General features: G+C 37.8%; 5 protein-coding genes across 9 annotated transcripts; 3 read left to right on the top strand and 2 right to left on the bottom strand.

Moving 5' to 3' along the window:
- Nucleotides 1-1,245: 1,245 nt before the first annotated feature.
- On the top strand, nt 1,246-7,706 carry LOC149823307 (transcription factor AS1-like). 4 transcript variants are annotated; one of them, XM_090020015.1, is made up of 4 exons: nt 1,327-1,376; nt 4,934-5,004; nt 6,248-7,399; nt 7,488-7,706. In XM_090020015.1, the coding sequence occupies exon 3, from the start codon at nt 6,292-6,294 to the stop codon at nt 7,369-7,371; it is 1,080 nt and encodes a 359-aa protein (XP_089876141.1). In that variant the 5' UTR covers nt 1,327-1,376; nt 4,934-5,004; nt 6,248-6,291; the 3' UTR covers nt 7,372-7,399; nt 7,488-7,706. The 4 variants fall into 4 exon arrangements, with proteins under 4 accessions (XP_089876140.1, XP_089876143.1, XP_089876141.1 ...); XM_090020014.1 differs by lacking the exon at nt 4,934-5,004 and having other exon boundaries at nt 1,246-1,376; XM_090020017.1 differs by lacking the exon at nt 4,934-5,004 and having other exon boundaries at nt 1,251-1,376; nt 6,248-7,380.
- A 990-nt stretch (nt 7,707-8,696) lies between these two features.
- Nucleotides 8,697-31,514, bottom strand: LOC149823308 (uncharacterized). Its single transcript, XM_090019917.1, has 3 exons — nt 31,464-31,514; nt 13,655-14,113; nt 8,697-9,994 (listed from the first exon to the last, which is right to left on the bottom strand). The coding sequence occupies exons 1-3, from the start codon at nt 31,512-31,514 to the stop codon at nt 9,833-9,835; spliced, it is 672 nt and encodes a 223-aa protein (XP_089876043.1). The 3' UTR covers nt 8,697-9,832.
- A 15,681-nt stretch (nt 31,515-47,195) lies between these two features.
- On the top strand, nt 47,196-180,396 carry LOC149823309 (E3 ubiquitin-protein ligase PRT6-like). 2 transcript variants are annotated; one of them, XM_090018775.1, is made up of 19 exons: nt 47,196-48,291; nt 54,743-55,864; nt 56,934-58,216; nt 58,318-58,458; nt 81,417-81,660; nt 81,749-82,528; nt 107,601-107,795; nt 107,900-108,534; nt 110,246-110,297; nt 110,405-111,032; nt 117,097-117,302; nt 117,420-117,955; nt 118,060-118,164; nt 118,285-118,351; nt 118,462-118,539; nt 144,452-144,520; nt 144,617-144,731; nt 144,902-145,042; nt 179,953-180,396. In XM_090018775.1, the coding sequence occupies exons 1-17, from the start codon at nt 48,220-48,222 to the stop codon at nt 144,677-144,679; spliced, it is 6,276 nt and encodes a 2,091-aa protein (XP_089874901.1). In that variant the 5' UTR covers nt 47,196-48,219; the 3' UTR covers nt 144,680-144,731; nt 144,902-145,042; nt 179,953-180,396. The 2 variants fall into 2 exon arrangements, with proteins under 2 accessions (XP_089874901.1, XP_089874900.1); XM_090018774.1 differs by having other exon boundaries at nt 180,041-180,396.
- A 16,301-nt stretch (nt 180,397-196,697) lies between these two features.
- On the top strand, nt 196,698-198,435 carry LOC149823310 (pentatricopeptide repeat-containing protein At5g48910-like). Its single transcript, XM_090019918.1, has 4 exons — nt 196,698-197,094; nt 197,545-197,564; nt 197,674-197,696; nt 198,351-198,435. Exons 1-4 carry the CDS (start codon nt 196,698-196,700, stop codon nt 198,433-198,435), a joined length of 525 nt encoding a protein of 174 aa, XP_089876044.1.
- Nucleotides 198,436-208,108: 9,673 nt separating this feature from the next.
- Nucleotides 208,109-279,762, bottom strand: LOC149823311 (uncharacterized). The gene is made up of 8 exons (XM_090019919.1): nt 279,425-279,762; nt 273,046-273,094; nt 272,615-272,672; nt 266,250-266,344; nt 266,055-266,158; nt 244,755-244,883; nt 208,981-210,835; nt 208,109-208,266 (listed from the first exon to the last, which is right to left on the bottom strand). The coding sequence occupies exons 1-7, from the start codon at nt 279,565-279,567 to the stop codon at nt 209,260-209,262; spliced, it is 2,154 nt and encodes a 717-aa protein (XP_089876045.1). The 5' UTR covers nt 279,568-279,762; the 3' UTR covers nt 208,109-208,266; nt 208,981-209,259.
- Nucleotides 279,763-288,358: the final 8,596 nt, after the last annotated feature.

The following is a 288,358-nucleotide window of genomic DNA, read 5'->3' on the forward strand; positions in this document are numbered from 1 at the left end:
AACCCGCTAGTCCACAATACTATTTCCCAGATTATCCCACTTTTCTGAGCAGTCACATTCCTTTCTTTAAAACAAAAGAAGCCATTAGCATCTTTCAGCTTATTTCACTGAGATGAATAAGTTGGTGGACCTAAAGCCTTAGTGTGACACGCTCTTCTCTTATACCAAAAATAAATCATTAACAGTGCAATATCCCAACTTATCCCATCTTTTCTGGATATAGAGATTGTTACTTTATTCAGAGAGATGGTGGGTGGCTTCAGAAATCAGAATCACCACTCAGCAAAAAAAAGAGGATGCTTTGAACTGTTGTTAGCACTGAAAAAAGTGGGGGTTGAGTCTGAAAGGTACGTTCAGAATCCCTGGCGGTGCTGCAGCAGCTGCTTCAGTTTGGTGCTAGTGGGTGGTGGTGCCCCCACCTCTCTATCCCCTCTCTTTCTCCCTTCAACTTTTGTTGTACATGCAACCCCATTCTCTTTTCCTCTCTCTTCACCCTTTGTGTACATGCAACCCCATTTTCTCTCTCTCTAGGTTCTCTTTTCACAATTTTGTTTTACATACCATTTATCTATCTGTTCTTCTCTTCACCCTTAGGCTGTCAAAGGGTCCGGTTTGTATCGTGTATTCGACCCGATTCAACTAAATTTTTTTAGTATGAGCATGAAAAGTGCTGACCTGAATAGCCTTCGGGTCGACTTGAACCAGACCCAGAGGGCTGGGTTTGAGTCATGATTTTTGTTGGATACCCGATTCGACTAGAGTATTATACATATAGTAAAAATAAATTTCTGAAATTATTATACCTGTCTAAACTTGTGATTTTATTTTTATGATCCGAAAAAACCTGAACCCATACTCAGAACCATATTATTACTCATACAGGCCAGTCTGGGTCAACCTTAACCTGGCCCTGACCCAACCCGTTGACAGGGCGCTACTTCACCCTCTCCCTTTGCTTCCTTTTCTCCTTTTGTTTTACTTGCAGCCTCATCTCTCTCTCTCTCTCTTCCTCTCTCTCCACCCTTTTGTTTTTACATGAAATCCCATTTCTCTCTCCCTCTCTCTAACCCATTTGTTTTGTCCGCGGCATGCAATAAATGATTAGAAACAAAGACGAGCAAAAAGCAACGAGGCAAGCAATGAATGCTGAATCCGGTGCTGACGCCACCACGTTCTCCCGCTCTTTCCGTGACATTCTCTCTCTCTCTCCTTTTTCGTCTCTTTAAACGTCACGATTTCGACGAATTGCGGAATCGGGTTCGGCGGCAGAGGGGTCTCGGAAATTCTAATCGGTTCGGTGGCGGCGAAGGAGAGGTGAATACGAGGGATTCTCATGTGGTGGTGGTGGCTTCTTCACAGATGAAGTTGAAGATTTGGTGCGTTCTTTTCCCTTCTTCCTGGTTCTTTTTGTTTCTTCATCGTCTTTCTTTCTTCTGTGGTTCCTTTTTCTGATGCTAGCAAGACGGTTTCTGCTTGTTGGTGGGGTTTAGGGCGAACGGCTTACTCTTCTTCTTTTGTTTTGGGGCTCTGCGATGCGTTTTGTTAAGTGGGTTATTGGAGTTTCGGCGAAAATGTGCGTGCTTGGAAGGGTTGGTTTCCTCAGTATGTTCTTGTATAGGAGGGAGAGAGAGATGGTCCCTTAAGAGTAGAGAAACTATTTTTGTTGATTCAGGAATGAGTTGAATCGATAAAGAAAAAACACGGAGACGTGAGATGAGACAAATTTCGAGTTCCCCAACTAGAATAGGTGGAAGGGGAACTTGGGGTTTTTACTTTACTCAAGGCTATGTTCCATAGTGTGTGTGTGTGGGTCGTGTTTGGATTCGGCGAAAATGAGTTCCAGGACATTCTGTTGTTTGGATGCAATCGCAAGGAACTCTTTTTTGACCAAGTTGATTGTAGTCCCCTCAGGAGGGAGGATTTGAATTCCACGAAAGTTCAGTTTTTCTGCCAAACTTTATTTTGTTAGAGGTATGCCTTTTTGTATTATGGTGTTGGGGGTGTGGGCTGTGGGGTGGTAAGAAAATTGTGTTTGTGAGTGTTGAAGAAAACTATAGGTTTGTTGGCATCACTGAATATAGAAAGCCCATTTGAAAACTTCGGATCTCATGTTATATCCTACGTTTAGTCCTCCAAGTTCCAACCGGCATTGTTCAATATCTCTCCTTGCATAGGCGATATGTGTGCACACGTTGTCCTTCTTGGCTTGAACACCAGCATAGCCTTTTTCATTTGTTTCTAACATTATGTACATGACATTGCATCGTGTGTATCATCGGATCTTTTGTTTTTTCAATCTACCCACAAAATAAATGATTTTCTTTGCACAAGATTCTCAAATTTCTAAATTCATGAAAGATGCACCGGTCATTATGTAATATGTACATTATTTGTCTTTAAAGTAACCTTAGCATTGTCAAATCCATGTTCAACTTGATTGATTGATAGATTTATGGCTTTGTCTGCGTTGTGCAAGATATGGTCTTTCTGTAGCTTTGGATCTAGAGTTGTTTTTACCATGCCAAGTTTTTAATTTATGCCATATACAAGTAGGTTGTGAATTTTGAAGAGTTCCTGTGGTGCCATAATTTGCTTTTAGGAGTAAAGTATAACCTTTTTCTGTGGTCAAAGTGAAGGGACTTTTGATTTCGTATTGCTTTCTCTTCAAAGTTCTTAATCTCGGGTCCTTGCTTTAAATCTTAATCTTAAATCTTCCCTCTCTCCATCCTTTATTTTTCCTATTTCTTAACCCCAAAAGATTTCTATCCTTTTTCACAAAATTATGCTCTCTTAATCTTAAAATTTGAATCTCCTATGCTTTGGCATGGCTTCCAACTAATGGGGCTCCCTTTTAACCAGATTTGAGCATGCTCTGAAGAATTAGACACCTTCTTTTTAGAGTCGGGCTAGCAGTTGCAGGGTTCGAACTTGAGGTCCCTCAGATAATGCAACTCTAGTCATAGTTGCAAACCTGTGACTCGGACTTGGATCGCCCGACTCCTGACTCGCCAGTCAGCGAGTCGACTAGGTAACTCGGATGGGTTAGGACCTAAATTTTGTTGGTGTTTTTTTAATTATACTTTAAATATTGAATATAACACTATGTTTTCTACAATGCAAATGTAAATAATCAAACTCCAAGCAGCAAATTCACTAAATCAAAGCATCAAAAAATATAAACTACAAAATATTTGTATAAAAAATAAAATAACCTTCATAGCTGCACATACATAAAAACAACAATGAAATTAAACAAGTAAAAATGGACAAGTAAACTATTAACCACTACCTTTCTAAGTTCTAAATCATAAAACACAATTAATGCAACTAGTAATCACTACCTTTTAGCATCATGCAATATGCACGCAAAGACAAAAAAAAGTTGTGCAAAACTGCATACTGCACACTACATACTTAACGATTACAAAGAAAAAAATGGTAAAAAATTCTATAGGGAAATCCCACACTGCCATGCTGTTGGGGGGTTTTCACCATTTTGTGTACCATGTTATGTGTGTAGTGTGGGATTGTGTGGACTGTGGACAACAAAATAAACCCCCAATAGTGTGCATCGTGCACATTACGATATAGGGCAAGTGGGAAACCCCCATCAGTCTGGACAAAAAAAAAAGAAAAAGAAATCTATGACCACAACAGAGACAAGGCAAAGAGAGAGAGAGAGAGAGAACCTGGCTGCCAGCGGCAGACGATGGTTGCCGGTGGTCGCCTAGGATTCGTGGGTGGACTCTCTGGAATTCAATGGACAGCAAGAAGGGTCAAGAGAGAATGAGAAGGGTCGACTCTCACGACCATTCTCGAAAAAAAATCCTTTTAAAAGGTTAAAACCAGTTCGTATCGAAATGATCTGGTACGAAACCCGATTTGACTCGGTGAATGAGGTCCGACTTGTCTCGTGGCATCTCAGTCCTTAATCGGATGATTCAAGACTGACTCGGCAACTCGCTGAGTCAAACGATTCCCAGCCAATTCAAGCCTGATCCTGGTTAAAACAGGATTGACCTGAATTGGTGGCCCAGGTAATGGGCAATCCGATCCGACTCAGGTGAATCCCAAGTCGGATCGCTGGGTTTGCGAACTATGACTCTAGTCTTATTTGAGCCCCTTGAACTATACACTTACTACCAACAGATTAATACATTGTTTTATATCTAATTTGCAAAGATATAGTCTCGACAAATCGAGAGTAGAAAATTTCCTAAAGAAAGTGTTTTATGTAGAAATTGATATAGCTTTATATATAGTATATGCATCCATAAAAATGAATGATGCACATCCCGTAAATGCAGGTACTTTTCAAGTTATGCAGTAGAAACTAATGCATATAAACATGACATACCTATATTCAACAAATTTGGATGTACAGTTATGTATTTAATAGTTTAATAAATAATTTATTCCATTTGTGTGTGTTAATATTCTTCCTAAGTTAATACTCGTCTTTGCATTGTGCCCCATGTTTCTACTACAGATGCAGCACCTGCTCGTGTTTCCCCCTCCTATTGACTGTAGCCTGAAGAAAGGGATTATCCTTTCCAACGTCAGTTCTAAATCTAAATTATTATTAACGTTACATCCAGTTCAAATTCATGGTGAAGCTGTTGAGTTTGACAAAAAATTGCCAGCATATCTGTGTTGCCACATGTATAGTTGCTGGCAAGTTTTTTCTGACAATCTCTTTTATGTTTCTTATTAATTGCAAAAACATCCACATATACCAGCTGTTTTCTGTCATCCTGTTCCTGTGTGGTCTCTCTGGTAAAATGTCATTGATATATACTGAGTTTTATTCTTTTCCAAACGATGGCCAAATGCTTCAGCCAAGATTTATATAATTGTGGTCCTCCCTCAGCTATGAAGCCCCATATCCAACAATTTGGACCTCATGTGGTTCCTATGAATTTGATTTCTTCAGGTTCTTTCAGTTGAATGACGCTGATTTGGGGCATTGTGGACATAGTCTGAAAATGATGATAAAGGAGGATGGTAGGTTCTTGCTATTTTATTGGAAAAATTTTAACAAGAATTTAGGAAGCCCTTTCCTACCGCTATCATGCAGCTGCATTCTGGTTGTGCATATTTTACCTATTGAACGAATTATTAATGGTAGAGGAGCCATATTTTCCATTCCCAAAGTTCAGGTGAAGAAGAGCTGATATATTTCAAATGCATGATGGTAGAGAAGATGCAATGTCCTCCATGTATCCAGCCATGTTAGAAGAAATCTTGGAAAACAATAGAACTCATGCAAGCAAATAACCTTTGATCCATGATAAGCTACATTTTACAACTAGGATTTGGTATACAATGGGATCTCTACTAGAATTATTATTTTGTTCCTAATTTGTAATAATTAATGTATAACAATATCCAACTGACCCAACATATAGTTATTTGTCACATCTGCAAGATATTTGGTTTGGAGGGAAAGGATTTACAAAGAGATATAGGAGAATCAAAGAGATATAGGACTCATCGGAGACATGGGATTTATGTTCAAATAACCAAAAATTGGATGGGTTTCTGACTATTTTTGTTCCTTGCATAGTTATCTCTATTGCCATTTTAAGGAGAAGATTATGTCTTCAAAAGAGCAGTAGAAAGAACAATTGTTCTATGAAGTGAGGCATTGATTTTTAAGAGATGTCTTCTTGATTTTTATGAAAAATGTCTGATATTGGAGATCTGAAGACAAGGAAGATGATCGTAGCAGAACGAATGAATCCTGTTTTTGCTTTAAACTGCTGTTTTTTTGTTAATTCTACATCTTGTTTAGACGTGATTTCAAAATAAAACAGCAAAAGGGATGACAGTACTGTGGGAAAATATAAGAATTGTGAGGGTGTTATTTGGTTAAAGGTAATATTACTTTCTTGGACTTTTTTTGGGGTACATGAGAGTATTCAGCTCCTATTCTCAAATTAAACCTAACAATTTGTCTGTTAAAGCAAGAACTGGTTCCTCTACATGTTCATTACTTCATTGTGAAAGAAAATCATTTGTTATTTTCTTTAGGTATCTAATGCTTTAAATTCTCTTATTTTCTCATTCTGTTTCTTGATCACCCAGGTCATCATTTCTGTTTTCTCATAATCATGGAATATAATGATTTTCCAGTCAGTTGGCTCACTTCTAAAATGAAGCAATCTCCTGCATCAACTTGTGAATATTATAAATTTCTGCATTCCTTTTGGATAATCCCTCTGTTTGAATTCAAACTTGTTTGCAGACGCATTATGAAGATGTTGAGTAAATTGGCACCAACTGCTCGAAATGGAGAGGCAGCGGTGGAAGCCTGAAGAGGATGCTCTGTTATCTGCTTATGTGAAGCAGTATGGACCTCGGGAATGGGACCTCGTTTCCCAGCGGATGAACAAACCCCAATTCAACAGAGATGCCAAATCCTGTCTAGAAAGGTGGAAGAACTACCTGAAACCCGGAATCAAGAAGGGCTCCCTCACCGAGGAAGAACAACAACTGGTAATCCACCTTCAGGCGAAGCACGGCAACAAGTGGAAGAAGATCGCTGCTGAGATCCCTGGCCGGACTGCCAAGAGGCTGGGTAAGTGGTGGGAGGTGTTCAAGGAGAGGCAGATGCGAGAGCAAAGGGAGAGCAAGGCTGACTACTCTCTTGAAAACGGGAAGTACGACCACATACTTGAGACATTTGCAGAGAAGCTTGTGAAGGAAAGAAAGTCTCACTCTGTTGTCCCATCGCTCAGTCTTCCAGTTGATAATAACAGCTGCTTCTTCATGGTTGCCTCCGATGGCTTCCTTCAATCCGTGTCACCTCCTCTTTCTGTTCCTACAGCAGTATACCCACCATGGATGTCCTCAGCTCGGCCATCCTCTCCTTCGGTAGCCCTGACTCTGTCCCCGTCCCCATCAATCACATCTGGGTGCACAGCTTCACCATCTCCTGTGCCGTGGATCTGTCCAGAGCGAACCGATGCTGTTCCTGGCAATCTGCATTCTAGCAACGGGTTTCACCTATCGGAGTTAACTGAATGCTGCAAGGAATTAGAAGAGGGCCACCGGCAATGGATAGCACATAAGAAAGAAATGGAATGGAGACGGAAGAGGTTGGAGCTGCAGCTTGAGTCTGAGAAGGAAACCAGGCGGCTGGAGAAGATGGAGGAGATTGAGTTGAAGATGCGTGCACTAAGGGAGGAGCAGAGAATATTGTTAGAAAGAATGGATGTCGAGTACAGGGAACAGATATCTGGCCTGCGGAGAGAAGCAGAAGCCAAAGAACAGAAGCTAATGGAGCAATGGATGGCGAAGCATGTGCGGTTGATGAGATTTCTCGAGCAGATTGGATCTCGGCCATATCCAGCTGAACAGAATCGGTGATCAAACATAGTTGAGTGATTTCACATTGGTGAGATTCTATGCAAATGAGGTTGCAGGAGATAGTATGTAGCTTAGTTTGCACTCTTTATAACACATTTCCTTTCTCTTTTCTGCAGTTCATATAACCAAGGGGGGAGGCTTGTGAGAGAGTAAAACCAGATTTCAAACTCAAGATACCATTCACAGGTTTCTTCATGTAAACCACATTCATGGGACTTGGTGAATTTCTTTGGGGTACCAATTCTGGTTCTCTTATTGATTTTATCATCTATGTTTCCTTGATGTAATCAAGCCAACATCAATATACATTTGCCTCACTAAGATGTTATTGGACAGCTTGACAATCTGAAATTCAAGGCTTGCAATGCCCTCAAAGGCATAACTTTCCATTGTTGTAAAAAGAGGAAACTAATTGGTAGGGTTAGCTTCTTTATATTCATCCAGAGAAAGGGGTAATTTACATAAAACCACCTAAACTTTCGAAAAATTTAGGTTTAGTCACCTCGCTTTTCAAATACTTGAAGATAAACGCCTATCTTTCCAAAAAAGTCACTCAAATGATTGCCTAGAGTTACTTTTTATTGTCACCTAACACTAGGTAGTTTTTTTAAAGATGACACTTTTAAACTTCCCTTTATCTTCAGTTATTGAATGCCAACTTTTTAACTGCTCAGTTTGCACAACATTTAAGGGCAAATAGGTAATTTCAAAAAGTAAAAGTAACATAGGCCAAAGAGTGATTTCTTTAAAAGCATATATTAGTCACCCATGTGTAAATTGCTCCAAAATTTTTTGGTAGGTTTAGCTGGCCAGAGTCAGGGGTGCAAACGGTTCGGATTTTGTATCAAAAAATACATTTGGGAGTGGGATCTGAAACAGCCCAAATTTGCAAAAACCACATCCTGAATATGAACGGGGAGTGGGATCTGAATCGACTAGGTCTCTGATCCCAGAAATGGTTTCTTTATGTAATAAACAAGAAAAAGAAAAAACTAATAATATCTTAGATTTATTTTAATAAGTGTTGTATGATTGACATGTAATATTTTTTTGCCGATACAGAACAATTCACTTGAGTATCGGTATTGGTCGATGCAGCTGAATCGTTGGCCAAACGATTCAGGGCCGATACTGACAACATTGGCACGAACTACTCACATTCAGCATTTTATGCATTGTCAGCCACCTTCATGATTCATGTTCCCCACAGGGTGCAGGCCAAAAGGAAAACTGTGCTTACCAGAAAAACCATGAAATTCTCGCTCCCACCCTTCCTGTGCAGCATGAGAGGCGATGCAAAAGCAAAGATAGAACTCAGTAAAGGAGAGGAAAAAATGGGCATCTCTTCTATACTTGGATGAGGATTACATTACAGAATGCATGTTCGTTTTCTTTTTAGCAATTACAAGTACTTTTCTGTGCATCCTGATGAGTTACATTGTTAGCATTCACTACCAATCAAACTTTCTGCTCACACAAAAATAGCAAGTTGACAAACTTTGATAAAGCTCCCGCCAAGTTCACCATGCTCACCATTGAAACCCTCTGCAGAGCACACCATGTACCATTTGCAGAAATCTAGATGCATAATTTCTTGTTGTGCAGTTCTTAACAAAGAATCACATTGGGAAAAAATGTTTCTAAATGTGATAATCCTTGAAAAGAAACGGGTAGTGCTGCATGATCCTTCCAGCACAGGAGATTGTGCCAACTTGGTACTATCTGCAAGCGTAGGACGTCAAGGCAAACTGTGAATCCCAAAGAATTTGCAATGCCAAGATGAAAGCTGAGTTCCAACAGAAATTACTCGTCAAAAGGGTCTGATTCGTTCCCATGAAGATCAAAGGCAGCTGCCATCCACGCCCTCTTGGTTGATTCAGATAGCTCTTCATCACCAATAAATGGTGTCCATGAGCCATCTGGCCTGTCAAGAACCCATCTAACCTTTGCTGGTCTACTGAAAAAATTAAATTTTTTCTGCTTGGAGCTTAAGCCAGCCTATCCAAATTCAATTCTAATTGTGATAGATGACGTTAGTTCACAGGCCCACTATTCAACACAAACTAACCATTTTCTATTACATCGAATCTCGTAATGACCAGGTGGACAGAAACACATCATAGGGACAAACACCAATGAACTCCGGAAGGTGATACCCTTGAGGTCCCCCTGCACACTGGAAACTGCATCCAGCTTTGACCATGCAGCAAGGGACAGCGTGCCCTGTGGGTTTTGAACCATAGTCATCTCATGTCAGGTGACAAACCACAGTCGCCCTTAACAAGGACGGCGGAGCGGTCATGGGCCAAACAGAAAATTTGATCAACTATGTGAATCATATAAAGCAATATAAGCCACATTGACATTTTGCTTTTCTTAAACAATGTTTTGGCTATTTCCAATTAGATGGTCTAACTACCACTCTTAGTTGAAAAACCAACTGCATTGCAAGCAAGAAGCTTTAAGCAGTCACACTTACAGAAGGATCTTTGTTTGTCAAGGAAGCACCTGATTCATCTACCCCCACTTTAGGCTTGTATCTTCCCAGTTTTCCAGTTTGGAGAAAGCTAAACACCTCCTTTTTGGATCGAAAGTGCCGTTTTGACACTGGGTCATAGAAATACTGCAAAATAAAAAAAATATTTTATAAAATATAAAATATACCACAAGTAGTCAACTATTCTCAATGAAAGTGTCAATAAAAAGAAAAAAAGAATTGAAGAAAAACTCATAAGATCCACTAGTAAAACATATTCATTTATTCCTTAAATAAATAAACACATATCAGAAACGCAGCCAGCAAAAATCCATATTTTCTCATAATTCTCTTCCTTTTCTGTTATATTATTGCCGACCTGTTAGATCTGCTTGGATCTAACTATTAGTCAGCATGTTCCATCTCTCTTTATGATTTTATGTCGTTACAGTCTGCAGTCTTTTTATTTCCCTTTGGTTGAATCGTTATATCTGTTTGGATCTAATGTATATTCAGCAGCTATTTGCATAAAATCTCACCCAAAATCTCATTCAAATTCAGATCTGTCAGCCCTATTCTCAACCCTTAGCCCTATTTCACCCGTTTTTAGTTTCTGGATCATTCTTATTTAGATATGCATAAATCAGATCTATTTCATTAAATCACATGTAAATTTAACCCCAAATCTGCTCAGATCTAATAAAGGGGTTTTCTCAATGCCACAATCAATCATTTTTATTGACTTTCAAGATATATCAGTCTGGTTCTGTGTTGCAAACTCCCTGGTTTCAAAATTGTTTCCTTTATTAAATTTACCGTTAAAAATGAGTAACATTAGGCTGGTTTTAATATTAAGATTTATTTTAAGACAATATTAACATTGGTTTATCAACCTTTTATTTAGGAGAAGAAAGACAAGGAAGATCAAATATGCAATGATCTTCGGAAGCAGCTTGTGCTACAACCCCTAATACTCTTATTCAAGGTCCTCATGTGACCCATGTTCCAGACTATATTGAAAGTTCAATAGTTGTGGCCTGATGTCCTCTAACAATTCCAGCTGACATTTCCCAAAGTTACATCAAGTTGAAGGAGTGTTGTGCGATCGTAGAATGCCATTGCGGTTGAAGGGAAAGTTTTATAGGACGACTATTAGGCCCGCTTTACTATATAGTACGGAATGTTGGGCTGCCAAGAGACATCATATTCAAAAAATGAGTGTAGCTGAGATGCGTATGCTGAGATGGATGTGTGGAAATACAATAAAAGATAAGATTCGGAACGAGGAGATACGTAAGAAGGTAGGCGTTGCACCCATTGAAAATAAGATGAGAGAGAATCGTTTACGGTGGTTTGGACATATTCGATGAAGGCCTAATGATGCTTCAGTTAGAAGGATGGAGAAATGGGAAAATATATTAGTTAAAAGAGGTCGGAGTAGGCCTAGGAAGACATGGATGGAGGTGATAAGAAAGGATATGAATGCTTTGAACCTCACCGAGGACATGGCATTGGATAGAAATGAATGGAGGAGAAGGATTCATGTGGAAGACCCAGAATGATTTTACCCCAATTGTTTTGGGATGAAGGCGTAGTTGTTGTTGTTGTTTGTACATCAAGTTGAAGGATGATAATTATTTTACTTGAAAGGATGTTCTGCTTTCTTACATAAGACATTTAAGACAATAAGACATAGTGGTGATTCTGTGAAAGATCCCTTGCCAGTTATCCTACAAGAAGAAGTAACAGTGGATTGCACAAGGGAGAAGATTATGGTCCCTAAACCAGGTACAAGATCATGCGCTAATTGGTTAGTTAGATAAATTCAACTATTCCCAAAGAAATTATTTCTCAGGTGCTCGACCGTCCTACTGCATATGATTTGTAGTCTTTATTGGAACAGTCATATGCACAATGCATGTAAACAAACATTATTGGTCTCAAGAAAGGAGAATAAGTCTGTTTCAGGTTATTCTGGGATATTTTAAGAATATCTATGAGTAACTTGAAACTATAGAGTATCGAATAACCAATGAATAAAAATGAAAAAGTTTACTATGCTCTATGTATGTCATCGAGAACAAAATACCCAACATTCATACACAGGAGGAAGAGATTGTCACAATTATAAAAATGCTGGTTTGAGGAATTCTTCTCATTCCAAATGTGTGATAAATAAATAAATATGCATTCATGCATACATGCGTATGTGTAGAACAATTTTAATGAAAATTTTGGGAGCTTAGTTTGTCAATTATGTAGGCTAAGAGAATATCATGCTAGAAACTGCAATTATTGATATAAGTGAGCTTCTTCACAACAGTTTGGGATAAAATATGACGTTCAGAACATTCCTGACATAAAGAGGGACTATTCTACTGAACGGATAGAGAAGTTCCAACTCTTAGAAAAAATGACGATAACGACATCCTATGATCTCGATTGGACTGTTAAAATTAAAAAACAAGGCAATTCCGTCTTGCTTCCACGTCAACCATGTATACAAAATCAGTCTTTGGAATTAACCCCCAAAACATGGGATTTTTGAAAAAGAAAAAGAACAACTACCACAACTTTATACAGGGCAATATTTTTTTCTCAGATTATTTTTAAAATGATCAAGCAATCAGGTAATCAATTTTCAGTTAAAGTAACTTTTACAATTTATCTATTGAAAAGTTTTGACTTCAAGGAAAAAAGAAATCGGATAGCTATCAGTCATACAAGATAACAATGATGTCAAGAAAGCGAAGATGAACTTAACAGGGACCTTCATGCAAGTAACATCATAAGTTGGACTTCACAAAACTTGTTTTAGTCATAATCCATCTCTGTCAAGAGTCAACAGTTGCAAACGCTGGAAAAATCATGAAACACATGTTCATTTTAGAGTTTAATTTGGTCCCATTATGGTTCAGATGGATGCCTTCGGCTGATCATAGTGAGCACCTATTATAATTACATAGTTCTCACATACTTCGTGTTTCAGCGCTACATTGATTCAAAGTATAGTTTCTTTTGTAGAAAAACAAATTAGCTATCCAGGAAAGAATGTGTTGCAACAAGCTTATACGAAACAATAGTCTAGTAATGACCAAATCATTTGCATGATCCAACATCTATTTAGCCATTAGACCATGAAACAAGCGTAGATGAGCACTTTACTAAAGCAATCACTGGTTCCCCAACTCACATTTTATCCCGAATAAACAAATGATTGTTAACCAGACTTCATTTACTTATTGGACAAATCAAACATAAGCTATCATCACTATGGATTGTTGCATCTTGTGAAACTGAGATTCATTTACAATGTGCTTCCTAAGATACATTCATACCAGGTAAAAAACAACTTAATACTGCCACAATTATCACTTCTAAATCCGTTGCATTTTTTCCAACATCACCAGTGAACTCTTGCGATTAGCATACCCAGGCCCAAAGCTTTACACAACACTAGAGCTGAAAGCAACCAATTCTGCATCTTGAGATACACCACCTTTCCTCCAAAAAAAAAAGATACAGCACCTTAACTACAAGAGAAGAAAGGATCAAGAGAACGATTCCTCCTAGCCCGTTTGATTTATACAAATCTGAAAGGAATACCGTGTCCACAATACCAATTTTCATAGAAAAATATGGAAAGATCACATTTTACAGAGAATATGTTAAAGATTCGAATCGATCAGTGTACTTTGCGTGCCAAATTTCAGAATCAAAGCAACCCAGCAATAAATCAATCAATGAGAAATTTCCCTAATTTGAAATGATCAGCATTCCTACAACGATGCAGGGTCAGGGTTTTACCTTATCCCTAGCTCCCACCATCGCTCCGTTTGTCCTGACCTTGATCTCCGTCTGCCAGCCAGCCGGCAACCAGTCCGGCGTATTCACCGCCACCAGCTCGGCCCCGAGCCGCTCCGGCGGAGCCGCCTGGACCGGCACGGCCGGGAAAACCTCCAATCCTCCAGCTCTGGCACTGACGTTCGGGCACTCTCCTCCCTCGGCCGCTGCGAGAGCGGCCGCCGAGAGGCGATTTGGACAGCAGAAGCGGAGATCTCTCCCCGAATGTGCCCGCCATATCTCCTCGTCTGACCACGAACGGCGGATTTGGGGTTTTGAAGTCGTCGCCGCTCCGGACGGCGGAGAGGGGCGTTGGGTTGGACGGGAGAGGATGGAACCCGTCCCCGGCGGACATCTTTTTTGTGCTCCGGCGATCTCCGATTGTCTTCTGGCGACTAAGACGAGGGATTCGTTCGTTCGAGACTACGGGTTTTGGGTTTTGGGTTTTGGTTTTAGGTACACGAGAGAGAGAGAGAGAGAGAGAGAGAGGCTTAGAAGGATAATTTACAAATAAGCGTCTAACATATCATAAATTTACGCCAAACAGTCTCTCTCACTCTCTCTCTCTCTATATATATATATATATATATATATATATAAAGTAGGTGCCTCAACCTTTTTTTGCCTACTGAGTTTGGATAGAGTTTTCAAAGTTATTTTTTAAAAAATCTGATATCGACCTTGGATCATGTTTTTTTTTGAAGAAAAATTAATTTTTAAGCATTAATTATTTTTTAAAATTATAAACTATTCATTTTTTAATCTTATAAAAACCTAACTTGGTGTTGGAATAAGAACATCCAAAAGTAGATTCTCACGAAATCAAGCATGTAGATGTTATTGTATGATCAGATTTAAAAAATAAATAAAAACAATCTTTTCAAAGCTCCGTAGGAACTTGATAAGCACAAATAAGGGTTAGGTCTCTCTCTCTCTCTCTCTCTATATATATATATAAGATTAAAAACCTACCCACTAAAAAACATGCCACACCTACCCACCACACGTTTTATTAGATTTTGTGTGTTTTTCTAAAAATCATGACCGTGTAAATGTGATATATATGCTTGTTTTTATAGGAATTAGTTCATGGTGCATTTGATTCCGATGCATAGATAGGTTTGTATAAGTTTCAAAAGTCAACGGCATACAATTTTTATAAATTTTTAAGGCTCCAAATACAATTTTTTCTATCCAAAATTCATGATCCAACTGTCATTTCTAACAAATCAATCATGCTAAACACATTGTCCAGTCAATTTTTTTTTTAAAAATATCCAATTATTTTTTTCAGTGGGTAGGTTTGACATGGTTTTTAGTGGGTAGGAAAATGAAAACCTACCCACTAAAAAACATGCCAATCCTACCCACTAGAAAATTTTTTGATATTTTTTAAAAATTTTGAGTGCATGGATGTGTGTTTCTCCATGATTGATTTACTAGAGAACGATAGTTAGATCATGAATTTTGGATAGAAAAAATGGAATTTGGAGCTTTAAAATTTTATAAAAATTGTTTGAAACTTATAAAAAACCTATCCATGACCAAATGCTCCAATTCTTGTAAAAACAAGCACACAGATCATATATGTATGGTCAAAATTTTAGACAAACACCAAAAATCCAATAAAATATGTGGCGAGTAGGTTTGACATGTTTTTTTATTAGATATGTTTTATTGACATTTTCCCGTGTTATTGTAAGACTTTTTTTTTATGCAACGCAAACTTCTACCATCAGGGTGCACCAGTAAAACACACATTTCAAGTAGTGGTGCACCATCAAACACCCCTTAATTTAACCTCAAAAATGTTCATGCAACTTGTCCAAGGGATTTTGGTGTTAATGCTAGAATGTTGTCAATGTGGCTCCAACATCCACCAAATTTAGAATGAAAATGATCATATTATATAACAAAAATGACACATTTTTCAAAATGCTTCACAATTATTGAAATCCTTCTCATCTCCAAATTCACAATCTCAACTTCTTTAGAACCCTTTTACCTTTATCACGCGAAGACTACTTGAATTTAGTGTGATATATCAATACACATTCGAGTATTACAAATTCTCACTAAAAGATTGATTCACACATTTTTCTTCGTGGACCTCATGAAGATTTCTAAACTAAATTTGTGAACCTCCTATATACGTGTGTATGTGTGAATTTTGATATATATATATATATATATATATATATATATATGTGAATTTTCTCTTAAATATATGAATTTGGATTTTTTTATGTGAATTTCTTTCTAGATATGTAATTTTTTCTAAATATTTTAATTTTAAATTTTTTTTACAGGAATGCAAATCTCTTCATATATATATGTGAATTTCTTACTAAATATGTGGTTTTTTAAATATACAATTTTTCTCTTAAATATGTAAATTTTCTCATGAAGTTTACATAGCCAAACTTGAGAACATCTTATATATATATGTAATTTTTTTCCTATATATGTGAATTTCTTATTAAATATCTGAATTTTGAATTTTTATGTGAACACATATTTTCTCTGATATATATGATTTTTCTAATAAATATGTGATTTTCTTTTTAAATATGATTTTTTTTCTTAAATATGTGATTTTTCTCACAAATATCACATAACTAAACTTGCAAACCTCCTACATATATGTAAATTTCTTCTTATATATGAAAATTTGCTCCAAAATATCTGAATTTCAAATATCTTATGTGAATTTTTTACTAAATATTTTCTACTTAAATTCTCATATTTAGAAAAAAATCATATATTTAATAGGACATTCGCATATATATATATATATGAGGAAATTGATATAAAAAATTTGAAATTCACATATTTAGGATAAAATTTGCATATACATAAGAGGTTTAAAAGTTTGATTACGTGAACTTTGTGAGAAAAATCACATATTTAAGAGAAAGTTCACATATTTAATAAAAGATTCACATATATAGAAGAAAATTCGCATTCACATAAAAAAATTAAAATTCACGTATATAAGAGAAAATTCAAAATTCACATATTTAGGAAGAAATTTATATATGTATATATATATATATATAAGAAATTTGTGTGTATTGATATATCACGCAAACTTCAAAAAGTTTACACATGCGATGGGTAAAAAGGTTCTAAAGAAATTTTGAATCTATGAATTTAGATATGGGGCAGATTTTCTAAAACCGTAAAGCATTTAAAAAAAAATGTATCATTTTTGTCGTATAACTAAAGGCTCTGTTTAGGATTAAGATTTTGGCACTTTTAGATTAGTTGGATGGGAGTACCCACTAATTTCCGCCAGCTATTTAACAAATGTATTGTCAAATGCTCTTCCAATGCATTTAAAGTGGTGGATCTCATTTACTGCTCTCCAATGCATTTAAAGTGGTAGAGGAAGGACTGTTGGAGTCTGCTAGTGGGTCAGGTTTGACCCGGACCCAAACAGTACCAAACCCTATAGGGTTAGGGTTTGGGGATAAATAAGAAGGTTCAATCAGAATCCGGGCTGGACCCGAACAGGTCTGATTAGTATATGGATTCTGGCAAGGTTTGTGAAATTTCATACACAACCCAGGCCCGACCCGGTTTCGACTAAAGATCAACAATTTTACAATGTAAAAAGGATTAAAAAATATTATTTTACTGGGTATGGTCTGGGTTTGGTTCATCTAGCCATTATCGGATCTGGGTATGGTTTCTTCAACTGTGAGTCCGACCAGACCTATGTCTGAACCCGGACCCATCATCTCAAATCAGGTCCTAGTCTGGTTCCACCTGGATCTGTAACAAGCCTGACCTGTTGGCACCTCTAGGTACCACTAACCAGGCTAATTTCAGCCACTTGACAGTATCAAGTGAGTCTGCACTTTTGAGTCCATCTAACAAGCTCCCACATTGCTTGCACCAAAAACCCATCAGATAAATCATACCAATGACTCTAGAAACTGAACTAGTAGATTATTTTCAGGTTCTTCAGACACTGCCTGGCAGCCAAGTCCTTCCCTTATGAGGAAGATGGAGAGACTCCGGCTGGATGATACAAAGTCCACGTTGAAGTAACCCAAAATTTATGAAAAAATCAGAAAATTTTGAGAAAATATCAAACTGAATAGTTTTGTGATTGCAGATAAATACAGGAATTACCGCAGTAAAAATATATAAAGAAATAGCTGACAAGATAATAAATGTGTAATCTTCTTTCTTCTTTCTACAAGACAAAAGAAGGTAAATAATTCATTTACATATGCAGTAAATACTACATATTGAACACAAAGCTAATGTATATGGAAGAATTACAAGCTTACTCTGCAAGAACTCTGAATCATTCTCTTGGAGCGTATCATCTTTTATTTAAATTATGAATTACAATAGTAACACTGCTTTAAAAAATATTTTAATCGCCTATTTCTCAGACGAATATGTATGTGATGCAAACACACCGTCTCACACCCCGACACTAAATGAGTGAGAATCACCCTTACATAGGGATGGCCATTGAGACCCATTAGATCGTTTCCAGTTTAGGCCCAAGCAACCGAGTTGGCCCAAGTCTTTTCCTTACAGTTTACAAAGGAAAATAAATCTTCAAAAACTCATGCAATGCAGGCAAGTCTTGTGAAGGCTCATGTGAGTATTGCCTGAATCACACTGAGAAAAGAATTGGCAAAAGCAAGCTAAATCCATGCCTACTCTACATTTCTCAATGGACTGAGTGCATCTACCACAGACTCATGCTGCAAGACAAGTCATAACAACCCCAAATTACAAGTCAGAGCCATGTTTAAAGTTTGGAAAAAGAAAACTGCTCCAAACAATTCAAAATCAGTTCTCGCGCTTGTTTATTAAGAACACTGAGCATCATCAAACAACAAGCATAAATAAGCACCAAGAAAGAGTTCCAAAACAAGGAAATACCATTTCAACATCAGAGCAAATCACAATGCCTCACCCCACCCCAAAATATACACAGGAGATTTCAACAGAGTACTATCATTGAAAGATTGCAACAGGGAAGCTGGCACCCTCAGAGCTGCTGTTGGATTTAGATCATTCTTGCAACAATGTAACTTGGACGAGCTTCATCTGTCTGGAGAGAATTTTTCTTGGACTAATAAAAGGCATACTTGGTAAAAGGTGATGCAAATACGTGGAGTTAATTGGGTATGTGAAAAGTTGAAAGTCGAAAGAGTTAAATGAGCTGCATTGATAGTGAATAGTGGGTGGTGAGATGAAAGGGTTTTTGTGAGTTGAAAAGTCGTGTTAGTGGGTTAAAATGTGTAACCTATGTAATAAAATATTAGTGGTGTTAGTGGGATGAGTAACTCCTTTCACTACAAGAAAAATGATAAGTAGCGACGGACGCTATCCGTCGTCAATTCCGTCGCTAACGTGTTTAGCGACGGATAACGTCTGTCGCATAATTATAGTCGCTAAATCCCGACGGACTTTATATGTCGTCAGGTCGTCGCTAATTAGTGACGGATTTGCGATGGCTTATTTTCGTCGCAAATCCATCGCTAAGTAGCGACAGACTTGCGACAGAGTATATCCAGATAAATTCCGTCGCTAACTTTTCATCTGAAAGTTAGCGATGGAGTTGCGACAGAATACAATCCATCACAAAACATATCATCATTGAAAATTAGTGATGGATATTATCCGTCGCAAAAATTTAAAAAAAAAATAAAAAAAAGAGCCCTGAGGCGTGCGCCTCATACCCCTTGAGGCACGCCTCAAGCCGAGGCGTGCGCCTCATGCGCCGCAGCTGCATGATCGTTGAACTTGTTTGATATTCATCAATGTTCTTTTTGAGTCATTCCATATGCAGATATAGATGTGGCTTTACAGCTGAAAACGTATTTGGTCAAACCAAGAGTATTTACTGAAAAGTTCCAGTACTAAAGCTTTTTCCTTTCCGCAGGATTTGAATCAAGTGCAAATTTTTGGAGATAAAAAGTCCAGTACATGGAACCACTCACAGATTCAACAAGATAACCAAAAGGTTATATGCATGAGAACCAAATCTGGAGAACTCTAACAATATAACAACAAACAGACAAGAAAAGAATGAGAAACATATAGCTGCAAGTTACAAAACCATTTAAGGTGAACAAAAGAGGAACTACGAACATAACTTTTTGAAGCACATAAAGTACAAAAATAGAAAAATATTAACCAGTGATAGTGAATAATGCTACTCCATGATGATAAGACAACATACCGAGAATCATGACCGTACTTGAAACCAAGACCCAAAAAAAATAAAAAATAAAATGTAACATTATTAAAAAATAAGATATTAATAGAAAAATGGAACAATGAACTATCAACTAACTTTATATTGAACAAACTATTGTTTATCATATGCAAGTAGAAAAATACTGTATCGTTGACAGCTCCAACTCAAATGTGAAACCAAAAACATCATAGACATACTTTATAAAATCCAAGACAGACCCGACTTCATCTTTTCATCTTTTATATGAAAAAGATCAATACATGACAACACATAATAAAAACATTAGCAAAGAGTCCAGAGAATATCTCATTTGGGATTAAAGAATGAATGCCACTACTATCATTTTGCAGAGGTGAAACAGTAACATCGCTCAAAATATAAAAGTACTATAAGCTCATGATTAAACAAATATTAAGGGATTTTTCCATGGCATGTTAACAAAATATTCTAATAGTATACATGATACTGACAATTATTTCTGAACATTTTGTGACAAAATCTAGTAACAACCAATATATGGGTAAACCACTGCCTCTCAGGCCTCCCCGACTGATTCTACCATGGAGTCTAACGCAATTAGTTCCACAAGAAGAAAGGCCACACTTAGCTTTCTCATCCTAGAAGACTTGTGTATGAGATGAAGCATGAAACCTGTGTTAGAAAAGTTTTAAAATTAAAATCCTGGTGATTTTGTTTACTACAAAAAGTACCTTGAAAAAGTTTAGTCTCATATCTAAGAGAGAAAAGTTTTTCAAGAGGTTTAAATAGAGAGTTTGTTATCTATTCTTTACTTTGGTAAGCCTTGAGTCTTTAGGTGGTTTGCAGACGTTGCTGCGCATCGTGCAGCAAAAGACGTGTCATTCGCGTGCACGCGGGCGTGTGTGTGTATGCGCAAGGGCGCTTGAGGCGCAATGTGGCGTTTTGATGGCACACTTTGCACTTCGCACGCTCGCAGCGGTGCGAGGTGCATATAAGGCACAAATGTCCATTTTGACTTTTCGGTTTTAAGATATCTGGCCGTTTGAAAGGTTTTAATAGCATTTATATTGAGTTTATGGCGCTTTGTGGCTGTTGGACGGTTTTGAAGGTCTTTGATTGACAGTCAAAGGTGGGTGACCGTTCAAAGACCTTTTCGTCCTATTTTCAAACCGTCAGGATTATGGCCATTAATCTCATTTATCTCAAAACGTTTTGGCCTTGATAGTCTATAAATTTCTTCCTTTTTCATCTTTTGGATTATCAGAATTTCTGACTCTCCAGTTTTCTCCTTTCTTTCTTCCCGGTTTGGCTTGCAGAGTTCATGTGTGGGAGAGGTCATTTGTTCTTGCAAAGCAGTGACTCTCTTGAGTTTCAAGCCTAGTTGTATCCTGGGAACTCAGTCATAACAAAAACCCCTTTTTGCATCTTCGGAATTCCTGAAGTAGGGCGATTGAAGTTCTAAAGATAGTGATCTTAAGTACGTGCCTCTAGGCTTGAGATCTCTTTTCTGAAATCCATTTTATCACAAGGTTGGAATAACAATTTTAGAACTTCAATATGGCCTCTGGTTCAACATCCAACTTCATCAATCTGCTTAGCCGTGACCTTGAAAAACTAGATCGATTTGATGGGTCAAACTTCAAGCGGTGGCAATCAAATGTCTCTTTCTTGTTGTCTGAGCTGCATATCGACTATGTCCTCAAAAAGGCATGTCCCACTGTTGCTGCTGGAGAAGTTGAGACAAAAGAACAGAAGAAAGAGCGAGAGAAGTGACATACTGACAACTATCGATGCAAATGGCATATCCTAAACACTTTAGTTGATTCTCTCTTTGACTTATATTCTCCATTGGAGTCGGCTAGAGAGTTGTGGAGTGCTCTCGAGATCAAGTATAATGCATAAGATGATGGTAACAAAAGGTTTATCATAGATCAGTATGTTAATTTTTGTATTGTTGATGATAAACCTATACTTGCTCAAATTCATGAAATGCAAATACTGACCTATAAGATCAAAGGAGAAGGTATGTATCTTGATGATGACTTCCAAGTTGTTGTCATCATTGGGAAACTACCGGATTTTTGGAAAGAATATAGGAATCACCTAAAACATAAAAATGAGAAAAACACTTTAGATGGTCTTCTTAAGGACATCCGAATTAATGAGGAGACTCATCTTTGTGACAAAAAGAATTCGAGTCCTAAAGAGGGTTATCCTAAAGTGAATTTTGTTAGTGACAAGGGTGGCAAAATCATGAAAACCCAAAAAATCAAAAAGAATTTCGTGAAAGGGAAAAAGTCAACTGATAAAAAAAAAATTAGTTGCTATGTTTATGGCAAATTTGGCCATTTTGCTAGAGAATGCAGAGAAATGAAGAGGATTGATCCTAAGCCAAATGAGTCAGAGGAGAGACTTGTTGTAATCTCTGAAATCTTCATGATGGTTGCAAATAAGGACTGATACCTAGATACTGGAAGCACTGTTCATGTGACTAACGACAGGAACTTGTTCAAGTCGTATGAAGTAGTGGGGGAGGGATGTAATCTCTTTATGGGAAACTCTTCCTCAACTAAAGTGCTGGGAAAAGGGAATGTGAAAATTAAGTTCACCTCTGGGAAAATCCTAACACTTGAGAATGTCCACTATGCTCCAGAAGTTTAAAAAAAATTAATCTCTGCAGATCTACTATCACAAAATGGTTTTAAGATTGCTATTGAGTCTGAGATTGTAATTGTGACCAAAGGAAAAATCTTTGTAGGAAAAGGGTTTGCCACTGGTAGTATGTTCAAGATGAGCATAAATGAAGCTACTACTTCTGTTTATATGGTTGACTCTTATTTTCTTTGGCATTCACGATTATGACATATAAATTCTCGTTGCATTCATAATATGAATAACTTTGGTCTTCTTTCTTGTCATGTTAAAATAAAATATAATCATAAGTGTGAGACATGCATTCAAACAAAGCTAACTAGACTCCCATTTCCTAGTGTAGAAAAGAATTATAAATTACTTGAATTAGTGCATTCTGATGCGTGTACGATGGATAATATTTTGAGTCGTAGTGGCAATAGGTATTTTATTACCTTTATAGATGATTACTCGAAATTCTGTTATATTTATTTGATGAAACATAAATCTGAAGCATTTTTCAAATTTCTTATTTATCTTGCTGAAGTACAAAATAGGTTTAAAACAACGATTGTATATTTAAGAACAGATAGAGAAGGTGAATACTTAGGAGGATAATTTGATAAATTCTTTGGAGATAATGATATTATCCATCAAACTTCAGCGCCTAGAACTCCTGAACAAAATGCAGTAGCAGAAAGGAAAAATAGAACACTTATAGAAATGATGAATGCTATGCTTCTTAATACGGGTTTGCATTCCAACTTGTGGGGCGAGGCTATACTTACTGCTTGCTATATTCTTAATTGAGTTCCTTATTCTAAATCTGAAAAATCACCCTATGAATTGTGCTTTGGTAAGAAACCTTAGTTGTTTTCGTGTTTGGGGTTGTTTAACATATGTTAAAATTTCAGAAAATAAAAGAAAGAAGGTTGGACCCAAAGCATTTAAATGTGCATTTGTTGGATATGTTGTACATAGTAAAGCATATGGATTTCTAGACATTTGTTGGATATGTTGTGCATTTTCTTATATGAGTTGAGTATTTTTTGTTCAAAAGTCAGAGGTGTTTGAAAATTTTTAAGAATTTAAAGCCTTTGTTGAAAAAGAAAGTAGGCATATTATAAAAACTCTCAGTACTAATAGAGGAGGAGAGTTTTTATCTGATGAGTTTGTAACATTTTACAAGCAAAATGGTATTCACATGCAATTGACTGTAAGAAAAAAATCAAAACAAAGTGTTGTTGCTGAGCAAAAAAATTGAACAATTGTTAAAATAGCCCAAGGTATGCTAAGTGAGAAGCAGCTCTAAAATGATTCTTGGGTTGAAGCAATGGTGATGTCATATTATCTTCTAAATAGATCGCTAACTAAGACAATGCACAACAAGACCCTGTATGGAGCTTGGTGGAAACAAAAACTTGATGTATGCTTTCAGTTTGGTTGCATATGCTTTAATTCATTTTGATGATTGTGCCAAAATAGATAAGATAAGTGAAAATGCATATTTATTGGATACAATGATAAAAACAAAGGGTTATTGATTGTTTAATCCTACTTTTAAAAAGTTAGTTATTAGAAGAGATGTTTTTTATAAAAATATTTATTGAGAATAGAAAGGAGAATCAATTCAACATTTAACATTATTGGAGGATGAACTTAAGTCAATCTTCATCTCCTTTTTTTTCAACTCGAAACACATCAACTAGTTATTTAAATGACCCTCACTGCAGTACTCCTCTATAGAAGGTATGATCCTTATATGAAATTTATAAATCATGAAATTTTGCTCTTATGGATGCAGAGCCTACATGTTATTAAGAGGCACGTGAAAAAGAATTATGGAAAAAATCTATGAGAGAAGAGATTGCAACCATTGACAAAATAACAACTAGGAGCTTGTAGACTTGCCACCTAAAAAATTGCAATAGTTGTAAAGTGGGTCTATTAGGTGAAACATAACTCTGATGGAAATACAAAGCAAGGTTAGTTGTAAATGGGTATGCACAAAAACCTGGTATAGATTTGTTTCAGACTTTCTCTTCTATTACTCAAATTGAATCCATTAGACTTGTATTGGCATAATAGTTTAGATGAAATGACAAGTTTTTCAATTTGATTTCAAGTCAACCTTTTTAAATGGGTTTTTAGAAGAAGATCTATATGTCGAGCAACCATAGAGATTTATTACTGATGGAAAAGAGGAGAAAATTTACAAGTTAAAGAAAGCTCTTTATGGTCTTAAGCATGTCCTAAGAGTGTGGTATGAGACGCTTGACTCATATTTTCAACAAAATGATTCTCATCAAAGTAAAAATGAGCTTACATTATATGTGAAAGTGGAAGGTAATAATCTTCTCATTGTTTGTGCTTATGTGGATAATATTATATACACTAGTTTTTCTATTCTTCTTGTTAAAAAATTAAAAAACAATATGATGCAAAACTTTGATATGACTTATTTGGGGTTTTTGCATTAGTTCCTTGGACTTTAAATTCATCAAATAGTTGATGAAATTTTTTATCGCTCAAGAGAAATATGCACTTGATCTTAAAATGCATAATATGCCAAATTGCAAGAAAAATTCCACTTCAATGAACATGAATGATAAGTTGTCATCAAGTGATGAAACAACACATATAGATCCAAGATTCTTCAAAGGCATTATTGGTGAGTTAATATAAAACCCAACTTGGCTGGCCAAATAGGCTTGAGCCACCCGGTTCAACTAGGTTGGGAGGGGGGGAAGTCTCTCCATCTCCCCCACGTATTTGGTGAAGGGAGGTGGGGAGGCCCCCAATTTAATGTAATTAAAGAGGGAGCCTATTCCTCTCCCCTCATGAATGCAGTGGTGGGGAGGTAGAGAGAACTTCATCAATGGAATGGCGGGGGGCAGTTACGAGTGGGCTATAAGAGGCTTGTAAGCATCTCACCCCTCTGGTTCTCAATGAGAAAGAGAGAGGGAGAGTATGAAGAGAGAGAGAGAGAGAGAGAGAGAGAGAGCACGGGGGTGAAGCCTTCGCCATTTGGCTAAAGAAGGTAAAACCCTCCCGAGTTTGTTTTTCATTTATGTTTAGAAAATACGAGGTTTTTCAACCATGGTGGTTGTCAGCATTATCTGAGAGAGGCAAGGAAGGGAGATGCTCTGCCCTAACCATCGGCAACCGGGTGGTTGTTGGCAGCATATCGCCAAGGGAGAAGGAAGAGAGACCGACTCAGTCTGGGTCCACCCCGATCGAGTCTAGTTGAAACATGGGGTGAGATAGAGAGCATTTGCTTTTTATCTTAGCCATAAATGAGACTGACTCAATTTGGACACACCCAAACTAAGTTGGGAAAGAAAAAGGAACAAGACATAAAGCTTTTTGCTCTTTGTTGCTCTCTGTCTTGACTTATAAATAAATCCACTCGATTTGCGATTGCCCAAACCGAGTTAGGAGAAAATAGAGGGCAACACAGAGAGCTTCTCAGCATATTAACCGACTGACTTAGTCTAGGTTCACCCAAACTAAATCTGATCACAAGTAAGGGGCAAAGATCTCTGTCTTAGCCTACAGAACTGGCTGACTCATTCTGGGCGAAACCCAGACCGAGTCTGGTCGAGTAAGAAGGGTGACACAAAGAGTTGAAATCTTTGTCTTGGTTTACAGAGTAGGCCGACTCAATTTGAGAGAAATCCAGACCGAGTTTGGTCAAGTGAGAGGGGTGAGCTCTTTGTCTCAGCTAGAATAACAAACCCACTGGGTCTGGGTGAAACCTAGATGAAGTCTGGTCAAATAGGGAGGCAAGACAGTGAGTTGAGCTCTCTGTTTCAGTATGCATAACAAACCAACTCAGTTTGGCAAAAATCCAGACCGAGTCTGGTCATGAACATAAGAGAGACAAAGAGATCTCTCTCTGTCTCTGTCTGTGAAGACCTGGGACTGACTCAGTCCTAGTTTGATCCGACTTGAGTCAGCAAGACCACTTGGTCTAGGTACATATATGTATATTGGAAAAACTGAGACAATGATTGTATCAATTTTTTTATTATGAAACAGATCAGGTTTGGATTCAGTATAGACCAAAACCAGAATATATCAGGTGTGGTTTTAGTTTAAACAAAACCCAAAATTAAGTGGGTCCAGATCAGTTGTGTTGGATATGAGTTCAGTATATGAAATAAAGACTGGATCTCTATCCAATTTGGGATCCAATCTATAAGAGAATCAGGGACTGAACCCGAATAGGTTCAGTTTAGGCTAGACTCAAACCAGGCTAGGTTTGGGTTGGGTTGGGTTGAGTTTTATGTAAGGTTAGGACTGAACTCAACACATGATGGGTTTGGTTCAATGAGAGATTAGGTTCAATGAATCCAGAAGTACGTGAATGGTAAAAAGAAAAATATGTGTGTGTGAGAATGTGGGGTTAGGATTTAAACCTCCAACCTCTTATAAGAAGGGAACTATCTCTAACTAGTAAGCCATCCTGGCTTAGTTGGTTAGGGGTAATAAACAAATTGTACATATATTTGTTTTGGGTATAAGTATCAGATGTGAATTCGGGTCAAAACTGATTCATAATTGAAAAATAGAACTAGAGGGTCAATTGGGTCTCTTGCAATTCTTTATATCCAGATCCAAACTTGTATGAGAAGTGAAATGACCATTTTGCCATTGTTCTACCTACTTCAGTAAGATAGGAATAACTTTACACCCTAAACTCAAAATTGGATAAAGTTTGGTGTGTTGGAATCGGGACGTAGAGAATTTGTGTCTGTTTTTTTTTTATGACCAAACACACAACACAAAAAATGAGACTCAACAAACCATTCTTGGGAGAGGTAGTTTGGTAATTTTATAAAAAAACAAGAAAAGTTTGCTTAACATTTAAGTGAGTCCTTATGTACTGAACAAATCCTAATATTGCTATGAGAGACTCATTGTAATGCCCCAAAAATTTTAACCCAAATTTAAGAGGATTTTTTTTTTCTTTTATAACAGCGTAAACAAGAAATAATATAGGATTAAGCATTTCGAGACATTACGGTGGAGAGAAAACCAACATATTTTTTTCCTTCCATTTATCAAGGAATAATGACATCAGAGTTTTAAAAACATAAAATGAACTCAACCATCCCTGGAACAATAAATCCAAAAATCTTAATCCGATGCCTCATCCCGCAGTCGCTCATAAACCCTAGTCTTTACCTGAAAAATAGTAAATTAATTGGAATTAGACTACCACGTCTAAGTAGGAAAACTGTGACTCTTAATGCAGGTACATCATGAGTCTAGTATGTGATGTGGGTGTCAAGTGTAAATCTTTAGTATATACAATAGCACGTAAAGCAACAACAATAATCAACAGTCATATACATGAGCAGGTAAACAATTATGTAATAACAATAACTGAGCAGGTAAGGCATAGTATGCAACATGAATAAGCAAGTGAGGTAGGCAATGCAACAGCAATAACAATAACATGCATAACTTTCATGTAATAGTTCAATCACCTCGTATTGACCCATTTCAGGATTTCAGATCATTACAATATAAAACATGCTGAAAAATATGCAAATGTCTCTTTAATGACTCCATCACAGTGATACCTAACTGTTCTAATTGATGTTTATCTTTTCTTATCCCGCGGGTACACACGGGCCGAGGCAACCATCACAGAAGAGAACGTTCGGGGGTATATTATTCAAAGTTGTTTTATTAACCCGAACATTCTAACTGAGACTGAAATCCCAAGGGAGCGGTCAGTGACCGAGAGAACCTCCCAAAGGCCAAAACCAAAATAGGATGCATCCCTAACTTCTGCAGAAGAACAAAGATCTACCACCTAGGACATATTGGTAGTCCGGGTCCCCCCAACTCCGAGGACTGGGGACCATCGAGTCACTTTAGCTCGAAACAGTAAAACACATGTCCCCGGAGTTTTGTACCACTTACCCTCTCCAAGGTAAGCCCGAATCTGAGTGGGTTAATCTTTTCATTTAATTATGTTTCCGAAGTATGGGGTTTTTCCCCAACTTCCTTCTACTATCATAGCAGTAGAATTCCCAACCTTAGTCATTTTACCAAGGTGTATAAACCAGTCCCAATCCTTTGTCATATTGATTGCATAACCCACCCAAAGTGCTCTGGTGCCTTTAAACCAGTCAAGCACGAATGCCCCGGTGCCTTTAAACCAGTCGGACAACAATATTATATTTTCATTTTCATGTGGATTCACATCATAACTTTGATGGTCTATGCATGACCCTCAATACACTGGCTTGACATTCATATGCCCACCACAAACCGACCCATAGGTTCGGTTACCAGATCATCATTCCTCATCATTATTATTTATTTATTTATTCTTCAATTGCAAATTGTCACAACGTACCATTAGGTTTTGACTTGTGACATCCCAACACAGGGTGGCATGTATTAAAAACTCTGCCAACAAGCAAAAACATTGTCGGTGTCCTTTATTGAGCATGCAGGGTAATCTTAGAAATTTGGTAATACAACTATATACATTTTTCCAAACACCTTCTCATTTGAACATTCCACAAGATATACAGCTTAGTTGGCATTTGATACTTTCAGCAAATATGTAGTGTTAGGCAATAGTATTTCAGAAAAATATACAGTTTAACAAGCATATGAACATTGGAAAATAAACATCTTCATGGTTATTTGAACCTTCTAGATGATATACACTTAATGGCATTTTGCTTATTTTAAGAAATATGCAATTTAACATGCTAAATTATGCAGCTTAGTATATAAAATTGAATATCATTTTACCATGCCACTCAATAAGCATTTGAGCATTAGTTTAATATACAGTTTCACGTAACAGTGAATAACAACCTAATATGCAGTTAAGTTTGCATTGAATATTAACTGGATATGCAACTTTGTACGAAATTTAACATACACTTACTATGCCGTTACATAGGCATTGAGCATCTAACTAATATGCAGCTTCATATGGACCCGAGCATCCACCTATAAGCATCTAAATAGGAATTTGCATATCAACTGAATATGCATGTAAATGTTAACTTAAATTTCAACTTATCATGAATCCAACTAGATTCTATGTATAATCCACCTATAAGCATCTAAATAGGAATTTGCATATCCACTGAATAGGCATGTAAATGTTAACTTAAATTTCAACTTAACATGAATCCAACTAGATTCTATGTATACTTGCTTCCAAGATTTCTCCCACAACAGATTACCAGGTATGTATATTCAGAAATAGCAATTGTTTCAATCCGTTTCCAAACAATTTTAACGATCCCATAAAATAAGCATGTTGATTCCTAATCCTATCACATGATGTTGTGAACCTAAATATTTCATTTAACAGAGATCACCGATATCACATACAGGGCTAGTCAATCTAAATTTTTCAGAATCCTATGATGAAACAACAACATAGATTAACATTGATCCTCCTTTGAGATCCAATAATAGTTTAGCTAGTATGACCATTTTACAGGAACCAACAATTAAGATAAGTCTACATTTTCAGAGCCACACTTAGCACACATATATCAAAGAACTTATTGTGGTTTAATTACACAAAAAAAAGGCAACAACATTCTGAGCTATAATGACATTTAAGTAGAAATATTGCACCACTATGGTTCATCTGAATTGCAGCAAATTATACATCGAACTAATTAGCAACGAATAACCACAATATGTCCCACTGGTAATCATTCCAAAGTAAATTCCCTTTTATTAGCAGAATTCAGTATGCAGAGGTATATATAAATATATAAATATATATATCTATATTTGAATATCGCAGACAAGCTATGCAAATGACTAATCCCTTCTTCTTCTTCTTCTTTTTCACAGCATAAAGTATAATATAATAACCAATGATTTTTCTGTCAGGAGCAATCTGTATAAGTTACTATGTATAGAACAATGCCAGTTCAACCCCTAATATTAATAGCAACACTCTCCCCTACCCTATTAGAACTGAGACAATACCATGACCGAATTTCCCTGTTAAGCATACATATTAGTAAATGGTAGAGCTAACCTGCATCCAAAGCTAGAGCATGTAAAGGTTGAATCTACAAGGCATATAGTGATACAAACTGGTCATGCTCACAGGTAACAACATTTAAACAGAAAAATGATATCAAACGTACAATGCAATTATACCCAATCAAATTCAAAGGACTGGGGTTTCAACACAGATTACCACATACCAAAACACATGATTAATCTAAACCTAGCAATGATTTAATACATGGTGACATCTATCATACTATTGATTTACACATAAAATCTCAACATGGAAGGCATTAGCCCGATTGAACCCCTCTTTCTGATATCCGAAATCCCCAACTCAATCAATTTGGGATTTTCAGCACCATAAACCTGAAATCCTCTTTTTCCTGTTAGGGATTTTGGCCACCCACACAGCATGCTCGAACTATGATATACCAAACAAGGAACACACAGCAAATCCTACCTGTTCCAGCGTTTCTCCTCGAAGATGCCATGGATGGAGGTGTTGCCGACCACCCCTACATGACCGAACACCGTCAATACCCAAAAGAAAAATTTCAGAAATCCTACAGCAGGAATAGAAAACACCCTTTTTTTTTTCTTCTTTAACAGACTTACAAAACCCCCAAATCAACGATTTGGGGTTTCGGTTTGGGGCTCACCGTGAAATCCCGAACAACAACTCGATTTCCCCAGAACTAAATCCATGCCAGACACTCTATCTCTTTACTATTGAAACTCCAAAATCCCCAAATCGGAGATTCTGGAATTTCGGTAGCTTAAACCCTAAATCCCCAAAATTTCTTGTCAGATTTGGGATTCACTGCACTCGTAAATCTATTCACTGCCCCCGCTCCCCATACTCGACCCACATAATACCCAAAAGAAGAAGAAAACAGGAAAACCTACTTGTTCCGACGACGAGGAGGTGGTTGTCGCAGTCAGGGAGATCGCCGGCATCGGTTGCTTCTGCTGGCGAGTTCGGGTCGAGAGGGACAGTGAGACAGTGAGTGCGGGAGGAGAAAGAAGAGGCGAGTGGGAGGAAGAGAGGTGTGGGAGGTAGAGAGGAGCGAGAGAGAGATGGAAGAGAGGTGTGGGAGGGGAGTAATTAAGGAGGATGGCCCGAAACGGAAGGAAGCAGTTATCTTCCTCCCTTCGCTTGGCGGCTACGCACCCAGAATCTTTTACTTAACGTGTTTAGGGTTCAAAATGAACCCTAACACGATTTAGCATTTTTTTTTGTTTTTGTTTTTCACTTAGCTCTTTACACAGGCATGGCCCCGGGTCCGAGTCCGCGACCCTGGATCCAGACGCAGTATGGATCCACGTCAGCTCTGCGGAGTGGATCCGAAGATCGGACCCAAATAGATCCAATTACAGATCCACATGATATGTTTATTTTATGATACATACATATCTATTTGTACAATTATATATATATATATGGTTCCTTTATGGATCCTTTTAATAAATCTGGATCCAGGAATCTGAAGTTTTAATTATATGATTTGGAACTATGGATCCAAATGAGTTCTTATGGATCCAACTAAATATACATTGATCCTTACGGTTTTCATACAAGGATCCAGATTAATATTGAAGTTCCGACGAAGATCCAAATGAAATGTTATGGATCCGAACATCGCCTAGGCAATACTAATCCCACTAAAGTGTTGTAGACCCAATATAGAAATTTTACCATTAAAATTTTGATTTAAACTTCAAGGATCCAATCCATTTGACCAAAATCTATCATTAAATATTCAATTTAAGGTTCGTGGTCCGATATCTAAGATCCGAATGGAATATCGGAGTTCTAAACATGATATTTGGGATCCAACAATGAAGATCCAAATAGGTCATCCAAGATCCAATTACGAATAAATAATTAAAACAATAAAATATTTGTGTATCACCTTAATGACTTAAAAATCTAAATTTATTTATCTGATAAAAATCGTGGGTATTACACTCATTAGAGTACAATGCTTGCATTCAAGGTAAAGGATATCATAAGCATGTTTAGTTAATAATGAATAATCTGTTTGTTTATTTGTATGTTAACTTACCTAAAATTATGTATATTTCTGAACATAGTTGTACTTCGTATGTGATGCAGTTGCTTTCTAAAAATATATTTTTATGCTTTATGAGAGATAAAGTGAATGCATATGAGTTGTCTATGATACAAAAAATGATTTCATGTATCCTTGAGTTTTAAGTACAATATGCATGTTAGAAAAATGTTGGATTTTAGACAAAAATCTATATTTTTTGCTTTTGAGAAAATGAAATTATTATGCATGAGAACAAATTTAAGTAATTTTATTGAGCCCCTTTTTCGGTTATATTTAGTGTAATTTAAGTCATCTTAGCATGTTAGACTTAAACCCCATAAATTTTGGAAGAGGAGGCAGATGAAAATGGCTACCTGACGACAGTCAAAGTGAGAGCCATCATAAGCGTGGGCCACCCATGATTTATTGATGTAGAAATACTATATCTCCTACATGTTTAGATGTTGTGAATATTAGAACCCTAGAAAGAACTTGAGAAACTTATTTGAGATGCAAAGAAAATAATAAACTTGAGGTTGTTTAAGTGAAAAAACAAGAATTGTATAATGTATCCTAAGGTTTATATTTTGGGACTCTAGGCGGACCAAGATCCAGTGTGAATCATGAACCTTAGGGGTAAGTATAGCTCCTTAGTCTAATTATTTGGTTAGCTACTGATGGATTCTATTTCACTGCAATGTCTAGTGATCTCGGTCGAAATCTCTCAGAGTGATTCATAGTCTGTCCAATATCATAGAATTGGGGTATTCTACATGCGTTGCTATGCTTATTCTAGGCTCTTTTTGGTATAGTCAATCTAGAGAAATAGTTAGCATTGAGCAAGTATTATGTTTTGAGTTTTGAGAAAGTTAATGGGTGTTAAAAGAGACAAGCATCTGTGTTATATGATGAATAACTAAACTAAGATTAGGGGGCTTAAAGCCCACTATAGTTATAAATCGGAGTTTTATATTGCTTATAATTGTTTCTTACTTATATTTAAACTCACCCTCCTTATTAGTTACAATTATAGGTTCTAAGAGGTCTTCCAGAAACATGTCAACGTAGCCACAACTTCTGCAAGTGTTCTTAAGTGGCTAGATGGAGACTGTACTTTCATTTCATTTATGTTTATATTTTATTGAACTCTTGATATGTATGAATAATGTAGCCTGTGATGACTTTTTTATTATTAAACTATGATATTGTGTTAAGAAAAAAATTTATGTCATGATTTTATAATGTGTACTTTATATTCTTCCATCTATGAAGTAATACCTACGAAACCGAACTCAAGAGGTCTCTTATTAGGGTGTTACAATTAATGTATTTAACTCTATCATGTCCAAATATCATGTTTTATGTTAGCTTGGTCTCAAGATTAATGCATGATCCTTCAAAGCATAATCTTGGAGTGGCCAAGCATATTTTTCATTACATTCGTGCAACCAAAAATTATGAAATCTAGTATAAGTCAATTTCTAATTTTAACTTAGTTGATTTCATTGATAATGATTAGATTGGTTTTGTAGACGACAAGAAAAGCACAAGTGGATATGTTTTCAACTTGGTTTAAGTGTTATATCATAGAGCTCAAAGAAACAATCTTTTATAGTGTTATCATCATTTGAAGCCGGATATAATGCTTCACACCAGCTTGTCAAGCTATATGGATGTGGAGGTTTTTAAAAGACATGCAACAAGATCAAGTTTTTGCAATAAAATGACAAAAAAATTTGTTTTTCATAGCAGAACCAAGTACATCGAGCTTCGCTATCATTTCATTCGAAATGCTATTGTTGAAGATATATAATTATGATGAAACACTTTTTTTAAAAATGATCAAATAGCTCATAGTCTCACTAAAACACTCTCACTTTCAACAACAACAACAACAACAACAACTACACCTTCATCCCAAAACAATTGGGGTCGGCGATATGAACCAACAAAGAAAATCATTCTGGGTCTTCCACATGAATCCTTCTCCTCCAATCATTTCTATCCAATGTCATGTTCTCGGTGAGGTTCAAAGCATTCATATCCTCTCACTTTCAAGATTCATAAAATTCAAAAATTCACTTAGTGTCTCCAATTTTTCATCAAAGGGAGTGACAAAAGGTAATGCAAATATGTGAAGTTAACTGGGTATGTGAAAGTGAAAGTTGAAAGAGTTTAATGGGCTACATTAATAATGAAAGTAACCTATGTAATAAAATATTAGTGGTGTTAGTTGGGTACATGTGAGCAACTTTTTTTGGGTTATGTTGCTTATATAAAGAGGCATTAGACATATGTGTGAGTGTGTCGTGGTGTGTGTTCTTTTTTGTTCTTTGGGTGTATTGTTTTGCTTGTTTTTTTAATATTATCAACAAGGGTTTTTCTTTTATCTTTGTGTGTTCTTGGTCTATACGAGTACTCCCGCTTCCCTATTTGCAACAATGCTCCCAGTCTGGGTGCTACTATCGCAAGAAGCTCTCGATGTTGGATTTTAAATTCATCAAAAAACTTTATTTGATCGTTAAACTTGTTTGTGCTAAATCATTGAAAAAAATAAAAGTGAAACATAATGCGAAAGCGTACTTGAATTCATTGGTGCTCCAATAGATCTTTCATGGGTATGATCTTCCAGAACCTCTATACGTAGCTTTGCCTTCTTCTTTAAACCTAATGAGAGAGTGATAGCTTTTTTTTTTGGTGGGGAGGCAAAAGACAACAACCACTATATATGATTTTTGGGGACCATAACCTAATTATAACCACCTTAGAGTATATTTCTAATTTAGCCCATCATAAAATAGAAAATTAACAAATGAGGGAACATGAGATCTCAACACATAACATAATCATACCATATAAGATATCATATGGCTTAACCGTATGTGACCACTTTATATGGGACTTAACCTTTGACAACATATAATATGTGATTAAGCATATGCAGGTCCATACAATTTATCTAACAATCTCCCACTAGGACCACATATGTCACCTTACAATCACATATTATAACCTTATGAGCTTAAAAAAATATTGTCTTATCAGATGACATCTCTAACAATCTGGTTCATTGATCATGTCAATATAAAACCAAAGAAGTCTTCATTACAAATATCATAATTGAACCCATCAATGATCACGTATATTGACAAAACCAAATGATAGAGATCAAGTATGAATGTGAAGCATTGAAATTACATGTAATATGATCCAAACATGCCTATTTCCAACTGATCCTGCCTTATTCTTTAATGAGATTACAACAAATGAGTACAGAATAAAACTAAAACCCTAACTTATACTGAAGCAGTAAAATAAAACTTTATTATATCATAGAATGTCCAAATACAAACTCCCATTAAACCAGCATATCATTAAATGACAAAACACCCATTCGAGCAGTATGCTCGTGAAAGACATTAGGTGGCAAACCTTTGGTAAGCGGATCCGCAATCATGGAGTTTGTGCCAATATGTTTTATAGATATCTAACCATTCTATACTCTTTTTTTAACAACATGGAACTTAATATCAATATGCTTTGACTTCGACGAGCTCTTGTTATTGTTGGAATATAACACTGTAGAATTATTGTCATAAAATAACTTTTGTGATATTTCAATATTATCCAAATTTTGCAGCCCAGTAACAAAATTGCGTAACCATATTCCATGATTGGATGCTTCATAACAGGCTACGAACTCTGTTGTCGTAATGGAAGATGCAATGAGTGTATGCTTGGCACTCCTTTAAGAAATAGCTCCCTCGGTCAACATAAAAATATAACCTGACATGGATCTGCGACTGATTTGGCATCCGACAAAGTCAGAATCAGAATACCCAATGATATCTAACTGATCTGACTTTATGTATGTGAGCATGTAACCTATTGTTCTTTGCAAGTACCATATAACCCATTTTGCTGATTTTCAATGATCCATCTCTGGGTTACTAAGATATTTGCCTAACATCCCAACAAGGTATGCTATATCCGGACGTATATACGCTTGAGTATACATAAGACCCCCACACTGAGCAAGACTAAACTTGTCTCCCTTAACAACAAGGGTGTCACATGGTTTATAATCCTTTATGCCAAATCTATCTAGAATCCTTTCGATATAGCACTTTTGCGATAATCCAAGAATACATCGAGAATGATCTTGATGTATCTAGATCCCTAATACAAAAGAGACATCACTAAGATCTTTCATTTCAAATTTCTTTGTCAAAAATCTCTTGGTTTCGTGCAATATGCACATATCATTACTAGCAAGTAATATGTCATCGACATACAAAACTAGAAAAATATATTTACCCTCACTGAACTTATGATATATGTATTCATCAACCACATTCATCTCAAAGCCAAATGAGAGGACAACTTGATGAAATTTATGATACCATTGATAGAAAGCATGCTTAAGCCCATAGATGGATTTCTTTAATTTGTAAATCATTTTCTTTGAATCGTCTTAGACAAAATATTCTGGTTGCACCATATATATTGTTTCATCAATGTTATCATTAAGAAATGCAATCTTTATATCCATCTGATGCAACTCCAAATCATAATGAGCCACAAGTGCCATCATAATTCTGAAAGTCTTTCGTAGAAACTGAAAATAAAGTCTCTGTATAGTTAATGCCTACCCTTTGAGTAAACTCTTTTACAACAAGACATGCCTTATATCTTTTTATATTACCCATCGAATCCTTCTTGGTTTTAAATATCCTTTTGTAACCAATGGGTTTCACACCTTCAGGTAATGAAACAAGATCCCATACGTCATTGTCTTTAATGAATTTAATCTCCTCATGTATGACATATATCTACTTTTGAGAGTTAGAACTTTGTATAGCTTGATGGAAGCTGATTGAATTATCTTTCCTTAAGCCAGTATCACCCTCATGTTCTTGGAGAAAAACAATATAATCATTTGGAATTGCCCTTCTCCGCACTCTAGTGGATTTTGTTAATAGATTTTGTTCTTGAATTACTTGAGGTATTACTTGAGATGTTTTTTGAGGTTGTTGAGTATGTATTTCAAGAGCAAAAACTTGATTTTGGATAGAGATATCCTGAACATTGTCTTCTTCTGGATTTATTTGAACAATGTCAGAAATTGAAACCTGATCATTGTCAACAACAACTGTAGGAAGAAAAATATATTCTTTTTCAAAAGCAATGTCATTTACCTTATCACTGCTCTCAAACTCAACATCCTCAAAGAAATAAGTGTTTCTTGTCTCAAAAAAGGACTTATTCATAGGGTCATAAAATTTATAACCCCTAGATCTTTCAGAATACCCAACAAAATAGCAACTAACCGTTCTTAAATCTAATTTTTTATGTGGCATATATGGCCTAGCCTTAGTTGGACATCCTCAAATATGAAAATGCTTCATACTAGGCTTTTTTTCTGTCCACATTTCATATGGGGACTTGGTTACTGCTTTAGTTGGTTCCATGTTTAGTACATAAGTTATACTCTTTAATGCCTCTCCTCAAAGGGAATCTGATAAAGTAGAATACAAAATCATACTCCTTACTATATCCTTCCAGGTTTTGTTTCGTCTCTCAGCAACGTGATTCATGCTAGAAATGCTTGACATGGTGTACTAAGGGCTGATACCATATTTCTCTAAGAATTTAGCAAAGGGTTCTGAACATTATTCACTTGATCTATCATATCTATCATAGTATTTACCACCACGGTCAGATATGATGGCCTTAATCATTTTGCCAAGTTGGGTTTCAACTTAAGCTTTAAATGATTTAAATACATCCAGGTACTGAGACTTTTCATGAATTAAATATAGGTACTCATAACGAGAATAGTCATCTATGAAGGTAATAGAATATTGTTGACTATTTCAAGAAGCCGTAGAGAATGACCCACAAATATCTGTATGAATAAGTTTTAAGATGTCTGTTCTTCTTTTGACACCTAATTTTCTTATGTTCGTTCATTTTTCTTTTATGTACTCAATACAAATCTGAAAGTCGGTGAAATCAAGGAAATCAAGGAAATCAAGGATTTCACTCATCACAAGCCTTTCAATTCTTTGTTTATAAATGTGACCTAAGCGTGTGTATCATAATAAAGCAAAATTCACATTTGTTAAAATTTTTTTTTGCACCCTAATCACTTGAATGCAAAGTTTTATTATATGAGACAACAATATTAAGTAAATATAGGTTATCAACTATAGATAAAGAACCGGTCCCAATAAAATTTGAATCAAGATATAATTTGAATTGGCTATTTCTAAATAAACAAGAATAACCAGATTTATCTAATGCAGAAATAGAAATCAAATTTCATCTAAATGAAACCTAAATGTCCTTATTGCCTCAACTTTAACTGATTTATCATCTCTCACATAGATAAATCTTTCAACATCAATTAGCTTTTGACAACTTAGGCAACTCTGCATGGACACACTTATGTGAGTGGTAGCACCAGAATCCATCCATCAAGTGTGTTTAGGTATAAAAGTTAAATTAACCTTAGAACAAATCAAAGCAAGAAGCGTACTTTCTTTTCACGCCAAGCATGATATTTGGTTTAGTCATTCATGTGACCCTCCCCTTTGCAAAAGAAATAATTGGACTTTAGATCCTGATTTCTCTTTTATTTCTTCTGAGATTGAGGGTCCACTGCAACTTAAATATTCCTTTTCTTTTTCTTAAATTTATCCTTAGAGGCTATTGTCAAGTGAGCACTCTCTGTCTTTTCTTGATTTATCCTTTCTTCTTCTTGCAAATAGTGATAAATGAGCTTATTAGGAGTCCATTTGTCTTTCTGACAGTTTTAATTGACCTTAAACCAACTGTATTGCGTAGAAAGAGATCAAAACTAAGTGCTCGAGTAAGTCCATAGACAATTCTAACTTTAGTGCTTTTAGTTTTAAAGCAAGATGAGACATTTTCATAACATACTCTCTAATATTCCTTTTACCTTTATACCTCATTGAAACAAGACTCGAAAGGAGAGTGCTTGTCTGAGCCTTTTCGTTTTTAGCAAAACGCTTTTCGATTTCCTCAAAGAACGTCTTGGCATTAACCTCTTCAGACATAATGCCCCTAAAGGTTTTTAGAATTGCACGCTTCATGATCATAAGACTCATGCAATTAGATTGATCTCACCGCTTATAGTTTCTTTTATCCTCAGTGAAACTCCTATCTGTAAGAGCAGGTGGTTAATCCTCTCGAAGTGCAAGGTCTAGATTCATGCATCTGAGAATAATCATAACATTCCCTTTCTAGTTTTTAAAGTTAGAGTCATTCAAAACGAAGATCAAATTTATATTTGCAGATATCGTAGAAGCAAATGTATTAACTAAATCAAGAACAAAATGAGCTCGCAATTGGCATACATATCCACATGCATTAACATAAACAAGCATATTTAAACTGTGATGAATCCCATTATAAGACACCCAACACAACATTGGCATTCAGTCTTTGGACAAAAATGTCAACTTGTAAGTGGTACTCTCATCACAATAATCAAATATGGACAATTAATCTTATTAAAAATGAGTTTTTATTTGGACCGACTTGTTATTCACATGTAAAACCGTATAATCCTCTCATATTTATTACTGAATATATATATATACATATATATATATATATATGGGCTCGACCAAATAATAATCTTCCTTTGGGCCGATCACTATTTGCATGAAACCTAAATATATAAATATCTCATTATTCCAAACAAGTCAAATTTTACAAGTGAGGTTACTTTGGTAACATGTTGTTTCAATCAACTCATTTTAGAATATCAAACCTTTATCATGAAAAGACTATCATAATTCAAATATATCAATACATGCATATAAAAAAAAATATAGCCATTATCAATACATGCATATGAACAAAAAGAAAATATAACCATAATTAATATAGGGTCGAAAAGTAACTGAAGACAACCCTCTAAAAGGACTCAAAATGCATACTTAATGGCCTTAAATCGAATAATAAAATCCTTAAAAGTTTCTTAATTTTTTTATTACGAGTTTAAGGGCACATGCGAAGGTTTGACCCATGAGGATCGGGCCAGACCCAACTGGTGGGTCATAATAGGTCGGGTCTGCCCCCCCCCCCCCCAATCCAAGTCAGTTCAGTCCCCTTAACTTGACGGGGATCGAACCAGGTCAGATCAGAAGGTCAAACTTGGCCTGGTTGGGCGCACAGAGGGATCAATTGACTCGGTTTAGTCCCCGCAACTAAGTGGGGACCGAACCGAGTCAGCCATCCCCCGAAAGAAACAGAAAACCGGCTCGGCTCTGGTTGGAAGACAAACCCAACTCTGTTGAGGGCCGAACCGATCTCAGGTCTGTCAGCTGAAGGCCAAACCAGCCTCGGATCGATCAACTGAAGACTGAATCGGCCCTACTTAGGTCAGCTGAAAGCCGAACTGGCTTGAGTTGCCATATCGGCTGAAGCCTGTGTCAGCCATGCACTGCTATACACTGGCCCCAAAAAAAAGAATCACACGGGTCGCTGGATCGGCTGAAGTTCGAATCGGCTCACCGACTGTTGCAGTGGAAGGCAGAACTAGATCCCAATTGTCACTATTCTAATAGGCATGGAAGGTACCTTGAGGGTTTTACATAGCATTGCCAAAATCGATCTGAATCGTCCGATTCAGATCTAATTACCCCAACGACGATTCAAAAGGGGTCGATTCACAAAAACTTCAATTCATTTGTTTATTATTTTTAAGGGGGTTAATAAATTTGTTTAATGTTTTTTATTATTTTATGACACATATCATTTGATGGGAAAAGGTTGATGATTTGTACACAATTCGATTTGATTTGATTCATAGGTTTTCTTAAAAAACCGATTCCCCGGTGAACCGATGTTTAAAAAAAATACTAGTTAGTAGTCAGTACCGTGACTAAAATATTACATTAGCACCAACTTAACCAATCATTTATACAAAAAGGTCCGGGTATGGTGACAATTAAGATGACCTGAGTCCGGATCCAAATGTCTGATTAACACATTGCCCGGGTATAGACCCGACCAGACCCGAGTTTTGACTATGATCTGCAAATTTTTAATGTAAAAATGACAAAAAATATTATTTTACCGGGTATGGTCCGAGTGTTGTTCATGTAGTTTTTATCGGATTCAGGTATGGTTTCGCTTATCGTAGACCCGATTAGACCTAGGTTCAGACCCGATACCATACCCAAAAATCTGGCCCAAGTCTGGTTCCACATGGGTCCTAACCCAACCCAACCCAACCCATTGATACTCCTAATGTCAATATCTTGCATACTGACCAACGTGTGTCACAAATTATTAAAATAATATTAAAAATATTTAAATACATCAAAAAACTATATTATAACATTTTTATGGGTTTATTTAAAAAATTCAAACGGATCTGTTTAATATCGATTTCCTACTGATGTGATACAAATCTACCGATTCAAGCCACTTCGCAACAATTTTGACAACATTGGTGTGATCAACATAAATTACCGTTTGTATGAGAATACACGCTTGTAAAATGAACATGGCTTTATCCAAGAATAAAATGCAATTTTACCAAGGACCATATTTGGTACAAATATTTTTTGGTATATAAATGCTTATTTTTCATTTTCTTTCATTTTTATGGTTGTTTTGCGTGAATCTAACTTAAATTTGTGATCTAAATATTTTTCTTAGTAGGAATCAGGCTTTCATAGGGCTTCAAAAATCAATAGTTCACAATGTGAGATTTTGGTGGCGTTCGGAAGCTAATGCACCAATCAATTTGTCATTTATTATTATTTTTTTTGAATTTTCGGAAAAAATCGTGCGAATTCTTAATTTTTTTTGTTGAAAATCAGTAATAAAGTTTGCCACAAAAGAAATTTGCATATCTCATGATGTCCACACATGTGAAGGTTAAAATGATCATTTTATCACCTTACATTTGCGAGTTTAGACATCAGAAAAAATAGCAGAAATTGTAATGTTTTTAGGAAATCATGTCAAATTAAGTGTACAATAATCATTTTCTCAAAAAAAAAAACTATTTAAAAGCTAAGCTCCACTATTTTGAATGTGTTGAATATAATTATGAGGCCCTATTGGATAAAAAACAACGTGTCGTGTCGTGTCATGAAGATCAAGGCATTTGTACCTACAAACATTTGTAATAAATTATTACCCTTTGCCTACCAGTTATACAACTATACCATTGGGTCCTACCACCCCATAGGTAAGCTATTACCCTTTTTATCAGCAAGTTTTTTCTTACTCGGTACACTCATGAGGAGTCGTTTTCCCTTAAAAGTGTGCAATCATTTTTTATAAGAAAGTTCTTTTTTTGCATTTATTATGTGGGCTCCATCAGGTTTTTCTTGTGAACTTTCACTCCTCTTAAGCTCTTAAGAAAGAGACCCTCATTCTTATGAAAGATGACCTCTTTCTTAAGAAAATACATGAAACACACACCCTTTTAGTAACTTCTATGTAAAAACTAGTTGTGCCTACTTTACAGATTTTGTTTATTATAGCCTCATTTGATTGGACTAAATTTTGAAATATGGGTTTTGCTTGATACCTGACTTAATGCTGATATTCTATTTGTTTTTCATGCAATTTTTTTATATTCTAAACACTTTAAATTATGTGGGTTGTGTTGGGCTTTATGTTTTCAACCATGCATAACTTGAACTCGAGCCCAAGTACATGTTATTTGGGCAAGTTTGAGTGCATCTTGATGAGTCAAATATCCGACCTGTTGACAGCCCGATCCATAAGTATACATCAAAGAGATTAGGGATGTCAACTGATCAGATATAGGTCAGATATATGACCAGAAACCAAATCTGTTTAATCAGATTTGGTAGAACATATGACATCTTCTTAATAATCGAATTTGGATCTCGTACACAATATTAGATCCAAATTTGAAACCAAATCCGAATTTGATGGAAAATCCTAATCCAAGCATACATGTGATATATTCAGGGATGCAAACAGGTCGGATCCGGAACAGCTAAATACATGAGGAAGTCGGATTTTGTCGGATCCTGGACAGCCTAAAATTGCAAAATCTCCATCCTGGGTCCGACTTATTTGCATCCCTAAATATATTTGACTAACTACTCAAACCTGAATTAGGTAATACCTTTTCCCATCTAACTCTAACTCCAAATTTTAATCTGACTAGGGAATATCCCATTAGGTTGTCTGCAATACCTACATCCAAACTGAATCTGACCTGTTAATTCTTTAACAACAGATGACAGTTGTGGGCAACCACACTGATTTGCTTTCATACTTTTTAGATCATAGATGGACCTGGATCAACATGAGGTCTTGGTGGTTGTAGCTACTGACCCACGACTGCCTTGGATTTAGTGCCATCCACATCAGATGGATGAGAATGGACCCAACCCCACCAATACTGTGGTGGATCTCCTACCATAATCCCTTCTTCAACACCCTAAGAGTCCCAGCCAACATATCCAAAACCGTGTAGGTAGGAAGGTTAGATTTGGTTTGGATATATGGTTCACTGAATCTGACCTAATTGGATCCTGACTAATCAAATAGGGATGGTAGAACTGAATTTGGATCATACTAGCATAAAATAGCTATTCAAATACATATCTGCATATAATCAGTTTGGGATTTGGGTCAGACTTGGATGCAAAAATTAAACTGAAAATGTTCATACTATCCTTGCAAAATAGTGTGCTTCTCAAAATACTAGTAATTTGATATCTCCTGCAAGTCTAAAATCGCCAATTTTCAATTTTTTTAGAACATTTTTGTGTTTCGCACATACGAACCTGCTGACGTGATATATAAGTATGTTGTAGAATGTTTGGAACCTTTCAATAAAAAAAATTTATGCAAAAATTCGCAAATAAAATATGACATTCATCAATATAACTTGTAAAACTTCACTTAAGTAAATACTCTTCAAGGAGATCCACAAATGTGTGTGACATTCGTAAAAAAAAATGTTGCGAATATCCTAGACTTTCATACTTTGATGAGACTGCTACAAATACAGTACTTCACAAATATAATTTGTGAACCTCCTGTATGTAAATACTCCTCGAGTAGCTCTGCAAATGTGTGGGACATTCGCAAATACCTGAATAATACTAGTTTGCTAACATAGTTTCACATCAATTATAGAGACCTGATTATGTATAACATCAATTATTCAAGAAGGTTTTTCACATTAGTTGGGACAACTGCATGCATTTTGTGTGCATGTTAAGAATATTAATATCGCCTACTACTTGGGACAATTAGATGCTAATTGACTGACTGCCATAGAGTGGCATGACCGAGCTTGATCAAGCTAATTGACTGACTGCCAATTTCATCAAACAATATGCCATAGGGATTCTCCTGGCTTGTCATGTCCTGAATTTAAACATTTTTTCCGAGTTTTTTTTTTCTAAACTAAAAAAAAAAAACTGTTTAAATTTGGATGTATTTACTATCCAAACTGAACCCGCTCAGGGTGTGTTTGACTCATAGTAGGGATGGCAGTGGACCGGGGGAAAGCGAGGCCCCGCCCCGTTTGGACCGGGGATGAAGGGTATGAAACGGGGATGGAGACGGGGACGAAGGTTAAAATCCATCCCCGTCTGGGGGTGGAGGCGGGGATGGACGTGCACTTTTCCCCACCCCGCCCCGTCCCCGCCATAATCCCCGCCCCCAACCACTTTACCCCGCAATATCCCCGCCCCGCCTCATCCCCGTTTGAACCGGGGATGAAGGCGGGGATGGAGGATAAAATCCATTCCCCGCCGGGGATGGAGGCGGGGGTGGAGGATAAAATCTTGAGGCGGGGCGGGGGTGGAGACCTTATCCCCCGCCCCGCCCCACTGCCATCCCTAACTCATAGGATGTTCCTGGGCAGGGACTGACCGGTACCTGCTCGGGCGCTGTCACACATTTGATATGAGGTCTGGGACACATCCCAAACAGGGCCTGTGGGCTGCAACTCACAGGTCCTAGTCAAACGCCACTTAGGGTTTGATTGGGAGGTGGTATTTGGTAACAATCGTTGACAATGGCTTGTAGAAGATCTATGTCAATTCAATATGAAAGGAATGCCCTTGTCTAGAAGCACCTTGCGTGTGAGGCTAACAAAGAATAAATATCCTTACAAGAAAAGGAGTCCATTATCTGTTCCATGTGAAGGAATCCAAAACAAAGATTCCAAAAGAAATGTTTCATGTAGGTTCTGTTCATACTTTCATATTTCCATCAATTATTTTGTTTTAAGCCACCAAATCGTAAACCATGAACCTGGATTCTTATAGCTAGCTGGACCTTTTGGTTCTAATCTCCTTTTTGGATAATCCAAGGGGTAAACCCGGCATCAACAACCATGCATTGGTTGGCCTCTGGTTGATAAAACCCTTGAGGTTCACCTTATTCATCAGGACTATACCCAGCTTTAACCTTGTTCCCGAGATGCCACCCATAGGTTTTGAACTTATGACATCCTGTCAACTTGGTGACATTCACAAGTTCCCTCTAGGAGATGAAGGGAGCCCTAATTAGCTCATCTCTTATTCTTCTTATCTCACCTACTAGTTGGATTCCTTTTGGTTCTAACTCTCTTTTTTGATGATCCAAGGGGAAAACCCAGCATCACCAACCATACATTGGTTGGCTTCTAGTTGATAAAACCCTCGAGGTTCCTTCTATACATCAAGATCATACATAGCTTTGACCTTGTGCCCGAGATGCCACCCATGGGTTTTGAACTTATGACATCCTGTCAACTTGGCGACACTCACAAGTTCCCCCTAGGAGATGAACGTAGCCCTTATAAGCTCATCTCTTATTCTTCTTATCTCACCTACTGGTTGGATTCCTTTTGGTTCTACTTCCCTTTTTGGATAATCCAAGGGGAAAACCCAGCATCACCAACCATAAATTGGTTGACCTCTGGCTGATAAAACCCTTGAGGTTTTCCCTATCCATTAGGATTATACCCAGCTTTGACCTTGTAACCGAGATGCCACCCATGGGTTTTGAACTTATGACCTTATAAGCTCATCTCTTATTCTTCTTTATCTCACCTTAAAACCAAGGTTGGTATAACAAACAACACACGATTCATAATCAAAATTTGAAGCAACGGCAATGCTCATCTGGTTAAGGGATCAGGTGCAAGATGATTGCACAAATATTTGTGCATTATTGCGGCCAGGGCCTGCCAGGTAGGGGTGGCAATTTCTGACACGACCCGCCAACCCGCCTCTTAGGCGGGTTCGGGTTGGGCTTAAGCCAACCCGTAACGGGTCGACCCGTGTAACCCGTTTATTAAACAGGTCGGGTTCGGGTTGGGGGTATGCCAACCCGGCTGACCCGTTTAATAAACGGGTTAGGCGTGTGGGTCAACCCGCCAACCCGACCCGCCAACCTGAAAACCCGTTTACCCGACCCAACCCATTTATTAAATGGGTTGGCGGGTCGTGTCGGGTTACCCGTTTATTAAACGGGTCGGGTTCGTGTTTGCCACAGCCGACCCGTTTAATAAATGGGTCGGGTTCGGGTTGAGGTATGCTGACACGCCAACCCGCCAACCCGACCCGATTGCCACCCCTACTGCCAGGTGTGGAATCCAAGACCTGATGGAGGGCGATGGAGTGCTTAATGCACAAATTTTTGTGCAATCATATTGCACCCGATCGGAACTCAAGTGTAAGGGGGCGTCATAAGTTGAAATCTAGAGTGTGCTTCCATGACTGCAGGACCGAACCAGGGCTTAGTCCTTGCTAGGCAAGGGGCATTTGAGGCTTTATGCCAACCAGCACTGCAAAAAGCGCATGGGTCTATCAATCCAAGTCCAAATCCAAATCCAAGTCTAAGTCCAATTCCAATCAGCCAATACCTATATTTAGTAATGCTTACATCCAAACCAAATCTGATACATTCTCATCCCCAAATTCAAGTCAGAGATATTCAAACATTTCTTTTGGGACGGGCACCACACTTCAAAGTTAAATCTGGGTTTGGACCCACATAAGTCCGAACCAGATCCAACTCATTGACACCCAGCCAAGACCCTTCTCGCTACTGATCCTATCACACTATGTCACAGGGACTTGCCCTCGTATTGTGCTCCTCGGTATACTATTTTTAATAGAAGAATGCACAAAAAATAGCGTGTCTCATGTCTTTTTATCCGTGTCATTGTGACATTGCTATCATACGGACTAAATCTGAACTTCGGATCCGAGACCCGGATCAAAAGATCCCGCACAAGACCGACCCAGGTCCGAAAGATCGTGGCCCAGGCCTGCAAAGGCTGTGGAACAGTGGAAGGACCCTCGTAAAAAAAGTGGAGGTGTAACGTAGGGGAAAGCCGGCTTGTGGGCTCTCTGGGAAATGCAAAGCTCGCTTCTAAAACGTCTCTCCTTGTCGTTCTAGACGTCTCTAACAGAGAGAGAGAGAGAGAGAGAGAGAGAGAGAGAGATGAAAACCGTAGGAAGAGGAGGATTAAGCATCCTTGAGCAGCCATCTTTATCTTGATTTAGGTAACACTGGGGCGGCAAAGGCGCTGGACCGGGCAGTGGGGTTGTTGGCGGTGGCTGCGCTTCATGGCCGGGATGGACGTCGATTCGCCTCCGCCGCAGCTTCCGATCCCCTCGCCGACCGAATTGATCATTCGGGTAAGCCACTTACCCGATCTCATGAGCGATTTCTTTCTATTCGAATCTGCATTTTACTTTCTGGTTTCTGATCTTCTGCTTTCGACTCTTGCGATTCATTTCTACAATTTGTAGTCTCGGAATTCGGTTTCAGTGCATCTGCTTCTATGGGGGGCGTTTGTTTTCGTACTTGAGGGTTGTTTCGGCCCTTTTGCGTAGCTTGAAGACGTTATCTGATGCGAATTTGATGAATTCACGTTTGTAGAAACTGGGAATTTAGGGTTTGGTGATGGGATGGTCTGCAGAATTAATTGTACTCGCATGGTCGGCAGTTAGTTCCCGTCGGGTTGTACTAGTTCAGTGCACCATTTGAGCGAACTGAATCGAATATGTAGGTTCTGAGTGGTTCCTTGACGTAGAATTGGACATGATTTTGGAAGCCTTGATTACAGAGCAATCTTTTTCTAACTTGCAGTCACACCCTTGTTTTGGAACAGCGTCCCTAGACAGGGGTTGAGGGTGAGGGTGTCTTTTTCGTTGCCATGCTTGCCTTGTGTCAAGGGTGTCTTAAGCATCGAGGTCAATGTTATGTGCGGAATGTGCGTGAGCGAGATAACATGGTAAAATGGTTATTTTTCCGTTGAGATAGAGCTGCATAAAACTTTCCTCTCTAACACCCAAAAACAGAAATAGAAGATAAAGTATTAAAGGAAAATTTAGGTGTCCTTACCATGTAGGGGCTGTGTTTGGGTGAGGAAAATTGTCTCCAGCTGGGGATTGTTGTTAAAAGAGCACAACCCTAAATATGGTTGTTGCAGTCTGTGGTTGATATATGCTAGAAAAGAAACAATTTATTTGGAGAAATTCAATCTTAGTGTATCACTTGGCTTTTAATACAACATTGTATATAGAAGATAAAATGCAAGCCTTGTCTGGAACAACAAGAGGATTTAAAGGTGCCACTGAAAACTGGGAGTTTATCATCATCCTTTGAGTTGGTAACACAGAATTCTGATCAATTATGTTAAAGGAAGATGGATTGATTCGTGTTACTAATAATCACTAATCCCCAGTGGGAGAGATGCGGCGCTCTGCTACGCGAACACAGATTTATGTATGTAAACTTATAGGTATTTTCTTGTATGTTTTTATGTATCTATGTTTTCATAGGTTGATTCATCTTAAAACATCACCAAGTCTCACATATATGTCTGTGCATATGTGATGGCTACTGCATGTTCAGAACTATTAACTCATTGTGTTCATAATAACATAATTTTGAAACATGTTTCAAGTTCCAATAAATTTCAATGAGACATACGTTCTTCTCATCGTTAATAACGTACTGGAAGTCATCAACTGTAGAATAATATGGATAATTTGAAGCTCTTCCTCCCCCTCTCCTCTAGTTGCTAGCATATGCATCTTGCACCAAAGCAAGAGAAGACCAGTTATCCACTTATTTAGTGTCTGTCTAAATTCCAGTTACTTATCAAAATATATGGTTTGTATTTGTCATTAGCTGGTTAGTAATAATCACTATTTCTGCATTGGATCTCACGTTTGTGGAAAGGTGGTAGATGGCTTGGAGTTTTAGGCCAGTTGGTGATTCTTATGGCTGCGGTAGAAGTCTAGGTCCTTTCAAAGGATTGACTTGTTCTTTCAAAATACAAAGAACAACATGATCTACAGGTTCACGTGATTGGGGTCCTGGGAAATTGATTTCTACCTTATATTCTTGAGTTGATAAACCTAGTTATTTATGTAATGGCTTACTTATCTGTTCTGCCGCTTGAGTCCTTGTTATCTTTTTCTTTTCTTTCTTTTGAAAATCCTGACTTCTTTTAAGATAATTATTTGATACTTTTGTTTTCTTTCCAGAGATTGTGTTCCCCCTTCTTCATCCTCTTTGATCTCTTCACTCCTACCTCTTGTGTGTGCTTGTTATCTAGTTCTTAATCTTCTTGCACTGCTCTCAATGGTAATCCTGAACTGCAATTTCTTCTTTTTTGATTGTGTGTTAAATCTCAAGCATTCCCTTTTCTTTGCTAAGAATCCTTGTAGCTCTGCCCCTTGTTTCACTTCTTGTTGAGGGTATGAAGATTCCTAGTTGAAGTAAGAATTCTCTAGTTTACTGGTTTACATTTTGACTGTGTTCCCTAACACAATTTGTTTTTACTAAACTCCGTATTTTTCGTCTCTCTATCACGTTCCTTTTTTTTCCCCCTTCTCTTTTTTAGATGACTAGCCCCATTTTGTGGTACTTTTGGATAGAGACTTGCATTCTATGCGATGAAGATCCATGGGTATTTTGTTTATTATATTCAATTTGACATGATCTTGTAGTATATACTATATATACTGTTAATGCCCCATCATTAGGGGAAAGTAATATTGAACTGATGTATATCGATTATGGACCAGATTGTAAGAATATCTTCAACAAGATACTATGATCAAGACCTTAATATTCTTGATGATATACACGTGCACACATGCACAATAAGAACTCTTTAGAACACTTGTGCACAAAAGCACAACCCACTAAATCTCACAAATGCACACAAGCCTAAAAATATAAGAAATTTGTATTGAAGAAATTGGAGAGCATAAGCTCCAAAGAATGCTTTTACAAAGGGGAGAAGACCCCTATATATAACACAAAAAGGGGGGCCTTGGAGAGGCCCCAATGTGATCATTGGAGCCCCTCCAACGATCATATTGGGTCCCTCCCAAGGCAATCCCAAAAAAGAATAAAAGAAAGTAAAAAAGAAAAAGGAAAAAAAAGTAAAAAGGAAAAAAAGAAATTATATACACATTCCAAAGGGAATATGCGCAAAAATGTAAAGGACTAAAACGCATGACTGATATATATTTATATATATATAATTAGATAGATACATATACATATATGTGAAATATATATGTATATGTATCTTTCTTTATATATATAAAATATATATGGGCATTACAATGATAATGGATTACAATTTAACACCCCCTCAAACTTAGGGCATGATGACCGAATGTTTGCCAAGAAGAAAGTTGAATCACAGAGAACACAGAGCTTTGGTGAAGAAATCTGCCAACTGATATTCTGAAGTTACATACGGAAGATCTATGACTCATTTGAGATATGCTTCTCAAACATAGTGACAGTCCATCTCAATGTGTTTAGTCCGCTCATGAAATGCATGATTTTTGACTATATAAATTGCACTCTTGTTAGCTTGGTGGGCCCTTCAACATTGATCCCCATATATTCTAATAACTGATGAATCCATACAATTTTCATGGTAGTAGTTGTCATGGTTCAATATTCACTTTCAGTAGAGGATAAAGACACTTTTTGCTGCTTCTTGCACCTCCATGAGATCAACGAGTCTCCTAAAAACACAAAAAACCAGTGGTGAAGTGACAGTTATTTGGGTCACCTCCCCAGTCAGAGTCAGTATAAACAATTAATTTCAATTCAGAAGAGGAGGATAAGAATACTCCCTTGTTTAGTGTACCTTTTATGTATCTCACACTCCGCAAGATGGCACTCATGTGAACTGATGTTGATGCATGTTGGAACTAACTTGCAGTATGAACTGCATGAGAAATATCTGGTCTAGTAATACTCATATACATCAATGATCCCACAAGCTGCCTGTAGGGGGTGGGATCGGAGAGAGGAATGCCATCATCAATCTTCATTTTAGCTTCTACTATAGCAGGAGTTTCACAAACTTTATCATTCGTAATACCTGACTTGTCACTAACCTCAGATGCAAGCTTAGTTTGAGACAAAAAATACTCTTTATGAGAGTATGCCACTTCAATACCTAAAAAATAAGTTAGAAATCGCAAATCAGACATTTCAAATCTATCATTTAAAATTGATTTTATGCTTTTAACCCCTTTAGTATCACTTTCGGTTATTAGCATATCATCTGCATATAAAAGCAGAATGACAATCCCTGCATTGGTTTTTCTAACGAACAAAACAGTGTCAGTGAAACAGGATGAAAAACTATTTTCTAACATTACGGAGTTAAACCTATCATACCAAGCCTTGGGGTTTGTTTTAAACCATAAAGTGCTTTTCGAAGTCAAAGCACTTTCTCTTTGGGAGTCTCCATTCCTGGTGGAGCATTCATATATACCTCTTCATTTAAATCGCCATTTAGGAAGGCATTTTTAACATCCATTTGATAGATGTTCCATTTGTTAATTGAGACAACGGTGCTGAAGCATTGGACAATGACCATTCGGGTCACACGACAAACGTTTCTTCATAGTCAATCCTATATTCTTGACTATATCCCTTTGCAACCAATCGAACTTTATATCTCTCAAGAGTTCCATCGCTCTTAGTTTTTACCTTAAATACCCATCTGCACCATATTGCTTTTTTACCCTTAGGAAGAACTTGAAATTCCTAAGTTTTTGCCCTGTTGAAAGCTGAAAGCTCACGTTTCATTGCTTTCAGCCACTCATCATTCTTTTTGGCTTATTCGAAGTTCTTGGGTTCTACATAGGAATGAATGGCGTTAAGACAAGCTCTATGTTTAGGAGTAAAGGAATCATATGAGATGAACCTAGAAGGCATCTTTCTATTTCTCTCAGTTCTTCGTAGATTTTCATCATTTGTTGAATTGGAACCACTAGGTTCACTGTATCTTTCAATAGCACTCCTAAAACTGCATCTGTATCTATGAGTATATGTTATAGGGTCTCTCGATGCTCCTTCATCACTATGTTGGGAGATAGGAAGATGGAAGGGGATATCTTCTTCGTCTTCTTTATTATTGGCCTCATTAGGAGTGAGTTCATCATCACTATCATCATCATGAGCTAATAATTCAAATAAAAATGAGTAATCCATGTTTTCTTTAAAAGGTTCACTTCTTTCAAACCCATTAACATTTTTCAGAAAACTCACATTTTTGGAAACATATAATTTATCATTCTTAATATCATAACAACGAAACCCTTTTTGGGTTTTGGAATATCCAAGAAAGGCGCAGGCAATGGCTTTCGGTGAAAGCTTGTCGTTCTTGTCAGTAAGAACAAAGCATTTGCAACCAAAAATTCTCAACCGACTATAGTCGGGTTCTTTGGTAAACAACATTTCAAAAGGCGAGATATTGTTCAAATTTTTTGAAGGTAGCCGATTTATTAGATAGACAGATGCTAAAACAGCTTCAACCCAAAAACCTTTTGGAATGTTTTGAGAAATAAGTAGAGTTCGAGTTATCTCTATTATGTGTCTATGCTTTCTTTCGGCTAATTCATTTTGTTGAGGAGTTTTCAGACAAGATCTTTAGTGAAGAATACCATGACTTTCAAGATAATTATTGAATGTTCGAGTTAGTTTTATTCTGTATGAATTATACCATTGCGTTGTATTTTTTTCCCTGAATGATTGCATCCTAAATTGGCATGTTCATGGGAGTGCATGTGCATGCTTGAATGCATAGCCACCTATGCAGTTTCTTGTGTTTGTGCATGTGTGTGTATACGCTCTTTTTATGTGTGTGGGTTCGTGTGCGTGTTTAGTTGCATTAGTTAGTTACTTTGCCTGATAGTGTTCTGCTCCTGGTCCTGCAATGTCATTCCAGTACCCTTAGCCAAATGGTGATGAAGCCCACTTGTCCAATTCTGCCCAACTTCATTTGTCTTGGTAAATCAGTTAATCTTGTCTATTTCAATTTTCCTCATGTGGTTAGTACTTACAGATCGACTTCCACCCCTATCCATAGTTTGTCTTAAAGAACACCAATTTTCTCCCCAATGTGATTTAAGTAGCAAGTACTCTTATGTTGTTATCAGGTTGGCAACTATTGCTCAGAGCAGATAATATTTCTTTAAAATGTTCTGAAATGAAGATATTCCCCACGTCCTTCACTGTTAACCGTCAGATACACAGAACTAAGTTGGCAGTTAGTCTTAATTTTGAATAGTGGTGGTTTGAAGAACTCCAGTTTTTCCTTTGCTTTCACTTGGTTAAGTAAATGGACATGTACAGTGTGCCTGTAATGTTGTGCATTTTTTTTTCCTTCTCCGCCTTCTCTTTATATGGGAAATAATTGTTTTGCATGGTGGAGGTCTTTTCTATCTCTTAGATAGAAGGTAACTGGTTTCTTATTTTATCATCAGATGTTACTATCAATAATTTGATGAGAGCGAGAGAGAACTTGCATAGCTGCCTTCATTCGGACATGGGTGGATTTTGTTTTTCCCTACATGTGAATGCATGCGTGCCTATGGAGTCCACGTTTTGTGTCCTTTTATTGCTGGAAACTTGATTAATGTGTGTCAGCATACATTTATTCCTACCTTGATTTTTTTCTTCCTCATTCTTATGGTTTCTGTGTATGTTTCTTTCACTTTTTATTGTTGACAAAAATAATGTTCTGTAAACATATGGTAATTTTGGTTCCCAGCTATTTTTCACTTTGCAACTTTTACTGTTTGCTTTTAACAGAGACTTGCTCAATTTGGAGTTCCTAAGGAGCTGTTGGAACAACTACAACCTGGCCTTGTAACGTTCGCTGTAAACAACAAATGTCAGTTACCTGAGTTGGTTTATGCTATCTTACCCACTGATGGCTTGATAATGGATCTTTATTGCATAGTCAAGACACAGGGTTCTCCAGGGGTCATGATTAAGAAAATTATAAAGGACCATTATCATGAAAGCATGCTGTGGATGCAGTGGCTGATGTTTGAAGGTGAACCAGGGGAGGTGCTGAAGGACTTGGCTAGGAGTAACAACAGCCGTGGTGTATGTGGAACTGTTTGGGGAAATAATGATATTGCATACCGGTGTCGAACGTGTGAGCATGATCCAACATGTGCAATTTGTGTGCCTTGTTTCCGGAATGGGAATCATAAAGATCATGATTACTCTGTCATACAAACAGGGGGGGGATGCTGTGACTGTGGTGATGTGACTGCTTGGAAAAGGCAGGGGTTTTGCTCCAAGCATGGAGGTCCTGAGAAGGTCCAAGCTCTTCCTGAAGACATTGCTAAGTCAGTAGAGCCTGTTCTTGATGCGCTACTCCTGTTGTGGAAAGATAAGCTATTGCGTTTAGAAGCAGAGCTTCATGAGAATGCTGAACAAGGGGAACCCAACATGGAGTTGGAGCTCTCAAAGGGGTTTTCTTCCACTGCTATTGACATGCTTCTGGAGTTTTGCAAGTGCAGTGAAAGTTTACTCAGATTTATTGCGACTAGAATCTTTTCAGTATCGTCGGACTTATTGGGTGTAATTGTCAGAGCACAAAGATTTTTTCCTAAAGATGCTGCAAGTGAGCTCCACGAATTGATCCTGAAGTTGCTGGGGGAGCCAAGATTTAAATATGAATTTGCTAAGGTATTTATAAAAAATTATGCTGACATTGTAAGTGAAGCTATCAAAGAATGTGGCGAAGGCAATAATGTGGATGTCTCTGAGAATCCATTGTTATCAAGTTTTTCAGTGCAGATCTTTACTGTGACAACCTTGACTCCGCGTCTTGTGAAAGAAAACAATCTTTTAGGCATTTTATTGGGATGCTTGGAGGAGCTTCTTCTATTTTGCATCAGCACCGATGGTCACATACAGGCAATTCTCTGCCTCTTCCTATATGGTTGACTTCATTGTCTTCATTTGAATTTCTTTTCAGGTTAAGCTATTGATTTTTGTTCTTTTATTGTTACTATAATCATCCTTTTGGATTTAAATATTTGAATTTGTGGATGTTGATTAAGCCGTTGATTTTTAAAGTTTTTTAATGCTTTTTAAGCCCTCATAAAAGCGATCCTGCCTAAAATAGGGAAGCCACTTGCCCTCATAAAATGAAGCCTGTCCAAAATGGGGTCCTCGGTATAAGGAACCCTTTTGCATTTTGGCCATTGTAAAATGAAGCCCACCCAAAATCTCTCTCTCTCCCTCTCTCTCTAGCCTTTGCCGGTGGACCATTACCATCACCACCAGTGGGATTATTGTGCGACACCAGCCAGAAAATGGCCGACCTTATTTTTTCTTATTTATTTATTACAGTTTTTGGTGACCAAAATCCTGAAAACCAGGTTTTGGTCACCCATGGATGGATTTTGGCAAACCAGTTTTGCCAAAAACCAAGTTTTGCTCCGTCATCCAAACAGGGCCTTAAGTGGTGATTTGTATCTGTTTTTGGATTTTTGCTGGTACCATGATAGTCCTGCTGGCATTCATGGTAGAAATGCTTGTTTCTCCAAAAATAGATGTCGTTCATGTCATATGATAGCTTATCCTTCAGCTCCTTAATGTCTTGTATATAAGTTGATGACATCATGTAACTTGATGTTAGTCTATAATGATTCTTTTGCACCTTGTCTTGGTTGAGCATCAGAAAACAAAATGGGGTTATGGTGATCAGGTAGTTTCTTATTTCATAGCAGTAAGTTCTCTTTCATCTCTAATTTATATTACTTTCTGCTATCAGCCATGGTCCCTTCTGGTAGCCTTTTTTACAATATGATTAATTTTTGTTATAACTAATGACTTTAATTATTCATATTTTTATAATAACTAATATCTCATTGTTTATAGTTACATTTCAAAGCTGTTGACCTTCTTGGATATAAAAAGTGTTCTCTGAACTCTCCTCTTATCTGCTGGTGATATAAGTTGATGTTAACTCTTTTGCCAGGGAAATAGGTGGCAATGTGTATATGAACTTATTTTTAGCTTGGTTAACGATATACACTTTGTTATGAGCCATAGTGAGGTGCCCAAGTTTGTTTCTCGAGAGCGTCAAGATATCTCCAGAACATGGATACGAATTTTATCTCTTGTGCAAGGGATGGATCCTCAAAAGAGAGTGACAGGTCTCCATGTGGAGGAGGAGACTGAGAATTGGCATGCATCTTTCATGCTGGAAAAGTTAATTGGAAATATACACCTATTGTTTGTGGCTGGAGCTTTTTCATCAGTTGATGTTGATGAGATTAAGGATAAAGCTCTGTTTTACGTTGGCTTGCAAGATATAGATGATGACAGCCTTCGGCATGCAAAAGTTGGTAGGTTGTCTGAGGAGAGTTCTGCTTGTAGTGTGACAGAAAGCAAACTGGGTGTCACTTCTTGGGTGGCCAAAGACATTGCTCAAAATATGGATCATGATTTTGTTCCACGTACTGTAACGTGGCTGATGTTTGAATGCCTAAGAGCCATTGACAAATGGTTAGGATCGCCTAATAGATTAAGATCTCAGTTGATTGCAGCAAGTGCTGAAATGTCTATTGGTGATTCACTTATTAGGACTGCCAGATCAAAGATAAGGAGCAGAGGTGTCATGAGAATATTTCAGTCTTCTGCTGCGAATTTGCAGGTGCCTGCAGCTGGTACATCAAGGCAGTCTAGTTTAAGGTCTGGTTCTTCTTCTGGTTATGGTGAACTGGCAATAAACTGTGATGCAGATGGTAACAGCAGAGCTGGTATGACAGTCGTTGATGCTGGGCTGGATAATATGGATTTTGGACATGCTGGTTTTATCAAAGAAGTACAAACGGGCATGAATAACTTGCCTAGAGATGGTATTGCAGAGGTGAACTGTGAGAGTGGGGTGGAAGGATTAGGCATTCTAAGTTTGAGAGAGTGGCCTGATATGTCTTTTGATGTTGATTCCGAAGATGTATCTATTCACCTTCCTCTGCATCGGCTAATTTGTTTGTTATTGTATAAAACAATAAAAAAATATCACGAGGGATCTGAAATGCTGGAGACTACAGATAAAAATGCAACTAACTCGCCTGGAAGTTTACAGATTTTTTTTGGGCTTGTATTGGATGGATGCCATCCACGTGGATTTTCTGCCTTCATGATGGAACATCCGCTTCGTTTTAGGGTATTCTGTTCTCAGGTTCGTGCTGGTATGTGGCGAAGGAATGGTCATTCAGTTCTGTCCCTGTGCGAAAACTATCATAATGTTCATTGGTAAGAGGATGCCTGGGTTTGTTCTTTTCGCATCAACACGTCTTGCTTTTCTCTATACATACATGGAAATATACAATTGGTCATTTGGTTTGTTTTGTCAGGTGTGAACAAGGTTTGGAGCTTGATCTATTCATGCTGCAATTTTGTGCTGTATTAGCTCCACCAGAAGCATTTGCTCGAAGGATCATAGAAAGATTTGGGCTGTTGAGTTATCTTTCTCTAAATCCAAGACGTTCTAATGAGTATGTTTTCAGTTTTGTGCTTGATATTTGTTTTTGTTGTTACTTGGTAATTCTTTTACCTTCATGTATGTAATACTATTTAGATCTTGGCTCTTCAAGGGTTGAGATTAGTGAGTGTTCTCTTGAGAGTGAAGGTCAGAAAGTTTTGGTCACTTGCTGTTGAAGAAAAGTCACATGATAAATATTTCTAGGGCTGGAGAGGTATGGTTTTGGGGATGAGCTTATGGTTGTGATTCTAGTTGTAAGGGAGGGCATTCCACTTGCCCTTGAGTCAATAGGGAAAATAGTCACCAAGGTGCCCTACACATATATGCTCCGAATCTGTTCAGGTGCTCTGGATATAAATGCTAAGAAATGTGCTAAGGAGTGTGATCTTTGGGTCATAAAATGTTTGGAGTGGGTGTTACTTTTGACCTCCTTTTCATGAAATGTAGATTCAAGCTTTAGCAGCTATGCTACCTGGGCATTGATATGAGTGTTGGTATTGGACATGGGTACAAAGTTTTAGACACATAAAATTTTCAAAATGTTGATAGTTAGACACACACACACACACACATATAGGGAAGGGGGACCATCCAACCAAAGGAAGGTCCAAAATCTACAACCGTCGATGGCGTTCCTTTTCTAACTATCGAGTTTTTCATTGATCGGACTTTACATATTGAATTTTTATCATTCATTTAGTGAGCATGTTTTGGATTATGAATTTTTGATGTTTAGAAGCGTTTTTTGAAAGCACTAAAATCAACAGCCCATGATACTTTGTATTGTAAAGTTTTAAATGCATTGTGAGCCATTGATTTTTCACGTTTCAAAAAACTTATCTATATGTCCTAAAGTCTTCATGTAACACATATTTCTTACTAAATACAACAACAACAACAACTACGCATTCATCCCAAAACAATTGGGGTCGACGATATGAACCAAAAAAGAAAATCATTCTGGGTCTTCCACATGAATCCTTCTCCTCCAATCATTTCTATCCAATGCCATGTCCTCGGTGAGGTTCAAAGCATTCATATCCTTTCCTATCATCTCCATCCAGGTCTTCCTAGGCCTACCCCGACCTCTTTTAACTAATATATTTTCCCATTTCTCCATCCTTCTAACTGGAGCATCATTAGGCCTTCGCCGAATATGTCCAAACCATCGTAAACGATTCTCTCTCATCTTATTTTCAATGGGTGCAACGCCTACCTTCTTACGTATCTCCTCGTTCCGAATCTTATCTTTTATTGTATTTCCACACATCCATCTAAGCATACGCATCTCAGCTACACTCATTTTTTGAATATGATGTCTCTTGGCAGCCCAACATTCTGTACCATATAGTAAAGCGGGCCTAATAGTCGTCCTATAAAACTTTCTCTTCAACTGCAATGGCATTCTACGATCACACAACACTCCAGTTGCACTTTTCCATTTCATCCACCCAACCTTTATCCTATGATTTACATCTCCATCAATTTCTCCATACTTTTGAATGATAGATCCCAAATATTTGAAACAATCATCCACCAGTATTTCTTGCTCACCAAGCTTCACTACACTCCCATCACTACTTCGTTGCTTACTAAACCGACATTCCATATATTTTGTCTTACTCTTACTCAACTTAAAACCTCTTGCTTCCAATGTTTGTCTCCATAATTCTAACTTAGCATTAACCCCAGCTTTAGACTCATCAATCAAAACAATATCATCAGCAAACAACATACACCACGACACATTTTCTCGAATTGCGATAGTGATGGATGAGCTTACGAGATCAATTCAAGAAAATGTACCGTGGTGTATGTTGTTTGCTGATGATATTGTTTTGATTGATGAGTCTAGAGCTGGGGTTAATGCTAAGTTAGAATTATGGAGACAGACATTGGAAGCTAGAGGTTTTAAGTTGAGTAAGAGTAAGACTGAATATATGGAATGTCGGTTTAGTAAGCAACGAAGTAGTGATGGGAGTGTAGTGAAGCTTGGTGAGCAAGATATACCGGTGAATGATTATTTCAAATATTTGGGATCCATCATTCAAAAGTATGGAGAAATTGATGGAGATGTAAATCATAGGATAAAGGTTGGGTGGATGAAATGGAAAAGTGCTACTGGAGTGCTGTGCGATCGTAGAATGCCATTGCGGTTGAAGGGAAAGTTTTATAGGACGACTATTAGACCCGCTTTACTATATGGTACGGAATGTTGGGCTGCCAAGAGACATCATATTCAAAAAATGAGTGTAGCTGAGATGCGGATGCTTAGATGGATGTGTGGAAATACAATAAAAGATAAGATTCGGAACGAAGAGATACGTAAGAAGGTAGGTGTTGCACCCATTGAAAATAAGATGCGAGAGAATCGTTTACGGTGGTTTGGACATATTCGGCGAAGGCCTAATGATGCTCCAGTTAGAAGGTTGGAGAAATGGGAAAATATATTAGTTAAAAGAGGTCGGGGTAGGCCTAGGAAGACTTGGATGGAGATGATAGGAAAGGATATGAATGCTTTGAACCTCACCGAGGACATGGCATTGGATAGAAATGATTGGAGGAAAAGGATTCATGTGGAAGACCCAAAATGAATTTCTTTTTTGGTTCATATCGCTGACCCCAATTGTTTTGGGATGAAGGCGTAGTTGTTGTTGTTGTTGGATCTCGTAAGCTCGTCCATCACTATAGCAAATTGGAAAGGGCTTAATGCAGATCCTTGATATAACCCAACTGTTATAGGAAATTTGGTTGTCACCCCTCCACTAGGGGTGGCAATCGTGTCGGGTTGGCGGGTCAACATACCTCAACCCGAACCCGACCTGTTTATTAAACGGGTCGGCTGTGGCAAACACGAACCCGACCCGTTTAATAAATGGGTAACCCGACACGACCCGCCAACCCATTTAATAAATGGGTTGGGTCGGGTAAACGGGTTCTCAGGTTCACGAGTCGGGTTGGCGGGTCGGGTTGATGGGTCGGGTTGGCGGGTTGACCCACCCGCCTAACCCGTTTATTAAACGGGTCACCCGGGTTGGCGGGTTGGCATACCCCTAACACAAACCCGACCCGTTTAATAAACGGGTTAAGCGGGTCGACCCGTTTATTAAACGGTTTCGTTTTTTCCAAACCCGAACCCACCTAAGAGGCGGGTTGGCGGGTTGGGTCAGGTTTTGCCACCCCTACCCTCCACAAGTGTGGACATTGGTTACTACTCTTTCGTACATATCTTTAATTATACTAATGTACTTGAGAGACACCTTTCTTCATCATTGTCCACCAGAGAACATCCCTAGGTACTCTATCGCATGCCTTATCTAAATCAATAAAAACCATATGCAAATCTTTGTTCCTCTCTCTATATCTCTCAATAAGTTGTCTAAGAAGATGTATAGCTTCCATAGTTGATCTTCCAGGCATAAAACCAAATTGATTCTCCGATATCATGACAACCTTCCTCAACCTATACTCAATCACCCTCTCCCAAAGTTTCATAGTATGACTCATGAGTTTTATACCACGATAGTTTGTGCAATCTTGTATATCACCCTTATTCTTACATAGAGGCACCAACGTACTCTTCCTCCACTCATTAGGCATCTTATTTGTCCGTCAAATCTTGTTAAAAAGATTTGTCAACCATTCTAAATCTTTCTCACCCAAGCATTTCCAAGCCTCGATAGGTATACCATCTGGGCCAACTGCCCTTCTTGATTTCATTTTCTTTAAAGCTTCTGTAATTTCTTTCTTTTGAATCTTGTACATGAAGCCACGATTCATCTCATGAAAAGGAATGGAGAAGTCTTCAAGATCCTGAGCATGACTTCCATTAAATAGCTTATCAAAATAATCTTTCCATCTCTCCTTAATTTCCTCATCTTTAACTAAAATCCTTTGCGTTTCATCTTTGATACATCTAACCATACCCAGATCCTTCGATTTCCTATTTCTCATCTTTGCAAGCCTATAAATATCCTTCTCGCCTTCTTTGGTATCCAACTTGTCATAAATCTCCTTATATACTTTATCCCTCGCGTTTCGAACTACTTTTTTAGCTTCCTTCTTTGCTATCATATACTTCTCCAAATTCTCATTATCACGACTCTTACTTAGATTTCTATAACACTCTCTTTTAACCTTAATAGCTAATTTGACATCCTCGTTCCACCATGATGTATCCTTAGCTAGCGTTGCACCACTTTTAGACTCACCCAATACCTCCTTAACCACCTTTCTCATGCCACCCGCTATCTTATTCCATAGTGATTCTAAATCCTCCTCGAGACACCAATCAACTTCCTTAACTACCTGCTCTACAAACATTCCTTGTTTAGCTCCTTTCAGTGCCCACCACTTAATTCTAGGATCTATCCTATGTCTATCCCTTTTGCAGCATTTTCTAATTCTAAGATCTAAAATTAAGATTCTATGTTGTGTAGCGACACTTTCTCTTGGTATAACCTTACAATCGATACAACAACCCCTATCTCTTTTCCTAAGTAGGAAAAAATCTATCTGACTCGTATTAACCCCACTTTTAAATGTTACTAGGTGAGACTCCTTCTTTCTAAACCAAGTGTTTGCTAAGATCATATCATAGGACAAACCAAAATCTAAAATCCTTTCTCCACTTTCGTTTCTTTCTCCTATACCATAGCCTCCATAGATACTCTCAAATCCATCCCTACTAATGCCTACATGTCCATTAAGGTCACCACCGATGAAAAGCTTTTCTTCATAAGATATCCTTGTACTACTCCATCTAAATCTTCCCAAAATTGACGCTTAATGGAATCATCTAAACCTACTTGAGGTGCATAAACACTAATAATATTAATAATATCCGTACCTAATACTAATTTATTAAGTAAAATCCTATCACCCTTCCTACGGACCTCAACTACATTATCTATAAACTCACGACTAATAACAATCCCTACTCCATTTCTATTCCTATTTATTCCAGTATACCAAATCTTATATCCCCAAGGTTCTGTCACTCTTGCTTTCTCACCTACCCATTTGGTCTCTTGTAGACATAAAATATCCATCTTTCTCCTACACATAACATCTACTAACTCTACCAACTTACCAGTTAAAGACCCTATGTTCCAAGTGGCTAACCATAATTTTATGGTCTTGAACTATCTTCTTTACCCCCACCCGTCCAACAAAGTGAGGGAACCCTTGCCTATTTGACACCACACCCAGGCACCGGTGTGACGCGTCGCTTCTGGGCGATGACCTAGCAACCCTTGCCCATTTATCATTGCCTTCGGGCCTATAGAGTACAACACGTCGCTCAGTAGGGAACGCCCCAACGAAACTCTCATATTGGTTCATATTCATAGGGTTTGACTAAGTTTTTATGCTGGCTGTCACTAGCCTATCGCAACCCTCCTCCTTTATCCGGGCTTGGGACTGGCAGTGTATAACTAAACAGTTATACACAGACGGAGTTATATTTCTTACTAAATAAATTATAAATTATAAAGAACAAATATATGAGGTACGATCGATGAGATGCTCAAGCATTGGAGTAGGAGAGCCGTCCGATCGTCATTGGTTGTAGATTTTGGACCTTCCTTTGGTTGGATGATCCCCCCTTCCCTATATATATAAAGGTTATAGATCCTTTGTAGTGAAGAGGGAAAAGGTGTGACGAGAGGGGCAGGGGACAAGCTGAGATTAGGGGTTTAATTGGGTCTAAGACCGGGACCAATTTAGTCGGGTTTTGGATCTGAGTCTGGTTCTCATTAGTGTAGATCCATACTCATATAAATTTGGTTAGGTATAAGTGAGTCAGTTTTTGAAGAGATCCTTTTTTTTTTGAATTGGTCTAAAAACTCGAACTTGACCCAATTTGGTTCAAATTGGGGTTTGGGTTCAGTTCTTACTAAAAGTATAGGCCCATACGGTAGACGGTCTTGGGTGTTGCTCGGGTAGGGATGGGTTGGTCTTAGTAGACACATTTTCAAGTTGGTCCAAAATAGGCCATATGGGTTAATAACTTTGGGTATAAATGAGGCCGGACCAGGGTTACCGGAAGCGCCTAGCTAAAAGGGGAAGTGCGCTTCGGAAGCGCGAAACGTCGCGCTTCGGAAGCGTGGGGGGAAGCACCCCCTTTTTTGGGAAGCGCGCTTCCCTTTAATGGGGGACACACTTCCCTTTAATAGGGGACACACTTCCCATCACGCTTCCCCCTCGCTTCCCCCACGCTTCCCCTGTTTTTTTCATTTTTTTGTATTTTTTATTTTTATTTTTTTCGCTTCCCCCTCGCTTCCGAGACACTTCCTAGGTCGCTTCCGAGGCGCTTCCTAGGTCGCTTCCGAGACACTTCCCGAATCGGTCCTAAGTGGTCCCACGCTTCCCCGCTTCCTAAAATTTTGAAAGTGCCTCGCTTCCCGCTCCCGCTTCCCGTATCGCTTCCCGCTCCCGCTTCCTCAACTGGCAACCATGGGCCGGACCTAAATGGGTATAAAATTAGATTCATATGGGTTAATAGGTTTAAGCATGCTTTAGTATGTCCTCTCGTGACCATCACTTAGTGACAATGTTTTAAATGCAAATTCTTGGCTGAGAAAGCATCACTATATTTTGAAATTTGTATCAAGAAAATCTTGACAACATAAAAATGAAAACTGAAAAATTTTGAAAACATGTTTTCCTTATATTTTAACTTGACATTTTCATTTAAGCGATCATATCATCATATTTTAAAAATATTACGATGTATAAAACTTTTTAAACGGTAACCTGTTTTTACTATGCATTGTTATATGTGACTGTGGCTACTAGGATCTGTCACACGTGAAAGAGAGATGAAAGAGAAAGGAGTTGCGGCTGTCACGATTTCCAATAATGAAATCGTGACCTAAAACATGTATATATATCCTTTGCTTACAGTATGGGTCGGGTCTGATATATTATCCAGACCTGAAATACAAAATAACAAATACAAGTAAAGAATACATAGACAAATAGACTTTTTCACCCCCCCTCAAGTTGATCATGGTGTTGAACCATGAACAACTTGCCTTAAAGTGTCCAAAAACAATCCTTGGTCAAGCCTTTTGTGAATATGTATGCAACTTGTCTTTCAGTGTTAACAAATTCAGACTCGATCTCCTTTTCTTCAACCTTTTGTCTCACAAAATGTTGATCTATCTCAATGTGCTTGGTGTTAGAAGTCACGTTTGCATCGAACCTGATCTTCAACAGAGAAAAAATAAGAGAAGAAGAAAGGTAGAAGAAGAGGGAAAACTCGATGCTGATGGGGCTGCACAGGTTCATGATACCGCAACTGATTATCGTGGCCCTGGTATATTGTATTTAACATTAGGTATAAGTTTATAAAGTACAAAATTATTATAACAACTTACAATATTTACATTAGTGCCACAATAAGCACGTCAATGCATTGCGCAATCCCAGTTTGGGTCTGGGTCCAAACTGGGTCCAACACTACACGATACTTAATACCCTCCCTCAAGTTGTGCATGGTCTTGAACCATGGACAACTTGTTCTTCAAAAACCAAAATCTGTTTTTCGTCAAACTCTTTGTAAATAGATCTGCCACCTGGTCTTCTGTAGGAATGAAATGAGGCTCAATCTCTTTGTCTTCAACCTTCTATCGAATAAAATGCTGATCTATTTCAATGTGTTTTGTCTTACTGTGGAAAATAGGATTAAAGGATATATTAATGACACTTTGATTGTCACACAATAAGATAAATTTGGAGATCTGTTCCTCCAATTCATTCAACAAATGTCTTGTCTAAGTAGCTTCAGTAGTTGCAGCAGCCATTGATCGATATTCAGCCTCAGTGCTTGATCTAGCCACTGCTTTTTGTTTTCTACTGCTCCAGGATACTAAGTTTTCTCCAAGAAAGATGCAATATCCGGAAACCGACCTCCTTTCATCAGGATCTCCTGCCCAGTCCGCATCACTGTAGATCGTGACATCATGCATGCTTCCTCTTTTCCAACTATTCTGATACACCAACCCATCTCCAATGGTACCTAATAAGTATCTCAATATTCTCTTGATTGCATCCATATGCCCTATTCGTGGTTCATGCATGAACTGCGACACTTGATTAACAAAATAAACAATGTCAAGGTGAGTAAAGGTAAGATATTTTAGCATACCAACTACACTTCGATATCTTGTAGGGTCGGGGTACAAATCTCCTTCCTGTGAACTGAGCTTTTGATGTAAGACACTCAGTGTAGACAAAGGCTTGGAATCTTGCATGCCAAATTTCTTCAATAAATCTAGTGTGTATTTATGTTGTGTCAAGGTCAGGTAACTATCCTTTCTGTCTACCTCGACACCAAGGAAATAACGCAAATCTCCCAATCTTTCATCTTAAACCTTTGACTTAATAGTCCTTTTATTTCTTCAATGTGATTCATTGAATTCCCTGCAAATATAATATCATCAACATATATCAACAACAAGGAGGTTATGCCTTTATCCTTGAAGATAAACGATGAATGGTCTAAGAGAGATCTACATAACCCATGCCTCTGTATTTCTAAGGAGAAACTCTCAAACCATGAACGTGAGGCCTGCTTTAAACCATATATGGCTCTTTTTAGTCTGCATACATATGTGCTTGGGTCTCCCTCAGTATATCCTGGAGGTTGTTCCATGTAAACTTCTTCCTTCACGTCTCTATAGAGAAACACATTTTTGACATCTAATTGACTTAATGTCCATCCATGTTTGACGGCTAAAGACAATATAATTCTTATTGTCCCCATTTTGACAACATGACTGAAAGTCTCATTATAGTCCTGACCATATTCCTGTGTAAACCTCTTTGCAACAAGTCTTGCTTTGTATCGTTCTATAGTACCATCGGGTTTATACTTGATTTTATAAACCCACTTGGAATCAACAACATTTTTGTTAGGAGGTCTGGCAACAATTTCCCATGTCTGGCATTCATGAAGCGCTTCCACTTCTTCATTCATGGCCTCAATCCATTTGCTTGATTTCACAGCATGGTAAAACCCTATGGGTTCATCATGCTTATCAACCTGAGACAGAAAAAGTTGAAGATCCATAGAAAAATTATTGTAACTGACCCACCTGTCAATAGGATGTCTGACTCTATTTGAACTCCTTAGATTTTCAACAGGCACATAAGTATCTCATCCAGTGTGGGGAGAAGGGGGAGCACCTTTTTCTCTTCGCGCATACACATACCCTTTAAATTTGTCAATAGGATGCGATTGTGGGCCTGCCCCTTCTTCAGTGTGTGAGGCTCCACCGTCCTGACCACCAGATTGAGGTAAGCATGCTTGACCTGATTCAATATCATTTTGGTCAGCCGAATTAGTTTCTTGAGTACACTGAGTTGGGCAGTCACCATAAGCATCTGCGAATAACTCTGCATTCATCCATGGATGGTAAACTTCTTCTCTGAGAATTCTTTGACAGGTATTAAAAGATACATCTCCAAGATTATTCTCGTCAAACACAACATTCCTGAAAATCTTAACACGCTTAGTCATAGGGTCATAACACCGATAACCTTTATAATCGTCAACATATCCCACAAATCTACACTTGGAAGCCTCTGGTTGGAATTTATTCCTGAGAGAATCATCAATATGAACATAACAAATGCATCCAGACACACACAGAGCATTATAATCGGGTTGAATGCCGAAAAGAGAAGAGAATGGTGAACTATTTTGCAAAACTGGCATAGGCAGACAATTTATAACATAGACAACTGAATGAAATGCTTCTGTCCACATACTAATGGAAGGATTACTGTCGTGCATCATGCTTATGGCCGTTTCAACAATATGTCTATGCTTTCTCTCAACAAAGACAAGACACTCTACGCTTTATTCCATTACTTTGGAGAAAATCAGTAAAATCGTTTGATGTATACTCACCACCTCCATCACACTGAAAATGCAGAATATTGGTAGAGAAATGGTTTCGAACAAAGGCATGAAAGTTGCGAAATATGGGAAAAGTTTAAGACCTATGCTTTATAAAGAATATCCAAGTATAACGAGAGTAGCTGTCAATAAAGATGAGATAATATCTGCTGCCAGAAGAAGAGCATACGGGCGCAAGACCCCAAACATCTGAGTAAACAATTTCAAAGGATCTTGAATCTCTTTTATTTATAAAATCAAAAGGAAGTACATGACTCTTACGCATCTGACAACTGGGACACTTTTTATTATTGTTCTCAAGAGTTAAACTTGATTTAGGAATTAATTTACTTGATACAAGTTTTTCAAGAAAAGAATAACTGCAATGACCAAGTCGATCATGTCAAAGACTTGGCTTATTACATTTGGAAAGACTAAAAATAGACTCAGGACCTGACTTAGATGACTCAAACTGAAAAGACTTAGACTTCAATAAGGGCTTCAAGACGGAACTGGTATGCGCAAATGGATCTTCCTTGAAGATGTACATATTTCCTTTTCGCTCCCCTTCAACGAATGTCTCCCTCGTTTGAAGATCCTTGACATACACAGAAGAGAGAGTGAATTTAACATAAGAATGTGTATCATCAACAAGTTTAGACATAGAGACAATGCTCTTTTTTATGTTAGGAGCATGAACAACATTTGATAAATTGAGAGACGATTTTGACAGAGGAATGATTGCATTACCAATGTGAGAAATGTGATGGTGAGATCCATCTCCAGTAACAATACTATTTTTACCAAAGTAAGGAGCCGAGTTCGAAAGCTTACCACCATCGCCTGTAACATGGGTCGCTGCTCCTGAATCAACATACCATAATCCTTGATCATTCTATTTCAAATGTAACCCAGACAATGCTGCCATCAAAAGTTGTTTCACCTCCCCATCAGACTTGGTAACATTATCTTCCTTCTTGCTCTCAGTGTTTTGCAATTTGCCTTTATTTTGAGGATTAAACCAGCAATGTGCCTTAATATGTCCCTTTTTATTGCACAGGTAACATGTCAGGACAATTCTTTGAGTTTGATTCTTCGCATTAGAGTTGAATGGTATATTAGGTGTGGGAAGCAAACCTGGACCTGCAAATCTACTACGACCTCTTCCTCCTCTGAAGCCATTTCCTCCACGACCACGACCAAAAGAGAACCCAGTGACTAAGACATCTTGGGAGTCAGATTGAGCACCAAAATCTTCAACGATGCCTTTCAATGACATTTTTGTATTGTAGAAGTTTTGCCCGAAGGTCTTCAAATGTGGGAAGCACATGCAAGCACAACAGTGATGTCACCAATAGATGATAATCTGGGCCTAAACGATTCAATGTTTGTTGCACTTTGTCCTTGTCCGACACTTCACATCCAATAATGGCTAGTTGATCTGTAATAGTTTTCATCTTATTCAAGTAATCCATGATAGATAGACCACCTTTCTTAAGAAGCTGGAATTCACGCTTGAGAAATAAAACTCTTGCTTCAGATATCTGAGAGTATGTCTGTGTCAACCTGTTCCACAATTTCATCGTTGTGCAGTCGTCAGAAATAACAACTAGTACCTCCTGAGACAAAGTAGATGCGATGTAGGCAATTAATGCCTGATCCTTTCTCATCAAAGAGACATAATCTGAGTTGCGAACAAACTTGGTAGATGTAGCCTCTTGTGTGTCTGTTTCTTCCTTTACGATAAACTCTGGTGGGGCAGGTATTGATCCATCCAGGTGACCAAAGAGATCTTGGCTCCTGATAAAGGGAACTATCTGTCTTTTCCAAGCCAGGAAATTAGAATTATTTAATTTTTCAGAAACGAGTTGACTAAGAAAGTTTGATGACAAACCGGACTGGGTTGAAGAAGAATCCATGATTATGGGACACGTGAATATAAGGTAGAAAACACTCTAAGAGAAGGTTAATAAAAAGATTAATCAAACTGCAGGATAACGTGATTGTCTAAGTTCAGCCCAGAAGAGAACTGATTATAACTGAATTCGGACCTGCTGTCTTCCTTTTTTTTTGACAGATATCAGATCACGTAAATGTGTAGAATATTAATCCGATGTTAATGAATCAAGCCACTTGACCGTGCCGTGTTTGATTAGCATGAACCAAGATCACGATGAATCGTGATTTGAGATGAATCAGCTATAATTTTTGAAATAAGGTGACAGTAACAGATTCTAAGGGAGAATCACGAGTTTTGATTCTAAAAGGAGAATCACGAGGAAGAGATGAGTTACGATTAGGGTTTCAAACTAGAAAACAAAATTTTCGAGTTTGTCACGGATAGGGTTTCAAATGAGCTTTAAATGGGAAACACGTGTTTCAGATGAAAACACGAGAACATATTTAAGAGAGGATAGACACAAGAAAAGAAATCGTGCTTTTGGAAGAGAACACGATGGTGTAGGTTGCGGAAGAGAGAAAATATCGAAAACAGAGTGAGAGAAGAATATTTTCCTGACCAAAGCAAATTTTCTCTATGGTTGTACCTTTGGGAATAATACCGAGCCCTAGATTCGAAGTGTCGTACCTTTGGGAGCAATACCGAGCCTTAGATCCAACCTTGCTCTGATACCATGTTAGAAGTCACGTTTGCATCAAACCTGATCTTCAATAGAGAAAAAATAAGAGAAGAAGAAAGGTAGAAGAAGAGGGAAAACTCGATGCTGATGGGGCTGCACAGGTTCACGAGACCGCAACTGATTATCGTGGCCCTGGTATATTGTATTTAACATTAGGTATAAGTTTACAAAGTACAAAATTATTATAACAACTTACAATATTTACATTCGTGCCACAGTAACCACGTAATGCATTGCGCAATCCCAGTTTGGGTCTGGGTCAGACCCAAACTGGGTCCAGCACTACACGATACTTAATACTTGGCACGATTGTGATGAGCATGATTGAATGACATGTTGAGAGCACTTTGATTGTCGCACAGCAAGACAGACCGAGATATCACTTCTCTCACATCAGTTAGCAAATGTCTGGCCCATGTGACTTCAGCAGTAGTGGCAACCATAGATCTGTACTCAGCCTCAATACTTGATCTAGCAATGGCCTTTTGTTTTCTACTTCTCCAGGATCCTAAATTTCTTCAATGAAGATGCAATATCCTGATGTAGACCTTCATTCATCTGGATCCCCTGCCCAGTCTGCATCACAATATACAGTAATCTCGATCATGTTCTTGCCAGATGGTTTTGGAGAATATATCAATCCATCCACAACTGTTCCTTTTAGATATCTGAGTGTCCTTTTAACTAAGGTTTTAAAACCCAGTGACTCGGGACTCGACTCGTTCTTTATTGACTCGTGACTCGGCGAGTCAACTTGGTGACTCAGACCGGGTTTTGTTAACTTTTGATTTTAAAAGAAAAAAAATGTATAAATTGTCATTTAAACATATAAAGGTTTGTAGAATGACTTAATTACTAGTTTAATTGATTAATAAGTAAAATAACATCAAGTAAAACTATATCTAACTTATAATTAATCATCTAATAACAAGTAATCGAACAACCAAGCAAAACAATAATTCAATATTTCAATAGAAACAAACCCTAAAGTAACAACAACAACTACGCATTCATCCCAAAACAATTGGGGTCGACGATATGAACCAAAAAAGAAAATCATTCTGGGTCTTCCACATGAATCCTTCTCCTCCAATCATTTCTATCCAATGCCATGTCCTCGGTGAGGTTCAAAGCATTCATATCCTTTCCTATCATCTCCATCCAGGTCTTCCTAGGCCTACCCCGACCTCTTTTAACTAATATATTTTCCCATTTCTCCATCCTTCTAACTGGAGCATCATTAGGCCTTCGCCGAATATGTCCAAACCATCGTAAACGATTCTCTCTCATCTTATTTTCAATGGGTGGAACGCCTACCTTCTTACGTATCTCCTCGTTCCGAATCTTATCTTTTATTGTATTTCCACACATCCATCTAAGCATACGCATCTCAGCTACACTCATTTTTTGAATATGATGTCTCTTGGCAGTCCAACATTTCGTACCATATAGCAAAGCGAGCCTAATAGTCGTCCTATAAAACTTTCCCTTTAACCGCAATGGCATTCTACGATCACACAACACTCCAGTTGCACTTTTCTATTTCATCCACCTAACCTTTATCATATGATTTACATCTCCATCAATTTCTCCATACTTTTGAATGATAGATCCCAAATATTTGAAACAATCATCCACCGGTATTTCTTGCTCACCAAGCTTCACTACACTCCCATCACTACGTTGCTTACTAAACCGACATTCCATATATTTTGTCTTACTCTTACTCAACTTAAAACCTCTTGCTTCCAATGTTTGTCTCCATAATTCTAACTTAGCATTAACCCCAACTCTAGACTCATCAATCAAAACAATATCATCAGCAAACAACATACACCACAACACATTTTCTTGAATTGATCTTGTAAGCTCATCCATCACTATAGCAAATATGAAAGGGCTTAAAGCATATCCTTGATGTAACTCAACCGTTATAGGAAAATTGGTTGTCACCCCTCTACAAGTAAAGTTAAGTTAAAAACTTACAAGAGTAAGAGTAAAAATTAAAGTAAAGATAACCATACTTGAGCAATCTGCAATGCATTTCAGCAATCAACTTTCGCTTTTCAGTTTTCACTTCAATTTGTACTCGTATTGTATCATATGTAATCTGCAAATTTAATGAGTGACAACAATTCTAATTTTTTATGTACCAACTCTTAATATATTAAAAATTTAGAAATCATCACATGATAAACTAAAGATGTTGAGTAAAGTTGTAAACCATTCACCAGAATCTAGTACAACTGTACAAGAAATATAAACTATAAAGCATAAGGCCCATGGCCATATAATACAATTACAAAGTTCATAAGTATAAAGTTAATAATCATAACACAATGACAAAGTCTATCACCAAATTGATACCTAAAAAATCAAATTTCAAACATCCACAATTCATCCAGTTTTGCAAAATATCATATCTCTAAGTCAAGAGTCAAATCTCAAATAGAGGCAAAGTGCTATTATTTGAAACTTCATTTAAATCAATTCTTGAGTTGGAAGTAGAAATTAATGGCTGAATTAGAGTACTAGTGGTTGCATTTTCCTTTGTATCTTCATCTTCAACTCCATCACCACCTTCATCATCAATAAGATTAACTTCTTCAATGTTGTTTCATTGATGAAGACCCTGCCTTCACTTGAACAAAAACATCAAGATTATGCTTTTGGGCATCATTCATCAAGCCCAGAACTCGCCCGAATCAATGCCGAGTTAGGCCGAGTCAATGCCGAGTTGCAGCCGAGTCTTCTTAAACCGAGTTTACCTTATCGAGTTGACTTGCTGGAGGTCCAAGTCGAGCCGAGTCACTGAATTGACTCGACGAGTTTTAAAACCTTGCTTTTAACAACCTCCATATGCCCAGTACGCGATTCATGCATGAACTGGGACACCTAATTGACTGAATAGACAATATCAGGTCGAGTGAATGTGAGATAATGTAACATCCCTATTAGACTGCGGTACCTGGTGGGATCCTCACACAAGTCTCCATCATAAGCACTCAGTTTTTGGTGAAGAATACTTGGAGTCCCTAGAGGTTTACAATCCTTCGTACCTGCTTTGGTTAAAACGTCCATCGTATACTTGTGTTGGGTGAGAGTCAACCCATCAGCTTGGCTATCAACTTCAACTTCAAGAAAATAAAGCAGGGCACCAATGTCTTTCATTTTGAATCTCTGACTCAGTAGTTTCTTTACTTCTTTGATATGATCCTCAGAGTTTCCTGTGATGACAATATTATCAGCATAAATTAGCAATAAGGTGATCACATTTTGCCCTCTAAAGATGAACAATAAGTGATCTAGTAGGGAGTGAGCAAAGCCATGCTTCTGAATCTCAAGAGAGAAGCTATCAAACCAAGAGCGAAATGCTTGCTTTAGGCCATAGATAGCCCTTTTTAGTCTGCATACATTTGTCTTACAATCTTCCTCATGGTATCCAGGTGGTTGTTTCATGTAAACTTCCTCCTTCAAATCTCCATACAAAAATGCATTCTTAACATCAAGCTAACTCAGTGTCCATCCATGTTCAACAACTAAGAAAATAATGATTCAAATCATTCCCATTCTCACCACTGGACTAAAAGTCTCATCATAGTCTTGTATTGCTTCTTGTGTGAAACCCTTTGCCATGAGTCTTGCCTTGTATCGTTCAATGGTCTCATCTGATTTATATTTTATTTTGTAGACCCATTTGCATCCTACCACATTTCTGTCAGACGGTCTGGGAACAATTTCCCAGGTTCCACATTCATGCAAGGCTTGCATCTCATCGTTCATAGCTTCTACCCATTTCTTAGAAGTGGCTGCCTAGTAGTACATAATAGGTTCATCTTTCTTGTTGAGAGCAGTAAAAAAGAGTTGGAAATCCATGGAGAAATTGTTGCAGCTGACCCATCTATCAATAGGATGCCGCATGCGAGTGGATCTCCTGACGTCAAGGGTGTGTGAGGAGGTAGGTGCAGCCTCTTGAGCCCGATTTAGGAGTCCTAAAGCAGCCATCCTCTGTCTAGTGTAGGAAATGCCCTTATACCTTCCCGATTCTAATGGTGGTGCTACTTCACAGTTCTGCGATTCTGATGTACCAATGATCTTGGGACTCTCTTCTTCGTGTTGCACATAGTCTGAATGGCATTCTTCATTCGAACTATCAAAGAAATCTGAATTCAGCCAAGAGTAATAAACTTCAACTGAGGAAGAGGACATGTCACCTGTGCCAATTTTATGATCGAAGTTCAGCTCGTCAAAAACAACATTTCTCGAGATTTTGATGCGTTGGCTAATGGGATCATAACATCTGTATCCTTTGTAGTCATCCGCATATCCCACAAATCTACACTTTTGAGCCTTATCCTGAAACTTGTTTCTCAAGGACCGATCAATATGCAAATAACAAACACATCAAAAACACGTAAGTCATGATAATCAAGATGAATTCCAAAAACGCAATGATAAGGAGACTTGTTTTCTAGGACAACCATGGGCAATCTATTTATCACATGTACAGTAGAATGAAAGGCTTCTGTCCAAAGATTAATGGGAAGATGACTGTCATGAAACATACTCATCGCACTTTCAACAATATGCCTATGTTTGCACTCAATAATCCCATTTTATTGTGGCGTGTGTGGGCAAGACACTCTTCTTCTAATCCCATTATTTTGAAGAAAGGAAATGAAGTCACTGGATGTGAACTCCCCTCCTCCATCACATTGGAAAAATTGAATGGACTCGGAGAATTGATTTTTTACTAAGGACAGGAAGTTCTGAAACAAAAGGAAAGCTTCATACTTATTTTTCATGAAGTATATCCAGGTGTATCGAGAGTAACTGTCAACAAAAATTATATAGTACTTGCTTCCAGATCCAGAGATGACTGGAGTAGGCCCCCATACATCAGAACGTATTATCTCAAAAGGCTTTGAACCTCTCTTATTAATGGAACGAAAATGTAATACATGACTCTTGCATAAAAGACAACTGGAATACTTTTGACTTCGCTCTTCCACATTAAGACTTTCTTTTGGAATGAGAATATTAGAAACAAGTTTTTCAATAAAATGACTCTCACAATGCCCTAAACGACTGTGCCATAGAGAAGTCTTATTACATTCAGAAATACTAAGAACATTTTCAGAAAGACATAACTCTAATGGAGACTTCAAATCCGCATGAGCAGGACAGGCCAAATGACATGGATCTTCTTGAAAGACATACATATTGCCTTGTCTCTTTCCTCCAACGAATGTTTCCCTCGTGCGAAGGTCCTTGACTTGCAAAAAGAAGGGAGTAAATTTGACCGAAGCATGATTATCATCAACAAGTTTAAAAACAGAGACAATATTTTTCTTGATATTGGGAGCATAGGAAGGACATTGGAGAGTTCAAGAGTAGAATGTGGCATGGGGTTGATAGACTTTCCAATGTGAGTAACAGGGTGATAAGATCCATCTCCAGTGACAATCTTATTTTTTTCAAAATAAGAAATAGGTTTGAAAAGTTTACCTGCATCACCGGCCACGTGAGTTGCTGCCCCAGAGTCAACAAACCAAGTTCCTTGTTCATTCTGCTTTAGATTCAATCCCGACAAGGCAGATATTAACAATTCTTTAATCTCTCCACCGTCTTTGGTGCTGCTGGACTTCCTTTTGGATGTTGCCTAATGAGTCTTTCCTTTATTTTCAGGATTATGCCAACAATTCGCCTTGATATGCCCCCTTTTGTTGCAAAAGAAGCATGTGGGAATGGGTTTTGATCCCTGAGTAACGGTGGGAGTGGGAAGTAATCCACATCCCCCGTGTCTATTTTGCCCTTGTCCTCCTCGTCCTCGACCCTAAGTCATTCCTGTGGCAAAGACCTCTTGGGTATTCGTATGAGTGTGATTATCCTCAGAAAAACCTTTCAAAGTCATTTCGTACTGGATTAATTTAGCCCGAAGCTCATCAAAGGTCGGAAGAGCAGGCAAACGCAGTAATGAGGTAACAATCATGTTATATGTTTGATAAACTTGTGAATATGTCTGAACTAGTCTCTCCCAAAGTTGCATGGCTGTGCAATTGTCAGGAATTGCAATAAGTATCTCTTGAGAGAGTGTGGAGGTAATGTACGCGACCACAAACTGATCTTTCTTTTCCCAGTTGAGATATTCTGCATTTTTGACATACACAATTGAGATTGCCCCTTTATCATCCTTCTCTTATCGCGCAACAAATTCCAGTGGAGCTGAAGCGGTTCCATCCAGATGACCTAAGAGATCTTGACTCCTTATAAAAGGAATGATGTCTTTTCCAAATCAAGAAGTTTGAGGTGGTCAATTTTTCAGAAACAAGCTGATTGAGAAAACTCAAAGAGAGACCAGATTGGGAAGAATGGGAGGAGTCCATTGCTTAAAGTTAACAAGGTGTTCACGAGATGCACAGTCCACTGCTTGAGAAACTTGCTGGTCGTCCCTCCTTGCCTCTTTTTTTTTGCTGTGATAAATGCAGGAAAGGGAGCAGAATAGCTCATGCTGAACAGACTTTAATAAATCGCAGATGAGAACTATGTTGGTTTAAGAACAAAGGGTTTCGTGAATATGGAATTTGACAACAGGTGTATTTCATGCACAACGATTTGTAGGCACAACGATTTGTAGGAGCGATTTGTAGACACAACGATTTGCGTGATTCAGCAATCAAGAAATATGGTATTCCAGATCTGATACTGATGGATGATCAGATCCGATTGTTTTAGACAAGGTTTGGCAGAAATAAGAATTGCAAGACCAAGAATATTCACGATCCGATTTGAGTATTTCAGATATGACAGAATGAGGAAGTGCGAGACGAAGAATATGCACGATCAAGAAAATTTGGGATCTGACGCAAGGATTAAATATTTTTGATCTGACGCATGCACACCATCAGATCTGAGTATTCAATACAAACCGTGAGACAAGAATAGAAAGAAGAACCGAAGTCTTTCAGCTCTAACGCAGATTCACGTCAAATTTGAATATTCAGGCACGAAGAATAGTAGAGGAGTAAATGAAAGAAAGAAGAAGAAGCTGAAAGAAAGGTGTGGAAGAAGAAAACCTCTTGATTGGACGCAGGTCGATCTCTCAGGTTAGACCTTCGGGAAGCAGCTTCGAAGCCCTAGATGGATCTCTGCTCTGATACCATGTTAGATTTCACTAGGATTTGTCACACGTGAAAGAGAGATGAAAGAGAAAGAAGGAGCTGCGGCTGTCACGATTTCCAATAATGAATTTGTGACCTAAAACATGCATATATATGTTTTGTTTACAATATGGGTCGGGTCTGATATATTATCCAGATCCAAAATACAAAATAACAAATACAAGTAAAGAATCATAGACAAATAGACTTTTTCAAGTTCGTGCCATCCAAATTGACATGGATAATCCGAATAGTTTGTTTTTTCTCTATTTCACACCAAACCCCAAAACTACAATCGAAAGAACTTGCACAAGTAAACTGCAGCAAAAACCACCGAGAATACACCAAACAAGATGCAAATACAGCTATACACACCAACATACACATGTTCTGTCGATACCAAGAAACATCAACAGCCAACAAGAGTCGACTAAGAGAGAACAAACCTCAACACAAAACACGGTATCATCAAAGGATTCTCATGTCCCAAACTATATTCAAACATCAAAAACACTGTTACTACCTTTTGATATGTACTAAAACTCCTCAAAACTTGGCCAAACAGAAAATCTCTCACATAAAATAATACCATCAGGCTTCTGACTCAAAACAACCCAAAAGCCACCGATAGAACAAGAATGATCAGATTTCTCAAATCTGGCTACCATAGAAGTCTATTTTCGGAAAATCTTTGAAAAATCTCCAAAAATCAAGAATAACTCTGATGACGGTGATTCTTGATTCAATACAACAACAACAACTACGCCTTCATCCCAAAACAATTGGGGTCGGCGATATGAACCAAAAAAGAAAATCATTCTGGGTCTTCCACATGAATCCTTCTCCTCCAATCATTTCTATCCAATGCCATGCCCTCGGTGAGGTTCAAAACATTCATATCCTTTCCTATCATCTCGATCCATGTCTTCCTAGGCCTATCCCAACCTCTTTTAACTAATACATTTTCCCATTTCTCCATCCTTCTAACTGGAGCATCATTAGGCCTTCGCCGAATATGTCCAAACCACCGTAAACGATTCTCTCTCATCTTATTTTCAATGGGTGCAACGCCTACTTTCTTACGTATCTCCTCATTCTGAATCTTATCTTTTATTGTATTTCCACACATCATCTAAGCATACGCATCTCAACTACACTCATTTTTTGAATATGATGTCTCTTGGCAGCCCAGCATTCCGTACCATATAGTAAAGCGGGCCTAATAGTCGTCCTATAAAACTTTCTCTTCAACCGCAATGACATTCTACGATCGCACAACACTCCAGTTGCACTTTTCCATTTCATCCACCCAACCTTTATCCTATGATTTACATCTCCATCAATTTCTCCATACTTTTGAATGATAGATCCCAAATATTTGAAACAATCATCCACCAGTATTTCTTGCTCACCAAGCTTCACTACACTCCCATCACTACTTCGTTGCTTACTAAACCGACATTCCATATATTTTGTCTTACTCTTACTCAACTTAAAACCTCTTGCTTCCAATGTTTGTCTCCATAATTCTAACTTAGCATTAACCCCAACTTTAGACTCATCAATCAAAACAATATCATCAACAAACAACATACACCACGACACATTTTCTTGAATTGATCTCGTAAGCTCATCCATCACTATAACAAATAGGAAAGGGCTTAAAGCATATCCTTGATGTAACCCAACCGTTATAGGAAAATTGGTTGTCACCCCTCAACAAGTGCGGACATTGGTTACTACTCCTTCATACATATCCTTATACTAATGTACTTTAGAAAAACACCTTTCTTCGTCATTGTCCACCAGAGAACGTCCCTAGGTACTCTATCGTATGCCTTCTCCAAATCAATAAAAACCATATGCAAATCTTTGTTCCTCTCTCTATTTCTCTCAATAAGTTGTCTAAGAAGATGTATAGCTTCCATAGTTGATCTTCCAGGCATAAAACCAAACTGATTCTCCGATATCATGACAACCTTCCTCAACCTAGACTCAATCACCCTCTCCCAAAGTTTCATAGTATGACTCATGAGTTTTATACCATGATAGTTTGTGCAATCTTGTATATCACCCTTATTCTTATATAGAGGCACCAAAGTACTCTTCCTCCACTCATTAGGCATCTTATTTGTCCGCCAAATCTTGTTAAAATGATTTGTCAACCATTCTAAACCTTTCTCTCCCAAGCATTTCCAAGCCTCGATAGGTATACCATCTGGGCCAACTGCCCTTCTTGATTTCATTTTCTTCAAAGCCTCTGCAATTTCTCTCTTTTGAATCTTGTGCATGAAGTCACGATTCATCTCATGAAAAGGAATGGACAAGTCTCCAAGATCCTGAGCATGACTTCCATTAAATAGCTTATCAAAATAATCTTTCCATCTCTCCTTAATCTCCTCAACATAGGTGATATGCTTATTTTAAAGTATATGCTTGTATGCTTAACATAGTGATATCGGTGATATGATTCACTTCTGTTTGCCTGAAATGGAATAAGTTGCCTTCTACTGTATGGAAAAAGTCAAAACATTGCCATGTCATTCTCATTGGTAATTTTCATAAAAAAAGCTTCTTAAAATTTGGAATCTCTTTCTTTCTTAACTAGAAACCACACACCATACATACTGAGGAGTTGGAGGCTATGCCACATGGATACTCCGTTTGGAGCCGCCCTTTATGTACTAGTTATAGTAGAAACTTCATAAAAGGGGTCATATCTCTGCACCCCTGTGACATAGGTTAGAGGGCGGATGTAGCATCTTTAATCTTTCGATCAATGTGACAGTAGTGTGATTCAGAAACAGGATATTCATTTTTTAAATTATTTTTTGATGAGTTTTATAGCCGTCTTCCTTGTCTCAAATGTTGGATATGTAGTTTTTTTTTAAAATGTTGCACATATATTTTCAAGGTTTTTTTAGTGGTCAAGGGATTTCTTAATGTGACTTATGGATTAGTGCTTCTGTTATCATAAAGTTTTCTTTTTGATTCCACACTCCCCAATTACTTCACAAACCCTATTTCGCTTCCCAAGTGATTCCTGTGCATTGTCCCTTCCCTTCTTGCTTCTGGAATAGTCTTAAAATTTGAATCTGTCAGTTGGTGCTTTTGAACGACTTCCATTTCAATATCTGCGCTTTGCAGTCTTATACCACTTCTGTCATCAGTTCTATGTTCTATTAAGATGTCCGCTGAATCAGTAGCTCTCAGACTATTGTTATCTGATTTCAAAATTTTTATAGTGATACATTCTTTTTTGCAGATATGAATCGGCATTGATGCAGGACATGCTTACTCTTATAATACAAATTGTGAAAGAACGCCAGCTTTGTGGACTAAGTACTGCAGATAAGTTGAAGAGAGAATTGATTTACAGGCTAGCTATTGGAGATGCAACTCACAGTCAGCTTGTTAAATCACTTCCTCGAGGTCTTTCTAAGAGTGATCAACTTCAGAACACCATTGACATGATTGCAGTTTATTCCCACCCATCCGGCATGAAGCAGGTTCGTTTCACAACATCCACTTCTCTCTCTCTCACATAATTCCATATGAGTTGGGCGTACTATAGCTATACATTTTTCCACATTTCAGGGAAGATATTCATTACGGAAAACATGTTGGAAAGAATTGGATTTGTACCATCCTCGTTGGAATTCAAGAGATCTGCAATTAGCTGAAGAAGGATACTTGCGATTTTGCAATGTATCTGCTATGACTGCTCAACTACCTCGCTGGACAAAGATTTTTCATCCACTAGATGGAATTTTTAGAATTGCTGTTTCTCGGATAGTGCTTGAGATTGTACGTGCTGTAGTTTATTATGCTGTTGCTGCAGAACAATCATCATCTTCACGAGCTCCTGATGGGGTTCTTCTTAGAGCACTGCACCTGCTCTCTTTGGGTTTAGATATCTGTGTGGTTCAAACTAAAAAAAATGGCAGTAAACACAACCATATAACACATACAAGTGACTCTTGTCTGTCAATCAATGAGGGAGTGGTACTGCCTCTTCTAGCTTATGCGACAGAAGTTGTTGCTGTAGATCGGATCGATCCATATGTGGCATCAGAACATCAGAGTTTGCTTTCACTTTTGGTGCAGTTAATGAGGAAGTGTAAGAAAGATTATGAAGTTTATGAGCTTGGGATATTTGAGTCAGGTTTTGGTAATATTGCTACATTGATTGAGAGCTTATTGATGAAGTTTGCTGAACTTGATGCTGGATGCCGGGCTGAACTGGAAAGGCTAGTCCCTGATATGATACTAAATTTGTCAGAAAAGTTGCAAAAATTTGATGGAGATCATCATGCCTTGGCTTCTGATGCGGAGAAGAGAAAGACAAAAGCACGAGAGCGCCAAGCTGCTATTATGGTGAGATGCAATTTCCTGCAATTAAGTATCTGCCTTTTTTGTTTCCGTTGTATTGTATCTCATCTAGTTGGATCTGTTTTCGTGGACTTGTATTGGACAAATACTGCATGTCTGCATTATTTGTTACCATGTGTACACAGATTTTCGTTTTTGTCATCCATCTCTTCCTTTTCCTGGGGATGTACTTGTCCTCTGTAAAACTTGTAATTCTGATTGAGAGATTTAGAAAGTGGCATTCTATCAATTCTCTGTTAATAGGAGAATGGTAGGTTAGTTTGGAATTGCCTACTCTGGCAGGGTATTTTTGTTGCTGTACCATTAAACTATATTACAAGGGCAATTTTGTCCTGCTGGAAGATTATGTAAATACATGCCTCAATAAAATGAAGAATCAAATTGTATAGTTGATGACTCTCTCTCTCACCCGATAATCTTATCTTCTCCATTTCTTCTCTTCATGTTTTTTCTGGATTTCAGCATCTACATCCAAAATGTAGCCTCGAGCTTAATATCCACAACTTTCTAAAGTCAGTTGAGGTAGCACTTTGACTAGTTCACTGTTAAGATTGAAACTATTAGCACCGCAGATATGCTGTATTTAATTGCAATAGCTTACCTTTCTGCTGTCTTGGCTTGGTTTTAGTATGAATTGCTGATTTTTCATATCTTTCATATGGGGAACTTGACTACTTGGATAAGTCGGTATTGTGAGTGAGCTCAGTGAGGGAGCAGAAAGACAAAAATGTTGTTGGAAACATCAGCAGGAATCGAGTAAATTTTAGTTGCATATAAAGTGAGGCTGGAAATGACTAGCTAGCATTCGAGGAAACAATTTGAAAGGAGAGTTACAAAGTTTTTAGAATGTTAAATGTCCAAGTCTATGATATAAACTTATACCAATATGAACTGATTGATTCAACATAAAAAGCTAAAATTTTCTGGTAGAACAAATATCTTCTTATTTTTCTTGCCATACAGCTGTATATTATTTGTTACTCTTCTGCTGTCTGTTTTCATGATTTTATTTGTTAGTTTATCACTCATGCAACTTTGAGAAGCCACATATCTTGAACCTATGCATGACAGATGCACTCCTTGATTGTTGTACAGTTAGTATTGTAAAGAGAATTCCTGGATCGTTTTCCAATATCACATGTATTAAAAATTGAATATAATGCCAAGAGTCATTACGCGGATGGTATATAATCCAGAGCTCCTGTCAATGTCAAGTTTTCTAAACTTGGCCAGCATGACTAAGGGTGCTTGTGATGCATCCGGCAATGCTTTTGGGCAGGGGTGGCAAATGCGATGGGTGCGCGACGGGCTCTCAGGTACTCAGACCGACTTGGGTTGGGTCTCAGGCCTCATTTTGAGGACCCAGCTTGAAAAATGTTGAGCCGGGCCTGACCTGATATCATATCAGGTTGGGCTCGTGCATAGGTGCCGGCTCGACTCGAGTCCTTGTGCCTGACTTTTTAAAAAAAGTAAACAAACAAATAAAATTTCATACATTGAAAAGTGAGAGGCTCTTCCTTTTATAAACCATGGAGAGTCATTTACTTTCTTTGATTCTTCGATGTGGGGACTATTCATCCCAAAAAGTAATTATGCATGGATGATGTATGAACAAGTTTCCTTTTATGTATATACACCATTTAATGCTCTCTCTCTCATAAATGGACCAACACATCATTTAATGCTCTCTCTCTCTCATAATTGCCTTACTAATAATATTCTTTCCCTCTTATGTCAAAGAAATGGAAAATTTTCATGCAAACCTTTAGTCCTATATCGGTCAGTGGAGAGAGGTATGCTTATAATGAAACAAGCGAAAATGCAAAATACAATGTGCTTAAGCACAAATACAAGTCCACCAAGGGACAATGCAAAAGGCAAAACCATTACAAAAACACAAAAGTGCATAGAAAGGCTACAAAGGGCCAATCAAGAGAACAATGTAAAAAATATATGTTTATTTACTTAACAATGCTTTAGAAAAATATGAACATTACAAAGGAGAAGTCCCTTATATATAAACACAAAAGAGAGAGAAAGGGGGCAGTCCAACTAGTCGTTGGACTCGCCCCCAATAATCATAAATATGACCGTTGGGAGCAGCCTGCTTCCAACGACAACAATCATATGAATTTAAAAATATACAAAAAATAAAAAACAAAAAAAAAAAACAAAAAATACAAAACCCCTACTAGATTGATCCTATTACAACAAGAAAAAGACTAAAATGCCCCTTATGGGCATTTCCTATTACATTAATGTATACATTTATATATATATAAAACTATATTTTAACACCCTCCCTCAAACTTACGGTGTGATCAACGAAAGTTTGTTAAGGAGAAAAATGAATCGAGGTGTAGGAAGAGATTTAGTGAAGAAATCTGCAAGTTGATACTCAAACTAAGTAACATAGGACAACTTGATAGTCCCTCTCCGGTATTTATCCCATACATAATGGCAGTCCATCTCATTGTGCTTTGTTCAATCATAGAAAGTGTGATTGCTTTAACTTGTTGCATGAAGAACATGAGCTATATTTGGTCCGATGATAAACAAGTAGGCAAGAGATCCAGGTGTAGGATCTTCAAGCAATGTTTCATCTTGTAGCTTTAGTTTTGCATTGACAACTTCAGGAATCTCTACCTTGTCATCTGAAATACTTGACTTAGGATAAATATCAGCAATAAACTTCATTTGTGATAAAATATACCATCTGTTTGAGTAGGTCACTTCAATACTTAGAAAATATCTCAAAAAACCTAGACCAGACATATAATTTTTTTTAAATAGTTTTGATTTTGTAAACTCTCTTTTTATCATTTCTCGTGATTATCATAACATTTACATACACCAGAAGTATAACAATGTTAGTACGTGTATTCTTGATGCAACCTTCACACGTTTTGCCGAAGGTAGGGAAGACACAACCACGTGATGCAGTCTTCAACCCTCACGTTTGCATATGGTGGCTGTGAAAGGTAATACCCACACGATTGTGCACTGAACAGGCTGGAGTAACAATGCCCAACCACGACGGCGAGGCTGGATTCCTTTTATTTCAATCTCAATAACAATGAACAAAGTACTTAATAAAATGAAAGGTAAATACAAATACTGAAAGTAACAGGGAAACAAAGAAAATGACTGGAAAAAGAAAAGGATTGCTCTAAAAAGAAACTGCGGTTATTCTTCAGAAAAAAAGGTCCCTCACGCAACCCTAGATAGGGTTTTTAAAGATGATCACCGGATCTGGGTCTCGGGTTCGGATCCGGACCCGAGACCGTTTCAATTTGGAACCGGGTCTTCCCTCTCCTGGAATAGGTGCGTATTACATCCCTGCATTGGGTCCCCTCACCTGTGATCGGATCCTGCTGCTGGATCCGATCGTCTATCCCTTGTGATAGGTCGGGTTCCCTGGCCGTGCCAGGGTCACGTGGTTCAACCTGCTCTGGTACAGCCTGCTCTGCATCATTCTCCCCTGGTTGGTAAGAAGTCGGTTCTGACGACTTGTTGTCCCCACAGTAAGCATATAGATCAGACACATTAAAAATCAGAGAAATGTTCCAAGCTTCGGGCAGTTCAAGGAGGTAGGCATTCAGACCCAATCGCTGGAGGACCTTGAAGGGGCCATATTTCTTATGGCTCAGTTTACTATATGTACTGACTGGGAAACGCTCTGGACGTAGGTAAACCCAAACTAACTGATCGACTTGAAACTGGATGTCGCGACGACGTTGGTCAACGAAAGCTTTGTACGCTTCGTAACTCTCAATGAATTTGGCTCAAACTTGCCTATGTATATCACACATGTATTCAACGACATCAAAGGCGTCGGAGGCTGGGTCGGGGAGATTGAACACTGGAGCTAGATCTACGACATGAGTGGGCGACCGACCATAAACAACTTGAAAAGGAGATTTGCCCGTGGATTTGTTATATGCAAACTCGACTTGAGGCAAGACTAAGTCCCATGTTTTGACATTTTCCCCTACTAAACTCCGTAACAAGTTTCCTAAGGTGCGGTTCACAACTTCGGTTTGGCCATCGGTTTGTGGGTGGTACGCACTACTGAACTGAAGCTTGGTCTTCAATAAGGCCTACAAGGATTTCCAAAAATGGCTCATAAAATGCGTGTCACGATCGGAGGTAATCGTGTGGGGTAAACCATGGAAGCGGGCAATGTCCTTGAAGTAATAGGAAGCTACTAATGAAGCGTCGGTGGTTCGCTTACACTGAACAAAAATAGCCATTTTGGAGAATCGATCAACAACGACCAAAATTGAATCAAAACGACGTGGGGTTCTGGGAAGACCCACGATAAAATCCATGGACACGTGTTCCCATGGTCGCTCAGGGATGGGTAACGGGGTATACAACCCACTATTCTGACGATGTCCCTTAGACACTTGACACACATGACAACCTTGAACAAACTTGACAACATCTTTGCGCATTTTGGGCCAAAAGTATCGTTCATCTAACAGAGCGAACGTCTTATCATGTCCAAAATGCCAAACTAACCCTCATGTAATTCATAAATCAACTGAAGTCTAAGAGAGAAATCGGGCACACATAACTTGTTCCCACGAAAGAGGTAACCATTATGAATACTTAAACTGTGGTCTATGGTGCGATCTGAGGAGAGGCACCCTTTCCAAACTTGCTGGAAATTAGGATCCGTCGGGTATAACTCCTTGCACTCCTCGAACCCAATGACCTGCACTGACATAGTCATCAGAAGACTGTTTTTTCTACTAAGAGCGTCAGCCACCTTGTTCAGAGTACCCGACTGATGACGAATCATGAAGGTGTACTCTTGCAAGAAGCTAACCCACTGACATAGTCATCAGAAGACTGTTTTTTCTACTAAGAGCGTCAGCCACCTTGTTCAGAGTACTCGACTGATGACGAATCGTGAAGGTCTACTCTTGCAAGAAGCTGACCCACTTGACATGACGAGCACTAAGCTTCTTCTGACTATTCAGGTATTTCAATGCCTCATGATCCGTGTACAAGACAAACTCCTTATAAATGAGATAATGCCTCCAATAACGAAGGGCTTGTACGACGACATAAAACTCAACATCATAAGTGGAATACTGGCACCTGGCTTGGGTCAGCTTCTCGCTAAAGAAGGCCAAAGGTCGGCGGTTCTGACTCAAGACAGCGCCAATTCCCACTTTAGAGGCATCACACTCGACCTCAAAGACTGCATTGAAATCAGGGAGAGCCAAGATAGGGGCACTAGTCATTCTCTCTTTGATGATCGTAAAGGCTTTTCCTGCGGCAGATGTCTAATGGAAACTATTACCTTTTGGGCATTCTGTAATAGGGGCCATGAGGGTACTGAAATTTCGCACAAAACGACGGTAGAAAGTGGCTAACCCGTGGAAACTACGGACCTCTTCGATAGTCTTTGGGGTAAGCCAATCTACGATCACACGGACTTTCGCAGGATTTGCTTTAACTCCATTAGAAGACACTATAAAACTTAGGAACACGACACTTGGCGTCATGAACTCACACTTTTTTGCATTGACATACAAATTTTCTCTCCTCAAAATTTCTAAGACCTGATGCAGGTGGCTCAAATGATCTGACAAAGGCGAACTATAAATCAAAATATCATCAAAATAGACAACAACAAACTTTCCTATACACGGATGCAACACTTGGGTGATCATATTCATGAAAGTACTTGGGGCATTAGATAACCCAAAGGGCATGACTAACCACTCATACAACCCATCACGTGTCTTGAATGCCGTCTTTCACTCATCCCCCTCCGAGATACGAATCTGGTGATACCCACTTTTTAAATCTATTTTGGAGAAAATGGAGGCACCGGACAACATATCAAACATATTGTCTAAACGAGGGATGTGAAAACAATATTTGACCGTGATGCGATTGATCGCACGACTGTCAACGCACATGCGCATGGACCCATCTTTCTTAGGGGTGAGTAGGGTGGGTACTGCACAAGGGCTCACACTCTCATGAATAAAACCCTTTTGCAGTAACTCCTGAACCTGCCTCAGCAACTCGGCATGCTCCGAGGGGTTCATGCGATATGCAGGGAGGTTAAGAAGACTTGATCCTGGCACAAGATCAATGGCGTGTTGGACCACCCTCATCGAAGGCAACCCATTAGGCAGGTCATCTGGCATAATGTCGCGAAACTCCTCAATAAGAGGGGCAACGTCCGCGGGAACGGACAAAGACGTACTCATCGACGGCTTAGCCACGAGGGCATAACAATAGCCATCTTCCTGACAATGGTTCAAGAAAGATCGGTAAGAGAGGCCCGCGAGCCTAAGGACTCGCTCAGGCTTATCCACAGTGGGAAAACCGGTCTCCTTGATAGGGAGAAGGACTATCTTATGGCCATTAAAGATAAAAGAGTATGTGTTCTTGCGGCCATCGTGAGTTGTCTTGCGATCAAACTGCCAGGGACGTCCCAAAAGGATGTGGCACACGTGCATAGGGGGCTACATCACACCACACCTCATCGTGGTAGTGTTCTCCCATGAAAAATCGGACTAAACACCGTTGGGTGATGGAAACCTCGTTCCCCTTCTTGAACCAAGCCATCTTATAGGGTTGGGACAGTTTCTCGGTGTTGAATTTCAAGGTAGACACTACGCTCTCGGACACCATGTTCTCGCATGCCCCAGTATCAATGATAACATCACACGCGTGACCCTCACAGTTGCACCGGGTCCTAAAAATGTTATTCCTCAACCATTTCGATGGGGCCGATTCTCGGGGTGCGGTCAACACGTGATGGATGGACAACAAATTTTCGACGTTACCGTCGAACTCTATGACTTCCCTCTCATCCTCGTCCTCAACCAATGACTCACTCTCAGTCTCAGATGCTGACTCCACAATACCTTCAACAAGATGGGTGTTCTTGCTCACAGTGGGACACTTAGACGCGACATGTCCTAACTCCTGACACCTAAAACAACGAATGGTCGACTCACTAGGTTTGGCTTTGGACTGGGTATGGAAGGCTGGTCATGACTGGTCAGGTTTGATAAAGTCTGCTCTAGGCTTTGAGTCACTAGGGGAGCTTGCTCTCCTGGTTGGGAAACTCGACTTAGGTCGACTGGATGGTTCACTACGGGAGGTCTTATATTCCTGCCTCCTTTTCAGCTTTTCCTCGACATTCAAGACATAACCGCTTGCCTGATCCAATGTCTCAACTGTGATATAACTAAAATCATCAGAAATAGCAGGACGAACACCAAAAATGTACCTCGTGACCTGTTGGCTGGCAGTTTCCGCAACCTGCACACGTAGGGAAAGACGATGGAACTCAACAGTATATTCCGCCACAGTTTGGGTGCCTTGACGCAGGGTCAGGTACTCTTTGTAGGCCCTCTCGGCGTGATCTGAAGGCACGAATTTTGACTGCATTAATCTCTGCATCTCTTCCCACGACTGTACGCGCTCTAGTCCCTGCCACTCTCTTGACCGCTGCAGCTCTACCCACCATGTCTGTGCTAGGCCTCTCAACCAAGTAGACGCTAGAGAGACACGACGGTGTTCAGCGACAATGTGGTAATCGAAGAACTGCACGACATAAGACCAGTCGAAGAACTACTCCGCGTCGAATCGCCCCGCAAACTCCGGAAGATCCAACTTCACCTTGTAAGTGGAGGGGTGCTCTGGTGCTCTCTGCTGTCGAGGCTCCACCATTCCTGCAGGATAATCGTTCCAGAAAGCGTCGTTGTCCCATACTGCTTCATCGCCCTCCGTGCGGTACTGCTCGCCTGGATGCTGGTGCTGACGAACTCCACTGATGGGTGGTTGGCGCTCAGGTCGCGCCACTCCCTGTTGATTCTGCCTCGGTCTGGCTTGCCCGTGGACGGGAGCCATCTGAGGCCGACGTTGGGGCACCGGGATGACAAGAGGTCCAAGGTAAGGTGGGTGGGTCTGGTGGGTCTCGGGTTCTAAATGGGTAGGAACAGGGTAATACGGGTTTGGGTTATGACAGTGTTGTCAGATCGGGTGAGATATCGGGTTTTGGATCGATAAGGGGTTAATGGGTTGGTTGGAGTTCGAGTATCGGGTTGGGTTGGGATAGGACTGAGATGATTCGCCCCACTGGATATGGATTGGGCCTAATCCTAGACTATTCGTCGGACCCAGATTTGGATAGGTTGGATCGTGGATCCAGTTGTAGGGGTAAAATGCTTGGTTTAAACTCGATCCACGATCCATATGATGATGGGTCTGGTTTTGACCTGGCTCAAAATCAAGCTGGAGCTCCGTCCGGGTCCGATACAAGTTTGGGTCGTGATAAGATCCATTTTGGGGTTCAAAGATAACGAGTTGGGCCAGATTCGTAGTGAACTGCGAACCGAACCCAACCGGGTAGGCTGGGTATGGGGCTGTTGGACCTAGACTCGTTCCTGAAAACCCAAAGGGTGGTCCTCGGTAACCGGGTCCAGACCCATTTAATAAAGGTTCTTGACCAGACCCTAAGGGGTTCGGATTGTTCCACAGGGGATCAATCCCCTTGGCCCGAGAATGGACTGTGACCGTGCCCCAACGCGCAGGTGCTGGGAGGGTCGACAGACCCATCCCGGCACGGGCTGCCGCTGGCAGGCCTGCTGGTTGATCCGACATCATGTTCGGGCCACGCAGGCCGTGACGGGCCTGCAACTCCTGTTGAGTGGGCTGCGTAGTCAGGCCAATGACGGGGAAAGTTCCAATAGAACCCGGGTTCGACTGTGCTGCGGTCGCGCCAGGGTTCAGCAACAGCGTACCTTGCTGGGGCATCTCCCGATTGGTAGCCCTACGCAGATCTTCTTCAACGTCCTCCGACAACACGACAGGATGATGGTCCCCTCGGGTTGGGCCAATCGCAGCAGCCGTGACGATGCCGACTACACTGTTGCCCACAGTGGTACCCACTTGTTGGGTTGGCGTCGGGAGCGACCCCGCTGACGATTCGACGACAACGAGTCGACTGTCCATCCCATCCAACCTATTTGAGATTCCGGCTACTTCTTTATTCATGCACAACATGTTTTCTTGCATTTTCGTCATCATTTCCATCATACGCATCATGGGATCTTCGGTACCGATCTCCTCCCATTCCTTGCCGCGTGCCGGATCGTCCCTCGCCTCTTGAGCCATGCTGTTCTCGAAGGAGGACGCCGTAACTCTGATACCACTTTGATGCAGCCTTCACGCGTTTTGCCGAAGGTAGGGAAGGCACAACCATGTGATACAGTCTTCAGCCCTCACGTTTGCAGATGGTGGCTGTGAAAGGTAATACCCACACAATTGTGCGCTGAACAGACTGGAGTAACAATGCCCAACGACGACGGTGAGGCTGAATTCCTTTTATTTCAATCTCAATAACAATGAACAAAGTACTTAATAAAATGAAAGGTAAAGACAAATACTGACAATAACAGGGAAACAAAGAAAATGACTGGAAAAAGAAAAGGAATGCTCTGAAAAGAAACTGCGGTTATTCTTCAGAAAAAGGTCCCTCACGCAACCCTAGATAGGGTTTTTAAAGCTGATCACCGGATCTGGGTCTCGGGTCCGGATCCGGACCCGACACAGTTTTAATTTGGAACTGGGTCTTCCCTCTTCTGGAATAGGTGCGTATTACATCCCTGCATCGGGTCCCCTCACCTGTGATCAGATCCTGCTGCTGGATCCGATTGTCTATCCCTTGTGATGGGTCGGGTTCCCTGGCCGTGCCACGGTCACACGGTTCAACCTGCTCTGGTAAAACCTGCCCTGCATCAATTCTTGACAAAAAGAGCAGTGTCAGGAACAATAACCCAAATTGATCATAATAACATTGAATATATCATACCAAGCCTAAGGGCTTGCTTAAGATCGTAGAAAGGCTTTCTTAGTTTAATAGTTTTACCTTTATCAATATCAAACCTTGACAATGGATCCATGAATACTTTTTCATTATGTCTTCCATAAAGAAAAGTGTTGCGACTAACCTCCTTTACGATCTGTTATATATATATATATATATATATATATATAGAGAGAGAGAGAGAGAGAGAGAGTTCGATACTTCATTAACCCTAATCACCTATTTAAATAGGTGATTAGGTTGCACGAGATTACAACAAGACATACATAATTATGTTAAATTACGTATTAATACCCCCAACTTTATTAATATTACTTTTAACACTTTTAACACTCCCCCTCAAGCTGGAGCATATATATCTATCATGCTCAGCTTGCTGCAATATCTTGAGAACCTTGCACTTGCGAGGGGCTCGGTGAAGACGTCTGCAACTTGGTCTTCAGAGGTCACATGACTAGTAGAAATATGCCTCGCCTGCACTAAGTCACGTATATAGTGACAATCAACTTCAATGTGTTTCGTTCTCTCATGAAAAACTGGATTGTTAGCTATATAAGTAGCTACTCGATTATCACACATGTAGATCTTTTAGAATGGACCTAACCCACATCATTTCAGCAACTGTTTGAGCCATAGCTCTATATTCTGATTCAACACTGGAACGAGCTACCACAATTTGTTTTTTACTTCTCCAAGTAATTAAGTTTCCTTCGACAAACACGCAAAACTCTGTGGTGGACTTTCTATCATCGATGGCCCCTGCATGGACTGCATCTAAGTATGCAATTATATCCAGGTTGGGGCTTTGTTTGTATAGCAATCCCTTTCTAGGAGAGGATTTCAAATACCTGAGAATCATCATAGCTGCCTGCCAATGCACTCAAGTAGGTTTGTCCATGAATTGGCTTATCTTGCTCACAACTAGGGAGATATCTGGTCGTGTTACAGTGACATATAAAAGTTTACCAACCAAGGATCTAAAATTTCTTGCAGTAGGTCAAGAACATACTTTCACTGTGATAAAACTAACCCCTCACGGATTCTGGCCACCTCTATGCCCAAGAAATATCTAAGAGACCGGGGATCTTTTGTGATAAAGTGCTTCTGAAGATGCATCTTTGTGTCTGAGATGTCCTTTGCACTACTCCCTGTAAGAATAATATCATCTACATATACAACCATAACCACAATACCAACAAAGGTTTTCTTGATAAACGAGTGATCTGAAGATGACCTGTTGAAGCCAAATGCAAACATAATTTCAAATAACTTCTGAAACCATGCACAAGGACTTTGTTTAAGACCATATATAACCTTCTTTAGTTTGCACACCTTGCTACACTCCCCCTCGACCTCAAACCCAGGAGGTTGCTGCATATACACAGTCTCAAACAAATCTCCATATAAGAAGGCGTTCTTCACATCTAACTGACATAAACTCCATTTATAATGAACAACTACAGATATGACCAACCGAATAGTCCCAAGGCGGGCCACTGGAGAAAAGGTCTCAAAGAAGTCAACTCCATATGTTTGAGTATATCCTTTAGCGACCAACCGGGCCTTGTACCTTTCGATTGAGCCATCCGAATTATACTTAATAGTGTAGACCCACTTACATCCAACGATATCTGATTCCGTGGGAGGAACAACCTAATCCCATGTGACGCATGAGAGCAAGGCATCCATCTCAACCTGCATTGCTTGCTTCCACTTAGGATCTAATAACCCTTGATGATGATTAAGTGGGACAAAAGTGACAGATAAAGCAGAGATAAAATTCTTCAAGTGGACCCCAAGCCGTGCCTCAGTAACAAACTTGGAGATAGGATGTAGTGTGCATTGTCTTTTACCTTTCCTGAGAGCGATAGGTCTATCATCATCAACATTAGACATCTCAATATTTTCAGGAGAACTTACTTCTGAAGAAGACGGTGGTGTAGGTGCTGATTCAGGTGGTGATCTACGAGTGTACACCAGAGGAGGATCATGATACCGAGTAAGTGTGGGATACTGAGAATGAGACATAGTCTTAGAAAATGACTCCAAGGGAAAAGGAGGAATGAGAAGAGGTAGGGAATCACCCTGTTCAACATGCAACCTGGATGCAGTGGTAGAAAAATAAGGAACAAATTCAAAGAAAGATACATCCGCACTAACATACTCTCGACGAGAGATGGGATCATAACACCGGTATCCTTTTTAATTTTTTGGATATCCAAGGAAGACACACTTGATGGCTTGGGCAAATAATTTATCACGGTTAGGTCCAAGTTTATGAACAAAGGAAACATATCCAAATACTTTGGGAGAAATTGGGAACAATGGAGCATTAGGATAGAGTATTTGAACAAGGATTTGTTCTTCCAAAGATGAAGATGACATACAATTAATGAGATAACAAGCAGTGAGAATAGCATCCCCCCAGTATGAGGGTGACATATTTGATTGGAACATAAGAGTACGAGCTACATCTAGAAGATGCCTATATTTTCTCTCAGCAACACCATTTTGCTGAGATGTATGGGCGCAAGTAGTTTGAGGACGAATACCGTGATTTCGATAAAATTGTAACAATTCATTGGACTTGAACTCGAGAGCATTATCAGTGCGGACAATCTTGATAAGAGAATAAAACTGAGTCTTTATTTCAATGACTAATGACATAAGAATGGAGGCAACCTCCGACCTTTCTTTTATTAAGAACACCCATGACAATCTGGAAAAATCATCAACAATAACTAAGTAATAACGAAACTGAGATCGACTAGGTACTCTACTAGGTCCCCATACATCAGCATGCAAAATCTCAAACATTGCTTAACTCGATGGACTCTGACAAGAAGGAAAGGAGCTTCTGTGATGTTTGCCCAACTGACAGGCGTCACACTGGAATGAATCAGACGAAGAAATCTAAGGAATTAGTCTATGAAGCTTTGTCAAAGGAACATGACCAAGACGGAGATGCCACTGATAGGTACTGAAAGATGGCTCAGACACAAAATTCATGGATCCAACCGATCCTCTTCCTCGTCAATAAATCTTGAAAAATACAACACACATGATCAAATATCACCCTACAATTATTTTCCTTGGCGATACGACTAACAGATAGTAAGTTATGAGGAAATGAAGGAGCATGAACGAACATTAGTCAATTGAAGTGAGGAGGATATAGGAATGTTTCCCTGGCCTACAATAGGGGAAGATCTCCCATCAACAAGTATAACATTGCGAGGTTCAACAATAGGATGTAGCTTAGAAAAATTATGGGAAGTCCCACACAAGTGTCTAGAGGCACCCGAATCAATAATCCATCTACTACCTTGATAACTCAGGCTGTCACCAGTAGAGCATGCCACATCAGCAACATGCATAGGAGCACTCGAACTAGGAAGCCGGTGAGACACCAATTCATCATACTCTGCATGACTGAGAATAACCGAATCACTGGAAGAGGTAGTGGTGTTCTCTGCTTTGAGTTTAACAACCTGAGCCTTGGACACATTCGGTTTAGGTGATGGGATAGGAGGTCGACCAGTCTTATCCCAACACCTATCTTTAGGATGTCCAAGTTTACCACAATATGTACATTGAAGCCTTCCTCTTCCTCCAGTACTGCGACCGCGACCTCTTCCTCGAAAGTTCAAGAAAATACCTCTTCCACGATTTGAGGTGATTGATAGGGATGATGCTTGTGATTCAGATTGAGTTTGAGGAAGATTAATGGCAAGCCTACTCAGACGATTATAGGCTTCAACAAGAGTAGGAACATCGGAACTAGTTAGCATTTGGACTTTGGCAACTGAGAATTTCGATGACAACCCTGTAAGAAATCAGGCAACTATAGTCTGCTCCTGATGGGTCTTCTGTTTGGTACAACATAAGGGTCTGTGAGCATTTAGCCTCTCAAAAGCAGATTTAACAGAGACATAGTATTGGGCTAAAGTCTGATATCCTTGCTGCAACTGATAAATTTTCTACTCAACTTGTAGAATACGACTTACATTAGTTTCATGAGAATATGTATCATAGAGATTGTCCCACATTTGTTTAGTTGAGGTGTAATAAATCAGTCCATCAGCTATATGAGGTTATCCACTGTTCATTATCCATGACATCACGATGTCATTTTCTTCGTCCCAGGTGACATATTTTCCTGTTCTTTCAGTGGGTTCCAATTCCAACAAGACATGCTTTTTCCGATGACCCGAAACCGACATCATAAAGGTGCGAGACCACCTTGCATAATTAGAATCATCTAGCTTAACTGAAGATCCATATGAAAATGGATTTGCAAAGGCCTTATATTCACCAATGGCCTCTCCTTTTTGGTTATTATCCAAAGCACGTGACTCAGCCATAAAAAAACTTTCACCAGGGACAGCAAAAACAAATTTAGCAACCCACCTATTTATGTGCAACAGGAATCTCCTGCATACTTTGTTTCCAGATCAGAATAGTGATCAAATCACTATTACGACCACAAAATATTAAACAACGACTATCGACTTCAAGATTCGAACAACTACCATTTAATCTTCCACAACAATGATCTGATCGCAAGCATTCAATAGCGACGACAATAATTCAACTGCATCCATTAAAAAGAAATTTACCCCAAAACGATATCAATCCAATCCAGTCGATGTCTTCAGGTCTGATATCTTCTTATGCTTCACGATGATCAGACACGTTCTTCAATCAGCAACAACTTCTCCACAATCAGCAACTGCAGTATCTTCAAGATCTATGAGCCGTTCACGATCCACACATCCGATCCTTCTTCACGATCTATGATCAACAACAACAACGTCTTCAAGCCACAAGCAGTTCACGGTTTCAGCAACTTCGCCACGATCAGCAACTGCAGCGTCTTCAGGATCCACGAGCAGTTCACGATCCACTACATCTGATCCTCCTTTACGATACTGTGATCAACAACAGTATCACCGTGACCATCAGCAGCAACGTCATCCCAGAAGGGAGACCCGCTCTGATACCATGTTGTGACTAACCTCCTTTACGATCTGTTATACATATATATATATATATATATATATATATATATATATATATATATAGAGAGAGAGAGAGAGAGAGAGAGAGAGAGAGAGAGAGAGAGAGAGTTCGATACTTCATTAACCCTAATCACCTATTTAAATAGGTGATTAGGTTGCACGAGATTACAACAAGACATACGTAATTATGTTAAATTACATATGACCACCCCCCAGCTTTATTAATATTACTTTTAACACTTTTAACAAAAAACATTTTTGACATCTAACTGGTAAATGAGCCACTTTTGGATAGAGATAACAACTATTAGAGTTCTAACACTAGTTAGTGCAAAGGTTTCTTTATAATCAATTCTATATTCTTGAGTGTACTCTTTAACAACTAATCTAGCTTTGTATCTTTCAAGAGTACCATTGTTTTTTATTTTGATCTTAAATACCCATCTACATCCTATGAGTTTCTTTTGTAATAATAGGCTAAGTACTTCCCAAGTGCTTGCCTTACGAAGAACTTCTAATTCTACATTCATAGTTTTCGGCTTCATTATAACGAGATGGTTCATGATAATAATGGAGTGCCATTAAACAAGCTCCATAGTTTGGAGAAAAGGAGTCATGGGACACAAATCTATTTGGTGGAATGGAGACTCGTTTGGATCTCGTAAGGGTTGACTCTTCTATGGGTAAACCTTGGGAATACTTTTCATAAGCACATGGTTGATCTTTTTGCTCATGTCGGGTATAGACATGTATATTATTCAAAGAATTCTCAACCACATTATCATCGTTATGAGATGACTCTAGATTATCATTAACATCATTATTTAAAGAGTTATCACAAATAGAATTACCATCATGATTTACCTCACAATCATTCGGTTCATAAGGACCTAGGTTTGACTTTTTAATTTAATTATTAACTATATTTTCCTGTTATGGCCATCTTTCAAAGCACTTGGACAGATAAGAACCTAGGTTTGACTTTTATATAAATCACTATATTTGAAGTAAAATTAAGGCTTATAATCGGGGAAAATAAAGTGTTACATTTCAGGTTTCTTGGAAGGGGCGTGATTTATTTGTAGCACCTAAAGTTGCTATGATTGAATTTGCATCAGGTGGATCATTTCCTTAACTTTCTGCGCTGTTGGATAAGTGATGATAGCTAGAAGTGTGAGTTTGAGAAGAACACCTAAAGTCCAATGGAGTGCCCATTTGGTTAACTAGGATGCACGAAGTTGTAAATCTGATTTCCTCTATTGGTGCTTTGTAAATTCTAACCTGCTGGAAATTACTGTGTAGGCAAATTAATTAGATCAAATCACAGAATTCTCAGGTTGCCAATTCCTTATGAATAATTTATTCACAAGTGCTGTAGAATTTTTCTGCTGCTATGTGGTTGTCAGTTTGTGGTCAGGATATGGAAGTTTGTTATAAAGCATTGTTTGGCTGAAAGTAGCTGTATGCTGGGATGGTATCAAAATTCTTTTGTGCTTCTATAAATCCTTGTTCTTATGCTGGTAGATATTGGTAGGAGTCGGCTGTTTCATAGTCAAAAATGTTAAGGAGCCAATCAAGTGCTCTTTCTTAGCTTTATTGAGACAGTGATTTAATTTATCAAATTTTGAACTCGAGTGAATCATTTCAGAAGTTAATTTTTTAAAATTATGAGACAAATAGGAAACCATACAAAAATGTTAAGTTGCAAAGAAAAAAGAGATTAAGAGTGAGACAATGGCAAAAATGTTTTGATTGAGAAAAAAATGAACCAAGCAAGAAAAATGGGCCCTTTAATACCTTTTGCATGAAAAAAATGATGATATAGTAGAAGGGAAAGCGATGGTCTGAGGCTTTTAGAATTTTGAGGGCATGGAAAGTTTCAATTAGATGTTTTAAACAGAGGAAAGGATTGAATCATATTGTTTAATGGAGACAAGATAAAGGTAATGACCTACATAGTAAAAAATGGTAGGCGGTGCGACGGTGAGCACCTAAAAAGACTAGTATGGGACTACGGCGGTATCCCAATTTAAAAAAACAAAGTATGCAAATGAACTGCTAAAATTAATAACAAACATGTATGCAACATAAAATTAATCAACAATAAGCAATGAACAAAACATAACATGTCGTCGAACACTGTAAAACTGTTATATTACATAACCTACTCAAAAAATTAAGAATAATTTAATAAACAAACCACACAACTGTCAATGTAAATAAAAGACAGCTAAATAATCTAAGCACAATTAAAGTCTTAACTATATTAAGTTTACATCCAAGTTATATTGACAAAAAATCAACAAGACACCAAAAGATTCAAACATATATTATAACTAATAAGATGTATATTAAATAAGTACACATGCTTCCAAAATTGTTGTATATATTAACAAAAAATCAGGATTTTATAGAAACATGCATTCAAAGCAACATGGTACATATCAACAGAATATATAAATATAATAAGCAAACAAACTAGAAAAATTATGCCTTAAGTCTTTAACAGTATCATGCATTCAAAGGATCAAATATATATCATGATTCTGTTAAAGACTTGAAGCATGGTTTTTTCTTGCTTATTTGATATATATATATATATATAGGGTAATACATATGTGCTAAATGAAACATGCTAAATGGAGTTTTCCATTTTTTTCAGTGTTTCTTTTCATGGTTCTGAACCCATAAATGTCTTGGGCATGGTCGATTTACTAGTAACCTGTGAAATGAAATGGGGATCTTCGAAACACGAGCTTTGATTAACAAGAGCAAGTGTCAAGAATGACACTAAAGCATAACCCTTAAAAAGGGTATAACTGGAAACAAAATAAAAATAAAAATGTATTCTTTATTGATATGAAAAACCAATTGCTTAAGAAGCATTGGAGTGAAATACAAGAGGGGCTGCACCCCTTTATATACACAGTTGAAAGAGGACTCAATAGAGCTGTTGGGCACAGTCCAACAGCTCTATTGCTAGTCAAGTCTGGACAGGACTTGACGAGCAACAGTCATTCTAGTTCAAACTGAACTAGATGACATAAAGACAAAAAATAAAAATAAAGGAAAAAAAATACAGAAAAGAAAGAAATTAAAAATGTATTTATATATATATATATATAATAATATAATATTATTATATATACATATATGTACAGTTTTACATTTTAACACTCCCCCTCAAACTTACGGTACAATGAGCGAAAGTTTGTCTAAGAGAAAGTGAAATCGGGGAGCAGCGAGAGGCTTTGTAAAGAGGTCTGCTAACTGATATTCTGAAGTGACATATGGCAGATCAATTATCCCGTGTAGATATTCCTCTCTGACGTAGTGACAATCCATTTCGATGTGTTTGGTGCGTTCGTGGAATGTTCTGTTACTGGCAATGTAGATCGCACTTTTGTTGTCACAACACATTTGTGAAGCCTTTGTTGCTTCAACTCCCATGTCAGCAAGCAGTCGTCGGAGCCAAACTACTTCCATGGTCGTGGTTGCCATGGCTCTGTATTCAGCTTCGGTGGATGAGAGAGATACCTTCTGCTGCTTTTTACACCTCCACGAGATTAATGATTCCCCTAAAAAGACACAAAAGCCAGTGGTTGAGTGTCTGTTATTGGGATCACCTCCCCAATCTGCATCAGTATATGCAATTAAATCAAGAGAAGAGGAGGAAGATAAGAAAAGTCCTCGTGAAAGAGAGGACTTGATGTATCTGATAATACGCATGACTGCTTCCATATGAACAGAAGTAGGAGCATGTTGAAATTGACTTGCTGTATGAACAACATGTGCTATATCTGGTCTGGTAATGGATAGATAGGAAAGTGCCCCGACAAGCTGTCTGTAAGGAGTAGGGTCTGCAAGAAGTTCTCCATCATCAATCTTCATTTTAACATTAACAACTTCTGGAGTGTCAACTTTCTTATCATCAGTAATACCAGACCTGAAAACAATATCAAAAGCAAATTTAGTCTGAGATAATAAATATCTTCTAGGAGAATAAGCAACTTCAATGCCTAAAAAATATCTCAACAAGCCCAAATCAGTCATTTCAAAATGAGATTTAAGAAGTGTTTTGATTGTTTCAACTCCCTGTTTATCGCTTCCGGTGATGATCATATCATCCACATAGAGAAGAAGCACAATGATCCCTGCATCAGAATTCTTAATAAACAAAGCAGTGTCAGTTAAACAGAATTGAAAACCAATATCAATCATAACACGACTAAACCTATCATACCAAGCTTTTGGTGCTTGTTTAAGTCCATAAAGAGCTTTTTCTAAGCGAAGGACTTTACCCTTAGGAATACTTAGATCAGGAGGGGGTTCCATATATACTTCTTCAACTAGCTTTCCATTTAAAAAAGCATTTTTGACATCCATTTGAAAAATAAACCATTTTTTGATAGAAGCTAAGGCAATTAAGGTTCGGACAGTAGTCATACGAGCCACCGGAGCAAAGGTTTCTTCATAATCAATCCCATATTCTTGGGCATAACCTTTGGCTACTAAACGGGCTTTATATCTTTCAAGAGTACCATCACTCTTGGTTTTAATTTTATAAACCCATCGACATCCTATAGTTTTCTTCCCTGGAGGAAGATCTTGAATATTCCATGTAGAAGCCTTTTCAAGTGCATCTAATTCAACTTTCATGGCTTCTATCCATTTGATATCATTTTTTGCTTGAAAATATGTGGATGGTTCTTCATATGAGTGAATTAATGCAATAACTGCCCTATATGTGGGTGAGAAACACTCGTATGATACAAACTTTTCTGGAGGCCTCGAGATCCGGGATGATTGTCTAGTTGGAATGTTAGAATATTTCTCAAGTGCACATGGAGTATTAGACTCTTGTCGCCTGGAATATTGAATACTAGTATCTCTATGAACTTCTTTATTTTCAACATTAAGATCAATAATTCTTGGATCATCATCAAAGTTACAATCAAGGTCATATTCATCAGATGTTGATGTTAGATCTAGCAAAAAGGAGTACTCAGTGACGTCTTTTAATTTTCTAAAATCAAAGAAGCTCTCCTTTTCAAGAAAGGAAACATTTCTAGACACATATAGTTTATTATTTTTGAAGTCAAAACATCTATAACCTTTCTGGTTTTCAGCATATCCTAAAAAGGCACAGGGAATCGCACGAGGGGAAAGTTTATCATTTTTGTCAGTAAATATGAAACATTTGCACCCAAATATTCTTAATCTAGAGTAGTCTGGAGAAATGTTCATAAGTTTTTCAATGGGAGTGATATTTTGTAACGAAGAAGATGACATCCTATTAATGAGATAGGTGGCAGTTAAGGCAGCTTCTGCCCAAAAGTCTTTAGGGACTTGATTTGCTATTAATAAAGTTCTAGTGGTTTCTATAATATGGCGATGTTTTCGTTCTGCCAGTCCATTTTGTTGAGGTGTATAAGGACAAGATCTTTGATGTGTGATGCCATGCAATTTAAGATAATTTTGAAAATCTGTGGATAAAAACTCTCCCCCTGAATCTGTGCGAAAAATAGTAATATCATTTTGAAATTTGTTTTTAACCATATTATGAAAAGTTTGAAAGTATGAAAATACTTCAGACTTATGTTTGAGAAAGTACATCCACGTATGTCGGGATAAATCATCGACAAAAATAACATAGTAAACAAATCCTCCTTTAGAAATTACTGGTGCAGGACCCCAAACATCCGAGTGTATTAATTCAAGTGGTCTTGAAGAGAAAAAGGTTCTGTTCTGAAATGATAATCTTTTCATTTTGCCGAGAATACAATCTTTACAATCAAATGATTCAGAGTTACAAAATTTCCCTAGATTTGGAAAATGTTGGATTTTGGCTATATGTGGGTGACCAAGTCTCTTATGCCACAGTTCCAACTCTATTTTTTGAATATTATAACAAAAAACTTTCTTCGGTATTTCCAAAAAATCCATGTAATAGAGTCCTCCTTCTCTATGGCCTTCTCCAATCAGCTTGCCTGACTGGCGATCCTGTACCCAACAACCATGAGAAAAAAAAGAAATATTACACCCATAATCAGAAATTTGAGATACAGATAAAAGATTTAAATTTAATTTGGGAACATGTCTAATTTCTGGAATAAAAAAATTTTTTGTTTTATAAATTTTTTCAAAATCTCCTATTCCTTCTATTTCAAGAGAAGTCCCATCAGCAGTAAAGACCTTTGACACACTTGTTTTATTTTTAACACATTTGGATAGACTTTGATTATTTGGGGTCATATGAAAAGATGCACCGGAGTCAAGAAGCCAAGAAGTTTTACCTAAATCAGAAAAAGATGAGGCTGCTGCGCCGGTTGAAGCTTCAGATGAGGAAGAGGCACCTTTGATGAGAGGCTGAAGGATCTCCATTAGTTGGGCCAGGGAAACTGGTGCATCCTGATCTTTAGGCTCCGATCCAGCAATTGCAGCTCTTTTTTCTCTCAGCTCCTTAAGTTTAGGACATTGTGGCCTGTAGTGTCCCGGTTCATGACAGTGATGACAAATAACTTTCTTCTTATCATAGTCACCATTTTGTCGGTTAAAGTGAGGAGGCCTATATGATCGAACATGATTCCCTGGTCTAGACACGGCTAAAACGGAATCATCTTCAATTTTTAAAGAACCTTTCCGGAGACGATTTTCTTCCATTGTTAACTCTTCAATAGTTTCAACAATAGAAGAAATTTTTCCCCGGTGAAGTAGGGCCGATTTAGTGGTTTCAAATTCCGGCCTTAATCCAGTGATAAACTGGTAAAAATGTTCAACATCGAGTTGTTTCTGACGAATCTCGATGTCTTCGGCACAATGCCACTTTGGTTCTAAAAGGGAAAGTTCTTCCCAAAGTTCGGACAACCCATTGTAATATTCACGAATAGTTTTGTCTCCTTGTGTCATCATTCGAACTTTTTCTTGGAGGTTGCACACGTGTGCAATATCTTTAAGGGAATACATATTCTTAAGGTATTCCCATGCCTTATCGGCATGATCAAATTTGGCAAGACTTGAGCATTTTTTAATGTCAACGCTATTGATAAGCCATGACATTATCTTCGCATGAGATATTCTCCATTCTTTCCATTTCTTCTCGTATGAGGCAATAGCCTTGATTTTCTCTTCTTCCGATAGAGGGACGTCTTTATCTCCCTCCTTTTTAGTAAGAGATAGCTTAGGTTCCGAATCGGAACCATCCACAATCCCCCATAAGCCTTTTCCCCATATATGGTGCTTCATGATTGAAGCCCATGTTACATAGTTCGTATCGCTTAGTTTCATAGGCATGATGGTGACTTTATCATTGTCATCCATCGATTACAAGGAGAGAAAGAATAGGGATAGAAGAGAAACAAGAAGGAAAATGAGAAAGAAAGAAAAAAAAAACAATACAACAAGATGTGAAATCTTCTCCAATGAAGTGATAAAACACTTCTCTTCAAGTGGCGAACACTTTTGCAAACGGGCACGGAAACCGAGGCAGCTTTTCCTCAAGATTTAGTACTTCTGCGGCTCTGATACCATGAAATGAAATGGGGATCTTCGAAACACGAGCTTTGATTAACAAGAGCAAGTGTCAAGAATGACACTAAAGCATAACCCTTAAAAAGGGTATAACTGGAAACAAAATAAAAATAAAAATGTATTCTTTATTGATATGAAAAACCAATTGCTTAAGAAGCATTGGAGTGAAATACAAGAGGGGCTGCACCCCTTTATATACACAGTTGAAAGAGGACTCAATAGAGCTGTTGGGCACAGTCCAACAGCTCTATTGCTAGTCAAGTCTGGACAGGACTTGACGAGCAACAGTCATTCTAGTTCAAACTGAACTAGATGACATAAAGACAAAAAATAAAAATAAAGGAAAAAAAATACAGAAAAGAAAGAAATTAAAAATGTATTTATATATATATATAATAATATAATATTATTATATATACATATATGTACAGTTTTACATTTTAACAACCTGCACTTGGATCATGTGTTTTTGATGAAAAAATGATATTTGGAGCATAAAAATTTCACAAGGATTTTGGACCGTTGATTTTTCGAACCTTATAAAAAACCACCTATGTGTCGTAATTGAACGCTTCAAGAGCTGATCCTTAGATCACATCCTATGTCACATAGATGCGGGTAAGGATACGGGTGCGGATGTGGCGATGTGGTACCTTAAAAAAACTTGGATGCGGGGGTACGGGGAGGATATAATTTTTAATAGTTTTAAGTTAACACTAATGAAATAAAAACAATTATCATATCATCAACTCATCATGCATAAATTCATGCAATAAATCAAATTAACATTCTACAATTGTTATTCCTCATCAATAAAAAAATAAAAATAAACCCAGGCATGGGTTCACCGAAGCAGAACCCAGCAGGCCTGGGTTTGGTCCTTGCGCCAACGAGGGGAGGAGGAGGAAGGAGGAGACGGAAGAAGAAGAAAGATAGGAGGAATGAGGAGAAGAAAGAAGAAAGAGAGGAGGAGGCGAAAAAGGAAGATGAAAGACATGAAGAGGAGGAGATGGAAGAAGAAGAAAGAGTGGAGGAGGAGGCGGAGAAGGAAGAAGAAAGACAAGAGAAGGAGGAGAAGGAATAACAAGAAAGAGAGGAGGAGGAGGTAGAAGAGGAGAGAGAGAGAGAGACCTAAAATCCGCCTTCGTCATCGCCGTTGCCACCATTAGAAGAGGAGGAGAGGAGTCAGGTTGTCGCCGTCGTTGGAAGAGGAGAGGGAGAGGAAGAGTCATGGAGGAGGAGGGGGGGGGGGGGGGGAGAAAAAAAAAGAGTAGGAAAAGGATGAAGCAGAGGGTCGGAGAAGAAGAATAAGAGGGGCGCAGACTAGAGGAAGAAGAGAGGAAAAGAAGAGGAAGAAAAAACAGAGGGGTGAAAAGAAGATTAACCTCTCCCACCTTCTTATTCTCTTTTTTAACGAAAAAATTGCTAGGCTGTCCCTGCACCTAGTTGGGGACAGTCTAGTCGCTGACTAGGCGACCTAGGTATCACCTAGTCGATATTGCTACCTTGAGTGGTCCAGCGCCTAGATACACTTGACTAGGCGCTAGACCTGTGTCAGGGCGACTAGGCGCTGGACCTGCATTTAGGGTGACTAGGCGCTTAGTCTGTCAAGGTTTATTTCAGTCCAAATGGAAAAAGAGAAAAAAAATTGAGAAAACGCTAATAATCTGTAAATTTTCTTGATGGATGCCAATCAACTACAGTTTCTGCTGCCAGTTATGCTTGGCTAAATGTCTGGTCATTTGGGAAAGGGACTGGTTTGATGGTTTAGGCTTTTTAGAGATTTGAGGGCATAAAAGCCCTGAAGTGCTTTAGCATATGGAAGGTTTGGAATCATATGGTTTTGACCCCAAAATAAAGGTAATAACCAAGTCAAGGCTTACTTCAAAGCTAAGAAACTGTTAAAAAGAATCTGCTAATTTTCTACCTGGAGACCATCCAACTGCAATGTTCTTGCCAGTTTCACCTGGTTAAGTGGCTGCTTATTGTGAGGCAAGTTGAGAAGGAATCAGTTATTGATTTACGGTTCCCACTTTTGTCAACTAAGTCAACATGTCCTCTCATATATTTGATGTGAACTAGAGTTGATTTTGTACATACATTGCAGATACATATATACAATCATTTAATATATGTATGTATCTATATATGTAGGTATATTTAAATATGTATGTGTTATGTACTTAATGTTGGCTATGTGGGTCTGGTTGCTGCAAGCCTTTTCATCAAGTCTTCGCAGACTTTTATGTAACTAGTCAATCTTGATCCTTGGTGACAGTATTCTGTGGAGTGCAACTGAGATATTTCTTTTTTGGTAAAAACTTCCTCCTAGGATTGTGAAAACATCTAGGTATGGTGACTGCCTTTATGTGCACCCACTGTTTCAGCTAAAGTCTGACAAACCACGTTGTAAGTTTGAGAGACTAGTTGTAGGGGCTGTAGAAGCTCTTTGTAGCTACTTAACAACAGCAGAGAAAAACAACACTTTAGCAGTGGCCTCTAATATTCTATGAATTGCAACTACAATGTTCTTCCAAAATGTCCTTAATACTGCATTCTGTTCAATGACTTTCTCTTGCTTAGCATATATTCTTTGTGATTTTTTGCTGATTAGTTTTTTAATGTCCTTCACTTGCAGGCATGGATGAAAGATGCACAGTCCAAATTTCTTGCAAACCCAAGTGCATCAGCTGTTGATGAGTTAGATTCGTCAAACTTGATACAGGAGCAAACTTCTCCTGATAAAAGTTTTCCTGAAGAAGCAGTTGATGTCTGTTCTCTTTGTCGAGATGCTTATTCAAGAAGCCCTGTATCATATCTGATACATCTCCAGGTAAGCAGTCTTTTTGTCTTAACGTTCTGATTTTGTTCCGGCTTTGCACTAATGCATGATATTACATACATAAATAATGTTGCTATCACCTTAATGGAAAACAGAAATCTCGCTTGACAAGTTTTGTTGAGAAAGCCCCACTTTCATGGGATGAGCTTTGTCAAAGGGACTTGGACAATTTATCAGTCTCTAATCATATGGTAGACACGTCTGGTGGAAATATTGACTCCAACAGCATGGATATGAATCCATCAATCCACTTGGTGGAGATGATCCGGAATGCAGTAAATGTGGTTATTCGTGGTGGAAGACGAACTGAAGTTGAACATTTTCCTGATCTCGTGAGTATGGCATATTATGATGCTGATGACAACACGTCTTCTATTGATGTGTTTGCTGATCTTAACGATAATTCATTTCGGGGCAATACTTCTGACAATACAATGGAGCCAAGACATTTATGGGAGGGACATCAAAATTTTTCTATTTCACATTCTGAAGGTACTGCAGTTGGTTGGGATGCAGATTTGGCTTTGTTAAGTGATTATGTGCAGTCTGTGTCTCGATGGGTTTCTGATATCCATCAAGCTGGTGGTTATGGTTCTGCAGCAAACGGAGATGCCACATCAAAATTTGGTGGATTTGGTCCTTTAGGTTGTGATGGGATTCATGTTTCTTCGTGCGGGCATGCTGTTCATCAGGAATGTCGGAACCGTTATTTGCTTTCTCTAAAGCAGAGGTATATTCTTAGCTGATATTAATGCATATATTCTGTTCTTCGATATATTGATCCTTTTATGTGTACATCTGAACTGCCATTCAAGTGCATTTTATCAACTAAATTTTAGTTTGCCAGTTATCATGCATACCCTGTAAAGGGAAATGTCAAATATCTACCACTTCTCATAGTTTGACTATCTCTTTGTTGCTTCTTTTTCTGGCATTCTATTTTCGTCTATGCTCTGAAAGAGAACCTTTTTCTTCAATATCTGATGTTGTAAGTTGCAAGTCAAACAGGGGAAACGACAGGGAGTATCATTTTAAACAAGTACTGTGTTGAATGTTGTAGGCAAAATTTGGACTTAGAAAATGCAAACGGTCAAGACATTTTTAGTGCATAACTAAAAGAGAGAAGGTGCCAGGAGCGAGCATGATCAATGTGCGTGCTTGCACATCAGTCTGTATATGGCTGTTTTGTGCCTATCCAGTTGGAGGAAAAACTTGGCTAATCTACTTTAAGATTGTCTGCTCTGCTGAAACTAGCAACTGTTGCATCAGGATTCCAATGTACTGCATCCAAGATCAGAATGAGCTTGCTGGCAGACCACTACCGCCCCATTCTTGATTGAGCTCAAACTGCTCTTTCATCGACACTTCATCCCTCCATCGGTCCCAGAACAAGCCCTCATGATATTGCGATATTTTTGGAAAAAAATATTTCTATATATTGAAGCCTAATGTTTTGTATTTTAAAACTTTTTCAAACTTATTTCCTTATACTTTTGCAAGAAAAAATCATACAAAACTATTATTTTCTTATCTTTCTTATTATTTTTATATTTAAAATTTTAAAATTCCCGAGATTTTTTCGAGAAAAACTACTTATTGAAAATAACTCTGAGAAAAACCTTCACGTGAGAGATTATCTTGAACTATACTGGTGACTATATTAGTAAATCATTCATGTGCCTTTATATGGATGCTCAATGCTGTAACCTGTTAAAAAATGTAATATCATTTGTAATCCCTTTAGTTTTTTAGTCTAGTTATGTATTCTAGTTAGAATGTAATTAGGTTAGGTTTTATTTTTATTTTTTTGACATTCCTAGACCTCTTTGCTTGTTGACCAAAGTCAAAAAGCATTTGTACTATAGAGTCGTTGGATCCCCAACGGCTCTAAATTGAGCCGTTGGGACTTGGGAGTCCAACTACTCCCTCTTGGCCTCCTCTTTTGAGTATTATAAATATGGGGTGATTCCCCCTTGTAACATATTCTTTTGTAAGGGTGTTTTCTCATTTGAATAAAGATTATATTTTTCTATTGCTTTGCATACCCTTTTTTGGGTATATTGTGTGAACCCTAGTGGTTCTTGTGAGTGTGTATTGTTTATGATCCTTCGTGGTTCTTGTGAGTATCATTTGAAGATTCGATTGTGGGTCTCATCTTCTTTCATAACCTTCTATAGTTAATTATGCACTGGAAGATGGTTACCAATCCATGTTGATGTTGAAAACAATATTTTCAGATAAATTTAGAGAGCCATAAAGTAGTTAAAGAAGTGCAAAACACAAAAAGTGAACAGAGGAAAAAACCCGTCTTTTCTTTGCATATTGGGTTGTTTCCTTACTGATATTTTCATAAGTACTTATGCATTGTTTGTTTTCAAAAAATTGTGTACCCTGTTGCTCTAAAGTCTTGACTGTCTAACAACAGTCATTAATTGCTGCAGATATGCTAGCAGAACGGTTTTTGAAGGAGTGCACATTGTAGATCCAGATCAGGTATTGTTTTAAGTTTATTTTCAGGATTTAGTTGTATTTTAATTTACCTTGTCTTCTTGTTTTGGTCAATGTGCTTGTCTGAATGTAAGTCTTTATTTTTTTTTCAGGGAGAATTCCTCTGCCCTGTCTGCCGAAGATTTGCAAATTCTGTCTTACCAGTACCACCTACTGGTTCTGGCAAGATTGAGAAGCCTATAATGCTATTTGACAGACAATCATCAGACACTAGTTCATCAACTTCATCAGCTTCAGGTAATTGCAGAATTATGATTCCACAAGCTTTGTCTCTTCTGCAAGTTGTTGAGAAGTTGGTCAGAAAGAGTGGGTACCGTAAAGTGTTTTCATCGCGACTTGATGAAAGTGTGAAGCCAGCCATAGAGCCTCTTTTGCAAACTCTCTTCAGATTGTATTTTCCTGACAGAGGGAATGCATTGTTGACATCTGGGAGGGTAAACCATTCACTGATTCTATGGGATGTGTTGAGATATACTCTTCTATCAACTGAAATAGCTGCTCGTCATGGGAAATCAGATTCTGTTTCTAGGCAGCAAGCTTTAAACAAGGAAATGGACTCAACTACAGGATTTATATTGTCCTTGCTGCTCCAACTTGGCCAAATAAACCATAATCAGAATCATATTCAGGTGCTTTTGAGGTTTAGAGGCATGCAACTCTTTTCTCAGTCCATAAGTTCTGGTGTTTCTCTGGATGAGTTCTCTGAAGGTAGCCGAAAAGGTAAGAAAATTTGTTGGTCTTCTATTTTGGTTGTCTAGTTAATTGTTAAGTTTGAGAATATGTAGACACGAGTACATCAATGAGGATTTTGATTTTTGAAGATGACTATAGATTCAGTAACCCTCACACTAAAAGCACATGTTGTAGAACTTGGTATAACATGCGCAAGGCTTGAGCTCAGCTTGAGCTGGAGCGGAACTTGAACACTTTCACTAGTGACGTCTAAGTCTAAGCTTAAGCCAGGATGTTTTCTAATTGAAAAATATGTATGCTTAAATGGTCAAGTTTATCAAGAAAGTGGACATGGAATTTGACCTCAGGGACATACTGATAATATCCTCAAAGAACAAGGACAAAATTGTCATTTTCACCTGATGGCACCAAATCTGTGGCTTGGTTGAAATATTGGCTATTTAAAAATAATTTATTGTATTAAGTATTGCAGCATGGCAGTCATGCAGTTGTGTACAAATGTATTCCTATTGTATTAAGTCCTTTATGGTAACTATGTTCTATTGTGAAGCTCTTTTTATGGTAACTATGTTTATAATTACCAATTCAATGGGGGCTGGCCTTCTGCATTGTGCATCTTTGGGATTTTGGCTTCAGCTTATCCTTCTCTCCATTCCCTCCTTTCTAACCTTTCTCTCTTGGAGGTAGCTGGCCAGATTTACATGGTAGTCAAAGCCATTTGATGCCTTTCTCATCTCGAAAGGCTTGGGAGGATTCCATTTTTGAAATACTTTAGTTCGTACCTCATGGTTCTTCAACATATTTCATAATCCTCCTAAATGCTTCCATGTGAACATTGGTGGGTTAGTGCATGAATTGGGAAATCTGGGCCATGAAAGATATATTTTGCTTCACAAGCATAAAGTATTTAAGGTCCATACCATGCTTCTATATTTGCCAGGTCTTCATTCAAATCACCTTCATCCTTGGACAAATTTTGTTTATGGCTGCTGAGGTATTGGTTGGTTTCTAATTATTCACGATTCTTCAAGACATCAAAGACACTTTTGTTGTGAAATTTGATTTAGTCCTTGCCTTTATCAACTTCAATTCCCAAGAAATATTGAAACTGCCTAAATCTTTCATCTTGAGCTTTTCATGAGCAAAGTTTTTTTAATTCTTTATTGGGAGTTGGGACATTTTGAACTGCCAGTTTTGTCATCATCCACATACAAAAGTAAAAGCACAATACCTTGGCTACTAAAATAAGCAAATAGAGAGTTCTGGACAGGCACCTTTTTGAAGCCCAACTCCTTAATTAAATTATAAAAGCTTCAATACCAGGTCCTGGATGCTTGTTTATGACTGGAACTTGATCTCTTGAATCTACACAAACTTTCTTGGGTGAATCTAATAGAACCGAGGTACTTGTAGTTGCTTCATGTGAACTTCGTTTAAGACGTGAACATGAATGCATTCTTTTATATCTAATTGATATGAGGCCAAATCATATGATAGGATTAGTGCTATAATGATTCTCAAACATGCTATCCTAAAAACTGACCGAAAAGTAGCGCATCACATCATTGGTGATATAGGTAAATTCTCATATTTATTCCCTTATCTTGGAAAAGGAAAAATTGACATTGGGGATGGAAATGTGTGCCCAATAGAGGCTTAGCTCATGTCCATGCCCATTCTAAATGTTTGAATCTTCTAAATACCTTTTTAATTTCTCAAATTAAAAGTAATCTCATTATGGTGTCACAACTAATGAAGCTAAATCTTATGTCTTTGAAGGGAGTGATTTCAACATTTCTCGGTGGGTTAGCATTGTTGTCTTTCTTTTGTCAGTGAGGCTGTAGTATCTTGGAGTCTTGTTGTTAAGTGGGCCTTGTTGCTTGGTTGGAGTAGTGCCTGCATTAGTGGTGGTAGGTGCTTCTTGATGGTTTGGGATACTATCTCTGAAGTAAGGAAAGACAATCGTCCTCCCTCCCTCCTAGATTACTCATGGTATTCTTTTTCCTTAGGTCTGATAATATGACTAATAATCTCCCATACTCTAGCCCCTTCTCTCAAAGAACTTCTTTGATCAAGACTTGACTCCATCATCCTTTGAGACTCCAAGATGGTCCACATAGTAGAGGTGTCCCCTTCTATGCCCTTTCTCAATCTCAGTTTTCCTCCTTGTAGATTGATCCTGCACATACGATCGACAAGAGTAAAAGTAATGTCACAACTTTGTTGAGTAATTTGGCTAATAGAGATTAGGTTCATAGCAAGAAAAGGAACAAGGTACACTTCAAAATATTCACCTTGGTTTTGGAAGTAGAATAAAGGGGTAGTGGAACCAATCTTTGGTACATTCATGATAGATCCATTAGCAGTGTGAAAGGCCGCACTGCAAGGTGTACAGTTGGTTAACAAAAACTCTTTCTCAATCATGATTCTAAGTCTATCAACCAACTTGAATGCACATCAGAGATAACTGCTCGAAAACTACTAGAAGTAGATGACACAAATGATAGGTTTAAGCCAGTGAAGCAGAATCAACTGAAAAGAGATTATTGAGCCAAGAGTTGGCGAATCTACTGCATCTCTTTTGTGAAGGTATTATTGGCTACTCCAAACCTTTCTTCTTAAGAGCTGGGCATGTATTCTTCATATGCTCCAACTCTCTACAATAGTGGCACTTGACACCACTCTAGTCACCTCTGGGAGCACCAAATGAGTCTGATTTGCCTCCACTATGCCTCTCATTTTGATTGGTGACAACCAATACCGACTCCTCAAATGGTTGAACAGCAAGAGACTTCATCTTAGTCTCTTTGGCTATGAGCTCATATAGAGTCTGAAGGAGGGCAAGAAGTGAAGCTCTGTGCAGTATGGCACCCTTCATATTATCTAACTCGGGTCACAAGGCCAATAACATACAACCTCTCCTTTACTTTGTTGATCTTCATGCATTCCTTGTAGTCTTTGCATTTAGTGCACCTCTCCTTAAGCTCCATTAGTGCAAAAGAATCCCATAGCTGCCAAATCTCTAAAATGAAACACTCTATAGATTTGTTCTCTTACTTGAGATCCGTAAGCTCCAGCATCAATCAATACTCTTTAGCCCATTTGTCTTGCTTAGACACACTTTCCAAGAATATTCATGCATCCTTGGCTTCTTGAAATTTAGCAAGGTTGAAAGCTATGTCACATGGGTGCGGGTGCGGGGATTCGGCACTTCCAAAAAACCCGGGTGCGGGGGCGCGGCAGGGGCAAAAATGTAAAAAAAATAATAATAATAATAAATTATATATATATATATATATAAGGGGGTTCCCCCCGGCGCGGGTCCATTTTTTTTTTAAATTCCGCAGTCCATTTCATAGGGCAATTATTTAAAAAAAAAAAATCCAAAAAAATGGACCGAAATGACCCTGGGTGCGGTCAACGCACCCAGGGTCGGGTTGGCCGCACCCGCCGTCGACGCGGGTGCGGCACCCTGCTAGCCGAATCCCTGTGACATAGGTTGAAAGCAATACCTTGCTCTACTGAACTAAGAATCCACACCTTAACCTTGGCATCATTCATCCTCCATTCCTTTATCTGCTTTTCATAATCCAGTACATCTTGCTTAGGCTTGGCACCAGTCCCATCCAAATATCCTTTGAGTCCACGTCCCTCTATCACCACCATCATAAACTCCACCAATTTGCGTAGTTCGAACCATGAAGTTTTACGACAATCAACTGAATGATCTCTTAAAACAAAGCTAAATAGGGCTAAACAACTATTGATATCAGAAATCTTGATAATTTTGCACCCACCGACTGCTAGTATTGCTTCAAAACCATGATAGAACTTGTCCAAATTACATCCAAATGAGTTCATATCAAATTTCTAATCTTATTACTCAAAAACAACCCAAAAGAAAGCAGTCTAAGGCTTTAAAACCCTCTGAAATCGATAAGTTATCAAGATTCTTAAATCTTAAATCTGTTCAACTGTTTACTGCCAAACAGAAATTCTTGAAAAATTTTCAGAAAACGTTGGCCCTTTACCAAATCGCCTGCTATTCACTCATAAACCTTGTAAAATCAAGTAAAAAAATTCCTCAATAAAAGTGGCCATCAACCTTCCTTCAATCCGGGTCATTGATTTAGGGATGATGTCAGCAATTTCTTTCTTCAATCTTCAACACAGATGATCTCCCTTTGACGAATGAAGCTTATGTGCCTCCTCCAATGCACAAAATCTCTTCTCTATGTGTTGAATATGGCTATGATACCATATAGAAGGAGAAGAAGCAAGAGGGAGCAAAGGATGAGGAAACACCAACTTCATTACAAAAAGAAAAGAGAATACAACATAAAGGGATTGACTCCTCTCATTACACTTTTTTTTTTACTGAAATATCCCTAACAATATAAATTGATACAACAATGTCGAAAGAACTAAATCTGGACAGATATGACCATTGGAACTATGACTAGCTCCGACTCTACTTATATATACAAACAACACTAGAAATACACACATACTTTAACAGTACGAAGTTTATTGATTTTCTAAGAGAATAATGATCCAGCCTGTGGTGCCATAGGCCTACATCATTATTGACTCCAAGAACTAGCAACTAATTTGAGTTTCTTTTGTGAGGTAAGACCTATTGCAGGGTTCCCCACAACAATGTTGTTTAGCTCACATTGTCCTTGATGATGGATCCTTTAAAACACAGATTCAGGTGTAAAAACACAAGCCAATTGAAATTCATCGGGTAATTGAGAAATTGGCATATGGTTTCTTTTGTATTTAGGAACTAAGAACACAATCTTAATGTGAAGGGGGCCTTTGACAACTAAAGAGTCACATTAGCAATCTGACTAGGGCTAATAAATAAGCCAAAAGAGCCGATCTCGGCCTGCTCGGGCCTGGTTTATTAAGGGTGAACCGCTGCTTAGGCTCAGCTCATGAGCCCGAGCTCGTTATGAGGCGATCATGTGCTGGCTCATTTTATTTAAAACTATATTTTTAAGTGTTTTTAAAAAATTTATAATATATAATATATTTTATGCTTGTATAAAATATATATAATCTGTATAATGTATATAGAATATGTATGAAATATATAATATATAAGACAGGCCAGACTTCTCCTGTTCATACTCGGCTAGGATACCTAAGCGAGCTGGCTAATGGCTTGGCTCATCGAGCCAAGCTTAACAGTGAGCTGCTTGTCTCGTTTCCCATCCCTAAATCTTAGTAATGGGGTGTTGGATCCCATCATTGGCTATCAATTTATCATAGTTTGGTTAGAAAAATCGCCTGGATTTCCAGCCATGTGATTCATAGTGACACTATCAACCATCCATGCATTAGTTTCTGATGGTGAACTAATGGATATTTCCTCCATCGATGTGGTCCTTTCCACCTCATGCTAAAAGTCTAATGTGTGGAAGTATACATAGCATGCTGTCATGTAGCAAATGTTGCAGGCTTGCAACCTTGTTCCAAGGCAAATTCAAGGAATGACATATTTTCTACGATTTTTATGTTTAGAGGAAACTTATGTACTAACTTAGATGTGTGAGAAAATGCATTTTAGAAGTATGTCTTGTTCTTAACCAACATGCATATGCCAGGGTTTAGAACTTTAAATGGGTGCAAGGGTTATAGATGGAGGCTGAAGTATATTCTGAGTCTACCTTTTCTCTTTGGAAGCAAAGAAAGATAAGTTTCTTTAAACATTAACCAAGTATTGGGTGCATGAGTAGTGAAATTAAAACAAACAACTGTCTAACCAAATGATCAATAGTTTCCTCAAAAATTGCAATTCGTGCTGATTCTTCCCCCAATTAATGAACAGATCTTGGTAGTCATATGCTTGTGGCCAATATGCTAATGTTCAATCTGTGAGAGGTCTTCATTGGGGTCAAACAATTCAAACATGGTTTATGACATTAGATGTTTCATATGTTGGAAATAGTAGGAGTATTCAACTAGTTGTAAAAACATTCATTAACCTCAGCATCTTCTAACAATAATGGTATTTGAGTTTGAAGAATGTAACATGTACATGATTCTTCATCTAATTTATGTTTCTCAACATTTTGTTTGGCAGGTGATATGTCACGACTGTTGCAGGATGGAAAGGGAAAGTTCTTCCCTGACATCCAATTTTGGAAAAGAGCTGCTGACCCCATTCTTGTACATGATCCTTTTTCTTCCTTGATGTGGGTTTTATTTTGTCTACCAATTCCTCTTCCATCATGGGTGGAATCATTTGTGCCTCTTGTTCATTTGTTCTATGCTGTCTGTGTACTGCAGGTAACTCTGCTGGCAGTTTGTTCTCTTGAAAATTTTTCTTTCACTTGAAATGGGTTTGTTTTATTTAATTTGCAATGTATGTGCAGAATAGTTAATACCATATTTGTTGAGATGCAGGCACTGATAACATGTGTTAAATATCGTTTTGACCTATCAGAACTAGTATCTGGTCACCGTCTTATCAGTTCTGTTCAAATGCTTATGGTTGAGGCTGCGGTTGGTCAACAATATTTTGCATCCAATTATCTGGATTTTTCTTGCCCACCTGTTGTCATGGTACATCGGTTTACCCTTCCATATCTGCGGAGATGTGCATTATTATGGAAATTACTAAGACGTTCCGCATCAGCACCTTTTTGTGGTAGCTATCATGGTTGGGAAGAAATATCTCGAGGGATGATTGATAATGTAAGGGAATCTGTTGATAGTATTTCTGTGGAGCTTGAGGAGGTGCATAAGCTACAAGACCTCTTCCAGATTCCTGCACTGGAGGTTGTTCTTGAGGATGAAGCACTAAATGTTCTTGCCCTCAAATGGATTGAGCACTTTCGCAAGGGGTTAGGTGTTCGTGGCTATGGATGTATATACTCTTGCCCTGCTGTTCAGTTTCAGTTGATATGTTTGCCTCATCTTTACCAGGATCTCTTGGAGAGGTTGGTTGTCCTCCTGAAAGTGTGTTCATGCCTTGTTCTGCTACATGAGGAATAACTTTGTGAGGTTCGGCTGTTGTCCCATAATAGTGTGTATGTTGTTTTAGGTATATAAAGAGACAATGCCCTCAATGCAAATCTAATTTGGAGCAACCAGCACTATGCTTGTTATGTGGTAGATTATGCTCTCCCAGGCGTTTCTCTTGCTGCAGGTTTTTTTCCTTTTTTTTATAATCTCTCACGTTTTCATCAAGCAGTTCTCTCGTTGGAGGCTCTTGTGTGGATTGTGCATCTTGGTGGTTACTTACAGTTGTAACTTCGTTCTTGACTAGGGAGAGTGAGTGCCAACAGCATGCGATGTCTTGTGCTGCTGGTATCGGCGTATTTCTTTTGATCAAGGTTTGAATTTGAATATGTTATTGGCATTTGGCTTAATGTTTTCCATGAACTATGTTTTGTTTCTTGTTGTTGCCTCCATTTCAAAGTTATGATTATTGCTCTTTAAACAGAGGACCACCATCCTGCTGCAAAGATCTGCTCGTCAATCACCATGGCCTTCACCATATCTGGATGCCTTTGGGGAAGAGGTTGGTGTCCTACTCAATTTAGGTTGTGACATTTTGTTTTAGCAACCTCATGAATATGTGAGTCGATATTTATTTTTTTCCTGTTATGTAATTTTTGGTCTTTCTATCATTCAATTGTTATTCATCTAGTAGTTGTGTATACATGACTGTTGAAGTCACTGAAATTTGATTTTCATTGTAATTTATAATAACTTTTTCCTTTTGAATTCACTTATCTACATTTGTTTTTTTTCTACGAAACTTATCTACATTGTTAATGTTTGTACACTGGGCATTTTTTTTTCAATAAGTGTGTCATAGCTTGTATAGAGAGGATTTAAAATAGAGAAATATCATTGGATCATTTATAAATGAATTAGACATGTAAACACGTCGACAATATTATGATGAATAGAACATAATATGAATACTAAAGATAATCAGGAATTCATGTTTGAGTACTAGTATGATGAACTGGTCATATTCAAACATTATTTTGACCTTATAGAAGACTATCTTTTTATAGGCGTTGTAGAAAACTGTTAGCTATTAGGTACCGACTGAATAATGATTAAGTCAAAGCACAATCTTAATGCTTGTAAAATAACAGAAAATCATCACGGCCAATAAGACATTTCACAATATAATCAAAGGATAAATGAATGTCTAGTTTATTAGAAATTATTAACCTAATATTACAATCCATTTTCTTGACAAGATCTGTAGAATGTTCTTGATTTTCTTCACTCTTTTGTTCTATTATTGAGATTTTTCCCTAGTTTCACTTGTACAAGAATTTTTTGTTTCTTGTGGTGGTGAAGGATGTTCATGCCTACTTTTTTAGTGGAGGGGAATTTTTGTCTGTTCCTCTTTTGGTGGTGATCATCTTCTTCAACTCAGTACCTCAAAGATGGCAGCGAAATAACAACACACTATCTCGCAATCACACGAGAAAGATGCCGAAGTCTAGAACTAGATACATGACCCATAGAACTAACAAATCTAAGGCTGCAGTACGATACCCAAAAGCAATGTGTGACTGAGGTCTCAAATCTAATGAATCAAGATAATACAAATGTCCTTTTCTGTGCCCAATCCCAAGTTTCTTCTCAAATTGCTGATCCTGTAACACAACCAATAAGATAAAATATGACATCATAGTTATGACGAGTTATTTGTGTAATAGAAATCAAGTTCATAGCAAGAGATGGCACATGGTATACATTGGAGATATGCAAATGATATGCAGAATCAAACTGTGATTAGATAGATCCTACTTCAGAGACAAACATAGTGGTACCATGCGCAGTGCGAAATGAGCCTTGACAAGGCATACAATTGGTCAACAAAGATTCATTTGCAGTCATATGACATGATGCTCCTGAATCTATCAACCAACCAGAGCAAGCTTTAGGTATACCTGCAGGGGCAATACAAGATGAATAAGAAGATGATGATAGAGTGACAACTGATTGAGCAAGGGGGTGTCGGTTTTGCTCTAGCACTTTAGTATGCAAATCAACTTTGGCATCACCAAATATAACTGCACTAGGCACCGATGATACTTGGGCAGAAGAAGCAACTCTCTATCTGGCCAACTTAGAACAAGTGTACTTCATATGGCCAAACCTCTTGCAATAGTTGCACTGTATTTTGCTCTCACTTCTTACCTTCTCCATTTTTCATGACAACCACAATCAGCCAATCAACACAAAATGGATACCCCCTTAAAAAATAACATCCACAGCACTCATAACATACTATCTAGCAACCACACGTGAATGGAGTAGACAAAGTATTAATCAGTTATTGTGCACACTACTCAAACCAAGCACAAAAACTCTGTGTACAGATCACTCAAACAAATTATCAAACACTTGATATGCACATGCACATTAAGCAATCTAATTCTTCTCACCAAGTATCTGTTAATATATATATATATATATATATATATTATTTCTCTTATCTTTTGCAATGCCCACTAGGGGCAATTTAGTTTTTTTCTTATTATGTAAAATTGTAAATAGACATGTCCACTAGGCACATTTTTTCTTTTTTGTTATTTTTCATTTGTGAAGGGGCATGAGGGTCCAACCCATAGAGTCGTTGGGACCCTCCCCAACGGTCACAAATGTAATTGTTGGGCAGCTCCCAATGACTCTATGGGAGCCTCCCTTGGTCCCATAAAGTGTGTAGAAGGGGCTTTTGCCCCCACCTCTCTCCAATGCTTTTCTATAGCATTTCAATATATTATTTTTTATATTTCAAGATTTCTCTCTCACATTGTGTGTTTGGTGCCTAGCTTTTTGTGACCTATTGTATTTTGCCCGTTAGTGGCTTCTTGTTTACGTGCTTGTGCATTCGTTATAGTCACTTTGTGACATTGTTTTTTGCACTAGTGTTTCATTACGTGGTATCAGAGCCCCTAGGTGATTGAGCACTCTTGGGACTCTCTTGTATTTTATTTTTTGTGCGCTTGTATTTTGCACACTTGTTATCCTCTTTCCTTCCTCTCTTCCATAATGGCTGACAAGGATTCAAAGATGGATCTCTCATTCAAATTGAATGGGACTAACTATAGAATGTGAGCGACCACTTTGGAAAACAACTTTAAAGGTAAGAAACTTTGGAGATTTGTATGTGGTACGGTTTCAGAACCTCGACTAAAGCTCACCAAGAAGGAAATGAGGAAAAAGCCTTGAATGAAGAATAAAAAGCCAAGGCCATTGATGAATACCCATCCAAAGTTGAAGATTGAGAAAGTAACCATGAACAATGTGGAGTTCAAAAATTATGCTAATCTAACCAAATTTAAGAAGGCAAATGAAGTATGGTTCTTCATGAAAGGTATGTACATTCAAATAGATCTTGCTAGACATTTCTTTTTGCAAGAAAAAGTGAGAGCAACCAAGTAAGGAGATATGAGTATTAGAAATTATTATAGTACTTTATCTCCTCTATGGGATGAACTTGATCTCCAATAGGAAGAAAGTGCTATTGCTATAAGGCAAAACAAATGGAGAGAGAGATTCTTTCAATTCATCCATGGGCTTAGGCCCGAATTTGATCAACTATGAGGATCCCTACTTTATAGGGCTTGAACTCCTCTTAGTGAAATTCTTGCTGATCTATGCCAAGAAGAAACACGGTTGGCTCTAAAAAATGATATTGGTGAAGTACATGTGGTATATAAACCAAGTAATAATACGAGGACATATAAACCTCCTGACTTTTGGAAAAATAACTATAACAACAATGGTGGTGGAAGAAAAATTGTATCATCATTGTAATGAACCGGGGCATCTTAGACCCGATTGTCCTAAGAGAAAAGTGGCTTCCGTTGGAGAGAACTTAAGCAACTCAAATGAAGATAAAAAAATGGATGAAGATATCAAGGATTCCATTGCACAACCTACGAAAGCATTTCAACAATGTGTGAGGACCAACTCTTCCACAACTACTTCTAGTGCCGCGCTTTCATCAACTCCCGGTATGTCTTCTTGGATTTTTGATCCGGGTGCTTTATTTCATATGACTCCTAATGTATCGCTTTTATCCAAACCAAGCACTAATTCTTTCCAATATTTTGTTTCTACGGTCGATGGTACATCTTTGGATATTAAGGGAATAGGAACTCTTGAAACCACTTTATGCAATGACAAAAAATTCTCTGTTCCAAAACTTAACTTAAACCTTTTTTTGGTTCCTGAGTTGTAGTGTCTCTTTTTCATCTTCAAATTGCTATTTGAAAGATTTTCGGTCCGAAAAGCTGATTGGGCAAGGCTATAGAAGAGGAGACCTATATTATATTTATTTTTTGTCATTACCATCTAAGTCTTTTTGCAATCATGTTCAAACAAAAGATGTTGTCACTTGGCACAAAAGATTTGGTCATCCTGGTCTCTCTAAGATGTATCTCTTCCCTCTTTTTGAGAAATTTTGTAATGAAAAGGAATTTACATGCAAGGACTATATCCTTGAAAAAATGCATTCTCTTCATTTTCAATATAACTTCATTTCGAAAAGACTTTTTGAGCTAGTGCATTAGGATGTATGGGGACTGACACTCGTCATGTCTAAAGGAGGATATTCATATTATGTTATCTTTATTGATTATTTTACTTGATATACTTGGGTTTACTTTCTAAAAAACAAATCCAATATTTTTTCTACTTTCAAAGAATTTCTTATCCTTATTCAAAATTAATTTCAACACAATATAACTATCTTTAGATCCGACTTCGGAAGGGAATACATGTCGAAAGAATTTCAAAATTATCTTAAACAAAATGACATTATTTATCAAAGATCTTGTCCCAAAACTGTACAACAAAATGGTATTGCCGAAAGAAAGCATAGGCATCTTATTGAAACCACAAGAACTTTTCTCATCTCTAAAAATGTTTCAAATTTTTTTTGGGCCGAAGCCGCTCATTTCGCAACATATCTTATAAATAGGATGCCATCCTCATCTTTAAAAAATGTTTCTCCCTTTGAAAAATTGTTTAAAATATCTCCGGATTTCAAAAGATTAAGAATCTTTGGTTGTAAATGTTTTGTTCTTTTTCAAGGACAAGACAAACTCTCACCAAAGGCTCTTGAATGTGCTTTTATTGGTTATGGTGAAAATAAAAAAGGATATAGGTATTATGATGTTAAAAATAACAAACTTTAAGTTTCAAGAAATGTGACTTTTCTAGTTGATCAAAATAGATTTAAATATCAAAAACCTAAGGAAGATGTTGATTATTGATTTTTATTTGACTTACTCCCTAGAGATGACTCTAAAAAAACTAATAATACAATTTGGGATAGTAAGATTGTGATAATGAGAATGTTTGTAATAATCATTCTTATCAAAGAGATGATTCTCTTAGTGAGAATCCTAATGAGATTCATGTATATACTCGGCGTAAGGGAAATGAGCATCAAAATGCTTTTGACATATATTCACAAAATCTTTCTTTAAATGATCAAGTTGAGGAATCCTTACCTCGACGATCCTCTAAGAGCATTAGACCTCCTCAAAAATTTGTATCATACAAATCCTTTTCCCTAAATTATAGATCTTGTCTAATGATGATCCATTCCTATCATGGGCCTTCTAACTTTAAAAAAGCTAGGCAATACCCCAATTGAATAGATGTCATGCACCTAGAATTCGAAGCAGCCAACAAGACCGACACTTGAAAAACTGTAACTATCCTTTTAGGTAAAAGGTCTATTGGTTGTAGGTTAGTCTATAAAGTAATGACTAAAAATGATGGGTCATTAGAAAGATATAAAGCAAGGTTAATTGTTAAGGAATATGCACAAGAATATGAATTTGATTATGAAGAAACATTTGCTCTAATTGTAAGGATGACGAGTGTTAGAACTCTAATAGCCTTAGCACAATAGCCTATATACCAACTAAATGTCATGAATGTTTTTATAAATGGGGATCTTTGTGAAGAAGTCTATATGGATCTTCCACTGGGTCTTGAAATTGAAAAAGGAAAAGCACTTAAGCTTAATAAAACTCTTTATGGTCTTAAGAAGCTCCAAAAGTTTGGTATAACCGCTTCAGTAAAGTTCTTGATAGTGGATTTACTTGTTACACTAACACTAGGGGACTGTTAAAATATATGTAATTCATATATATATATATATTTATATATATATATATATATATATAATACCCGATAGGGGTATTTCTGTCATTTCACAAGTACCCGATAGGGGTACTTGTTTTTCTTATTTTATTTTTTCTCTTTATTTTTTGTAAAATGTATTTTTTATTTTTTGTTTTTTGCTCACACAAAAGGGGCCCCACCATGTAGTCGATGGGCCCCCCAACGGTCACATTTGTGACCGTTGGGGGCTCCCAACGACTATATGGGGAGCCCCCTAGGTGGCTCTCCTTTTAAGGCCTCTTGGCCCTCTCCCTCTCCTTCTCTTGTGTATAAATAGGGGTGAACCCCTCTTGTATTTCTTACTCTTGAGAGCTCTCTCTCTTTCAATAAGAGGCATTTATATTTTTATGTTGTGTTGTCTCTTGTGGGTTTGGGTATTATCCCTTCTTTGTTTGTTCATTAGTAGATGTTGTAAGTGCTTAGTGCACTCTTTGCTTTTCCGCATATTTCATTACATGGTATCAGAGCCTTGTGTATGCTCTTCTTTTTAATATAGCTAGTGGTATAGCTATATTTGTTTTTTGTTTCTCTCTCCTTGGTATTCTCTTGTGAGTGGTTATTATGGAAGGAGAACAAAAGATTGATCTCTCCTTCAAGCTCAATGGTTCCAACTACATGATGTGGGCCGCCGCCATGGAAAACAACCTCAAAGGGAAAAAGCTTTGGGGATACGTTATGGGCACCATTCCGGAACCACAACTCCAACTAACTAAGATGGAAGGCGATCAAGAAAAAGCTCTTGAAGGAGATGCCCGCATAAAGGCCATTGAAGATCACTAATCTAAAATAGAAGATTGGGAGAGTAAGCATGCCAAGATTCTTGCTTGGTTCATGAATAATGTGGAGCTCAAGATTTGCGCCAACATTGCCAAATTTAGGATGGCAAATGAAGCATGGTTCTTCATGAAAGGTATGTTTACACAAAAAGACCTTGCTCGTCAATTCTTTCTTCAAGAAAAAATCCGGACTATCAAGCAAGGAGAAATGAGTGTCAGGGACTACTTTAGCACTCTTGGCCCTCTATGGGATGAGCTATCCTTACTAGAACCAAAATGGGTTTCTAGTATAGATGTGAAATTAAGGAGAGAACAAATGGAAAAAGAACACTTTTTCCAATTTTTACATGGGCTTAGGCCCGAATATGAACAAGTTAGATCCTCCCTCCTACATAGATCAAAGCCTCTTCCCTTGGAAGATGCCATAGCCGAAATATGCCAAGAAGAAACCCGTCTTGGCATGATTAAAGGAGGAAATGATGTCTTGGCCGTATCAAAACCCGACAACCATATGAAAACCTACAAACCTCCACATTTTGGAAGGCAAAATAACTATAATGGCAACTATAGAAAAGCCATTTGCCATCATTGTCAAGAACCGGGTCATATAAGACCTAATTGCCCTAAGTTGAATGAAGCACCAAAAAATAAAGTTGCTTCCGTTGAAGAAGCTACTCAAAAGAAAGAAGAAGCAATCAAAGGAACAGACTCTTTTTCTCTTGCTCAACTATCGGAGGCACTACAAACTCTACTCAAGATTCCATCAACTTCGGGTGCCGTTTAGCTTCCTCCTCTCCTCCAGGTATGTCGTCTTGGATCCTTGACTCTGGAGCTTCCTTTCATATGACCCCCCTTGAAAATGAGCTTTCCGATTTATGTAATAACTTTAAAAACTCCTATGTTTCAACTGCCGATGGTACATCTTTACAAGTTAAAAGACTTCTTTGTGCCAAACGTGAGAGTTGTACCTCAACTTAATTTAAATCTCCTCTCTGTTGCTCAAATATAAGATCATGGATGTAAAATCTCCTTCTCAACTAAGGATTGCTCTATACAGGATCTCCGGTCCGGGAAGCTGATTGGGCAAGGCCATAGAAGGGGAGATCTCTATTACATGTGCAACTTGAAACTCCCCATTAACTCTTTTTGTAACCATGTCCAAGATAAAAATATTGATATTTGGCATCAAAGACTTGGACATCCAAGTTTCTCAAAAATGTACTCCTTTCCATTTTGAAAGAAATTTTGTAATGAGAAACATTTTGTTTGCAAGAATTGTATTTTTGGCAAAATGAAATCTACTCATTTTCCAAACCGAACTTTTGTATCCAAAAGACCTTTTGAGTTAGTCCATTCGGATGTTTGGGGTCCTTCCCCCGTCATGTCTAAAGGAGGGTACTCCTATTATGTCACTTTCATCGATGACTACACTAGGTATGTATGGATCTACTTTCTCAATTTAAAATCCGAAGTCTTTGAGTTTTTTAAAAAATTTCATATGATAGTTAAAAATCAATTTTCAAGTAATATCTCTACTCTTAGATCCGATTCGGGTGGAGAATATTTATCAAATGAATTTCAAAACTATTTAGAAGTAAATGGGATTTGTCATCAAAGATCGTGTCCTAGGACTTCCCAACAAAACGGCTTGGCCGAAAGAAAGCATAGACATATCATGGAAACCACTAGGACACTCCTTATTTCCAAAGAAATTCCAAAGAATTTTTGGGCCGAAGCGGCCTTAACCTCAACTTATTTAATAAATAGAATGATATCTTCATCCTTACAAAATACATCTCCATACGAAAAACTATTTGAAAGAACACCTGACTTCAATAGATTAAGAGTTTTTGGATGTAAATGTTTTGTCCTTACTCATAAACGGGACAAATTATCTCCTAAAGCTATTGAATGCGTTTTCTTGGGTTATGGAGAAAATCAAAAGGGTTTTAGATGTTTTGATTTGAAAAATAACAAACTCTATGTATCCAAAGATGTAACATTTTTGGAAAATGAAAATGGTTTTGTGAAAACTAAAGATATTGACGAAAGTGAATATACTTTTTTATTTGATCTTCTATCTCAAGAAGATGAGACTCCTCAAGAAGAGGAAATCTCTAATGAGTCTTTGAATGACCTAGAGGAAATTCCTCTTGATAATGCTATAGATGAGAATAATAGACCAATCCAAACATATGTTAGGCGTGGTCAACAAACTCAGATAAGTGCCTTAAGAAAAATACTCTCAAGGATCCGACATTGAAGAAACATCTTTAAGGAGATCCAGTCGGATCTCCAATCCTCCAAATAGGTTTGTTTCCTATGAGTCCCTAACTCCTAGATATAGAGCATGTCTAATTGCGTTGCATTCATTTCATGAACCTTCACACTATAATGAGGCCAAAAATATTCCCCAATGGGTTGAAGCCATGAACTTAGAGCTTAGTGCCCTTGAAAAAGCAAAAACTTGGGAAATAACTTCGTTACCCACTGGAAAGAAATCAATAGGATGTAGATGGGTCTTCAAAATTAAAGCCAAGAGTGATGGTTCATTAGAACGTTATAAAGCACGATTAGTAGCTAAAGGATATGCTCAGGAATATGGTATAGATTATGAAGAAACCTTCGCACCTGTTGCTAGAATGACTAGTGTTAGGACTCTTATTGCTATTGTGTCTGTAAAGAAATGGCCTATCTATCAACTTGATGTTAAGAATGCATTTCTAAATGGCGAATTAAATGAAGAAGTGTACATGGATCCCCCACCAGGAGTATGTATTGGTAAAAATAAAATTCTTAAACTTAAAAAGGCATTATATGGTTTAAAACAAGCTCCAAAGGCTTGGCATGATAGATTTAGTAATGTAATGACAAGTTTAAATTTTCGTTCATGTTATACTGACACTGCTTTGTTTGTGAAAAGTGCAGGGTCTTTTGTAGTTATTTTACTACTTTATGTTGATGATATGATCATCACAGGAAGTGATGAGCAAGGCATTAATGATATTAAAAAGGTTTTGAAAGAAAATTTTGATATGTCTGACCTTGGTTTCTTAAGATATTTTTTAGGAATTGAAGTGGCGTACTCTCCTCGAGGGTACATTCTCTCTCAGATGAAACTTGTTGCTGACATCTGTTCCAAATCGGGTATCTCCGATGACAAGAAGACAGAAACCCCAGAAGTCATCAATGCAAAATTAAGGTTGGAAGATGGAACACCTCTCGAGGATCCTACTCCCTACCGGCAACTTGTTGGGTCTCTAACCTACCTATCCATCACACGGCCAGACATTGCTCATGCCGTCCACTCTGTCAGTCAATTTCAACATGCACCTACAACCGTGCACATGAGTGCAGTCTTAAGGATTGTCAGATATATCAAAAATACCATAAATAAGGGAGTTTTTCTTTCTTCTGCCTCGTCACTTGATTTAATTGCTTATACTGATGCAGATTGGGGAGGAAATCCCAATGACCGTGTCTCAACTACCGGTTTTTGTGTTTTCTTAGGTGACTCTATGATTTCGTGGAGATGCAAGAAGCAACACAAAGTATCATTGTCCTCGACGGAAGCAGAATATCGTGCTATGGCCACTACAACCATGGAACTTGTGTGGCTAAGAAGCCTCCTCAGTGATATGGGCATTGTCATCTCTACTCCTTCGAAGATGTGTTGTGACAACAAAAGCGCAATCTATATTGCAAGCAATCACACCTTCCATGAGCGTACTAAACATATTGAGATGGACTGCCATTACGTTCGGGATGAATACCTAAGAGGAACTATAGCACTACCTTACGTCACATCAGAGTACCAGTTGGCGGACTTCTTCACTAAGGCTCTTGCGGCTCCTCGGTTTTTGTTTCTCCTTAACAAGCTTTCGGTTATATCCCCGTAAAGCTTGAGGGAGGGTGTTAAAATATATGTAATTCATATATATATATATATATATATATATATATATATATATATATATATATATATATATATATATATATATAATACCCGATAGGGGTATTTCTGTCATTTCACAAGTACCCGATAGGGGTACTTGTTTTTCTTATTTTATTTTTTCTCTTTATTTTTTGTAAAATGTATTTTTTATTTTTTGTTTTTTGCTCACACAAAAGGGGCCCCACCATGTAGTCGATGGGGCCCCCAACGGTCACATTTGTGACCGTTGGGGGCTCCCAACGACTACATGGGGAGCCCCCTAGGTGGCTCTCCTTTTAAGGCCTCTTGGCCCTCTCCCTCTCCTTCTCTTGTGTATAAATAGGGGTGAACCCCTCTTGTATTTCTTACTCTTGAGAGCTCTCTCTCTTTCAATAAGAGGCATTTATATTTTTATGTTGTGTTGTCTCTTGTGGGTTTGGGTATTATCCCTTCTTTGTTTGTTCATTAGTAGATGTTGTAAGTGCTTAGTGCACTCTTTGCTTTTCCGCATATTTCATTACAGGGACCACATAAGTAACTTACTTTTGTATGTTGTGTAAAATTGTCTACGAAGAGACAATACGCATACAAGCATAAATACTTAAAAAAGAAGTGCACGAAGGCACTTTCACAACACTTGAACACAATACGCGAAAAGCGTAGAAATAATAAACATGCAATAATGCATGTGTTTCATAAAGAAGAAGGAAATGCTTGAGACTCTCAAGCTTGGAAAATACAAGGGGGAAACACCCCTATTTATACAAATGCTAGGAGGTGCAAAGGGGGGGCTCCCAAAGGAGTCGTTGGGAGCCCCCAACGGTCACATTTGTGACCGTTGGGGGCCCCCAACGACTCTATTGGGGGACCCCCAATGCACATTAAAATAAATAATAAAAATAAAAAAAAGAAAGAAAAGAATTACAAAAAACAAAAAGAAATTTACAACATATTCTAAAGGTGAATATGCGCAAAACAGGAAATGACAAAAATACCCTTTCGGGTAAAAATATATAAATATATATATTTATATATATAGAGATATATGTACATATAATATATTATATATAAACATATCTCTATGTATATAAATATATATATTTATGTTTACAATAATGAGAGTTACATTTTAACACCCCCCCTCAAACTTACGGTATGATAACCGCAAGTTTGTCAAGAAGGAAATGAAATCTGGGCGAACATAGAGCTTTTGTGAAGAAGTTGGCAAGTTGATACTCAGATGTCACATATGGTAGATCAATGACCTTCTTCAAGTATTCCTCTCAGACATAATGACAATCCATCTCTATATGCTTCGTTCGCTCATGAAAGGTGTGGTTCTTGGCAATGTAGATTGCACTTTTATTGTCACAGCATAGCTTTGTTGGTTCTTTGACAACTACTCCCATATCTTCCAAAAGACGTCGAATCCATACTATTTCCATGGTGGTAGATGCCATGGCTCTGTATTCGGCTTCAGTGGATGATAAGGAGACCTTCTGTTGCTTTTTACATCGCCACGAGATCAAAGATTCTCCTAAGAAAATACAAAAGCCAGTGGTGGAGTGACGGTTACCAGGGTCACCTCCCCAATCTGAGTCAGTATAAGCAAGCAATTTTAATTCAGAAGAGGAGGATATAAATACTCCCTTATTTACCGTTCCCTTCAAGTATCTGAAGATACGAAGCACAACACTCATATGAACAGTTGTAGGAGCATGCTGAAACTGACTGGCGATGTGTATAGCATGTGACAAATCAGGTCGAGTAATGCTAAGATACATTAAAGAACCTACCGACTGGCTATAGGGAGTAGGATCGGTTAGAGGAACACCATCGTCAATCTTCATTTTGGCTCCCACAACTTCAGGAGTTTTGCATACTTTGTCATCAGAAATTCCTGATCTGTCAATAATCTCACAAGCAAGTTTAAACTGAGATAGAAAATAACCACGTTGCGAATAGGCAACCTCAATTCCAAGAAAATATGTTAGAAAACCTAAGTCTGACATCTCAAATTTTGAAGTCAAGACGGACTTAATACCCTTGACTCCTTGAACATCATCACCTGTAATTAACATGTCATCAACGTATAGTAACAATATTACAATCCCTGCTTTAGATTTTCTAGTAAATAAAGCAGTATCAGTATAACATGAGGAGAAACCATTTTCCAGCATTACACTGGTAAATCTGTCATACCAGGCTTTGGGGGCCTGTTTCAAACCATAAAGAGCCTTTCGAAGACGAAGAACTTTATCTTTAGGAATCGTCATGCCTGGTGGGGCTTCTATATACACCTCTTCGTTAAGGTCACCATTTAAAAAAGCATTTTTCACATCCATTTGAAAAATATTCCAATTTTTAATAGATGCAATAGTAATGAGACATCTAACTGTAACCATTCGGGCTACAGGAGCAAAAGTTTCTTCATAATCAATTCCATACTCTTGCCCATACCCTTTTGCAACTAAGCGAGCTTTATACCTTTCCAGGGATCCGTCGCTTTTAGTTTTAACTTTAAAAACCCATCGACAACCTATAGTTTTCTTTCCTATGGGTAGAGTTTGGAATTCCCAAGTTTCAGCCTATTTGAGAGCACTAAGTTCTTTTTGCATGGCTTCTTGCCATTCTATACATTTTTTAGCTTCTTCAAAATTCCTTGGCTCAAAATAAGAGTGAATGGCACTAAGACAAGCCCTATACCGGGGTGAAAATGAATCAAAAGAGACAAAACGAGTTGGCGGTCTCCTATTCCTCTCGGATCTCCGGTGATCGAGAGTAGGTACAAGCTCACTATATTGGTCAATGGCACTTCTAAAGGTTTCTTGGTTTCTACGGGAGTAGGTTATCGGATCACTTGAAATCCTGTTTTCTTGATCATTGAGAGGGTTATGTTCTTCGACATCACCATCATTTTCCTCATCGTGATTTGATGATACATCATCATCACTAGATATATCATCATTACTAGCCAATAAATAAAAAAGGAATGAGTAATCAAAATTTTCTTGTTGAGAAACATTTTTTTCAAATCCACTTTCATTTTCTAAGAACGTTACATTTCTAGAAACATATAACTTATCATCTCGAAGATCATAGCAACGAAACCCTTTTTGAGTTTCAGAATACCCAAGAAAGGCGCAGGGGATAGCTTTGGGAGTGAGCTTGTCATTTTTATCCATAAGTATAAAACATTTACACCCAAAAACACGTAACCTGTTATAATCAGGTTCAAGTTTATATAAGATCTCAAAAGGGGATATTTTCCCTAATATCCTAGATGGTAAGCGGTTTACCAGATAAACAGAAGTGAGGGCTGCTTCAGCCCAAAAGTTCTTAGGAATATTTTGAGAAATAAGCAGGGTCCTAGTGGTCTCAATGATATGCCTATGTTTTCTTTCGGCCAATCCATTCTGTTGAGGGGTTTTAGGACAAGACCTTTGATGAATAATTCCGTGATCCTCAAGATATGTTTTAAATTGGTTGGAGAGATATTCTCCTCCAGAATCACTTCTAAAAATCTTTATATTACTATTGAATTGATTCTTGATCATTGAATGAAAGGTTTTAAAACATGTAAAAACTTCATGTTTGTACTTTAGGAAATAGATCCAAGAATACCGGGAGAAATCATCCACAAAAATAACATAATAAGAAAAGCCTCCTTTTGAAACAATAGGTGCGGGTCCCCAAACATCGGAATGAACAATTTCGAAGGTTTTAGATGAGAACATAGTTCTTTGCTTAAACGGTAAACTTTGCATTTTTCCGAGAATACAATTATTACAGGAAAATGAACTTTTACATAAATCCTTCGCAAAATGTAAATAAGATAACTTGGTGGCATTAGGATGACCAAGTCTTTTGTGCCATATGTTTATATCTTTGTTCCGGGCAACTTTACAAAATGATTTTGGAACTTGGAGAGATTCCATATAGTATAAGTTTCATTTTCTAAAGCCTTCCCCAATCAATTTCCCAGACCGGCGATCCTGTATTAAACATTTGTCACATGAAAATTTAATATCGCATCCATGGTCCGAGAGTTGAGAAACAGAGAGAAGGTTTAAGTTAAGTTTAGGTATAAATCTAATTTTTGGAATGGAAAAGCCTTGAGTTTCAAAATTACCTATTCCTTTAATTTCAAGGGAGGTTCCTTACAAAAGTGAAAAATCGGAAAGTGAAAACATGTTTGGGGACATATGAAAAGATGCACCTGAGTCCAAAAGCCAAGAGACTTTACCTAGAATGGAAGAAGTAGACACGGCGGCACCGGATGTAGCTCCCTTGAGAAGAGGTTGAAGGGCTTCCACTATTTGATTCAACGAGAGTGACCCACTTGATGATGCCTCTTCCTTTTGTGGTACACCGGTGGTGGCCATAGCGAGAAGTCTCTTCCATTTGGGACATACGGGCTTGATATGCCCCGGTTCCTTACAAAAGTGACAAATAGTCTTGCTATAGTCTCTCTTTCCTCTTTGTCCACCATCTCCTCCTTGATTTTGGAATTTGAAATGAGGAGGACGATAGGTCTTTACATTATTTTCGGGTCTTGATACGACATTGACCTCATTGTTTTCTTCATGATTACAAGGAACCACAAGAACATTTGATCCTTGTTTACATAAGCTCATACGAGTTTCCTCACCACTTAATTTGGTGAGAACATCTTCAAGAGATGGAGGAGTAAATGAGGATAGAAGGGATGACCTTATTTGCTCAAATTCCGGTCTTAACCCATTCAAAAAATTGAAGAACCGATCTTCTTCAAGTTGCTTGTGGCGGAGTTCAATTGCCTCTCCACTCCATTTTGGTTCAAGCATGGAAAGCTCATCCCAAATGGAGGAGAGGTCGGCATAATATTCCAAAATGGACATTTCACCTTGAGTAAGAGAGAGGGTCTTCTTTTGAAGGTAATACTTATGGGATAGATCTCTTGATGTATACATTTTCTCGAGATAATGCCAAGCTTTCAATGCTTTCTTGAACTTGATAATGTTGGCATTAATCTTTGTTTCGACGGATGCGAAGAACCAAGAAAGAATCTTGAAGTTCTTCATTTCCCATTCATCGTGCTTCTTGGAGTATTCTTCAAGAGCTTTGATCCTTTCCTCTCCCTCAAGAACCTTGATTTCATTTCCGTCCATCACGGTTATTTTGGGTTCCGGTTCCGGAATAGTGCCTTGCACATAACCCCATAATCCTTTACCTTTTATGTGAGCCTCCATGTTCCCGGCCCAAATATGGTAGTTGGACCCATTCAACTTGAAGCCAAGGGCAAAGTGAGACTCTTTTTCACCCATTAAGGAGTAAAGAAAAAGAGGAGGCGTACCAACACAATGTTTCAACTTCTAGTTTGCACAAGCTCCTTCTAAAATATTTGAGAAGCAAGATCCACCACTTCAACTTCCAAGAATCCGAAGGCACGGTTTTCGAGGTACTCGAAAAAAGAAGAATCCCACGATCCTTAATCACCAACCGAGCTCTGATACCATATAAAATTGTCTACGAAGAGACAATACGCATACAAGCATAAATACTTAAAAAAGAAGTGCACGAAGGCACTTTCACAACACTTGAACACAATACGCGAAAAGCGTAGAAATAATAAACATGCAATAATGCATGTGTTTCATAAAGAAGAAGGAAATGCTTGAGACTCTCAAGCTTGGAAAATACAAGGGGGAAACACCCCTATTTATACAAATGCTAGGAGGTGCAAAGGGGGGGCTCCCAAAGGAGTCGTTGGGAGCCCCCAACGGTCACATTTGTGACCGTTGGGGGCCCCCAACGACTCTATTGGGGGACCCCCAATGCACATTAAAATAAATAATAAAAATAAAAAAAAGAAAGAAAAGAATTACAAAAAACAAAAAGAAATTTACAACATATTCTAAAGGTGAATATGCGCAAAACAGGAAATGACAAAAATACCCTTTCGGGTAAAAATATATAAATATATATATTTATATATATAGAGATATATGTACATATAATATATTATATGTAAACATATCTCTATGTATATAAATATATATATTTATATTTACAATAATGAGAGTTACATTTTAACATGTTGATGATATGATTATCACTGAGAATGATAAAAGGGGCATTGAATCTATTAAAAATATTCCTAAAAACAATTTTGATATGTTTGATCTTGGATTTCTAAGATATTTTTTAGGGATTGAAGTTGCATATTCTCCTCGGGGATATGTTCTTTTTCAAATGAAGCTTGCATCATATATTATTGCTAAGTTCGGCTTGGCTGACAAAAATAAAGTGGAGACTTCAAAAGTAATCAATGCTAAAATGAGATCCAATGATGGGCTTCCTTTAGAAGATTCCACTCCTTATCGTTAATTAATCGGATCTCTAAAATATTTGTCTATTATCAGGCCAAACATTACTCTTGCTGTACACAGTGCAAGTCTATTGAACTTCCATACGTCACTTCAGAATACCGGCTTGCAAATTTCTTTACCAAAGCTTTACCATCCCTTAGATTCTTTTTTCTTCTAATCAAACTTTCGGTGATCTCACCGTTAGTTGCGGGGGGGGGGGTGTTAATATATATATATATATATAATGTATATTATTATTATTATATTATTACAGTATCTGTCAATATCATACTTAAAACACAGGCAGAACACAACGTTCAACATGCATTTCAAATCAACAACAGTCATTACGACTCACTCAGACAACCTAACAGACACATGGTGTTCCCATATTTCAAGTCGCGTTTCTTCAACAAGATACTAAGCTCGCACATCTTGACTCCCTCAAAAGCTTCCTGAACCTTCAAACCATAGTATAGACTACCTCAGCAACACAAATATTACCCACAACACACATATTGCACCAAAAAACAGACTAACCAAGACAGCCTTAGACAAAGAAACAGAGAAACAGGCTGCTGCCAACAAGTTACCTTCACAAACAATGTCAAATCTCAAAGAATACTGCTCCAACACTCAAACCAACAGTTTCCGAAACGACCCAAACTCGACAAATCCCAACAACAACAACAACAACAACTACGCCTTCATCCCAAAACAATTGGGGTCAGCGATATGAACCAAAAAAGAAATTCATTTTGGGTCTTCCACATGAATCCTTTTCCTCCAATCATTTCTATCCAACGCCATGTCCTCGGTGAGGTTCAAAGCATTCATATCCTTTCCTATCATCTCCATCCAAGTCTTCCTAGGCCTACCCCGACCTCTTTTAACTAATATATTTTCCCATTTCTCCAACCTTCTAACTGGAGCATCATTAGGCCTTCGCCGAATATGTCCAAACCACCGTAAACGATTCTCTCGCATCTTATTTTCAATGGGTGCAACACCTACCTTCTTACGTATCTCTTCGTTCCGAATCTTATCTTTTATTGTATTTCCACACATCCATCTAAGCATCCGCATCTCAGCTACACTCATTTTTTGAATATGATGTCTCTTGGCAGCCCAACATTCCGTACCATATAGTAAAGCGGGTCTAATAGTCGTCCTATAAAACTTTCCCTTCAACCGCAATGGCATTTGTTTCTAAAACTGAGTTTCTTCAAAATTGGCCCTATTTTCCCTTAAAAGTGCAGAAAATATTAAAAATTCATAACTTCACTGATAGAGCTTAAAAAACACTGGGATTTGTTTCTAAAATCATGTTTTTATGAGTTCCACCAACAGCAATCCCAGATGGAATGCAACACAATATTGGAGAAATGTCTCTCTAGTAATAGTAAGTGATGTCAGATCTATCTCATGCTCTTCACTGAAACAAGGCTCTCCAAACAGCAGCCTCCACGATCCCAATCTTCTAGTTCTCTTCCAACATGGCTCTGATACCATGTGGAATCTGAAAGAAGAGATGCAAAGAAGCTATGTGGAGGGCCAAGCTCTCAAAGATATTATTCAAGGAGCATATATTACAAAATGAGTCGATCCTCTTTATTGAGTCTTACGAAACAAAAATAGCAACTATGACTAGAATACCCCTAAAAAGAATGAATACTTAACTACAAGGCATAATATGTACAACCATTTTCAATACGATACATAACAAATACTATAAGGACCATTATGTCCCTAAGGCACGACCAACATGTCTATTATTTTCAAAACAAAAAACTGGGTATTCCTCCTTTTTCTTACACTGTGTATGAAAAGGTGTCAAAGATGTCCTACTCAAAGTCAAGATTCTAGTGAAACGGGGAAAAGAGTTCAGGAAAATCCTTTAATTCTGGCAATGTAAGAAAAAAATAAGAGTTGACACATATAACATTGCTTCTACTTATGGTAAGGCTAGGACCTATGTAACAGGGATTCAGCTAGCAGGGTGCCGCACCCGCGTCGACGCGACTCGACGCGGGTGCGGGTGCGGCACCGGGTGCGGTCAACCCGACCCTGGGTGCATTGACTGCACCCAGGGTCATTTTGGTCCATTTTTTTGGATTTTTTTTTTTAAAATTGCCCTATGAAATGAACCCGCGCCGGGGGGACCCCCCGGACCCCCCTTCCTGCAAGGGCAAAAACAATGAATCAGGCTCCACAACTCATCATTTTTATCTTTGGGGACAACCATATAAGATAAAAAAATGGTAAAAAGCAAGTTGGGCACACACATTCAGATATACATCTAAAAAAAATCAATGCCTCTGCAAACATAAAATAAAAGGCTTCTCATGAAGAGGGATCAGTCTAGGAAGTTAATAAGTGTGTTGACTTCCATAGCCATCTGCAGGTGTTAACACATGACCATAAAATACACCCTTGAAGTTTAAAAATGACTTGGCGGTTCCATGCATTAATGGACACCAGTAGCTATTTTTGCAATTTTGTGTAAAAATAAGTTACACACTTATTAGCTGTGCATTCAAAATGCACAATTATTAATATGTTTTCCTAACAAAAATTACTAAAATGTCCATAATTGTGACAATTAATACACCTAATCACCATATCAATTTTTAAATTTGTTAGGGGCATAAAATTGTGGTGAACGTGCTAACATGCATAAATGTCATGGACCTTAACAGCTACCATGCATTCATACATATACACTATACATGATATATATATATATATATATATTTACATTTTTTCCCCTGCCGCACCCCCGCACCCAGGTTTTTTGGAAGTGCCGAATCCCCGCACCCGCACCCGCACCCATGTGACATAGGCTAGGACCCAATTTCTTGGTATAAAAGATTTTATTGTTCCACGGGAGTACGATAATATGATATGTTATCTTCTGTCATGTGATTTATGCAACACTTGTGAAGCGTTTCACAACATGAAATCTTGTTAACTTGTATGTTCCATACTGCTAATTTTTTTTGATCCAGTGCAAATAGCTTGCATGTTCAATAGTATACTTGATTGCATTTGATATTAAATTCAATGGTGCATGTACAAAATAAGTTCTCTTATTACAAAGTCAATGAAAAAATTGAGTCCGAGGAGGTTTCAGGTATACAACTACTCACAGATCCCCTAAAGAAAGCGGTAACGTTCTTAAGCATACCATGGGAGGAAAATATGAAAGAGGAAATAGAAATGAAAAGGAAATATAGAAAAGAAAATCAATTTTTGTACTTCTTTACCAATCACAAATTCATATTACTGATCTTTAATAGAAAGAGAATATTTTTAGTGAAAATTAGCATTTCCAAGCCAAGTTTATACTGATTGCAACTATTACATGTGCCACAAGGTTTTGCTTCACAATGAACTGAAAATTGACTACAAGTTGATGTAAATATCAGAAATCATAGTTCACACTCTATCGGTGCTGTAAGTGAAAATACCTCATTGAAGTTACAAAATAACAGATGACAAAGTTTTTCAGGTACCATAAAAACTTAATGGTATGGCTTATTTGTCTGCTCCTGGCTTCATCCTGATCATCTCCTGGGCAAGAAGTGAGAGCCACTCCATTAGTGAACCTTCTGAGCAATGACTCACATAGCCATTGCATATGCAGATACCTATAAATTGTGAATAATTGTAGATGGAGAAGGTATTACCAAATGACTAGTTAAATAAGTGTTCTTCTAACTCTAAACCCTTTATATTTATGTTGGTAGTGTTCAATTGATTGAAGTGACCAAAACACTCCCATAATTGGTCATTTTTTAAAACGTACATTGATTTTCTGGGGATAGATTATGTCATTTATTTTTTATGGGAAAAAGGTCAAAGACAATTTTGAAACAAGGGTTATTTTAGCCATTTGAGTTTGAGGAGTGAGTGACCTTTTTGACCCAAAAGTAACTTCACATATTCAAATTGCCATCACTTGTACGGTCGTTTTGGTCATTTCAACCATTTTAATGCTGCTAATAACATTTTAAATCAATTCTATGATGGTTATTTGGGTTAATCCATTATTTTTAGTTTTTGGGATTTTCATGTTCCTTCCAATAAGGTGATAAAGAATCTTTCTTTTATCAGGCTAGATGAAGTGGTGAGATATTTATCTCCTCTTTGTTTTATTGTCAAGGTTTAATGTTCACCCTTCTTAGTTTTTGTCAAGATGAATATTTGTTTACGTTGGAGGTGGGAAACCAAAACTTGTGTACTTTTTAGGTGTTAAATGGGTACTTTCGTCCAACTTTCTCACCATATTTCTACCTAAATCTGGGTATCTCTTCTTCCACTGTTGTGTGGAGTCATTAAGTGATGCTGCACCATATCTGATTTGGTTTGGTGGCTTGTGGGATTTTTTGTATGTCACATGACTACGGCTGCAGATATGGGGATACAACCATTCTTAAAGTTTTCAATATGACTACTATATAAGGGGACACAATATGGGGGCCAAAATGGAGAATCCGTGACATAGATTTTTGTTGTTCCTTATGCTGGTTCAAACTATTTGGGGAACTGATTATGACATACTGTCTAATCTTATGGTATTTCTTGTTACATATTTATTAGGGTAATGTGTAACATCCTTAAAGTTAGCACATGCTTTTATTTTTAATTTTAGTTGACCTTTCTGCCTCCATGCCTCTGTGAAAATGTCTATGAAGAGACAATACGCATACAAGCATAAATACTTTATAAAAGAAGTGCACGAATACACTCTCACAACACTTGAACAAAATACGCAAAAAGCCTAAAAGTAGCAAACATGCAATAGTGCATGTATTTCATAAAAAAGAGCAAATGCTTGAGACTCTCAAGCTTAGGAAAAACAAGGGGGACCACCCCTATTTATACAAGAACCAAGAGGTGAAAAGGGGGGGGGGGGCTCCCAAAGGAGTCGTTGGGGGCCCCAACGACTCTATTGGGGGACCCCCAATGCACCTTTTATGAAAAGAAAGAAAAAATAAAAAATAAAAAAATACAAGAAAATAAAAAAAGAAAATTACAACATATTCCAAATGGAATATGCGTAAAATAGGGAATTACGAGAATACCCTTTTCGGGTAAGAAAAGAAAATATGTATATAAATATATATGTTTATATATATAGATATACATATACATATAATATGTATATGTATATGTATCTCTATGTATATAAATATATATATTTATACTTACAAAAGGTTTTTGGAGATACATTTTAACACCCCCCCTCAAACTTACGGTGCGATAACCGCAAGTTTGTCAAGAAGGAAATGAAATCTGGGCGAACATAGTGCTTTTGTGAAGAAGTCTGCAAGTTGATATTCAGACATCACGTATGGTAGATCAATGACCTTCTTCAAGAATTCTTCTCTGACATAATGGCAATCCATCTCTATATGCTTTGTTCGCTCGTGAAAGGTGTGGTTCTTGGCAATACAGATTGCACTTTTATTGTCACAGCACAACTTTGTTGGTTCTCTGATAAACACTCCCATATCTTCCAAAAGGCGTCGAATCCAAACAATTTCCATGGTGGTAGATGCCATGACTCTATATTCGCCTTCAGTGGATGACAGAGAGACCTTCTGTTGCTTTTTACATCGCCATGAGATCAAAGACTCACCTAAGAAAACACAAAAGTCAGTGGTGGAGTGACGGTTACTAGGGTCACCTCCCCAATCTGAATCAGTATAAGCAAGTAATTTTAATTCAGAAGAAGAAGATAGAAATACTCCCTTATTCATTGTTCCCTTCAAATATCTGATGATGCGAAGGACAACACTCATATGAACGGTTATAGGAGCGTGCTGAAATTGACTGACGATGTGTATAACATGTGACAAGTCGGGTCGAGTAATGCTAAGGTACATTAAAGATCCTACCAACTGCAACGGTTGTAGGAGCGTGCTGAAACTGACTGACGATGTGTATAGCATGTGACAAGTTGGGTCAACTTAATGTAAAAAATGCTTTTTTAAATGGAAGTTTAAGTGAAGAAGTTTACATGGATCCGCCACCCGGAATTAATATTAAGCAAGGTCAAACACTTCGGCTTTTAAAGGCATTATATGGTCTTAAACAAGCTCCTAAGGCTTGGTATGATCGTTTCAGTGATATCATGATAAAGTTAGGATTTCATTCTTGTTATACTGACACTGCTCTTTTTGTTAAAAATGCAGGTACGAGTATCGTAATATTGTTACTTTATGTTGATGACATGATTATTACTGAAAATGATCAAAATAGTATTATTGATGTTAAAAATATGTTAAAAAATAATTTTGATATGTCTGATTTAGGTTTTCTTAGATATTTTCTTGTAATTGAAGTTGCATATTCTTCTCGAGGATATATTTTGTCACAGATGAAGCTTGCTGCAGATATCTGTTCTAAGTCTGGGATTTCTGATGACAAGAAAGTAGAGACTCCCGAGGTTATTAATGCCAAATTACGATTGGAGGATGGGGTTCTTCTGGAAGATCCCACGCCTTACAGAGAACTCATTGTGTCTCTTACCTATTTAACCATTACCAGACCAGATATCTCCCATGCGGTTCACTCAGTTAGCCAATTTTAGCATGCTCCTACCACTGTGCATATGAGTGCTATTCTCCGAATCATCCGCTACATTCGGAATACCATCAATAAAGGGCTTTTTCTATCATCCTCTTCTTCCTTAAATCTTCTTGCTTATACTGATGCCGATTGGGGAGGTAATCCCAATGATCGAGTCTCAACTACTGGTTTTTGTGTCTTTTTAGGGGACTCTTTGATTGCCTGGCGATGCAAGAAGCAGCATAAAGTTTCACTATCATCCATTGAAGCTGAGTATCGGGCTATGACAACCACGACAATGGAACTTGTATGGCTTCGCAGTCTGCTTAAAGACATGGGGGTTGATATTACCGAAGCCTCAAAATTATGTTGCGACAACAAGAGTGCCATCTACATTGCGAGCAATCATACCTTCCATGAACGTACAAAGCATATCGAAATGGACTGCCACTATGTTCGTGACGAATTCTTACGAGGAACTATTGCTCTACCATATGTCACTTCAGAATATCAGTTGGCGGACTTCTTCACTAAAGCTCTTCCGTCTCCCCGCTTCATGTTTCTTCTTGGCAAACTTTCCGTCTTTTCCGCGTAAAGTTTGAGGGGGGGTGTTAAAATGTACCTCATATATATATACGTATATATATATATGTATATATAAATATATATATTACATCAATACCCGATAAGGGGTATTTTTGTAATTTTACATAGTTGTTTTAGAAAACAACTATTTTGTTTAAATGTAAATTTCTTTATTTATTTTTTTGTTTTTATTTGTGTATTTTTTAGAACCAAAGAGGGGCTCCAACCATAGAGTCGTTGGAGCCCCCAACGGTCACAAATGTGACCGTTGGGGGCTCCCAACGACTCCATGGGAGCCCCCTTTTGGCTCTTCTTTTGAGGCCCTTTGGCCCTCCTTTTTCCTCCTCTCCCTCTTGTATAAATAGGGGTGAACCCCTTGTGTATTCTCAATAAGAGACTTTTTATATTGTTGCCTTCTTGAAGGCTTGTGCTTGTATTGTCCCTTTGTGGACTTGTGATATTGTCTCTTTTTCATTGTTGTAAGTGCTTGTATGCACTCTTTATATTTCCGCAATATCTCATTACAGGTAAGCTCATCCCAAATGGAGGAAAGATCGGCAAAATATTCCCTAATAGTCATTTCACCTTGAGTAAGAGAGAGAGCCTTCTTTTGAAGATAATACTTATGAGATAGATCCCTCGATGTATACATTTTCTCAAGATAATGCCAAGCTTCCGATGCCTTTTTGAACTTAATAATGTTGGCATTAATCTTAGTTTCAACGGATGAAAAGAACCAAGAAAGAATCTTGAAATTCTTCATTTTCCATTCATCGTGCTTCTTAGAATACTCTTCAAGAGCTTTAATCCTTTCTTCTCCTTCAAGAATCTTGATTTCACTTCCGTTCACCGCAGTTATTTTGGGTTCCGGTTCCGGAATTGTGCCTTGCACATAACCCCATAGCCCCTTCCCTTTTATGTGAGCCTCCATGTTTCCGGCCCAAACATGATAGTTGGACCCATTATGAAGTAAAGAGGAAGGGAGAAAGGTGGTACCAACACAATATTTCAAATGCTAGCTTGCGCAAGATTCTTCTAAAATATTTGATAAGCAAGATCCACCACTTCAACCTCCAAAAAATCCGAAGGCATGCTTTTCGAGGCACTTGAAAAGAAGAGAATCCCAAAATCCTCTATCACCAACCAAGCTCTGATACCATGTGAAAATGTCTATGAAGAGACAATACGCATACAAGCATAAATACTTTATAAAAGAAGTGCACGAAGACACTCTCACAACACTTGAACAAAATACGCAAAAAGCGTAAGAGTAGCAAACATGCAATAGTGCATGTATTTCATAAAAGGAGCAAATACTTGAGACTCTCAAGCTTAGGAAAAACAAGGGGGAACACCCCTATTTATACAAGAACCAAGAGGTGAAAGGGGGGGGGGGGGGCTCCCAAAGGAGTAGTTGGGGAGCCCTTAACGGTCACATTTGTGACCGTTGGGGCCCCCCAACGACTCTATTGGGGGACCCCCAATGCACCTTTTATGAAAAGAAAGAAAAAAATAAAAAATAAAAAAGAAATACAAGAAAATAAAAAAAGAAAATTACAACATATTCCAAATGGAATATGCGCAAAATAGGGAACTACAAGAATACCCTTTTCGGGTAAGAAAATAAAATATGTATATAAATATATATGTTTATATATATAGAGATACATATACATATAATATGTATATGTATATGTATCTCTATGTATATAAATATATATATTTATACTTACAAAAGGTTTTTGGATATACATTTTAACAGCCTCCTTCCTTTATCGTCCAACCTAAATCAGCCACCCCCTGAAGATGATTGTAGAGGTTGTCTGTTGCTTTTGCGCATTTGATGTATCCCATGGTGTTGTAATCTTGTCACGAGTCTTGACCCAATTTTAAGATTTCTTTTGACCATTTTTTTTGTTTTAAAAGGAAAGTGTCCTTAAAAGATGGTAATGTCTTGTATTTTTTATTTTTTATCTTCTGCATTGTGATTTATGGGAATTATTGAAGGCCCTCTTTTTCTTGGCCCAATTGCAGGATACTGATTTATTAAGAGGAAGGCCACTGTATCTGAATGAACAGCGCTATGCCACACTGACCTATCTGGTTAGTTTTAATAAAATCTTGACATCTTGTAGTTTCTCATGGGAATTTAGTCTTTTGATATTTAGCTGCATTAAATTAACAATCAGGTGTTGTCAGGTTGTTTCACATGGTCTTGACCGGAGGTCTGAAGTGCTTAGGCAGACAACTGTTGAAACTTGAATCTCTATTTGATCTTTAGAGTATAATAACCTACTGCCGGCAACACTTTCAGGTCAGGCTGGAAAGAGTTCAACTTGGTTAGGTTGACCTTCCTTTTTCACATTATCTGCAAAATGAAGTCGATGCCTGCTTTATATCATCAATGCACTTTTTTTCTTTCATTTCATGTATGGAATTGAAACAGCTCCATCTTTTAGTTCTAATGTTCTGCATAATCTTCAGAAGATAACAAAGAGCTGGAAGGCAGCATAGCCCTTCCTTCAAGTCAGACAGATATGATTTTTATATGGTAGCTGCACAAGGTGACTGAGCAGGAGAAAGGGGAAAGGGCTTTTTTCATCTCTTATATGTTTGACTATTCAGGTTTGTATTTTCTTTCCTGGTAGTTTAAATATTTGATATTTCTTGAAGTCTTGTGCAAGAGCTCTCCTACAGCACCCTATGTAGGATTTTGTCTTTATTATTGTCAAAGAACTACTATACAACTTTTGCATTTGCCCCGTGCGTGTTTTTTTTTGGGTGGGGGAGACCTGCGTGTGCATGTGTACACGCCCACATGTATGTGTGTGTGTGTGTGGGTGTGTGTAGTGATCGACTTCTCTGGGCATCTGTGAATGTTAAGAAGCTCACCACAAATTCATACCTTCACAAATTTAAGAACGACATAATGGTTTCATGCATCAATTATGAGCACCATGGTCATCTTTGTGATCTTATAGATATTACATGTTAAATCTATTAACTGTGTTGAAAAGGAAATATTAAATGTGTTAGTATTTCTATACCTGTGGGGTTTTGTCTTTTTACCTCTATTTTGTATATGTTTATTATTAGTTGTATCTTACAGAGTACATCTCCAATCTGTTATCTGTGCTGAAGGGGAATGATCAGATATGTAGTTGCTAATATTTCTGTATCCCGGCGCTTTTTGTCTTTGTACGTTTATTTTGTTTATGTTATTATTTGTATCTTGTAAGGGTTGTCAATGGTTCATGTAAAATAGCTAATCTAGTGAATGAGAAGGAGCACCTCTCTCTCTCTCTTGTCTATCTTTTCTCTTCATTTCTTACACTTCTATAACAACTTACTACAATTTTCGCACATCTAATACCTGAAAATGAAGTATCAAACTTATTTGATGGTACCAGAGCTTGAATCTGACTCTGGGATGCTTGTTTCTTGACTACATCTAGCATCTGTACCATCATGCTGGGTTCTTGCGAGTGGAGATTGGAAGCTCAGTTGGTAACGGGTCCTTTTACATTAGATCAAACATGATTAGATGGATTTAAAAGTAGGAAGCAAGGAATTGAACTAGGTATGACTCAGTTGCGAAGTTTCTCCTTTTCTTACCATCGGGCCAGATTTCAATTTTGTTGATGATTCAGATGCTATGCGGCTTGTACGTGAGTTTGATGGCTGGGAGAGTCTTTTTCATGATAAATAAGGGTTATCTAAGCTTGGATTTAGGGGTCCTTGAGTGTAGAGTAAGGATTTTTTGCCAATCTATACTTGGTGGCTATGTCACATGGGTGCGGGGGTGCGGCACTTTAAAAAACCTTCGGTGTGGGGGTGCGGTAGGGCAAAAATGTAAAAAATTATATATATAATTTTGAAGTTTTAACAGTTAACATTGTCATAATATCATTCATCATGCATGCATGCAATATATCAACCTAAATATCAATCAAATAAGTAAAGCAATTACATAAATCAACCTAAATATCAATCAAATAAGTAAAGTAGAAAATAACTAAATTACATACCAAAAGTATATCCTAAAATATATATGACGATGAAGTAATGAATCTTAATAATTTTCTTCTTCATCATCAAATGCATTATTAGAAGGAATACTGGGCTAAGCTAAATCCATGTTTGTCATGTTGAAATCATGCTCTCCCTCGAAGTCACACTCTTCTGGGTTTACATCCCAAAATTTGGATATTTCTTGTCTGCGTTACAAACCCAATTTGAAAATGTTAAATACAATATATTTAAATGAAAAACTAAGAAATAATCAAATAACTAAGAGAGCAAATTAGTACCTGTATTCATCATTGGTTCACGAAAGTAGTCGAAGATTTGAATGAACATATACTAAATCCTCTGCACGATTGCTGGTGAGTTTGTTTCTCTTCATGTTGTAGATTTGAGAATATGTGCTCCAATTTCTTTTACAACAAGATGAACTAGCAGACTGCGATAGCAATCTTAATGCAAGACGTTGGAGAAGAGGTGTTTCTGATCCAAATGTTGACCATCATGTGATAAGATCTATATTATCCTCCTCTCTCACGAATAATGCCGGTCCATATAATCTCGAAGATGAAAATTTTTCAAACTCTTGTGTGACTTGATTTAGAAGATATGCTTCTGAAAAAGTCTTATCATACACATATTTCTATATTTTGATAGCTCTGGGTCTAAATTTGGAGGGACACGACCAATACCATCTGCCCGCCACTTATTTGAATAATATTTTGGATTAAGAGAATGTGTCATGCAATGCAAAGGAGTGTTGTGTTGCTCTTATCTCATATTCTGACTAAAATTGAATGAATATAGTTAAAAAATTATGAATCATCCAATGCATGATTTTTTTTTCATGATAAAAAACTAAAACTTGTATTTTTTCAATCATATTATCCCACATTTCATAAACTCTGTGAAGCATGGGCTCATCCTTATCAACTTCTCTTAACATTTACCAAATAGGTTGCGTAAATTGAAGGAAGTATACCACTCTGTCCCAAAACTCATCATCAACAATGAATTTCTTAATTTTTTGAGCCTTGATATCATCATCAGCACGATGGAATGTCCAATTTTCATCAGTCATCATGCTAACCAAAACATTCTTCACTTTTTTAATCCTCTTCACCATCACAATGATTGACGTAAAACGTGTTTCAACGACCTTCAACAATTTCAAGTCAGAATGCCTATTAAATATAGCATTAGCACGACAGTGGTTAACAACAAAATTCCTAATGCTTTTGACATTTCTTTCTAAATCTTTAATCCATTAACATAAAGCATATGCTTGTGATTTTTCTTCTTCTTTGGGGTTACAAATGCTCTTTAGGGTCAGATTTAAGCTGTGTGCTACACAGGAAGTCCAAAAATATGAACTTTCTGATCACCCACTTCTTTTATGACTTCTATAAACAACCCCTTCAAATACTCTGTATTTTTATATTCCTCAGATGCAGCAACTGCTTTCAAGAATATTGGGCCACTAAGCGAAAAAACAATAAAATTGATCAGTGGACGCCTTTGAATATCTGTCCATCCATCAGAAACAATAGAAACTTTATTTTGCTCCCATGAATATTTTTTAATCTCCAGTCTGTAAAAACCAGTGTTAAAAAAAGAAAAAAATCGGAAGCCTGGTTAGACCCGACCCCGATTCGTAACCCGGTAGGGTTTTAAAACCCTGGCCCGAGTTTTCTTTCCTACCTGTAGCCGTTTCGCACAAAAGGGGCTCCCCGTAACCGACAGGGCCACGATCTTCCCCCTTTTCCCTTGTGCCTTCCTATTAAGCAACAGAGAGGGAGAGGAGGCCCTCACCCGCAACTCCTCTCCCCCTCTCTATCGTTTGTCTCCCTGCGTGCAACAGTCGACGGCACCGGCGAGATACAAGTACACTTCCCCTCTCCATCCCTCTGGCTTCTCCCTTAACTCCCCCCTTTTGCGTGCATCGGAAGGCTGGCAGGGCGCAAGAAAATAAAATAGTTGTTTTTAGAAACAACTATGTGAAAAGACTAAAATACCCCTATCGGGTAATACAAAAAGACAACAAACGAAATCAAACCAAACTTTATTTATTCAAATGTAAAGAGTCTGAGACATAAGTAAATAAAAAGTAAAGAAAGCAAAAAGGAAGAGCTACGCCGTCCCAAGAATCTGCCATGCAGTCGTGTAGTTCCCTCGTGACTCTTCTCAAAAGCAAGTCCTCCCCACTAGGCATCTGAGGTTGCGAAAAAAATACAAAATTACGGTGTTAGAATCCAAAGAATTCTGCGTATGAATATCTCTAATAAAATAAATAAGCATAAAGAATACATATAAGATTCATACAATTATTTAGAGGGATGCATTTATGTCAATTTTATAATTTAAACAATCATGTAAGTAACAAAAAGCAAATGTTAAACAAGAGAAAACAATTAATATTAACAGGGAACCTTAATTATACATTAAAAACATGTTATCATGCAAAAGAGAGCACAAATCATGTATTTATTCATACATCACAACTAAGGGAACAAGTAAATATGCATTATCTAATGCATAGCAGGATTATGCATGATTTCTATGCATATGCATGAATAAATTATTATATTTTATCAGAGTACTCTTTTCATATGCATGTCCCTATTAAATGTACACAATTTAAATTTTTTTTTTTAGGTTTTAGTCAAAGATGAGGAGATTAAGGAGAGATGGAAAGATTATTTTGATAAGCTATTTAATGAAAGGCATGCTCAGGATCTTGGAGACTTGTCCATTCCTTTTCATGAGATGAATCGTGACTTCATGCGCAAGATTCAAAAGAAAGAAATTGCAGAGGCTTTGAAGAAAATGAAATCAAGAAGGGCAGTTGACCCAGATGGTATACCTATCGAGGCTTGAAAATTCTTGGGAGAGAAAGGTTTAGAATGGTTGACAAATCTTTTTAACAAGATTTGGCGGACAAATAAGATGCCTAATGAGTGGAGGAAGAGTACTTTGGTGCCTCTATATAAGAATAAAGGTGATATACAAGATTGCACAAACTATCGTGGTATAAAACTCATGAGTCATACTATGAAACTTTGGGAGAGGGTGATTGAGTCTAGGTTGAGGAAGGTTGTCATGATATCAGAGAATCATTTTGGTTTTATGCCTGGAAGATCAACTATGGAAGCTATACATCTTCTTAGACAACTTATTGAGAGAAATAGAGAGAGGAATAAAGATTTGCATATGGTTTTTATTGATTTGGAGAAGGCATACGATAGAGTATCTAGGGACGTTCTCTGGTGGACAATGATGAAAAAAGGTGTTTCTCTTAAGTACATTAGTATAATTAAAGATATGTATGAAGGAGTAGTAACCAATGTCCGCACTCATGGAGGGGTAACAACCAATTTTCCTATAACGGTTGGGTTACATCAAGGATCTGCTTTAAGCCCTTTCCTATTTGCTATAGTGATGGATGAGCTTACGAGATCAATTCAAGAAAATGTGTCGTGGTGTATGTTGTTTGCTGATGATATTGTTTTGATTGATGAGTTTAGAGCTGGGGTTAATGCTAAGTTAGAATTATGGAGACAGACATTGGAAGCAAGAGGTTTTAAGTTGAGTAAGAGTAAGACAGAATACATGGAATGTCGGTTTAGTAAGCAACGAAGTAATGATGAGAGTGTAGTGAAGCTTGGTGAGCAAGAAATACCGGTGGATGATTGTTTCAAATATTTGGGATCTATCATTCAAAAGTATGGAGAAATTGATGGAGATGTAAATCATAGGATAAAGGTTGGGTGGATGAAATGGAAAAGTGCAACTGGAGTGTTGTGCGGTCGTAGAATGCCATTGCGGTTGAAGGGAAAGTTTTATAGGACGACTATTAGGCCTGCTTTACTATATGGTACGGAATGTTGGGCTGCCAAGAGACATCATATTCAAAAAATGAGTGTAGCTGAGATGCGTATGCTGAGATGGATGTGTGGAAATACAATAAAAGATAAGATTCGGAACGAGGAGATACGTAAGAAGGTAGGCGTTGCACCCATTGAAAATAAGATGAGAGAGAATCGTTTACGGTGGTTTGGACATATTCGGCGAAGGCCTAATGATGCTTCAGTTAGAAGGATGGAGAAATGGGAAAATATTTTAGTTAAAAGAGGTCGGGGTAGGCCTAGGAAGACATGGATGGAGGTGATAGGAAAGGATATGAATGCTTTGAACCTCTTCGAGGACATAGCATTGGATAGAAATGATTGGAGGAGAAGGATTCATATGGAAGACCCAAAATGATTTTCTTTTTTGGTTCATATCGCTGACCCTAATTGTTTTGGGATGAAGGCGTAGTAGTAGTAGTTGTTGTTGTTGATTATTACCGTTGCCCGCGGATACACCAAACGGGTAAAATCCTCGAGGTTAAGTTAGGTTCTCAGGGTAACTTAGCACACAAGTTGTATTTTATTACTGGGTTCCAAACTTAGCCCTCGACCGAAACAGCCTTCAGAACATTAGACCACTCATCTAATGTCGAGGACACCAGGGATCACCCATCCACAAGTGACACTTTTCTTGGTATACCGAAACAACAGTTGTGTCTACATATACGTGTATATATGTAGACACAACTGATATTTTTGCTCGTTTATGTGCCTTCTAAAAGTCATATTTTTGCAGTTTACGCAACGGAGCCCGTTCGCGCCCCGCGAACCAACCCAACGATCACCTACGCTCGTAGACGACTTCTTCCTCGCAATACCTCAAGGTAGGAGAAGTTGCACAAGGACTTAAATAATTAAATCGAGCTTAAATAATTGAAAGGACTTAATTACATATTTATATACATATACGTATATAAGTACGCTTTTAATTCAAGGACGCGGTTTCGTGATCCTTGTCCTTTGCTTTCGCATTTCCTGTTTCTGTTTGTCGTCGCGCTTTGCGCCCAGGCTTTTGCTTTCGTATTTACTACTTACTATCTTTTAATTCAAGGACACGGTTTCGCGATCCTTGTCCTTTGCTTTCGCATTTCCTGTTTCTGTTTGCCGTCGCGCTTTGCGCCCAGGCTTTTGCTTTCGTATTTATTACTTACTGTCTTTTAATTCAAGGACGCGGTTTCGCGATCCTTGTCCTTTGCTTTCGCATTTCCTGTTTCTGCTTGCTGTCGCGCTTTGCGCCCAGGCTTTTGCTTTCGTATTTACTACTTACTGTCTTTTAATTTAAGTACGCGGTTTCGCGATCCTTGTCCTTTGCTTTCGCATTTTCTGTTTCTGTTTGCCGTCGCGCTTCGCGCCTAGGCTCTTGCTTTTCGCATTATTGTCTTTCGTTTTTGCCTTGCCATCGACTCAGCGTATTCGGGAGGAATACCTTTTCCACTATTTTACCCGATATGTTTTGGAAAAATCCTTGATCTGGGACAAGATCAAGTTGTTGAGGTGATGGGTTCTTTTGCGAAGCCCATTTACCAAGACCAGTGTCGTAATGTGCATATCACCCAGACACTGCGTCATCGGTTGCGAGATTCGAAAAAATCACATGCCATATGTAGGCAAGTTGTTGATCGTTTCGAAAGATTTAGAATGTTAAAATAACTTTTTAAAAACATTATATCTTTGCGAAACACACTCCTGAGGCTCCTATTGAGGACCTATATCCCTTTCCTCGTAGTGTACTCTTGAACATGCGAGGCATGCTAGTACTACGACAATTGGATGAGATGGTTATATGACCTCGATTAGTGCTTTGTGCACGTTGTTGGAAAACACATATAAAAAAAATGGGATCGCCTTCATAGGCAAGATGCTCGTTTTGGTCTAATGGACCAGAGCATGAAGAATGAGACAACGGCTAAGAAACCCCATCCCACTCAATTCAACCTGGCTTCGTCAAGAGAGAGGACGAAGGGTACCAACTCCGATGGACAGACCATTTATGGCTTTTTAAGGGCAAAAGACCCGTCTTCCCCCGTCATCGGAGGTTAGGGGGGGGATTGGGGCTACAATAGTTAGCCTAACACTTCTGCAGAAGTTGGATGCATCCCTATCAGGCCTTGGGGACTTACTCTCTCGACCATCGGTCGTCTCCATAGGAATAAGATTCAGTCAGACAACCGAGGTATCTTAAAATACTTAACATAATGAACATTCGGTTTGGTCTCAGCTGTTTCGACTCACGTGCCATGTATGTACCCGCATGGTCGGTTAACAAGTAACAACTAAATTGAGCATGCTCACATTTCAGTTTATTGTACTTAACTTGTTTCTTCAGTTTATCTGCTTAGTTTGCTTGTTACTACCTGCTGTATAAATTATTTATGCCTAATTTAGTTTTTTCTGTTTTTGTACTCACCTACTAGTTTTTCGCAAAACTAACCCATTTCATGGGTACATGTGACGAATAGGTGCATCACAGGCGATGACGCGACTGCGAGATGACTTCAGGATCCACTTTTTCTGCTCGTAGTTCTTCTCCTGGACATTTTGGTTTTTGATACGGTTTCCCTAAAGGAAATCCAAATTTTGTACAAACCTGACACTCTATTTAAATAGAAGAAATGGTTTCCTAAGTATTATTGCAGATCGTCCATGGTAAATTTTTATTCTCTCGCTAACGTGCCCAAAGTTGTCAAACTTGTCCTTTTTTTCTTTTAAAGAAATTGTTTCCGCTGATTTTAAAAATAAACTCTGTAAAGAAAAGAAATTTTTTCAACTATTTCAAGAAAATTATAAAGTTCGAATTTTTGGGGCGTTACATAACCTTTTGCAGTATGATGAACCATACACATGTCAGCATTAATTACTGCAAGGAATGGTCATGATCAGTTCATATTGTGGTAAAGTAGACATCCACTATTCAGATTTTGACTTCATGAGAATGCCATACCTCTCAGCTGCTTTAGCTATTTAATGAAATGGTATTCTTTCTTTACATGACAAAGATTAGAGAGGAGTGAGCAAGGGTGTTGTTGAATTTAAGGAATAAAAGAGGCCATGACAATGTTTGAATTATCAACATTATAACTGATTTTCAAAAGCTTCAGATTAAGAATATAAAAATTGGAAAAATACCATAACATTGGCACCAATGCTTGTGCCCACAGCAAATAAAGGAGCCTTTGGATGCTCTTGTGAAAGTGGTAGCGACATGGGCGACAATGGCGAAGGAGGAGCGAGTGAGAGAGGAGAGGGAAAGCGAGTGGGAGAGGAGAGGGAGAGTGTGCGTGAAGGAGGAACTGTAAAAGTATCTCAAACAAGATACTAAGATCAAGACCTTAATATTCTTGATAACAAACTCGGCACACATGCACAATAAGAACACTTTAGAACACTTGTGCATAAAAGCACAACTCACAAAATATCACAAATGCACAACAACATAAAAAAAATTGGAATCACTTTATTGAGCACTTGGGCTTTGACTCAAAGCCATAAGAAATACAAGGGGGGGAAGCCCCTATTTATAAGCAAACAAAGGAGCCACATAGGGGGCTCCCAAGAGAGTCGTTGGGAGCACCCAACGGTCACATATGTGACCGTTGGAGGCTCCCCAACGACTCTTTGGGGAGCCTCCCTATGTGGCACAAATTACAAAAACAAAAAAAGAAAAAGGAAAAATAGAAGGAAAAATAAAAAGGGAAAAAGTTACAAGCATATTCCAAAATGGAATATGCGTAAAGCAGGAATTTACAGGAATACCCTTTTCGGGTGAACAAGAAAATATATAAATATATTTATATATATAGATAGAGATACATATACATATACATAGTGCATATATATATATATATATATATATATATATATATATATATATATATATATATATATATATATGAGATCACAAATATCGATACATATTTTAACACCTCCCCTCAAACTTAGGGCATGATGACCGAAAGTTTGCCAAGGAGAAAGTTGAATCGTGGTGCACATAAAGCTTTGGTGAAGAAATCTCCCAACTGATATTCTGAAGTAACATAAGGTAGATCAATGATTCCTTTTAGATAGGCTTTACGAACATAATGGCAGTCCATTTCAATGTGCTTAGTCCGCTCGTGAAAAGTATGATTTTTGTCTATATAAATTGTACTCTTGTTATCACAGCATAGCTTAGTGGGCCCTTGAATAGTGGTCCCCATGTCTTCGAGCATTTGATGGATCCATACAATTTCCATGGTAGTAGTTTTCATGACACGATATTCAGCTTCAGTCGAAGAGAAAGAAACTTTTTGTTGCTTCTTATATCTCCACGATATTAGAGAATCACCTAAGAACACACAAAAATCAGTGGTGGAGTGACGATTATTTGTGTTACCTCCCCAATCAGAGTCAGTATAAGCAATTAATTTTAAATCAGAAGATGACAGAAAAACTCTCTTATTTAAAGTACCATTTAGGTATCTTACAACTCGTAAGATGACACTCATGTGAACAAAAGTTGGTGCATGCTGAAACTGACTTGTCGTATGAACTGCATGTGAGATATCTGGTCTGGTAATACTCAGGTACATCAACGATCCTACAAGCTGTCTGTAGGTGTTAAAAATAAAATTGTATCCAAATACCCGATAAGGGTATTTTTGTCTTTTATCATATAGTACAGTCCACTACGAAATGAAATGTAATTTAACATTATAATAAATAAATAAACTGCCATACAGCTTAGGCACAACAGTCATATTTATGACTGTTGTGCACAACAGTCAAAATATGACTCTTGGGCAGCAGTCCAACTAGACATTGGACTGCCACCCAACAGTCATAATAATGATTGTTGGAAGGCAGTCCAAAGAGTTGGACTGCCTCCCATGTGTTGGAGTGAGGCTCTGTAAATAGAGCCTCACTCCCATGTTATTCTTCAATGCTTTTAGAAGCATTTGAGGGTTTTCTCTAGATTTTTTTTCCCATCTTATAGGCTTGTATGCCTCTTGTGCTGTTTGGTATTTTTATCTCTTTTGAGATTGTATTTGGTCCATTAGTGACCAACTTTAAGTGAGTTTATTAAAGCCTTTTGTTGTCATTGTGTTTGTTTCCCTATTGTTCTATTGTACCTTGTTTCATTACATGGTATCAGAGCGAGGTTCTTGAAAGAAGGAGAATCTCGTGAAGGAAGTGTTCTTCGATCATTGATCATTCCCTATCTCCTCTAGTCTAAACTCAAGTATTCTTTATGGGAGAAAGAGAGTTCGCCACCGTCATCACCTACAAACTCAATGAAAACAACTACTTGATGTGGGCGACGGCTATAGAGAATCATATCAAAGGAAAAAAAATGTGGGGTTTTGTTAGTGGTTCTACTAGTGAACCACAACTCAAATTGACTAGAAGAGAAGGAGATCAAGTCAAAGCCTTGTCCGAAGAAGGAAAAAAAAAAGCCTTGGAAGAATTCTAAAATAAATTGGAAGATTGGGAGGCAAGCAATGCACAAATACTATCATGGTTTATGAATACCATGGAGTTCAAGATCGCCACCAATATCATCAAATTCAAGAAGGCATGTGACGCATGGAGCTTTCTAAGAAGTACTTTTATCCAAAAGGATATGGCTAGACTTTATTATCTCCAAGATAAGGTACGTAATTCAAAACAAGGAGATAAAAGTGTAAGAGATTTTTACGGTATTTTATCTCCTATTTGGGATGAATTAGCCATGTTGGAACCAAAATGGGAAGGTTCGGCTATTGATATGAGAATGACCCAAATTGAAAGAGAAAATCTTTTCTCCTTTCTTTATGGCCTTCGACCGAAATTTGAGCAAGTAAGATCTTCCTTACTTCATAGGACCACTTCTCCTTCTATAAGTGAGGCCCTTGCTCAAATTTGTCAAGAAGAGACAACACTTGGAATGCACAAGTCTAATGATGAGGTCCTTGCCATGGCAAGGCCCGGAAATTTTGTGAAAACATATAAACCACCTCACTTTGAGAAGAAGTTCAATGGAGAAGAACACAATGGAGGAGGATACAAGGGAGGATACAAAGGAAAAATTATTTGTCATCATTGTAAGGAACCCGGACATATAAGACCGGAATGTCCCAAATTTAAAAAGGTGGCCGCCTTAAGTGAAGAACCTCAAGAATCAAGAAAAGGGGGCAACTTCAATGAATTAAATCTTGCTCAAATAGCAGAAGTCGTCTCACAACTTCTTAAGGCTGCACCTTCTACATCCGGAGCTGCCATCTCTTCCTCGTTTCCTCCAGGTAAGACCTCTTGGATTCTAGACTCAGGTGCTTCTTTCCACATTACTCATAATGAGTCTCTATTATCTGATTGCACTAAATCATATTTTTCATGTGTGGCAACTGCCGATGGTACCTCTTTAAAAGTCAAAAGCTTAGGAAACCTTGATGATATTTAAAAAAAAATCTTTGTTCCAAAAGTGAGAGTCATTCCCAAACTGGATTTGAATCTTTTTTCGGTCTCTCAAATTGTTGACTATGGTTGTAAAGTATTCTTCTCATCTAAGGCGTGTTGGGTGCTGGATCTCCAGTCAGGGAAGCTGATTGGGTAAGGCCATAGACGCGGAGACCTTTACTACATGGATTTCCTGTGTTTACCAAAATACTTGTTTTGTAATCATGTCAAAGACATTAATATAGATCTTTGGCATAAAAGATTAGGACACCCAAGTATATCCAAATTATCTATTTTTCCATTTTTGGAAAAATTTTGTAAAGATAAAAATTTTGTATGTGAAGATTGTATACTTGGAAAAATGCAAATGATACCTTTTGGGTCTAGAACCTCTGTGACACATAAAATTTTTGAATTAGTGCATTCAGATGTGTGGGGTCCTGCCCCTGTTATGTCAAAAGGTGGTTATTCGTACTATGTTACATTTATAGATGATTTTAGTAGACATACTTGGATTTACTTTCTAAAACTCAAATCCGAAGTTTTTTCATGTTTTAAAAACCTTCATAATCTAGTTAAAAATCAATTTAAAACAAATATTAAAGTCTTCCGCTCTGACTCTGGGGGAGGGTTTCTTTCAAATGAATTTCAATTATATCTAAAAAATCATGGAATTGTGCATCAAAAATCATGTCCTAGGACACCTCAACAAAATGAGATTTCTGAAAGAAAACATCGTCACATCATTGAAACTACTAGAACCCTACTTATTTCAAAAGAAATTCCAAATCAATTTTGGGCTGAAGCTGCCCTAACCGCAGTCTATCTGATAAATAGAATGCCTTCTCAAACTTTGGAAAACAAGTCTCCTATTGAAAAACTCTTTAAAATTTCTCCTGATTTAAAAAGACTAAGGGTATTTGGTTGTAAATGCTTCGTGCTTCTTGAAAAATATAGCAAACTCTCTCCTAAAGCCATAAAATGTGTCTTTCTTGGTTATGCTGATAATAAAAAAGGATACCGATGTTATGATAAAACAAATGCTAAACTCTATGTTTCTAGAAATGTTACCTTTCTAGAAAATGACAATGGATTTGATTTTGAAGTTCCTAAGAAAGAATCCGAGTATGCTTTCTTATTTGATTTGTTACCAATAAAGGTATTAGTAATGATATTGAAACCTTCGAGTCTATTAATGACTCAAGTAGTGAACCATCTCAAGATCTTCTTCAATACTCTAGACGAAATACTGGGGAACATCCATGTGCCCTTGACAGATATAATCAATTAACAAATACTGAAGAAACTAGTGTTAGAAGGTCAGAACGAACACATAGGCCTCCAAGTAGGTTTGTCTCATATGAATCCTTCTTACCAAACTACAGGGCATGTCTTCTAGCCATTCATTCCTATCATGAACCATCCAACTATAACGAGGCCAAAAATATAAACGAATGGGTTGAAGCCATGAAAATTGAATTAGATGCATTACACAAGGCTCACACTTGGGCAATTCAACCTCTTCCTATCGGAAAGAAGATAATAGGGTGTAGATGGGTGTTTAAAATTAAAACAAAAAGTGATGGGTCTCTTGAGAGATATAAAGCAAGACTTGTTGCAAAAGGATATTCTCAAGAATATGGTATAGATTATGAAGAAACTTTTGCCCCAGTAGCTCGTATGACTACAGTTAGAACTCTAGTTGCTATAGCATCCATTCGAAAATGGCCGATATATCAATTAGATGTTAAAAATGCATTTTTGAACGGAAACTTAAATGAAGAAGTATATATGGATCCTCCCCCTGATCTGTCTATTGAAAAAGGCATGGTCCTTCGTCTTCAAAAAGCCCTATACGGGCTTAAACAAGCCCCTAAAGCATGGTATGATCGGTTCAGTGGTACGATATTAAAACTTGGATTTAAATCTTGTTACACTGACACTGCTCTTTTTGTGAGATCTACAGGTACCTCATTAATCATTCTTCTTTTGTATGTTGATGATATGATTATAAAAGGGAATGATCAAAAGAAAATTGAAGATATTAAAATTTTGCTTAAAAAATCTTTTGATATGACTGATCTTGGTTTTTTGAGATACTTTTTAGGAATTGAAGTAGTCTACTCACCAAGAGGATATATTTTATCTCAAATCAAGTTTGCAACTGATATTGTTGAGCGTTCAGGAATCACGGACACAAAATATGCTGATACTCCTGAAGTAATAAATGCAAAAATGCGAGCTGAAGATAGAGTATTATTAGATGATCCAACCCCTTATCGACAACTTATTGGATCGTTGATGTACCTGTCCATTACAAGGCCAGATATTACGCATGCCGTACATTCTGCAAGTCAATTTCAACATGCGCCCACAACCGTCCACACGAGTGCAGTATTAAGAATAGTTCGATATATCAAGAAAACTATATCTAAAGGACTATTATTATCCTTTTCCTCATCTTTAAGTCTTATTTCTTACACTGGTTCTGACTGAGGAGGAGATCCCAATAACTGTCACTCAACTACTGGCTTTTGTGTGTTTTTAGGTGATTCTCTCATTTCTTCGCGATGCAAAAAACAACAGAAAGTGTCTTTATCCTCTTCGGAAGCTGAGTACAAGGCAATGGCTACCACAACCACTGAAGTTGTGTGGATGAGAGCACTACTTTCCGATATGGGTGTTGATGTCTCAGAACCTTCAAAGCTATGCTGTGATAATAAAAGTGTCATCTATATAGTCAGCAATCACACATTTCACGAGCGAACAAAACACATTGAGATGGATTGTCACTATGTTCACGAAGAATATTTGAAGGGGACCATTACATTGCCATATGTCCAGTCCGAATTTCAGATTGCAAACTTCTTCACCAAAGCTCTTCCACTACCTCAATTTTTGTATCTTCTTAGCAAACTTTCGGTGATTTCCCCATAAGTTTGAGGAGGAGTGTTAAAAATAAAATTGTATCCGAATACCCGATAAGGGTATTTTTGTCTTTTATCATATAGTACAGTCCACTAGGGACTGAAATGTAATTTAACATTATAATAAATAAATAAACTGCCATACAGCTTAGGCACAACAGTCATATTTATGACTGTTGTGCACAACAGTAAAAAATATGACAGTTGTGCACAACAGTCAAAATATGACTGTTGGGCAACAGTCCAACTAGACGTTGGACTGCCACCCAACAGTCATAATAATGACTGATGGAAAGCAGTCCAAAGAGCTGGACTGCCTCCCATGTGTTGGAGTGAGGCTCTATCTCCCTTGTTATTCTTCAATGCTTTTAGAAGCATTTGAGGGTTTTCTCTAGAGTTTTTTGCCCATCTTATAGGCTTGTATGCCTCTTGTGCTGTTTGGTATTTTTATCTCTTTTGAGATTGTATTTGGTCCATTAGTGACCAACTTTAAGTGAGTTTATTAAAGCCCTTTGTTGGCATTGTGTTTGTTTCCCTATTGTTCTATTGTACCTTGTTTCATTACAGTAGGGAGTAGGATCGGAGAGAAGAACACCATCATCAATCTTCATTTTAGCTTCTACTATAGCAGGAGTTTCACAAACCTTATCATCTGTAATACCCGACCTATCAATAATCTCAGATGCAAGTTTAGTTTGAGATAAAAAATACCCTCTATGAGAGTATGCTACTTCAATATCCAAAAAACAAGTTAGAACTCTCAAGTCAGACATTTCAGACCTATCCTTTAAAATTGATTTTATGCTGTTAATCCTATCACTTCCGGTTATAAGCATGTCATCCACATATAGAAGTAAAATAACAATCCCTATATTGAATTTTCTAACAAACAAAGTAGTATCAGTAAAACATGATGAAAAACCATTTTCTATCATTACGGAATTAAACCTATCGTACAAAGCCTTGGGGGCTTGTTTCAAACCATAAAGTGCTTTTTGAAGGCGAAGCACCTTTTTTTTAGGAGACTCCATTCCAGGAGGAGCATCCATATACACTTCTTCAATTAGATCTCCGCTTAGAAATGCATTCTTAACATCCATTTGATAAATGTTTCACTTGTTGATTGAGGTAACGATTATAAGACATCAGACAATGACCATTCGAGCTACCGGGGCAAAGGTATCTTCATAATCAATCCCATATTTTTTACTATATCCTTTCGCAACAAAACGGGCCTTGTATCACTCTTAGTCTTTACCTTAAATACCCATCTACACCCTATTGCTTTCTTACCTTTAGGAAGGTCTTGAAATTCCCATGTCTTGGCTCTTCTCAGAGCTTCGAGTTCATTATCCATTGCGGCTATCCATTCAGGACATTTTTGTGCTTCCTCAAAGTTTCTAGGTTCTATGTAAGAATGAATGACGCTTAGACAGGCTTTATGTTTAGGTGAAAAAGACTCATATGAGATGAACCTAGAAGGGATTTTTCTCTGTCTTTCGGTCCTACGAAGGTTCTCCTCACTTTGAGGAGTAGTCCCACCAACATCATCATATCTTTCAAGGGCACTTCTGAAAGTATTTCTATCTCTATGAGTATAGGTTATGGGATCTCTATGCGGTTCCTCATTGACATGTTGATGAAATGAAGAAGACTCAGGACCGGTTTCGTTGTTACTTGAGCCACTCTGATTTGACTCATCATCACTAGTTTCATCATCTTCAGTTAAAGGATCAAATAGAAAAGAATAGTCTACATTCTCGTCATTAGGTTCAAGTTTTTTGAAACCACTGAGATTTTCCAAAAAACTTACATTTCTGGAAACATATAGTTTATCATTTTTAATATCATAACACCGAAAACCCTTTTGAGTTTCGGAATAACCAAGAAAAGCATAAGAAATGGCCTTGGGGGAGAGTTTGTCATTTTTATCAGTAAGATCAAAACATTTACATCAAAAAACCCTTAACTTGCTATAATCAGGTTCTTTTTCATATAATCGTTCAAATAGGGAAACTTTGTTCAAATTTTTTGATGGGAGTTTATTTAAGAGATAGACCGATGTAAGGGCTGCCTCAGCCCAAAGTCTTTTCGGAATATTCTGTGAAATGAGGAAGGTTCTAGTTGTTTCAATGATATGCCTATGTTTTCGTTCAGCCAACCCATTTTGTTGTGGGGTTTTTGGACAAGATTTTCGATGGAGAATACCATGACTTTCAAAATAACTTTTGAATTTATTTGAAAGATATTCACCACCAGAGTCGGTTCTAAGTATTTTTAAACTTCCATTGAATTGATTTAAAATCATCATATGAAATGTTTTAAAAATTTTAAAAACTTCATGTTTATGTTTAAAAAAATATATCCAACAAAATCTAGTGTAATCGTCCACAAAAATAACATAGTACGAGAAACCTCCTTTAGATATCACAGGAGCCGGACCCCATACATCGGAGTGAACAATTTCAAAAGATTTTGTTGTAAACATGGATCTTTGAGTAAACGGTAGACTTTTCATTTTTTCAAGAATACATTCATTACATACAAAATTCTCATTACAAAGATGCTTAATAAAAGACAAATAAGAGATTTTAACAATGTTGGGATGCCCCAGTCTCTTATGCCATACATGAATCTTTGTTTTGAGTAACATTACAAAACTGGTTCTTGGGAATTTGGAGAAAATCAAAATAGTAGCGGTCTCTTCTCCTAGAGCCTTCCCCAATCAACTTCCTGGACTGGCGATCCTGTATCCAACATTTATTATAAGAGAATTTTATATCGCAACCATAGTCTGAGAGTTGAGAGACCGAAAGTAAATTTAAGTTTAGTTTTGGTATAAGACGAATTTTTGGAATAAAGAAGTCTTGTTTTTCAAAATTGCCTATTTCTTTAATTTCAAGAGGTGTTCCATCCGCCGTTGAGACAAAAGATGAAAGAGAATTTTTTGAAAAATCGGAAAGAGAACAAACACTTGGAGTCATGTGAAAAGATGCACCAGAATCTAGGAGCCAAGATGTCTTACCAGGAGGTGAAGAGGATGGCATAGCGGCTCCGGAAATGCCTCCCTTGAGAAGAGGTTGTAGAGCATCAACAATTTGTTGAAGGAAAAGAGGCCCATTTGATGAAGATGGTCGTTCCTCTGGTTGGGATGCCATAGCCGCAACAAGTATTTTCTTTCATTTGAGGCAAATGGGTTTGATATGCCCGGGTTCTTTACAAAAATGACAAGTTAATTTGCTATAGTCTTTTTTGCCATATCGATCATTTCCTCCTTGACCTTGATTTTTGAAATGAGGAGGTTTGTAGGTCTTCATATTATTCCTGGGTCTTGATACGGCATTAACCCCTTCACAATTATCTTGAGAAGAAGATGTAGCAAGGATGCTAGGATTATTTTTACTAATCCTCATACAGGTTTCTTCACCACTTAGCTTAGTGATTACATCTTCAATAGAGGGCGATGTGAAGGCGGATATAAGAGAGGACCAAATTTGTTCAAATTCGGGTCTAAGTCCATTTAGAAAATTAAAGAATCGATCTTCCTCTAGTTGTTTGTGTCTTAACTCAATTGCTTCTCCACTCCATTTTAGTTCTAACATAGCTAGCTCGTCCCAAATAGGCGATAGTTTGGCAAAATATTCCCGAATAGACAAATCGTTTTGTTGAAGGGTCAATGCCTTCTTTTGGAGGTAATACTTGTGTGATAAATCCCTTGATGTATACATCTTTTCAAGATACAACCAAGCTTCGGAGGCCTTTTTGAACTTAATAATGTTGGCGCTGATCTTGGTTTCTACGGATGAAAAAATCCAAGACAAGATCTTGAAGTTCTTCATTTCCCACTCATCATGCTTTTTTGAATAATCTTTTAGGGTTTTTTGTCTATCTTCCCCTTCAAGAATCTTAATATCCCCTTTTTCAGTGATGGTAAGTTTGGGTTCGGGTTCCGGTATTGAACCTTGAACGTGCTCCTAAAGGCTTTTTCCTTTGATATGGGCTTCCATATTGTCGGCCCAAACATGATAGTTTGAACCACTAAGTTTAAAATCGATGGAGAAATGGGAGTCTTTTTCACCCATTAGAGAGGGTAGAAGATAAAAAATAATACGTACCTCAAAAGATTTTCAAGTCTTTCTTGACAAGAGAGGCTTATAAAATATTGCTCGAAGAAAATGATCCACTTCAAACTCCAATAGCTTGAAGGCACATTTTTCGAGGCACTTAAAAATGAAGAGATGCACGATCCTCCTTCTTCAACGAGGCTCTGATACCATGTAAAGTATCTCAGACATGATACTAAGATCAAGACCTTAATATTCTTGATAACAAACTCGACACACATGCACGATAAGAACACTTGTGCACAAAAGCACAACTCACAAAATCTCACAAATGCACGACATAAAAAATATTGGAATCACTTTATTGAGCACTTGGGCTTTGACTCAAAGCTGTAAGAAATACAAAGGGGGGAAGCCCTTATTTATAAGCAAATAAAAGAGCCACATAGGGGGCTCCCAAGAGAGTCGTTGGGAGCCCCGAACGATCACATATGTGACTGTTGGAGGCTCCCCAACAACTCTTTGGGGAGCCTCCCTATGTGGCACAAATTACAAAAACAAAAAAAAGAAAAAGGAAAAAAGTTACAAGCATATTCCAAAATGGAATATGTGTAAAACAGGAATTCACAGGAATACCCTTTTCGGGTGAACAAGAATATATACAACAACAACAACTACGCCTTCATCCCAAAACAATTGGGGTCGGCGATATGAACCAAAAAAGAAAATCATTTTGGGTCTTCCACATGAATCCTTCTCCTCCAATCATTTCTATCCAATGCTATGTCCTCGAAGAGGTTCAAAGCATTCATATCCTTTTCTATCACCTCCATCCATGTCTTCCTAGGCCTACCCCGACCTCTTTTAACTAATATATTTTCCCATTTCTCCATCCTTCTAACTGAAGCATCATTAGGCCTTCGCCGAATATGTCCAAACCACCGTAAACGATTCTCTCTCATCTTATTTTCAATGGGTGCAACACCTGAAAGAATCTGAATAGGGCTTCAAGATGAAAGAATCTGAATAGGGCTTCAAGATAGTGCGCCTTCAAGCTTTGGAGAATAGCCTTCAATCTGAAAATACAAAATAAAGAGAAGAGAGGAGAGGGGGAGAAGAGGAGGATGCCAAATGGAAAGTAGGGCACGTTAAAAGTATCGTGACCCTCTCTTAATAAGATATATATAGGATCTAACACTACTGAACAAAATACATGAAAAATATACAAGATTACAAGTATGCCACCGCCCAAGCATGGGGAAAGCATACGCTCGGATATGGATCCAATATCGGATCCATATCCGATACAAATACAATTCTAACATCCCCCTCAAGTTGTGCATGAGTTTTCATCATGCCCAACTTGTTCTTCAAATGCCAAAACTGTGATCCAGTGAGTCCTTTGGTGAAAAGATCAGCAACTTGTTCAGAAGTATGTATATATGCAGGGGAGATTTCCTCATCTTCTATTTTCTGACGAATGAAATGTTGATCAATCTCAATGTGCTTGGTACGACTGTGAAGTATGGGATTGAATGAAATTTTAATGGCACTTTGATTGTCAACCAGCATGGAAGATTGAGCAATAGGAAGAGATAATTCCCCAAGGAGGTGACGAAGCCAAGTAGCATCGGCAGTGCCAGCAGCCATGGCCCTATATTCAGCTTCTGTGCTGGATTTTGCAATGGCGCGTTGTCTGCGACTACTCCAACAGACAAGATTAGAATTGAGAAAGACACAATAGCCAGAAACAGATCGGCGTTCATCAAGATCGCTTCCCCAATCAGCATCAGTGTAAGTAGAGATAATATGACCATCCACAGTAGGAGACATGTGTTTATAAGTAAGTCCATCGCCAATAGTCCCCTTGAGATAACGTAAGATACGCTTGACAGCTTCCATATGAGTGTCTGTGGGAGCATGCATAAACTGGGAAACTTGATTGACAGCATATACAATGTCGGGCCGAGTGAATGTCAAATATTGAAGTTTCCCAACAATACTGCGGTAAAGGGTTGGAACAGGATATGCAGGACTGCCATCTGAAACGTTCAACTTTGCATGCAAAACGTTGGGCGTGTTAATGGGCTTACAATCAGACATACCAGAGGATGTGAGAATATCAAGTGCATACTTGTGTTGAGAAAGAGTGAGGGAATCCTCAGTCCTGTCTAATTCAACACCCAAAAAATATCTGAGGTCCCCGAGATCTTTCATTTTGAAGTGTTGTTCTAACACTTCTTTGATTTGGACGATATGAGAGGAAGTATTTCCCGTGAGAACAATGTCATCCACATATATCAATAACCAAGTAGTGATCCCTCCTTTGTGATAGATAAAAAGAGAATGATCAAGAGCACTCTTCTGAAAACCAGCTTCTTGAATGTGAAGGGAGAACCTTTCAAACCATGAACGAGAAGCCTGTTTTAACCCATATAATGACTTGTGCAACTTGCATACCCATAGATTAGAATCATTAGTAGCATATCCTGGTGGTTGTTCCATGTAGACGTCCTCTTTGAGGAAACCATGAAGAAAAGCATTTTTGACATCAAGTTGATGTAATGACCATCCAAAAGTAACAGCAAGAGAGAGAATAACTCGAATGGTACTCATCTTAACAACAGGGCTGAAAGTCTCATCATAATCTTCCCCATGTTGTTGAGTGAAACCTCTAGCCACAAGACGAACTTTATACCTATCAATACTGCCATCTGGTTTATATTTGATTTTATAAACCCATTTAGACCCAACAACATTCTTATCCCTTGGCCGTGGAATGACTTCCCATGTTTGACATTCATTCAAGGCTTCCATTTCTTCATTCATGGCTTCAATCCAACGGGAATTTTGAGAGGCCTGAGAATAACACTTTGGTTCAGTCTGTTTATGCAAACTGGTCATAAAAAGCTGAAAATCCAAAGTGAAAGTGTTATAGCTTATCCATCTATCCACGGGATGTCTCGCTCGAGTGGACCTTCGTGGATGAGAAGGAACAATGACATAATCAGTAGTAGAGGCAGGAGTGCGACGAGAATAAACCAAGCCAGAAAATCTGTCTAAAGGAGGATCAGCCATCTGAGTATCAGACATGTCTGCTTCAATGTGAGTACTATCCATCTGGGCATCAGACATTTCTGCTTCAATGTGAGTACTGTCAGAAGGGGCTGGAAAAGTGGTCGGTTGAATCCCATCGCCTAAGATATTAGCACATAACCATGGATCATATAGTCTGGACGCTGAATCATGAATAGCCTTGGAAGAAGTGTGAAACTGCAATCTGAGTTCATCAAAAACAACATGTCTTGAAATATGTATACGGCCTGTTAGGGGATTATAGCACCTATAGCCTCGATAATGGTCTGCATAGCCCACAAACTGACACATTATAGCCCGAGCCTGAAGTTTGTTCCGGAGGCTGGAATCAACATGAACATAGCAAATGCATCCAAAAACCCGAAGCTCATCATACTTAGGATGCTCATGATTCAAAAGAAAGAAAGGAGATTTCCCTGCGAGAAGAGCTAAAGGCAATCGATTTATAACATAAACGGCCGTGTGAAATGCCTCAGTCCATAGAGTCATAGGGAGATCAGTGTCATGGAGCATGCTTAAGGCAGTCTCTACAATGTGTCGGTGCTTGCGTTCTGCAATGCCATTTTGCTGTGGTGTGTGTGGACAAGATATCTGTCTAGTGATGCCATGATTTAGCAAGTATTCAGTAAATTCAGATGATAAATATTCACCACCACCATCACATTGAAAATGCACTATGTTGGATGAAAATTTATTTTGGATGAGGGCATGAAATTGGCTAAACAAACGGAACACTTCAGATTTGTGTTTTATGAAGTGTATCCATGTATAGCGAGAAAAAGAATCAACAAAAATGAAATAGTATCTACTGCCGGAAGGAGATGAGACAGGAGCTGGTCCCCAAACATCAGAGTAAATCGTTTCAAACAATTTAGAAGCTCTTTTATTGATGGAATTAAAAGGAAGGGCATGACTCTTACAAAGTTGACAGCTTGAGCACATGCCTGACTCACTAACAGGTCTCAGACTGGATTTGTGCAACAATCCATTATTAACAAGGCTAGAAATAAAAGAATGACTACAATGGCCTAATCAATTATGCCAAATGGACGACATATCAATTTGAGTCAAATTGACTTCATTCGGACTGATAGGAAAAGAAACAGATGAACTGGACTTGGACATTGGAGGAGCTTCTTTGAGGACGTACATGTTGCCTTCACGAATTCCTTCAGCGAATATCGTCTTGGTGAGAGGATCCTTGACAAAAACAGAGGAAGGAGTGAATTCAACTGATGTGGAAGAGTCATCAATGAGTTTAGATACTGAAATAATGTTTTTCTTGACATTAGGGACGACTAAAACATTGTGTAAAGGAAGAGAAGTATGCGGCAAAGAAACATATGCATTACCAATGTGAGTAATTTTGTGGTGAGTGCCATCACCTGTAACTACAGAACCTTTTGCTAAATATGGAGATGCACTAGAGAGTTTACCTGCATCATCAGTCACATGGGCGGCAGCACCAGAATCCACATACCAGACACCATCATCATTTTGCTTGAGATTCAGATTAGAAATAGCTGTCATTAAGAGTTGTTGTGCATCGGGCGTGAATGAGGAGGAAGACGCTCTAGAAATGATAGAGGGGGTTGGCCTGTGATCACGTCGACCTCCCTTAGCTTTGTTCTGAGGATTGTGCCAACATTCAGATTTAACATGTCCTCTCTTGTTGCAATAGAAACATGTAGGGATACGCTTTGGCATGTTAACAAGAGTGCTGCCCTGAGGAGTAGGAAGAATACCCTTTCCTTGTCCAGATGTATGAGCCCAAGTATGTGCACGCTGTCCTGACACACCATGTGTAGAAGTAACTAAAATACTGGGCGAAGTAGAAATGGAAGCATCATGCCTGTGAACTCTACTAGCCTCATGCTGGATCAATTTTGCCTTTAAGTCTTCAAAAGAGGGTAAGACAGGGAGAACCTCCAGAGCAGTGCAAAATATATCAAACTCTGACCCTAGACCACTAAGAGCCTGCTGAACTTTATCCTTGTCTGAAATAGGATGGCCAATAACAGCAAGTTGATCGCTTACATTTTTAATCTCATAGAGATACTCAAGTACAGATCTGGAGCCTCTATTTATGCTTTGAAATTGACGCTTCAATTGAAGATATCTAGCTTCTGAAACTTGAGAGTATGTATTTGCAAGCGTATTCCATAGTTGAAAAGCTGAGATATCATCATCTATACCTGCAAGCACTTCTTCAGAGAGGGTAGAAGTAATATAAGCAACTAAAACCTGATCATGTGCCATCCATACGGCATATGCTGGATTAGGGATATTATCTGTAGCAGTCACCGAACTAGTAGCATCCTTTGTTTCACCCAAAATCAATTCAGGCGGGGCTGGAGTAGAGCCATCAATATGACCATATAGACAATGGCTCTTAATGAAAGGGACTATCTGACGTTTCCACGTCAAATAGTTGGAATGGGTTAACTTTTGGGAGATGAGTTGGGAGAGAAAACTCGAAGAGAGGGTGGACATGATTATGCTGATATAATATTTGTGTTTCCAAAGGTACTCGGCTGAAGGATCAGGCACTCGGCTGAAGGATGAGGATCAGGCACTCGGCTGAAGAATGAAGATCAAACTCAGCAGATCGTGGCCTGGTTGACAGGCGTGATGAAGAAGGCAGACGTAACTCAGCAGTTCGTCGATTGTGGCTGGAGAAGACTCGCTCGTGGCTGGAGAAACAGGCGTCGATCGTGGGTTGCTCTGATACCATAAAAGAATCTGAATAGGGCTTCAAGATGAAAGAATCTGAATAGGGCTTCAAGATAGTGCGCCTTCAAGCTTTGGAGAATAGCCTTCAATCTGAAAATACAAAATAAAGAGAAGAGAGGAGAGGGGGAGAAGAGGAGGATGCCAAATGGAAAGTAGGGCACGTTAAAAGTATCGTGACCCTCTCTTAATAAGATATATATAGGATCTAACACTACTGAACAAAATACATGAAAAATATACAGGATTACAAGTATGCCACCGCCCAAGCATGGGGAAAGCATACGCTCGGATATGGATCCAATATCGGATCCATATCCGATACAAATACAATTCTAACAACACCTACCTTCTTACGTATCTCCTCGTTCTGAATCTTATCTTTTATTGTATTTCCACACATCCATCTTAGCATACACATCTCAGCTACACTCATTTTTTGAATATGATGTCTCTTGGCAGCCAAACATTCTGTACCATATAGTAAAGCGGGCCTAATAGTCATCCTATAAAACTTTTCCTTCAACCGCAATGACATTCTACGATCGCACAACACTCCAGTTGCACTTTTCCATTTCATCCACCCAACCTTTATCCTATGATTTACATCTCCATCAATTTCTCCATACTTTTGAATGATAGATCCCAAATATTTGAAACAATCATCCACCGGTATTTCTTGCTCACCAAGCTTCACTACACTCTCATCACTACTTCGTTGCTTACTAAACCGACATTCCATGTATTTTGTCTTACTCTTACTCAACTTAAAACCTCTTGCTTCCAATGTCTGTCTCCATAATTCTAACTTAGCATTAACCCCAGCTCTAGACTCATCAATCAAAACAATATCATCAGCAAACAACATACACCACGACACATTTTCTTGAATTGATCTCGTAAGCTCATCCATCACTATAGCAAATAGGAAAGGGCTTAAAGCAGATCCTTGATGTAACCCAACCGTTATAGGAAAATTGGTTGTCACCCCTCCACAAGTGCGGACATTGGTTACTACTCCTTCATACATATATTTAATTATACTAATGTACTTTAGAAAAACACCTTTCTTCATCATTGTCCACCAGAGAACGTCCCTAGGTACTCTATCGTATGCCTTCTCCAAATCAATAAAAACCATATGCAAATCTTTGTTCCTCTCTCTATTTCTCTCAATAAGTTGTCTAAGAAGATGTATAGCTTCCATAGTTGATCTTCCAGGCATAAAACCAAATTGATTCTCCGATATCATGACAATCTTCCTCAACCTAGACTCAATCACCCTCTCCCAAAGTTTCATAGTATGACTCATGAGTTTTATACCACGATAGTTTGTGCAATCTTGTATATCACCCTTGTTCTTATATAGAGGCACCAAAGTACTCTTCCTCCACTCATTAGGCATCTTATTTGTCCGCCAAATCTTGTTAAAAAGATTTGTCAATCATTTTAAACCTTTCTCTCCCAAGCACTTCCAAGCCTCGATAAGTATACCATCTGGGTCAACTGCCCTTCTTGATTTCATTTTCTTCAAAGCCTTTGCAATTTCTTTCTTTTGAATCTTACGCATGAAGTCACGATTCATCTCATGAAAAGGAATGGAGAAGTCTCCAAGATCCTGAGCATGACTTTCATTAAATAGCTTATTAAAATAATCTTTCCAGCTCTCCTTAATCTCCTCATCTTTGACTAAAACCCTTTGTGTTTCATCTTTGATACATCTAACCATATCCAGATCCCTCGATTTCCTATCTCTCATCTTTGCAAGCCTATAAATATCCTTCTCACCCTCTTTGGTATCCAACTTATCATAAACTGTTAAAATATGTGTACTCGTACACATATATGTATGTTGAAATATAATCCTTAAATGTATATATATATATATTTATATATAAAGATACGTATACATATATATGTATACGTATCTCTATTTATATATATATAAATATATATATTTTCTCTTTCTAAATTACCCTCAAGGGTATTCTTGTAATTTGTCATTTTATGCATATTCCAATTGGAATATGCATTGTAATATTTATTTTATTTTTTGTTTTTTTATTTTTATTTTCCTACCATATTGGGGGCCTCCCAATAGAGACGTTGGGAGCCCCCAACGGTCACAAACGTGACCGTTGGGGGCTCTCCAACGTCTCCTTTGGGAGCCCCCAAGGTGGTCCCTTTTTGTGCTTATAAATAGGGGATTTCCCCTTTGTTTCTCTTAAGAGTTGGAGGAGCTTTTGCTCCATGTAATGGGTGTTACACCCTTATTTTCTTCAATGATATCAACTTATGCCTTATAGGCATTTTGCCCCTTTTGTGGGTTTACGTGTTAGCACATTATGTGCTTGTGTTGTTCCCTTTAATGGGTATATTCGCACTTCATGTGCATGTGTGTTGGTTCATTATTGAATCTATTATTTTCAAAGCCATTTCTTTACATGGTATCAGAGCGAGGTCACGATGGGGTTGTCTCTTGGTGCAACGGAAAACGTGGTGCTCAAGAAATGGTGAAGTATTCACTGTTCCTCTCTTTTTTTTAGAAGTTTTCGGTATGTATCTCTTTTCTTAACATATTATGCATTATGAATCTATTTTTTCTTGCACATTTAGTGTTTTTTGATAGTTGAATCATTTTCTTTTCGCGTGTTCGTATATTTTAAAATATCTCTTTTTAATTTTGGTAAACGTGTTTATTGTCCAAATATATAATTCTTGTTTATATATTTATCGATTCCTCATCACATATAATAGTAATTTATGTTTTTCAAAATTGTCTTCAATTATGTGAGATTTATGATTCTTCCATAAGAATTTCGTGATTAACCTATAAGTTAACTTTTTATATATGATTTCTTGCTAAATTAATGATCTTTGCTTAAAAACTCTTGTGTATGGTCTTTAGTGCATTTTTTTGTGAAAAAAAATATTTTGATATAATTTTTGTATGAGAATTTCTTGCATCTAAATCTTTGTTGTTTACTTTTTTATGAACCCTGAGTAGCTCTTGTTAATGATAAATATTTATGAACTCCTAAAAGTCTCTCAATGGTTTTTGGTTTATTTAAAGAATTTTGAAAAATTGTTTATGATAAATATGTTGTGTGAACCATTGTGAAAGATCTTTTAAAATTCTTCTCACACTCTATAGAGTGCATAGTGTATCTATTGCATTCTTTGGTATAAAAGATTTTCATTAATTTTGATTTTTCCTCTAGTGATGCAACTTTTTAAACATGTTTTTCACATAAGGTTTCAAAACCTCTTGATTGTATCTCTAAGGATGCCTACATTGGCCATAATATGGTCTTCTTTGTCTCAAGTTGCATTTATCAAGCATATAATTGCATAATTAAAGCTTGAGAATCTCAAGCATTTGTTCCTTTTATGAAATACATGCATTATTGCATGTTTGCCTTTATTACGCTTTTTGCATACTTTGTTCAAGTGATTGTGAGTGTCCTCGTACACTTCTTTTACAAAATATTTATGTTTGTATGCGTATTGTCTATTCATAGACATTTTCACATGATACTCTCTTTTCAATAAAGAGATGTTTTTATTGCCTTCTTTAGGTTTTGTGTTTGTTTTTGTCCCTTAATAGACTTATAAGATTGTTTCTTTTATCATTATAAATGCTTCCGTAATATCTTAGTACATGTTGTCCTAAATGTGCACATTTAAGATTATTGCCATTTTGCATCTTGGTATAAATATAATTGCAAATTATAAAGGCTTGATTTGTTTCTTGGATTATTCCAAATCCTTTTTCACACATGACATAGCTTAAATATTTCATGTTGTGTTTATTAAGTCTTTTTATAATGATCATGATTGAACATAATTTCGTATATATACAACATTATTGTTATATGACATATTGTTGTGATTAATTATGTTGGACCTTTGAATCGGCCTTCTTTGTAAAATCATTTGGAAAATGTTTTCCCTAAGAGTTCATTGCCTTTTTATGGCATTTTATCTTCTATCCATCACATGTTATATGATGCATCAAATCTTTTTTTTATGGCCTTATTGTTATATTAGAGATAGTTGTTGAGGTGAGTTATGGGCACCTTGTGTTATGTCATTTTAGATTGTCCACTTGCCATATTATAGATGGTGATTGAGGTGAGTTATGGGCACCTTGGGACTCTAGAATGATTTAGTATATGATCTCTAATTATGAGTGTGTCACTCGTTTGATTTTGACCATTGATCTTATGGATGCTCTTATTTATATATAAATATGATGGATATATGATGTTTGAAACCTTAAATATTTTAAGGTATATTAAAATCAAGGTTTTAGGGATTATTGCCCAACATTTTATTGTTTATGAAAATTATGAGTGTATTTGCACATTTGTGATTTCGTGTTTTTGTGCACAAGTGTTCCATATGTTCTTGGTGTGCGTATGTTCACACATTTATTCTCAAGAATATTGTTCTATCGATTGTAGTATCTTGTTGAAGATACTTTTACATAGTTTATTCCAAAATGTTATTTTTATGGGTATTCTTTTTGAAGAATATTGTTCTATTGATTCAAGGTTTTATTTATATATATGTTTGTCATTACAAGTTTTGATTTCCTCAAAAGTCTTTTCCTTTTATAACTCTTATCTAAGTGTCATCATATGTAGACAAGAATTTTATTACACCTTTGTGTTGGTAGCCCTTTGTTGGCTTTGTTTCTCTTGGTCTAGTAGCTAAACACACTTGTATTGAGTGTTATTATACGTAGGCAAGGCACGTTGATTCATACCATGGTGTGTGATCTTAGTCCATGTTGGCATTTGTGTCCTTGTTCTAGTCGCTGCAATGTATGCCCATGGTTGGCTTCTTTCACTCATTTCAAGTGACATTTTATGTAGACAAGAGATGTATTGTGTTTTAGCCCATGGTTGGCTTGATACTCTTGTTCTAGTAGCTGAACATACTTGTTTTTTAGTGTCTTTTTACGTAGACAAGAGATGCTTTTGGTCCATGTTGGCGTGTATTCTCTTGTTCTTGTCGTTGATACACTCATTTCAAGTATTATTACATGTAGACAAAAAGTATTTTTACATACCTTTGTGTGTGTCTTTTGGCCTTTAATGACATTATGGTTATGTTTTTGTTCTACTAGCTTATACACTTGATTTGTAGGTTTTGGAGGACTAATGAGGTAGTTGCTTATAGTGGATAAACTACTATTGAAAATTGCAAAATTTCATTCATAACTTGGGTTTTTAGATACAAGTGAATCATATCTATGATATATTTTTAAATCAAATTGATATTTTAGCATTTAATCTATATATTAAGTGCTTACAATTTTTTCGGCCACTTTTGTATTTGATATGCAAAATGAGTCTTTTTGTCTCAAATGATATTCATTCTTAAATCTTGGGTGGATGTTTTAATATACTTAGTCAAATCTTGCTTCTTAGTTATGACATTTGGTTGACATAGAACTTCTCCCTAAATATGTGAAAAACTCTATTGTTGATCTATGCACCTTTATAAAGCCTCTCTTATTGAAGTTCATATTCGTCATGCTTTTGGACATTTGTGTCCGTGTTCTTTTAAAACCTTTGGAACTCTTGTGTTCATTTTTTACTAAAGTATGTTTGGAGCATGTTCATTAATGATTTCTTTAAGTGTTAATTCATTTTATGATAGTATATGCATATGCTCATTATGGCCTTTTAGGCCCTCATTCAATAAAGCATATGTAGCTTATGCCTCTTCGTAGGCTTATGGTGGTGCCCTTTAGTGGACCTTTTTGTTAGTTCCCATTATGGGGTTGTGTTTGTCCAATGTTGGACCTTATGAATGCATTATGCATTATTGTATTTTGTTTCCGCTCACTCTTTAACATGATATGTGATTTTGAAACTTTGGTTTTCTAAATTTTCTTTTCATGCTAAAGTAATTATCCTATCATGTGCTTCAAATTTCTATGCATAAGTTATAATTTTGCACCTTATTAGGAATGTTCCATTTGAGTAAAGTGCAAAGATATTTTTTATTTGTTCTTTGTTGTTATCCCATAGGATCTTGGAGATAGGATAAAGAGAAGTACCCTGGATGGATTGGGAAATGTGTTCACCATCAGAAGGCAATTGGAAGGCATTTTCAAGTTTCAATTGCATCCTTACCAAAGCCTCCTGGAGTCTTGCGACTTGTTTCAATCTTTTCGTTTCCCCGCAAAGATTGAGGGGGGGTGTTAAAATATGTCTACTCGTACACATATATGTATGTTGTAATATAATCCTTAAATGTATATATATATATATATATATATTTATATATAAAGATACGTATACATATATGTGTATACGTATCTCTATTTATATATATATATATATAAATATATATATTTTCTCTTCCTAAAATACCCTCAAGGGTATTCTTGTAATTTGTCATTTTACGCATATTCCAATTAGAATATGCATTGTAATATGTATTTTATTTTCTGATTTTTTATTTTTATTTTTATTTTCGTACCATATTGGGGGCCTCCCAATAGAGACATTGGGAGCCCCCAATGGTCACAAATGTGACCGTTGGGGGCTCTCCAACGTCTCCTTTGGGAGCCCCCAAGGTGGTCCCTTTTTGTGCTTATAAATAGGGGATTTCCCCTTTGTTTCTCTTAAGAGTTGGAGGAGCTTTTGCTCCATGTAATGGGTGTTACACCCTTATTTTCTTCAATGATATCAACTTATGCCTTATAGGCATTTTGCCCCTTTTGTGGGTTTACGTGTTAGCACATTATGTGCTTGTGTTGTTCCCTTTAATGAGTATATTCGCACTTCATGTGCATGTGTGTTGGTTCATTATTGAACCTATTGTTTTCAAAGCCATTTCTTTACATAAACCTCCTTATATACCTTATCCCTCGCGTTCCGAACTATTTTTTTTAGCTTTCTTCTTTGCTATCATATACTTCTCCAAATTCTCATTATCACGACTCTTATTTAGATTTCTATAACACTCTCTTTTAACCTTAATAGATATTTTGACATCCTCGTTCCACCGTGATGTATCCTTACCTAGCGGTGCACCTCCTTTAGACTCACCCAATACCTCCTTAGCCATCTTTCTCATGTCACCCGCTATCTTATTCCACATTGATTCTGAATCCTCCTCGAGACACCAATCAACTTCCTTAACTACCTGCTCTACAAACATTCCTTGTTTAGATCATTTCAGTGCCCACCACTTAATTCTTGGATCTATCCTATGTCTATCCCTTTTGCGGCATTGTCTAATTCTAAGATTTAAAATTAAGACTTTATGTTGTGTAGCTACACTTTCTCCCGGTATAACCTTACAATCGATGCAACAACCTCTATCTCTCTTTCTAAGTAGGAAAAAATATATCTGACTCGTATTAACCCCACTTTTAAATGTTACTAGGTAAGACTCCCTCTTCCTAAACAAGTGTTTGTTAAGATCATATCATAGGACAAACCAAAATCTATATATATATATATATATATATATATATATATGAGATTACAAATATCGATACATATTTTAAAAGGAACTAAGTTTAAATTGCTTTTTAACCTAGCCGAAACCCTCTTTTGTGGTCAAATGAGGGCTTTGACCCTCATTTGACCACGGAAACTTAAGGCATGTACGCTTCAGCGTGAAGCGTGCCTCGCCTCGAGGCGTGTGCCTCAAGGCGTATGAGGCGCACGCCTCGGGGCTTTTGCGCTTTGTACGTGCGCCTTGAGGCGGGGCACACTTTTTGTGCCTTGAGGCGCATTTTTAATAACACTGGCAGGAACGATTTAATTTGAAGGAGAGATCTATTTTTTGTTCATTCTCCATTTTGACTTGATAGAAGGAAGATAAAATATGGAAAAATACGAAAACGCTCCTTCACCTTGAGTTCCGCAAGCACCACCAACCCACGAATCGTGAAGGACCAGGAGCACTATATCTCTGATACCATGTAATGAAGTATGCAGGATTGTAGGAACCAAGTGCAAAAGCATGGACAAGTCCAATAGTGGACAATACAAAGGCATGAGGCACAATATAAGCACAAATGCAGGAGACAATACAAAGAACCAACAAAGGGCAATACAAACAAGTAAAAATTATATTCTTTATTGAATATATGTTTGGAAAAGCATGAGAAGAATAGGGGGAGAAGACCCTCATTTATACACAACCAAGACAAGAGAGAGGGATGCCCTTGGGAGCTTCCAACGGTCACATTTGTGACCATTGGGAGTCCCCAACGACTCTATGGTCTGAAAAGACCATAGAGCCCTCATTTGGTCTCCCTAATCACATGTATATAAAAATAAAAAAGGAAAATTATTAAAGGAAAAAATTACTGCTTTAATAAACCATATTTATTTACATGTGAAAAGACAGAAATGCCCCTATAGGGCATTTAACTATTACAAGACAAAAAAAATATATGTAAATATATGTATATAAACATAAGTATATATACACATACAAATATTTCAACAGTTATATTAAATTTTGAAATTTCTCAATTTCATCCTATAGATTATGTTCTTAAATGTGTACAAAATTTAGTTTTTTCAATAAATAATTAAGATTAATAACACGTGTATTTCAACTTTTTATTTGAAAAATAAAATTCTTATTTAAAGGAACATGCGAGATACTTATGGCAAACATGTTTCCTAAATAAGGGAAACGAGTTTCCCATATAAAGTAGGTTTCCCATGTGATGTGAAACTGGTTTATCAGTTGATGGGAAACGGGTTTGTCATGCATTTTCAGAAGTTTTCTGCAAGTTTCAAAAACTCTAGGTTTCTGGTTTCCCAAGAAACAAGTTTCTCACATGTAAGTAGAGTTTCCGGTAACCCTGGGCAAAGCCCTATGCTTTTAGAGAAGTGGTGGTCTTGTCGGAATCTGATCTTCACTCTATTAAAAAATGACTTACAAATTATTATATGCTTTATGATTACAAAAATGTCACTGCCAACAGTCTTTCCTGCCGGGGGTGAATAAATTTTTTTGGCGAACTTGTTAACATCTACAAGTACTACACCTGCTTTATATATGTAGTTAAAACAAAAGATTGGTATTTCATTTTTTTTTTGTGATTTTTTGTTATAGGGCTATCTGCAAATTCTACCCTAACATACGAAGTCGACGATGCCAATATTGCATTAACATCGGTGAGGGTTTTCTTAGGAGAATTAAAAAATAAGTTGCTTTTATTGGGAAAAGATCTTACATAGACTTGGAGATTTTCTTGAATTAAGAATCATAAAAATTAAAAATTCTAGCATTTAACATGACTCGGTTTCTCAAAAAAGAAAAAACATTGTCAGAGATTTTTTTCACTTTAACATGATATATATATATATATATATATATATATATATATATATATATATATAGAGAGAGAGAGAGAGAGAGAGAGTGCTCACTTGCTTCCCGACTTGTGTCAGTAAGCGAAGTGCCGAGATGCTGCTGTGGTGACATTTATCCATTGAAGTAGGGAGGACCTCCCCAACCATCCTGGCCTCTTCTTTTGGGATAAGGTTGACCAATGTGGAAGTAGCTTGCTTACCAGGCAAGCAACCAAATGGAGAAGCTAGTTGCTGGAAGTGTCACAAGGTAACACAGCTGTATACGAAGTTTTGCTCCCCCTAGATTTTGTAGTACTCAATTCGTTGTTACTTGGAGAACCAAATGGAGAAGCTAGTTGCTAGAAGAATGTCCCGAGCTAAAACAGCTGTATATGGAGTTTTGTTCCCCCTAGATTTCGTAGTACCCAGGTCATCGCTACTTTGATTAAAAAAGTAACTGATAGTTTCCACTTTTCTCCGATTTTTGCAACCAACCAAGTGGCGATCTGTCACTCTGATTAACTTCATCCATCCACCTTTGTGTGTGTGTGTGGCTTTCCATAATATTAGATTTTGTAGGGAACATATTGAGTTCCATCTTTATTACCTGTATTTGGGTTTGATTCTCGTATAATTTGTCTAAAGCAAATATACCTAACAATACAATCTTTCCTTAAACATGCACATTTTCTGGTCATGCTGAAATGTTCCCATCATGGGTTGTAGATACCCAAAATAGGGAACCTGATAAAGTATGTTATTGCCAGCTCTGGCCATGGGATTGATCTGTTCAATTAACTGCCGAATTCTAGTGCAATTTTTATGATTGAGCAGACTGAAAGTAATGCAGGACAGCTTTATGATACACAATATAGCCTTGCTTTTTTGCTGTGATCATTGTGTTGTTTGTGCTTGCTTTTTTATTCTTCCAGTTAATTAATTGTTTATATGATAATCCATCAGTATGTTTGTGCAAGCATGCAATGGACATGCTGTCAGATCTAGCTACTGAACTGTTGTTTTTCTTTATAGTGTACTATAAACCAGAGCAGAGATGGTTGAAGTAGTCCAACTGCGTCTGTCATTTGGAAGATAATAGTGTGCTTCTTTTCCATGGCAGCATTTTTTTGCCCATTCTGGCGTGCTTGTTATGGTTCATATGAGCATGTCGCTCCTGCAATGAGTAGAATATGCTGGCAGCTTTCAGGTCTTCGATAAAGGAAAGGCTGTCAGCGTAAAAGCATCGCGGTGTTGTACAGTTGTCTGGTGAAAAATTTGATGTAAATTTTTCTAAAGAGTGTCACCACTTGTGCTTTTGCTTCAAGTAGAAAGGAATGGAGAAATTGAATTCGTAAGGTCGGCCTTGCTTAGATGTGACAATACATGGTATTTATGCTGTATGTATGTAAATTTTGGCATCTTATATAGGTTTTTTCTGTTGTAAATTTATGTATGTTATGGTATATACAATTGCGTCAGTTGTACTTTTGTTTCATATTCTGCTTGTTGCCCTCTGCTATGTGACCTGCATCTTCAGATCTATATCCCATGATCGCAATGAAATTTATAGATGTGGTAATGTACTCCTAGGGAGGAAAAAAGGCAATTTTTGTTTTCTCCTAGAGTTTTTCTTTTTATAATAATTTTCTGCATTTTAAAGATAACCATCTGAAAGCAATGTCACAATGATACTTCAATTTACTCTCCTATCATGTACCTTGTATACAATTATTAATGTCCTTTAGGCTTTAGCCGTGTCTGTGATTTTTCTTTTCATTTGGAACATGAAAATATAAGATTTTGAGATTCAAACGAGGGAGGGAGAACAATGTCGAGAGTACCTTGTTGTAGCCGTTTTGAACGTATAGAATGATTCCCTTGTTTACTTGTTTCAAGCTTGGCCGTCATTAATTTACTTTTTAACGGCAGCGAAAAAAGTGAGATGTTTATGCTGTGGGAGTGCTTCTAACTTGCTTTGTTTGAGAACCATTTTTTCTTTCTTTTTTCTCTGAGAAATTTTCAAAAACACACCTAAAGTTAGTTTGGGAACTAATGAAAATTGCATCCAAATTTTGGAAGATTTTAAAAGGCACCTAAATTTGTGCACCGTTAATCAAAAACAAACTTTCATCTATTTAACCTAGGTTATCACTAACCCAAGATGAATTTAGAGTTCATTTACTTGTTAACCTTTCAACGACCACTCTTTTTTCTAGGTGTCATAACTTCCACATTTAATTAGCAAACTTGATGGTAGTAAGCTCTTGAGCCTTTTTAATTAACTAAGATATCTTTTAGGTGCGTTTTCAAAAATTTTGAAAACTTAGGCGCCCTTTTGATTAATGCCCAAACTTTTGTTGTGTTTTTGGTTAGGGGCCGTTTGTTTCATATTGTTTCGACAGGAAGCAGCTTTCCCTCTCGGTGAAACAAACGCTACGTGAGTGGGGCCCATGGTCAAAGGGAAGCCTGTTTCGCCTTGACCGTTGCTTCCCTTCCCCCCTCATTTTGACCCGAAACCTGCATCCAGATTTAACTAATATTTTTCCCTCAGTTGAATGTGTCTTACTCGTATGCCATTCTCCATCATCAGCCATTGCTATGCAGCACTCTCACCATCAACAGTTTCTTCTTGTTCTTCGGCCTGTGTGTGTGTGTGTGTGATGGGGTAGGGATGGCAGTGGACGGGGGTGAGGGTGAGAGACAAGGTTTCCACCCCTGCCCCATCTCAAAATCCGGACCTCCATCTCTGCATGGGTTTGAATTTTAACCTCCACCCCCGACTTCATCCCCGTTTCATGCCCTTCATCCCCGCTTCAAATGGGGGGCGAGGCAGGGCAGGGCTCCATTTTTCCTCAGTCCATTGCCATCCTTTAGAAGAATTGGGGACAGGGTGCGAGACGGGGATGGGGCGGGGCAGGGGAAAGCGTAAGTCCATCCCTGCACGGGTTTTGATTTTAACCTTCATCCCCAGTTCAAACAGGGAGAGGTGGGGTGGGGGGCCCGTTTACCCCAGGTCCACCGTCATTCCTATGATGGGGGGGTTGAGAAGACTCCTGTTTTTCTTTGGGGTTGTTTGTTGGGTTGCAGAAGGCCTATTTCGCTCTGGTAGTTTGCAGAATTCATGAGGGGCTATCTTATGAAGGGGTCTGCAAACAAACACGAGTGAGTCTCACTCATGTTTCTCACATGAAACAAACATAGTGAGACTGTAATTCACTTTTCTCGGGTAAACATCCTACAGTCATATTGTCACATGAAATCCATTTCTCTTTCTCGAGCATGAGACAAACGTGTTATTTTTTTGGGATTTACAAATTGGGGTCTGGCTGTTACTTGACACGTCTCAAAATGCTTATGGCTTCAGCATTTTGGGTTTTTGCAGAGTTTCGCCTTACCACAAGTTTACAGGAATTATCCAGAAAACGTATCCATTTGATAAGTTGCAGCATATTAACTTAACAGGCAATATATTAAGGTTAAGCAGTATGCATCACACGAGGACTTGCAGATTTAAAAGTTTGGGGGGAAAAACAAGTATGAAGAAGCTTTGGGAACACATCAATCCAGAAAACTTATCCATTTAGGCAGGAAAAAGAAAATCTGATGGGAAAAAATAATTGAGTTTAGGAGTCTATGTTCAGAGACCCAGCTGGATGCAGGTTCGGATTTGGGTCAAATTGTATGTTGTTGTGTCCAATACCAGATGCAGTTCATATCGGGTCTCAATTGGAACCACATTTTATATACAAAACGATTTGGAACTGAACTCAAAACATGATCGGAAGCTGTTAGGTAACTTGTCACAATGATTCGTTGGACTCGGGATTCGGATTTGACTCAAAAGTTTTTTTTATTTTTAATCAATTAAACTATTTTTTGAATATTTTAATATTAAAAAATGGTTTTTATTAAAGTATAATAAAATATTATTTAAAAATATTAAAATAATATCATACACAGCCAAAATGGAGTGTCCCTGTGACATAGTAGGAAATCTATTGCTATTTGTTCCCAAAGATGTCTCCACATGCTTTGGCATTTTTCAAAATTTTAATGATTCTTTTACTTCAAAGCCCCACATACATTACCCTAACCTGTGTTTGGATTTGTGGAATTGGGTGGAATTGAATTCCAATTCCATCAGAGTTGTCATTTTCCCTGTTCCGATTGATACTCAGTAGAGTCGGGTCCCACCCAATTCTACGAATTCGATAACATTCCTACAACAGTGATGGAATTCGTGGGATGGAATGGAACTGGAACCGAGTTCCAATCAAAATTCTTCCACAAAAGCAAATAAGGCTATGTTTGGAAACTAGTAGTTGGGTTGGGGGTTAATGCAATTGCTAAAAACTTGGTCAAACTACCTTGGTGGTGGATGTTTGAAAACTGGTAGCTGGGATGGGTGTTTATGCATTCAGGATGGGAAGTGTAGTATTAACGTCGACTCCATACTCTGTCAATGGAATTGTAGGTTTTTTGTTTTTTCATTTCATGAGGAAAAAGAGAACAATGCGGATAGCACAGTAATCAAGTAAGGGCTCTTTGTTTCAATTGCCAACAATCGACGAGAAGATCATAACCCCACCCGGTCCTCTATGAACCGCACGAGTCACCCGCACCGTGTTTACGGCTCTATACTGACCAGGCCTTTAGGCCTGGGCTTTTTGGTTGACTGAGTCAGAAGGGGACCCCCACCTACTTGGCTGTTCCTACTTGCTATCTGACTGAAATGCCGTGAAACCTCGAGGCTTAATGCTAGCAGGCCGGCGATACTATGGTTGTAGTTCCACAACTTAGAAATCTTAAGAACGAGGATGTGTGGACTGCAACTAGGACTCACCCTTGTGACCGTTAAGACATAAACGGGTGTATCTTTACCCACGTGGTACCATTGATAAATGCTGAACGAAAAAGCTGTGCCTGACTTGGTTGAATTGAGTTCAGATTTGCCTAATTCCACGATCCCCAAGTGTTTTTTGTAACAGATCATCATGAAGAAAAGATCATCACGATTTGCAAGTTCCTGTCTGGCTGGCTGGTACTAGGGCCTTGTTACCTTACAGTCTAGCAATCATCCCAGCTGCTAAAGAAATACTATTATTGTTGGTGTTGTTAAAATAGAAATGAAACTGCAATTGTCATTACTCCAAGGACAATATTGACCCAGAATTACCGAACAAAGATGGTGCTGCTCATAAATTGAAAATGACTCAGAATGGTCTGATATCTTCTACCACACTTTCTCTCCTTTTCTCCCCAAAATTTTCCTTTGGGATGCCTACTCCTTTCCCTGTGTTGAAGGAAAAGCCATTTCGTGTAGATGTGTTAGTCTAGAGTTAGCCTCAGTCAACTATGTGTCTGTTTTGTGCATAGTGATGAAAGGTTAGGGTTGCAAATGGGCCAAATTCAGGAAGAGGAATTTGCAAAATTTGACTGTTTCTGATCCAAACTGATTTGACTTATATATTTTGGGATCCAAAGCCAGACCCGTTTACATCCTTTAATGAAAGGGTCGGTAATTTTAGGACTCGTTTGTTACACACAAAGTGAGGAAGCATTTTCGTGTGGGAAAGGGCTGCAAGAAAGTCCACTGGCATAATTGATACGTATGTTTTTCGACACCTCTTATATCCATCATTGGTCAATATCTCTATCACATGGATACGGCCCCAGATACGGGGACATGAACATTTTTATGAGGTTTCCAATATGAGTAGTACCGAAGAGGATACATAATGGGAGTCAAAATGGAGCATTCCTGTGACATTTGCTCATGGAACATATAATGTTATGGTTATGGCATGAAGGACATGAACAATGGAGGCCTCAAACCGCTTTTATTGGATCTCACCTCTGATTTCAATACAATGGTAAGGACTATACAGCCTAGAATACAATTTTGTAAACTAGCTATCAGTCTTTGGTCACCTTTTGCATTGATAGGTCAGTTTGACACCCTTATTTTTTTTAAAGGAAACCAACACCACTATTGAGTTACCAAATCTTCTTCCTCTCCTTTCAAGTCATCCTTAGTGAATAAAATTTACAATGTCGAACAATTCTATTTACATTTCGCTTCCCTCCGGTACCTGCAGAAAGAACAAGGATTAGATTAACTAGCAATAACTATACAGCAAGGGACGCCAAAAGGAAACTTTCCATATCCGTAAAAATATAACTTTGTAATACATTTTTTTACACCAAAATATGCTACATGCTCTAATCCAAGAGCAACAAGGAACCTTAACTCATAAAGCATATTGCCAACAGTCATCAGAAATGAAAAAAACCCCAAGTGCCAAAAGCAAAAGAAAATGATCCGTTTTAAGTATGACATATAGGTAGAAAGCAAACTCCGCCTGTGTAGTTATACACTGCCGGTCCCAAGCCCGGATAAAGGAGGAGGGTTGCGGTAGGCCTGTGACAGCCAGCATAAAAACTTTGTCATATCCTATGAAAATGAACCAATATGAGAATTTCGTTGGGGCGTTCCCTACTGAGCGACGCGTTGTACTCTCTAGGCCCGGAGGCAGTGATAAATGTGCAAGGGTTGCTAGGTCGTCGCCCAGAAGCGACGCGTCACACCGGCGCCCGGGTGTGGTGTCAAATAGGCAAGGGTTCCCTCACTTTGTTGGACGGGTGGGGGTAAAGAAGTTAGTCCAAGACCATAAAATTAGGTTAGCCACTTGGAACATAGGGTCTTTAACTGGTAAGTTGGTAGAGTTAGTAGATGTTATGTGTAGGAGAAAGATTGATATTTTATGTCTTCAAGAGACCAAATGGGTAGGTGAGAAAGCTAAAGTGATAGAACCTTGGGGATATAAGATTTGGTATACAGGAATAAATAGGAATAGGAATGGAGTAGGGATTGTTATGAGCCGTCAGTTTATAGATAATGTAGTTGAGGTCCGTAGGAAGGGTGATAGAATTTTACTTATTAAATTAGTATTAGGTACAGATATTATTAATATTATTAGTGTTTATGCACCTCAAGTAGGTTTAGATGATTCCATTAAGCATCGATTTTGGGAAGATTTAGATGGAGTAGTACAAGAGACATCTTATGGAGAAAAGCTTTTCATCGGCGGTGACCTTAATGGACATGTAGGCATTAGTAGGGATGGATTTGAGAATATCCATGGAGGCTATGGTATAGGAGAAAGAAATGAAAGTGGAGAAAGAATTTTAGATTTTTGTTTGTCCTATGATATGATCTTAGCAAACACTTGGTTTAGGAAGAGGGAGTCTCACCTAGTAACATTTAAAAGTGGGGTTAATACGAGTCAGATAGATTTTTTCCTACTTAGAAAGAGAGATAGGGGTTGTTGCATCGATTGTAAGGTTATACCAGGAGAAAGTGTAGCTACACAACATAGAGTCTTAATTTTAGATCTTAGAATTAGACAATGCCGCAAAAGGGATAGACATAGGATAGATCCTAGAATTAAGTGGTGGGCACTGAAAGGAGCTAAACAAGGAATGTTTGTAGAGCAGGTAGTTAAGGAAGTTGATTGGTGTCTCGAGGAGGATTCAGAATCAATGTGGAATAAGATAGCGGGTGGTATGAGAAAAGTAGCTAAGGAGGTATTGGGTGAGTCTAAAGGCGGTGCACCACTAGGTAAGGATACATCATGGTGGAACGAGGATGTCAAATTAGCTATTAAGGTTAAAAGAGAGTGTTATAGAAATCTAAGTAAGAGTCGTGATAATGAGAATTTGGAGAAGTATATGATAGCAAAGAAGGAAGCTAAAAAAGTTGTTCGAAACGCGAGGGCTAAGGTATATAAGGAGGTTTATGACAAGTTGGATACCAAAGAAGGCGAGAAGGATATTTATAGGCTTGCAAAGATGAGAGATAGGAAATCGAAGGATTTGGGTATGGTTAGATGTATCAAAGATGAAACGCAAAGGGTTTTAGTCAAAGATGAGGAGATTAAGGAGAGATGGAAAGATTATTTTGATAAGCTATTTAATGATAGTCATGCTCAAGATCTTGGAGACTTCTCCATTCCTTTTCATGAGATAAATCGTGACTTCATGCGCAAGATTCAAAAGAAAGAAATTGCAGAGGCTTTGAAGAAAATGAAATCAAGAAGGGCAGTTGGTCCAGATGGTATACCTATCGAGGCTTGGAAATGCTTGGGAGAGAAAGGTTTAGAATGGTTGACAAATCTTTTTAACTTGATTTGGCGAACAAATAAGATGCCTAATGAGTGGAGGAAGAGTACTTTGGTGCCTTTATATAAGAATAAGGGTGATATACAAGATTGCACAAACTATCGTGGTATAAAACTCATGAGTCATACTATGAAACTTTGGGAGAGGGTGATTGAGTCTAGGTTGAGGAAGGTTGTCATGATATCGGAGAATCAATTTGGTTTTATGCCTGGAAGATCAACTATGGAAGCTATACATCTTCTTAGACAACTTATTGAAAGATATAGAGAGAGGAACAAAGATTTGCATATGGTTTTTATTGATTTAGAGAAGGCATACGATAGAGTACCTAGGGACGTTCTCTGGTGGACAATGATGAAGAAAGGTGTTTCTCTCAAGTACATTAGTATAATTAAAGATATGTATGAAGGAGTAGTAACCAATGTCCGCACTTGTGGAGGGGTGACAACCAATTTCCCGATAACGGTTGGGTTACATCAAGGATCTGCTTTAAGCCCTTTCCTATTTGCAATAGTGATGGATGAGCTTACGAGATCAATTCAAGAAAATGTACCGTGGTGTATGTTGTTTGCTGATGATATTGTTTTGATTGATGAGTCTAGAGCTGGGGTTAATGCTAAGTTAGAATTATGGAGACAGACATTGGAAGCTAGAGGTTTTAAGTTGAGTAAGAGTAAGACTGAATATATGGAATGTCGGTTTAGTAAGCAACGAAGTAGTGATGGGAGTGTAGTGAAGCTTGGTGAGCAAGATATACCGGTGAATGATTATTTCAAATATTTGGGATCCATCATTCAAAAGTATGGAGAAATTGATGGAGATGTAAATCATAGGATAAAGGTTGGGTGGATGAAATGGAAAAGTGCTACTGGAGTGCTGTGCGATCGTAGAATGCCATTGCGGTTGAAGGAAAAGTTTTATAGGACGACTATTAGACCCGCTTTACTATATGGTACGGAATGTTGGGCTGCCAAGAGACATCATATTCAAAAAATGAGTGTAGCTGAGATGCGGATGCTTAGATGGATGTGTGGAAATACAATAAAAGATAAGATTCGGAACGAAGAGATACGTAAGAAGGTAGGTGTTGCACCCATTGAAAATAAGATGCGAGAGAATCGTTTACGGTGGTTTGGACATATTTGGCGAAGGCCTAATGATGCTCCAGTTAGAAGGTTGGAGAAATGGGAAAATATATTAGTTAAAAGAGGTCGGGGTAGGCCTAGGAAGACTTGGATGGAGATGATAGGAAAGGATATGAATGCTTTGAACCTCACCGAGGACATGGCGTTGGATAGAAATGATTGGAGGAAAAGGATTCATGTGGAAGACCCAAAATGAATTTCTTTTTTGGTTCATATCGCTGACCCCAATTGTTTTGGGATGAAGGCGTAGTTGTTGTTGTTTGTTGTATATAGGTAGAAAGCAGGTACGGTAAGACACTGATACCAAGATATGACATGAAATTTCTGAAAAGATGGATACAAATGCATACAAGGAACCGCACAATTCACGACATCTTACAAATTCCTCCATGTATGAAGTCACAATCTGTTAATCATGAACTAAAAATCTAAAACATGTCAAAGATATATAACTAACTAATAATCGATAATCAATAAATATAGACAGTTTTTATCCTTTTCATTGATCACAAGTTCACCGAATCATAAAATGGACAATATGGGTTGTCTGAGGCCCGAAACTCTATTTAATTGTACTTAAAAACACCCAGTACCACTATATATTATATGTCGTCGCAGTACAACACGGGTATGAGGGTCTGGTAGAGTAGCCATTTTACATAGCTTTTTTAATATTTCTTGCAGAATCTGAGACAGGCATAGTTTTCAGACAAACAACACACTTCAATTTATTGGAAGAAAAATGAAGAAAACACAAGAAAAATTATGGGAAATTCCTGATCAATCACAGGCTTATAATAATGATATTAGTCATCTACTCATTTAATAAAATCCAAAGAAAGATCCACCACATCGCAGGAGGCATTTGTTTAACTCCTGTGAGAACCACATCCCAGGAGACGTTTGTTTAACTCCTGTGAGAATCACTATTTTACCCAGATGAGAGTGATTCTCATTGGATCCATTCTCTCACGTCAAAGCAAATGTGAGAGAACAGGGCATAAGAAAACAAGTTGTTTTCTCATTTGCTGCCAGGATCAAAATCACAAGAGGCCCCTTGTGATTCTTATTATACATGTGATTCCAAATCACATTTGATTTGGAATTGTATGGACGGTGGCAAAGTGGCAAAGCAATGGCACCCCCGGAGACAACACATACTGCTATGAAGCATGACAATCCAAATACAGAACATCATGCACAACTATCATTTCCATCAAAATAATTCCTATTGATTGATGATGATGTAGCTGATAGAGGGGAAAGAGAGCCTCAAAATAGTTAAAGATAACTTAGCAACCTCACACCCAGAAAAATGAAGTTGTACCACCACTTAGGGAACCATAAAGTTAGGGAACACAAAGTTTATCAGAACACGAAAAAAAAAATATGGAATCCTAACTAGCCCTGGTTCTATTCCAGAAGAATCCTTGCCATAGCAAGCAATGGCGTAATTGCATCTAGCAAGCTGAATTAGGGAGAATGAAAAATGACAAACTCTAAAGAAACATTTGGAAAGCTTGAAGATGACATGCTGAACAAACGAAACACGAAAACTGTGTGACCATAAACCAATATAGCATTAACAAGCAGTAGGGTTGCAAACGGGTTGGATTCAGGAAGGGGCTTTTGCAAATTTTGGCTGTCCCGGATCCGAACCGGTCCGGCTCCCCAATGTATTTTCTGATCCGAAATCCGAACCATTTGCATCCCTAACAAGTAGGTGATGGAAAGCCTGGATACAATCTAACACAATTCATATGGACATGGATGTGTATAGGATATCAAATCCTGATCAAATATGTTACACGAGAAATAAGTACAATCAAATAAAAAAGCAACATAGGTACCGAAAATTCTATCAAAATAAAGTGAACTTTTCATATGCAGCACCTTAACCTAAACAGAAACTCAACCAACTGGAAACTATGTAAAATATTTGCATAGGAACCCTATAATGCTCATCAATGAAACAAAAGCAAGCAAATCCTCACACTCGTGGAGCCAGGGCGAAATGAGTGCAAATTAGGTCAGGAATATCTGTCACCATAGGGGTACCATTGGATCATCTTCATCCTCAAGATAAATGGCACCAAAACCAATGGTTAAGGCTCATGCTATGGATGGACCCACAATTATTTCTCAAATTGCAGATAATATGCTATGGGTGGTTAATTTTATTCTCATATACTAAAAACTGGATTTTATGGTCATATGTTAAAAGTATGTAACAAGGCCGAAAATGCCCTAGTACAGTGTTAGATCAGGAGCCCACTTTCCGACCAAATGGGAATGCGGTAGACTCATGCGAAGAAATATCTATTTAGAAAATCCTACCATTATAAAGAAGAAATGATCAGCCAGGTTATATTTTTCACACCTGCTTCTGCTTTCCAGGAACAGAGAACAAAAAGAAAGTGAACTCTATTCTAAACAATCATATTAATGGCAAGACATGGCAGGCAAAAGTCCAATAAAGATGTCAGTGTTACACACTGCCTGGAGTAGGATGTTTAAGGAATTGGGCTGTTGGAAAAATCAAGGGCATCTGAAATGGGATTCTGTGAATCTCCTGTGTGTCTACGAGCTCCTTCAAATATGTTCACTAAATCACCAACAATAAGAGTTCCACTAAAAATACCGAAATGAACACTCAAAAGAACCACAAAAAGGGTTCACACACAAATACCCACTAAATGGGTTTAAGAACAAGAGAAAAAATAATAAGCTTATTGATTGTAATCCACACTAAAAACATACCTTGAGTGGTGCCCCATATTTATACACAAAGCAAAGGGGAAATGGAGAGTCATTGGGCTCCCAACGGCTCTATTTACCGTTGGGAGTCCAATGACTCTCTTTGTATTGACAAGTCAATACTTTGACTAGTTCAATACAAACAAAACAAACTAAAAAAGTTAAAAAATAAAAAAACCTAGTTATACTCATAGTTACGGTTGGATAAACGAAAGTTTGTCCAAGAGAAAGTAAAATCTAGGAGCAGTGAGAGGTTCGTTGAAGAAATCTGCCAATTGATATTCTTAAGTAACATAGAGAAAATCAATAGTGTTGTGTAGGAATTCCTCTCTTACATAGTGACAATTCATCTCAATGTGTTTGATTTGTTTGTCGAAGGTCCGGTTGGTGGCAATGTAAATGAAACTTTTGTTGTCACAGCATAGTCGTGATGGTCCTTTACTCTGAATACCCATGTCATCCAGTAATCTCCTTAGCCAGACCACTTCCATAGTAGTTGTAGTCATGACTTTGTACACTGCTTCAGTTGATGAGAGAGAGACTTTCTGTCGTTTCTTGCACCTCTAAGAAATCAATGATTCACCTAAAAATACACAAAAAGCAGTAGTTGAGTGTCGATTATTTGGATCTCCTCCCAAGTAAGCATCAGTATAAGCAATTAAATCTAAGGAAGAATAAGCAGACAAGAAAAGTCCTCAAAAAACAGAAGTTTTAATATATCTAATAATGCACAAAACAGCTCTCATATGAACAGTGGTAGGAGCATGTTGAAATTGGCTTACTGTGTGAACTACATGCACAATGTCAGGTCTCATAATTGAGAGATATGATAGTGCCCCGACAAGTTGTCTATAAGGTGTTGGATTTTCAAATGGTTCTTCATCATCAATCTTCATTTTGACATTGATAACTTCAGGAGCGTCGACATTTTTCTCATCTGAGATACCGGACCTGTCAATAATATCTAAAGCAAACTCAGATTGAGTCAGCAAATAACCTCTAAAATAATAAGCAAGTTCTATACTAAGAATTTTTTTTTAAAAACCTAAATTAGTTATTTCAAAATGTATTTTGAGAAGCCTTTTAATGTTTTCAACTCCCTATTTATCACTTCTAGTGATAATCATGCCGTCCACGTAGAGAAGAAGAAGAATAATACATGCATCAGAAATCTTAACAAACAAAACTGTGTCAGTCAGATAAGATTGAAAACCAAATTCAAGCATAACTTGACTAAACTTGTCATACCAATCCTTTAGTGTTTGTTTAAGATCATACAGGGACTTATCTAAACGAAGAGGTTTTCCTTTAAGAATAACTATGCTAGGTGGCGGTTTCATATAAACTCCTTTGGCCAAACTTCCATTGAGAAATACATTTTTAACATTCATTTGATACATAGGCCATTTCTTTACGTAAACCAGAGCTACTAAGGTCCTAACTGTGGTCATTCTATCAACTGGAACAAAGGTTTCCTCATAATCTATTACATACTCTTAGGAATATTTATTGGCAACTAATCTAGCTTTATACCTTTCAAAAGTTTCGTCACTCCTGGTTTTAACTTTATAAACCCATCGACAACCTATAGGATTCTTTGCTAGTGGAATGTCTTGAATAGTCCAAGTATTCGTCTTCTCTAAGGCATTCAATAACACTCTCATAGCTTATACCCACTCAAGATATTCCTTGTCTTCAGCATAGTTGGAAGGTTCTATGTAGGAATGTATTAATGCAATGTAGGCTTGATACTTAGGTGAAAAAGACTCATAGGACACAAAATTTTCAAGGAATTTTTACACTCTAGATGACCTTCTTGTTTGTATCTCTTCCTATTTTTCATTACTGGTATATTTTTTGAGAGCACATGGATGTTCTAAATTACCACGCCTAGAATATTGAATACAATCTTGATCTTTATAGGATGATTCTTCACTTATCACATCATTTTTAACTTCTTGGTCTTCATCAATATCCCACTCACTAATCTTTGGAATTAAATCCAACAAAAAAGAATACTCATTTATTTTCTTAGTTTTCTCAGTTTCAAAAAAACTTTCCTTTTCCAAAAAAGATGCTTTCTTTGACACATATAACCTTTTAGTTTTAAAGTCAAAACATCTGTAACCTTTTTTATTATTTGCATATCCTAGAAAAACACAAGGAATAACACGAGGAGAGAGTTTGGCATTTTTGTCAGTAAAAATGAAACACTAGCATCCAAAAACCTTTAACCTAGAGTAATATGGGATTTGTTTGGAAAAAAAATCAATAGGAGATACATTTTTTAAGGAAGCGGATGACATTCTGTTAATAAGATAAACTGCAATTAGAGTGGGTTCAGCCTAAAAAACTTTAGGTACTTGATTTGTAATAAGTAAAGTCTTTATTGTTTCTATAATATGCCTATGCTTCCTTTCAACTAAACCATTTTGTCGAGGGGTATAATGACGTGATTTTTTATGTGATACCGTATAGGTTTAGGTAATCTTTAAATTATCTTGTTAAAACTCTCCTCCTGAATCAATGTAAAAGATGAAAATATCATTCTTAAATTGTTTTTTGACTAGAATATGAAATATCAGGAAGTATGAGAAAACTTCAGACTTATGTTTAAGAAAATAAATCCAAGTGGGTCTCGTAAAATCATCCACAAAAATTACTTAATACATAAAACCATCCTTTGATATAACAGGTGCAGGTCCCCACACATCCGAATGTATTAACTCAAGTGGTCGAGAAGAAACAAATGTTCTTTCTTGAAAAGGTAATCTCTTCATTTTACCAAGAACACAATTTTAACATGTAAAATTTTCAAAATTACAAAGATTTTTCATATTTGGAAAAAACTGGATCTAAATATACTAGGATGGCCAAGTCTCTTATGCCATAGATCCAAATTCACTTTCTGAACATTACAACAAAATGCATTCTTGGGTATTTCCAAAAAAATCATATAGTATAAGCCTCCTTTTCTATAGCCTTCCCCAATAAGTTTTCCTAACTGGCGATCCTACACTCGATAACCCCGAGAGAAGAAGGAAACATTACATCCATAGCCATGGTCAGATAATTGAGAAACAAATAAAAGATTTAAGTTAAGTTTATGAATATATCTAATTTATGGAATACAAAATCTTTTTGAGTTTTGAGAGATGTTTTCAAATTTTTTTATTCCTTTTATCTCAAAAGATGTTTCATCGGCGGTGAAAACATTTGACCCACTTAAATTATGACATTCAGATAACATATCACTATTTGGTGTCATATGAAAAGAAGCACCTGAGTCAAGAAGCCAAAGAGATTTATCGAGATCGGAGACGTTGAAAGAAGAGACCGTGGCTCCAGTGGATGAAGATACTCCTTTGAGTAGAGGTTGAAGAGCCTTCATTAATTGCGTAAAGGACATGTTTTCAATGGATGGTTCACTTGACTCTTGTAGAGGTCCCCAACAGAGGCAACCTTCTTCTCATAGGGTTTCTTCAATTTAGGACAATATGTTTTAACATGTCCCGGTTGACGACAATAGTAGCAAATAACTTTCTTTCTTTCATACTCATTGCCTTGCTTCTCATCATTTGGCCTTTCATAGTATTGGGGTTTGTAGGTACGAACATAGTTTTTCGGTCTAGATACGGCTAGAATCGAGTCATCATCACACTTTGAGATTATCTTTTTAAGCCTATTTTCCTCCACACATAATTCTTCTATCGTGTCTTCTATCGAAAGGATTTTCCCTCAAATGAAGAAGAGCGGATTTAGTAGATTCAAACTCTGATCTCAATCCATTGATAAATTAGAAAAAATGCTCTGTATTTATTTGATTTTCACGGAGTTTTGTGTCTTCCGGACAATGCCACTTTTATTCAAGAAGAGTCAACTCTTCCCATAATTCGAACAAACTATTATAGCATTCTCTAATGCTCTTGTCCCCTTGAACCATATTTCATATTTTATCTTGTAAGTTTACACATGTGCAATATCTTTAAGAGAGTACATTCTCTTAAGATAATCCCATGCATTATTTGCATGTTCGAATTTAGCAAGACTAGAACACTTCTTGATATCGAAGCTACTAATAAGCCAAGACATAACCTTGGCATGTCTCATTCTCCATTCCTTCTACTTTTTCTCATAAGTGGTTATTGCCTTATTTTTTTCAACCGTTGTAAGAGGTACCTCTTTCTCACATTATACTTTGGTAAGGATTAGTTTAAGTCAGAGTTATCGGAAGCGCCTATAGATTAGGGAAAGCGCGCTTCTCCGATACGCGCTTCGGAAGCGCAAAACGCGGCACTTCCGAGACACACAGGGAAGCACATGATTCAATTAGGAAGCGTGTTTCCCTTTAAAAGGATATGTGTTTCCCTTTAAAGGGAAGTGTGTATCCCTTTAATGGGATACGCATATCCCTTTAAAGGGAAACGCGCTTCCCTTTAAAGGGAAACGGGCTTCGGGTGAGCGACTTATTTAAAAAAAATTAAAATCGATGGACAAGTTTGCCCTTTTTTTTAACCTTTTTTACCAAAAAATTAAAAGAAAAAATTTTCTTAATAAGGGCAAAATGGGGATTTTTGAAAACCCATGAATAAACAAAAATTGAGAGGGCTAAGGGTTTTTCTTTTTCATCGAGCAGTCTGTCATACAACTCCTCCCTCTCTCTCTCTCAAGTTTTTGGACACCGACCGGTGACCTCCATGACTTCCGGTCAGTGTTGTGAGAGGCGTACACCTCAGTACCTAAAGCGTACGCCTCAGAGGCGAAGCACACGCTCAAGGTACTGAGGCGTTGCAGTGAGGCATAACCCTTGTAACAAACAGGATGACCTTCCCTATCAACACCATTCATGTAGGCAGCTCCTTCAAGACCCGACCCCAGTTCCTCCTCCATTACCGAATCGATCTTCGAATCTTTCCTCCATCGGATCGTGTTCTTCAACATCTCGAAAGCCTCACTCACCTTGAAATCTCTAACCCTGAGGAACTTCAGCAGAACAACATTAGTACTGTCAAGATTCTTGTTGGGCAAAAGAGGCACATCCCATAAAGAGATATCCTCATTTGACTACTTGGGTGTTCTCAATTTCATTGTTTTTCTCACTATCAGCCATTTCCTCTCCCTCTTTTGCTTCTTGTGGAGTCTCCTCTTCCTCGGCTGAGGCTTTGGCTGAAGAATCGACGACGAGCTCGTTTTTGAGAATTGATTCTTCCACCTTGGACTTGAGCTCGTTCAGCGCCTTCCGCTCGGGCTCCAACAAATCGGAGAGGAAATTGCTCTCTTCCCTGAACGAAGCAGAGTTCAATTTCTTCTCAGAATCCATATCCTGGCTCTCCTCTGCCTTCTCCTCTTCGGACTTCTCTTCTGTGGCATCATCTGTAGGCACAGGCTTTTCTTCGGTCGCCGATTCGACAGAAACTTTGGCTGGTTCAGCCTCCTTTTCGGCCATAGTGGTGGCAGCGGCGGGCTCTTCCGCCTTGGTTTCGATGGGCTTAGAGTCCTCAGCAACCGTCATCTTTGATGCTAAGTCTGGATGTTATCGGAGTTCTTTCAGGTATAACTCCCCAAAGAAAGAAAGCGCGGTGCTTGCGGATTCTGAGTTGCGGGCTGGTTCGTGACCCCTTTGTCATGAGCTCCATGATCGGTATGTATTGGAAATCCGGCGGGGTTGGTGATGTGTGCCAATTGTTCGAAGAAATGCCTCAACCAGATGTTGTTGCTTGGAACGCCATGATTGCTGGGTTCCTGAAGAGGGAGGACGTGGGGTCTGCTCGGGCTTTATTCGAGTCGATGCGTGCGGAGAGGTCTTTGGTTACCTGGAACATCATGATCACCGGCCTAGCGCAGAATGGGATGTCGACGGATGCGCTCGAGCTTTTCCGGCGGATGCAAGCCGAGGGCTTGACGCCGAATGAAGTCACGTTGGTTGGTGTTCTTTCAGCTTGTGCTAAATTGGGTGCGTTGGAGGTCGGGAAATGGGTGAACAGGTACATCGAGAAGAACGACATTAAGTTGAGTGTTTTCTTGAGTGATTCCCTCATAGATATGTACGTGAAAGGTGGAACTTTGGAATACGCACGCCAAGTGTTTGATGGTATGTGTGAGAGGACAGTGGTCTTAAAGCTTATTTTATTATTTTCATCATGAAGCTTACGCTCCAACGCCTCGAGGCTTATGCCTCGCTTCATAACATGCTCAATGCCCCGCTTCGCCTCATCGCATTTAACAACCTTACTTCCGATGACCTCCACCAACGTCCAGCGACCTCCATCAACTGGCGATGAGGATGTTTAGGTACGTCCCTTTTTCCTTTCGCTATGACTCTCCTCTCACTCTCTCCATTTCTTCTCTCACTCACTGTCACGCTCTCTCGCACCCACTCGGCTGGGCTTTTTTTGGTCACGCTCTCTCGCACCCATTCGGTTGGGCCGTTAACAACTTGTTTTTTTTTTGGGGGATCCCGATTTCTAGGGGTTCCCTCTTTTTTATTGGTTTGCAATCCTTGTTCATTTTTGCTCCTTGATATTGTTGGTTTTTTTGTTAGAATTTGAGAGAAGGATTGTGGTGAGTGAGGAAATATATATCATTTTTGTGATTTTTTTGTGAATTTTTTATTTGATTCACTGTGAGGAAGTGTTTTCTTTGGTTTGTGTTCTGTTTTGGGATTGCTCAGGGTTTTTATGCAGAATTGAATTGGTAATTAATCTAGATTCTAGATGTGGTTTTTTATTAACTTGTTTTTCTTTTTGTTACTTTCTTTTCTTTTGTTTGATTGCGAGAATGTTGGAGTGAAAAGGATTGATTGGGTGAGTGATATGTGGAATGTGGCATTTGTCTATTTATGGGAGAGAATGTTGTGAAATCTTTTGAATTGAACTGCTACCATATCTAATATATGGTTGAGAGAATGGAGATGATTTTAGATGTTGCAGGGTTGTTTTATAGGCGGATGGAAACTTTAGCGTGATCAAAATGCTTATTTCATGTGAGAATCAATACCAGCAGACGCACCCACTCGATTGGGCCGAGTTGGGTGCAGTCCATGAAACTGACCCATTAAAAAGGGTCTGCCGACTCTGCCCTAATATAGATATGTATATATGTATTAATAAAATAAAATAAAATAAAATATATTTTTTGTGTTCACTCTCCTCCAATCATTTTTATCCAATGCCATGTCCTCGGTGTGGAAGACCCAGAATAATTTTCTTTTTTTGTTCATATCGCCGACCCCAATTGTTTTGGGATGAAGGCGTAGTTGTTGTTGTTGTTGTTCACTCTCCGTCCTTTGCTGTTAGTAATAGCTTTTTTAAAGTGTTTTAGACTGATGCATATACTTTTATGATGCAGGTATATTTACTTGTTCTTTGCTTCACTAATGAAAATCACAAACTACGATCTCGACAATTATGATGATGTGGATGATTCTTTTTGAAATCTGGAGCATGAATCGTCTAGTACTGTTGGGAATGGCAATGCCAGAAAGGGTAAGGGGTCTGATTGTCCATATCAGTTTGAGGAAGGAAAAGAAATTTTTTTGAAGAGGAAGATGATGAAGAATGACTTAGATGAGTACTATAATGAAGATGACCAAGAAGTAGAACCACCTAGCATGTTAAAATATATGTAATCAATATATATATATATATATATATGTTTATCACACACTACCCGATAAGGGGTAGTTCTGTAAACTCGCCCAATAGGGGCATTGTAGTCTTTTTTACTTTTCTTCTTTTTCCTTTTTCTTTTTCCTATTTTCTTATTTATTTTTTGTTTCTTTTTTTTTTTGTTCTTTTTGTGCATTAAATGCACAGCCATTGGGGGGCCCAACAAAGAGACATTGGGCCCCCAACGGCCACAATTGTGACCGTTGGGAGCCCAACGACTCCTTGTTGGGACTCCCAATGGTCCCTCTCTCTCTCTTTTCTCTAACTCTCCCTCACTTCTCTCTTGCCAATAAATAAGTGGGGTCTCCCCCTTTGTATTGTGTGGCTTCTTCAAGCCTCTTTGTGCCTTTATAAGATTTTATGCTTTCTAGCCATTATTGGCTTTTGTGTATGTCCTCTTTTGGACTTGTTCTTTGATTTCTATGTGTGAATGTCCATTGTAGGACATACTTTCCTTTTCCGCATATTTCATTACATGGTATCAGAGCCTTGGTTGTGCTCTTGATTCATATAGCTAGTTTTCTAGTTATTCCTCTCTCTTGGTTTGTCCTCCATTCTTGATTATATGATGGAAGGAGAACAAAAGATTGATCTCTCCTTCAAGCTTAATGATACTAACTACATGATGTGGGCCGCCGCCATGGAGAACAGCCTCAAAGGTAAAAAGCTTTGGGGATATGTTATGGGCACCATTAGGGAACCTCAACTTCAACTTACAAAAATGGATGGTGATCAAGAAAAAGCTCTAGAAGGAAATGCTCGCATGAAGGCTATTGAAGAACACCAATCGAAGGTAGAAGATTGGGAAAGTAAGCATGCAAAAATTCTTGCATGGTTCATGAACAACGTGGAGCTAAAGATTTGCGCCAACATTGCTAAATTCTGCCTAGCAAATGAAGCAAGGTTCTTTATGAAAGGTATGTATACCCAAAAAGACCTTGCTCGTCAATTCTTTATCCAAGAAAAAATCCGTACCATTAAGCAAGGTGAAATGAGTGTAAGAGATTACTATAGCACTCTTGGACCTTTATGGGATGAGCTATCCCTTCTTGAACCCAAATGGGTATCTAGTGAAGATGTGGAAATGAGAAGAGAACAAATGGAAAAAGAACACTTTTTCCAATTTTTACATGGGCTTAGGCCCGAATATGAACAAGGTAGATCCTCCCTTCTTCATAGATCTAAACCTCTTCCATTGGAAGATGCCATAGCCGAAATATGCCAAGAAGAAACACGTCTTGGCATGATTAAAGGAGGAGATGAAGTTCTTGCCGTGTCTAAACCCGGCAATCATATGAAAGCTTATAAGCCTCCACACTTTGGGAGGCAAAATAACTATAATGGCAATTATAGGAAAGCCATTTGCCATCATTGTCAAGAACCGGGTCATATAAGACCTAATTGTCCGAAGATAAATGAACCTCCAAAAGGTAAAGTTGCTATTATTGAAGAAATTTCACAAAAGGAGGAGCCAATGAAAGGGAAAGAGTCCTTTTCTCTTGCTCAACTATCCGAAGCACTTCAAATTCTACTCAAATCACCGTCAACTTCGGGAGCCGCCATTGCCTCTTCCTCTCCTCCAAGTATGCCTTCTTGGATTCTTGATTCTGGAGCATCCTTTCATATTACCCCTATTGAAAATGGACTATCCAATGTATGTAGCAACTCCAAAAAATCGTTTGTTTCCACCGCCGATAGTACCTCTTTACAAGTTAAAAGTTTTGGAACTTTAAACTATTCAAAAGATTTTTTTGTGCCAAATGTAAGGGTAGTACCTCAACTTAATTTAAATCTTTTATCTGTTTCTCAAATATGTGATCATGGATGTGAAATCTCCTTCTCAACCAAGGATTACTCTATACAGGATCTCCAGTACGGGAAGCGGATTGGGCAAGGCCATAGGAGGGGAGATCTCTACTACATGAACAATTTGAAACTTCCCACTAACTCATTTTGTAATCATGTCCAAGATAAAAATATTGAAACTCGGCATCAAAGACTTGGACATCCAAGCTTCTCAAAAATGTACTCCTTTCCTTTTGGAAAGAAATTTTATAATGAAAAACATTTTGTTTGCAAGAGTTGTATTTTTGGAAAAATGAAATCCACCCCTCTTCCAAATAGGACATCTGTGTCCAAAAGACCCTTTGAATTAGTCCATTCGGATGTTTGGGGTCCTTCTCCGGTCATATCAAAAGGAGGATACTCATATTATGTTACTTTCATTGATGACTACACTCGATATGTGTGGATCTATTTTCTCAATCTAAAATCCGAAGTTTTTAATTTCTTTAAAAAATTTCATATGATTGTCAAAAACCAATTTTCAAGTAATATCTCCATTCTTCGATCCGATTCCGGTGGAGAATATCTATCAAATGAATTTCAAGAATACTTAGAAATCAATGGCATTTGTCATCAAAGGTCATGTTCTAGGACACCTCAACAAAACGGTCTAGCCGAAAGAAAGCATAGACACATCTTGGAAACCACTAGGACTCTTCTCATTTCCAAAGAAATTCCAAAATGCTATTGAGCCGAAGCCGCCTTAACTTCCACTTATTTGATAAATAGAATGATATCCTCATCTCTACAAAATATATCTTCATATGAAAAACTCTTTGAAAGAACACCCGATTTTAATAGATTAAGAATTTTGAGGTGTAAGTGTTTTGTCCTTACACATAAAAGAGATAAGTTATCTCCCAAAGCTATCGAATGTGTGTTCTTAGGATACGGAGAAAATCAAAAAGGTTTTAGGTGCTTCGACCCCAAAAGCAACAAACTATATGTATCCAAAGATGTTACCTTTTTAGAAAATGAGAACGGCTTTGAGAAAAATAAAGATATTGATGAAAGCGAATATGCTTTCTTATTTGATCTTCTCTCTCAAGAAGATGTGACTCCTCACGAAGAGGAAGTTCCTAATGATTTAGAGGATACTCCTCTTAGTAATGTTGAAAATGGAAGTAATAATTTTGAGAATAGGTTTATTCAAACCTATGCTAGGCGCAGTCAAGAAGCTCCCATAAGTGCTTTAGAAAAATATTCTCAAAATTCCAACATAGAAGAAACCTCTTTAAGGAGATCTAGCTGAATCTCCAATCCTCCTAATAGGTTTGTTTCCTATGAGTCCCTAACACCTAAATATAGGGCATGCCTAATTGCATTACACTATTATCATGAACCATCACACTATAATGAAGCCAAAAACATTCCTCAATGGGTTGAAGCCATGAAACTAGAACTTAGTGCCCTTGAAAAGGCTAAAACTTGGGAAATAACTTCGTTACCCACTGGAAAGAAGTCTATTGGATGTAGATGGGTCTTCAAAATTAAAACTAAAAGTGATGGGTCATTAGAACGTTATAAAGCTAGGTTGGTAGCCAAATGATATGCTCAAGAGTACGAAATAGACTATGAAGAAACCTTCGCTCTCGTAGCTAGAATGACTAGTGTTAGGACTCTTATTGCGGTTGCATCCGTTAAAAAATGACCTATCTATCAATTGGATGTTAAGAACACATTTCTTAATGGAGAACTAAGTGAAGAGGTCTATATGGATCCTCCACTAGGAGTATCTATTGGTGAAAATAAAATTCTTAAACTTAAAAAGGCACTATATGGGTTAAAACAAGCTCCAAAGGCTTGGCATGACAGATTTAGCAATGTAATGACTAGCTTAAATTTTCGTTCATGTTATACTGACACTGCGTTGTTTGTGAAAAGTGCAGGGTCCTCTGTAGTTATTCTACTACTATATGTTGATGATATGATCATCACTGGAAGTGATGAGCAAGGAATCCATGATATTAAGAAAATTTTAAAAGAAAATTTTGACATGTCTGACCTTGGTTTCTTAAGATATTTTCTAGGTATTGAAGTTGCCTATTCTCCCCGAGGGTATATTCTCTCTCAGATGAAACTTGTCGCTGACATTTGTTCCAAGTCTAGAATTTCGGATGATAAGAAGACAGAAACCCCTGAGGTTATCAATGCAAAGCTAAGGCTGGAAGATGGGACACTTCTCGAGAATCCTACTCCGTACCGTCAACTCGTTGGGTCTCTGACATACTTATCCATCACTCGGCCAGACATAGCTCATGCAGTTCACTCTGACAGTCAGTTTCAACATGCACCCACAATTGTGCACATGAGTGCAGTCTTAAGGATTGTCAGATATAATATGTTTATCACACACTACCCGATAAGGGGTAGTTCTGTAAACTCGCCAATAGGGGCATTGTAGTCTTTTTTGCTTTTCTTCTTTTTCCTTTTTCTTTTTCCTATTTTCTTATTTATTTTTTATTTCTTTTATTTTGTTCTTTTTGTGCATTAAATGCACAGCCATTGGGGGGCCCAACAAAGAGTCGTTGGGCCCCCAACGGTCACAATTGTGACTGTTGGGAGCCCAACGACTCCTTGTTGGGACTCCCAATGGTCCCTCTCTCTCTCTTTTCTCTAACTCTCCCTCACTTCTCTCTTGCCTATAAATAAGTGGGGTCTCCCCCTTTGTATTGTGTGGCTTCTTCAAGCCTCTTTGTGCCTTTATAAGATTTTATGCTTTCTAGCCATTATAGGCTTTTGTGTATGTCCTCTTTTGGACTTGTTCTTTGATTTCTATGTGTGAATGTCCATTGTAGGACATACTTTCCTTTTCCGCATATTTCATTACATAGCATGCATAAAATAACAGTACTATGGCGCCATGTATTGAAACAAAAGAAGAGTGGGCAAGGAAAGCAAGGTAAAACTCAGGTTTTTATGTACAGACACTGCAAAAATATTTATCATGGGTCATATACTCGAGTTTTTACACATCTCATGGGAGCTCCAAAGGGACAAAGTGTTGGGATTGCCTTTTGTCCTATAGTTGCAAAAAATGCAGAGTTGGCAAGAAAAATTAAGAGGCAAGTTCGACGAGTAGAAGTTTTATCAAGCATATTTGAGTTGAAAAGATCAAGAATTGATAAACCAAAGCCTAGTAGTATGACTACATCTTCTTTTGCCTCTAGTGGAAGCCAAAACACAATTGATATTTGTGATACCTTTAAAAAGGTAGAAAGAGACGATGTAGATAATAAAATTATTAGGTTTTTTTGTGCAAATGACATATCTTTCAATGTACTTCGATCACGGTATTAGAAAGAGATGATATCAGTAGTTAGTAAAGTGTCTGGATATAAACCCCCATCATATGAAAAAGCTCGAACAACGTTGCTTGACAATGAAAAAGAGTGTGTTTACAGGGAGAGTGAATTTCAAAAAAAAAATTGAGGAGTTTGGAGTTTTTATTGCCTTAGATGATTGGACAAATATAAAGAACAAACACCTAATAAATATATTTGCATCAAATTGTTTTGGCTCGATGTTTTTATATGCAAGTGACTTTTCTAATGTGCAACAGTCGGCTGCAAATATTGCCGAGTTTTTAAAAACTAGATTTAAAATTGTGGGGCCTTCTAATGTAGTACAAGTGATTACAGACAATGCAACAAATTGCAAGTTAGCTAGTGAAGAATTGAAACAAACGTATAAGTATATTTTATGGTCACCTTATGTTGTGCACACCCTTAATTTGATCTTCAAAGATTTGGCACATGAGTTTCATTGGTTGGGAGAGACATATTTGCAAAGTAAATAAATTATGAAATATATCACCAATCATTCGAAAACATTAGCAATATTTAGAAGTAATGAAAATTGAAGCTAATAAATATTGCAAAAACAAAGTTTGCTTCACATTATACTACTTTGAAGCGCTTGCTTCATGTGAGAAAGAGCTTGAGGCTTACAATCATATCAGACAGATAGAGTGAGTGGAAGCAATCATACACTGATGATACTATAAAAATGAGGGTTGTTACGATAGAAACAACTATTCTTGATGAAGAATATTGAGATTTTGTTTGTTTAGCATTAATGATTACAAAACTCATCTACAAAATCATCAAATTTTGTGATCAGAAAGGCCCTATAATTGGTAAAATTTATGAAGGCATGGACAACATGTTGAGGGAAATCAAAGACAATCTAAAATGGCAGCCAGATTTATATGAAAAGATTCATAAGATTGTCTCAAATAGATGAGATAGAATGAATGTGCCCCTCCATAGTCTAGCTCATATGCTTACTCCAAAATATTACGAGTCAGAGTATCTCAAGATCCCAGCACCAGGAGGAGTCAAATGAGTTTCTCCTGGTAAAAATTATATTTTATCTATTTAATAAAGTTTAATAATTTAATTATTTTATTATTTCATTTGCATTTTCTTGTTATAGTTAAACAATTTTTTTCTGCAAAAAAAGACAATGATATCTTAGATGGTACAATGCTCGCGCTTGAAGTCATATCTGCTGGAAATGAAGAACTCTCTACACTTTATACGTCACAACTTGTGGCTTTTGCATCAAGAAGTGGAAGATTTAGCTGGAATGCAGCAAAAATAGATGCATTGAATCCTACGATGACGGTCTTTAATTGGTGGCATTTTTATGGTGGTGATACACCCAAGTTGAAAGCATTAGCCATTAAGGTTTTATCCCAACCTATTAACACATCTTCTACAGAAAGAGCGTGGAGCACCTATAGCTACATTCATAATGTTAAAAGAAATAGGCTCAATGAAGATCGTGCTGATACCTTAGTGTATATTCATTCGAATCTTTGATTGATTGACAGGTATAATTAAAGTGTTTTTTACTTTTGTTTTGATATATTGTAAAATATTTATCTATCATTGATTATTTGTTAGCATTCATATTTTATATTTTTGTTATAAAAAGGTGCAACAATCGCTATAAAGAAGGACCTAGTCAAAAATGGGATATCAATCTAGAACTTCCTATTGTAGAAGAAAATATGTTGAGATTAGAGGACATGCGTTGGAGAGATTTAGAAGATAGTGCACAACAATCAAGCACTATTTCCAAATCCAAAACCAAAGATGCACAGCCAAGAGCTTCATTGCCTCCGATAATCATATGTACAAATGAAGTTGAAGAGGATACAAATCAATCCAACAGAGCTAATAAAACTAGTGCAGATATAAAAGAGCGACCATCAGTTCCCCAAGGTCAGATTGATCGTTTCTTTAGCAGGAGACCTAGGCAAGGTATGAGTTATGCATCTTGTGTTTTTTATTTTTACTTTATTCTATATATGTATTTTTTATATTTTAGATTAAGGTTTTTGAATATTTTAACTTTTTAACATATTCATTATAGAAAATGAAGGAAGGAATAAAAGGCATGGTCGTTGAGGGCAAGAAGGACGTGATGAAGCAGGAAGTTCTTCTCGATCTATTGCTGACCTGAAGGGGAAGAGAGAGATGATAGATTATTGATTGTTGACAATGAAATGAACTCTTGAATTCTTAATTATTTTTTTGATGATGTAGCTGAAGTAGTCCAACTTAGAAACTTTTATGTTACTTTTTTTGTCACAGTCTTGTAATATTTTGTTGGTTTGATTTCGGTGATATGTACTTTTGTTTTGAAGCTTGCATGATGAAGTGAAGAAGTGGATTATGTTGATTTTAAGTTTAAAGTTTAGAACTTTATAGCTTATAGTTTATATTTTAATTCAACTTTAAAATGCATGAAATTAAATTATGTTTTTACTTTTTTAGTGCTTAAATGTATAATTTGTTTTATGCACTTAAAAATTTAACTATATCTCTATGTAATCTTTGAGTTTATTGATTTCTTATTTTCTATGTTGTAGAGATCACAAGATTCACAACATCAAATAACAAGTCATTTGATTATTTCATTGAAAAATATAGGCTTCTTAATCAAATTTATTAGTTTTCTTAATACATTATTTATTAAATGTTTGCATGCATTTATTTAATAGTTGTAACAAAAATGTGAATTATGATTTTTTCTTTATGTATTATTTATTAAATGCTTGAAAGTTGCAACATGATGCATTTGTTAAATAGTTGCAACCAGAATATGAAATTATGAATTATGAATCTTTTTTATGTATTATTTATTAAATGCTTGCAACATGATGCATTTTTTAAATGGTTGCAACATGAATATGAAAATATGAATTCTGAATTTTACTTCATTTATTATTTATTAAATGCTTGCAACAAATGTATTTGTTAAATGGTTGCACTTTGCATATATGATTCAGCTTTTAGATACTCATGTTTTATTTTGTCAATGATAACATAAATCTTATTTTTTGATAAATTAAAAACGTATAATTATATTTTCGCTTCCCTTTAGATTCTTATTCGCTTCCCACTCGAATCCTACGTTGTTTCCTTCTTCGCTTCCGAGATTATTCCTAGTTCACTTCTAAGTCGCCTCGCGCTTCCCGCTTCCTAAAATTTTAGAAGTGCCTCGCTTTCCGCTTTCGCTTCCCGCTCTTGCTTCCTCGACCGACAACTCTGGTTTAAGTTCAGGATCGGTCCCATCAACTAATCCCCATAACCCTTTTCCCCATATAAGATGCTTCATAATTGAAGCCTATGTTACATAGTTAGAGTCATTGAGCTCAATGAGTTTTATGGTAACATTATCATTGTCATTCATTTTTACAAGGTTGAGAGAAAAAAATAAGATTATCGATGGAAGTCACGAGCACTTTACCACCACACAATTGCCATCAATCACGAATACTTTGAATATAAAATATAAAAGAGCTCCAACACTTTCAAATTTGGAGTGGCACACTTCTCAATGTTCCGAACACAATTTCAGCTTGATCACCATGCTCTGATACCATGTAAGAATACGAGCTCCTTCAAAGATGTTCACTAAATCACCACCAATGGACACTCAAAAAGTTCCACTAAAAATACCGAAATGAACACTCAAAAGAACCATAAAAAGGGTTCACACACAAATACACACTAAATGGGTTTAAGAACAAGAGAAAAAATATTAAGTTTATCGATTGTAATCCACACCAAAAACATACCTTGAGTGGGGGGCAATGCCCCATATTTATACACAAAAGAAAAGGGGAAATAGAGAGTAGAGCCATTGGGAGTCCAACGACTCTTTGTATTGACTAGTCAAGTCAATACTTTGACTAGTTCAATACAAACCAAACAAACTAAAACAGCTAAAAAATAAAAAAAACTAGTTACTATACATGTTATATATTTTCATTTTAACACTGTGGAATCACTTTTTCACTGTGTAAACAAAGGACAAAACCCCTCAATGTCCCCAAGCCCTTTCCCAACATATTTGTCCAAAAGAACACCACCCACCAGAGTTTTCACCCAGATCCTTTTTCAAATCCCCAGCTTCCTGAAGTGTGTCCTCCCAAATAAGAAACCTAACTTCGATGGTAGACCAACATTTTAGCAAGTTATATACTACTATAAGGCATAAAGGTTCACACCCATTTGTTTCACCATTATCATCATAAAGACAAAAAGAATAAAACAATAGACATAAAGTTCAAAAGTCTATCAAAATACATGGAAAGAAGAAAGAATTCATCCAACTTTGATGCTAAAAAACCTTGATAGTTTACCATGCCGAAAAATAAATGCTTTAGGATTTTTCTTTAGTTCCGCACCAAGGTCATCTTCGTTTATTCTTCTTTTCAGTTGCAAACCACTGTTCTGCAAGCATAAATTATGGTATGTAACCAAAAAACAAATAAAATTCAAGGGAAATAAATATAAAAATTGAACAGCATGAAACAAAATAAACAAATTGAGTGCAAGGTACAGACAAATTCAAAGTTTCACAAACACCAACCCCCCAATTCCCATACACATTGTAGGGAAGCACAAAGTTTTGTGCCAAGAGATTTAAAGACAAAAATCTACAGCAATATATCATACATAAACTTCATAAGCCATGATCAGACAATAAAAGATGTCATCAACAAGAACCTTTGTGTGCATAATATGCCAACTTAGCAACACATTCTTGTCAACCATGAATATGGAAGATCGATTCTAGAATGATATATGCATCTCGAGAAGTAGTTTCTATTGTGTTCTAGAATCTCTTCTTGTGTTAGCCTATGTGTTGGCAGACTTAGCAAGCAGAAAGGCTGGTGCCAGTTTTTGTTAAGACTAGCTCACTTAATAGGAAGAAAATATTTTTTCAACTTAGATGAAAAAAGCTGGGCCATCCTTGGCAGATACAAGTCAACAACTGGAATAAATAATGAGTTGAACAATTATATAGAGACATAGAGAAACAACTTTTGCTCTTGTACTAATATAGAATATTAATTAACTCGAAAGAAAAGCTGTTAGCTACATTGTTACATTCTATAATTGACCAGATTAGCAGTTTCACATTGTCAGGTTGAAAATATGTACCTTCTGATGCTTACACAAGATCATTTGACTTCCTCACATATATCTTCTAGGTTTGAATTCCAGCTAGTCTCACATGGATTCACATTGCTCATAAGGCTAATAAATCTAGCATTTCGATTATGATTTCCTTCATCCGAAATGAGCTTTTTCTCTACAGCCTTAGCAATTGCTCTCCGCTTCATTCGTGATAAATATGGTGGAGAGACAACAAAAGCACCACTACTAGAAAGGCCATCTTCTTCATCTGCATTTGTACTCTTTACAGAGTATGCATTTTCATTAGGGAGTCAGTAGTCTCTCCTGCATGTTTTGGTTCCCAGATATATTCTCATCGCATTTTAATTCTGCATGTACATGTGGTTTCCTCTGCCTTTTTCTTAAAATAGAAGGTGTTTTGGTGAAAGTTTTGGCTGCCTCCTTCAATATAGATTCTGGGCTACGTTGAACCAAATCAACACCTTTACAAACTGAAGTAGAAATCCCATAAATGGGCGGGGCAACCGTATCGGGGCTGTAAACCTGTTGAACACAAGTAAAGGGACTGAAATTTGTAGGCAGGCCCCAACTCATTGGCTGGAAAGATTCATAGAAAGAAAAAGTGCATGGAAACTCAGCATGATATGCAGATTCAAGAATTCTGTTGGCTTGACTGATTTCACCATTTTTTGGGCATGACAAACTACATGATGGAATCTCAGCATGAGATGATGATCCAGGAACTCTGAAAATTAGATTTGCTTCACCACTTAACCTAGATAATGGAATTTCAGCAGGATTTGTCGATTCTGAAATTCTACTGGCTCCATTTGTAGCACCATTTTCTACCTGCCTGATTTCACCATTTCCCAGACATGCAAAACTAGAGGTCGGGATCTCAACCTGATTGCTTGATTCAGAAATTCTGTTGGATTCACTGATTTCATTTTCTGCACATGGCAAACTGGAGGATGGAATCTTAGCATGATTTGCTAATACAGAATCCCTGTTACCTTGATTGATCTCACCATTTCGTAGGAACTTCCCTGATTTATTTCTTGAGCTTGATTTCCTGTAGCAGAGACCAAATCTAGATTTCTGAAGCCCTGGTTCAGTTAAACCGGAAAGTTGGCTTCTGTCTGTAATGCTTGCAAAGGTATCCTGGCCAAGAACTTGTGTTGCATGTTGTTCAGACTTGTAATCAGAACATGTTGTAGTAGAATACTCCAACTTGCATTTACTTTCACTCTCTGGCCCAATTACATTTGCAGGTTGAACGATGAAAGCTACTGCCTGATCTACACAAGTCTCTGTGTCTGATTTTTTTTTTAAATCTTCAGCAGCTAAAACTGGCACATCCTTGGGACCAGTATTGGTGCTTGACATAGGACCTAACAGTGGTTGTACGTCTAATTCTTCACTGGATGGTCTTGCTACATCCTTGGAACCATAATTGACACTCAAAACAGGAGATGATGCAAATTTAATATGAAATTCCTCCAAGGCTGGAAGGACTATGTTGTTTGATCCATTATGTCTATCTAATACAGGAGCTGCTACTGGTTTTATTTCAAAATTTTCACCATCTGATCTTGCTAAATCCTTAAATCCATTATGTGTACCTGACACGAAAGCTAATGATGGTTTTACATTTAATACTTCACTGGCTAATCTCGCTGCATCCTTTGACCCATTATGTGTACCTGAATTGGAAGCTGATGGAAGTTTTAAGCTTAATTCCTCACCAGCCAGTCTTGCTACTTCCTTGGATTTATTATTTGCACCTGAAGTTGAAGCTGACAGGGGTAGCCCAGCTAGGTAAGCATCAATATTTTTCTTCAAGGGACTGTTCCAGTGATTCTTGATTGAGTTGTCAGTCCTGGATAAGCAAGGAATGGTAATGATTAAATGATTAAACAAAGCAAGATGCAAAACAAACTCATGAAACAGATAATATAATAATGGGATTCTTTCACTCACATGGGGGTTCAGAGGTCAAAAACATACATGCTTGTGATCAACATTTCTAATATCTCAAGGAGTTCAACCTACAAACTGTATTATGCATATTATAAAACATGACAACACCACAAAAAACTTGTGGTCATTTCTTTAACAAATCTGTTCACACACATTATAAAACTATAGCTGGAATATGTAATCACAGACGCATCCCCAGCAAACTACATGACAGGTTATTATTTTTCTAAAGCTGCACTAGAGCTGTAGTATTCATAGATCACATAAACGAACAGTTTTCTCAAGAAAACAAGAAAACAAACTTGTGTTCTCTGTTAAACATAATATATATCTAATCAACAGACATTTTTCCTACCTGTGACTATCCTTGCAATTGTTCTGGCAGGTGAAACACTGCCACATTGGCTTTATATGGATTACACGTTTTTTGCATTTTTTGTGCATGATTAAGGATGATCTTGATGCATTTAAAATTAAAAGACCGATCATTCCATATTTCATGCATTTTGCAGATTGGTAAGAATCAAGAAAATTCTCATGTTGATTGATTGCTCTTTGACAACTGGAGAGAACAGAGGATTCTTTATCTACACCCTGTAGTGAGAGTGGCACAAGGGACAAGGCACCTAGTTGTTACACATGTATTGTTGCTTTGAGGGAATGGCCCAACATATTATTGGAATAAATTTGCTCTTACTGCTGCCTTCTTCATCAAAATAATAGCCTCTGACATTCATGGTGGCAAGTGCCTCCAAATTTGTTCTTAATTTACATCTGATGTTCCTCCTGAAGTCTTTAATTTGGTTTCCTACATCCACTCGCACGGTACCTCTAAAGACAAACTTATCATAGATTCACAAAGGTGTTTCTCTGTCAGGTACTTACCCTCTCAAAAGAGGTGTAAGTGGTAAGATCAACTATAAAAAAGAAAAAGGCAGATTTATGTTCCCCTCGACCACAATCAAGGTTTTTAAAGGCCTAAGGTGTAATGAGTTGTGAGCCTCAAAAATTTTCAAGGCGTAAATCTAAAAGATATAAAAAATCTACCACAACTAAAATAAAGTAGTACATTAATTATAAAGCATAACTAAATAACAATTGTTGCAAATAATTAAAAAACATCTATATTGTAAGTAATGACTAAATAAAAGAATATAAGTAACCCATATAATCATTCTAGTGTCTTCTTTTTCATTTCATTTCCTGTTTTTTCCAGCAATCATTCTCCCTTTGAAGCAAAACAACCATTAATTTTGTACATGTGGACAACATTTCCATGAAACCATGAACGAAAGATGCTCGGCTGAAAGGCCAAACTTGTGTTTAGAATATAAATATATATCAAACAAAGAAGTATCATATCAAAATAATCAAGAACAAGAAAAAAAGTTAGAAGAAAAAATACTGACTTTCCACTAATTCTTTATCAGAAGCATCCTCTATCCCACTTTAATCTTTTTTTTTATTTTTCTCCATGTCACATGGACACGGATGCAGGAATGGGACATGATGCAGGACATATTTGGTATGACACGGCAATTTTCAAAAATTAAAAAATGGTGACACTGTCATACACAAAGAGATGCACACGTGTAGACTGTTAAAACATGAAGATCTCCACATTCACCTGTGCAGGAAAGAAGAAACGAAAATTGAAGAAGAGGCTGCAAAACACGTTAAATGGTTCCAGCGTATTTTCATTGTATTAGAGATTGAGTATATAACTAATACATAATTTTAGGGTACAAAACTACCCTCTGACAATATACATAATTACAACACTTTCATCATTTGGATCTGGATCCGATCCAGTACAGAAATCGGGTCTGGTCATGCACAGACCCGACTTGGGTTCAAGACCCAGAAACAACTTCTTTTCAGCCTCCCTCAAGTTGTGCATGGTCCTGGACCATGAACAACTTGCCTTTTAGAAACCAGAATATGTCCTTTGTCAGTCCTTTGGTGAATATATCTGCAATTTTCTCTTCAGTTCGCACAAACATAGGCTCAATCTCCTTTTCTTCAACGTTTTTCCTGACGAAATGTTGATCTATCTTAATATGCTTTGCTCGACTATGATAGATGGGGTTAAAAGACATATTGATGGCACTTTGATTATCACACAACAGAAGTGATCGAACAATCGGTTCTCCCATCTCTGTTAGGAGATGTCTTATCCACGTAGCTTCAGCGGTGGCAGCAACCATCGATCTGTATTCAGCCTCTGTACTCGACCTAGCAACTGCCTTTTGCATTCTACTACTCCAAGAGACCATGTTCGATCCAATGAAACTACAATAACCAGATACTGACCGTCGTTCATCTGGGTCACCCGCCCAATCAGCATCAACATAGATAGTGATTTTATGGCCACCTTTATTTAATTCAGTTTTCTTGTACACCAGCCCATCACCAACTGTACCCTTTAGATAATGAAGTATTCACTTAACTGCCTCCATGTGCGATGTATGAGGTTCATGCATAAACTGAGATACTTGATTTACTGAATAGACTATGCCAGGTCTAGTAAAAGTCCGATATTGTAACATGCCCACGATCCTACGATATCTAGTGGGATCTTCATATAAATCCCCTTCTTTAGAACTCAATTTTTGATGAACGATGCTTGGAGTTACCAATGGCGTACAATCGTTCATGCCTGCCCTACTAAGAATATCCATCGTGTATTTGTGTTGAGTAAGAGTAAGTGCATCACACGTTTTATCAACTTCCACCCCAAGAAAATATCGTAGATCACCCATATCTTTCATTTTGAATCTTTGATTTAATAGCTTCTTTACTTCCCCAATATGGCTTCTGTAGTTCCCTGTGATAATAATATCATCGACGTATATTAACAGAAGAGTGGTCACATCTCGTTCATTGTAGACGAATAATGAGTGATCTAGAAGAGACCGAGAGAAACTGTGCTTCTGTATTTCCAACAAAAAACTCTCGAACCAGGACCGAGAAGCTTGTTTCAATCCATAGAGAGCTATTTTCAACTTGCATACATAGTGATTGGTATCTTGTTCTGCATACCCAGTGGGTTGTTCCATATAGACTTCCTCTTTTAGGTCCCCATGTAAAAAGACATTTTTTACATCTAACTGGCTCAACGTCCATCCATGTTCAATGGCTAGACCCAACACAATATGAATGGTTCCCATCTTAACAACAGGACTGAAAGTTTCATCAAAATCTTGTCCTTGTTCTTGTGTGAATCCTTTGGCTACAAGTCTAGCTTTATACCTTTCAATGCTCTCATCTGGTTTATATTTTATCTTGTACACTCATTTTGACCCAACTACATTTCTATCTAGTGGTCTAGGTACAACTTCCCATGTACCACATTCATGTAAAGCTTCCATTTCTTCATTCATTGCTTTGATCCATCTTCACGAGTTTGCAGCTTGATAAAATATGAGAGGCTCATCCTCTTTATTTATGGATGTTAGGAACAGTTGAAAATCCAATGAAAAAATTTTATAGCTTACCCACCTGTCAAGCGGATGTCGGGTCCGGGTGGATCTTCTGATGTCCAACATCTGTGGGGCGGAAGTAGAAGGACCAAAATCATTATCATAAGAAATGGATGAGGGCTCTTGCTCTTTCTCTCGTCGGGTGTATACAACACCCTTATACCTTACTGGCTCCAAGTTTTGTGTGGTAACCTCTTCTGGTTGGGATACATTTGATGACTCCTGACATATCTCCTTCTGGCTGCAATCTGTAGGACAATCTTCTCTAGCATTGGAGAAGAGTTCTGAATTTAACCATGGATCGTACAGCTCAACACTGGGACTTGAACTAGCAATATGAAAACTTAGATTAACGGGTTGATCGTCAAAGTTCATCTCGTCAAAAACGACATTCCTGGATATTTTGACGTGTTTGCTCAATGGATCATAACACCTATACCCCTTATAGTCTTCAGCATATCCCACAAACCTGCACTTCAAGGCTTTGTCATGAAACTTATTTCTCAATGAGTTGTCAACGTGAACATAGCAAACACACATAATTCATGATAGTCGGGGTTTATCCCAAATAGAGAGAAAAATGGTGACTTATTTTCTAAAATGGACATAGGCAATCGATTTATCACATGGAGTGTGGAGTGGAAGGCTTTTGTCCACAGAGTGATAGGTAAATTAGTCTTGTGCATCATGCTCATTGCACTCTCAACAATATGTTGATGCTTTCTCTCTGCAATTCCATTTTGTTGAGGTGTATAATGGGCAAGACACTCTTCTCTTTATCCCATTATGTTAAAGAAAACTAACAAAATCACTAGAAGAGAATTCACCTCCTCCATCACATTGAAAATTGAGAATGATAGTAGAGAAATGATTTTTGACAAATAAATGAAAATTTTGAAACAATCCAAAAACTTCTGATTTGTGTTTCATGAAGAATATCCAAGTATAGCGTGAATAAGTATCAATGAAAATGAGGTAATATTTGCTACCAGAAACAAAAGCAATTGGGGCAGGGCCCCAGACATCAAAACATATGATCTCAAAAGGCCTTGAAGCTCTCTTATTAATTGAATTGAAGGACAAAACACGACTCTTACATAAATGACAACTAGGACACTTTATTTCACTGGCTTCTGAACCCAGACTGGACTTAGGAATGAAATTATTCGAGACAAGTTTTTCAATAAAATGACGACCACAATGACCCAAACGACTATGCCAAAGAGTTGGCTTATTACATTCAGAGAGGGAAAACACATATTTAGAATGACCAAAAGATGAATGTTGATGAGGCTTCAAGGGTGAATCAACAGAATCAACAGAGAAAGAGGGATCTTCTTGGAAGATGTACATGTCGCTTTGTCTCTTTCCCTTAGCGAATGTCTCCCTCGTGCGAAGATCCTTGACATAAACAGAAGAGGGAATATCATCAACAAGTTTTGAGACAGAAACAATGTTCTTCTGGATATTAGGTGCATGAATAACATTTGAAAGATTAAGAGACTTGGGCATGGGTATAATGGCATTTCCAATATGTGAGATAGAAAGATGAGAACCATCTCCTGTGATTATGCTACTCTTACCAACATAAGGAGTAAGATTCAAGAGTTTACCTGCATCACCCGAGACATGTGTCGCTGCTCCGAAATCGACGTACCAAATGCCTTTATCATTTTGTTTCATATTCAAGCCTGCTAAGGCTGTCAATAGCAACTCTTTTACTTCTCCATCCTTCTTAGCCTTTGTTTGTGGAGCTTTTCCCTTATTTTGAGGGTTGAACCAACAATTTGCCTTAATATGCCCTTTCTTATAGAAATAGGCCTTTGTCCCTGTATATTGGGCGTTAGAAGTATACCACGACCACCAAAGGCATTTCTCCCTTGTCCTCCCTTTCCTCGAAAAGAATTTCCTCCTCTGCCTCTACCATAAGTCAGTCCCGTGGCCAGTACATCTTGAATTCCTGAATGAACATGGGTGTCCTCAGAAAACCCTTTCAGGGTCATTTCATACTGCATAGCTTTGCACGAAGATCTTCAAATTTTGGAAGCTCTGGGAGACACAACAAAGATGTCACCAGAACATGATAGTCCGACCCCAATCTACTCAAGGTCTGTTGCACTTTGTCTTTATCACTGACGAGACATCCCACAATAGCCAGCTGATCTATGATGCCTTTCATTTTATTCAGGTACTCCATAATAGACATCGAATCTTTCTTCAACATTTGAAATTCTCGCTTGAGAAACACAATTCTTGCTTCAGAGATCTGCGAATATGTCTGAACTAACTTGTCCCACAGCTCTTTGGCTGAACAATCATCGGGAATGGCAACAAGAACTTTCTGTGAGAGTGTTGAGGTGATGTATGCCACTAATGCTTGATCTCTTTTCATCCAAGCAACATAATCTAGATTTTTGAGAGGAATAATGAATTATGCCCCTTTATCGTCCGTCTTTTCCTGCGAGGTGAACTCTGGAGGGGTTGAGACTGATCCATCCAAATGACCAGAGAGATCCTGGCTCCTTATAAAATGAACAATCTGCCTTTTCCAAGTCAAGAAGTTGGAATTATTCAGCTTTTCAGAGACCAATTGGCTAAGAAAGTTAGAGGAAAGGCATGACCGTAGGAAGGGTGAGTCCATTTGCAAAGATAGTGGAAAAGAAGAGAAAGAAAGAAAAGGAAATGCCTGAACCAAACAAAAATTCAGTCACTCGAATATCCTACCCTTTTTTTTATTTAGGCAGATGTATTATATTCAGGTATGATAAGAAAAGTAACTGATTAAACAATTTTCAAAGCAAGACCTGAATATCAAAAAGTGAATCAATGCCAATGTGAAAACGTGAAACAGGATCTTGCAGACTGAGGCAGCACAATATTGATCTCAGAGTGTATAATATTCAGACTTAAATAGCTCAATGATGAATATCAACACAGAAGTGGTTCCAGATCTGATAAATCATGAAACAAGAGTATTATTAGTTTGAAAAACAGGAAATACCATAAGCATTAATTTTAACGACTGAATATGCATATCGAGGAATCCAAAAATGAGAATCGCCTTTGGGATCAGTTAACTGATTCTGAGAGAATCACATCTGAAGAAGATAAGGAGAACACGTTGACGTTAAAACGAGAAGAGAAGAAGATAAACAGAAAAGGGAGACGTTAGGGTTCTTACCCGAACCGAAACAGAAAAGAAAAGAAAGGAAGAGGATGCACGCTGAAATGGGTTCTTACCAAATCCAAGAGGAAAAGAAATGAGGAAGGAGACGTACCCAGAAATCGGGTTCTTACCATAACCGAAATAGAATAGAAAAGAGAAGGGGAAGAAGACGCACGCAGAAATCGGGTTGGATAGAGATATTTTCCTGACTTGAAAAACTCAGATTATCTCCTTGGACATTCCTTCTGGAAATCAATCTCAGGCCCAGCTTTTAACACCGCTCTGATACCATGTTAAAACGTGAAGATCTCCACATTCACCTGTGCAGGAAAGAAGAAACAAAAATTGAAGAAGAGGCTGCAAAACACGTTAAATGGTTCAAATGTATTTTCATTGTATTAGAGATTGAGTATATAACTAATACATAATTTTAGGGTACAAAACTACCCTCTAACAATATACATAATTACAACACACTTTCATCATTTGGATCTGGATCCGATCCAGTACAGAAATCGGGTCTGGTCATGCACAGACCTGACTTGGGTTCAAGACCCAGAAACGACTTCTTTTCAACACACACACACACACACACACATATATATATATATATATATATATATATATATATATATATATATATATATATATATATATATATATATATAGAGAGAGAGAGAGAGAGAGAGAGAGAGAGAGAGAGATGTATATGTATATGTATATGTATATGTATATGTATATGTATATGTATATGTATATGTATATGTATATGTATATGTACGTCATAGTGACATGCCCAAATGGGCCCATGTATGTCATACTTATGATTAGTTTTCTAGTTATGTAATCAGTTTCTTAGTTACTTTGAATTAATTAGATTATTTTACTTTTATTTTTAATTAGTAAGCTTTTAATTAGTTTATTTTGAAGAAGTTTTTTAGTACTTATAATTAATTTTCCAGTTATGTAATCAGTTTCTTAGTTACTTTGAATTAATTAGATTATTTTACTTTTATTTTTAATTAGTAAGCTTTTAATTAGTTTATTTTGCTTTTTATATGTTAATCTCATATTTTTTAGTACTTATTTGAGATTTTTATTACTTATTGGTTGTTGCTTTATAGGACATTATATTTTTCAATTATATAATTAGTTTTCCAGTTATGTAATCAGTTTTTTAGTTACTTTTACATGTTAATCCTATATTTTTAGTACTGATTTGAGATTTTCTATTTCTTATTAGTTTACTTCATCAATAAAGCATTTCTTTATTTATTTGTATTTTTAGATTTTTTTTAAAAATTTTTTTAAGTTTTCAAAAAAAATTTGAGGCTTACGCTTTACGCCTCGCCTCAGTTTTTGGTGGAGCACCTCACTATGCCTCAACGCTTTTCACAACACTGGTTTGGCCCATATTTGGAATTTCAGAAACGTGAGGCCCATATTTGAACTTAGGAGCAAAAGATTGGCCCCTAAATTGAATTTTCACTATTTTTTATCAATCATGTGATTACATTATGATTTATGAGATAGAAAGAGTCATCTCAATAAATATTACAAAAATGCCCTTTAGGTGGGTGATATAAAATATTTTATATTAATATATTAATAATATCAACATGATTCCATAAATATTAAATAAAAAAAACTTTTTAAAGAAACAATACAAAATATTTTATATATATACATGTTCCATTATCGTACTTTTGAAAAAAAAATTGAACCCGTGTCGCATACACGAGTCACGTACGCATACGTACCCGTATCATTGTGACATAGGTATGTATCATCTCAAGTGAAAACTCTTGAATAACAATTCTAAATCATTATAATTGAACACATCAAATAATAAAACTAAGTTAAAATTGAACCGTAATTGAATGATGATATATTATAAAAGAAAAAGAACACAAGTGAATACAAAAGAAGTAATCGAGATCACATAAAGTTGACTGTGTCTGACACTGTTTTACTTGTGCCCATGAAGTGTCCTAGTGTGTCCCAGTGTCATGTTGCTTTGACACAAACTACACAAGCTAAGCGAAGTGCTTGTGTGACAAGTTTTTCTTTTGTGGCAATGAGATCTATCAGTTCTTTTTCAGTTTTCCTATAATTTTTAGGCAACTTTTAGCATACAAATAATGGCACAGCTCAACATAATTATTGATTTTTGCAAATTACTCTTTCTAACACAAAGGAGGTAGCATCTTAGGGGCTTAAAAGAAAATGAATGTGAAAAAATGACCCATCTACTTGGTAACTAGGTTGAGGTGTTGAGCCTTTTTGTACACTTTTCAACGCATTTTGACTTGTCATAGAGGCAAGGGCCTGTCATAGAGGCCCACACGTCATGTAGAGGTAATTCCTCAAACCCACCAAGGTACCTATTTCTCAAAATAGTCTATAAAAAGTAAAACATATTTTACCACTCTATATTATTTTATCATGTTAGGCTATCTGAATGATTTGACTGTAGTTAGAAGAAAGGTAAGTAATTTGAAAAAGGTAAACAATCAATCTAAGTCAAAAATCTGTACGAGATATGTGGAATATTAGTGAGCACCCATTTTTTTTTTAAACCTTGTTTTTTTTAATGACATTGTGCAGCCCCAGCCGAGCCCCTCTCGGCTGGGCCCCACAGGTACAAGTAAGGCCTGTCAAAAACAGGCCTGACGAGGCCTAGCTGCACCTGGACAGGTCTGTCCAGGCATGGCCAGTCGAGTTGGGCTCGGCTGGTCTTAAATTTCCAGATTCACAGATTATGTATGTAGGTATATGCATATCCAAAAGTGCATGCATGTCCAGATTTAAATTCAGGTAGGCATATGTATATAATTTCGCATTGAAGCAAACACATATTTTTCACCTAAGTAGGCATGAATATATAGCCCTACAATCTGGTACATCTGTTTTTACGCACTCACCTCTCAAATATGCATGTATAGGCGACTTACATTCAGGTATGCATAGGCTAATGATCAACCAAGCATGCTTACCCAGATTTACATTAATTTTTTTTTCATGAAAAAATAAATTGGCCATGGACGACACCTTAGCATATTCATATAACATCAACGAAAATTTTGTTTGAGTATAAAAGCAATCATAAACAGCAAGTATGCATGCTCATGCTTATTCTTGCATCATACCTGCAATAACTACGAAAAATAGGGATATTTGGGTCTTGGATCCCTTCACTGGATCCAAATGGAGTAGGTAATAAGGTACGAACTATATGAGTTGGGTCGAATTCCCGTGGACCCAAATGGATCCATTTAAGGATTTGCCCAAGTGGTGTCTTTCCGAACCCACATCGTGGAGGATCCAAGGGGTGGAGTGGGTTAATAATTTGTCATAGATCCGGATCTATGGTAAAATGGATCCGACACTGTAGGTTATTGGGTTCGGACCCGGACCCATTTTGAGTTTTATTAAAACTCGAGTTTCAGAATCGTGCTTAGGGCATGATTCTTACTCAAGAAGTGGAAATGGCAAATCGGGGGAGGGGAGGGGTTACAGGAGGTAACCGACTCTCCCGATCCATCAGAGATGGGGGATCGCCACGATAAAATGGGGGAACGTAGAGGAGGTTGGATCCTCGGGTTTCTCTCCTCTCAAATTCCTTCTCTCGTCTCTCGCCTCTCATCCCTCTTCTCTTGACGATTTCAGAGTCAGCAGCAAGAAGCACAGTGTTGGGGGGGGGGGGGGGTACCTGAGCTCGGTCGTCAGTCTCATTCTTCTTCATCCGTCGCCGGAAAAGGAAAGGTAAGATTTTGCGCACGTCGGTGGAGTCCATTTGTTAGAGGTACCTTGACCACCTGTTGTCGCCATCGTCGACGTTCTTCTCACAGCAGGCATCGATCACGATTGAGGTAGGATTCTGTCTCTAATTTTGTTGGGTGTGGACTGAATCGGGTTGGGGTTGGGTCGGTCAAGGGAAACCCCGATTATTATCGCATGTACGAGCTTTTCAATCTGTTCTTGATTGTCGAAAAATCCAACATTGTGGCTTGGGGTTATCGGTAAGTGTAACGATAGCCTTGGGAAGGGAAGATGTTTTCGTGCCTAGCCCTAAACCATAAATCCCCAAATCAAATCGATTTGGGGGTTTTCTTGATAAACCCTAAATCTTGAAATTTGAACGGTGTGGGGGTCATTTCTTTTCCTGATTTGATTCATTCTCTGGAACATATTGATTTTCTTGATCGTATATGCTTTTGATCAGATGGGTTTCGGATTTGTTTTCTTCTCTTAAGCATAATGGTTCTTGATCATATATGATGTTGGTCAGATTGATTATTCTTGGTTAGATTGATTTCTTTTAACCTATTGCGTTAGATTCTAAATAATATGTGAAGCAGGGTGTCTTGAATTTGTCGGCTGATGATTTTCATTCAATATGGACAGCCTAACATAGATTCCTTTAATTTCTTTAACTTCTTGAATAAACCTGGGTTCTTGATGCCTGCGTCGGATTCCAAATTAACTAAAATCTGTATATGTTGTATCAGATTCCATTTTGTTTTATAAGCCAGAATTTCGTGGGTTATAGATTTTGATTTTTCTTTTGAAAAAAATGTATTATAAAAGGGAAACAGTAGTAAACATACTTTCATTGAGGGACTATATCTTGCTTGAACAGTCTTAGGTGATCCATACAACATATCTCACATTATAAAGAACACGTTAAAACTGTATATTATTTCACACTGAATGCAAGGTTATATTTAGGAGTAGTGGTTTCTGATCATGCTTGATTTCCACTAGCGTTGTCATCAATGGTATATTGTCTCTCTGTGCATGAATTGTCTTGTTTCGTTTACACCATATCGATGCATTTTTCAGACTGACTGCAATCTATATTGGACGATTGTCTGCTAAAAATGGTTTAACACAAATTTCAGGATAGCTTATTTGTTATTTTTTTTGAAAAGATATCTAGTTGGGGCAATTTGGTTAGAACAATATGTGAGAGTATGTGATACTTTTATTAACAAAGCAGCTAAGTTAATATTTAACAGATAGATACCTATGATGGGTATTCATGTTTAGTATATGGTGAACAATGAACATAACATATGACAAAGGAAAGTTGGGACTCAATGTTTGAGTGTGTGTGTATTACTAAGAATGGGGTTTTATGCTATGACAGTGATTAGAAGTTGTGCAAAGGTTCTAAACTTCGGGCAAATAACTAAATTAATGAAACCCAATTATTCAGTTGAGACCTACCTTAGAGAAGGTGGGTGGTACAAGACTTCAAGGACTTGTGTTTGGTGGCGAGCGTGAAGCGGCTCGTGGGTCCCCGTCCTTGGAGTTAGGGACCAGGACTACCTATGTGTCCTAAGTGGTAGTTTCATATCTTCTGCAGAAGTTAGGGATGCATCCTGTTTTGAGTTGAGCCATTGAGAGATTCTCTCGGCTATTGGTCGCTCCCTTAGGGATTCAGTCACCGTTAAAATGTTCGGGTTAATAAATTACCTGAAATAATATACCCCCGAACGTTCTCTTCTAAGATGGTCACCTGTGCCCGTGTGTACCCACGTGATAAGATAATTAAACATCATTTAGAAGAGTTAAGTGTCACAACTAGTGGAGACACTAGAGAGATATATGTAAGTTGTATTTCAGATGCTTTATATTATCAACTTGTAAATTAGTAAAATTCTTAACTTGGTGGATACGATGTAATTAAATTGTTATCTGAAAGTGTACATGTTATTACATTGACTATGGCATACCTCACCTGCTTATCAATGTTGCATATTTGTCATTGCTAAATAACTGCTCACCTGCTCATGTACATGAATTTAGATCTTTGTTACATATTGCTTACATGTCTTGTTATACACTAAAGATCAACCATGACACGCATACCACGCACTCGATTCACGATATACTTGCACTATCAATACAGAATTTCTGCTTAGACATGGTAGTCTAATTCCTATTTGTTTTCATTCTCAGGTCATGAGTAGTCTGGAGAGGTTTCGATATCTGTTTGATCTACTGGTTCCCTGACCAACTTGTAACTGATAAGCCATCATGGATTCGTTCTTTGTAAATGTACTTTTGTAAAGTTTCATGAACTAAAGTGGAATAAAGGATGTATGGATTGTTTGAAGATCTTTCTACCTGTATCGCTCCATTCACTTCACCATGAGTTATAAAATGATTCTGCGGTATATATATATATATATAAAAAAAAATCCCGGTGTTTCTGGGTTAAGTTTTTGGGGCGTTACAGTTATGGTATCAGAGTCGGGAACAGTACATCAAGCATCGAGGTCGAGCCACTCCTTGCAAGAGTTTTGTGAGTATATATATATATATATATCTATGAATATATTGTGAGCTAGTATTGTGGGCATGATGCTAAGTAGTGTAGCCCGATGAGTACAACTCTGGTAAAGATTGACATATACTGTTACTTTTGCTAGATTTCTGAAAGATGTATCGCCGAAACCAAAATTGTTCTAACTCGCCCGACAAATGGCAAGAACAAAGAGATTTTATGATGAATACCCTTAACAACTTAGCGCAGACCTTGGATGCGCAAGTGCGGGTCCAGACAGAGATGGTCGCTACTACGAGTGCACGTCATGACCCAGGAATCGTGACATATGAGAAGTTCTTGAAGCTAAATCCGTCATCCTTCTCTGGGGAAGCCGATCCAGAATGTGCCAACAGTTGGATTGCTGAGATCGAGAGAGCCTTTAGAGTTCTGCCTGTTCCAGGCGACAGACGGACTGACTTTGGTACATACCGATTGATCGGGGATGCACAAAAATGGTGGGATACGGCTCGCACGGTTCAGTTCGCAGAAATGGACATCATACCTTGGGAAGGATTTCGGAAAGTCTTTTTGGACACCTACTTTCCACAACATGCTCGCGATAGGAAGCAGCAGGAGTTCCTGGAACTGACTCAGAGCAATATGAGTCTTGTAGAGTATACTACTCGTTTTCGCAGTTTGGAGCGATATTACCCGAACATGTTTGGAAATGACAAAGCACGGGCAACTAAGTACGTCTATGGTCTTAAAGACGGACTGCGAGTAAAAGTAATGACTAGCATGCCATCCACTTTTGCCTCGGCCATCGAAGCAGTCACGACCTTGAACGAGGAATGGGAGCGATCTCGAAAGGATCAGGGTTGCATGTCAGGCAAAAGAGGAGTTTCCACACAGCAGCAAACTGGTGGCAAGAAATATCAGTCACCACAAAAGAAGCAGCATATCTCGGGTGGAGATCGTCCTCCACAATATTAGGGACAAAACAAAGCATGTTCCAAGTGCAACCGACCTCATAATGGGCAACCTTGTCCTCGGGACACCGGCGCAAGTTTATACTGTGGCAAAATGGGCCACTATATTAGGCAGTGTCGTAAGAAGACCGCTAACATGCAGAAGAGACAAGTTGGGGCTGCACCGCAACAACCTCCACCATCACAACCTACTCCTCCATCGAATGTGCAAAAGCGGGTACCAGGACGGGTTTACGCTACTACTGCGGAAGAACTTGATAACACGGAATTGGTGCAAGGTACGGTAATGGTCGGTGGTCATGCTGCACTAGTATTGTTTGATTGTGGTGCCACACATTCATTCATCTCTATTGAGTTTGCAAAACATTTAGGTGCACATACTGAAACTCTAAAATATGCTTTGGATGTGTACAACCCTATAGGATATAACTCCATATGCATAAATTTCATTCCTGAGGTAGCTATTGTGTTGGAAGGACAAACCTTTAATGCTGACTTAATCATTCTCGATATGACAGAGTTTGATGTTATACTGAGAATGGACTGGTTATTTGAGGATTATGCTGAGATTTTATGTCGCCAAGGGAAGGTAATTTTGAACAGACCAGGGCATCCAAAAGTTGAGTTCCGACTCTCCCGACGGGTGGCAACCTCCAAAACTATATCGGTATTAAAGGTTCAAAAGTATTTAAGGCAAGGATGCAGAGCATTTTTGGTGAATATACTTTCCTGTGAATCGAAATCCATTCCTTTAGGAGAACTTGAAGTGGTGCGAGAATTTCCAGATGTATTTCCAGATGAATTGTCGGGATTACCTCCACGACGTGAGGTAGATTTTCAAATTGAGTTGGTGCCTGGGACTGCACCCATTTCGAAAGCACCATATCGCATGGCTCCGGCAGAGTTAGAGGAACTGAAGAAGCAACTCCAAGAATTAATGAAACAGGGTTTTATCAGACCAAGTGTATCACCCTGGGGGGCGCCAGTTCTTTTCGTGAAAAAGAAAGATGGTTCCATGAGACTTTGTATAGACTATCGTTTGCTGAACCAGGCTACAATTAAAAACAAATATCCACTACCACGTATCGAGGATTTGTTCAATCAATTGCAAAAAGCTAAGGTATTTTCTAAGATTGACCTCAGATCCGGATATCATCAGCTGCGGATTAGGAGTGAAGATATTTCAAATACAGCTTTCCGGACTAGGTATGGTCACTACGAATTTGTAGTAATGCCTTTCGGACTTACGAATGCTCCTGCGGCATTTATGGAGATGATGAATAGGCTATTTTGCGCTTATCTGGATACTTTTTTTATCGTCTTTATTGATGATATTCTCATATATTCGGAGACTGCAGAGCAACACAAAGATCATCTTAGAATAGTATTGGAGACTCTCAGAAAACATAAACTGTTTGCGAAATTTTCTAAATGCAAATTTTGGCTGGAGAAGGTCATATTTTTAGGTCATGTTATATCCCGTGATGGTGTATCGGTGGACCCGATAAAGATTGAGGTTGTATTGAGTTGGAGTCAACCAAAGAATGTCGGTGACATTAGAAGTTTTCTTGGTCTGGCTGGATACTATAGAAGATTCATTCAGGATTTTTCACGGATTGCCATGCCTATGACCAAGTTACTAAGGAAAGGAATTAAATTTGAATGGACGGAGGAATGTGAAGAGAGTTTTCAGATACTAAAGAAGAAACTTACAACTGCTCCAGTTTTAGTGTTACCAACAGGCCATGGTGGTTTTGTAGTCTACTCTGATGCGTCAGGAATAGGATTGGGATGCGTTCTGATGCAGAATGGGAAGGTAATAGCTTACGCTTCTCGCCAACTTAAGAACCATGAGCGTAATTATCCAACTCATGATCTTGAGTTAGCAGCCGTGGTTTTTGCCTTAAAGATGTGGCGACATTACTTGTACGGGGAGACGTTTGAAGTATTCACAGATCATAAAAGTCTTAAATATCTCTTTTCTCAGAAAGAGTTAAACATGCGGCAACGGCGATGGTTGGAATTTATAAAAGATTATGATTTTTCAATTTCCTATCATCCTGGAAGAGCAAATGTTGTAGCTGACTCTTTAAGTCGCAAAACCAAGAGTACACTGTCCAGTTTAGTGAGTAAACGATTGAACTTAATAGAAGCATTTATTGACTGGAAGCCGTATGAGGGCGACAAAGGAAACATCAGATTATCAAATCTAGTGGTTCTTCCTGAGATCCTTACTAGAATTATTGATGGTCAGAAGGAGGATCCACAATACGAGAAGTTTAGAATATTGGCTCAACAAGGAACCTCACACTTTACCCTGAAAGAGGATGGAAGTATTTGGATGAAAAAGCGACTTTGGGTTCCTAGCAATCCCGAGTTGAAAGGAAAACTGTTAGAAGAAGCACATAAAACCAAGTACACCATACACCCAGGGAGTACGAAAATGTTTAAAGATTTACAAAGAGGGTATTGGTGGAATGGTATGAAACGTGAGGTTGCAAGTTATGTCTCAAAGTGTCTGACTTGTCAGCAAGTTAAGATGGAACATCAGAAACCTGGAGGAATGATGCAGCAACTGGAGATTCCTCAATGGAAGTGGGAAGAGATCACTATGGATATTGTAGTGGGTTTTCCCAAAACACGAAGACAACATGATGCTATTTGGGTAATAGTGGATCGACTTACAAAATCAGCTCATTTCCTACCCATAAGGATCGCCCAATCTCTGGAGAGTCTAGCAGATCTATATATTCGAGAGGTTATTCGGTTACATGGGGTACCTGTATCAATCATATCGGATCGTGACCCAAGGTTCACTTCTCGGTTTTGGAGTCAATTACAACAGGCTTTGGGTACCAAGTTGAAGCTGAGTACCGCCTTTCATCCCCAAACCGATGGTCAATCAGAAAGGACTATTCAAACGCTCGAAGACATGTTGCGAGCATGTATGCTAGATTGGAAGGGTGAATGGGATAAGCGTGCGGTTTTGGCTGAGTATGCTTACAATAACAGTTACCATGCAAGTATTGGTATGGCTCCTTTTGAAGCTTTGTATGGAAGACCTTGCAGATCACCGATTTATTGGGATGCATTGGGTGAACGTTCTTTAGAACCACCGATTGTAATACAACATTATACTCAGTAGGTAAAAATGATTCGAGATAGATTAACATCCGCTTAGAGTCGTCAAAAGAATTATGTTAATCGGAGGCGTCGAGAACTTAATTTTGGTGTGGGAGATCGGGTTTTTGTGAAAATATCGCCCACAAAAAGTGTGTTTCGATTTGGTAAGAAGGGGAAATTAAGTCCAAGATATGTGGGACCCTTCGAGATTCTGGAACGGATTGGAGAAACAGCATATCGAGTCGCTTTACCTCCCCATTATGCGCAAATACATAATGTGTTTCACGTTTCGATGTTGCGGAAATATCTACATGATCCGTCCCATGTTATTCAGTATGAAGATGTGAATATAAAGGAAGACCTGACGATGGACGAAAAGCCTGTGGAAATACTGGAAAGAAGCGAGCGAGCCTTACGATCTAAAGTCATTCCTTTCGTCAAGGTGAGGTGGCAACATCATGGTATAGAGGAAAGCACGTGGGAGCCTGAAGCTAGTATGAGGGAGAAGTATCCCAATTTGTTCGAGTAAAGTTTTGTTTTCTTTCAAGTAAATTTCGGGGACGATTTTTTTTTTTAGGGGGTGAGGATGTAATAACTATGAAAAATAGGGAGATTTGGGTCTTGGATCCCTTCACTGGATCCAAATGGAGTAGGTAATAAGGTACGAACTATATGAGTTGGGTCGAATTCCCGTGGACCCAAATGGATCCATTTAAGGATTTGCCCAAGTGGTGTCTTTCCGAACCCACATCGTGGAGGATCCAAGGGGTGGAGTGGGTTAATAATTTGTCATAGATCCGGATCCATGGTAAAATGGATCCGGCACTGTAGGTTATCGGGTTCGGACCCGGACCCGTTTTGAGTTTTATTAAAACTCGAGTTTCAGAATCGTGCTTAGGGCATGATTCTTACTCAAGAAGTGGAAATGGCAAATCGGGGGAGGGGAGGGGTTACAGGAGGTAACCGACTCTCCCGGTCCATCAGAGATGAGGGATCGCCACGATAAAAGGAGGGGAACGTAGAGGAGGCTGGACCCTCGCGTTTCTCTCCTCTCAAATTCCTTCTCTCGTCACTCGTCTCTCCCCTCTCATCCCTCTTCTCTTGACGATTTCAGAGTCGGCAGCAAGAAGCACAGTGTTGGAGGGGGGGGGGTACCTGAGCTCGATCGTCAGCCTCGTTCTTCTTCATCCGTCGCCGGAAAAGGAAAGGTAAGATTTTGCGCACGTCGGTGGAGTCCATTTGTTAGAGGTACCCCGACCACCTGTTGTCACCATCGTCGACGTTCTTCTCACAGCAGGCATCGATAACGATTGAGGTAGGATTCTGTTTTTGATTTTGTTGGGTGCAGAATGAATCGGGTTGGGGTTGGGTCGGTTAAGGGAAACCCCGATTATTATCGCATGTACTAGCTTTTCAATCTGTTCTTGGTTGTCGGAAAATCCAACACTGTGGCTTGGGGTTACCGGTAAGGGTAACGATAGCCTTGGGAAGGGAAGATGTTTTCGTGCCTAACCCTAAACCATAAATCCCCAAATCCAATAGATTTGGGGGTTTTCTTGATAAACCCTAAATCTTGAAATCTGAACGGTGTGGGGGTCATTTCTTTTCCTGATTTGATTCATTCTCTGGAACATATTGATTTTCTTGATCGTATATGCTTTTGATCAAATGGGTTTCGGATTTGTTTTCTTCTCTTAAGCATAATGGTTCTTGATCATATATGATGTTGGTCAGATTGATTATTCTTGGTTAGATTGATTTCTTTTAACCTATTGCGTTAGATTCTAAACCTGGGTTCTTGATGCCTGCGTCGGATTCCAGATTAACTAAAATCTGTATATGTTGTATCAGATTCCATTTTGTTTTATAAGCCAGAATTTCGTGGGTTGTTATAGATTTTGATTTTTCTTTTGAAAAAAAATGTATTATAAAAGGGAAACAGTAGTAAACATACTTTCATTGAGGGACTATATCTTGCTTGAACAGTCTTACGTATCTTATACTGGGTGATCCATACAACATATCTCACATTATAAAGAACACGTTAAAACTGTATATTATTTCACACTAAATGCAAGGTTATATTTAGGAGTAGTGGTTTCTGATCATGCTTGATTTCCACTAGCGTTGTCAATGGTATATTGTCTCTCTGTGCATGAATTGTCTTGTTTCTTTTACACCATATCGATGCATTTTTCAGACTGACTGCAATCTATATTGGACGATTGTCTGCTAAAAATGGTTTAACACAAATTTCAGGATAGCTTATTTGTTATTTTTTTTTGAAAAGATATCTAGTTGGGGCAATTTGGTTAGAACAATATGTAGGAATATGTGATACTTTTATTAACAGAGCAGCTGAGTTATATTTAACAGATAGATACCTATGATGGGTATTCATGTTTAGTATATGGTGAACAATGAACATAACATGTGACAAAGGAAAGTTGGGACTCAATGTTTGAGTGTGTGTGTATTACTAAGAATGGGGTTTAATGCTATATCAGTTATTAGAAGTTGTGGAAAGGTTCTAAACATCGGGCAAATAACTAAATTAATGAAACCCAATTATTCAGTTGAGACCAACCTTGGAGAGGGTGGGTGGTACAAGACTTCGAGGACTTGTGTTTGGTGGCGAGCGTGAAGCGGCTCGTGGGTCCCCGTCCTTGGAGTTAGGGACCAGGACTACCTATGTGTCCTAAGTGGTAGTTTCACATCTTCTGCAGAAGTTAGGGATGCATCCTGTTTTGAGTTGAGCCCTTGGGAGATTCTTTCGGCTATTGGTCGCTCCCTTGGGGATTCAGTCACCGTTAGAATGTTCGAGTTAATAAATTACCTGGAATAATATACCCCCGAACGTTCTCTTCTAAGATGGTCACTTGTGCCCGTGTGTACCCGCGTGATAAGATAATTAAACATCATTTAGAAGAGTTAAGTGTCACAACTAGTGGAGACACTAGAGAGATATATGTAAGTTGTATTTCAGATGCTTTATATTATCAACTTGTAAATTAGTAAAATTCTTAACTTGGTGGATACGAGGTAATTAAATTGTTATCTGAAAGTGTACATGTTATTACATTGACTATGGCATACCTCACATGCTTATCAATATTGCATATTTGTTATTGCTAAATAACTGCTCACCTGCTCATGTACATGAATTTAGATCTTTGTTACATATTGCTTACATGTCTTGTTATACACTAAAGATCAACCATGACACTCATACCACGCACTCGATTCACGATATACTTGCACTATCAATACAGAATTTCTGCTTAGACATGGTAGTCTAATTCCTATTTGTTTTCATTCTCAGGTCATGAGTAGTCACCACAAGCGGTTACAGGGGAGATTTCGATATTTGTTTGATCTACTCATCCCCTGACCAACTTGTAACTGATATGCCATCATGGATTCGTTCTTTGTAAATGTACTTTTGTAAAGTTTCATGAACTAAAGTGGAATAAAGGATGTGTGGATTGTTTGAAGATCTTTCTACCTGTATCGCTCCATTCACTTCACCATGAGTTATAAAATGATTCTGCGGTATATATATAAAAAAAAATCCTGGTGTTTCTAGGTTAAGTTTTTGGGGCGTTACAATACCACCACGATTTTACGAACACTAAATATGGACCAGATTTGTGCATGTTATAAACATGGCAAATCTGTCCCGGTTTAGGGATCCACAAACAAGATCATCGAGTATACGTATATGCAGATTTACGATCAGATTTATATGAACATGCAGAATCATGATATATATATATATATATATATGTGTGTGTGTGTGTGTGTAAATTTACGATAAGATTTACATGAACATGCAGAATCATGTTTAAGGATACATGCACATAACGGGTTTTATAGGATGCTTTCATGCATCTAGCAATCCATACATGGACCTGTAATGAAAAGAGGCGGAAGCTCCAATAGAGCAAAAAGCACTCTTTAAGAGTGACCACAAGAGCCAAGAACACAAACACTAAAAGTGCACACACAAAACTCTCAAAAGTAGAAAATGACTTAAAGTCATAAGTTGAATATTATTGAAGAAAGGAAGAGAAGGGTAAAAACCCAATACATTTACAAGGGGGAGCCTCCTCTATTTATAGAGGAGGAGAGCTAAAGGAGGACCATAAAGGAGGGCTCCCTTCTAGTCGTTGGGAGCCCCAACGGTCATAAATATGATCGTTGGGGCCCCAACGACTAGATAGGTGGGGCCCCTTATGGTCCTTCAAAAGTAAAACTAAAAAAATAAAAAGAAAAAGGAAAAAGGGGGAAAAGAAAGAAAAAGGAAAAAAATGCAAAAAGGAAAAAATACATGTTGATTTACCAAAACACCCCTATCGGGTTTTTGGTTTGTACAGAAAAAGAAAAGGAAATATATTATGTATATATATATACATATATATACTTATATATATACGTATGTATATATATAAGTATATGTATATATATATTTATATATACATAATTCAACATGCCCCCTCAAACTTTACGGGGAGAAGACCGAAAGTTTGCTAAGAAGAAACATGAATCGTGGAGTTGGGAGCGCCTTGGTGAAGAAGTCAGTCAGTTGATATTCTGAAGTAACATATGGTAATGTGATGGTCTCTCTGAGATATTCGTCTCGAACATAATGGCAATCCATTTCGATATGCTTGGTTCGCTCATGAAAGGTGTGATTGCTGGCAATGTATATCGCACTTTTGTTATCACAACAGAGCTTGGTGGGAGTGGAAATGAGAACGCCCATGTCACCAAGGAGACTTCTGAGCCATACGATTTCCATAGTTGTCATTGCCATAGCCCGATATTTAGCTTCAGTAGATGATAGTGAGACCTTTTGCTGCTTCTTGCATCTCCACGAAATGAGAGATTCACCTAAAAAAATGCAAAGACCCGTAATTGAGATACGATCATTGGGATTTCCTCCCTAGTCAGCATCAGTAAAAGCAGTTAATTCAAGAGATGAGGAAGGGGATAAGAAGAGTCCCTTGGAGATGGTATTTTTGATGTATCGCACAATTCTCATTACGGCCGCCATATGAACCGAAGTAGGTGAATGCTGAAACTGGCTTGTTGCATGAACCACATGAGCTATATCTGGACGTGTGATGGATAGATAGGTGAGGGATCCGATTAATTGACGGTAGGGGGTTGGATCCTCAAGAAGAACACCATCTTCAAGTCTCAGTTTTGCATTGATAACTTCGAGAGTCTCAACTTTCTTTTCATCAGATATTCCTGATTTGGTACAAATTTCTGCAGTTAATTTCATTTGAGATAGAATGTATCCTCGCACGGAATAAGCCACTTCAATTCCTAAAAAATATCTCAAATATCCAAGATCAGACATATCAAAAGTTTCTTTTAACATAGATTTTACATCATTTACTCCCTTTTTGTCATTCCCAGTGATGATCATATCATCAACATACAGCAGAAGCATAATAATGGAGTCACCTGTCCTTTTCACAAAAAGAGCAGTGTCAGTATAGCAAGAAGAAAATCCTAAATTGATTAATACATTACTAAACCTGTCATACCAAGCTTTAGGAGCTTGGTTAAGTCCATATAAGGTCTTTTTTAATTTCAAAAATTTTTCATTTAAATTCATACCTGGAGGCGGTTCCATATAAACTTCTTCATTTAAACTACCATTCAAAAAGGCATTTTTGACATCAAGTTGAAAGATTGGCCATTTTTTAACAGAGGCTATAGCAATAAGAGCTCGAACACTAGTCATTCGAGCAACTGGGGCAAAAGTTTCATCATAATTTACCCATACTCTTGGGCATATCCTTTGGCTACCAACCTAGCCTTATATCTTTATAATGAACCATCACTCTTAGTTTTTACTTTAAAAACCCATCTACATCCAATGGGTTTCTTGCCATTGGGAGGATCAATGATTTCCCAAGTTTGCGCCCTTTTAAGAGCATTAAGTTCTAGTTTCATAGCTTCATTCCAATGAGCATATTGTTTAGCATCATTGTAATGAGATGGTTCATGAAAGGAGTGAAGAGCAAGTAGGCATGCTCGAAAGTTAGGAGAAAAAGAATCATAAGAAACAAATCTATTTGGTATTTTGGAAATACGATTTGATTTTCTTTGAGAGGTCTCTTCGATCGACTCACTTTGAGAGAATTTTTCAAGGGCACATGGAGGATTTCTTTCATTCCTTCTAGAGTAGACTTGTATTTGTCTTGAAACATTTTCTTCTAAGTTTTGATCATCATTTGGATGTTCAAAATGATCTTCACTAAGAAGTTCACTAGGATCAATATGATCATCTATGATGTTTTCTTGAGGCAACAAGTCAAATAAAAAGGAATAATCAATATTTTCATTTGGTTGGTGCGAAAAACCATTTTCTTCTTCTAGGAATGTGACATCTTTTGAGATATAAAGTTTGTTCTTAAACATGTCAAAACATCGATAACCTTTTTGTTTTTCGCCATATTCCAAGAAAATACATTCAATAGCCCTAGGAGAAAGTTTATCATTTTTGTGAGTTAAAACAAAGCATTTACATCCAAAAATTCTTAGTCTTTTATAATCAGGAGACATATTGTAAAGTTTTTCAAATGGAGAAAGATTTTTCAAAGAGGATGAAGGGGTTCTATTGATAAGATATGTTGAGGTTAGAACCACTTCGGCCCAAAAGGATTTTGGGATATTTTTTTAAATTAATAACGTTCTTGTAGTTTCTATTATGTGTCTGTGCTTTCTTTCCGCAAGACTATTTTGTTGTGGAGTGTTGGGACAAGAACGTTGATGACAAATTCCATTTTCTTTTAAATAGCTTTGAAAATCATTGGACATATATTCGCCTCCCGAATCGGACCTAAGAATAGATAGATTTCCCAAAAATTGATTTTTAACCATTGCATGAAATTCTTTAAAGAAGGAGAAAACTTCGGATTTGCGACTTAGGAAGTAAATCCACGTAAATCGAGTGAAGTCATCAATAAAGACCACATAGTACGAAAATCCCCCTTTAGACAAAATAGGGGAAGGTCCCCACACATCGGAATGAACAAGTTCAAATGGAGTAGCTTTAGATTTCCCAAAAATGCAATCTTTACAAGTCATGTGATTGTCTTTACAAGTATTGTTCAAAAACGGAAAAAGAGACATTTTTATAAAATTTGGATGACCAAATCTCTCATGCCAAATTCCAATACTTTTGTCTTTTACAAGATTGCAAGATGACTTAGATGGAAGAGTCAAAAAGTCCATAAAATAAAGATCACCCCTTCTATGGCCTTGCCCAATTAGCTTCCCTGACTGGAGATCCTGCACGGTGCAATCTTTAGGTGAGAAAGAGACTTGGCATCCATGATCGATGATTTGGGAAACGGAAAAAAGATTTAAATTAATTTTTGGAATGATTCTTACTTTAGGAACGAAAAAGTTTTGAGAATTTTTAAAATCAAGTGTTCCAATACTTTCAATTTTCAATGATGTTCCATCGGCCGTTGAAACATAAGAGGATATGGGTACGGAAAAAACATTTGAAAGAGAGTTTTTATGAGATGTCATATGAAACGAAGCACCGGAGTCTAGTATCCACATACCTGTAGGTGATGAAGAATAGGCGATGGCGGCTCTGGATGTTGAAGAAGAAGTCTTGAGGAGATGTTGGAGAACTTCAGAGATATGATTAAGAGTTTCTTTGATATCTCCCTCTTTGGCACTTTCTTCTTCCTTCTTTGGAAAATTTTCTCCAACCGCGACTACTTTTCCCTTAAGTTTGGGACAAACCGGTCTAATGTGTCCCGGTTCATTACAATAATGGCATATTACTCCCTTTCTAGGCCCATTATTATTTTTGTTAAAGTGAGGAGGTATATGTAAAAATATCTTCAACAAGATACTTTAGTCGATAACGCAATAACCTTGAGAATAAATGTGTGAACATACACACCCAAGAACACTTGTGCACAACAAGCACAACACACGGAATCACAAATGTGCAAATGCACTCATAAGATTCATAAACAACTAAAGAGGTTGGGCTATAATCTCAAATCCCTTAAAGAAATACAAGAGGAGCTGCCCATATTTATAGGGCTTTTAGGAGGCCTTGGGAGGGGCTCCACATAGTCATTGGAGCCCCTCTTTGTGACCGTTGGAGGGGTCCAACGACTAGTGGGTTGGGCCCCTCCCAATGCAAGTACATGCATTAAATGAAAAGAGAAAAAAGAAAAAAGAAAAAAGGTAAAAGTTACAAACCATATTCACGAAAATGAATATGTGTAAAATACCTAAACTACCCTTACCTAAACTACCCTTAGCAATATATATATTTTATATATATAATAGGTAGATACATATACATATGTAATATATGTATATGTATCACCTTATATATATAAAATATATATACGAAATTACAACATATTTTAACACCCCCCCTCAAACTTAGGGCAAGATGACCGATAGTTTGCCAAGAAGGAAGTTGAATCGCGGAACGCACAAAGCTTTAGTAAAGAAGTCTGTCAGCTGATATTCAGACGTGACATAAGGAAGATCAATGACTCCTTTAAATATGCTTCACGAACATAGTGACAGTCAATTTCGATGTGTTTAGTCCGCTCATGAAAGGTGTGATTTTTCGCGATGTAAATTGCACTCTTGTTGTCACAACAAAGCTTAGTGGGCCCTTCTATTGTAATCCTCATGTCTTTTAGCAATTGATGAATCCAAACAATCTCTATGGTAGTAGTTGCCATGGCACGATATTCAGCTTCTGTGGAGGAGAGTGACACCTTTTGTTGCTTCTTGCATCTCCAAGATATTAGAGAGTCTCCTAAGAACACACAAAAACCAGTGGTGGAGTGACGGTTATTTGGGTCACCTCCCCAATCTGAGTCAGTATACGCAATCAATTTTAAGTCAGAAGAAGAGGACAGAAAAACTCCCTTATTTAGAGTACCCTTTATGTATCTTACGACTCGTAAGATAGCACTCATGTGAACGGAAGTAGGCGCATGCTGAAACTGACTTGCAGTATGGACTGCATGGGATATATCTGGTCTGGTAATACTCAGATACATCAATGATCCTACAAACTGTCTGTAGGGTGTAGGATCCAAAAGGGGAACTCCATCATCAATTTTCATCTTTGCTCCTACTACCGTAGGAGTTTCACAAAGCTTCTCATCTGTAATACCTGACCTGTCAATGATCTTAGAAGCAAACTTAGTTTGGGATAAGAAATATCCTCTAAGAGAGTATGCTACTTCAATTCCCAAAAAATAAGTTAGAAAACCTAAGTCAGACATTTCAAATCTATCTTTTAAGATAGATTTTATACTCTTAACCCCGTTAGAGTCACTCCCAGTGATGAGCATGTCATCAACATACAGAAGTAAAATAACAATCACTGCATTGGATTTTCTAACAAAAAGAGCAGTGTCAGTAAAACAAGAGGAAAAACCATTCTCAATCATTACAGAGTTAAATCTATCATACCAAGCCTTGGGGGCTTGTTTTAGGCCATAGAGTGCTTTTTGAAGACGAAGCACCTTTCCCTTAGGAGTCTCCATTTCAGGAGGAGCATCCATATAAACTTCTTCGCTTAAATCGCCATTTAAAAAGGCATTTTTAACATCCATTTGATAGATATTCCATTTGTTGATAGAGGCAACGGTTATAAGACATCAGATAGTGACCATACGAGCTACAGGAGCAAAAGTTTCTTCATAGTCAATACCATATTCTTGACTATATCCTTTTGCAACCAAGCGAGCTTTATACCTTTCAAGGGATCCATTACTTTTAGTTTTTACTTTAAAAACCCATCTGCACCCTATTGTTTTCTTGCCTTTAGGCAGATTTTGAAACTCCCAAGTTTTGGCTCTTCTCAGAGCCTCAAGTTCATTGTCCATTGCATTAATCCATTCAGGGCACTTTCGTGCTTCTTCAAAACTTCTAGGTTCTATATAGGAGTGGATGGCACGAAGGCAGGCTCTATATCTTGGTGAAAAAGAGTCATAGGAAATGAACCTAGAAGGAGGCCTTCTACTTCTCTCAGTTCTACGAGGGATCACTCCATTCTGAGAGGCACTGGGACTGGCATCATTATATCTGTCGAGAGCACTCCTAAAGTTGTTTTGATCTCTATGAGAGTAGGTGATAGGGTCTCTAGGTAATTCAATAGGTTGATGTGACGAAGGAGGCAAGGAGATGTTTTCCTCGGTTTCAAATTCATTTGGGTTACTTTGATCTGACTCATTATCACTAGTATCATCGTCTTTATTCAGTAAATCAAATAAAAAGGAATAATCCATATTTTCATTATGGGGGTCACAACATTCAAATTCACTAATATTTTCCAAAAAACTCACGTTTCTGGAAACATACAATTTATCACTTTTGATATCATAACAACGAAACCCCTTTTGGGTTTCAGAATAGCCAAGAAAGGCACAAGGAATGGCTTTAGGAGAAAGTTTGTCATTCTTATTAGTAAGAACAAAACATTTACACCCAAAGACCCTTAACCTGCTATAATCAGGTTCCTTATCGTACAGTTTTTCAAAGGGAGAAATTTTGTTTAAATTCTTCGATGGGAGTCTGTTTATGAGATAGACAGAAGTAAGGGCTGCCTCAGCCCAAAGATTTTTTGGAATGTTTTGAGAAATGAGTAAAGTCCTAGTTGTTTCAATGATGTGCCTGTGCTTTCGTTCGGCTAACCCATTTTGTTGAGGGGTTTTCGGACAAGATTTTCAAGATAACTCTTAAATTCATTTGAGAGGTATTCTCCTCCAGAGTCAGACCTAAAGATTTTTAAACATCCATTAAATTGATTTGAAATCATCATGTGAAAACTTTTAAAAGTTGAGAAAACTTCATGTTTATGTTTATGGAAATAAATCCAACAAAACCTAGTGTAGTCATCCACGAAGATCACATAATATGAAAATCCTCCTTTTGACATTACCGGAGCCGGTCCCCATACATCGGAATGGACAATTTCAAATGGTTTTGTCGTAAACATGGATCTTTGAGGAAAAGGCAAACATTTCATTTTCCCAAGAATGCATTCATTACACAGAAAGTCACTTTTACAAAGATGTTTAATAAAAGGTAAATAAGAGATTTTAACAATATTGGGATGACCCAATCTCTTATGCCATACATGAATATCTTTGTTTTGGACGACGTTGCAAAATTGACTCTTGGGAACTTGAAGAAAATCTATGTAGTAGAGGTCTCCTCTTCTAGAGCCTTCCCCAATCAATCTCCTGGACTGGCGATCCTGTATCCAACATTTATTAGAAGAGAATTTTATATCGCAACCATGGTCCGAGAGTTGGGAGACGGAAAGAAGATTTAAGTTGAGGTTTGGAATAAAACGAATTTTTGGAACAAAGAAGTCTTGTTTTTCAAAATTACCTATTCCTTTAATCTCAAGAGATGTTCCGTCCGCGGTTGAGACAAAGGATGGAAAAGAATTTTTAGAAAAATTTGAAAGAGAGCAAGAGCTAGGGGTCATGTGAAAGGATGCCCCGAAATCTAAAAGCCAAGATGTCTTACCGGGGGAAGAAGATGACATAGCGGCTCCGGAAGTACCTCCCTTGAGAAAAGGTTGTAGTGCATCTACAATTTGTTGAAGAGAAAGAGACTCACTTGATGAAGAAGGTCGTTCTTCAACTTGAGATGTCATAGCCGTTGCAATCAATTTCTTCCATTTAGGACACAAAGGTTTGATATGTCCGGGTTCTTTACAATAGTAGCAAGTCACTTTGCTATAGTCTCTTTTGCCATACCGATCATTTCCTCCTTGATTCTTGAAATGAGGAGGTCCATAGGTCTTCGTGTTATTTCCCGGTCTTGACACGACATTAGCCATTTCACCATCTTCTTGAGTAGAGGAAGTAATAAGAATGCTAGAATTATTTTTGCCAATCCCCATACGGGTTTCTTCACCTCTTAGCTTGGTGATAACATCTTCAAGTGAGGGGGATGTGAAGGCGGATAGAAGAGAGGACCGAACTTGTTCAAATTCGGGTCTAAGGCCATTTAAAAAATTAAAGAACCGGTCTTCCTCAAGTTGTTTGTGCCTTAATTTGATTGTCTCACCACTCCATTTAGGTTCAAGAATTGCGAGCTCGTCCCAAATAGAGGATAATTCGGCAAAGTACTCCCGAATGGTCATGTCATTTTGTTGGAGGGTCAAAGCTCTCTTTTGGAGAAAGTACTTGTGGGATAGATCTCTTGAGGTGTACATTTTCTCAAGATATATCCAAGCTTCGGAAGCCTTTTTAAATTTGATGATGTTGGCGTTTATCTTGGTCTCAACGGATGAGAAAATCCAAGATAAGATCTTGAAGTTCTTCATTTCCCAATCATCATGTTTTTTAGAATACTCTTCAAGGGCCTTTTGTCTTTCATCCCTTTCAAGGATCTTAATATCCCCTCCTTCAATAATGGTAATTTTAAGTTCCGGTTCCGGTATGGATCCATGAACGTAACCCCAAAGCCCCTTTCCTTTAATATGGGCTTCCATATTACCGGCCCAAACATGATAGTTTGAGCCATTAAGCTTAAACCCAAGAGAAAAATGGGAGTCTTTTTCGCCCATTAGAGAGGAAAGAATACAAGGGATAATACGTACCTTAATTACTTTTCGCGTCTTTCTTGACAAGAGAGGCTCCTAAAATATTGCTCGAAGAAGGTGATCCTCTTTTATTTCAAAAAACTTGAAGGCACGCTTTTCGAGGAATGCAAGAGAGGGCGAATCGCAATTCTTCCTTTTCAACGAGGCTCTGATACCATGTAAAAATATCTTCAACAAGATACTTTAGTCGATAACGCAATAACCTTGAGAATAAATGTGTGAACATACACACCCAAGAACACTTGTGCACAACAAGCACAACACACGGAATCACAAATGTGCAAATGCACTCATAAGATTCATAAACAACTAAAGAGGTTGGGCTATAATCCCAAATCCCTTAAAGAAATACAAGAGGAGCTGCCCATATTTATAGGGCTTTTAGGAGGCCTTGGGAGGGGCTCCACATAGTCGTTGGAGCCCCTCTTTGTGACCGTTGGAGGGGTCCAACGACTAGTGGGTTGGGCCCCTCCCAATGCAAGTACATGCATTAAATGAAAAGAGAAAAAAGAAAAAAGGCAAAAGTTACAAACCATATTCACGAAAATGAATGTGTAAAATACCTAAACTACCCTTACCTAAACTACCCTTAGCAATATATATATTTTATATATATAATAGGTAGATACATATACATATGTAATATATGTATATGTATCACCTTATATATATAAAATATATATACGAAATTACAACATATTTTAACAGTATATATGCTTTAACATTTGATTTGGGCCTAGTAACGGCCAAAACTTCATCACTCTTAACGCTTAAGCCAAGTCGAGTTTCCTCTTGGCATATTTCGAGAAGGGCGTCTTCAATAGGTAGGGCTTTGCTTCTATGGAGAAGAGATGCCCTAACTTGTTCAAATTCCGGGCGAAGACCATGAAGAAATTGAAAAAAGTGCTCATTTTCAATTTGTTCCCTTCTTAACTCAATATCTTCCGGAGCCACCCATTTAGGCTCAAGAAGAGCAAGTTCAGCCCAAAGAGGGGTTAGAGAGCTAAAATAGTCCCGAACACTCATATCCATTTGTTTGGTGGAACGGATTTTTTCTTGACAAAAAAATTGTCGAACAAGATCCTTTTGGGTATACATACCCTTAAGGAAAAACCATGCTTCATTGGCCCTTCTAAATTTGGCAATATTAGCACAATTTTTAAGGTCTATATTGTTCATAAACCATGCCAAAATTTTGGCATGGTTACTTTCCCAATCCTCAACTTTGGATTGATGGTCATTGATAGATTTGATGCACTCATCGCCATCTAAAGCTTTTTCAACCTCATTTTCGATTTTAGTGAGAACAAGAGAGGGTTCGGGAGTAGTTCCCATAACAAAACCCCAAAGTTTCTTACCTCTTAGATGATTTTCCATAGCGGAGGCCCACATGAAATAGTTGGACCCATTTAGCTTAAAAGAAAGCTCCACTTTAGAATCACGTTCCATCGGTACCAAAAATCCTTCCTTTCTTCAAAAATTTGAGAGGCACACGTTCCAAGATAACAAAGAGAAGCCCAATCACCAACCGAACTCTGATACCATGTAATGAAAAGAGGCGGAAGCTCCAATAGAGCAAAAAGCACTCTTTAAGAGTGACCACAAGAGCCAAGAACACAAACACTAAAAGTGCACACACAAAACTCTTAAAAGTAGAAAATGACTTAAAGTCATAAGTTGGATATTATTGAAGAAAGGAAGAGAAGGGTGAAAACCCAATACATTTACAAGGGGGAGCCTCCTCTATTTATAGAGGAGGAGAGCTAAAGGAGGACCATAAAGGGGGGCTCCCTTCTAGTCGTTGGGAGCCCCAACGGTCATAAATATGATCGTTGGGGCCCCAACGACTAGATAGGTGGGGCCCCTTATGGTCCTTCAAAAGTAAAACTAAAAAAATAAAAAGAAAAAGGGAAAAGGGGAAAAAGAAAGAAAAAGGAAAAAAATGCAAAAAGGAAAAAATACATGTTGATTTACCAAAACACCCCTATCGGGTTTTTGGTTTGTACAGAAAAAGAAAAGGAAATATATTATGTATATATATATACATATATATACTTATATATATACGTATGTATATATATAAGTATATGTATATATATATTTATATATACATAATTTAACAGGACCACCCATGAAAAAAAAAAACGATTTTCATCAAAAGTAAGCTTTAAAATGAACACTTATACACTAATTAAAAATTCTGTTTTAACATATTCAGAAATTTATTCCTTTGAGAAGGGAAAAACAAAAAACGCATACATGGAAGGGGATCCATGGATCCTCATCCGGGTATTTTAAAGTAATCACATAGATCTACTTGTTTATCACATAGATCTACTCGTTTACCATGGATTTCCACCAAGGTATTGCATGGAAATCAAATCGATAGTCGACTTCTCACTTGTTTCAAGAAGAGAGACCCGTACCTTAGATGTAGATCACCCAAAAACAGTGGTGAAAGATCAAAAACGTGGATGGATGAAGAAAATTTGATCTTCTCCTCCTCTTCTTCCTCTCTTTTCCTCTATTTCTCTCTCCTCTTTCTCTTTTTCTTTCCTTCTTTTTTTTATGTTTAAATAGGCCAAGAGGGGGTGATGCCCTCCCCCTTCTCCAGCCCTTTCTAGATGGGCTGGAGATGGGGAGTTTCCTCTTTTGAGGATTCTCTCACCCTCCCTTTCCAAAATTTCCAAAACTCTTAAGTTTAACTTTTTTTTTTAAAGTTTTCTATTTGCTTTAGAATTCTTTCTAAAATTTTCTTTAGCCTTCTAAGGCATGTACAAGGACTCCTTTAAGAAGTCCAAATCATCCATATAATTACAAATTCGGAATTAATAAAATTAATTAATTATTTATTATTAAATGATTAATAATTATTTAAAAGTTTCCAAAAATAGCCAAATTAACTAGGGAGGCTTTTAAACCTTAATTAACTCAAATTTAAAGCTCCTAAAAAAAATTAAAGCTATAAAATTGTTGGGCATGAATTTGGATCTAGATCCAAGATCCAAATCCATCTCCAAAAATCGAAATAGATTTTGGACTGAACCAAATCCAGATTAATATGGGTCTTGGATAGAGTCCAGATCCATATTAATTCGAATTATATCCATCGGATCCAATCCGATCCAAATCTGAACCGATAAACTGCTCTTTTTTTTAGAAAAACGCGATTTTCGGGCCAATCGGAATTCGAATTCAAAAAAGTAACATACCATTGTTCTCGGCATTTCGATACGCATCCAACGACATATTACACGAATATCAAATTCCAAAATTCGCCCGAAAATAACCCGAATTTCGCTTGAATTTAAAGGTCAAAAATAAAATTCTTTCTTACGTTTTAAATGGCTGGTTTAGACATGGGTCAAGCTCAAACTCAAAAACATCGGTCTAATAACGAGGTTCAAACGATTTTTCTTCCAAACTTAGACAAATTTTCAAAAAATCATAAAATGACTAAGTGTAAAAATACACAATATTACAATAGGAGAATCTTTGACATTTCTTGAGCATATGAAAGAAGGGCTGGGGGAGGGGGTTGTAGGAATTAGTCTAAGAGATAGGTAGAAAATGAAAACTTCAAATGATGCAACTCTCAATAGTAAACTCATTACTTCACTTTGATGATTGATCATATAAATATAAATAAATGAATAAGCAAATATAATTTTATATATATAGAGAGAGAGAGAGGAAGTCTTTGGTGCATATGTTTATACAGTATCAATGAGGTTGTAATGAGCAATATCTCATTGCTCATGCGTTTTTAAGTGAATCTAACTCAACAGATGTAATCTACATGGTCCATTTAGTGGGGATTGGCTTTTGAATCGCCAGATTCCAATGTTTGTGCAGGTTTTTCCGGAGATACAAAAGTTGGCAGCTCTATGCCATTATGAATATGGTCATCCTGATGATGACTTGTATGCCATTATTAAAAAGCAAGCCAAATAAATTATTCTTATGTGAGTTTCTAAAACCAAGAAGAATTCAGACAGCAGTTGGTGTGATCTAAACAATTCCATGCTGATGTAGTTAAGAACAAAATGCTGTCACACTACTAAAGCACAAATAGCAGCAGGCCATAACTAATTATGTACTTCATTTCCATCACTTCATGATACAAGTCTAACAGTACCTTCCAGGAAGAATCTTTGCTATTTCAGCCCATTTGTTTCCATGTATTCTGTGGGCATGAATAAGTGCTAGCTCTTCCTCCTTTGTCCATGCATCCTTCTTTATAAGAGGATTCAAATGGTTATGCCACCTAAAATATAAATGAAGTACTAGCTCAACACAAAGCACAACATCTAAACTGACAAAACGCTTACAGTAATTGGAAGTGAAAAACTTAGTCATGAACAATTTCAGAAAGTTTGCATACAAAACAACATAATACATACAATCACAAGCACAAAATGCTTCAATTTGCCATACTGGAAACCGATCTAAATTTCTATTGATCTTATACCTACATAAAGTGCTTATAAAGCACCAAGGCAAGACTTAGATAAGAATTTTCTATGTATCAATCGACCGCCACATCATTGTCTGTTTTTCCTGGGTTCCGAGGCTGATAAGCACTCCAAACTTAGAGATGATGGCTGAATTTAGTGTATTACTTCTTAAAAGTGTCTGGGAATCAAAATGGACATGGGACATGATATTATGGTCGAGTTTGGAAGCATTTCTTGTGAGATAATAAAAGCGGCAGACCTGATAATGAAAGGAAAGCTGTGTTTTTTTTTTTTGGAGGAAAGGCAAGCTGTGTTATGGCTGTGTAAGGGGATACCTAGATCTATGTTTTGATAAGGCATTAGGAAAAGGTTTTGCTGAGAAAGGCATAGTCAAATAGCACAATGAAGGAGTCACCAAGTGGACTGAAGCCTTCAACTGGATTCTCATCCCCCACAAGTGATAGTTTGAGTTTTCAAATTGCTATTGTCAATTTAAACAAAAAACTATAAGGTGTGCTCCTGATCCATGAGAATATCTATCGGTGCAAGAAGAAAGCTTGGTTACATCAGTTGAGTAAAGAAGCCTGATGAATTTGACCCTAACTATTCTGATTGGGAATGTGACAACTACTTAATTATAGTAAGACTCCAATTCATGGAACAACCAATAGGAGAGGCATTTATGAATTTTGATACCATGGGGTTTAAGATGCGATTTTCTGATGCTATTAATAGAGGACCAATGTGGCAAAAAAGTGTGATGTTATGGATAGAATAAGAAATGTAAACAAGGTGGTTAAACTATAATGAGCTTAGTAAGCTACAGGAAGAACTAAGACAGTATGATGGACTGAAAAAGCGAAGGAAAGAATTAGAGGAAAAGGTGTTAGCATTTTTGTTGGGGCAAGATGGGGAATATGTGCATGTCAGGTCCAATTTGTACTCCAATACTCGGAGAACATATATGTCATGAAATGGTGTGAAACTCAAGACATTCCAAATCGTAATCCAAATGCCAAATCAAAATACATTTGAATACTAACAAGATATAAACTAATACAAATTTTGTGAATAAATGATTTCATTCACAATGAACAATAAAATACATAAAAACCTCACTACAAAATGCACTCAAGAACACTCAAAAATATCTAGAATTGCCCATCATTCTCTCATCTTACAAAGGCACCCACCCACCCATATTTATAGAGAAAAGTAGAGGAGAAAAGAAGTGAAATGGAGAGGGGAAGTCCTCTCTCGTTAAAGAATGAGAGAGAGCTCCCAACGGCTAGAGTTCTAGCTGTTGGAAGCAAGTCAAGCTAGCTTTGACTTGCTCCCATATATATTATATATATATATATTACATTAATCTTAACACCCCCGTGCAAACTTACAGTGTCTCAATGTAAGTTTGAAATTACAAAAGAAGAAACCCATTACACAAAATGTCTTCATCAAGTTCTTCCATTTGGTGCCTCTTCAAGGGGTGCTCAATCATATGCTCCATTACATAAAGGATCTTCAATATCATCAATTCTTGATATATCTTTAGAATCATCCATATTTCATACAGTCAATATTTGGAGAACCTGTAAAGAGAGCAAAACAAGAGCAATATAACAAGAAATAATTATATATATATATATATATATTATGGAGAAAGGATGGCCAAGCACACAAACATAAGATATGTACAAAATATTTAATAAGTCAATTTAACAATTTTCAAAACCATTTAAAGTAATAATTGATTTTGAACCGTCATTAACTACAAACATGATAGTCATAAACCTATGTCACATGGGTGCGGGTGCGGGTGCGGGTGCGGGCGCGGGTGCGGGGATTCGGCACTTCCAAAAAACCCGGGTGCGGGGGTGCGGCAGGGGCAAAAATGTAATATATATATATATATATATATATAAAAGGGGGTCAGTCTGTCAGCTGACAGCTGCTGTCAGCAGCTGACAGCAGCAGTGTTGTCAGCTGTCTGTCAGTTGCTGCTGTCAGCTGTCTGTCAGCTGCTGCAGCTGACAAACAGCTGCTCTGTCAGCTGTCAGCATTACTTTTTTTTTTAAAAATCTCGCAGCCCATTTGGGCAATTTTTTTTTTTTTAAAAAAATCCAAAACAAGAATGGACTTAAATGATCCTGGGTGCGGTCAACGCACCCAGGATAGGGTTGACCGCACCCGGTGCCGCACCCGCACACGCACCCGCGTCGAGTCGCGTCGACGCGGGTGCGGCACCCTGCTAGCCGAATCCCTGTGACATAGTCATAAACAAATCATAGTTCTTAATTCATAAGATAACATAATTGCATATTATCAAAAAAAAAAGTGCATGCACAAAATATCTCAAAGACAAGCTCATATCTCATTAATTACTTTAAACATTCGAAAACATACATTATTCAATACACAAATATTTATCACATTAATGCATAATAGACCTGAAATATGAATTTTCAAGCAATCATTAATTTCATGAAGAAATAACCCACAAAAGAGTTTAAATCTCAAAATATTTTTACACAGTAGAAGATACAAAAAATGATTTTCAGCACTTAATTAAGAGAAGTCAAATGCATAAAGATCAATTACATCTTTGGAAGCAATATCAGTCATGCAACTAAAGAAGTCACTTATGGACCAATTTTATGAGATAATAATAAACAAATTTTCAAGAGCACATACTTAGAAACAAATGAAAATACAAAAAAAGAAAAGAAATCCTCAGGAGAACCCACACAAATACAATAGGAGTGCATAAGCACCAGTTTACCAATCAGGTAATACAAAGTGAGAACAATCTCAAAATCAATCAGATGCACACAATAGCAACTATGGGCATATACATAAGAAATTTTACTAATGAAATGCATAAACTTATGCAAATTATGCAAGACAACCAATCATGGAGTAACTCATGCAACTAAAGCATATATAATGCAAAATGTATGAAAATATTTCAACAACCATTTCTCATAAAAGAGCAAATGAATTTATAAAAAATTACAAAGAGATTTTAGAAATCACATACATCATAATGAATGAAAAACATTAGTTTGACCACCACAAGCAATCACCTCCTAAGCCTCCAAACCTCAAACCTCAAACATCAAGTGTACGAGCAACTAAAACAAGAGCATAATCATCATGCCACTAAAGGGCCAAAGACACACACGAAGGTATGTATAAACATCTCTTATCTACATATAATGACACTTAAAACAAATGTATTAGCGACTAGAACAAGAGAATAATGCCAACGATGGGCTAAAATCACATATGAAGGTGTGAATAAACATCTTTTGTCTACATATAATGTGATGCAGAGCAGGCCCAGAACAATGATGCAGAGCACGTCCCAGATCCAGCAACAGGCAGAGTTTGTCTCGGGTCCGGACACGGATCCAGCCATACCCTTTTAAATAACCCAACTTAGGGTTACGTGCGAGGGTAAAGGGGGATCTTCAGAAGTTTTCTTCCATTCTATCTCATTCAGCAGCCTTTTCATTTTCTTTATTTCTCTGTCAGTTTTGTTTGCAGCAACCTTTACTTTTTTGTCAGCCTTTTCATTTTCTTTAATTCTCTATCAATTTTGATTGCAGCAGCCTTTACTTGTCTGTTTCTTTATCTTTTTTTTTCCTCTGTCACGTTAAGCCTACAAAAGCCTTTTTTTATTTCCTGCATTTATGTACCCTTATTCTGTTGCAGCAGCTTTACTTCCATTCCCTTTCTTTATTTTGTTATCCCTTTCATTCCAACAGTCATTATTTTAGTTTATTCATTTTTTTTTCAGTTTGCTCTCTTCCTTCTCTTTATTCACGGTAGCTTTTATTAGTTCCATAATAAACCATTGATTGAATCGATTGATTTGATTCCTTTGTTTCAACATTTCTTGAGTCCTTTGTGGTTGCACGACTGAACGTGCATTGGAAGACCAACAACACATCGGCACCCATTAACGCGAAAGTTTCGAGCCTCTCGCACTGCATCAAAATGGTATCAAAGCCCAACCCCTCCTCCTTCGTCAACAGCATGACGCAAGAAGTGAGGAACTGTCCTATGAGCGGAAAGGCGCGAGAGGAGATCATAAAGCGGTTACTCAACAAGTTGACGGAGAAGCAGGAAGATATGCTATGCCTAGAAAAGGAGGTAGTCGGTCTGTCGAAGAGCATTGATGGGGTCGAAGCACGGATGGATGCGCTTGAATCCAAGGTGGATGCGCACGCAGTGCAATTGAATCAGTTAGACGTGTGCGCGATTAGCCCTGTTGATACTATCATCGTTGATCCAGCCCCAATGACGCTCCAGCACACGGCGCGATGAGAAGGCGTTGAGGAAACCTTGCACAGGAATGCAGGTTGTGGCAGTTCTCCCCATCTGATACCTTCCCTCCATCTCAAATCAGCAGCGACCCCGGGTCGCCCATGTCCGGGTACCCTCCAACCGAACTGCCAAGGGGCGCAACGGGTTCTGGCAACTGCGTCGCAGGTCGGGCCTGAGTTGCAGGACCACAACGTTACGCTGGGTCCTGTCCCAGGCCTGGGCTCGTGGCCTTGCACCATGGGGATCGCGCCATAGTGCGGGTCGGACCTGCAGGGCCCCGACGTCCCACTAGGCCTTGCTGGGGACTCGGATACCTCTGTCCGACCCGGGAAGGCAGTAACCTTCCCCCTTGAACCCGTGCGTGGGAGCCATAAGGCGGCAAACCCACGAGTGGGAGCAGGGGGACCCGAGTGGACGGGTCTGGATGCAATTATGGTTGTTAATGTTCATCTTGGCGGCATTCAAGAATTCTCTTTGGTATTGAATCAAGCTTCATAAACGCGTGGCATGTTCAGAGTTGAGCATATCAGAAGTTATAAATCTGAAGTTGACGTTGTGAAGGAGACAGGGAAGCGTTGCAAAATGAAAGGGGGGGTAGATTTTGGAAAGACGCTCTGTGGGTATGGTAGGGTGGCCAGCCTTGATGATGATGGATTCTCATTTATTGGTGCCAACTTGCAAGTTGGAGATGTGGTCATTGGTAAGTTTGCAGAGTCAGGAGCAAATCATAATTTTAAATGGAAGCGCCTATCTTCGGTGTGTCTGATGTGGAGAAGATCAATCGTCGAAGCCAACTTCTTCCCAACCCGGGGAGAATGATGTAGAGCAGGCCCAGAACAATGATGCAGAGCACATCCCAGATCCAGCAACAGGCAGAGTTCGTCTCGGGTCCGTGTTTGGACCCGAGACCCGGATCCAGCCAAACCCTTTTAAATAACACAACTTAGGGTTGTGTGCGGGGGTGAAGGGGGATCTTCAAAAGTTTTCTTCCTTTCTGTCTCATTCAACAGCTTTTTCATTTTCTTTATTTCTCTGTCAGTTTGTTTGCAGCAGCCTTTACTTTTTTGTCAACCTTTTCATTTTCTTTAATTCTCTATCAGTTTTGATTGCAGCAACCTTTACTTGTCTATTTCTTTATCTTTTTTTTTTTGCTCTGTCACGTCAGCCTACAACAACTTTTTTTTTATTTCCTGCATTTATGCACCCTTATTCTGTTGCAGCAGCTGTAAGACCTCATATTTTGGTAATTAGACATTTCTTGAGATTTTTGAAAGTTTGTCTAAGTCTGGGAGAAAAATCGTTTGAGGCTCAATTTTTAGACAGATGCCTTTGAGCCCGGATTTGACCCAAGTCTCATCGACAAGGTCGAGGCGAGCCAATCAAAACGTAGTAGAGAGTTTTATTTTCGACCTTTAAATTCAAGCGAAATTCGAGATAATTTTGGATGAAAATCAAAATTTTATATGCATGTTATATACCGTTGGATGCGTCTCGGAATTCTTAGCGCAACGATACTTTATTTTCCTCTATTCAGGCTACGGTTGGCCCAAAAATTGCATTTTTCTAAAAAAGGAGTAGTTTGTCGAAACAGATCCGAGATTGGATCGGACTGGATCCAAGGCCTAGGATCCGAATTTATATGGGTTTGGGTTCTATTTAGGTCCTACTTAAATCTGGACTTGATCTGGGTCTTACTCCAATTTTTGTTTTGGGTATGGGTTTGGATCTTGAATCCGGATCCAAATCCAAGCCCAACGTTTTTGTAACTTTAAACTGAGTATCAAGCTTTATTTTGGGGTTAAATAAAGTTAGGGAGCCTCCTGGACTAATTTGGTATTTTTTGGAAATTTTTAGATATTTTTAATTAATTAATATTTAATAATTAATTAATTTAATTAATTAATATTAATTCCGAGTTTGCATTGTTGGGCTGGGTGAGACTCTCTAAAAGAGTCCCTATTCTTACCCAAGAGGGATTTAGAGAGTTTGGAAAGTCTTAGGAATAGAAAAGTCAACATTTGATGGTTTTTCAAAAAATTTGGAAATTAGAGGGAGGAGAGAGAGTTTCCATCTTTTTGGGATCTCTCTTAGAGAGGGATGGAGAAGGGAGGGGCGACCTCCCTTATGGGGGGCTATAAAAAGACCTCAAAAAGAGAGAGAAAAGAGTAATAGAAGGAAAAAAAAAGAAGGGGGAGAGAGAAGGTGAGGAAAAGAGAGGTAAAAAGTGGAAGAAGAAGCCATTTTTCCAGCTCCAAGCCCTATTCCACCATTGTTTTCACCTTTTCTTGCAAGGTACGGGTTTCTTTATTGTCTTAGATGAGAAAAAGGGACATGGATTCGTATTCCATGTCGTATTTTAGAGTAAATCCATGGAAGAAGGGTGAATCCATGTATTCACCCTAGATTACATGGACGGGGATACATAGATCCCCCTTCATATGAGTATTTTAGGCTCTTTTCATATAAAAGAATTTTTTTTTCTGTGTACGGGTTATTCTTTTATTTTGAATGAGAACAAAGGCATGAATTCGTATTCCATGCCATGGTTTGGTAAAATACATGAAGGGGGTGCGAGAATGAGTAGTTCTTGTACTTCTGCAAGTTAATTGGTTGAATGCCTCATAGATGGAAGATGTTGTAAAATGGTATTTTTCAGTCTTCTTTTCTTTGGTTCTGTTAAACTCACATAACCAAGATGACGTGACTTGCTGATTAAATAAAGATATTTTCATGCTTAAGTGTAGAAGTCATTATTTTTCTTGCATTATAGGTGGTAGCAAGTAAATTAATTAATAAGATGTGAATAGTCTGGGATCATATGTGCATAGGTAACTGGTAATAACAGAATCTGATCTAACCAGACCTAGTGTTATCGCATTCGGATTTGGGGTTAGAGTAGACAAGGGAAAATAAGGGGATTGGATGAGGTTACTACTGAATCTACATATCTAGATTTTATGTATTTTCAGAATCATTAGAGATTCAGATCCAATTAGCCTTACACTATAATTGATTCTATTTTAAGTTAGATGGTTAGTGTAAGATATTTGAAAATGTTAGGGTCACTGTTGTATAGTATCCAATCTCTACACCGACACTATATGCATTTGTGTTCAGTCTCTATGTAATATGCCATTATTCGTTTTTTGTGCCATATTCTAGTTAAATGTGTACACTATATAAAACTAAAATGGGAAGTAAAAAAAAAATCTTAAGCATGTACAAGCCTTGGTCAGTTCGTGCCAGGATTACTTCAATCCAACACTGAAGATGAATTAAAGTATAGGGGTAACACCTTGAGTCTCTTTTATCCTTAAGGTATAAAAATATAAACTTGGTGGTGATAGATGCAAAGTGTTCTCAGACTATGATATATAATTACATTTACATCAACATTGTAGACAAATGAAAATTTGATGCATATTGAAAATACAACTATATCATTGTGGTTGGTTCAATCTGTAGGTTCATGTATGTTGGTCAAGGTTTATGTTGTTGATTGGATTGTACATGTGATGCAGGTTATACTGATGATAAGCTGTATACTTTTGTAGATGGTGTAAAAATGGTAGGTTGCTTAGAGAAAGTTGCACCACTCCTTAGTACTTATATTTACCATTTTCAAAAAGAAAATTTAGAGAGGAATGTGGCTGGCACTGGCAGCCAGCTGAGCTTTGCTCGACTGATTGCCAGTCCCCGGCAAACACTTGCACAGGCTGGCTGGCAGCCATCCGAACTCTAATCGGCTGACTGCCAGGCATTGACAGGCAAGTGCGCAGGCCCTGCAGGGCCTGTGCATTGACTGTCAGGACAGGCTGTGGCCTGACAGCCCGGTAAGGACCTGTTGTAACGACCCCAACTCCTACCTTTGAAAAATGCGGAATATTTTTTTCTAAGAGTCGCAGAAAACTTCCCAGAGATCTGGGGTCCCTACAGTTCCAATTTCAGTTGGATAACCACACACCACAAAGCAACTTACATTTATCAATCATAACCAATCCACTGAATTCTTTTATTAATGAATCAATAAGAGTAATATGTTCCATGTCAAAAATGAAATATCAAATTGCAGGAAATCAGAAGAACTAAAAGAAAATAACAGTAGAGCCACTCTGTCCGTAAGTGAAGCCGTCTGAAACAAATGTGACCCTCGTATCCCTCAGAAGCGAGTCGACTTCACTGATCACCTGTGCCTGTGAAAAACCAATAAAATAAGAGGGTCAGAAATCCAAAGAATTCTGTGTACAAGTTTCCTTAATGAATCAAATAAGAAAACGAGCATAAATAAGATCCATGTAATATTTTGAGGAATACGATTATACTCAATTCCTAAGTCAATTAACCATTCATGCATAATTAAACATGTAACATTTAACAGGAGTGAACACGAAATATGTAACATTGATCACAACTTAATCAATAAGGCAATTAAATGCAAAAGATCTCAACATCATACAATAATCAACATAAACAACCAAGTGAACAGGTAAACATACATGAACTAATGCATAGCAAGAATATGCATGATTTATGTGTAATGCATGAACCATTTATTATCTTCCATTTAAGTTTTCCTCTTTCCATATGCATGTCCTATTAAATGCACACAATCCTTAAGTTCTTCTTGTTAATTACAGTGGCCCGCGGATACACCAAACGGGTACAAACCCCGAGGTCAAGTAGGGTTCCCGGGGTAACTTCACACAAAATTTGTATTTTATTACCGGGTTCCAAACTTAGCCCTCGACCGATATCAGGAAACAGCACCATCTATCGGAACCTTGGAAAACAGCATCCAAAGTCGGGGACACCAGGGAAAACAGCATCCACTGGCGCCACTTTCTTGGTATACCAAAACAAACTCACAGCTGTGACTAACACACCACTCCCGGGTAAAGTGGCGGATTCTCCCTAAAACCGTGGCCAGGAGAAGAACCTCAATATCGGGTTCAGGGGCAACAAAACGCACACGGAGTTTTTGTATCCTCACGGTTTCCCCTAAACCGTAATATCCAAGATTCCCACGCTAAAGCAGGGACATCAAGGAGAAAGTGAATTACACTGTTCTTTATTTTCTTTTATCTGGTTATTAATTCATTTTTTTTACATTTGCGAATTTACATGCAGAATTAGTAACATAAGCTTGCACATCAGCATGCTAAGCTTTTCACGGGACCACAGCCCGTGACAACATAGAACAGTGCGGTAAAACAACAATATCCCATTTGATTTGTTGCAATGCATCAAAATAATTAAAACGGAGAACAACTAGTTCTCGAGGCTCACCCAGCCCCTGATGATCCAATTTGATCATCACTGCATTCATAAGCAAAAATCATAAAGAGTATGCCACTTATGCATCCTTTTCACATGCTTTTCAATGCACATTCATGTATGCAAGTTGTGCATGAAACAATAATTTCATATGCATAAGCATAAATTTACACACCCACATTAAATGCATGTTTTCATGACATGCACACACTCATGTCAAATGCAAAAGTTCATTCATGAATCAATCCAGTTAAAACATACGAATAACCATGTCGTTTTGATCTAAATTCCCTATGTGTATATGCACAAGTACACCCACTTACAACAATAATTTCGAACAAGGATTATTTATCAAGTTTAAGCGCCTAAGGAAACATCACCCTGAATAAACATAACACAGCCAATAGGCATGTGGAACATACATAACACTAGTAGGGGTATACATAGTCAAAACATGAGACGTTTCATTCGTAACATGTATTGAAAGACAACTAAACTGCCCACAACTTTGGGTCTGGAAATTTAGAACACACACTATGAGTCAAATTATAGATTTAAAATAACATCAAGTTTATATACGATTTTTCTTGAAATTGGCTATTCAAGCTTTGCCGACTTAATTGACTAGGGTTAAACCCAATTTCATTATCCAGAGACATGTGGTCAACCCAGCATAATGGTCCGTGAAAAAGTCAATCCAACTAAATAATGAATAGTATCTGAGTTTGCACGAGTACCAATCAGACTAAATGCATGACATGATTTATAATAATCTGCAGCTTAACTGCCAATAGATAATAAACGCTCAACAATATTACTATGATGTTGGCTGAACCCAGCATTATATGATGTTGTAGCTTAGAAAACCTTTTGAACTAATAATTCTACAGACAGCTAAAAGAAATAAAAAGACCTCAAGATGCAAACCTGCAGCTATAACACCAGACCAACCAACTGATCAGAATCATCAGATGCACATGCAGTTCATAGTTGTAATTCAGCAGAAAACATATTTTTTTTTGAAAGGGTTACCTGATTTTCTACATGTAATAGTATCAGTCACGTATATTTACTTAAACAGAATTCACACCAGTCCATCTACATACATCTTACAGAAATGGGTTTCACGATCACATGAAGAATCGGTAGATGCTGCCAGATTAAACATACTAACTCTGAATTTTTCATTGATAAACTTCTCATGACAATAGGGTGTAAATATGTGTATATTCTTTCCACTCACCGGACTGTGAGACATCACCAAAACTGGTAATGAATGGGTCCAATTCATACTAATGGATTATGATATATGTATAAGTACACACACACACACACACATATATATATATATATATATATATATATATATATATATATATATATATATATATATATATATATATTCCAAACGGACCCATGTATCTCGTACATGGTCTGTTCCAGGTGTGTTGTACAAGACCAGATTTATACCGGTACATTCACTTATGGTAAATCATATCTATGCATACATAAGGCTCTTATGCATCTACGTGTGCTGTGAACATAGGCCAGAACAGAATGTGTGTTTCAAAATAACAAAAATGTGCACAGAAATTTTTTTCTCTATCTACATGCATAAAAGGTCAACATGTTTATCTTTTAAACTTAAGACTAATGAAGTCACAATTCCCATCTTACACACGTTTTTCCCTAAATCAACAGATTCAATGTACTATACCCATAAACCACCATAAATCTATTGATTCCTCATAGGTCAAGCATAAAAGAAATTCAGATTTTTATGGATTCCTTAAAAACAATACCTAAATCGTATTTAGGTTCTTTTTCCCATTCGAGCCAAAAGAAAAACCCGTACCTATTTAAGAAATTTTCCGGCGATTTCCGACGATCGGAGGCTGGAGGCACGGTCGGCTGGGCTGCTCCTTGTTGCTGCCGTGACGGGGAGATCGCTGGAGGTCGGCAATGGTGGACGTGGGCTGCCGCAGCTCGCCGGCGACCTCCTCTCACCCAACTCGACAGAGAGAGCGATAGAGAGAGAGAGAGAGATCGAGGGAGAGAGGGATGAGGGAAGGGAGAAACGAGGGAGATGAGGGGAGAGGGTGAGACCCCCCTCTTCCACCTCCCATTTATCGCCGAACCCCCCCCTTCTTGCCGAGATGGGTGGGGTTTCGGTTACGCCTGTGTAACCCCCCCCCTCTTTCCTACTTTGCTAGGGTTTTATCGGGCAACCCTTATCGGGTTGCCCCTTGCCTTTAAAAACTTACAGGGCGCGGCTCGGGTCCGGACCCGAGGCCCGTAACCCGACCCCCCACTATATATGGATCCATCAATTGGATCCGAATGGATCCAACTGTGGATCCTCGGATAATTAAAAAAAAAAAAATTTATATATACTCTTATTATTATTATTATTATAGATATGGATATAAAGACCATTTTATGGATCTTAGATCCATATGTTGGATCCATTTGGATCCAAACACGGATCCAACCTAAAATACTTGGTTTTTCTTCTTTTCTTTTATACTTATTAATTATTTATTTAACTATTATAAGTATAGTTTTAATACCCCATTGTGGGTTATTTACACGTTCTTTTATGGATCCGGTAACGGATCCGAGGCCCAAATTTAGAAAAATACTCGCTATTTTCAAATAAATTTAAATAAATAAATTACAAAATTTGAGGTTATTACACCTGTTCACAGGGTCACCCTGTCCCTCTGTCTTTCAATATATATATATATATATATATATATATAGAGAGAGAGAGAGAGAGAGACAAAATACATGTTTGTTTATCTATCTAAAATTTTCAGATCTGACTAAGTATGTACTTTGAGTCAAATACATAATGAGAATGGGATGTCCTTATTCTTACGTTTAGCTTGACATGACATGCTTGAGTATGATGTTATTTCACGTTGGTTTTCAATGCATGTGCACACCTAGAATGAATGAGTTTGATCCTGTCATAAGATTTTTCGATTATGTTATAAGCATGCACTTTGATCCTAATATGTATTGAGAAGGTAATTTTCCACTTGCCTCGATGAGATATGACATGATTTAGTAGAATGTCAATATACCTGAAATCTATGTGGGCTTGCATGTGTACATTCTGAATGTTTGCATATGGAAGAATGCCTTGGACATGAATACATGCATTGAATAAAAGCATGCACTTAACATGAATATGTGAACTTATGCTCATGCCCATAAATATTATTGTTACTTACACACCTTTTGGTTGGCATAAATGACTATGCATCGAGAAGCAAGTAAGATGAATGCATACTGACATGTTACTAATGAGTTATTGCATATGAAAGCATAGATAATCAAATTGGATCATCCTGGGTTGTGTGAGCCTTGAGCAGGTGTTGCTCTTTGTTTTAATTGTTCTATGCATTGCAAAAAAAAAAATTCAAATGTGATATTAAGGTTTTACTGCATTGTTCTCTGTTGCCACGGGTTGTAGTCTTGTGAAGAGCTTGGCATGCTGATTTGCAAGCTTATGTTATTAATTTCTTTACATGTTGATTTGTAAATGTAAAAGAGATAAATTAATAACAAGATAAAAAGAAATAAAGAACAATGTAATTTATGTTCTCCTTGCTGTCTCTTCTTTATTGTGGGAATCTTGGAGATTACGGTTTGGGGGAAACCGTGAGGATACAAAAACCCTGTGTGCGTTGTTGTTGCTCATGAACCCGATATTGAGGTTCTTTTCCTGGCCACGATTTTATGGAGAGTCTGTCACTTTGCCTGTGGGTGGTGTGTTTGACACAGCTGTTGTTGTTTTGGTATACCAAGAAAGTGGCGCCATTTGATGTTGTTTTCCCTGTTGTTCCCGACATTGGATGTTGTTTTCCAATGTTTCAATGGATTGTGCTATTTCCTGATATTGGTCGAGGGCTAAGTTTGGAACCCGGTAATAAAATACAAATTGTGTGCTAAGTTACCCCGGGAACCCTACTTGACCTCGGGGACTGTACTCGTTTGGTGTATCCGCGGTCAATGGTAAATTAAAAAGAGGAACTTAAAGTTGTGTGCATTTAATAAGGCATGCATATGGAAATAGAACTTAAATAAAAAATAATAAGAGGATTCATGCATTACACATAAGTCATGCATTTTCCTACTATGCATTAGATCATGCATATGTTATTTGTTATCTTAATTGTTATATGTTTTGTGGATGAGTGATGGTTAATTTCTAATACATGTTAAATGCCCAATTCTACTTGAATTGTAATTTGTGGTATTGATTAATGTTCTTTTGTACCTAATAGATGCATTATGTTGTATGAATGTTTACCTGAATTATGTAATTGTCATAATTGCATTCCTCTTAATCATTACATGAATTCATACATGTGGTTATGTGATATTTAAATGTTGCTATTGATGTTACCTGTCAGTTAGTTTCAGATAAATTGCTGACTGTCGTAGCGTAAATCTTTACTTATTCTAGTATGTACTGAAAATCATACACGACACCCACATCACATACTTGACACATGATATACCTGTGAGAAAATTTACAGTAATTCCTACTTAGACAGTTGTAATCTAATTCCTATAAATTTACCATTTTTCAGGTGAGGAATTGGAGTTAGGAGCGGCTGCGGGATGAAGCTTCGATCAGGATTTTGGATTTACTGTTCCAAGGATGGTATGAGAACTCTGGTCTTAATTTTCATTGATATTGAAATGAAAAGAATGTTTTGGTATTGCTCCACCTGTAATGTTCTGGAATGTTTAGCCCTATGGTATGACTGGTTTCCGCTGTTTCAAAAAAAAATCCTCAAAAATTTGGGTTAAGATTTCGAGGTGTTAGAGCAGCTTTACTTCCATTCCATTTCTTTATTTTGTTATCCCTTTCATTCCAGCAGTCATTATTTTAGTTTATTTATTTTTTTCCAATTTGCTCGCTTCCTTTTCTTTATTCACAGTAGCTTTTATCAGTTCCATAATAAACCATTGATTTGATCGATTAATTCGATTCTTTTGTTTCAACATTTCTTGAGTCCTTTGTGGTTGCACGACTGAATGTGCATTGGAAGACCAACAACAGGTCGGCACCCATTAACGTGAAAGTTTCGAGACTCTCGCACTGCATCATAATGACACTTAAAAATCAAGTGTATCAACGACTAGATCAAGAGTATAATGTCAACAATGAGCTAAAATCACACACGAATGTGATCTCATGTCTGCATATAATGACACTAAAAAATAAAGTGTATCAGTGACTAGATCAAGCGTATAATGCCAAGAATGGGCTAAAATCACACACGAAGGTATGAATAAACATCTCTTGTTTACATATAATGACACTTAAATAAGAGGCATAATAGGAGAAAACACAATAGGTAAGAGAGCTTGTAATGAAAACACACTAATGTTATCAATAAAATTATCAATTTTAACCATCTTTCGAAACACCATGGTTTCAAAAATAGATAGCCATCACAAATAAATAAAGTTACAATAATTCATAATAACAATGGCCATACAACAAATGAGTGATATAATCATACAATACACTTAGATCCAGAGATCAAACAACGGTTAGTTAGAGTCAAACCATAAGTTGACAATCTAAACTGACATAAAACGAGGTGCACACAACTCACCCCAACATCTCTGAATAAAAAATAACAAGGCCAAGAAAAATGATGCATCATATAAAATTTTGTGATGAATACAACAAATGCCATAAGAAGGCAATAAATACCCACGAAAATCATTTTCCAAATAGGTGAGTTCATAAAAGGAACCAATTTGAAAAGATAGTTTCAAATCAAAAATCCAATAAAGAAGATGAAATCTTAGAATGAATTTAGTGCAATCATATGCCCAACAATATGTTCCATGACAATTTTTACAATCTTTAATAAGCAAACAAGAATCATGCTTAATATAAGCAATATTTAAAAATGAATTCATAAATCCACCAATCAAGAAATAAGTGCACTAAGGCACATCATACAAACGATCCAATAACTCTCAAAGAGAAGACAAAAACAATATATATGATCTAAAAAGAAGCCTTTTAGATTTAAATCATAAGTCTACTATGAAACAACAATGACATGTAACATTAATAGAGATTCTCGAGGAACTATTTATAAACCCAAAAGTATACATAATTATCACTAATCATGAATACTCAAAGCAATAAGATACTCTAATAACTTATAGCCACATAGGCTATACAAAAGCTATGAATTTTAATACTATATAATAAATATCACTCACAATGTAACGCCCCAAAATTTCGACTTGTGATTTCGAAAACCTTATCGAAAAACCTTTCAAAGATTTAAAGTTTAATATTTAAAAAACAACAGCGGAAGACATTTAGAAATGAACACAAGTCAACAATCCTGGGTACGTTAGCTGAAAAACCATCATTCACATGTACAACATCTTAAAGGAATTTAAGAAATAAGGCAATCGATTAAAATCTGCAGTTTATTACAAAATGAGCCTTTTATTCCAAAGTTCAATAAATCTAAGAAAAAACTCCAAAAAGTCCCAGAGCCAAGCCGCCAGCAGAAAGAAAATGAATCTTGATCCACGTTGCACCACGCCATCGGCCGCCAGTGAAGTCCTACTCCTCACCTGCCCATGAAATGGGTAGCTTCATAACAAACCAGTAGGTGCACGAACAGATAAGTAGAATGAAAATAAAACAGGACATTCATGAGATAAGCAGTTATGATATTTAAGCAATTAAAGCAGTTGTAGTCTATTCTAGCAAATGTAATAAGTGCAAAGAGAAGCAATGTAAGTCTCAGTCATCTATATCTATTCTTGAATATATTCTTTAAGTTCTGATATTAACTGGCCTGTGGGTACGCACAGACGCGAAACGTAGAAACAGCCGAGACCAATCCGGGGGTTTATTATGTCAGGTGTTTTCATTAACCCGGATGGCTGACTGAGTCCGCTCCTAAGGGGACGGTCAGTGACCAAGAGAGTAAATCCCCAAAGGCATTCGTGGCCCATGGATGCATCCAACTTCTGCAGAAGTGCCTGGGAGTTACCACCTAGGATAATTTATGGTAATCCCAATTCCCCTAACTCCGATGACTGGGGAAAACCGAGTCTTTTGCTCGTGGGGTGGTTGTTAACAACCTGTCCATCGGAGTCTTTGTACCATCCATCCTCTCCCTTGATGAACCGTGAAGATCGGATGGGTACGACGGGGGTTTCTTAACCGCCGCCCCATCCTACATGCTCTGGTCTATTAGACCCACTCGAGCATCTTGCCTGTGAAGGCGAATGGTCACCTTTTTATGTGATCTCAGCCTTTTGCTAATTGCACTCATCGAGGTTGCCATAACCTCATCATCCCACCATCGTAACCCACATGGGACGTACTTGTCCAAAAGTACGATCGTAACTTCCCAGAGGTACAACTACGATGAGAGGGCAGCATAATGGTTTATGATTCCTTTGGTTCCTACATGACATGTTTTGCTTTTCTGAGCAATTGGCCTGTGGAGGCCGATATTACCACATCAAAATCAATAAAGTGTAAATTTCACACTTCAATACACTCCATGATCTTACATAAAATTCATATCGTACCTGCCTTAAGGTTCGATTACAATAGCAATTGCAGTGCATTCTGAGTCTATTCACAAAGTCTACCTTAAGTATGCAGTTTCAAAGGAATACGCATGCAAAATAGACAATTATCAGTTAAGTAATCTTACACGTAAACAGGCATGCCAATTAAACTACTTGATGAGTCTACCCAAAGAATTTACATTATGCAATTTCAAAAGAATCACAAAGAGGGAACTTTGACCAGTCAATATTTCTTCAGATACGCAAGTATTCAAAATAACTATTCTATCTCAGAAGTCTTATTTTATTTTGTTCATACATACTATTCGTGCGACTTTCCCCTACCTCGGGATGTCGTGCAGCTGCGTGCGTCTACGCGTGTAGATGATACGAGGCTCAGGCCGCGGAGCCAGAGCGGGGGGTTTCCGATGCGAGGTCTGCAACAGTGCTATGTTAATAATAAAGCGGAGCAAAAGAAAGACAAACCTGCCTATAGGAAAAAGAGAGGCAGCAGAGGTGTGCCCCTGCTGGCCGAAAACAGACGAGCGGCGGAGGAACAAGCCCCTGCCTCCGACAATAGCGGGGCGACAGTGGATGAGCCCCAGCCAAAACATAGCGTGGCGGCAGGGGGCCAACCCCTGCCGACAGCCACCAAGTGGCAGGGGCTGAGCCCCTGCCAACAACATTAAATGGCAGGGGCTAAGCCCCTGCCTACCGCACACAGTGGCAGGGGGCCAACCCCTGCCAAAAGCACAGGTCGGCAGGGGCCAACCCCTGCCGACAGCAAGAAGATGGCAGGGGGGGCAGCCCCTGCCAAAGCACAGGTCGGCAGGGGCCAATCCCCTGCCGACAGCAAGAAGGTGGCAGGGGCCAGCCCCTGCCAAAAGCACAGGTCGGCAGGGGCCAACCCCTGCCGACAGCAAAAAGATGGCAGGGGGGCAGCCCCTGCCAAAGCACAGGTCGGCAGGGGCCAACCCCTGCCGACAGCAAGAAGATGGCAGGGGGGCCAGCCCCTGCCAAAGCACAGGTCGGCAGGGGCCAATCCCCTGCCGACAGCAAGAAGGTGGCAGCAAAGGAAAACAAAAAAAAAGGGGGGGTCGCAGGGGCCTCAGGTCCCCTGCCGGCACTCCGGCGATCCCCAGCGAGAGAAGGGGACGACAGGGGCTGCGTAAGCCACCTATCGGGGCCCCGATGGCACAGGGAGGCAGTGGGAGGCCTGCGGCAGCAGCTGTGAGCCTGCCGGCCTCCCGGCGAGGTGACAAGGAGGGGGGGTGAGGAAGAAAAGAGGGAGGAGAAGAGAAGAACGGCGTACCTGGGGGGGTGGTTCCCGGCGTCGGCGGCGGGCGCAGCAGGGAAGGAGACCGGCGCGGGGGAGGAAGCTCGAGAGGGGAGGCGTGCCTCCCCTCGCCCTCCAGCAATGCTCATAAAGAGCTCGGGGGGGGTGATGAAAGGGGAAACCTCGGTGGGTTTCCCCAATCAACCCGAAAATGAAGGGGGAGAAGAGGGGGGGGCGGCGCTCGGGACCCTGCGTCGGGTTACTTAAAACCCTAAAATAAAAAGGGGCCTGGGTCGGGTCCGGACCCGACCCGACCCGGGTCCAAACAGATTTTTTTTTTTTAAATGGGATTTTACACACAATGCATCAAATATAAACCTTCTAAGAGGCAAAATACAATCCATAAGGAGAAAACAAGTTCATATTATGACATACAAAATGCATTCAAGTATATGTGAACAAAGCATCCAATGCAAGAGTCATTTGTAATACGAATGACAAAGAGAAATGAACACAAGTCATATAAAAATATCCAAGATCATTCTCAAGGATAATCAATCGAGGATGTTTTTCAAAGAATAATTTAGTACAATGAGGGCAATATCTTAAAAGTCAATCATTGAAGCCGCATAAAAATATGGGACATGAGCATGTTGATATGAGAGCACACAAGATATTCATGGTATTACCAAAGAATTAGAATTATGATGACTCAAGATATACATTATACAAGAATCTAAATTTCTCAAGGAACACCTTTTTAACATAAAATTCACATAATATACCTAATAATCATGCTTTGGCACATGCTTAAAGGCACCAATGATTATTATGATAAAACAAAATACATACAACAAAAAAATAGTATTTTGCAAACAACATGAAAAATATATAAGCATAGTATTTACGATTTTAAAGAAAACCACATACGCTTGTAAAATATAATTTTCATGATGACATTTTTTAAAACATATACATATTCATAATCAAAACATATATTTTATGTAAACATGCTTACACAAAAACATATATCAAAAGTCAATAATTTTTCACAAGTTCTAATTTTAATTAACTTGAAAAATATATTCATTTTTAATATATTAATAAATATCTACTATATTTCAAACACTTTTTTTATAATATATAGCATAAATATTTAAGATAGAGAATCCAAAGAAAATACATACCGGAATACGAGAGTCTCGAGTCTAAGCCGTTAATCAATTCAAATCTTTCTTTCGAAGCACAAACACGAAACAAGATACATTGCTTTGATACCATGTCATGAAATGGTGTGAAACCCAAGATATTTCAAATCGTAATCCAAATGCCAAATCAAAATACACTTGAATACTAACAAGATACAAACTAATACAAATTTTGTGAATAAATGATTTCATTCATAATGAACAATAAAATACTTAAAAAATAAATACATAAAAACCTCACTACAAAATGCACTCAAGAACACTAAAAAATATCTAAAACTACCCATCACTCTTTCATCCTGTAAAGACACACACCCGCCCATATTTATAGAGAAAAGTAGAGGAGAGAAGAAGTAGAATGGAGAGGGGAAGTCCTCTCTCATTAAAGAACGAGAGAGAGCTCCCAACGGCTAGAATTCTAGCCATTGGGAGCTAGTCAAACGAGCTTTGACTTGCTCCCATATATTATATATATTTACAATATATATAATATTATATATATATATATATTATTACAATATATACATAATATATATTAAACAATATGTATACATATATGAATATATATATATACTTATATTACATTAATCTTAACACATATATACCTCAATAAAGCATATTCATGCAATATGATAGTACATGCATGCAAAAATAATGTATGTGCTATTGTTACAGATTTAAAGGCATTTCCTTTTCTTATAGCACCCATTTTTTTCTAACCAAGTCGTAGTCCCTTAGATATAGAGGCATTTCCCTTTTTTGTCACTCTTTTACTTCTGACCAATTCATAGTTTGCTGGATATAGCACTGGTTGCTCACATCTAGACAACAATTCTGCCACACTTCCTCACTGCTAAACGGAAACAAGTTGAAAATATCCAACTTCGTCTTCATTTTTTTTGCCACCCTCACCAGCTTTCATCTCTTGGCCTTCATTTAAGCCACAATTAAATCACACTTATATTCAAGATTCTACACCCAATGGAAGAACTAAAAGCATTTCCTCAAATACCATTGCATATCCTCTATCTTGATTCTAGGAAATTACAATTAACACTCTCTTCCATAAACTATTCCATGTGGCATGTTGCAATAATACTCTAGAAAAGTTTCCTCCACAAAGCATATATAAATGGAGAAACTCATCTAAAAGAACCTTCCATTCAAAAATCAAGAATGAAATACAATTCAAATGCTAATGACAATATAATGGATGTAAAAAAGTTCAAAAATTCTAAATGAAAGAAAAAGAAGAACATACCATAACAGTATAAATAAGAATGGGTTTACTGGCCTATTCACATTACCTCTCTCGACATTGCTTTCCTATGCGTCCTGGCAAGGATTTGGCTATGACAGACCACTTAGCTGGCCCAAACTTTGCAACCAGCTTGATTATGATATCATCTTCCTGTGCAGAAAATGGAGAGAAACCCACATTAGAGATCATACTAATCAGGTTTGTATCTGAACATCAAAAGATTGTATGGTTTGCGTGGAACCTCCTTAGTCCATGGTCCCTTCACTAGCTCAGGGTTAAGAACCTTCTGCCATCGATGAAGACATTGCACTTCTGTCCTCTCTGTGAGAAACTCAGCTGCATATTTACAAAATAAATACATATATCAGTGTTATGGTTAACCAATTATAGATAAGAACAGAGAGGAACATGTTATATCATGCATATAAAACTGTGCAACACTTGAAACATTATGCATTCACAAAGCATGGCAGTAAATCTTTCAGACTCCTGGAAACTGAAAAGTGTTAAAATGTATATATATATATATATATATATATATGATTCTATATATATACATATAAATATTTATATATTTTTTTTATGTACTTGTAATAGATAATACCCATTAGGGGTATTTCTGTCATTTCACATTGTGTAATAGGTTGTGCCCATTAGGGGCACTTTAGACCTTTTTATTTTCTTTTTTTTATCCCTTTCCTTTTAGATAAGGGCATTATAGTTTTTATAATGCCCTAGCTGTGATAGTCATTGGGAGCTCCCCAACGGCTATATTTATAGCTGTTGGGGGTGCTACCAATGGCCTTTAGTGCCTTCCTTTGCCTATATAAAGGGGTTGAATCCCCTCTTGCATTCTATGCTTTCTCAAGCATATTTTCTCCAATAAAAACATTATTTTTACTTGTGTTCTTGGCCCTTAAGAGGCCCTTGTGCTTGCATTTTCCTATTGAGCCATAAGTGGTCTTTGTGTTTATGCTCTTGTGTTCTTGTAGGCCATAAGAGGAACACTCTTGTATTGCTTTTCTCTCTTTCATTACAAAAAGCTCTCAGAGCTCATATCGCATATGCAAATTTCCTACATATGCAAAAATCCTGATGCTCGACATGAAAATATCCAAAACCCAGCCATCTTTGCTATAGGATTAAAGAAAACATCAGGTCAATCTTTGCCTGACTGCCTGTATAACAAGTCCAAGCAAGAGTAAACTTAGTCTAGAACACTCCAGGCCCACCAATTGTATCAAAAATCCCGAGCCAGGTGGACTCAATCCTGCAAACCAAACATGGATCTAGCTGGAACAGGTTTACGGATATGTCTCTTGCTGTCCTTAGAACAAATCAAAAAGAAATTTCCTCCCCTTTTTCAAAGTAAAAAAACATAACAATAAAATGATGAATGAAAAGAAATATGCCAAATGAATTGGTATATTAATTTTGGAACAAAAAAAGAACCTTAGGTGATGAGCCTGAAGTATTATTACAAAAGTTCACATGACAAAGCAGTCTACACTAGTACCAAAATATCAAAAACATACAAGCTCTAAGATAAGACTGTTGTGACAAGGACTATGCACAAAAGCAACAGTTCTATACAAGAACATCCAAATGATCCTGTGACAATATATAGACAAAATCAACAGTTCTATCTATATAATAAATGGTCTATTGGGACAAAACATATGGACAAAAAAATCAGTTTTGCACAACTATATCCAAAAATATAACTGCAATGATAGCCTTAAGAGTGGTCAATCTTCACGGTGTGCACCATTGATGCAGCGAAAGTGATTGAAGCTTCACGTTAATGGGTGCCGCGTCGACCCGCCTTGATGCAGTGAGGGAGTCACGATGGTGCAGCACGCAGTAACTCAATGGCACATTGAATCAAAGGCTCGGATCAATGGGTCCGAGCAACACATTATTAAAAGATTGACAATGCTTACAGGGAAAAGAAACCATTAACTAATAGGAAAATGACTGGCAGTGATTGGAAAGGAAGAGGAATATAAAAAAAAATGACAGCAATAGACGTCAGGCTGTAAAGGAAAACAAAAAAATAACGAAAGAAAACTGTTGCTGCAATGTTGAATAATCTCTGTCCTGCATGCAACCCTAGGAGGATCTTTTAAAGTCTTCAACTGGATCCGGGTCTCGGGTCCGGTTTTGGACCCGAGACAAACTTTGCTTGCTATATGGATCTAGGTCCATCCTGCTCTGCATCATTCTCCCCTAGTTGCGAAGAAGTCGGCTTTGACGACTTGTTGTCTCCATAGTAAGCATTTAGATCAGACATATTAAATATAGGAGAAAGGTGCCAATTTTCGGGCAGCTCAAGGAAGTAAGACCGGTAAAATAAGCCCGCGAACCGGGGAAACCCAGTCTCCTTGGTGGGAAGAAGAATTATCTTATGACCCTTAAAGATAAATGTGTACGTGTTCCTACGGCCATCATGGATGGTCTTACGGTTAAACTGTCAGGGACGTCCCAAAAGGATGTGACACGCACTCATAGGGGCCACATCGCACTACACTTCATCATGGTAATGCTCCCCCATGGAGAACCGAACTAGACAATGCAGGGTGATAAGTACCTCGTTCCCTTTCTTGAACCATACCATCTTATAAGGTTGGAATAGTTTTTCTGTTTTTAGGTTCAAGGTGGATACGACACTCTCGAATACCATATTCTCGCATGCCCCGATATCAATGATAACATCACACGCGCGCCCCTCACAGTTGCACCGGGTTCTAAAAATATTATTTCGCAACCATTTTGTCGGGGCCGACTCTCGGGATGTGGTCAAAACATGACGGATGGTTAACAAATTTTCGATGCTGCCGTCGAACTCTACGACTTTCATCTCGTCATCCCCCTCAACAAGCGACTCACCCTCGCTCTCACTATCGGACGCTGACTCAACAATGCCCTCTGCGAGATGGGTGTTCTTGCTCACAGTGGGGCACTTGGACGCAACATGACATAACTCTTGACACCTAAACAACGAATGCTAGACTCACTGAGCTTACCTTTGGATCTGGTTTGGTACGCGGGTCCGGACTGATCGGGCTTACTAGGGTTGATTCTAGGGGTGGACTTTGAGTCTTCTTTCCCAGAGGAGCTCCCCTGGTTGGGAAACTTGACTTGGGTTGACTGGACTGATCACTACGGGATGTCCTATGTTCCTGCCTCCTTTTCAATTTTTCCTCCACATTCATGGCATAACTGCTTGCCTGATCTAATGACTCGACTGTAATATAACTGAAGTCGTCAGAAATAGCAAGACGGAGACCAGAAATATACCTCGTGACTTGCTGGCAGGGCGGTCTCCTCGATCTGCACTCGTAGGGAAAGACGATGAAACTCAGCAGTGTACTCCGCTACAGTACTGATGCCTTGACGCAGGGTCAAGTACTCCTTGTAGGCCCTCTTAGAGTGATCTGACAGCACGAACTTAGACTGCATCAACGGCTGCATCTCCTCCCAAGTCTGTACGCGCTCTAGTCCCTGTCGCTCCCTCGACCTCTGCAGCTCAACCCACCATGTCTGTGCTAGGCCTCTCAACCGAGTAGAAGCTAGCGAGACACGATGGTGCTTAGCGACATCGTGGTAGTCGAAGAAGAACTGGATAGCATAAGACCAGTCGAAGAACTGCTCTGCATCGAACCGGCCTGCGAACTTTGGAAGCTCCATCTTCACCCCGTACGTGGAGGGGCGCTCTGGTGCTCTTTGCTGACGGGCCTCCACCATGCCTGCAGGGTACTCATTCCAGAAGGCTGTTAAATTATGTATATATAAATATATATTTATATATACTTATATATATATATATACATACGTATATATATATATATAAGTATATATATACATATATATGTATATATATACATATTTCTCTTTTGTTTTTTTGTACCCCCAAAACCCGATAGGGGTATTTTGGTAAATCCCCATGTAATCTTTTTTCTTTTTGTATTTTTCCTTTTCTCTCTTTTTTACCTTTTCTTTTTCTTTTTTTCTTTTTTTCTTTTTTTCTTTTTTTCTTTTTTGTTTTACATATTGTAAGACCACAAGGGGCCCCTCTCATCTAGTCGTTGGGGCCCCAACGGTCATATTTATGACCGTTGGGGCTCCCAACGACTAGATGGGAGCCCCCTTGTGGTCCCTCCTCTTTAGTTTCCTCCTCTATAAATAGAGGATGCTCTCTCTGTTAAATTATGTAATTAATCATGTAATGTAATCTATATATTTTATAGATATAAGGTAATACATATACATATATTAATATATATGTATATGTATCTACTTATTATATATATAAAATATATATTTCTATTTGTTTAGCAGTAGGGGTAGTTTAGTCTTTTCCACTGTTTTATGCACATTCACTTTTATGAATGTGATTGTAACTTAATTTTATTTTTTCTTTCCTTTTATTTTTTATTTCTTTTCTTTTAAGTACCAAAAGGTACCTTGGGGGCCCACTCAAATAGACATTGGGCCCCTCCAACGGTCACATTTGTGACCATTGGAGGGGCTCCAACGTCTATGAGTGGAGCCCCTCCAAGGCCCCTTTTGGTTGTTATAAATAGGAGCTCTCCCCTTTGTATTTTCTTATGGCTTTGAGTCAAAGCCCAAGTGCTCAATAAAGTGATTCCAATATTTTTTATGCCGTTGTGCATTTGTGAGATTTTGTGAATTGTGCTTTTGTGCACAAGTGTTCTAAAGTGTTCTTATTGTGCATGTGTGTCGAGTTTATTATCAAGAATATTAAGGTCTTGATTTTAGTATCTTGTTGGAGATACTTTTACACTCTCTTGTATTTGTATGGGTTTTTCACCCGCTTCTTTCTTTCTTCAATAATATCCAACTTATGACTTTTAGGCACTTTTCCCTTTAGTGGGTTTTGTATACACTTTTAGTGTTTGTGTTCTTGGTTCTTGGCATCACTCTTCTAAATGAGTGGTTTGCTTTATTGGTGCTTCCACCCTTTTCATTACATGGTATCAAAGCAAGGTTGGTGATCGTGCCTCTCTTCTTGTTGGTGCTTTGGGACGTGTGCCTCTCAATTTTGTTTGAAGAAAGAAAGGCTATTTTTGCATTCATGGATCACAAATCTAAAGTGGAGCTCTCTTTTAAGCTCAATGGATCCAATTACCTTATGTGGGCCTCCGCTATGGAAAATCATCTAAGGGGTAAGAAGCTTTGGAATTTTGTTATGAGATCTACTCCCGAACCCTCTCTTATTCTCACCAAAAATGAAAGTGGAGTTGAAAAAGCTTTAGATAGTGATGAACGCATCAAAGCTATTAATGATCACCAATCCAAAGTAGAGGATTGGGAAAGTAACCATGCCAAAATTTTGGCATGGTTCATGAACAATGTTGACCTCAAAAATTGTGCCAACATTGCTAAATTTAGAAGAGTCAATGAGGCATGGTTCTTTCTTAAGGGTATGTATACCCAAAAGGATCTAGCTAGACAATTTTTTTGTCAAGAAAAAATTAGATCCACTAGACAAACGGATATGAGTGTTCGTGACTATTTTAGTGCCTTAACCCCTCTTTGGGATGAGCTTGCTCTTCTTGAGCCTAAGTGGGTGGCTCTGGAAGATGTTGAGTTAAGAAGAGAACAAATTGAAAAAGAATATTTCTTCTAATTTCTCCATGGGCTTAGGCCGAAATTTGAACAAGTTAAGGCATCCCTTCTTCATAGAAGTAAAGCCTTACCTATTAAAGATGCTCTTGCCGAAGTATGCCAAGAGGAAACTCGTCTTGGCATAAATATTAAGAGTGATGAAATTTTGGCCGTTACTAGGCCCGGATCAAATGTAAAAGCTTATAGACCTCCTCATTTTAACAAAAATAATTGATATAGAAAGGGAGTAATTTGTCACTATTGTAATGAACCGGGGCATATTAAGCCGGTGTGTCCCAAGCTTAAAGGAAGAGTGGCCACGGTTGGAGAAAATTCTCCAAAGAAGGAAGAAGAAAATATCAAAGGAGGAGATATCAAAGAAACTCTTAGCCATAGTTTCGAAGTTCTCCAACATCTTCTCAAAACTACTTCATCTTCAACATTGGGAGCCGCAGTAGCCTATTCTCACACGCAGCAGGTGCGGCATGGACCGGGTCGGGTCCGGACCCAGCCCACACCCAATTTTTTTTCTCTCCTCTGATCTCCATGCCATTCACTGCTACAAAAGCTTTTTCTTCTTTTTCACGTCATTTTTTATGTCTTAAGAGTTGCCCAGATTTTTCAAGAAAGCAAATCCTTTGAAGATCTGATTTGCTAAAAGATTCATGACAATGATATCTGTGCGATACAGACAGGCATACAAACATGCATGAAAATGCATGTATGCATTTGCAAACAAGTGCACACACACACACACACACAAAAGCATACACGCACATATGATGAAGGATAATGAAGGCAATTTAATTAAGTGCACATTATGATGATTAAAAGACACAGTAAAGGATATTAACATACCATGAAGTTTGTTGTCAAGAGGATACCAGAAAATATGATGCATGAATATGAAGGTTGTAAAGGTTGTAGTACACAGTAAAAATTAATGTACAATCATAATCAGGAGGAGATGGAAACCTATTTTTTTCCAATTTTTCCCATTGAAAGCTCTGACAGCATGGTGCAGTGTCTCATCCTGTAGCATCCTCAAGACATTAGTAAAATAAACAACACATTTTCAAATGATGGAATTCACAAATTTTGCTTGGAAACAACAGAAGAACCACTAGTAGAGCTGGCTTAAATCATCAGTAATACCAAATTAAAGTGGAGTAATATAGTAATTTTTATTGAATTCAGTGGCATCTTCCAATTGATGACAATGTTAGCATAATTGAGAAAAAAAAGAAAATTATTGTGTTACTTAAGAAAAAAAATAAAAAACTTAAGCCATGGTAGCTTATCATTGCATGTAAAAAACAAGATTATGCCTATACAGAAGTAAAAGCTATTGTCTACAGAGAATTTTTTGAGTAATAGTTACAGCATGAGACTGCAACTTTTCTTACCTCTTGTGGTGTCCAACCACCCTTTGCTCTCCGAATTGGTCCACTCCTCCTAAATTATGTAGGCAACAATAAAACAAGTTGCTCTAATAAATAGCTAACTTCTTGCAGTCCAGGAAACAAAATACAACTACCAATTGAACATATAACAAAGGCATCAACACTTCAATAAGACATTGCAAAAGATGGAAGAAAAAGTGCATTACCAGAGACATCAAACTGCAAAAAATGGAATCTGACACTTAAGACCACAATGACTGTCAGACAAAAAGTGAAGAGAGCTTTGAAAAAATGGAATTCACATTATCATTCAAATGATAGCATGATTAAGGTTCCAAAACTCATTAGGCATAGGATATTCATAAGTTGCATGGAGCAACCAAATTTGGCTCATTTTTCATATTGGTGCATTACTTCAGCTGCTGATTCAGAGTGGAATAGATGCATTCTTTCCAAATTCTAGAAAAATAAAAAAAATGACTAGAATGTCATGCAAGATGGCATACCAGGGAAAACAATCAACTAATCAATGAAAAAATCATAACAAATAACCGCAAACAAAATTAAACAGAAAAGAATATGGTTACCCATTAGATTCTACTAGAAGAGGACGTGATTTCACATTTATTATTCAAATGATATCAAGATTAGGGTTTCAAAACCCATTAGGCAGAGGATATTCAGAAGTTAAATGGAGCACTAAATTTGGCTCATTTTTCATCTGGACAAGACAATGTTGCATATCCGTTTTGCACAAGTTGAAATTTGTTTTATTACCAACTCAGGACATGAGTTACATTCTCCTTAAATATAAAGTGTAATGTCACGTATTTTCTTGGTCGTTTTGAGATTTTTTAAAAATTTGGCTAAGTTTGGGAGAAAAATCGTTTGAAGTTTTGAACCTCGATATTAGGCCGATGCTTTGGAATCTGAGATTGACACAGGTCTCATTGTCAAGGCCTAAACGAGCCAATCGAAACGTGATAAAAAGTTTTATTTTCTACCTTTAAATTCAAGCAAAATTTGGGTTGTTTTTAGGCGAAATTCAGAATTTGATATTCGTGTAATATGTCGTTAGATGCGTCTCGGAATTATGAGCGCAACGCTATTTTACTTTTTTCGAATTTGAGCTTTGGTTGGCCCGAAAATCACGTTTTTACAAAAAAAGAGCAGTTTGTCGGTTCGGATCCAGATTTTGATCGGACTGGATCCGATGGATTTGATCAAAATTAATATGGATTTAGACTCTATCCAAGACATACATCAATCTGGATTTGGTCCAGTCCAAAATCTATTTGAATTTTTTGAGATGAATTTGGATCTTGGATCTGGATCCAAATCCAAATCCATGCCCAACATTTTTCTAGCTTTAAATTTAATAAAAAACTTTAATTTGGAGTTAAATAAGGTTAAGAAGCCTCCTAAGTTAATTTGGTTATTTTTTGAAGCTTTTAGATAATTATTAAGTAATTAAGAATTAATTAATTAATTTTTATTAATTCCGAATTTGAATTAGGGTTGATTAAAGACTTATAAATGGAGTTTTTGTACTTGCCTAAGAAGGCTAGTGTTGAGTTTAGAAAGACTCTTAAAAATACAAATTTTTGGAAACTTTGAAAAGTCAAATTTTAAAAGGGATTCGGAAAAATCTTGAGAAAGGAAAGTTGAGAGGGCCCAAGAGGGAAGCTCTCCCTCTCCAGCCCATCTAAAGAGGGCTGGAGAAGGGGGGGGAGCTCTTTAGCCTACTTAAACAAAGAAAAAAAAAAGAACGGAAAAAAAGAAAGAAAGAGGGAAAGAAAGAGAAGGAGAGGAGGAAGAAGAAGAAGGGGGAGCCCTCTTCTCCAACCATCCACCATTATTTTTCCTTGTTCTTTCAATTTTTGCAAAGGTACGGGTTCTCTCTTTTGAATCAAGTGAGAAATTGAATGTTGATTCGATTTCCATGCAATATTTGGGGTAAATCCATAGTTAAAGAGTGAATCTATATGTTCACTCTAGAATACATGAATGAGGATCCATGGATCCTCTTTCATATGTGTGTTTTTGGTTCTTTACACACACTAAAAGAATAAAATTATGTATGTGTTTTTCATGCCAAAACAGAATTTCATTTCATGTTAAAGATGGTATTTAAGTACTTGTTTTATAGTGGATTTGATTCCTACGTTTTTGCTCAATATATATATGCTATTGGATGCATGTATGGTTGTTATGAAAAAGGAAAATCTCTGTAAGCATGTATAGTTTCATAGAAGTTTGCATGAGCATGTCAATAACCAATGCATACTTGATTTTTGTTCATGAAATAGATGTATATTCCATGGGTGCATTAATGGTTCCTTTCATTTGTTTTTAAATCAGATTTCTGTACATGCCTATTTCTGTGCTAAAACAGAATTTCTTTTATGATAAAGAAATAGCTTGTTATGGGTTTTTGGGTTGGGTTTCATGCCCTAAAGACTAGGCTACCAAGTGTGGGTGCTATTCATACGATCATGGACCCCGTGCATTGATTTTCTTTTCTACAATAAGGACTCTTATACGTGACTGGCATGGAACTGTTTAGCACTTAAGTTAGTCACACCTTGGCTGTACTGCTGCCATGTTTAGCAGAAATCATGGTTGGTTAGGATTTTGCTTTCAATGTTTACTTGAATGCTATACATGATGGGTATAATAAAGGGTTAGCTATGCCTGTTGTGCTATGAACTGTTCACGTTAACATGATGAATTTCAACCTAAACTGGAATTGTATTTTAAGCTGGTTATCAAAACGGCTGAATTATGCTATTTGATGTTGTGTATGAGCTGTTCTTTGGCAAGGGATAGATATGGCAGCATATGGTATGTGCTGACAGACCATGCTGGGTCCATCCGTTTGGATTGGGCAGATTAATATATATATATATATATATAACAGCCCGGTTTTAGCTGGGTGCCTGGCAACCAGCTGAGCTAGGCTCGGCTGGGCAGGCCTTGGTCCTGCCAGGCCAGCCAGTCGGCTGGCTGAGTGCATGCCTGGCCAGGCGTGACCAGGTGGGGCCACTTCTTGACAGGCCGCAGGCCCAGCTGAACCCATTCAGCTGGCCCAACCTGTTAGGCGGTTGGAGCCCAGCCGAGCCACTCGGCTGGGCAGCAAGCAAGAAAAAAAAAAAGAAGTACAGGCGCTTTTCACTGTGTACAACACCTTGCAACCTGTAATTTACAATAACCCTATCATCAGTGAGGGTAGATAAGCATTTTATCTATCTACGTACATCTCAAACAGTGAATACAAGTACAAATATCAAGCTGACATAAAGAAGTCAAAACGTAAATTATACCACAGGCATTCAGATTAATAGTTCGAATAACCACTAAATGTATTGTACAGAAATAGAAGGAGCTGAATCTCAATTAGAACCCTTATTGGAAAATTTTTGCACATGCCATTGTAGGCAGCGGCATCATCATAAAGTCTTCTTTTAGTGGAGCCTTGCAGTCTGGCCGACAGACCAGTCGAGCCCTACTCGACTGGTCAAGCTGGCCAGATCTGACCCAACCCATCGGGCCTGACAGGTCCAGCTGAACTGGATTCAGCTGGCCTGTTTTGTCAGGCCTAAGAGGTGGGGCTGCACTTGTAAAAAGAAAAAAAAGAGTCAAAGCTTGTGTAGTAGGTGGGTGGCTTGCTACACCCAACTGATTGGGTTCAGCTGGGTGGGGTTGGAACCCCAGCCGACGGGGTCGGTTTGGCCCGATAGGCCTACTTCAAGAATATGTATTTTAGCATGTGGCTCGTTTGAAATCCGGAACTTGAATTTCAAGATGCATGTTAAGTTTCAAGTATATGTTATGTACATGTACCTCGATTTCAATACATGTTAAGGTTGGAATTGTTTATATGCTTTCACTTGATGTGACATGTTTAAGCATCGTACTATATGAAGTTTGTTTCAAATGCATATACATGAACTAATGTGTGTTTCACATGTACATAAATGCATGAATTGTTCACCTGTCCAAATTGAGATGATTCATGAGTGAATGCATGTATGTGGAAGGATTTCATAAAAGCACATGCACATGAATAGTGAACACATGCATATGGATGTGGTAGCTCATGCACATCGTTTAATTGACACACATGAATGTGTATTGGAAATCATGTTGACCTCATTGCATATTTGGCATGTTATCATGGTTTTTGCATATGATGCATCGATGATCAAAATGAATCATCGTAGGCCTGGTGAGCCTTGAGCTTTGGTTTGCTCCTTCTTTATTTATTTTAATGTATCGCAAAAATCACATTAATATTGTTGCACTGTTCTATGCTTTTCCACGGGCGGTGGTCTCGTCATGGTTCTCGCAGGAGAATATGTGAGCTTGTGCTTTTGTTTGCATATTGATTTGCAAATTAAAGAATTGATTATTAATAAATAAATAAAGATAAAAGAATAGTGTAATATACGTTCTGAGATCTCCCATCGTTAGAATGAGAATCTTAGAGTTTCCGTTTTGGGGGACCACGAGGATACAAAAACTCCATGTGCATTATTGATTACTCCTGAACCCGATATTGAGATTCTTTCTCCTGGCCACGGTTTTAGGGAGAGTTCGCCACTTTACCTGATGGTGGTGTGTAGACACAATTGTTGTTTTAGTATATCAAGAAAGTGACACTATTGGATGTGGAGGTCTTTATTGTCCCGACATTAAATGTGGAGGTCTAATGGTCCGAAGGTTATTCGGTCGAGGGCTACGTTTGGAACCCAGTAATAAAATACAACTTGTGTGCTAAGTTACCTTGGGAACCCTAATTAACCTCGAAAATTTTTATACATTTGGTGTATCCGCGAAAACGGTAATTAAAAAGAGAAACTTAATTGTGTGCATTTAATAAAGACATGCATATGAAAAGAAAACTCTAATAAAATATAATAATTTACTCATGCATTGCGCTAAAGTCATGCATATTTCTGTTATGCATTAGATCATGCATATTTACTTATGATATATGGATGAATGCATGATATGTATTTTCTTTCGCATAATAGCATATCTTTAATGCTCGGTTAATGTTCTCTTTTGATATAAGATGTTTCCTCTTGTTTAGCAATTGTTTCATGTTAATTACATGTTTGCCTAAATTATTGATTTGTCATAAATGCATTTCTTCTAAATTATTGCATGAATTTTTATTTATATTTTTTATGCTCATTTATTTCATTAGAGGGATTCGTACACAAAATTTCTCGGATTTCTGACACTCATACTTTTGTGGTTTTCGAAGCCACAGGGGATCAGTGAAGCGACTCGCTTTTAAAAAAGTTATGAGTGTTGCACGTTTGCTAGACAGCTTCACAGAAGGACAGTGTGGCTTTACTTGTCTTTACTTTTTCTTTACATTTAATTGTTCGTGCAATCTGATATTTCTTATGCAATTGTCTCGAGACTATTTCTTACCTAATTAATAACATTTGGCTTGTTATGATGTAGATGATAAATGTAAGATCTCTAGTGGTTTGGTTGGTTATCCAATTGTGAGTGGAACGGTAAAGGCTGCAGGTCTCTTGGAATATTTCGGAAATGGTTTTAAAAAAAAATGCATTTTTAACAGGTATGAGTTGGGGTCGTTACATAAAGCACAAAAAATTGACTAAAATGTCATGTAAGACGGGTTACAAGGGAAAATAATTAATTAACCAATGAAAAACTCAAAACAAATAACCAAAAAACAAAAATAAAAGAAAAATGATAGTCGAACTCTTTTTAGATTCTACTAGAAAAAGACATGCAAGAAACCCCTCTGTGTTGCTCCACTTTTTTTATTTGCTTTTTCTTCCTTTTACCGAAAAAGTTAGGAGGTTAGCCAACATTATTGATCTTATTTCTTTTTTCCTCCCAACCAGTGTCTAATCATGCCACAGCTAACATGGAATCCAACTATCATTAACATACAGAAATCCCAACCAGCTACAAAGATAAAATCATACTCACATGGAAAGAGTTATGTGATGAATCATGACTATCCCAACAACAATAAAACAAGTCATGCAACAAAAAAAACCAATAAAAGAATATTCTGAATACCCACAAAAACCCGAACCAGCTACCATGAGCAAACCCAAAGCAATTTTAGCAACCAACCACATCGACCCAAGACTATTCATTCAACACACAACAAGCAATGTCACACCCATACTTTCCGCGGCCTCACCCGATCACACAATCAAAATCAACTCGCATACCATCGAAACAGCACGAAATTAAGCATCCCCAAACCATGAAAAAACATAAAAAAACGCAAACTAAATAGAACCAAGTAAACAACCACCATGATATTCCGCAAAAACACCAATCCATAACAGCCAAAGCGCATAGGAAGAAGCGAATCCCATACCGATGTGACGGAGATGCCGCCCCCGGGCTCGAGTGAAGATTGGAATCGGACGAGAGAGAGACCGCCGCGGGCTGCTCGTTCTCGACGCACTCGAGCTCCTTCTCCAGCGTCTCCATCGCCCCTCCTAGGGAATCCACGGTCATCCCAGAATCCCCCAAAGAAACTCAACCCACTTCCGAAACACTAGAAACACATCGAACCCCTCGATCGAGAACCGATCTTGAACGCCAAAACGACGCTCGATTCAGATCTTTCCCATCCGAAACTCCACGAATCCCACTTCACACGATAAGGAAAAAAAACAAGAGAAAAAAGGAAACTCCATCCCCTGAGAGAGAGAGAGAGAGAGTTCCCACCGTCGGGGGATCTCGGGAAATTTGGCGGGAGACGAAGGTAGGAAACCCTAACCCTTGAGAGAGAGGGAGGGAGAGAGACGTTGTGTGTGAGATGAATGTGGAAACGTCTATTTCGCTAACGGCGCCGTTAGAAGCCGTTAGGCTCGCGCCCTCGGGATGGAGCGGGAACTTAACGGCTAGTGACGGTCGCCGTTAGTGGGGAAAGTTTGAACTCAAACGGCACTCTGTCGTGAATACTCTCAGCCTCTAAGGGAGATCCTGGCCGTCAATTAGGTCGCCCTCTGGAATATTGACCGTCGAGAACCACCAGCTGTTGCTCTCTGCCCTCGGTCAAGGACGGGAATGTACGTTGACTCCCATCTCCATGCCATTGACCTTGATACGCTTTCCTTTTCTTTTATTTCTTTCCTCGTTTTTTTATGTTTTATGAAATGACTGGTTTGCCCTTTAACAATGGGTCGAAGCTTTGTCACATGGACACGTTATTTTGGCTGGTGACGTAACCGGACGTGCTGACAACGACACTGACATTTATGAACATTATTTTAATATTTTAATATTTTAATATTTTAATATTTTAATATTTTAATAATATTTAAATAAAAATATATCTTTAATATTAAAATATCAAAAAATTCATTTATTAAAATTTAAAAATGACATCCTCGTGTCCTAACTTTCAAACAATTTGCAAATGTGTGTGTTGAACCTGCATCACGTGTCGGGTCGTATCTGTGACTTTGCGACATAGGGCCTAAGTGATGTCATGTAAATGCAACCCCATCCATGCAGATCAATGGGTATATGTCGGTTTGGACATTGGATATTATAACCACCCGAATCCCTTCAACAGGATTTGGTAAGCTGGATCCATATCCGATAAAAATCTTGAATTATTTGACATGATATTAAACATGAATTTATATCTGATAGTGATTGGGAGCTAATTGGATCTATACCTAGTGAGGTGTCTCTCATTCCAAGTTTGAATTGGATCTCATAGCGAATTGGGAGCTAATTGGATTTATACTTGGAGCTAACCACTTTTCTAGCTAATCGGACTTTTCAAGGGATTTTTTCATGTTTTTCCTTAAATATGATTGTACAAATGTGTTGGATAATCCTATTTTGACATGCTTGGTTTTATAGGAATGACTCTTGGATAATCCGATTTTGATACACAATTAGGTTTTTATAAAGTTTAAAAAATTGATGGTTTAAGATTTTTATAAATATCTAAGGTTTAAAAAATCATATTTTTTTATCAAAAAAATATGATCCAATTGTCATTCCCTAGTAAATTGACCATGTTGAACACATCTCTAGTTAGCTAAGCAGTTAGCTAGAAAAGTGGTTAGTAGTAGCTGCTAATTGCTCGCTAACTAGGCTTTTCAAAGGTTGTTTTCATGTTTTCTATAAATGTGTTTTACATGATTAATTTTATAGGAATTAACTCTTGATTGCCCCCAAAGGGGGTTGGCCTAGTGGTGCAAGGGGCCTTTGCTGCTGGACGGGCAGTCAAGGTTAGATTCTCATGGGTGTCGCCCCTCTATGCAAGCCAGCACATAGCATAGGCCTAAGGTACAAGGGTCCTAGCCTCAGAATTTTACGTTGTTGACATGACAATCGTAGGTATGGTAGGCTGAGCCAACACAACCTGATGATCTTCATGTCGGGTGCAGTTTCTTCAGGCTATAAATTAAAAAAAAAACTTTTGATTTCCAATATTCAGGTAGGTTTTTATAAAGTTTAAAAATCGAAGGTTTAAAATTTTATAAATATTTAAGGCTTAAACATTCATGTTTTTTTATCAAAAATATGATTGTGTCGTTTCCTAGTAAATTGACGATGTCGAATACATCGGTTTGGTCAGACTTAAGGAAAACATGAGAAACCTTCAAAACTCGATAATACAATGTGTTCGATATGACCAATTTAATAGGGAATGATACTTGAATCGTGTCTTTTCAATAAAAAACATGATTTTTTAAGCCTTGAATATTTATAAAAATCTTAGATTATCAATTTTCAAACCTTATAAAAACTTATGTGCATATCGGAATTGGATGATCCAAGAGTTGATTCCTATAAAGTTAAGCATGTAGAACACATTTGTACCGTTAGATTAAAGGAAAACATGGATAAAAACCTTTGAAATGCCTGGAAAGTTTGGTGGTTAGCCAAAGAAGTAGTTAGGCTTTTTAAAGGTTTTTCTATGTTTCCTTCCGTCTGTCCACATAGATGTGTTCTACATGCTTTATTTTATAAGAATCTACTCCTGGATCATATGATTATGCTATGCACATATGTTTTTATAAGGTCTGAAAACCGACAATCTAAGATTTTCATAAATATTTAAAGGTTAAAAAGTTATGTTTCTATAAAGAATGTACAATTCAAGTGTCATTCCATATTAAATTGACCATGTTGAACACATCTGTATAATCTAATTTAAGGAAAACATGAAAAACTCATTCAAAAAATAGATTAGTTGGGTAGTTAGCTAGAAAAATGGTTAGCAGCTACCACCAAGTTAATTGGGTTTTTTAAGGGTTTTTTCATGTTTTTCTTAAATCTAACCATGCAAATATGTTCTACATGCTTGATTTTATGAAAATTGACTCTTGGATCATCCAATTTCAATACACATGTGGGTTTGTATAAGATTTAAAAATCAACGGTTTAAGATTTTTATAAATATTCAAGGTAAAAAATTATATTTTTTATTGAAAAAACATTATCCAAATATACCTAATTAAACTTTTGTTCTTGGTACGCAAGAATCTGAAGATCCAAAATGATGAGACTTGATTGGGTTTTAAAAAGACTCGCACGCAAGAGAGGGTTCTAAAAGAAAATTCCTAAGAAAGATATATCCATAGAGAGAAAGCAAATACTGTGTAAAAAATGGCTCAAGCAAGATGATTTTCCTAACTTTTTGGAGGTCTAGATTTTTCTAAGAAACTATGTACCAAAAAATTCCCCAAAGGTTTTCTAAGTTCTTAACAAACAAAGCAGGAAAAAATTAGACTAAGCATGAAGCACGTAAACACAACTAACCTAGGCTTTCTAACCTAAGCCTAATGCTGAAAATAGCCTTGAAAGTTGAAACCAGGGTTTCCAAGCTAAAACATAGAAGAATTGGAAAACTATGGAAAAGAGGGTCTTTTATGGGTTTCGGGAATCTGTTTCCCTATTTGGGACATAGATTTTGAGACCAAAAACACAGAAACAAAAAGAAATAACAAAAATAAAAGTTCCAAATATAGATTTTAGATTTAAAAAAAAAATGTTTGGGGAACTTATTCCCTAAGAAAAAGATATAGCATCTGCTGAACACATCCAAAAAATAATAGGCCGGACTTTGGTGCCAATATAAAGGGTTTAGATTTTTTTTTTTGTAAACACCAAAAAAAAAAGTTCTAGAGGGAAATCTCAGATTTTAGAAAAAAAAACCACCCAAAGACAATATTCTGAAAGCTGAGATATCCCCTCGCCAATGAGGATTGGTCATAAAACAATTGGGACAGTAAGGCTATTTTCTTGGTTTTTGTGCAAAAAGAGCATGCTAAAACCATGGACATGTTGATTTTCAACCAAAAATGGAGTTTTAAAAAGATAAATAAGATTTTGAAAATGAGTTTGTAAAAATAAGAGTGCTTTGCCTACAAGTTGATATTCTTTCCTCTCCAAGTGGCAATAGATCAATTTCAATATGATCATAGCTCCTCATATTAGATCTTCATGTATTTGGGTTGCATGTACCTCATTTAACTTTTTGAAAATGAGAAAGTGAGACCTTGGTGGTGCTAGATACCACCAAAACTTGAAACAATAAATCACAATAAATGAGGAAATAAATGAAAATAAAAAAAAAGGGAGAAGAACTCACCATGGGCTTATGTAGCCCTTGTAAATGACTTGGCGAGCCCAGGGTGAATTAGACAGAGCTTTCGCCGGGCCGAAGCTCTATGAATATGGGTTCGGCATAGTGGATCCTGTGGGCTAAGACTATGGACCTAGAACTAAATCAGGTATGCTCAGTAGGCTAGAGCAGAGTGGGGGCACCTCGGCTAAGTTGGGTCTTCATTGAGGAAGGTTGTTCTTACTCTAGTTCTAGATGCTGAAATAATGAGGGTAGGCTCTTATTTATTGTTTTTTTAGGTGGATCAGAACTTAGATAAATAGTATTTTGGGTTAAAATATCTTGATTCAGCTGTTGCACAATAGCTTGAATCTGATTGGCTGAATGTTTGAGGTGTCAACTTTTGATTAGTTGGGATTGCATAACTGATCCTAAGGGGGTTTGCTTAGGAAAGAAAAAAAAGGAGTTTTGGCAAGATTACTAGGCTCGTCTTAATGTTTTTAAAGGCCTAAACTGAAAAATCCATAATTTATGTTAGTTTTTTAGTCTAGGCATATTTTCTTTGGTGAATTTGGTTTAAAATATTAGGTTCTGAACAACTTTGGTTGTTTTTATTATAACTCCCAAAATATAACTCATTTTAATGTGAAATATTTTTTATTTGAAAGATAACAAATTTTTCTTATTTTAAACTCAATACACAAAAAAGTAATTTGACTGACAAAAAATGCATTTCAAGTGGGGCCCAACTGAAAATTAGGGTTTGTTTTGGATAGACTTTACTATTTTGGTCATAAAACATTTCCTGAGCGTCGATTTTGACTAAAGTTTATTTCTTTTGGAAGCTAACACATTCAATAATATTTGACCTTTTGAAAAAAAAAGTAAAAAATGACATCTTGTGGGTCAAAACCACATTGCAAGTCAATTCTATCTTGTTTTAGACCTGAAATATCATGTTCATAAAAATTTGATCCAAGATCCAAATAGTTCAAATTTTATAGGGTTATGGTTTCTATTATGAAAACACAATACATATGCAGTTTAAAGAGGGGGTGGATGTGGGGGTTTTAAAAAATTTAAAACATTTAAGAGAGAGAGAGAGAGAGAGAGAGAAAATTAAGAGAGAGATAAAATTAAGAATGGGGTTAACCAAGGAGGTTAGCTAATTATGAGAAACTTGAGAAGAAAGAAACGTGCCACCACATGTTTTAGGTATGAAATTCTAGACAATGTTGTCAGTATTAGAATCGGACATGTATTGTTTGGCCAATGATTCAGGTGAATCAGTCGATACTGATTCTCAAGTGAATCGTTTTGAATCAGCCAAAAAATAATTTAAAAAATATTACGTGTCAATCAAAACGTAAAACTTTACGTGTTAAAGACATTAAAATAATAATAAAATTTTAAATTTAAAATATTTTTATATTTATTGAAAAATAACCGATTCAGGTCAGTATCATATGGCTTTTCTGGCGATACTATACTTATCGGCCTATACTGACAACATTGATTCTAACCATCTTTCTTCCATACACGGGAGACTACGAATGGGCACACCCTAAAACATGTAACTCTCTATTTATTAAGAAGGTAAGTTTCTATTTTTTTTCCACTTTCCTATTCAAAAAATTTAATAATTTACAGAAGTGCCATGAAAGTGACACTTCTTTTTTATGAAAGCTCTATGCAAATGCCCGTATAGATTTCTAATTTCTAATTTCTAATTACATTTTCAACTAACATGACAAGATGTCAACTGAAAAAAAGTTATAAAGCATCTAATTTTTTGCACTTGAAACCCTTACTTTTGCTTTTATAATATTTAGGATTAGGACTGGTACCCGTGGGCCAGGCCGATTTAATGAACCGATTCTAAGCGAGGGTTTCTCGTAGGGATAGTAGGAAATGAGGCACCGTCCTGCCTCACCCGTTTAGATTGGGAATGGAGGACATGAAACACGCATGGAGGCAAGGACGGTGATTAAAATTAAAACCCATGCAGGGATGGACTTATGCTTTCCCCCACCCCACCCGTCCCCGTCTTCGATCCCTGCCTTGCCCCGCCCGGTCCCGTCCCGAATCCTTCTTTAGAGATGGCAGTAAACCAAGGGGAAACGTGACCCGTCCCACCTCGTCTCGTTTAGACCAGAGATGAAGGACATGAAACAGGGATGGAGGCAAGGATAAAAGGTTAAAATCAAAACCAATGCGAGATGGAGGAGGGAATGGAGGGTAGGATTTTGAGACAGGGCGGAGGTGGAGACCTTGTCCCCCACCCCAATCCACTGTCGTCCCTAGTTTTTTGTCATCAAAAAAAAAAACTAACAATGAATAATAAATGGACTTACTAGTTGTCATAGGCCTACTTCTTCAATAATCCCGTGACAATAAGCTTGTGACAAGTGGTACTAGAGCCCGTTCTCGAGCTGGAAAAGGGACTCAGGAGTCAGTGTCAAGAGACGCATTGACAAACTGCAATTTGTGAACATGACATCGTGGCGCACCATTACAACTTACAGAGCACCAAAGGAAAGGCAATTATCGAGGCCGAGGAGAAAGCCTGCGAATTGAAGTTGAGGAGATTCAATTGAAAAACCACACTCTACAGTGGACAGTTACTCTCAATGGTAAAAATGATGATAGGCTAGCAAAGATAAATGTACTGAGACCAGCTAAATTCAATGGTTCCAAAGATAGCAAAGTCATAGAAAACTTTCTATCTCGGGTGGAAGACTACTTGGACATTCAGAAATGTATTGGCCGAGGACCTTAGGGTAAATGCAATAACAACTCTACTTGATGGAGATGTTATAGCCTGGTAGAGACGGAAGCGAGCGACTGAACGACTTGTGACAGTAAGGAAGGACCGTCGCGCTGCACTAGCCTATTAAAGAAGTAGGCCCGTGACACTCGCAATGATTGATAAAAGTATGTAAGTTGCTCTCAAGGACTCCAACTTTCTGGTTAGGGGTCACTATAATTTCTTACCAAAGATTGGATCAACACGGTTCAAAACCCATAGTGGGTGTCCCTTATTGCAGGATGAAAGCTTGATGTACTACTCTCTATAAAGCAAAGAGGAACTCGAGGTTTTTTCAATTGAAGGTCTGCCAATGTGTAGTCTGTGATTTTTTTTGGCAAAACAGATCTATTGTTCAGGCCTGAGTACTTTACCACAAAACACAAAAAATGACATAGCAATCTTCCATGTTTGTACTTTACATAGAAAATCCTTGCATGGATAGTAATTTTTTGTGTTTTGTGTGGCCTTAGTACTTTGTAAAGTAATCAGGCCCAATCACTCACTTGCCAGGAAATGTTCTTTTGGATCTAGTTCTCAATTCAGAGAAAAGCTGGTACCCTATATAAAATAAAAATGAAACATAGGCTAGATATACAAGAAAAATGTTGTATAAGATTACTTTTGTAATGCCCCAAAATCCCAACTTGTAAAATCCTTAGATTTTTAGAAGATTTTTTTTTTTTGAAAACATTATGAAAGCGGAAAAACCCATAAGGGAAATTAGTTGGAAAATTTGAGCGAGTTACAGAATGATCAACAAAAGGAAACATTTCATTCCACATTCGATTTATAAAGTGAGACCAAAGGTATACATCAACTCATTTACAAAAGGGTCTCTCAAAACAAAATTGAGGATTTCTCAAAACAACTGCCAAGACCTCGTAAGTCCAAAGTGTGGGTCCAAAGCCTCTGTCGCGCAGTCGTTGCGATCACACCCTAGCAGTCATCACCGGTATCCCCATGAAACGGGGTCAGTACTCTTGCGAGTTTGTGAGGTGATATCTTCAACTAGTGTTGTGAGAGGTGTACGCCTCACAAGCGAGGCGCACGCTCAAGGTACTGAGGCGCACACTCAGTACCTGAAGCGTTGATATTTCTTTTAGCCTTTTTATATTTCATTTGTTCATAAGATGACCTTTATGACCTCCTAATACTTTGAGAATTTTGTCACAAGGACACGATGGTCGCGTGTCTAGAAGACAATTTTGGATATGGATTTGGGTTGGGATCTTGTACACAAAAGTCAGATTTGGATATGGATCTGGTGTGTTCAGTTAATGGCAGACGCAGAGATCGGTGATGAATCTTTATTTTATTTTCTTATGATTTTGTACTAAAATAACTAATAGCAAATTAGTAGTTCTTATTTAAATTTTTCATTATTTTATTAATATTATATATTTTATTATTCTGATCATGAAGCTTACACTTTAACGCCTCGAGGCGTAACGCCTCGCTTCATAACATGCTCAACGCCTCACTTCGCCTCATCACATTTAACAACTTTGTCTTCAACCATACATTTAGGAAAAACAAAGCAGTAATGACATTGATGCAAATATTAACAAGGCTAATTATCATATCGACATAAGTAATTTTAGCATGATGGAACAATTAAAAACATTTTAAATAGTTAATTAAGTGCAACAATAACAAGTAATAAAAAATAAACAAAACAATGAATTTAAGCATCTAAACAACTCACCAGTTAACCAATAAGGAAATTAAACTACAACATAAGCATTTATTCTTAAATCAGTAGTTAGCAAGTTAGTTTACTTGTTTTGTCTTGATCACTTCTTCGGGTACACGAATGAACTTCACATTTTATGAAAAATATCGTCGACGTTTATTATTCTATGTTATGTGATAACCGAAGTACCTATAGACTGAGTAAACCTCAT

This window comes from Nuphar pumila, chromosome 10 (assembly GCF_984573655.1).
Source record: "Nuphar pumila chromosome 10, dmNupPumi1.hap1.1, whole genome shotgun sequence".
Lineage (NCBI taxonomy): Eukaryota > Viridiplantae > Streptophyta > Magnoliopsida > Nymphaeales > Nymphaeaceae > Nuphar > Nuphar pumila.

Excerpts from the sequence above, each read along its gene's own strand:
- LOC149823309 (XM_090018775.1), top strand. The coding sequence starts at position 48,220 with ATGGCCGGGATGGACGTCGATTCGCCTCCGCCGCAGCTTCCGATCCCC. Across the intron at positions 118,352-118,461 it reads GCGTATTTCTTTTGATCAAG|AGGACCACCATCCTGCTGCA; the intron begins GTTTGAATTTGA and ends CTCTTTAAACAG. Across the intron at positions 144,521-144,616 it reads ATGCCACACTGACCTATCTG|GTTGTTTCACATGGTCTTGA; the intron begins GTTAGTTTTAAT and ends AGGTGTTGTCAG.
- LOC149823311 (XM_090019919.1), bottom strand. The coding sequence starts at position 279,567 with ATGACCGTGGATTCCCTAGGAGGGGCGATGGAGACGCTGGAGAAGGAG. Across the intron at positions 272,673-273,045 it reads GTGGTTGGACACCACAAGAG|GATGAGACACTGCACCATGC; the intron begins GTAAGAAAAGTT and ends AGGATGCTACAG. Across the intron at positions 244,884-266,054 it reads GGAAAGCAATGTCGAGAGAG|GTGGCATAACCATTTGAATC; the intron begins GTAATGTGAATA and ends TTTATATTTTAG.
- LOC149823307 (XM_090020014.1), top strand. The coding sequence starts at position 6,292 with ATGGAGAGGCAGCGGTGGAAGCCTGAAGAGGATGCTCTGTTATCTGCT.
- LOC149823310 (XM_090019918.1), top strand. The coding sequence starts at position 196,698 with ATGCCTCAACCAGATGTTGTTGCTTGGAACGCCATGATTGCTGGGTTC. Across the intron at positions 197,565-197,673 it reads AATTTGAGAGAAGGATTGTG|GGTTTTTATGCAGAATTGAA; the intron begins GTGAGTGAGGAA and ends GGGATTGCTCAG. Across the intron at positions 197,697-198,350 it reads TTTTATGCAGAATTGAATTG|GTATATTTACTTGTTCTTTG; the intron begins GTAATTAATCTA and ends TTTATGATGCAG.
- LOC149823308 (XM_090019917.1), bottom strand. The coding sequence starts at position 31,514 with ATGCCGGCGATCTCCCTGACTGCGACAACCACCTCCTCGTCGTCGGAA. Across the intron at positions 14,114-31,463 it reads CCTCCTCGTCGTCGGAACAA|TCTCGAACGAACGAATCCCT; the intron begins GTAGGTTTTCCT and ends CAAAACCCGTAG. Across the intron at positions 9,995-13,654 it reads TGGTGGGAGCTAGGGATAAG|TATTTCTATGACCCAGTGTC; the intron begins GTAAAACCCTGA and ends TTTATTTTGCAG.